The 231,667-nt window shown below is 42.8% G+C and overlaps 5 protein-coding genes, 2 long non-coding RNA genes and 1 other non-coding gene across 15 annotated transcripts; 3 read left to right on the forward strand and 5 right to left on the reverse strand.

The window, feature by feature from the left end:
- Window positions 1-1,179: 1,179 nt before the first annotated feature.
- LOC138759013 (uncharacterized) lies at window positions 1,180-13,527 on the reverse strand. Its single transcript, XR_011354588.1, has 3 exons — window positions 12,902-13,527; window positions 9,320-9,409; window positions 1,180-1,396 (listed from the first exon to the last, which is right to left on the reverse strand). It is a non-coding gene; the product is annotated as an uncharacterized lncRNA (long non-coding RNA).
- LOC138759012 (Krueppel-like factor 9) lies at window positions 11,054-33,041 on the forward strand. Its single transcript, XM_069928780.1, has 2 exons — window positions 11,054-11,569; window positions 27,764-33,041. The coding sequence occupies exons 1-2, from the start codon at window positions 11,113-11,115 to the stop codon at window positions 28,075-28,077; spliced, it is 771 nt and encodes a 256-aa protein (XP_069784881.1). The 5' UTR covers window positions 11,054-11,112; the 3' UTR covers window positions 28,078-33,041.
- A 34,519-nt stretch (window positions 33,042-67,560) lies between these two features.
- LOC138759011 (BTB/POZ domain-containing protein 2) lies at window positions 67,561-110,858 on the forward strand. 5 transcript variants are annotated; one of them, XM_069928775.1, is made up of 9 exons: window positions 67,561-68,008; window positions 77,323-77,479; window positions 79,832-80,005; window positions 85,385-85,490; window positions 88,853-89,050; window positions 92,419-92,611; window positions 94,651-94,738; window positions 105,519-105,665; window positions 106,574-110,858. In XM_069928775.1, exons 1-9 carry the CDS (start codon window positions 67,563-67,565, stop codon window positions 106,733-106,735), a joined length of 1,671 nt encoding a protein of 556 aa, XP_069784876.1. In that variant the 5' UTR covers window positions 67,561-67,562; the 3' UTR covers window positions 106,736-110,858. The 5 variants fall into 5 exon arrangements, with proteins under 5 accessions (XP_069784876.1, XP_069784877.1, XP_069784878.1 ...); XM_069928776.1 differs by having other exon boundaries at window positions 92,482-92,611; XM_069928779.1 differs by lacking the exon at window positions 79,832-80,005 and having other exon boundaries at window positions 67,588-67,663; window positions 67,726-68,008.
- Window positions 71,234-71,360, reverse strand: LOC138759740 (U4atac minor spliceosomal RNA). Its single transcript, XR_011355069.1, has one exon. It is a non-coding gene; the product is annotated as a U4atac minor spliceosomal RNA (small nuclear RNA).
- unc93b1 (unc-93 homolog B1, TLR signaling regulator) lies at window positions 93,299-147,463 on the reverse strand. Of its 4 annotated transcripts, XR_011354587.1 has the most exons (13): window positions 147,372-147,463; window positions 144,373-144,457; window positions 143,636-143,771; window positions 142,757-142,910; window positions 141,527-141,688; window positions 140,755-140,884; window positions 137,761-137,854; window positions 137,160-137,284; window positions 136,576-136,758; window positions 135,643-135,922; window positions 135,161-135,279; window positions 132,028-132,105; window positions 93,299-93,316 (listed from the first exon to the last, which is right to left on the reverse strand). XR_011354587.1 is itself a non-coding variant. In XM_069928774.1 (12 exons), the coding sequence occupies exons 1-12, from the start codon at window positions 147,383-147,385 to the stop codon at window positions 132,091-132,093; spliced, it is 1,497 nt and encodes a 498-aa protein (XP_069784875.1). In that variant the 5' UTR covers window positions 147,386-147,463; the 3' UTR covers window positions 132,013-132,090. The 4 variants fall into 4 exon arrangements, 3 of the variants coding, with proteins under 3 accessions (XP_069784875.1, XP_069784873.1, XP_069784874.1); XM_069928774.1 differs by lacking the exon at window positions 93,299-93,316 and having other exon boundaries at window positions 132,013-132,105; XM_069928772.1 differs by lacking the exons at window positions 93,299-93,316; window positions 132,028-132,105 and adding an exon at window positions 132,119-134,749 and having other exon boundaries at window positions 147,372-147,461.
- Window positions 147,464-153,184: 5,721 nt separating this feature from the next.
- Window positions 153,185-156,956, reverse strand: LOC138759014 (protein tyrosine phosphatase receptor type C-associated protein-like). Its single transcript, XM_069928781.1, has 2 exons — window positions 156,724-156,956; window positions 153,185-154,360 (listed from the first exon to the last, which is right to left on the reverse strand). Exon 2 carries the CDS (start codon window positions 154,344-154,346, stop codon window positions 153,501-153,503), a length of 846 nt encoding a protein of 281 aa, XP_069784882.1. The 5' UTR covers window positions 154,347-154,360; window positions 156,724-156,956; the 3' UTR covers window positions 153,185-153,500.
- A 13,883-nt stretch (window positions 156,957-170,839) lies between these two features.
- On the reverse strand, window positions 170,840-179,637 carry rpl37 (ribosomal protein L37). The gene is made up of 4 exons (XM_069928782.1): window positions 179,543-179,637; window positions 176,674-176,809; window positions 175,583-175,667; window positions 170,840-170,954 (listed from the first exon to the last, which is right to left on the reverse strand). Exons 1-4 carry the CDS (start codon window positions 179,543-179,545, stop codon window positions 170,885-170,887), a joined length of 294 nt encoding a protein of 97 aa, XP_069784883.1. The 5' UTR covers window positions 179,546-179,637; the 3' UTR covers window positions 170,840-170,884.
- A 34,398-nt stretch (window positions 179,638-214,035) lies between these two features.
- Window positions 214,036-217,151, forward strand: LOC138756541 (uncharacterized). Its single transcript, XR_011353142.1, has 3 exons — window positions 214,036-214,080; window positions 216,883-216,968; window positions 217,046-217,151. It is a non-coding gene; the product is annotated as an uncharacterized lncRNA (long non-coding RNA).
- The last annotated feature ends 14,516 nt before the right edge of the window (window positions 217,152-231,667 follow it).

A 231,667-nucleotide genomic window follows, 5' to 3' on the forward strand; every position in this document is an offset into this window, starting at 1 on the left:
GAATGGAACAATGTACAGTAACGGAATGCTTAAATATGACACGGTGATGTGATAAAACTTTCCATGGTTTTCTATTGTAGGTAGTTTTTGTTTGTGGAGAAAAAAAATTGTCATTTATTGTCACCTGATTGTACAAGTACCACCCAACGAAACAGCATTCTCTGATCCTCAGTGGAAAACACGCAGACACACAAGCAGTCATAACACACGTACACACAAACAATAACATGCAGGACAAGTATTCATATAAACAGATAAATAAATAAATATTGTGCCATGAATATGAGAATCTCGGATGGTTAGTATAGCAGTTCCTTCGGTTGTTCAGCAGTCTCACTGCCCACAGGAAGAAGTTGTTCCTCAGCCTGGCAGTGCTGGCTCTGATACTCCTGCATTTCTTTCCCAACAGGTCCTCATTGATTTTGTGCACCCTCTTCAGACAATAATCCCAGTAGATCACGTCGATGAGGGACAGGGAGACTCCAGTGATCCTCTCTGCCACTTTTATGGTCCTGTGGATTAACCTCCGATCCAATTCTCTGCAGCAACCATATCATACTAAGATGCAGCCGGTCAGGACAGCTATAGTGCTCCTATAGAAGATTGACATAAGTAGATAGCCTTACCTGCTCAGTCTTCTCAGGAAGTGTTGTTGCGCCTTCCTGACAAGTGAAGAGATGTGTGTCCAAGATTGATTACTAGTTAAGTGAACTCTAAGGAACGGTGCTCTCCACTAGAGTTATTGATGTGTAGTGGAGGTGGTCATTTCTGATTCTCCTGAAGTCCGCAACAAACAGCTAATCATAAAGGCAAACATTTACTGAAATAGAGGCCTCCATCAGAAAAATTTGTGATGATCAGCACAGATTTAGTGAGATAGAAGAAGGGATGCAGCCAGTACTTTGTACAGTCTGGTTCCCATTTATAGGAAAAATGCAAATACATCAGAGAAGGTACAGTGGAGATTTATAAGGATGTTGTCAGGCCTGTTAAATTATAGCTTTGAGGAAAGGTTAGACAAGCTGGGGTGTATTCTTTGGAACAACGGAGGCTGAAAAAGACTTAATCGAGTAACATATTAAAAGTTGCCAAGATAGATAAGCAAGAAGGGATCCCCCTTAGCAGAGGGATCAAAACCTAGGAAACAGAGATTTCAAGTATTTATTTGAAGATTTTTTTTTAGAGAGTGGTGGCAGATGTAGAAAAGTTGTTTACCATGATAGGAGAGTCTAGGACACTAGGGCACAACTTCTGAATTAAAGGGCCTCTGCTTAGAACAGAGATGCGGAGGAATTTCTTTAGTCAGAGGAGGAGGTGGCAGGATCCATGGACATTTGATGACTCTGAAGGGACTCTTTTTTGCTTCTTGTCTTGATAGAATCGCTCGACAAGTTACCTTCACAGCCAAACAAAGGAAAACAATTTTAATGTATTTTATGTACATGACAATATATGGAATTTTAAATGGACTGATCAGGTGATGTGTTTTTTGTTGTTTGGGATCTTATTGTGTGCTTATATTGATTGGACTTTTCTCATTTTAATGTAACAAGCAAATCTGACCATTCATGATTACTAAACCAGGAGCTGCTCAGTCATCAGTGGGTGATGGGTTTCCTTTAAAACATGATTGGCAAGGAGGTAACCTCTTCTGTTTTATTCAAAATTTAAAATGGTTCACACTGCTGAAGAGATAAACTGAAGTCTTTGTCCAATCCTAAACAACATTCTATACTTGTGCAAAAGTCAACCCCCTGCTTTTGACCCTAGTCTCTCACCCTGGCCCCGGCCACCCATGTATTGGAGCTCCCGATGCTCCATTTGTGGACTCTTGCCTTGGCTCCAGCTGCCAGCCCATTGGAACTCCTGACTCCTCGAACACACTCTCGCCTCGTCCCAGCCGCCTTCCCATCAGAACTTCAGACTCCTCCAATGTGGACTCCCACCCTGGCTACCAACACCTCAAACGTGGACTCTCAACACGGCAGCCACCCGCCTATCAGAACTCCCGCATCATCCGGCGAAGCAAAAACTTACTGTGGTCCTAATCTCCCCCATAGTAGGATGTGGACTCTACTATTACTTAAATTTTATTGTGCTTTTGTCCTTTACTCATTCAGAGATCATCTGGACTTACGTTACTGATATTGTATTTTGATACTAGTGTGAATTTCAGCCCCTCAAAATAGTGTCCATGAAATAGTCAACCCCATAAATGTAACATTTAAAAATGGTCTACAACATTCGACTTTTACACAAGTATATACAATATACCCAGTTGAAAGGACATCACAGCAATAAAAACAGGACCCCCCCCCCCCCCCCCACAACCTCCCTGCATTGATGTTTAAAGATATGACATTCAACAGTGATGGTGTTTTGAAAGGCTGGTGTTGAAACATAAGAGTTCCTGTCTGAGCAGTGACATGGATATGCTCCAGGTCACCTACTGTAGCAACATGTCTACAGCGGATGCCATCTCACTGGTTCCACACAAAGCCCTGGAACACCCTGGACGCATACATCAGGATGCTCTTTATCGACTACAGTTTAGCTTTTAATGCCATCATTCCCCTCAAAACTGATCAGCAAACTCCAACACCTGGGACTCAACACCACACTGTGTAATTGGATCATGGATTTTCCCACTTCCACACCTGAATCAATGCGGATTAGTAAGAACATCTCCTCCATAATCTCCATCGGCATCAGAGCACCACATGGCTGCATTCATAGCCTGCTCTACTTACCTTACACCTACTACTGTGTGGCTTGGAACAACAATAACACCTATAAATTTGCTGACGATACCATGGTAGTGGGTTGTATAAAGGATGGGAGTGAGTCACTATACGGGAGGGAGATTGAAAACTTGGCTGATTGGTGCACCAACAACAACCTTGCACTCATCAGCCAAGTTTTCATCTCCCTCCCGAATGGTGGCTCATCACTGTCATCAAAACTAAGGAGCTGATTGTTGACTTCAGGAAGGGAAAGCCGGAGGTGTACAATCCAGTGATCATTGGGGGATCAGTGGTGGAGAGTGAGTTCTTGGGAGTCACAACCTCAGAGGATCTTTCCTACACTCAACACATTAATGGCATCGTGAGCAGTTTGCGGAGGTTTGGTATGACGCCAGAAACTCTGGGAAATTTCGACAGATTTGTGGTGGTAAGTGTGCTGACCGACTCCATCATGGTCTGGTCTGGGGACACCAATACCCCTGAGTGTAAAGCCCTCCAAAATGTAGTGGACACAGCCTAGGACATCACAGGCAAACCCCTCCCCACTATCATCTACAGGGAATGCTGCCATAGGAGAGCAGCAGCAATCATCAAGGATTCAAACCACCCAGCCCGCTCTGTTCTTGTTGCTATCATTAGGAAAGAGATATAGATTCCACAAGACTCACACCACCAGGTTCAGGAATAGCTGCTATCCCTCCAGGGACTCATTTAAGGACTCTTACTTGTGCACTTTATTGTTTTATTCTCTCTGTATTGCAGTTTGTTTACATTCATTATTTGTTTACAGTTCTTTATTTGTTTACATGTATACACACAGTCCTTTTGCACTACCAATAAGTGGTAATTCTGCTTTGCCCACAGGAAAAAGGATCTCAGGGTTGTATGTGGTGTCATTTTATATGCTCTGAAATCTGACAATGTGTCCTTGAAGAGCTATGGCCTCCAGGCTGTGAAGCTGCTCTGGGAACTCAGCTCAATGCTGTCTTTTAACTGGTGTAGTGGGTCAAACAGCCTGCTTCCACATCATACATTTTCTATTAATCTATTAGTTTTCCTCAAGAAATTCAAATGCTTCCCCGGACCTTTGACATTTTGAGCACAAGATGGAAACTTGTGGCTTTGTTCAAACCCACGATTCCTTCTGATGTCCAGGAGTGTGGGCAGTGTAACTTTTCACTCAGCAGTGGACTGCTACTCACTTTCATTCATGCATAAATTGTGCCTTGTCACATCTAATCCTTGCATCTAAAATAAATGGCAAAACAATTGTGTGGGTTCCACACAGGACAAAGGACCATTATGAATGCTTAATGTTTCAATTTTATTCTAAGTACCAATGTGGCACTAGTACTTAATGTTTCAGTTTTATTCTAAGTACCAACATGACACAAACACCATTTCTTTGAAGTGTTCAGAACAATTAGTGTTGAATTATTTTATCTTTTTTCACAATGTTTTCAATGAGGATTTCCACTTGAGTAAATCAGACCAAGAATAAAGGAGGAAATAGTTTAGAAATTGTCTTCCATTTTTTTATTCATATGTTTAAATGATATTGATTACTTTAGATGTTGCGGGAAGTTGAATCATTGGGAACTCATTTGATTTCCATAAGGCATTGGAGCAGAAATAGGCTATTCAGCCCATTGAGTTTGCCCTGCCATTCAATCATGATTTGATCCATTTTCCCACTCATCCCCACTTCTCCTTTGATGTCCTGGCTAATTTACAACCTATCAATCTTTGCCTTAAATACACCCAATGATGTAGCTTCCACAACTGACTGTGGTAACAAATTCCACAGCGTTACCACTCTCTGGCTGAAGGCAAATGGCTCCGATTTTTTTTACAGCTCTCGGTAATTTCAAGATTGAATCCAATAAGTGAATGAAGTATAACTGGTGTTCACTCCTGTTCCACTGAAGGAAGAAGAAGCTTAATAAAAATGTAGATTGGGGTTAAAACAGGGAGAAGTCGTATCATTGTATTATAATGACACCTTTCAGCTGTCTAAAGTTGGTAGCATAATTTGAATTCTGTCTCTGCTCTACCAGAAATTATATCAACAACACTAAAAACAATTTTAATTCATGTATGGAGGCAACAGCCTTACAAAGAAGTTCAGACTGGGAGCAGTGACTGATAAACAGAAGAAATAGTCAAAAAGGTAAAAAGAGAAAATGCTGACAATACCGATAAAAGGTCAATGACAAAACATTAACTTTCTTTCTCTCTCCATAGATGCTGCCTGACCTGAAAAGTATTTACTGCATTTTCCATTTTTATTTCGGATTTCCAGCATCTTTAGATATTTGATTTTCAATCAGAAAAATAGCATTTTAAATGCTTGTGTTTTTTTTTCCCCACAAATGATTTCTAGCCCATTGAGTTTGCCCTGCCATTCAATCATGATTTGATCCATTTTCCCACTCATCCCCAATTCTCCTTTGATGTCCTGGCTAATTTACAACCTATCAATCTTTGCCTTAAATACACCCAATGATGTAGCTTCCTCAACCGACTGTTGCCTCCATACATGAATTAAAATTGTTTTTAGTGTTGTTGGGTAATTCAGCATCTACTTTTTCTCAGGATTCAATTGTTAAGATTGTAATCACTAGATTTTCAACTGTACAACTGTAAAAAAAATGAAGGGTTTTTGGACTTGACTCTAACTTGTTGGCAGTGAACAAATGAATTTAGCTAAGTCACGAGACTCCATTGTTAGAAGCTCATTGAAACATTTTGAAGGAAGGCTTCATTCTTTATAGGGCTCTAATCACACACAACCATCCATTCATTGGATTCTTAACAGAATTGACACAATTATTTGATCACTTATAAGTTCCTTCATTTGATTAATCGTTTATTTAGTTTTCCTGACTGTTAAGTTACTTTCAAAAAAAAATTAAGCTATTAATGAAAACAAAAGGCTTAAATAGATTAAATTAAACCAATTGCCATGAAAAACATATTAGCATTTTATACTTGAGTTTTAAATGGTTTTCATCCTAAGGAACTGTGAGTAGAATCCATATAAGGCGAAGTGGAGGATCTCTCTCTCTCTCTTGACGTTGCATGACTTGTAGAGTATTTCAGTATTTTCCATTATTTTTAAGTGGTATATTTTAAAATTGATGTCCTGGCCAAAGGATTTCTGTTTCTTGAGATACCACCAGCTTGTGATTTCTCCACTCATTTATAAAATGTTAGTGGAGGAGGAATGTTGGAACGAGGAGTGTGTTGGTGAGAGTTTAATACAAAAAAAATGCTTGGATGTGTTCTTAAAGCGCAGGCTGGGGACTTAGTATTGGGTGGAGGGATTAACTAGCAGATACAATGGGTAGAACGGGGAATTCTGTGGCATGTTTGCTAGATTTATGTCTGATAGCCAAGGTCTTGGTTTAATAGCTGAAACAGATGGATAGGCTCTGGGAGATGTCGAGCACGTCTAATATTTATAATTGGGGGAAAAGGGAACACAAAAACTATATTGGAAAACATCCTTTTTATAAGCAATTATGCCTTATCTCTGTTTACAACATGATGCCATCCACTACAGGCAGTGATACTTTAGAAGTAGCACACCATCATTATTGGGTGCCATGACTCCCTATCAAAGACATAACTGCTAGGCACAAAGTAATTGGTTATTGTGGATGATGTTGAATGCTGCTACTGGTATGATTTTCTGAATTAGTGTCCACTTTGCTTCCTGCCTACCCAAAGCTGATAAGAGCCTCTTTAAATATACAGATCAAGTATCAGAGCAGCAGTGATGCCTTTGCCTTCCCTTCTTGACCACACCTGTTATGATTCAAGTTGAGGGGAACAAGAGGCTGAGAATTATTTGTTAAGGGCCAGCACAGTTAGAGCAGCAGTGAGCACAACTTTGTTACAGCGCCGGTGATACAGGTTCAATTCCAGGACTGTGATCTGCATACAATGTCTCCAGGGGTTCCAGCTTCCTTCAGCCTCTTTATTTAGCATTTAGTTTACAGCACCTGTATGGAGTAGGTCCATTTGCATTTTCAACAACGGCCCCCCGAGAAAGTCTCTCCATTTCAAGCTTGAATAAAGCAAAGGGACTATCAGGTGGACACTGGAAATTATTTGTAGGTTGTCAAAACCTATGTGGAAAAAGTCATGGAGTGGTACAGCCTGGGAACGGGTCCTTTAGCCCAGTGAGTATGTCCCAAACTCCAATTCTTGTGAATGTCTCCATCGACCCTTGGAACAACTGCTGGAAAAGGAGAGGATTTGGAGAACCTCAAAGCCCTGTGTCAAGGAGCATACAGAAATCCATTAAAAATAGTAGGACGTACACAGTAAATGGTAGGACATTAAGGAATGTGGTAGAACAGAGGGATCTGGGAATATAGCGACATAATTCCCTGAAACTGGCATCATAGGTCGACAGGGTTGTAAAGAGAGGATTTGGTGCAGTGGGCTTCATAAATCAAAGTATAGAAGTTGGGATGTTATTGTAAAGTTATATAAGATATCGGTGAGGCCAAATTTGGAGTATTGTGTGTAACTACAGGAAAGATACAAGAATGGAAGAGTGCAGAGAAGATTTAGTAGGATGTTGCTGGAATTTCAGGAAGTAGGTTACAGGGAAAGGTTAAAAAGGTTAGGTCTTTATTCCCGGGAATGTAGAAAAATGATTGGAGATTTGATAGAGGTATACAAATTATAAGGAGTATAGATGGAGTAAATGAAACCAGGTTTTTTCCCCCACTAAGGTTAGGTAAGATACAAACCAGAACACATTGGTTAAGGGTGAAAGGTGAAAAGCTTAGGGGGAACTTCCTCACAGGGAGATGGGGAAGGGGGTGGGGAGAATAGTTTGGCTGCTTTCCAAATTTCAGAATGCAAAAAAAATTGTGCACGAGTGAAAATAGTATCCATTTCACCTGCCAAAAAGTACAAAGGCGTTATGTGAAACTACCATGGGCAGGGTGAGGTGGTGGAACCACTGAAGCTTGCAAAGCTGCTCACTTCATAGTGTTCGTGGGCAGATGTTTTGCTCCAGAGTACAGACAGAAGAAAAGGGGACATGCATCTGCATTAACTTGCACTGGGTTTGAATGAAGAAGTAGGACCATTAACCTGACCCCCTTGCCACATGTGGTGGCATGCTGGTATGAGCTGCAGTTATTAATTCCCTTATCCACCTATTACTTCCTGCCTTTGGGACTGTGCTCATCTGATCATTTTGTTTGGGTGCCTGCCAACCTTTTCCCTACCTTGATGAAGGGCTTAAGCCCAAAACATTGGTTATGTGTCTTTAACTTTGCTAAATGAAGTACACTGTTTGACCTGCTGAGTTTCTCCAGCATTGATTTCTGATTTATTTTCTGAGTACACCGATGAGATCATATACCACCCTGAGATTCTTTTTTCCTGTGTGCTTGGCAGGATTACCACTTATTGGTATTACAAAAAAAATTGTACACAATGTACACATGTAAACAAACAAATGACTGTGCAATGCAGAGAAAAGGGAAATAAACAAATAATAGAGTCCCTGGTTGAGGAGTCTGATGGTGGAGGGGTAGCAGCTGTTCCTGAACCTGGTGGTAACAAGTCTTGTGACACCTATACCTCTTTCCTGATGGCAACAGCTGGGTGGGAGATGTGGATCCTTGATGATTGCTGCTGCTCTCTGACAGCAGTGTTCCTTGTAGATGTTCTCTGTGGTGAGCAGGTGTTTGCCTGTGATGTCCTGGGAGTTTTTGCAGGGCTTTACACTCAGGGGTATTGGTGTCCCCAGACTGTGATGTAGCCGGTCAGCACACTTTCCACTATACATTTGTAGAAATTTGACAGGGTTTCCAATGTCATACCAAACCTCCGCAAACTCCTGAGGAAGTAGGGTGGCTGATGTGCTTTCTTCACAATGCCATTTGTGGGCTAGATCCAGGAAAGATCCTTCGAGATCGTGACTCCCAAAAAAATAAATTTGCACACCCTCTCCACCTCTGATCTCCCAATGATCGCTGAATCGTACACATCTGGTTTTCCCTTCCTGAATTCAATAATCAGCTACTTAGTTTTGGTGACAATGAGTGCGAGGTTATTGTTGGTGGACCATTCGGCCAAATTTTATTAACTTCCACTTCTGTTCTGAGGTCAATGGAGGATCCGCGGACTCTGCCACCAATGGGCAGTCTTCAACATGACAAAAACACAAATGCTGGAGGAACTCAGCAGGTCTCGCAGCATCCATAGAGGTAAAATTGCAGGCACCTGCCTGCATTTTACTCATACCTTGAGGAAGCTCTCAGGCCCAAAACATTGGTTATATATCTTTACCTCCTATGGATGCTACAAGACCTGCTGAGTTCCTCCAGCATTTCTGTGTGAATTTACTACAATCATAGTGACTGCAGTCTTTTGTGTTACAACAGCCTCACAGTCTCCAAGATGGGCATGCCTTCCTCTGTTTAGAACATTAGGAGATTACAGCTCAGTAAACAGGCTCTTTAGCCCTTCCAGTCTGTGTCAAACTATTATTCTGTCTTGTCCCACTGACCTGAACCCAGTCCATTCCCCTCCCATCCATGTACCTGTCCAAATTCTTTAATGTTCAAATTGAGCCTGCTTTCACCACTTCAGGCACGCAGGAAAAAGAATCTCAGGCTTGTATGTGATCTCATCTGTGAACTCAGAAAATAAATCAGAAATCAATGCTGGAGAAACTCAGCAGGTCAAACAATGTACTTCATTTAGCAAAGTTGAAGACACATAACCAGTGTTTTGGACTTAAGCCCTTCATCAAGGTAGGGAAAAGGTTGGCAGGCACCCAAACAAAATGATAGGATGAGCACAGTCCCAAAGGCAGGAGGTAATAGGTGGATAAGGGAATTAATAACTGCAGCTCAATTTCAGCATGCCACCACATGTGGCAAGGAGTCAGGTTAATGGTCCTACTTCTTAATTTGAACCCAGTGCAAGTTAATGCAGATGCATGTCCCCTTTTCTCCTGTCTGTACTCTGGAGCAAAACATCTGCTCACGAACACTATGAAGTGAGCAGCTTTGCAGGCTTCAGTGGTTCCACCACCTCACCCTGCCCATGGTAGTTTCACATAACGCCTTTGTACTTTTTGGCAGGTGAAATGGATACTATTTTCACTCGTGCACAATTTTTTTTGCATTCTGAAATTTGGAAAGTAGCCAAACTATTCTCCCCACCCCCTTCCCCATCTCCCTCCCCTTCTCCATCCCTCTCCTCATTTTCCCTCCACCTCTCCCTCCCTCCCCACCCCTCCCCATCTCCAACCCCTTTCCTCCCCCTCCCTCTTTCCCTCCCCCACTTCCCCCCATCCTCCCCACAATCCCCCCCTCCCCACAATCCCCCCCTCCCCACAATCCCCCCCCTCCCCACAATCCCCCCTCCCCACAATCCCCCCCCTCCCCACAATCCCCCCCTCCCCACAATCCCCCCCTCCCCACAATCCCCCTCCCTCCCCACAATCCCCCCCCCTCCCCACAATCCCCCCCCTCCCCACAATCCCCCCCCTTCCCACAATCCCCCTCCCCCAATCCCCCTCTACTCTCCCCCTCCCCTCCCCACAATCCTCCTACTCTCCCCCCTCGCCTCCCCCAATCCCCCTCCCCACAATCCTCCCTCTACTCTCCCCCTCCCCTCCCCTCCCCCCCCAATCCCCCCTCCCCACAATCCCCCCCCTCCCCACAATCCCCCCCTCCCCACAATCCCCCCCTCCCCACAATCCCCCCCCTCCCCACAATCCCCCTCCCTCCCCACAATCCCCCCCCTCCCCACAATCCCCCTCCCTCCCCACAATCCCCCCCCTCCCCACAATCCCCCCCCTCCCCCAATCCCCCTCTACTCTCCCCCTCCCCTCCCCACAATCCTCCTACTCTCCCCCCTCGCCTCCCCCAATCCCCCTCCCCACAATCCTCCCTCTACTCTCCCCCTCCCCTCCCCTCCCCCCCCAATCCCCTCTCCCCACAATCCTCCCTCTACTCTGCCCCCACCTCCCCTCCCCCCCCCTCCCTCCCTCGCTTCCTCTGGGTGGGATGCTAACTCTTCGCCCGCAGGCAGGGGTTTCCAGCGTCAAGAAACGAGCGTCACGGCTGGGATCCGCCCGGCGCGTCACGCCCCACTCGGAGGGGGCGGTTCGAGTCCTGCCTTCGCGAGACAAAGCATCGGGGCCGCGGCGCAGCGGGTCCACTTCGCCGGCTTGTCTCCAGAATCCTGCGGGAGGCTGCATCTGCACCGAGTACCGGCCAGAGAGGGGGAGGGGCGGGTGGGGGGGGGGGAGGAGGAGGAGGAGGAGGGTGGAGGTGGGGGGGAGGGCTCCTCCTCACGCGCACACAACCTGCCCCTGTCAGCCATGACTGCGTTCGCGGGTCCCGATTACTTCGCCGCCGAGTGCCTGATGTCCATTTCCAGTTGCGCCGTGGTCCACCGCTCGACGCTGAAAGATCCTGGCGAGCTGGCTTCCAAGGAGGACAAAGAGGTGAGCGACACGCTGAAGGACGGTGGGAACCTGCTGATGGTGGCCAGCATTCTGACCGATTTGCAGAAGTCCCGGCCCACGTCTTCCAACTCGGAGAGCAGCAATTCCTGCTCCGGGGAGAGTTTGGAGAGCGGCTACACCACGCTGTCCGAGGGACCCTGGACGCCCGCCACTCCCCCGTCCCTCAGCCACGCAGGCTCCACCTCGGAAAGGAGGAAAACGAAACGCTCGGACCGATCGACGCTGAAAAAGCACCAGTGTTACTTTGCAGGCTGCGACAAAGTGTATGGAAAATCGTCCCATCTGAAAGCGCACATGAGGACGCACACAGGTAGGGGCCGGGCGTGGGAGACCACGTTGGAGCGATCGTGTGGGATGTCGCTGACGGTTCCCTTTGTTCTTTCCTTTTTCACCCGCTCTTGGGTTGCACCGGGTCGCCTTCCCGGTGGAAACCCGGGAATCCTTAATGGTGATTGAACTGTCAGCGGTCATGTTCGTCTCCTTTCCAGCCTTTGGTGTTAAATCCACGGGAGAGCCTATCAAAAATGTTGGTCGTGGGCACGGAACAAAGAAGTTTGCTTCGTCCGTTCTTCACCCCCACCCCCGGCAGGTTAATGCCCCCATTTGCGGACTTGGCGATTCTGGGAAGGGGAGGGTCGTTGGTGGAGCGGACAATGAGACTCTCGGTCGCAGGCCTAATGTAGCAGATTCGGATTGAGGCTGGGTCTTGGACAAAAGGGCCGTTACTCGGTTTCGTTCTGTTGGCACAAGGTTTAAGTTTGAAGGCGTGGTGGGTTGAGGGGTTCGGGCTCCGGCAGACCTTTTCCGTCTGCTTGGAGGGAGGGAGGCCAGACCACCTGTTACTGAGATCCATGGGTGGGGTGCGTCCCCCCCCCCCCCCCGAGGTTTTGGGGCCGCGCCACATGGCACCCCAGACTTGCCCTTTGGCCGCGGAAACCCAGCTGGCTTCCCAATCCCCCCTCCACCCACCATGTCTTCCGGGCCGCTCCCTCCCTTGGGCGGAGAGCTGTGCCCGTTTGGGAAGGAGAGAGTGGGATGGTGCTGATTAATGGGGTGGGGGGAAAGAAGAGAGAGAACGGCGGTCAGGGAGCTGAGCAGCCTGGCCCGCTGCTGCCTCCATCGTCCTCGCCTTTTCCCCTCCCGCCGTGGCCAAGGGCGGAGAACCCAAACGCGCTGCGAGGCGGAGGAAAGGAGCCCATAATTGGGATAGGCCGGAACTGTCTGTCAAGTGACGGGAGTGGGCTGACTTGGGAAAACAGTGATATTTAGCCATGTTAGATGCGGGGTGCGGTCTGTTCCTTTTGGAAGAAGGCTGCTTTGCCTGAATCAAGTGCAACGAGATGGGAGGGGCTGCATTAATATTTTACCAGAAAACTGGTTGGAAAGAGGCACGTGTGAGTGTGTGTGGGGGGGGGGGGGGGGGTGGAAGGCTCGTGGTTGGCAAGTTCTCTTGACTTTTAAAACGTTAGGACAGGATTCCAGTCCAAGTTAAAACACAGTGTTGGAGAAACCTCGCCAAAGATTCGGACTTGAGGTATAAGAAATGTAGACAGGCGCCCGAGGTTGTTCCATTTTACATTACAGCACATCAACACGCCCTTTTAGTCTGTGCCGATCCATTTTTAAGCCTAGTCCCACTGACCTGCACTCAGTCCATACCCCCCCCCAATCCATCTTCAGTGTTAAAATCGCGTCCGCATTCACTTCAGCTGGCAGCTCGTTCCACACTCCCACCACTTTCTGTGTCCTCTTCTACTCTGAACCCACGTCTCTGCTTTGTATCTCCCCTCAGTGGAAAAAAGCCTATCTGCAATTACTCTCACATCTTTCAAATCTCCTTCATTCTTCTTTGCTTCGGGGAATCAAGTCCTAATCAGTTTAACCCTCTCCTGTCACTCGGTTTCTGAGGGTTGGGCCACATTCCAGTAACTTTTCCTCCGCAATCTTTTCTATCGTCAGGTGACCCAAAACTGCACCCAATTTTTCATAACTTGAAGCCCGGAACGTTGGCTGTGCCTCTTTCTTCTTGTTCGATAAAGTGCGCTGTTTGAGCTGCACCATTGGGTTTACTTCAATCACCGCGACTGTTCTATTCCAGTCCCAAGTGCTGGGTGGTTTCTCCGAGTAGCAAATACTCCCTCGTTCCTACAATGCGGGGGTATGGGCGGGGCTTTGAGCCAAACCCGGAACAATCGGGGAGGGGGAGAGGCTAGGTTGGCGTGGGCCAATGGGCGGAGAGAGGGGGCGGACTTGCCGTGGTGCCCACGTGCTTCGCCTCACTGCCTGCGCTTCCTGGTGACTCAGTCCAGCTGTCTTTCGTCGCCTCTCGCACGCTACCGAGCCGGCTTTTGGCAGCAGGCTGGAGTGCCGCAAGGGGAGTTCTCGGGAATGTGATGCAACCCGCCGCAGTTTCTGAGAACTGTTTGGCTTTGGAAAGCATCCTCTTTTCCGAACTCGTCGCGCACATATTCAGAGGGCGATGGAATTTCACCCTTGTGAGTTCCCAGAAATGAGCAAAGGCTGGAATGTAAACGACTCCTTGAGATTGAACTCCCTTTTCTAAAATGAATTGCTGGTGAAGGAAGAGGTGAAACGATGAAGTGCACGTTTAATGGTTTGAATGATTTATGGGGCATATTTTCATCTGTGTAAAAGTTCTTTTTTTTTACAAATAGAAATGATCAAGCCCCTGTTATCATGGGGGCTTGGAGGAATTTTTAATTGGGTGGATTGGAGCTTGATGGCAGTGGATATGAGACTGGGAAAACTAAATCTTTAATGAGGATTTTGACATGCATATACAGTCTGTGCCGACCAGCATGTTTGCCTCTATTAATTCCTTGCATGCGTTGTTTCTATACCCCTCCATTCCTTACTCAATTACATAATAAAAGGAGCCAACCTACATGTCCAAATGCCTTGAGTTGTTTGTTTCTCCCTCACCCAGGCACCTCTGACGTGGGCAACATTTCTGTGCTCATAATTTGAGACCATTCACTTGGCTTCTGCTCCAAGAAAAAACAATCTAGTCTATCCAACCTCTCCTAGTCACTCAAGCTCTCTGATCCAGGCCTGCCTCTGAATGATTTAAATCAGTCTATGGAATGAGGTGGTGTATTATTAGATTCTAAAAATAATTCTGGCATCAAATTTGTCTTGTGGAGTGTTTGGCCCCAGTAGATAGTTGATGCTATAATTCTACCTGCATTTTATGATTTTCTATTTCTGACTGGCAATTGGGTGCCAGTCAAGAGAAAGCTAAAACATGGTATGAGACTGTTCATCCCAACACACATTTTCCTGCTTAAAAAAAAACCCAGATACTACCTGACCTCCTTTGTTCAAGCAATATCTATTTTTAAAAAATAACTTTAGCATCCATGGTTTGATTCTGCTGCCACCCTCTCTCTCTCCTCCACCCCCACCCCCCCCCCCCCATGCCATTTCCTTGCAGTCTCTCCATAGTTTTATGTGCCCTGTTCAATGCCTCTGAGTTGGGAGAGTGGTGTTTTTTCAGAGCAAATTGGAAATTTGAACCAAAGTCTTCATTCAATAAATGAGGAGGGACTTTAATGAAAGTTGGGCCCCATATTTGACATCTGTACTGAATGAAGTAAGCTGATTACTGCAGAGAAGATGAGTTTCTGCATCCATTGGCTGTGTTTTGTGGACAAGGCCCACTCTCCTTAACAACCTGCTAATTACTGACATTATGTATGGTTCCAAAAATGGAACCACATACCATTTCCATTTACAAGTGCCAAAAAATGAGTGATGTACCATGGGCAAAATAAAATAGTGTTTGGGGAGGGAATAGATAAATTCCAACCGTTTGTTTGTATGTCCAACACTTGAATAATTTCTGCAAATTCGTGTTGAGAAAGTTTGTAGCCAAAATAAGTTGTACATAGGTCTACATTGGTACACATGGTCTTCGACTGGTTTCAGAGTGTAATAATTACAGTACTTTTGTTGCATTATTTGGACAATGACTTTGTTTTCTTATTGAGCAGCAGACAGTTGATACGTAGGTGGTAGATAGCTTGAAGAAGGAGATGGGTTGTGGGGGGGGGGGGGTGGGTAAGCTGTGTGGTGAGAAAGTGGGTAAGCTGTGTGGTGAGAAAATGGGAGGAGTCTGGATATGCTGATCTTGTAGCATAAGCTGGAGAGCTCTTTGGTTACTTGCACACTTTTTTAAAATGTAGCTCTGCTTTTGTGGTTTTCAAAAAGAAACACTCCTAGTTTTTGTTCTTCCTGTTGTGTAAGAAAAAATCTTTGTTATTTCCAAATGCTAAATGAAGACTGGTGCATTATGGAAGAGATATGATTTCTAAATTGGCACAGGCAGATTTCTGAGGCTTGAAACTGAAAAGCTTTAGATGCTTGGATGAAATACTGCTGACATATTACCATGCATTTCAGAATGGAGGGTTTAACTTTAGAATATAAATCAAGTTAGTATTTTTTTTAATTTGACATTTGAAAAATACTTTGCAGCCCATTAATCATTTGATCTATATTTGCAGAACAGATAACAGTAGCGTAATCTACTTTGTAATATGTAGTTTGGGTTGATGGTATGGTTTACTATCTTTACATAACATTCCTGGGAGTGGAATGATTTACATTTGTGATCATTGCCAAGATGTGATGGTTTTTTTTAGGCGATTTATCAATTAAGACTATTTTCCAATGGGGGTGAATTTTTTTTTTAAAACCCAACTATTTTTAGCAAAATTGGTCATTGAACCTTCTCAAGCCTTGAAAACCAATAGTTTCTTGATTCTGCCACCATCTTTTACATTGCTGGTGCAGCCTATTGGTCTTGTTGACTCGTTAATTAATTCAGAGCAGTTCTAGGTCTCTGGCTGACCATGCTGTTGGATCATGGGTGATGTGGACCTCCACTCCATCCACAAACTTTTGTCCTACAGCCCACGATGCCTTTCCCTAACAAAAGTTCTGCTTTCATGGAAACATTTGTCCATCATGCAGATTTTTTTTGGATAAAGGAGGGCTGGGAGTGGTGGACCGAGGAGAACCGAGGAATTTTAAGTTTTAAAAAAATATTTTGTGGAGAGAAAGTGCTTATTTTTTCTTTCTGACAATCTAGTTTTAATTTTGAGATTCTAGCCCTAAGTAAATAACTGGTATTTACAAAGTGCCTTTAATGTAGGAAAATGCGTAAACTGTCATCGAACATAATGTTTATGGAGCTGCATGAGATACTGAAATTTTATTTAACCAAACCAGAGGAGTTTCACAAAAATGAAGCCAATTAGCACACAACATCCTTGCCTCTTCTCCAAAATGGTTGATATTGTTAACTGTTCTTTCCCTCTTGTACTGTTATCCTTCTTCTACCCCCAACTCTCAAGTCTGGCATGATCATAAATAATCTCATGGCAACCCTATCAACAGATCTTCAAATTGCCTTTCTTTACAAGAACATGCAAATTTAGAAATCCTCCAGTCTCATCTCTGTTCTAGTGTTGAGAAGGTTCACTGTTGAAGATGTAACTTGGTCTTAGACACACAGTATGGTAACAGGCCATTTCGGCCCACTAAAACGGGCTGCCCAATTTACACCAAATTAACCTACACCCCTGGTAAATTTCAAAGGGTGGGAGGAAACCCACGCAGACACAGGGAGAACATACAAATTCCTTACAGACAGCGCGGGATTAAAACCCTGGTGCTGTAAAGGTATTGCGCTAACTGCTATGTCAACCGTGCCACAAATTTTATTCCAGTCTCACTACCTCTGACACTCTGCTCTCTTGTTTGTCTCACCAGTGAACAAACCCCACTGGAGACCACTTCTGCTTTACGTCTTTTTCATCCTTTTGGACACCTCGCCCTGGCCAGCTGCCCGCTCTGGATCTTCTCATTTCGAATTACTGCTGAAACATCTACTGTCTCAACCAATTTCACTTCCTCTGAATTCTTTGCTTATTTGCCTAGTTCAGACTTTATCTAGTTGTAGCACAAAAATTTGGAACTAATGTCTTCTCATTACCATTTACCATTTGCATTCTGCCAAGAACAGCCTTTAGTTACTCCTGTTTCTCATCTACACAATGTTCCTTGGCACACTACCTGAAAAACTGATGACCTGCGTTTTGAAAGCACCCTGCTCAATCTCGTCACTGTTTTTCTTGAGCTTTCTGCTTGTATTGTTAGGTTTTCTCCACATGTAGTTCTAGGCTTTGGAGCTTGGGCAGACGTTTCTTCCAGCTATATGTTCAGATAATCCAAGCTATCCTCTTCAGGTCTCATCATATACTGGTGTGTATCTAGTTCTGTATTTCACTGATTCCGTATTTATTTCAAAGTACATTTCAATAAACTCTCTAAATTCTGCCTTTTAAGTAGCATGGAGTTTAACCTCCATCTATATGTTCTTGGTGGGATATCCTCCAGTTCTATTGCTAATAACAGGGGTGAATGATCAGATAGCAATCTAGCTTTACATTCAGTTTTCCTAACTCTCCCTTGAATATGGGCTGACAACAAAAACATATCAATCCTTGAGTATGTTTTATGCCTACTCAAATAATACGAGTATTCCTTCTCCCTTGGGTGCTGCCTTCTCCATATATCCATAAGTTTCATTTCCTGCATTGATTTTACCATAAATTTGGCCACTTTATTCTTTTTGCTAGTCTTTTGTCCAGTTTTATCCAACAGTGGATCGAAATTAAAGTTAAAATCCCCTCCTATCAATATATTCCCTTGCGTATCTACAATCTTCAAAAAATATCTTGCATAAACTTTTGATCCTCTTCATTAGGTGCATATATATTGATCAAATTCAAAAATTCTGAATATATTTGACACTTTATCATTACATACCTCCCTGCTGGATCTATTATTTCCCCGTCTATTTTGATTGGTACATTTTTATTAATTAATATAGCTACACCTCTGGCTTTTGAATTATATGATGCTGCCGCTATGTGCCCTACCCAGTCTCTCTTTAATTTATTATGTTCCACTTCAGTTAGATGCGTTTCCTGCACAAATGCTATATCTATTTTTTCAGGAAATTTAATAGCCTCTTTCGTTTAATTTGGTTATGTATTCCATTAATATTTATGGTCCTATAATTCAACATGGCCATCTCATATCCTGTTTACACCTCATTTCCGCTTCCTCACTATCTAGTTCTGAATTTCACCCCCTTATTTCCCAATGTACTTCTGCCTTGCTAGCTTTGTTCTACTCTCCCAAAATTGAAGTCATCTGAAATTCTACTGCCCAGGCCAACTGTCACTGCATCTTGTTGGCACTGACTCCCAGTTGAGCACTGACTGACTCCCAGTTGAGCACTGACTGACTCCCAGTTGAGCACTGACTGACTCCCAGTTGAGCACTGACTGACTCCCAGTTGAGCACTGACTGACTCCCAGTTGAGCACTGACTGACTCCCAGTTGAGCACTGACTGACTCCCAGTTGAGCACTGACTGACTCCCAGTTGAGCACTGACTGACTCCCAGTTGAGCACTGACTGACTCCCAGTTGAGCACTGACTGACTCCCAGTTGAGCACTGACTGACTCCCAGTTGAGCACTGACTGACTCCCAGTTGAGCACTGACTGACTCCCAGTTGAGCACTGACTGACTCCCAGTTGAGCACTGACTGACTCCCAGTTGAGCACTGACTGACTCCCAGTTGAGCACTGACTGACTCCCAGTTGAGCACTGACTGACTCCCAGTTGAGCACTGACTGACTCCCAGTTGAGCACTGACTGACTCCCAGTTGAGCACTGACTGACTCCCAGTTGAGCACTGACTGACTCCCAGTTGAGCACTGACTGACTCCCAGTTGAGCACTGACTGACTCCCAGTTGAGCACTGACTGACTCCCAGTTGAGCACTGACTGACTCCCAGTTGAGCACTGACTGACTCCCAGTTGAGCACTGACTGACTCCCAGTTGAGCACTGACTGACTCCCAGTTGAGCACTGACTGACTCCCAGTTGAGCACTGACTGACTCCCAGTTGAGCACTGACTGACTCCCAGTTGAGCACTGACTGACTCCCAGTTGAGCACTGACTGACTCCCAGTTGAGCACTGACTGACTCCCAGTTGAGCACTGACTGACTCCCAGTTGAGCACTGACTGACTCCCAGTTGAGCACTGACTGACTCCCAGTTGAGCACTGACTGACTCCCAGTTGAGCACTGACTGACTCCCAGTTGAGCACTGACTGACTCCCAGTTGAGCACTGACTGACTCCCAGTTGAGCACTGACTGACTCCCAGTTGAGCACTGACTGACTCCCAGTTGAGCACTGACTGACTCCCAGTTGAGCACTGACTGACTCCCAGTTGAGCACTGACTGACTCCCAGTTGAGCACTGACTGACTCCCAGTTGAGCACTGACTGACTCCCAGTTGAGCACTGACTGACTCCCAGTTGAGCACTGACTGACTCCCAGTTGAGCACTGACTGACTCCCAGTTGAGCACTGACTGACTCCCAGTTGAGCACTGACTGACTCCCAGTTGAGCACTGACTGACTCCCAGTTGAGCACTGACTGACTCCCAGTTGAGCACTGACTGACTCCCAGTTGAGCACTGACTGACTCCCAGTTGAGCACTGACTGACTCCCATTGAGCACTGACTGACTCCCAGTTGAGCACTGACTGACTCCCAGTTGAGCACTGACTGACTCCCAGTTGAGCACTGACTGACTCCCAGTTGAGCACTGACTGACTCCCAGTTGAGCACTGACTGACTCCCAGTTGAGCACTGACTGACTCCCAGTTGAGCACTGACTGACTCCCAGTTGAGCACTGACTGACTCCCAGTTGAGCACTGACTGACTCCCAGTTGAGCACTGACTGACTCCCAGTTGAGCACTGACTGACTCCCAGTTGAGCACTGACTGACTCCCAGTTGAGCACTGACTGACTCCCAGTTGAGCACTGACTGACTCCCAGTTGAGCACTGACTGACTCCCAGTTGAGCACTGACTGACTCCCAGTTGAGCACTGACTGACTCCCAGTTGAGCACTGACTGACTCCCAGTTGAGCACTGACTGACTCCCAGTTGAGCACTGACTGACTCCCAGTTGAGCACTGACTGACTCCCAGTTGAGCACTGACTGACTCCCAGTTGAGCACTGACTGACTCCCAGTTGAGCACTGACTGACTCCCAGTTGAGCACTGACTGACTCCCAGTTGAGCACTGACTGACTCCCAGTTGAGCACTGACTGACTCCCAGTTGAGCACTGACTGACTCCCAGTTGAGCACTGACTGACTCCCAGTTGAGCACTGACTGACTCCCAGTTGAGCACTGACTGACTCCCAGTTGAGCACTGACTGACTCCCAGTTGAGCACTGACTGACTCCCAGTTGAGCACTGACTGACTCCCAGTTGAGCACTGCCTCATTTGTAACATTCTCAAGATGAGTTACTCCTTCATGGACAGCCTCCTCCACGTGTCTGCAATCTCTGACATCCCCATCACATTTCTAGTCATATCTGAACCTCTACTTCTGGTCTCCAGAACTTAATTGCTCATCCTTGGGGGGGTTTGTGTCTTTTTGGTCAAGCACCCTAATTCTGGAAGATGTTAAAACTATTTGTTTCACCAGCAAACATCCAAACAGTTTCCCTCTCCAACACACCCTTCAGCCTGGCAGAACTTGGTTTTATCCTGAACAACTTCTCTTTTGATTCTTCTCACTTCATTCAAATCAAATGTAACCATGGCACTTGCATGGAGCCTCAGCTACATTTGTTTATTGTTGGCTACATGGAACAGACTTTCTCTGATACCACACCCCAACTCTGTTACATTGCCGACTGCATGGTGCTGCCTGCCTGTGCTTGTGCAGAACTCACTGCCTTCGCTACTAAACTTCAATCCACTCATTCTTTTGGACCATTTCTAACACTTCTTTCCCTTTTATGGATCTCAGTCTCCATCCCACTGATGTTTACTATAAATGCACCAGGTCCCACAGCAATGTCTTTGCTCCCTGTCTCTTGAAGGAATGTCATCACTCTCTCCCAGTTCCTGTCTCTGCTGCATCTTTTCTTAAAGTGGGTTCTTGCTTGGGCCCCTTTTTCAGGAAGCATGTCTTCCCTTTAATGTGGTTCATGGAGTCCATCCCCTACCCCAGGTACAAATGAGATGGAGTACCCTGAGCTGGCACCTCGCCCTGCTAGACTCCACATCAATATATTAATTCTTTGCCCTTTTTGCCCAGTAGCAAAGGAATCCCACCATTAACCACAACTTCTCACCAGTGTTCCTTCTAATATTTAGTAGTCGGTGTGTGCAAAAATCTTGTGCAAATTTTTTTCCTGTGACAAAAGTATGTGCGGACTGAATGCTTGTGCAAATGGAAACTTGAAAATGATTCAAGATCATTTTGGTGCAGACTATCTCTCATGGCCAATAAAACTGTTTTGGCATGTTTTAATATAAAACAAGTATGATTGCATTCTATGAAGTAATGTATTTAGTTACTCAAGTATCATAATTACTAATTATTTTAGGTAACTAACCTTTTGTGCATTGTACAGCTTGGAGGGAGCATTGCTTCTCACCACTTTCCACCTTCTACAGGAATGATTCTCCTTTGTTTTTTTTACATATAGTTGATGGATTTTTTCTGTTGGCAGTTATTACACCTACCTTCCAGAGTGACCATTCATATTGGAATGACCTGTGGTTGGGCGTGGGTTGACATCAACTGTGATGTGTATCCTACGTGCAATGTACAGTGTCAATGTCAACCTATTCACTAGCTCATTGTTGCAGACCGCCTGCAGTTCAGTTTAGACTGCAGGCAGTCTGCAATAATGTCTAGGGGAGCTGCAGGTAAAAATTCAGAACAGGAATCTCCTTTCTATTCTGATTTTTTTTTTTACACAGACTGCTTTCTGGGAATTTGGGAATAATATCCTGGAACATAGCGGCTGTGTTATTTTAAAAAAGTGATTCCCTGTTCCTTTCATTGCTCCCAGACCCCTGCACTTCCCACTGCAGGAGAAGGACATGCAACAGTTTTTCCTATACTATCTCCCTCACCTCCATTGAAAAGAAGAAAATCAACAGATGCTAGGATCAAGTGCAATACACAAATGTGCTGGAGAAATCTCCAGGCCTGGGGGCCCTTTGAGAAGGCTGTCCTAACAAAGGGCTCGGGCCTACAAAGCATCCTACCTTGCATGGATGCTGCTTTACCTGACTCCTGATTTTTCTCCAGTACATGTAGTACACGGATTTCTTTTGCATACCCCACTCCAGCCACATTGCCCATTTTTGTCCTCCTCTTCCTTTCTGGTTCCATCAACAACTAATCTCCTACCAAATTCCCTCCTTCCATCTGGTTCCATCTGCGCTTCCTTCCCTAAAATGCATCCCATTATCAACAGAAGATTTCAGCACTTGTAGTTTTAGTGTCCTTGCTCATTAACCTCTGCCATGTCCCCACCTCCTCCTAAATGACTCTGCTCCCACTTTTCCTTTCTTTCGTGCTTCTACCCATTACCCAGTGACCCGTGACTACGAATTCTCTCTCCCAGCTCTACCTGTCCATCATCCTTCACTCCTCAGTCTATCATCTTCTGATCCTGTCACACCCTCTCCCCTCAAGTTCTGCTACATATTTTTGACCTGAACAATTGGGCATCTTCTCTCCACAGATGCTGTGTGTCCTGCTGAGTTCACCTAGCAGTTTGTTTTTAGCTTCCAATTCTCGAATCCTTCCTGAACTTCAGCCTCTTATAAATCTCTTGAGCTCACTAAAATGTATCTCTGACAAATTTGGAATCTGTCTTTGTATTGTCTTTTGTAATGAGGATCCATGTGCATTTGGAAAGGCAAGGATTTTTAGTCAGATTTGTGCTTTGGAAATCTTATCCAACAAATTTGAGTGTTTTGAACAAGTGGCCAAGAGGCTTGATAAGGGCAGGATACTAGATATTCTTTACATAGACTTCAGCAAGGCCTTTGACAAGGTCTGGTTGGATAGAAAATTGGCAGTGTAGGAGTAAGGGGGTGATAGTGGAGGGTGATTTTTTTTTTTCAGATTGGAGCCCTGTGACCAATGATGTCCTCTGTGTAAGTGGCATGGTGAAATAAGTTTATAGATTACACCTAAAATAGGTGTAGTTGACAATGAGGAATGTTATTTAAGATTACAATGGGGTTTTAATGAACAGAGACAGTGGGCGAAGGAATGACATGTGAAATTTGACTTGTTTGACAAGTGAGAAGTAAAAACACAATGCATGAGAAACTCAGCTGGTCAAAATACTGTACATAATCAATGTTTTGGGCTCAGGAATATTGCTGCTTGAGTAATAATGAGAAACTGGGGCCTGGGCCTTTTTTCCTTGGAGTGCAAGAGGCTGAGGAATAATCTTAGAGAGGAACATAAAATCACAAGGGGCAAGGATAAGGTGATGGTTTTTCCTGGGGTAGGGAAATCTAAAATTTAGCTTTATGGTAAGGGAGGAAAAGATTTAAAGAAGACCTGTGGGGCAATATTTTTCGCATAGATACAGATGGGTGAAGGTAGATAAAATTATAATGTTTGAAAGACATTTAGACAGCTACACAGATAGGAGTTATAGGGACATGGGGTGAAAGCAAATAAATGAAGTCGAAGACAGTTGAATGAAAGACCATTTCCATGCTGTATAACCTTGTCTCTAGGAAGAAATTGCTGTTTGTTCACTACTGCGTCCTAACTGTGCAGGGAATGAGGCTGAGCTGTTCCATGTTCATGTATGTGCAAGGACAGATCCTGGGTCAGATATGAAGTATTGGTTTAAGTTGAGGGGGTATCGTTGTGGGTGACTGTTGGCGGGCTCTGCTGATCTTGATAAGGGAACGAATGGAAAAGCATTGGCGAAGGTCGCAAACTGACTAAAAAGGAGAAACCTTGTTTGATACAACCACGTCACACACAGTTGGCTCAGCGGTTAGCGAAACATCTTTACAGTGCCAGAGATACTGGACCAGGGTTTGAATCCTGTGCTGTCTGTAAGGAGTTTGTACTTTCTCCCCGTGTCTGCATGGGTTTTCTCCGGGGGCTTCTGTTTCCTCCCATGTACTAGGGATGTAAGTTAATGGGGTGTAAAATTGGGCTGCATGAATTTGTGGGCCAAATGGCCCATTCCTGTGCTGTTTCTTCTTTTGGCTTGGCTTCACGGACGAAGATTTATGGAGGGGTAAGTCCACGTCTGTTGCAGGCTCATTGGTGACTGACAAGCCCGATGTGGGACAGGCAGGCACGGTTGCAGCGGTTGCAAGGGAAGATTGGTGGGTTGGGTGTTGGGTTTTTACTCCTTTGTCTTTTGTCAGTGAGGTGGGCTCTGTGGTCTTCTTCAAAGGAGGTTGCTGCCCGCCGAACTGTGAGGCGCCAAGATGCACGGTTGGAGGCGATATCAGCCCACTGGCGGTGGTCAATGTGGCAGGCACCAAGAAATTTCTTTAAGCAGTCCTTGTACCTCTTCTTTGGTGCACCTCTGTCTCGGTGGCCAGTGGCGAGCTTGCCATAGAACACGATCTTGGGAAGGCGATGGTCCTCCATTCTGGAGACGTGACCCACCCAGTGCAGTTGGGTCTTCAGCAGCATGGATTCGATGCTTGCGGACTCTGCCAGCTCGAGTACTTCGATGTTGGTGCTGTATGTCTCAATTAAATCACATCATTTAAGACTTTGATAGTGCTGTTCAGAAGCCTGATTGGAGGAATTCTGGGAATAATGGAATGATTAGGCTGACTAGATTTACTCGAGGCAATTGTTTTAACATTATGAATACCTTAAACCCTCCAAACCTGATAGTGCAAAGCACTTTTATGTCATGTGACTGTCTTTCAGCTGTGTTTCTTTTCTCTTCTGAACATGTTTCCTTATGCTGTGCATGTCTGCACAGAAGCACACTCAGGGCCTGAGCTCCAATGTGCCTGTCGACTCGATGACAAATGCACATTTGAATCCTTATCTGTCCACATGCAAGAGCTACACAGAGAGACTACTGGGATGGGGTACCCTGCAGGCATTTTTTCTGTGTCAGCTGGCAGTACTGAAGCTAGATTCTATATGGCTCCTGACAGAGTTTCGGTCATTAGGGAACATGAATCCAGAATTTTTGTAAAACACAGTTTTGTTTGGAGTTCTGCTTCTGCAGTGTTTTGCTGTAATTTTAACTCTTTAACTTAGGCAAATAGCAAGGTAACAGGCCCTTTCCGACCACGAGCCTGTGTTGCCCAAATTCACCTGCACCCCTTGTACGTTTTGATGGTGGCTGGAAACCAGAGAACTCGGAGGAAAACCACGGGGAAAATGTACAAACTCCTTAGAGAGAGCGCGGGATTTGAACTCCGCTCCCAATTGCTGGGGCTGTAACAGCATTGTCTAACCGCTACGTTATCCATTCCACTCTATTGAAGTTATCTTGTGTTATTGGTTCATTCTGTTTTGAACTATTTACCTTTAATAATTTGTATTCTTAACAGTGCATGTTGAGATTGAGCAAACAACTCAGGCAGCATCCATGGAGAGAAATGGTCAGTCTTGGTGGAAAGAGTCAGTTAAAGGGTCCCGATAAAGCTAAAATACTTGTACTCTAAAAGTTGTAGATGGTTTTTGATTCATTCTTTGATACAGGCAGGATTTTTCTCTTTTCTATTTTTTCAGGCTTTGAATATCTGCAACATTTTATTTCTGTATTTAATGCTGAGTCACATTTACTCCATGATGTGATAATGGGGCGACTGAGGTGCTTACTAGAACTTTTCAGAGGGCAGAAGAATGTCTACTACATTGTTGCATAGATCACACTCAACAAGGATGGGGAATTTCTTCCCCAAAGAGCATGATTGTTTGATCGTGGCAGTAACCATGAGTCTGTTGATTTGGAATTACAAAATGGATCTATTCAGCTCTTTGATACATTAAGCTCTTATTACAATAAATCTTCCAGCTCTTATACTATACAGCTCTTAATGCATCACTCTCTATACATTACTCTCAATTAACAGAAGGCTACCATTTCTTTCTGAGCCTCCATTTAGGAGTTAGCTGTCCGATAGTCTTTGAAGAAAGGCAGTATTGGGCTAACTACGTCACTAATCCTGCAGCCAAGAAAAGTGTCTGTCAGTGATGGAGTTTTTGATTACTAATAGCTACCAAATTTATTGGCACAGTTCAGACTCCACGTAATCTGAAGTCAAATGAATTTGACTTTAAGGAGAGCATGGCTTGCACATCTGGCATGGTGCTTTTACAGGAAAGTGGTGAGAGAGTGGATGCAGGTAATGACTAGTGGATGGGGGAATTCGCATGCAAAGATAGCAGTGTGAAATTAAACTGAAAATGCTAAAGTGTGTGGAATGGGAGAGAGTTCATATTTCAGTTGCAACTGAAGAGAAACGCTCACAGTCTTTCCACAGATCTCGCCTAACCTGCTGAGTGCCTTTACCATATTTTGTTTCTACTTCAGATTTTCAGTATTCACCAAATTTTTGATTTTCATGTGGCTGGTGGGGACCATCTCAAAGTTTAGTTATGGGAATAGATGTTTATGTGCCTTTCAAATAAAGGTTATAGCATCCAAGTGTCCCAAACTGCTGTCACAGGAGAATCTGAGGTCATAAAGAATACAGGAGCATATAAAAAGTGCAGCAACTATAGGCAGTGAATCCCTATTAGAGGTGAATAATTCAAACTTGCAGGAAGGACGACAGTACAGTGTGCTTTATGGAATGCTTGCTTGAAGGCTTCCAAGACTGCTACAACTCCTGAGCTATTTAGCAAATCTTATCATCTTCTAAAGCAGAATTCTGATACCTTGTGGCATTGGTATATTTAGCTGGCTTATTTTTGGAGCACATTTCCCTTGTTTTTATTTTTTTTCGCACTGTCACTGCAGGAAAGGCAATTGGCAACCAGAGTTAAAATTACTTGTAGCTTAATCCTGTAACCATCCCTTGCCAAAACAGCAGCAGAAACGAAATTCTGCACTATGTATCATTAACATGTCTTTGTCTTCATGTTGCCTGTGACTCTAACGAGCAGTTCTTTAAGTAAAATTGGATGCTATTAATGTGACGGTCTGTTGAAGACGAAGTAGTGTAATAGACTAGAATAAACAGACCTCTGAACTTGAAATCTGACAGATGGGTTAAACATATTGCAACCTTCAGATCTTGGTTTAATTCCGTTTATTCGAATGGACATTGTTCACTTTAACCATCTACTTGATTTTGTTCTCCATGAAGGATCTAAAAGTAATCAGACAGTAGGGTTGGTTGCAGGAGAACAAGAGGGACCTCAGAGTTTATGTTCTAAAGCAGAATCCTGATTCCTTATGTTATTGGCATATTTGGCTGGTTTATTTCTGGGTACATTTAACTTGTATAGGGTATGTTATATAGTGAGACAGTTGGGGTTTATAGTTTGTGCTCTTGTTTAAACTGAGATCTCATTCAGTGTCCGATATCTAGTCTGCTTTGTCTTCCAGGGGAGCGACCATTTCCTTGCACCTGGCCACAATGTTTGAAGAAGTTTGCCCGTTCTGATGAATTGGCTCGACATTTTCGTACCCACACGGGTGAGAAAAAGTTCAAGTGCCCGATGTGCGAGAAGAGGTTCATGCGCAGCGACCACTTGATGAAGCATGCTCGCCGACACCCTGACTTCACACCTGCTATGATCGTCAAGCCAAACAGCAGAAGTGCATCTCCACCGAAAATGCTGGCACCCACCTTCCACAGCCTGGCTCCCCCATCCATTGTCATTCCTTCTCCCAATCCAGCTAGTCCTGTGTTCAGTTAGACAGAAGAATCCAGTTTGTATCAAGTTTTGTTAAGCTGAGACTTTAGCATCCTACCCTCTGGGCATGTGTGGACTGTGCTTGTAGATGATCTTCGCTTTTGATCCTTTTTGGTCTTTGCGGACAAGGGTTGGGGGGGTGGGGGGGGGGAAGGGCCTTTTTCAAAAGCATTGTTTTTGCACACACAGTGACTATAGCCAGCCACAAAATTGCTTGCTTCTTTGTTGGGATAGTACAAGAGTAAAACAGTGTGACTTGTGGATTTTGCATTAACATTGTCCCCAGTATCATCTACTTAGACCTGATGCCCAATTTTACAATTTAACTTATTGCAGAAATCCCATACAGCCTTTTGAAGTGTGTTTAAAGTACAGGGCTTGTGATTAATCAACCTAGTTTAAAAATGACCTATTTTAGTGACCTTTACCTGAAATTAAACAGTCCTGCAGAAAACTAAACAGTCACAAAAAGCTCCACTGTGCTACACATCATTGAAAAAAGACACTTTAGGGCAGTTTTAACTGGATCAGGGAGAATAAAAGTGAAATCACTTTTTTTCAGTTTTTATGAATAAGTCTTTACATGTTCAAATGTATTAAAAACCTTGAGGAATTAAACCTGTTTAGTTTGTCCATCAATTTTCAATCATCTATTGTTACACAGTTTCCCTCCCCTGAACGATGTTGTTCAGCTCAGGAAATGAATTGCTGTGACTTGCAGAGCTCATACAGTGACACTGATTTGCAGTTTATAAGTTGATATCTCTCAGGGCTACAAAAGATCTTTCCAGTATGTCAGAGACAGACAGGACTGCACTTCTGGCCACTGATGTATCTTTGATAAATGATGGTCCATCTTTAGAGGTAAGGCTGCTGTTTGGTACAGCAGAACATTGAGATCCAATTACACCCATGTATGCAGCCAGTGCATGATAAGCATGTTGCAGGGACAGTAATGATCCTTGCACATAAAGCTGGCTCGTCTGGGCCCAATAATGAAATTGGGATTAACCCCAGCTCTTGGATATCTCCTTGCTGATGGTTCAGTTTTACTGTGCTGTGTGAGAATTCTAAAGATTACAAAAGAGCTATTCCATTTGATATTAAGCAAGCCACTGGCTTATTGCTTCAATGTGCTTGATCCATGGTTGATCTTTTGAAGGTAAAATATACCTGTCTATTTGAGATGCGTTGGAGAGACTACTTGGTATCAGTGATACCTATTTTTCTACTAATTTCATTGTGAACTGATATAGTGGCAAAATATATCCAAGTAAGGCACCTTCATCTTAAATTACAACAGTATTTTGTAGCCTGATATGTCAGAGGTTAGTTTTTGGGAAACCTGCTTAATGGAGTTAGATGAAAGAAGATGTGCTTTTTTTTTATATAAAAAAAAAGTGTTACAAACTACTTCCAGGTAAGAAAGAGTTGCAGCCCTTGCAATGCGATGGGATAGTTATTGAGATCTGCTCATCACTGGTGACAACTGCACATACACATCAAGAAAGTTGTATTTTCAAAGCTTTTATTGGAATTTTACTGAAAGGCATTTGACTGGCATTTATATGCTCAAAAGTCATTGTGTGCAAAAATAATATAGCAGCGGGGTTTTGTGCATACTGCCTTTCTTAAAGTGCTCCTTTTAATAATGTATTTTTGTACCGTTTCTACTCAGGGGGCTGTGATGCTGATGCATGCATTTCACCACATAAATGTGGAGTGTGTGTCTATATTAAGTTTTTATCTGTTTAGTGTGTGAAATGGAACTGTATTGTTTTCAGTAATTTGCTTGTGGTAAACTGTTGATCAGTTACCAAAAGGGAAGATATTCATATTCTTTATCTAAAAGCGTTCTACTAAAATTGCTAGATATGTGTTTGGGGGGAGGGGAAAAAAAGGATAAATATAACTTTAAAAAAGGTAATGTAAATATCTGTGGAAAGCATGTTTTTAAGGTGATTTTAAACACACTAATTATTTTACTATAAATAGCTGTGTACTAATGCACTAATTCCTGATGTGTTTCAGGAATTCAACCATTGGTCATAATTCGTATGAATGCCCCTATTTAGTCTTCATCACTGCAGTCTTCTCCAGATTTTTTTGATAGGATGATCTGAATAGAATATTGCATAGGCAGCTGTGATTTCTACCACCCCCCCCCCCCCAATCATATCCTGCATGTACATTTTTATTCTTTGTTAGTCCTAAATTGGCTGGGACTTGTTGGTGTATTTGGACAGCTTCAAATCGAAGTCCAGGTGCTGTTGAATAACTAACTTTTGTTTTTGCTAGCTTGACAGGATTTAGAAGATCATCTAGAATTATGACTTATCTAGATGTAATGTTCCTATCATGCATCAATTTTTTTTCAGGCAGTGAAATGTTGGGAAAGTATTTTTAATAATGATGATCAGTAATAGTTATTCTCAATATCATACTATATTTTTGAATCAAGGACAAATTTCTCTTTAAATGAAAAGTAGAAATTAGTAAGTGATTCACTGATTAAATCACAACATTCCAGCTATTGCCAGCACAGTTTTATATTCAGATTTATTTCCATTTGTAGAATAAAATTTACTCCTGCATATCTGGCAGTTATCATAATGAAGCCAAGGGTGCTAATGAAGGATTTGCAAGAATGTGTAAATCAGAACATGCTAATTGGCTGAATCTTCCCACTGATAATTCCATCTGTGTCCTGAAACTTGTGATTTCTTTTTTAATTTTAAATTTTTCTCTTGTGGTTGCAGTTTTAAATACATCTTTTAAACTTTGCCCTTTACTGGAACCTACTTCCCACACTTTGAAGCAATATTTAGAGTTTTCCCAAAGCACTGAGTTATTCAACTCCACTTTGGGCCTTTACTGAATTTTTTTTTCTTGAAAGCTCAATCCTCATTGACCATTGTTAATTATTTCTTCTGCAGCCCACTAATGTTTGCTGTTGGTTTAATCTGAAAGGAACTCTTTGACCATTACATGTCATCACTCATGAACAGATTGCTGCCATCAGGGTTCCTCCGGACTTTGTTGTTTTATTCCTAAAAAGTAGCTTTTGTTCCCAAAGCCTAATAATCCTGTACCTGTGATGGTGGCATAAGAATTGATTTGTGCTGTAATGCCAGTAGCTCATAATGTATCTATCAACCTGCCACATATCAAATAAAGCATAGTCCTATTCTCTTCCTCCGTTTAGAGTGTCTATTATAAGAATAAACTGTCCAGCAGATAGTGTAACACTCCTGCTTTTAATTAGGATGCCAGGTCTACCTGGATCAACCTGTTTGTGGTGAAATGGTGTTTGCTTCACATCAACTGACCATGCTTGATTGGAGTAGAGAAGCTGTTGGGATTTCATCCATGTTAATGTGACCAAACAATGGCAACCATGTAATTTTTGTTTGGAATTGCTTAATATTTCATTTGTACATGAGGTGTGAGAAATGCTATACATTGAGATGTTAGTATTTAAGGATGTAACGATTGTATCATTCCAGTTTGTAATACTAAGGCTGCAGGCAGCCCTTCACTTTATTTGCAATAACAAATATTCAGTACTATGAGGCCAGAAATAGGGCATATAAAAGTAAAATAGTAGATCTAACCATAAGATTCCAGAATAAATAACCAATATACTGTGGACAATCCTATCTTGAGTTGTGTATTTACAACTTTTTATTTGGCTGTAGTGACATGTGAAATAAGATTTGTTTCCACCCCCCAAACTGAAGGGTGACTTTTGGCCTAACATTTCACTGTCTCTTCCCATGTTTTACCATCGTGTTCTATTGTGGTTACTAAATGGAGATAAGGGGAAGCTGTTAGTCACAACTCCTGCACAATCGAGGCCCTGGAAAAAAAATTACGGTCTCTTGGGAGGAATCTGACTGGTAGAAATATTTATTATAAGGAGAGCCTTTTTTTCTGGTTTTCAGAACATATTGCACATTTTCTTAAATAAATCATTGTTTTATTGGTGTCTTTTCATGAATTTATACTGTTCTGGTAAACTTGTTTTCACTTTTGTTGATGCAACTGAAAGATGCAAAACAAGCATTAACATTTTGGGTGATACCTTTTAGTTTATCATTTTTGCTTTCTTCCCTTCCTCTTTGGGTCACAATTTATATTAATGTACAGTTTTACTTGCACTTGTTCTTTCAAACTCTGTCACTTCCAAGCTCAAAAACAGCAATGTCTGACAATGCAATAATCTCACTTGGATCCAAAAATAATTAATGGCCAGGAGAATTATCCTGGCTGAGTTCTTCCTCATTATTTTCTCACCTTTGAGGATTTAAACCCTAGAATCCCCATTACAGTCTGAGATCATACAACACTTGTCTAAGCGTTTTCTTGGGTTTGTATGGCTCAATGCATTGCAAACTGGAAACAGAAGATTTTTTTTTAAATGAAGCATTTGTATATTGGCTCCTTTGAAGTTTGCCATTTTAAAAAAATCAGAAGCAATGATCAATTTTAAAATAGTTGTCCAGAGCAACCTTGAATAATATCAAACTTTAAAAAAAAAATGAACAAGTGTGGAAGATAACTGGAGTTTTGAGTATGTGGTTTGTTAAAGTTTGGCAATTTAAACAAAAATGTTTTAATCTTTGAAAAGAGATGCAGCTTCAAAAAGAAGCGTCTTATTCAGGAATTACCAGTACATGTGCCTAAAAAGAATCCTGTTTTCACTATCAGTATCCCTGTGTTTCTTATGTCTGTACATGTAGTACCCATGTAGCAGCTGGTATTACTGGAAGCTTTGTATTTTACTTTTTCCAGTCATTTTATGGATATTGTATTTTATAATATTCTGGTGGTCAGTTATATTAGTACCTGTGCCGATAATTGCAGAAAGCTACAAAGCATTACAGAGCAATTGCTCTTCGACATTTTGCATGGTTGACTGAATTTTGTTAGAGTGAATAAACAATGATGTCCTAATTAAATAAAAATGGTGTTTCTTTCTTGTCTAGAATGGGAACCCTAAAAGCTAGGGCCTCTTTAAAACAAGTGTATTACTACCTCTCATTCCCCCACTATGGAGTCATGCCAGGAAACATCTCCAGATAAACTTCTATCCCTGAGCAGCCCTCTGCTCAAACCTATATATTTCTATTGCTGGATGTTGTCAATGTGTGCATTTTCACAAAAAAAGTCATTTTTAACACAATGTTGTCTCTAGAGCCTAAATGGGAGAATCAAAGATATTGCCAACAAAACTTGCCTGTTGTCCACTTGGTCTCGTGCATCTTATTGATTCAAGTGGACAGTTGCCTTTGTGCCATGAGATCTTATTTAGTGACAATGTACATCTCTGAATCCTGGAAAATAAAAGAAGATTTTGTACTTTGAGTTAACAGTCAATATTAAAGTACAACTGGATGGAAGTTGTACCCAGCAAAAGTGAGTTTGTTCTGAGGTGTGCACACACTACAATAGCATGAGTCCCTGTTTATGGTGGATTGGGTGGTTTGTTTTTCATTTTCTATTTTTAGTAGCCAATATTAAAGCATTCCCTGACTGATGTAGGGTGATAGCATGCAATTGCTGCACTGACTTCCTGATAATTCTGTGTTGTGGGTGTGGCCTCCCAGCAGGACTTAATTGTCTACTTAAACCAGCACAGCACTGGTCACCGTACAGCAGAATTGCTGATGCATTGAAATGTGCTCATCATAAATATGAGAAGAGAAAATAAAACAATTCTAGACCTTTGAAGATTTTTAAGAAAATTAGATCAAACATTTTAACTGAAAAGTCACTGGTGAGATAAAATGGCTATTACATTGCTGTGTTCCCCATTCTTGATTTGGGCTGTATCCAGGAAAATGCACAAGTTGCGACACTTTACCAAGTTCTCATTAATATGTTTGGCTCACTGCACATTGTGTTTTGATGATTCCCACCACAAAGGGCAATCCAGTGACCGAATAGCTACACATTTGGGAAAGCCTGTCTCTAAAGGTATTAGTGCACTTTGGCTGTGATCCCTGCACCACTTTGGGAGGGAGGGAAAAAAAATTGGCATGTACAATGTCCTTCATATTGTTTGGGACGAAGACACTATTTTTCTCTTTATTTGCCCCTGTGTTCCATAGGTTTAAAATTTGTAATCAAACAATTCACATGTAATTAAGAGCAAATTCCAAATTTTATTTGAGGTTATTTGTGTGCATTTTGGTTTAACCATGTAGAAAACTACAGCACTTTTTATACACAGTTCACCATTTCAGGGCACCCTAATGTTTGGGAGATTTAGTTTCATGGCTGTGCTTACTTGGGTATGTTTAATTGCTTCATTGGTGCAGGTATAAGAAAGCTCGGCTTGCTTCTAATATCTTGATCACATCTGTAGTTGCCATTTTTCAATGCAAGAACCAGAGTTGCGCCAATGAGGCTGAAAAAACCTAAATGCATGTACGAGAGATCAGAAACTCTTCAAGGGGCAGGTGTAGATAGGCTGGTCTACTGTCTTCAGAAGACTTATGAACAGAAATACAGAGGCTGCACTGCAAGATGTAAAGCACTAGCTACCCACAGAAACAGGATGGCTAAATCTCCATTTGCCAAGAAGCATGTTAAGAGCCTGCAGAATTCTCGAGAAAGGTCTTGTGGGCAGATGAGACCAAGATTAATCTGTATAAAGTCTGATGGCAAGAACAAAGTGTGGAGGAGTAAAGGAACTGCCCAAGATCCAAAGCATACCATTTCCATCTGTGAAACAGTGGTGGGGGCATTATGGCAGTAGCAAAATTAATTCTGAGGTATACAAAAACATTTTATCTGCTCAGTCTTGAGCAAATGCCTCCAAACTCATTGGACATTGCTTCATCCTACAGCAAGACAATGATCCCAAACATACTGCTAAGCAACAAAGGAGTTTTTCAAAGCTAAAGACTGGAAAATGTTTGAATGGCCAAGTCAGTCACCTTGATCTAAATCCAACTGAGTATGCCTTCCACATGCTGAAGAGAAAACTGAAGGGGTCAAGCCCTCAAAACCAGCAGGAGCTGAAGATGGCTGCAGTCATTTCATGCAAGAGCTACACAACAAAGCACTAAACATGACTAATATAGTGCCCTAATTTCTACATGGTCAAACCAAAATATATAGAAATAACCTTGAATAAAATCTGGAACGTGCACTTAAATTAATTGTGAATTGTTTGATTACAAGCTTAAAACTGGAGCACAAGGACAAAGGAAGGAAAAATGTCTTTGCCCCAAACATTATGGAGGATGCTACAGATGAGACATGGAAAATGACTGGAGCTTATCTGTCGACTTCAGCCTGAGTAGCAATAGGGAATGTTACATTGGACTCTGACTCAGGTTGCAATAAAGGAAATGATAGTTTGCCCCAACTCTATTTCCCAGAAGCCCTTAATACAGGAACAGCAATACTGAATGTGGATAGAGGATTTGTTTTTAAAACAACAAATGAGCTTCAGTGCCTACAACAACCTAGCCCCTTTCTTCCCACCATCTTTTAATTCAGATATCTGCCTGATTTTTTTGCACTGCTAAGGACCCCCCCCCTCCCAACCTTTCTATGAATGCGGCATTAGCTGCTGAGTTTCTCTAGCTCTTCTGTGAACTACACTGCAACCCTCCGATAAGCACACAACTGAATTGAGGAAGCAAACCCAAGTATCACCCTTTAAATGAAGCATTGACCCAAATCAGTAAAAAACAATGGACAACAGATTTCAGTAGTTTGCCCAAAAATACCTTGCATAGATTAGGTCTCCAGTATCAAGTTCACCCTAATGGGCTGCTGAGAAAAGCTCCTGGTCCAAGAGAAATTGAAGGTCCTCATAGCACTGCCAAACTGAGAGTAGGTGCTTTTAAACTGCTGCACCTGGGTAGCGCTCCTGGGACCCAGGTGCGTTAAATGGGTTGATGGTGCTCCCAGCACCTTTCAAGCTGGGGTGGGATCGACCCCAGTAAATCGCCAACCTGGCGATTTAAGGGGGATCCCACCCCCTGCGATGACACGTCACGCAAACTATCGGTAAGTTTCCCCCGTCCTACCACCAGCTGTCAATCGCTCCTGCCCCTCTCCCCCATGGCAGCCAACCCCTTTGCCCTGCCAGCAACACCTCTCTCCCCTTCTGCCGGGGATTCCCTGTGACACCAGCACGCACTTTCTCTTTAAACCCACCGCTAAACACAAAAACAGCACAAGATTGCCACCTTCAGCCTTAACTCTAGAAATCTGTGCAATTACAAAGAACTTATAAACTACTCTCATTCCAAATAACTTGAAATGTCACACGTGTGTGTGTGGTCTAAGCGATGGAAGTATTAAGTTAAATTCTCTGCGCCAAAGAAACTAGCTGTAATTTTTTCAGCTACACACTTAAAAATATAATGCTGTTTTGAATTTTCATGCATTTACCAAATAAGGAATTGTTAAGGACAGCATTTATTGACCATACAAGAATGTCAAAGATTTTGTAATTTTTAAATGTTTGACATTTTAATTTGCTATCTTAATCTTGCACGTCCCTTCCAGTTTTCATTTTCATCTGTACATTATTTAGAATTGTAGCAAACAATTTCTATCTGCAAAAAATTCTTCAATATAATTCAGTTACTGGCCACTTTACTGATATCACTATGGCTTAATGCTAGGGAACCCCTCCAAGTAACTCCCATTAACAGTTGGTATTGAGTAAGAATGTTCCTGGCCTAGAGAGGGTTTTTAAGTTGCTTTCATCAAGTCAGCAAACATATCGTTTGTTGCTGATCTATTAAAGGTTCTAAAGAAACTGATTAAACATTTAGAGTTAAATCTAATAATCTCATTATATTGTGAAAGCAATACTGAATGCTCCCTAGAGTTCCACTGAATGGAGAACTAAGAGCACTTTACAAACATAATCAAACATCTGGCACAGTGAAATTGAATAGGATCCAGGCAAACATAAAATTCTGGAAGCTTCTAATAAATCCTTTCTCCATCCTCTTCGTACTGTTGCTAAAGTGGCCAGCCCTGGAAGCAAAGTTTCATTTTGTGTCATAAATAGTTCCCGCCAAACAATATCAGCATGACTTAACTTTTTTTTTTGAATTGCTTTACTAGCCAACTTTTCCTCTCAGAACTTCAGCACTGACGGCAATGATAATGACCACCTCCAGGAGTCTGGCTGAGATCAAACAGGGACTGGCCTTTTCTGTTTTGACGTGCCATTTATCCTGTGAGCCATTAGAGACTCCTACACATTATAAAGTCTATCTGATGTATCTATTGTACTTTCAGAAAATCAACGACTATTCAGAGGTTTAAATCATTGCTGTACCATTATAACTGCAGTGTAAATAGACCGTCACCTTTTCCATCTTTAGTCCAGTAAGAAATTGTCTAGAATCTTGTGCTTCTCCCATTCATTTTTGTCCCACAAATAAATTTGCCTGAAATTTAACTAACTGACTAAAAATTTCAATCATCTGATACCCTCCCTAAAATTTCCACTTTTAGTTTAAAAGTCAAATGTTTTCTGTTCTAATTTAAAATGCACTAGATCCGTGGTTCTCAACCTTTTTCTTTCCACTCACATACCACTTTAAGTAATCCCTTGGTGGTCTGTGATTGTCAATGGCCCATTTCCTTTGGAGTTATGAAACCGTGCACATAACGAGTCAATTAGGTACAATTAAAATAGTGGTTTTCAAACTTTTTCTTTCCATCCACATACCACCTTACGCAATCCCTTACTAATCACAGAGCACCTATGCCATAGGGAATACTTAAAGTGGGATGTGAATGGAAAAAGGTTGGGAACCACTGCACTAGATGATCCCACTTGATGATCCAAAGAGCAAGTAACATTTTCTTAGGTGCTGATCAAAGCTCTTGTCTCATAAAGGCCATCCAAATTCACCTCACTGATGTTCGTGCAACAATGCTGTCACGGAAATATCATGGGTCAGACGGCACTGAGACCAGCCTGTTGCTGTGAACTGCCATAAGTAGTGAATACCCACATGGAAAATCAACCAAGATGATCTTGGGGACCTAAGAAACATCTGGGTCTAGATTTAAGACAGATATGGAGGAACTGCTTCTAAGAGCGCAATGAATTTGTATAATTCTCTGCTTAAAGAAGCAGTAGAGACTGTCTCATTGAATGTATTTAAGACACAGAGAGCTATATTTTTGAATAATAAGGAATTAAGGATTATGGGGAACAGCCAAGTCCTTTATCAGATCAGCTATGATATAATTGAATGGCGGAGCCCACTGGCCGAATTCTGCTACTATTTCTTAAATTCTTATCTACTAAAGAAAGCAGAGCAGGCTCTAAGTGGAACAGAGAAACACAACCATTTGATCCAACAACCATTTGGATCAGGACTCTGTTGAGATTCTTGATAAAGGGTCCTGATCTAAAACGTTGACTGGCATTTCTATCCAGCTTCTCATTGCCTGTCCAAGCAGCACAATAATGCAGAGGTCTAAATTCATGTGCCCTATTATTGCTTGCTACTGTCTGAAGTATAATATTTTGAAATGCCTTCAATAAAGACAAGTCTTTAAATTAAATAAATTATTAAAACTTATTAAAAATAACATTCATTTAACTGCAATAGTGAGATGTAATTAATTAAAGCCATTATTTTAATGAAGACTTACCTTATTTTTCTCTACCCACAGGGTAACCATTTTTCTTGGTTAGGAGCATTATGTAAATGAATAATAACAGAGCTGGAAGCACATAGAAAATCAGGAAGCATCTGTAGTAAGAGAAACAAAGGTAATGGTTCGGATTAATTACCCTCTAAGAACAGGAGAAAAAACAAATTAGTTGAAATTGCAGAAATTTCTCTTTATCTTTTATTGAGGCAATGACTTCTGGACCTACTGGGAAAAGTCCTCTCCAACCCTTTCAATATTTGGTAGGTTTCAATGAGATCCCCCTCATCATTCTAAATTCCAGTGGTTAAAGGCCCAGAGCTATTAAATACTCCTCATCATTAATCCTCTCACCCTCTAGGATCATTCTCATAAACCTTTGGACCCTCTCCAATCAGAATGAGAATTCATTGTCATGAACAAGTCACAAAGTTTGTTGTTCTGTGGCACCATCACAGTGCAAACCTTTATTATAAACCACCGTACGAAAATAAATAAAGAGTGCTTGAAAAATTCAAAGTAAGGCAGTGCCTGTGGCTCATTGTTCATTCAGGAATCTGATGGCAGATGGCAGAGAGGAAGAAGCTGTCCTTGTGTCACTGAGTGCTTGTCCTGGTCTTCAGGGTCTTGTGCCTTTTTTCCCCAATAGTAGCAGAGAAAAGAGGCTGCTTTCTTAAGCCTCTTGTAGATGTCCTCAATGGAGTGAAGACTGGTGCCCATGATCTCACAGGTCGAGTTAAAAACCCTTGAGTTTGTTCTTGTCCCGAGTGTTGGCAGCTCCGTTCCAGAAAGTGATGCCACCAACCAGTATGCTCAGTACACATGTAGAGGTTTTTGAGAGCCTTCAGTGAATTTCCTCAAACTCTTAGAAAGAATAGCTGCTGACGAGCTTCATGATTGCATCTACATGGCGGCTTCAGGACAGATCCTCGGAGATTACTGATCCCTTGATGAGGACTAGTTTGTGTTCTCTTGACTTCTTCCTTAAGTCCATCAATGAGCTGATCTATCTCCCTACTGTAAACTTCCTCATTGTCGTTTGTGATTCTGCCTAATTTGTTGATCGTATTGGATATTCATAGATGCCAGCACATCCTTAGATATGGGGCCAAAAACAGCTCACAATATTCCAAATGTGTTTTGACCAGCGTCTTATGAAGCCTCAGCATTACATCCTTGTTTTTGATTTCTAGTTTTCTCAAAATGAATGCTAACATCGCATTTGCCTTTCTACTACAAACTCAAATTGCAAGTTAACCTTTAGGGAATTCTGCACTTGGACTCCCAAAACCCTTTGGCCTTCTACTTTCTAAATTCTCTCTCTATTTATTAAAATCTTTTGAAATGCTTAAAATAAAGAGATGTTAAAACAATTGATATAGATGCATTATGTTTTAATATTAAAAATAAAATTAGTATTATTTAAATACAAACAAAATCATTTATTACAATGATGTCATACTCTTCCTACAGGGTTGCTAACTCCTTTCAGATTTGTACCAGATACCCTGATGAAAAATTTATTGGTGTACCGCTGGCCAATTAGCGATCTCCTTTTATCGAAAGCCACACCCTGCTGTCTAGCAACCAACCTATCAACTGTGTGCCCGCCAAAAGCCTGAGCACGCATGGCCATTGGCTGGCCCCTGCTCTGCAGAGTGGGACATATTTAAGTCTGAGCGGCTCTTTCTCCCCTTCTTTCTTTCCCTCCACATGTCGATACTCCTGCTCTCTGCCCAAAACGTGGTCGCTACAGTGGATGCCATCCGTGAGGACCGCAGGTAACAGGGCACTGTGCTCCGTAAGGCTAGCCGGGGTATCCCAGTGTATGGAGATACAGCAGCAGAGCCGCAGCCCTCTGTATTCCACGGGGTGGGAGGCTGCGAAATACCCATGGGTAGCCCTAACGCACTTCTTTCGGGGTCTAACACTCAGGGAATCTTACCTTCTTGCCTCCCACTGCACGGAGCCCCTTCCTTTCTCGATGGGTCCCAAGGTTGGGTGTGAGTCAGCGTGACTCTGTGAGTGCGTGTATGAGTGTGTGAATGGGATAGTCGTTGAACTGCTTTATCGTTCAACTGGTTATTTAATAAAGATCAATGGTGATTGTGATTTGAGTCTTGGAGCTTGCTTTCTGCTGCATCCCACAATACAATCAGAAATGCAGCCAAACCTCCAGGAGCTCCTCTGCTTCATAGCTGGACATATTAGGTAAATCCAGTGGTGGAATAGGTGGTCAGATAAACAGAGTCTGTTCAGCTCTAACACCAGTGGTAGGTTGAAGTGTGCAAATTAATGCCTGAAAGAATAAATAGATGATACATTATGATCGGCAACTGTCGAGACCACTTGATAATTTGGTGACATGTAAATTACATAATCATATTAAGGTTTAAGGTGTATAAATGTAATTGTTTTACTTTGAAATAAATTTCACTAATTCTGCAAGAAAACCAACAAGGTCGGGTCAGATACAGCAATGAGCTCTCTGAACCCTTCTCCATTAACAATGGCGTGAAGAAAGGCTGTGTTCTCGCACCAACCCTCTTTTCAATCTTCTTCAGCATGATGCTGAACCAAGCCATGAAAGACCTCAACAATGAAGACGGTACCTCACGGATGGCAGTCTCTTCAATCTGAGGCGCCTGCAAGCTCACACCAAGACACAAGAGAAACTTGTCCGTGAACTACTCTTTGCAGACGATGCCGCTTTAGTTGCCCATTCAGAGCCAGCTCTTCAGTGCTTGACGTCCTGTTTTGCGGAAACTGCCAAAATGTTTGGCCTGGAAGTCAGCCTGAAGAAAACTGAGGTCCTCCATCAGCCAGCTCCCCACCATGACTACCAGACCCCCACATCTCCATCGGGCACACAAAACTCAAAACGGTCAACCAGTTTACCTATCTCGGCTGCACCATTTCATCAGATGCAAGGATCGACAACGAGATAGACAACAGACTCGCCAAGGCAAATAGCGCCTTTGGAAGACTACACAAAAGAGTCTGGAAAAACAACCAACTGAAAAACCTCACAAAGATTAGCGTATACAGAGCCGTTGTCATACCCACACTCCTGTTCGGCTCCGAATCATGGGTCCTCTACCGGCATCACCTACGGCTCCTAGAACGCTTCCATCAGCGTTGTCTCCGCTCCATCCTCAACATTCATTGGAGCGTTCATCCCTAACGTCGAAGTACTCGAGATGGCAGAGGTCGACAGCATCGAGTCCACGCTGCTGAAGATCCAGCTGCGCTGGGTGGGTCACGTCTCCAGAATGGAGGACCATCGCCTTCCCAAGATCGTGTTATATGGCGAGCTCTCCACTGGCCACCGTGACAGAGGTGCACCAAAGAAAAGGTACAAGGACTGCCTAAAGAAATCTCTTGGTGCCTGCCACATTGACCACTGCCAGTGGGCTGATATCGCCTCAAACCGTGCATCTTGGCGCCTCACAGTTTGGCGGGCAGCAACCTCCTTTGAAGAAGACCGCAGAGCCCACCTCACTGACAAAAGGCAAAGGAGGAAAAACCCAACACCCAACCCCAACCAACCAATTTTCCCCTGCAACCGCTGCAACCGTGTCTGCCTGTCCTGCATCGGACTTGTCAGCCACAAACGAGCCTGCAGCTGACGTGGACATTTACCCCATCCATAAATCTTCGTCCGCGAAGCCAAGCCAAAGAAAAGAAAATAATCTGTACTTATTAACCAAAATAATTTATGCGGAGTTGTCTTTATTACTTTGGTATCATGTTTGTTTCCTGCATACCATTTAAATTTGGTAAAACAAAGAATAGTTTCATCAACATATGGTCATCTTGACTGACTTTTATGATTGAGTAAAAGGTAACAATATCTCTGAAAACAAGGTAGTTAATGTACTATTACTAGAAAGAAGCCTATGAATTAACTTTGAAGGTTATATTGTAGTGGTTGCTCATAGCAGCGCTACTGAAATGAAGCTCGTCCACACAAGATGAGGGTGAACCAGTAACTGAGCTTTATTTGAAACTCTCCCGCTGCTTTAATGGTTCGACCCACTTCCTGTCTGGGGCGCACTGGTGTAAGGGAGTGACGTCAGCTCATTGCAGTCACTGCCTGCCCAGCAAAGCACAACCAGGAAGTGGCGACATAGACCAGGCAATGCGTGTCGCCAAACGCGGGCTTTTCCCGAGAAGGGAAGAGGAGCCCGCGCCTTCTTCTGTCAACCAACTGGGGCAGGGATTTGGCCCGTCTAACCGTGCGGTCACTCGGCCCGCGACAATATGTTAAAAACATTTCACTCTCAAGCAATGAAAACCCTATTTCACCAGTTGAATATAATTTGAAATCTTCCCAAATTTGAAATATTAGAATAGATGTGTTTCAAAAAAAATATTTTCAGTACTATTGATGCAGTTCTGAAATGAATATGATTCCACTGGGCATTCAGAAAGAAAAGTAGCAGTGAATACAATGGTCTTATAAAATGTTTTTCTTTGGCTTGACTTCACGGACGAAGATTTATGGAGGGGGTAAAAGTCCACGTCAGCTGCAGGCTCGTTTGTGGCTGACAAGTCCGAAGCGGGACAGGCAGACACGGTTGCAGCGGTTGCAGGGGAAAATTGGTGGGTTGGGGTTGGGTGTTGGGTTTTTCCTCCTTTGCCTTTTGTCAGTGAGGTGGGCTCTGCGGTCTTCTTCAAAGGAGGTTGCTGCCCTTCGAACTGTGAGGCGCCAAGATGCACAGTTTGAGGTGATATCAGCCCACTGGCGGTGGTCAATGTGGCAGGCACCAAGAGATTTCTTTAGGCAGTCCTTGTATGCATGTGTTTACTACCAGATCTAACGAAGGTTAACTGTTTACAAAGTTACCTCAAAAAGGCAGGAAAATTACTAAAAAAGGAGACAAGTTTAACAAAGTGATACTGATTTTGGAAAGAGAACTTAATGGTGTTAAAATGTACAAAACAGGGCAGGGAAAGAAAAAGATTACAAGAAAATGGATAGGAAGAGATTACATTCTAATCATTTTAAAAGAAGCTCTATCAATCACGTAAGGTTGAATTCTTTGCAATAAAGGATGCCCCACCCGTAGATGCACATCAGCAGAGTGTATTCCAAGTAAAATGTTGCATAAATATAAAAATGCATTTAGCCATCATCAGTAATCTTTATTTTGTTCTATTGTTCGATCTCTAGATCATGGTTACTTGAAATTTTCTTATAAATAATTTTGTTAAGTACAGATATGCCATAATTTGGAAGGGATACTTTAGAGCCAGCTCTTCAGCGCTTGACGTCCTGCTTTGCGGAAACTGCCAAAATGTTTGGCCTGGAAGTCAGCCTGAAGAAAACTGAGGTCCTCCATCAGCCAGCCCCCCCACATCTCCATCGGGCACACAAAACTCAAAACGGTCAACCAGTTTACCTATCTCGGCTGCACCATTTCATCAGATGCAAGGATCGACAATGAGATAGACAACAGACTCGCCAAGGCAAATAGCGCCTTTGGAAGACTACACAAAAGAGTCTGGAAAAACAACCAACTGAAAAACCTCACAAAGATAAGCGTATACAGAGCCGTTGTCATACCCACACTCCTGTTCGGCTCCGAATCATGGGTCCTCTACCGGCACCACCTACGGCTCCTAGAACGCTTCCACCAGCGTTGTCTCCGCTCCATCCTCAACATCCATTGGAGCGCTCACACCCCTAACGTCGAGGTACTCGAGATGGCAGAGGTCGACAGCATCGAGTCCACGCTGCTGAAGATCCAGCTGCGCTGGATGGGTCACGTCTCCAGAATGGAGGACCATCGCCTTCCCAAGATCGTATTATATGGCGAGCTCTCCACTGGCCACCGTGACAGAGGTGCACCAAAGAAAAGGTACAAGGACTGCCTAAAGAAATCTCTTGGTGCCTGCCACATTGACCACCGCCAGTGGGCTGATAACGCCTCAAACCGTGCATCTTGGCGCCTCACAGTTTGGCGGGCAGCAGCCTCCTTTGAAGAAGACCGCAGAGCCCACCTCTCTGACAAAAGGCAAAGGAGGAAAAACCCAACACCCAACCCCAACCAACCAATTTTCCCTTGCAACCGCTGCAATCGTGTCTGCCTGTCCCGCATCGGACTGGTCAGCCACAAACGAGCCTGCAGCTGACGTGGACTTTTTACCCCCTCCATAAATCTTCGTCCGCGAAGCCAAGCCAAAGAAGATAATGTCACAAAGGGTATCAGACTTGATCGTATAGATAGTCAATTTGTTCAAGAATTGTAGATGGCTTAACAGCCTGTAAAAAGACTAGTATTGTGCAAGATCCATTGCATTGAAGATTGATTAGAGAGATTGAAGAGTAAATGTAATTAGATATATAAAAATCAAGAATTATTTATCCTTTGAAGTTAATGATGAATATATGCAATCTGTGTGGTACCTATTACAGAAATGTGCTTAAATTATAACAATTATAGCAAACCCCAAAGGACATCTGTACAAAGTGAAGGGAGGAAAATTTAAGGGAGTCATCAGGGTAAGTTTTTTTTAAACACAGTTGTGGGTGCCTGGAATGTGTGGTAATGGAGGCTGGTACAAAAGGGACATTTAAAAGACTCTAACAGATACAGTACAACTCCGATTATCCTAAAATTTCGGATAAATAAGGATATCCAAAACATAGCAGAAATCCTCATTTATTCAAAACTTTTTCAGAGCCGAATTGACCTCAAGGGTTGAAAAAAAAATCACTCAACATGAAATTAGAATGACGATTGTCCTTGTTTCAGGTAACTCCCTCCCCTCTCTTTCCATTTTTTGTTTTCCTTCCCCTATTGGGTTTTCTCTCCAACTCTCCCTCTCAAACTGTGTGCCCGTTTCCCAGCTGCAAGCAGTCAGAAGAATCCCTTGTCCCAGTGTCATCGAGGAGAGTGGCCTTCCCGGCAGGAGTGGGATCTCAGGCTCCAAAGCAAGACCTCGGTCTCCAGTGGTGTCCTCTCCCCTCCCTCCTCAGAGCAGTGGAGTTCCCCAACGTAGACTCCCAACCCTCCCCTTGGCCTACTACCACACTCTGGACTCCCCAGTGTATATATATATATATATATATATATATATATATATGTGTGTGTTGGCCTAGCAGGGAGGATTCAGAGTCGGGACCTAGCCATCTGGGTTGGGAGCTCTGGTAACCAGGGAGACAGGAGCCTATCAACTTGCCAGTGAGTGTTCTGCCAGCCCAGGAAGCCTCCTCAGGGATCAGTGGCAGCGGTTTTGGGGATCAGCTTCTGTTGGGAGGTCTCGGTGATCAGCAGCAATGAGCATTTTTTTGGTGAGAATTAAACATTTTAATGCTTAAAAAGCCTTCCCTTTTAATGTGTCATATATGTTGAACGTTGAATGGGTGGGGAGGGGGTGGGGGGGCGTGAAGGAGGGAGGGAAGGGAGGGAGGAAAAGGTGAGAAAATGACACTGTGTATATTCAAGAGGGAAATGTTTGTGTGTATTTTGGTCAGTATGGTTCTTAGTGTGAAAAATAAAAAAAATTAAAAAGCCTTCCCTTGTTGTTTGTTGTTGTTTAAACATTGATACAAGTGATTTGTTGTTGCCACTAACCTGTTGTTAAAAAAAGAATATTTATCCGAAAAAAAATCCGACATAGGCCCGGCCCCAACCATTTTGGAAAATCAGAGTTGTACTGTAAATGGATGCAAGAAAAAGAGGGTTATGGGGCGGGAGAGTCACGTGATGGAGTAGTGGCCGGTCGGGGAACTCCAGCCCTCTCCAGAAAAGTTAAAAAAAAAACAGTGAAAAAACAAAGGCACAAACACAAAAACCAAAATAAAGTGAAAGTAAAGGTGTGGAGAAAATGCCAGCGAAAAAAAGAAAAGCCAAAAGCAACGGAAAGAAGAGAAGAAGACAAGACGTCGGAAGAAGAAGGTGAAGGCCTTACCTGTCCGAGGAAGCCCGCCGCGGAGAGAGAAGCCTGCTCCCTAAGGTCAGTTGAAGCCCCGAACTCGGGACTACAAAAATGGCTCACGGAGCCAAACAAAAGTGCGCAACCGCGCATGCCCGAGGAGTCGCGCATGCGCAAGATAAAAATAACACTGACGGGAGGGGGGACCAGCTGAGGAGTCGATCTCCACAGCTGAAATTGACAACCACAACAAAGCAGCAAGAGCAAAACATAGAAAATAATGAGAACAAGAAAGAAGAGAGTAAAAATAAATCATAGAAACAACAGATGACCAACCCAGAGGAAGAAGACCAGCAGCAAGACACTTCTAGCAAAAATAAGAAGACCAAAAATACCCAACAAAATAAAACAAAAAATCCAACAAGAAAACCAGAAGAGACAGAGGTAAAGGACACAGATCCTGGAGTGGACTCAGAAGAAGAGGAAGAACACAGAGAAATGGAAGATGAAGGGAAGGGCAAGTACATGGATATATTTTTTTTAAAAGAATATATGGAATCAGTAAAAGAATGGCAATCACAAGAATTCAGTGAAATAAAAAGAAGAGTAAAAAGTACAGAAGAAAAAATGAATAGATTAGAGATGATCATGTCAGATTTAGGAAAAAACGTGGACAAGGTGGAAGAACAAGCCATAGAAATGGAAGTAGATGACTTAAAAAAGAAATTAGAAGAATCTGATAAAGAAGTTAAAGAGACACAAGAGCTGTTAGCTCAGAAGATAGATATAATGGAAAATTATAATAGAAGAAACAATATAAAGATAGTGGGCCTTAAGAAAGATGAAGAAAGCAAGAATATGAGAGAATTTATAAAAGAATGGATCCCCAGGGACCTAGGAAGACCAAAATTACAGGAAGAAATGGAAATAGAAAGGGGACACAGAACATTAGTCCCTAAACCACAACCACAACAAAAACCAAGATCCATTCTAGTAAAATTCCTAAGATATACAACTTGAGGAAATATATTGGAGAAAGCAATGAGGAAAACAAGAGAAGACAAAAAACCACTGGAATACAAAGGTCAAAAAATTTTTTTCAATCCAGATATAAGTTTTGAACTCCTGAAGAAGAGGAAGGAGTTTAATACAGCAAAAACGATCCTAGGAAAAAAGGATATAAATTTATGCTAAAGTATCCAGCAGTACTTAAAATAGTTATTCCAGGGCAGCAAAACAGACTATTCTTGGATCCGGAGGAAGCACGAAAATTTGCAGAACAACTACAGAGCAGACAGAGAGATGAAGATAGGTAACGAGAACAAAAATGACCACAAACTATATTTATGTGTGTATGTATATATAAAAAAAATAGAGTATAGGTAAGATCTAAGATGGGAAAGAAAGGGAAGAAAGGAAGTATGGGGGGAATTAAGAGAGTGACCTTTGTTATATATGAGGACTAAAATCTTTTCTGGGGGGGGCTGGGTGGGGAAGAGTTACGGTCAATGCGAAATTAGTTGACGCTTGCGAGTGAATTCGCAAATCCAAATGGAGAGGGGTATTGTGGTTGCCCGACAAGGGACAAAGGGCAACTCAGGAAAGGAAGGGGATAGTGGGGTTAAAGGAATTTTAGATAGGAGAATAAGGGAAATATTTTATGTTTTAGAAATGTTGTCTTATAATGTGTTCAAAAAAAGAAAGCAGAAATGGATAAGAAGGAAAGGTGATGATGAGGAAACGGAAAGGAAAGATAAACAAAGTATGAAATGGCTATGTTGAACTATATGACTAAATATTAATGGAATACATAACCAAATCAAAAGGAAGAAACTGCTAAATTTACTGAAAAAAGAAAAAATTGATATAGCATTCATACAGGAAACACTTAACTGAAGTGGAACACAAGAAATTAAAGAGAGATTGGATAGGACATGTAACAGTAGCGTCAAATAATTCAAAAGCTAGAGGAGTAGCTATATTAATCAGTAAAAATGTACCAATCAAAATAGAAGAGGAAATAATAGATCCAGCAGGGAGATATGTAATGATAGAATGTCAGATATATTCGTAGTTTTGGAATTTACTCAATGTATATTCACCTAATGAAGAAGATCAAAAATTTATGCAAGATATCTTTTTGAAGATAGCAGACACGCAAGGGAACATACTAATAGGAGGGGATTTCAACCTTAATTTGGATTCAAACATGGATAAAACTGGGAAAAAAATTAACAGAAAGAACAAAGTAACCAAATTTATAATTAAATCGATGCAAGAAATGCAACTTTTGGATATATGGAGGAAACAACACCCAAAGGAAAAGGAATATTCATATTATTCGGATAGACATAAAACATACTCAAGAATAGACCTATTCCTGTTATCAGCTCGCACGCAAGACAGAGTTGGGAAAACAGAATATAAAGCTAGACTATTATCGGATCACTCACCCCTGTTATTAGAGTTAGAGGACATCCCACCAAGAATGTATAGATGGAGATTAAACTCCATGCTACTTAAAAGGCAGGATTTTAGAGAATTCACTGAACAACAAATTAAAATGTATTTTGAAATAAATACGGAATCAGTGAAAGATAAGTTTATACAATAAGGACGCAATGAAACCGTTCATCAGAGGGCAAATAATAAGTTATTTAACTAAGATGAAGAAGGACTACAATCAGGAAACAGAGCAGTTGGAAAGGGAAATAGCAAATATAGAAAAAGAATTAGCAATGAAGGAAGACACAACTAAAAAAAGAGAATTGGGAGATAAAAAAATAAAATATGAAACACTGCAAACATATAAGGTGGAGAAGAACATAATGAAGACAAAACAGAAATATTATGAACTAGGAGAAAAAACGCACAAAATTCTAGCGTGGCAGCTAAAGGCAGAACAAACTAAGAGAATGGTATTGGCATTAAGGAAAAAAGACAAGCAAATCACATATAATCCAACGGAGATTAATGAAAACTTCAGAGAATTCTACGAACAATTATATCAAACTGAAAACGAAGGGAAAGAAGACAAAATAGATGAATTTTTAACTAAAATTGAACTACCGAAATTACAAACAGAGGAACAAAATAAATTAACAGAACCATTTGAAATAGAAGAAATACAGGAGATAATAAAAAAACTACTGAACAATAAAACACCAGGAGAGGATGGATTCCCAATAGAATTCTATAAAACATTTAAAGATTTATTAATTCCTCCCCTTCTGGAAGTAATCAACCAGATTGATAAAACACAAAGCTTACCAGATTCATGCAAAACAGCAATAATTACAGTAATACCAAAGACAGGCAAAGATCCACTCGCACCAGCGTCATATAGACCAATATCTTTACTTAACACAGATTATAAGATAATAGCTAAACTATTAGCAAACAGATTAGCCGACTATGTACCAAAAATAGTAAATCTAGACCAAACTGGATTTATTAAAAAAAGATGAACAACAGACAATATATGTAAATTTATTAACTTAATTCATGCAGTAGAAGGAAATAAAGCTCCAACAGTAGCAGTTTCTTTAGACGCAGAGAAGGCCTTTGACAGAGTAGAATGGAATTATTTATTCAAAGTACTACAAAAATTCAGCTTACCAGAGAAATATATTAATTGGATTAAAGCATTATATAAGGGGCCACTGGCGAAAGTGACAGTAAATGGATATATATCAAAACAATTTAACTTAAACAGATCAACAAGGCAGGGATGCCCACTATCTTCCTTATTGTTCACGTTAGCCATAGAACCACTAGCAGAACTGATAAGAACAGAAAATAAAAGGGATAAAAATAAAAGACAAGGAATATAAAATCAGTCTATTTGCAGATGACGTTTTTAGTATACTTAGCAGAACCAGAAATATCAATAAAAGAATTACATAGGAAATTGAAGGAATATGGAGAAGTGTCGGGGTACAAGATAAACGCAAATAAAAGTGAAACAATGCCAATGAATAATGCGGATTACTCAAAAAATTAAGAAAGAATCACCATTCAGATGGCAAACGCAAGCAATGCAATACCTAGGTATACAAATAAATAAAAAACTCGGCCATCTATATAAACTCAATTATTATCCACTAATGAAAAAATTACAAGACGACTTAGAGCATTGGAAAGACTTACCACTAACACTGATAGGAAGGATAAACTGTATTAAAATGAACATTTTCCCAAGGATACAATACCTATTTCAGACATTACCAATACGCTTAACAGAGAAATTCTTCAAGGAGTTAAAGAAAATAATAAGGAAATTTTTATGGAAAGGGGGGAAACCAAGGATAGCACTAGATAAATTAACAGAATGGTATAAACAAGGAGGCTTACAACTGCCAAACTTTAAAAATTATTATAGAGCCGCACAATTAAGATACCTATCAGATTTTTATCAAACAAGGGAAAAGCCAGATTGGACTGGATTAGAACTAGATAAAATAGGGGAGAAGATACCTGAACATATATTATATAAATGGGATGAAAAATTGGTACAACGTAGGAATTCTCCAGTATTGCATCATCTGCTCAACATTTGGAAGAAGATTCATGTAGAAAGGAATAAAACAAATTACTAACTACCAAAACTAATACTGACGCAAAATCAACTAATCCCTTTTACAATAGATAACCTTTCCTTTAGAGAATGGGAGAAAAAAGGGATCAAAAGAATAGAAAATTGTTTTTCGGGAAATAAATTATTATCCTTTGAACAAATGAAGGATAGATATAATATAACTCACGATACACTGTTGGCATACTACCAACTGAAATCCTACTTGAAGGACAAATTGGGAGGCAGTCTGAGGTTACCACATAATTTTGAATATGTAATTACAGACACAATGATAATCAAAAAATTTGTAACAAACATGTATATTAAACTACAAGAAAAGGAGAATGAAGAAACAAATGGTAAAACTAAACAAAAATGGGAACAAGATCTAAACATAAAGATAAAGAATGAAACATGGGAGAAATTATGCTCAGGAACTATGAGAAATACAATAAACACGAGGTTACGCATGATACAATATAACTGGATACACAGGCTATACATTACACCTCAAAAATTAAATAAATGGGACCCAACAGTATCTGACAAATGTTTTCGCTGTAAAAAGGAAATGGGAACAACAATTCATACAATTTGGACATGTGAGAAAGTGAAAAAATTTTGGGAAGATCTAAACCACATATTAAATAAAATCACAAAAAGCAATATACCAAAAAACCCAGAGATCTTCCTCCTAAGTAACATAAAAAACAAAGAATTTGGACTCGATTTGGATGGAGCACAAAAAAGATTTGTTATGATAGCCCTAGCTGTGGCAAAAAAATGTATTATGTCAACCTGGAAATTAGAAGATAACTTGAGAATACAACAATGGTATATAGAAATGAATAAATGTATTCCATTTAGAAAAAATAACATAATTTAAGAAATAACATTACAATATTTGAACAAATATGGGAGCCATACATGAAACACAATAGAGAAAACCTACCGTGGACATCTAGCATCTAAAATGACAGAAGGAGAATGAAAAGAACTGACTCAGTGGAATTTCTTGTTTATTTTTATTGAGTGACAACATTGTTTGATGGGTTTAATGTATCTTATATTCTGAACTTTAAATAAATGGGAGGAGATGTGAGGGAGGGAGGGAGGGGAGGAGGGAAGGGGGGAGAAAAAGACACTATATATTTAAGAAGGAAAATGTATGAATATTGATCAATATAGTTTATAGTTGAAAAATAAAAAAATTAAAAAAAAGAGGGTTATGAGGGAGGGAAGGTTTGGTTTTTTTTGAGTAGGTTTATATAGGTCGGCACAACATCGTGGACCAAAGTGCTTGTGCTATGCTATAATATATGTTCTAATTTTTTTTCTGTATTGTTCATCTATTGGAATGTGTATGGCAATATTTACTGAACCATTACTTTTGATTATTTAACTCATTTGATTACATAATTCATAAATATAAAGTATATGAAATCTAACATAAATTTTAAAATGCAGACAAATAGTACAGTAACAGGGGATTTCAGCTCACAAAGCCCTTGCCATCCAATTAACCAACAACCCCGGTTCGTTTTTGAATGGTGGGAGCAAACCGGAGCTCCCGGGATAAACCCACAGTCACAGGCTGTGACTCCTTACAGTGTAGTATTTGAACCCTAGAATTTGATCGCTGGTGCTGTAACAGCGTTGCGCTAACTGTGCCGCTGAATATAAAATATAACAATAAATATGCTTGCCCCTGAACCTATAAAATTATGTGTAAAGTTTTCTAATTATTAGAATCTTTGAATTGTCCATTTATATTGATTTCAATGCAAAGTAAAATTCCTCTTCATAAACTATTTAATTAGATGATGTAGATTGATATATGTACTGAGATATAGGGAAAACCTTAGTTTTGTTTTCCATACACACACCTCACCAAAAATATTTCAGATACTTTTATTGACATTATTTTTATTTTTCACACTTTTAAATTTGAACAAATTAAATAATTTTAGTTGTTTTTATACATCTTTGAAGATCATCATAAGACATGCAGCTATTCCAATTGGAAAGGTGTTTGGATGGTTCTGTTCCCGGCTGAGGGCCCTGCTGCCATTCTGACGGGGCTGAAATCTTCGGCAAAAGGAGGCCTCTGCATTTGGACCAGCTAAGTACAAACAAGGGCACACCAGGTCAGCAACATTAGGCATGCTGTATCTTTAATGGAGCAAACTATCTCAGGTTCTTCAGAAGGGTCATGGTCATACAGCACAGAACAGGGCCTTTGGCCCAATCCTTCAATGCTGATCAGGTAAGCATTCTGGGAAAGTCCCATTTGCCTACATTTAGTCCAAATGCTTCTAAGCCTTTCCTATCCAAAAAGAATCCTTTATGAATACAGGTCGAAGTTTAATCCGGCAATGTTGCTGGACTAATGAAAATGCACAGCATGTAGCTGTCAAAAGTGTGGTAGGTGCCTTGTTGAGCTAAAACGATCAAATATATCATGAATCAAATCACAGTTAGCATAGAGACTAGCTCAACTCCTTTACTGTGCCAGTAAATGGGTCCGTGGTTTGAATCCCGTATGGTCTGTAAGGATTTTGTACCAATGGTGGGTGCCAGACTACAGGAGTTGCCAGACCACAGAGTGGTGGATTTAAGAAATTCAACCTGTATTTTCATAGGATTAGGAGGGATAACGAGAAAATGTGTACCAGGTATGGCTTTTAATGGCTTAAAAGGGCGAGATTTGGAGAAATAGCTATGTTTTTAAAGGAATCTTGGCACATCAGTAGGTTAATTTTGGAATCAGAGCTTGAGAACTAGGCAGCTGAAGACGCAGATTTCACATGTACTGTCAGATTATATACATGACATCACATACAACTGAGATTCTTTTTCCTGTGCAAAAAAAACTTCACAATGTGGACATGTAAACAAATAAAGAAATAGAAACAAACTCTCCAATACAGAGGAAAAACAAGTACAAAAGTAAGAGTCCTTAAATGAGTCCCTGCTTGAGTTTATTGTTGAGGAATTTAATGGTAGAGGGGTGACAGCTGTTCCTTAACCTGGTGATGTGAGTCTTGTGGCACTTGTATCTTTTTCCAAATGGTAGCAGCAAGAACAGAATGTGTGCTAGTTGGTGTGGATCCTTGATGATGGCTGCTGCTCTCTGATGGCAGTGTTCCCTCTAGATGTTCTCAGTGACGGGGAGGGTTTTGCCTATGATATCCTTGGCTGTGTCCACTACCTTTTGCAGGGCATTAGGAGTATTGGTGTCCTCATACCAGACCATGATGCAGCTGGTCAGCATACTTTCCATCAAACATCTGAAGAAATTTGCCAGGGTTTCCAATGTCATACAAAACCACTGCAACCTCCTGATGAAGTAGAGGTGCTGACGTGCTTTCTTCACTGTCCCATTAGTGTGTTGGGTCCAGGGAAAATCCTCTAAGATAGTGACTCCGAAGAACTTAAATTTTCTCACCCTCTCCACCTCTGATCCCTGGATTGTACGCCTCTGGTTTTCCCTTCCTGAAGCTAACAATCCTTGGTTTTGGTGACATTGAGTATGAGGTTGTTGTTGGTGCACCATTTACCAAGTTTTCAAACTCCCTCCTATATGCTGATTCCTTTCCCCTTTTTATACAACTGGCATCGTCGATGAATTTGTAGATAGTGTTGGCATCGTACCTAGCCATACAGTCATAGGTGTAAAGTGATTAGAGCAGGGGCTAAGAATGCAGCCCTGTGATGCTCTGGTACTGACGGAGATTGTGGAGGACATGGTCTTACCAATCCTCACTGATTGTGATCTGGAGGTGAGGAAATCAAGGATCCAATTACACAGTGGGGTGTCGAGTTCCAGGTCTTGGAGTCTGCTGATCAATTTTGAGGGGATAATGTCATGAGAGAATAAAGAAATCAAAGATAAAATACCAATTGATATGTCAGAGATTATGGAAAGATGTAAAAGTCACAGGTTAATTGTGGTGGTGACTTTAATTTCTCCAATATTGACTGGGACTTTTGTGTCAGAGGGTTCGAAGGGGTAGAATTTGTTAGATGTACCCAGGAGGCTTTGTATGTAGATAATAGCAGAGACTTCACATATAAATTCATTTGCTATTTTTTCCAAATGGTGCTTAGGATATAATATTACAATGAAGAATAAATGAAATAGAAAATTTTCAAACCTTTATAGTTCTCAGAATGATTAAATGAAAGTATATACTTTAAGAAACCTTGGAAACTTGGCTTAACCAAGTTTCCAAGGTTGAGCACAAATTTCTAGGCTGAAAAAATTGTACATTACTGTTAGTTCTATCCTACAGATGAACTGTTTCAGTGAAACTCTGCATTCTTCAGAGTTAAAAGATCCTTTGGCACTACTATGAACAGCAAGCGCACTGAATCTTGGAATCCTGTCAATATTATCAAATAATCTCGTCACAATTGGATTTATATTTGTGGGAGCTTGCTGAGCACAAGTTGAATGCCATGATTCTTAGCGTTCATCACTGGCTACACTTCAATAAAGTACTGTACTTCAATCATTGTAAAGAGGTCCAAACAGAGGACTATAAATTCAAGTTTTTATTTCTTCCAACTCTTAAGTCAGGTGCTCATCTACACAACACTCGAAACAAAAGTCATCACACAGTGCAGAAAAGAAATTAACCAATTTCGTTCTTGTAACTATACCAGCCATTTATTAAAGTACGGAATTCAGAAGTGAGAATTTTGTCTACTAGACACATCTCTCCTAATGAAACCTGGTCAGCGCACCGACAGCTGGATTCTTCTCAAAATTATAGGGTCACAATGTCAGAAGAAATCCTGAAAAATGAGGGGAGTTCACTTCTGAGTTCAGAAATGTTCAAAAAAAACTGGAGAGAGCACCAGCAAAAAAAAAGGCAGCTCTCTATTCACAGCTTGAGTCACCTTATTGAAGGAAAGGTGTGATTGTACTGGGCAAAGGTGTACACAGGATTTACAAGGGCAAGGGGTCCCCGGACTCAACTTTCCACAGACCTTCTGGGTGTTTCCAGTATTTCTATTTTTATTTATAAGGGTATTGCGAGGACTATAAACTTTTAGGTCAGACGAAGCAGAGTAAACAGTTATTGATGCCAATTCTCAAGTAATAATAAACTGATATAAGATAATGGCAACTTGTTTCAACTGTGAGAACCATGCACATGAAACCCTGTCTTTGAAGCAGAAATGTCTCAACATTCAACTTGCTGAACAGTGTCCTTCATATTAGCAAATACATTAGGACATTTCGGGCTTCAGTCCTTTATCAAGGTATGTTTGCAACAAACCGATTCAACCAATGGATCAGAACAAAAGCTCCACACACAAATTCTAAGTGGGCAACTAAACAATTCAGAAGAAGAGGAGGAGGAGGAAGCTTGATGAACATCTTGATGATAGAGAACATCGTCTGAGTTAAAAAAACGATGAAGAATTTTTAACCATTTTTAGCCAGCAATGAATGGTCGATCATTGATTCCTCCTGCAATCTCCATCATCCCACAAACCAATCTTCATCCAATTGTTTCACTCCATGTGATAACAAGGAACAGTTGACGACATTGCATACTACAGAGGCCAAGGAATTTGAAAACAATGTAATGTGGTTCTAAAGATCTGGCACTCCAGAATCAACCACATCCCTAGCCAATCTACTCTAATAGAGCTACAATATTGACATCAACAATGCGGAAAATTGCTCACTCAAAAAAAAAGTCAAATTGAAACCAGTAAATTAGCATCCACAAATCTACTGATGCCAGTAAGTTTTTTTTCTTCAGTGGTTGGGCATGGATCAGAATATTGTACAAGTCCAATGATTTAAAATAGGATTTTCCAAAATATTCATTTATCCGAAATTTTGAAAAAAATTTCAGATAAATGAGGATATCCTCATTTATCCAGTTTTTTTTTCGGAGCTGAACTGACTGGGGACATTGGTCTCCCAAAGGTGGCAGGGACCTTGGGCTGCCAGTGGGGCTCTGTGGGGAGGTGTTGGTGATAGCTAGCGGTCATCATTTTTTTGGTGAGAATTAAACATTACTTCAATGCTTAAAAAACCTTGTTTGTTGTATTTTGAACACTGTTACAAGTGATTTGCTGTTGCTACTGGGCTGTTTTTAAAAAATGACCAGTTCTCCAGAAAAAACTGACATAGGCCAGGTCCCCACCATTTTGGATAATTGGAGTTGTACTGTAACATGAAATTCGAGGTATCCCTTAAGTATAAAGAGTAGAACTTGCAGACAGGTTCCTTACTATTGTTTACTAACCAATGACCTCTACTGGAAAATAGTCCCTTCCTTCATAAGGTGAAATCATTCACGTCGTAACTCATTTGAATTGAAGACTCTCGGACTAGTGCTTAGGCTCACAAATTAATGGCTGCAATGAGTAAATAACAAGCTTTTAAGCACAAGACCGATTTTAAACAGAATGCCTGATTGTGAGTATACCCATTCTTGTAGTTTTCCACCACTTTATATTTAAGTGACTAAGGGGCAAGGCTCAAATGTTGGTTGCCCTTTACTTCCTATGGATGCTGTGTGACCTGCTGAGTTTCACCAGCACCTTTGTGTATTGTGTTATGTATCTTCCACCTCCAAAAGTTCCTTTTTCACTTCAATAATTTCCTCAATTTACTCACATCCTCCTCTAAGGAAGGTTAATTTTCATTTGCTTTGATACAGTAAGGAATCACTTGATCTTGAGAGGTTCAATTTTAGATGATATCACAGATTGAAAACTAAAGTTTTCACAGTATAGCCCCTGGTCGTTCAATGAAACTTTTTAACTTTTGAGGCAGAAAGCACTACTGGGTAGTAGTCTTCAAATATTAAAAAAAATTATGCTATACTTAATGTTTTCTTGCATTAGAAAAATGTATATTTGAATTTTCAGTAGCAATGTGAAGCAAATGGGTCAATTAAAGGGTAAAATTTAAACAACTATTGGAAACTTTAAGATGAAATCAATCAGATTGAGAGAACAAAAAAGTAAAACTGGGTGAGCTGTAACCAGAAAGTATTTCAATTATGAAAAAAAAAACACATTATGCCAAAGGGCAAGAACTTCATGAAAGTTTCCTGTTTGGAGAGCTGATATGGTCAGAACAGGGTGTAACTGTTGATTGCATGAGGTTTGCGCAAAAGGAAAGTGCTCTGAAGGGCGCACAATATAATATGAATGATATGCAAGCATTAAATATTATATTGAAAATTAAACAAAAATGAACAGATTGAGCAAAGTTAGGAAGTCGTAATGGAAAATATTCTAAAAAGAAAAATAAATTATGTCATGGCTTTTAATGGATTATACAATAATGACTGAAGTGTCAATTAAATGGTTATTGTCTTTACACAGGCATGTGTATTAGTAGTCACAGCTTTCAGATATCTCTTCATATTGGCATATATTCAGGAGATATAAATAAACAACACTTTTGAGAAGGGACTTGCTAAATCCAACTAAATAATTAAAAATATTTTACACCCATCACATCAAATCTTCGTTTGCACATCTGAGAATCATAATTGTATGACCAATGAGAAATCATGCAACATCTATTGCTAAGAAAAATCCTATTGGCCATGTGTGAATAAATCAAAAGCCACCATTAGCAAATATATTTAAAGTGATTGGTTAAAAAAAAAAATCAGACTATGAGGAGATATATTTTCATGCATTGAGTGGGCAGGATATGGAATGTGATGGCTTGTAGGGAGGTGAACAATAGCTTTTAAAATAAAAATACCGATAGTATTTTTGCTTCCTGGAACCTGCTACACTATTTTACAAGGTTGGTCCAGGATTGGGAGGTGGCAGTGGCAGGAGCTGGGACCTCGGGCTCCCGGGCAGGATCAGCGACAGCGGTGAGGAGGTGTCGGGGATCAGAGAGGGGACCTCAGGTTCCAGGGCAGGTTGGGCGACAATGGTGGGGAGGTGTGGGGGATTGGCGACGGTGGCAGGAGTGGGGACCTCAGGGTCCTGAGAAGGTTCGGTGATGGTGGTGGGGAGGGATCAGGGACAGTGGTGGGGAAGTGTCTGGCATCATCGATGGCACCAGGAGCTGGGACCTTGGGCTCCTGGGAAGGATCAGTGATGGCAGTGGGGAGGGATCAGGGACGTCAACAGCTGATAGAAGTATCTGCTGATGTTACTGGGCTGCTTAAAGCCATTTCTCAGTTATCTGAAAAGTGCAGTTAACCGATACGCGTCCGGTCCCAAGCGTTTCGGATAATTGGAAAAATACCTAATAGCAAATTGTGACGAAGAGATTTAGAAATAGAAGATTGAAGAGAAATAGTTTAATCAGCAAAGACAGAAAAGCAGAGAACCTGATGAAAGGAATTCCAGAGCTTAAAGGCTGCACAGCTGATGGAATAACAACTAGAAAAAAATTAAAATTTAGAAGAATAATTTGCCAAAACTGAAGAAAACGATGATGAGGACAAGATAACAAATGGTGAGAAAGATAGGAAAGGGGAAAGCCGCAGAAATTTTGAAAATGAGGGTGAGTTTTTGTTTTAAAAATACACAGCTGTTGCAAAATTAAAAGCTGTTGAAAATCAGCAAGCACAGGAATAATAGAGTGAGATAGGCATGTTTATACACTCCAAACTATAACACTTCTAAAAATAGATCTTCAAATATGACAAACAGGCCATCGTACTACTTTGCTTTATGTGTTCTTATATACGATTTCATAACCAAAATTATCCGATGTACTACAGGTACTTATCCTTTTATCCGAGATCCTTGGGATCAGACACTTTTTTGTATTCAGATTATTCCAGGTTATGGAATTAAAATGGCAGCAGTACAGATTCACGCAAGGCATAAATCCTTTTTATGGAGTGACGCCGCATTGAAGCCAGCTCAATCAGCAATGGCTGTCATTACCCATAATTCCCCACGCAGCTGGAACCATTCTGAGAAACGTAGAGCAGTTCCAGCTGCATGGGGGATCATGCGTAATGAAGATGGCCATTGATCCTGCATTAAGGTTCACCCTGCCCCCTTCTTAAAAAATTTAAAAAAAAAAATTTTTCACACTATGAACCATACTGACCAAAATACACACAAACATTTCCCTCTTGAATATACACGTGCCATTTTCTCCCCTTTTCCACCTTCCCTCCTTCACCCCCCTCCCCACCCACTTAACGTTCAACATATATGATACATTAAACAATGTCATCACGCAATGAAAATAAACAAGAAATTTGTGTCATCTACTTTTACATTCCGGGTCAGTTCATTTCGTCTTCTTCTCCTTCTGTGGGCACACCGCCCCCTTGTCTGCCTCTTTCCCACTCAGCTCGGCTGCCATTGGGCTCCTTCCCATCCTCTGGTCCTTCTGCACTGGCTCAGCTGCCGGGGGCTTCCTATCACCTGCTCCTCCCTCGGGCCCGGCTCTTGCTGCTCCTCAGGCTTGGCCACTCCCTGACATCCCCTCAGCTTCTCTCCCTCTGGCACCACCTGGCAGCTTGGCAGACTCCTTGCCCCTGCTGGGCCTCCTCACTCTTCGGGCCATGTTTGCTCCTCACTCTTCCACTCTCCCCGCTCACCCGCCTGAGCCACATTCTCACCTCGCTCTCTCCCCGCTTGCCATCCGTGCTGCTTTCTCTAGAACACCTGAAAATAAATGCAATTAAAAAGTTTGTTTTTTGGATTCACGGTTAAAAGGATAAGGACCTGTACTGCATTTGTGCATCCTGCTGTTCTCTTATAGTGACTTTTGGTTAAATGGATTCTTTATTTCTTGGGAAATGTTAAATTATTATCTTTTTTCTCTTGATCAAAAATTAGATTTAGCAAACCCATATGTTTCATGCCCGTATATTTCCATTACTCCAATTTGAAAGCAGATCAGTAACAAAATACACAGATGAGTGAAAAATTAGTCTTAGATGTAAGAAATCATCTTTATGCAATTCTACTGTAAAATATCCTCGAACAAATGTAGCCTTAGTAACCATTTTGCCAACAATAAAGAGGAGTCCATGGCTAACCAATTGAAATGGTTCCAGCAGATACAGTCATGACAACAAGCAGAGCCAATCGTTTACTTTGCTGCTCAGAAAGGCCATTCATTCCTTTTAACACGATAACATTGAAAATATGCTGCACAACCTTCGTCTGTTTTTTTTAAAAGGGTATCCTTTCATTTCTGCTTTCTGAATCACTTAAAATATATTGAACATAAAGATGATTTTAAAATGGTTTCATGTGCAATTCAATTTCATTATCCAAGGGGTGTAATCCCATGTCAGACGCTGTAAGGTTATCCATTTGTCCAACAAACCCGATATACATTCCCTATTAAATAGTAAGTAAAATTTAAGATGGGTTGTGTATGTATTACATATTACCAATTAACCAGTTTGAAAATAAATTACCGGGTTTAAAAAATGCAAGGTTCTCTTTGAAAACATTTGAACCAAACTAATACTCCATCTTGTGGCCATCTTGGTGCTTTCATTTTCTGCATTATAAATGAAGCAGAAATTGCCTGTGTCACAGTCAAATAATGTGAGTGAGAATTGAGCAGAGCTAAAATGGGCTTTAACACCATAGTGCTGTTTCTGAATTCCACAATTGGCACAGTTAGCATATTGGTTAGCACAACGCTATCACAGCTCCAGCAACCCGGGTTCGAATTCAGCGCTGTCTGTAAGGAGTTTGTTCATTCTCCCCGTGTCTACATGGGTTTCCTCCGGGTAGGGGGTTGGGGTAGGTTGATTGGGGTATTTGAGCAATATGGGCTCTTTGAATAGAAGGGCCTGTTACCATGCTGTAGGTCTAAATAAAATTAAAATTTAAATGTAAAAATTAAAATCACATTTATTGGTAGCATTATTAGAGCCCCCCAGTCTTTTACTTGATATTGTATGAACATTGAGTTTCCCAAAAGCACATTATATAATGCCCTGAAAATTACTTGAAGGCCGAAAGCCACATTAAACATGCAACATACTAAAAATGGCAGAATTTTTTTTGACGAAGGTTAGCTGTTGGAAAAATTCTATTGCTTGAAGGGCCTAAGGCATCCTTCCTTCTGCAACTCTTCAGCGTCATGCAACATGGCCTCAGCAACATTCAGGCATAGGATGAAAAGTGACAAGTAGTTGTGCCACAAAAGAATCAAGGAATGACCATTTCTAACAAGATAAATGTAGCCTTTTTTTTCCCAAGAGGCACTGTAAGAGCCAAATGCTCGCTTCTTACCTATTGTTTGGACGTGGGAGTTGGTGGTGTCCCAGGGTCCATTCTTTCCATTGGCCACATACATGAGGACCAGCACAATTTATGAAGTAGAAAGGAGCATGGTGGCACACGCGCGGCTGGCTCGGCCCGCTGGCGGTGGCTTCAGCCAGGGCCAGTGTCCGACAGCATGCACACGCGCTTGGCTCAGCCCTGGCAGCGAGCAGATGGAGCCAGAGCCAGTGCGACCTTCAATGAGCAAGAGTGGGGGAATTTTGCAAACGTTGAAAAGGAAGTTCACTAGCCTGCGCCATCAGTTGGGCAATCTGAGGAGGATGAGTTAGGTGTCGTTAATTTCTGTCGACTGTTACATTACATGGATCGTTACTTTAGGATAGATGTTACACGGAACATTTTCATGTTATGATTAATTAGTATTTCCCTTGAATTTTACTTTCTTCTACAGTAGTTCTTGCTATTGATATTGAATGTTACTACAAACATTAGCCCTTTTGTGTTTGTTAATAAAGACTTGAGAAAATTTATTACTGATTTATTCAAGAAACATGTGGCAGAGAAATGCCTCACTTAGCCTCCAAGCAACTAAATCTTGGAACATTATCCTCAACATCCTAGGGCTCACCATTGATAGGAAACTTATTGGGACCTGTAAGGTCATGGCTACAAGAGCAATTCAAAGGCTGTGTGCTTAGGAAGGATGTCATCTCTGATGCTCCTTGCACCATCTACAAGTCTGAAATACTCAGCACTTGCCTGGATGATTGCAGCTCTGAAAACTCTAGGAAGCTTCACACCAGCCAAGACAAAACAACCCGCTAGATTGGCTGCACTCATTCCTTCCACCATTGACACATTATGGAGGCCTAGTGATGTTATTTGCATGGTGGAAAAGGAGTTCCACAATTTTGACATGCTTCTGAAGAAGGAACGGCAATAAGATTACAAGTAGATTGTGGATTTAAAAGAAAGAAATCTGCAGGTAGTACATAAAAATATGCTGCAGGAGAAACTGAGCAAGTGGAGGGAATTGGACTGAATGTGGAGACGGAAGATTGCCAGTAATAATAATGGGGGAGGGGTGAGAACCAAGCCAGTACGTGATTGGTGGGCCCAACAGAGATGAGGAATGACAGACAGGTTAGTGATGGAATTGGGAGACAGAGGAGAATGTGTAGTTGGTGGCAAACAACCAGAGAGAGAGAAAAAAAGGGGTCAGAAAGAGACAGAGTTAAGGTTAGGGAGGTGGAGACAACTGCGGGAGTGATCATTTAAAGTACAAATACTACCAGTGTGGAATCTGATTTGTAACTAGGTTGTAGTGGAAAATATTATAGCTTGAAGGGTAAATGGAAACAGAAATGAGAAGGGAAAGGAAATGGGTAGAGCCAGAAGATGGAGGGGATAAAAATGGGTGATGGGTTTGAAGGGGTTGGTTTATGGAAAAGTTGATAAAAAGGGAGGATGGGAGGAGGATTGGAATGACAGTCATGGGTCACAGGAAGCAAGGGTAACCTGAAAAGTTCAAAATTCAACCTGTGGATGGTGGTGTCTCTTGTGTGTCTTTGATCTTCGCTGTAGTAAAGATTATTGATGGGAAGGTCCTGTCAAAATAGCCTGTCATTTTGATGGAACCAACCCTGTCATACACAATCAGTGACCAAAAGTCATACAGACAGGCTGCCTCAACCTGGTTGGGGTTTAGCTCTTGAAATTGTCGAGGTAACTATTATTCTTTACATAATCTAATATCTGGTATGGAAATTCCCAGTTTGGTTTTATCTCACTCTGGATGGGTCTTGAAAAATTTGGTGGCTGCAAAGCACTTGCGACTAGACTCCATTTTCATTTGGTGCAGATACTAGTGACCTCAATCACGTACATTCCAAACTTCAACATACTTCACCTACAGCAGGGCTCATCTATTGTGAATTGGTCAGTTCACTGCCATCTATGCTTCCACAACTCTGAAATGACCATTTTGTTTTCAACTGGATGCGCCTCAATACAGCTGACTATTTTACTGATGTTCTTTCTTTTTAAAATATTTTTATTGGTATTCAATATATAAACAATTGAACAATACATTTATACAATGTGCAGTACACTTAAAAATATAGAAAAAAATTCAAATATGAACATAATTCAAAGGACCAACGCACATTGGTAAGAGTAGTATCAAACAAAAAGAACCCCCAATCCAAAAGAAAGAGTAATAAAGGAAGGGAAAATAAAGTTTAAAGTTCTTTTTTGAATGAATTATAAATTTCTTTTTTTTGAAAAATGAAGGAAAAGGTATACAACTGTCTTTCCTTCTCTTCTCATTCTGTAAGAATTTTTATCAAAAGTTGTATTATTCACGGTTGAGCAGCCATTATCTGTTATATTATCCTACGTAGAAAGAAAAAAGAAACCTAAACTAACCGAAAAGAAAGAAAAAAAAACTCCCCCCCACCCCGCCCCATAACTCTAAACCTCCACCATTAAGCAAGGTTAAGAAATGATATGTGGGAATCAAGTGACATCAACCTGGAACTCGACAGAACAGCACCAAAGCACTTTGCTTACCCTAACTCTTTAGATTATGGTAATAGCCCAGAAAGTTAATTTTTGAATCTTAATAGCATATCTATTTTTTTCTAATCTTAGATAAGACGATATCATTTAGCTATTGTGTGTGTGAAGGTGGAGTAATTTCCATTTAGTCAGAATTGGACAACTGACTATTAAAGTAAAAGATAAAATTCTACTTTGAGTTGGAGTCAATAAGACTTCATCTTCTTGAGATAGTCTGAAAGGAGCAATTAAAGGGCAAGATGTTCTCACCCCTGGCCATGTGTAAAAATTTCTGATTTGTCCAAGTACATACATGACATCACATACAACCCTGAGATTTTCTTTTTTCCTGCAAGCGCACAAGAATTACAACTAAAGGGTAGTGCAAAAAATAAACTGCACATAGCGGAGGAGATGAAGACCAACCTCTCTGGAAAAGGTCTTTTATCTACTCAAATAAGTGACCAACTTTCCAGTGGAAAATTAAGCTCATTGACAACGAGGATGAGGCTGCAATTTATCCATATTAATTCATTGTTGGAAAATGCCGATTTTGTTTTTGATTATTTTATTTCACTACTCTTTGAACTTACACAAAAGATCATTCCTTCAGTATTGGTTAGCATCTGTTAAAGCAAATATCAAACAGGAAATTCTCAATGGTCCAAAGCAATGATGGGAAGTGCCTCCATCAATAATGTAACTAATTGGTAATGCAAAACACAAAAACACATTGAAAGTTCTGCACAGAACTTTCATTGTTTATTAAAATAATCTAACATTTATATCTACTAACCACGGCAGTGGGCCAGTGAGAAGTCTCTGCAGCTAAGGGACCAGTACATGTTACGGGCTGCTGGTGCTCAACGCAAGAAACCCTCAGAAGCTGTGGGTTGCTGGAGACAGCTGTCGGGAGACTTGCGTCGGGCTGTGGACTGCTGGAGACTGGCTCGAACAGGTTGGAGGGGAACTGCGATGCGAGGAGGTGCCAAAGGCACTGAAGGGTTCCTAACCATTTCGGAGGTTCAGATCTGGAGCTTGGGTTGCCAATGGTTTGGACTGGACTCTGTGTGGCTGTGGAAGTGCTGGATCCACAGACACTGGGTGGACTCTTTTCCTTCTCTCCATCTGACTCTAAGTCAGACTATAGTTTATTCCTGCCAATGGCAAATCTGTCTGCCTTGCAGCAAGCAAAAAGAAATTTCATGTAATACACTATTTTATTACTATGATAATCAGTAGAATCTTGAGATAAACATTTGCACCTCCAGGTAAGTCAGGAGATGGGGAGAACCTTTCCTGATTCTAGAGATGAGGAGGTTAGCCAATGAAGTCATCTGAGGTGGTACTTGCTTGAATTTAGAAGAATGAGCGAGGAGCTTATAGAAATGTATAAAATTATAAAAGGCATAGATAAGATAGAGGTAGATAAGTTATTCCCATTGGTGGGAGAGCTAGAACAAGGGACATAGCCTAGTTGCAGATTTAAGGTGAAGATGAAGAGGAACTGCTTTTCCCAGATGGTGGTGAATCGATGGAATTCACTGCCCGTGGAAGCAGTCGTGGCTACCTCAGTAATATTTAAGATAAGGTTGGCTAGATTTTTACATATTAAGGGAATTAAGGGGGAAAGGCAGAGAGGTGGAGATCATCAGCTTGTTGAATGGTAGAGAAGGCTCGATGGGTTGAATTTCCGATTTATTGTCATACAGCGGTACTTACACGAGATTCTTTTTACTGCGGGCGAGGCAGAAACGACCTATTGGTAGTGCAAACACCACGTCAACAAATAAAGTGTAAACAGCTGACCGTGCACTATGGACAGATGCACAAGAGCCCTTCAAGGAGTCCCTGATTGAGCAGGGACTATTGAGCAGTCTGATGGTGAAGGGCTCTTGTCAAGATTCCTCAACAGCTCAATCCGTGAGCGGTCTGACGGTGAAGGGCTCCTGTCAGATTCCTCATCAACAAACTCAATCCGGACTCTTTTACTTTATGGACCTTTTCTGAAGGTTGAATAGATTTTTTTTAAAACAAAGTAGGGGGAATTAGAGATAGGGAAAGGGCAGGTAAAGTGGAGATCACTTGCCCCATACCTTGAGCAAGGGCTCAAGCCTGAAACGTTGCTTATGTATTTCAAAAAATACACTTTTGCTAATATAAAGTACATTGATTCGACCTGCTGAGTTTCTCCAGAATTGTGCTTTTACTTCAACCAGTGTCTGCAGGCTTTAATGCTTTCTTTCATTGAAGGGTTGGTTGGCCTCCTCCTGCTTTCTTCCCTCATGACCCTCCAAGAGATCTGCAAGCGAGTGACACCGAAGACGGAGGAAAACATTTGCAGGTCCAGGTAGGCGAGGAGAAGGAGGATGAGGTGAGGAGGGTCACCTCATAGTCAAATAAAGCTCGGGGCGAGGGCTGAGGGTTAATGCAGCAGGCAGGTTGTTTGGGAGGGAGGGGGACTTACCTTGCAGCAGGGCCATGCGGAGAAGGGTCACTGGAGCAGAGAGGCGCTTGTTTGGAGGGAGGGAGGGAGGAGGTGGACTTACCTTGAGGCAGGGCCACGCTGCTGTTTGTAAACAGATGCCACTTCAAGATGGCGGCGGGCGGGAGCAACCTCGGCGCCTGCAACAGGGTCAACGTCCCTAATGGCGGCGGCGGCGGCGGCTCGGGCAGTCCGACCCTCGCCACCGGCGCGTCGCCGCCTCCCTCCATCCTCGGGGCCGGCCCGGGAGGCGGCGGCGGCGGCGGGGGGGCAGCGGCCGCCGCGGTGGTCATCTACCGGGAGCCCATGTACAACTGGCAAGCGACGAAGACGACGGTGAAGGAGCGCTTCGCCTTCCTGTTCAACAACGAGATCCTGAGCGACGTGCACTTCCTGGTGGGCAAGGGGATGGGGACGCAGCGCATCCCCGCTCACCGCTTCGTGCTCGCGGTCGGCAGCGCCGTCTTCGACGCCATGTTCAACGGCGGCATGGCCACCACCTCCACCGAGATCGAGCTGCCCGACGTGGAGCCCGCCGCCTTCCTCGCCCTGCTCAAGTGAGTGCGGCTCCCGGAGGGAGGGAAGGACGCGAGGCCCGGCAGCCCTGCACCCCCCCTCCCCCCCGGGAGAAGCAGCCCTGCACCCCCTGCACCCCCCGGGAGTAGCAGCCCTGCACCCCCTCCCCCGCCCTCCCGGGAGTAGCAGCCTACACCCCCCCCCCCGGAGTAGCAGCCTACACCCCCCCCCCGGAGTAGCAGCCCTGCACCCCCCCCCCCCGGGAGTAGCAGCCCTGCACCCCCCCCCCCGGGAGTAGCAGCCCTGCACCCCCCCCCCCCGGGAGTAGCAGCCCTGCACCCCCTCCCCTCCCGGGAGTAGCAGCCCTGCACCCCCACCTCCCCCGGGAGAAGCAGCCTACACCACCTCCCCCGGGAGTAGCAGCCCTGCACCCCCTCCCCCCCCGGGAGTAGCAGCCCTGCACCCCCCTCCCCCGGGAGAAGCAGCCTTGCACCCCCCTCCCCCGGGAGAAGCAGCCTTGCACCCACCTCCCCCGGGAGAAGCAGCCTTGCACCCCCCCTCCCCCGGGAGAAGCAGCCTTGCACCCCCCTCCCCCGGGAGAAGCAGCCTTGCACCCACCTCCCCCGGGAGAAGCAGCCCTGCACCCCCTCCCCCCCCCGGGAGTAGCAGCCCTGCACCCCATCGGAGTAGGCCGCCCGTTAGCCGGCGGCGCTGAAGGCCCGGGGTTCCTTCCCCCCCCAAATCATCTTTCTGACGGCCACGTTTCCCATTTAATGGCCATTGATCCCGAGCATGTTTCCTTTATTAGTAATGTCCCACACCACGACATAAATCACGGCCCTGTTTTCTGAACCCGCCGCTGCCTTTTCAGCAGCCTGTCGCCTTGGGCAAGCCGCAGGGAGGCGGCTTCCTCTGGGTCAGGGCGGGCCGGCAGCGCGCATCCCCTGCACGTTTCTTCCCCCCCCCCCCCAAGTGGGCTTCGGTCGCATTGCATCTGTGCACAAGTCTCTTCGCCCCCCCCCCCCCCCCCCCGAATGTTGTGCCCATGCACTGTCAAGCACAGAAATGCCGAGTTCCTCCAGCATTTCAGAATCAATTGTCAGGAAATTGGGGGTTTGCTGCAGCACCAGAGTGCAAGCATTCCTATTCAAACCACTGTGCCACAGGACTGAGTGCTTGTACCCCGATCACGGCGTCTGCAGACTTTCGTTGTTCGCCTCCTTCTTCCCATCACTGTTACATCAGGGGTTCCCCATCTGGGGTACATTGGGGCTGAGAGAATAATCACTACTGTACAATACACGTGCTGTAATCTGCAGTCATTTAGGGGTACACGGGAACCTATACAAATGCCCAAGGGGTACAGAGGAACAAAAAGGTTGGGAACCTCTGCTGTACATTGTTCCATACCGTTGACACCACTGTGGCCCTTGTTCCCCCCCCCCTTCATCAAGCCTCCCCTTCATCAAGCCCCCCCATCATTCTGCCAGTCATCCCCTCCCCCCATCGTCCTCCCCCTTCCTCCTCCCCCCCTCCTCCCCCCCTCCTCCCCCCCTCCTCCCCCCCTCCTCCCCCCCTCCTCCCCCCCTCCTCCCCCCCTCCTCCCCCCCTCCTCCCCCCCTCCTCCCCCCCTCCTCCCCCCCTCCTCCCCCCCTCCTCCCCCCCTCCTCCCCCCCTCCTCCCCCTCCCCCCTCCCCCCTCCCCCCTCCCCCTCCCCCCTCCCCCTCCCCCCTCCCCCTCCCCCCTCCCCCTCCCCCCTCCCCCTCCCCCCTCCCCCTCCCCCCTCCCCTCCTCCCCCCTCCTCCTCCCCCCTCCTCCCCCTCACGTCCCCCCCCTCTCCCCCCCTCTCCTCCTCCCCCCTCCTCCCCCCTCCTCCCCCCTCCTCCCCCCCCCTCCTCCTCCCCCTTCGTCCCCCCCCTCACCACCCCCTCGCGTCCCCCCCCTCGTCCTCCCCCCCTCATCCTCCCCCCTTCGTCCTCTCCCCACTCCCTCCCCCCTTCCTCCTCCCCCCTTCATCCTCCCCCACCCCTTCTTCCTCCTCCCCCCCCTGTCCTCCTCCCTTGGCTTCCTCCCCCCTTCCTTGTCCTCCTCCCCCAGTTTGAGGGGGTTCCCCTCAGTCTCAGCCCCTCAATGCCCCTACTCTGGACTGTGATCCTTCCCCACCATCAAATAATCGAAAAGAGTGCAGCAACTGGCTAATGAATGCATGGAGTAAAACACAAAAGTCTGCAGATGCTGAAATGGTACTGAAAACACATAGAAATGCTGCAGGAACTCAGCCTGTTTCGCAGCGTCCTTAGGTCGGAGAGATAAAACAGTATTACCAATGTTTTGGGCCTGAGCCCTTCTTCAACGTGTAAGCAAGAAGCAGGCAGGCATCTTAATTAAAGACTACAGATTAAGGGGGAAGAGTGATGGGGGGAGTTCAGACCAACAGTCAAAAGATGTATTCTTGGATATGCTTAGAGGAAAGTTGAAAATTGATTTTGGTTCTGTGAAAGGGAAAAGGGGAGAGTGAGAGAACTAGAGGGAAGGAGGGGGCTTTGTGCCAGACTTATTCCCATCCCTTCCTCTCTTCTTTTAAAGAAGGTGGATTGGCCATCACCAAGTGTTTTTTTTGTGTGCTCATAATGAGTGAGCTCTGCTTGTTGCTGGAAGATGTGTGGTATTCTTCTGTTCATCGTGGAAACAGACATTTAATTTGTCACAGAATAACATTGGCAAGAGGATTAATTCACAGCACAGCAATTTAAAATCTTAACACCTCGTCAATCTAAAATTTGTATTGGAATTGAATTCTTGTATTTAAAAAAAAATCAGTTTTTCATTCTATTTGCCAGATACTATAAATATTTGTTTTCCTTTTTCAGCCGTTCCAATTTAATTTTGTTTAATGCCCTTCCTTTTTCCCTGCACTTGCGCTTTGATATAGAATTGAATTTTCTTTTCTTTGGCTTGGCTTCGCGGATGAAGATTTATGGAGGGGTAATGTCCACGTCAGCTGCAGGCTCGTTTGTGGCTGACAAGTCCGATGTGGGACAGGCAGACACGGTTGCAGCGGTTGCAAGGGAAAATTGGTGGGTTGGGGTTGGATGTTGGGTTTTTCCTCCTTTGTCTTTTGTCAGTGAGGTGGGCTCTCCGGTCTTCTTCAAAGGAGGTTGCTGCCCGCCGAACTGTGAGGCGCCAAGATGCACGGTTTGAGGCAATATCAGCCCACTGGCGGTGGTCAATGTGGCAGGCACCAAGAGATTTATTTTTTTTTTTTATTTTTTTTTAATTGCACCAGAAACTGGACTTGTGCCCAGGTGATGCGAAAGTGTTGCAATGGTGTTAGCAGTGCTGTCCTCGCCATTCGCTCATTGAACAGCCCCACAACCCCAAGATAAGGATAGCTCAAGAGATTTCTTTAGGCAGTCCTTGTACCTCTTCTTTGGTGCACCTCTGTCTCGGTGGCCAGTGGAGAGCTTGCCATAGAACATGATCTTGGGTGAAACACAAGATTCCATTGTCACAGTGGTTAAATGAAAAAAATACACAAATGCTGGAGAAACTCAGCAGGTCAGACAGTGCCTTTAAGTAGCGAAGGTGAAGATACATCACCAATGATGAAGGGCTCAAGCCCAAAACGTTGGTGATGTATCTTCACCTTCGCTACATAAAGGCACTATTTGACCTACTGAGTTTCTCCAGCATTTGTGTTTTTTGAATTCTAGTCCCAGTGTTTTCCCTCTCTCCATCGTTTTGAGCATTATTTTATTCTTAAGGTAAGCACTGCTTTTGCAAGATGCTCAGATTTTAATGTGCCAAGCTTGGTTGGAGTTTGGCTAGCCATATTTTGTGTGCATCTTGCTCATTGTAGTAATGCACAGCAGCAATAACGTAGTTGGCAAAATTTTGTACTGTACAATAACTTATTTGCCTTTCAAATCTTATGTATTTGCCTATATCTGAGACATTTTTGTTTGACCTTGGACATTGTGTTGGTGGACCCTTTCCATCTATCACACGGTATCTTTGACCTACTGCCATCAGGAAGGAGGTATAGGAGCAACAGTTCCTTACGGTAGACAAAGTTAAAGAATTTCATGTATGTAACATTCTAAATGTGGTATTACATGACAATAATGGAACCTTTAAAATCAGGACTATAAGGTTGGGAAATAGCTTCTTCCTGGATCCTGTGAGATTGATGAACAATATTCTATAACTGAGTAAATTACTCAAAAGTATTTGTTTTTTTATCGTATGTATGTGTGGGTATGACAACGGCTCTGTATACGCTTATCTTTGTGAGGTTTTTCAGTTGGTTGTTTTTCCAGACGAATCATGGGTCCTCTACCGGCACCACCTACGGCTCCTAGAACGCTTCCACCAGCATTGTCTCCACTCCATCCTCAACATCCATTGGAGCGCTTTCATCCCTAACGTCGAAGTACTCGAGATGGCAGAGGTCGACAGCATCGAGTCACGCTGCTGAAGATCCAGCTGCGCTGGATGGGTCACGTCTCCAGAATTGAGGACCATCGCCTTCCCAAGATCGTGTTATATGGCGAGCTCTCCACTGGCCACCGTGACAGAGGTGCACCAAAGAAAAGGTACAAGGACTGCCTAAAGAAATCTCTTGGTGCCTGCCACATTGGCCACCGCCAGTGGGCTGATAATGCCTCAAACCGTGCATCTTGGCGCCTCACAGTTTGGCGGGCAGCAACCTCCTTTGAAGAAGACCGCAGAGCCCACCTCACTGACAAAAGGCAAAGGAGGAAAAACCCAACACCCAACCCCAACCACCCAATTTTCCCCTGCAACCGCTGCAACCGTGTCTGCCTGTCCCGCATCGGACTTGTCAGCCACAAACGAGCCTGCAGCTGACGTGGACTTATTACCCCCTCCATAAATCTTCGTCCGCGAAGCCAAGCCAAAGAAAAAGAATGTATGTATGTGCACTGTAGTCTGGAAAAATGCTGTTTCACTTGGTTGTTTATGTAGTTAGATAATAAAAAGTTTGAACTTGCTGGGCTAGTTAACTGAAAATTTGTCACTCATGACCCTTTGGTATCCTCTCTGGTAGGATTTGAATCTGAAGAAAAATCCTTAATAATATTTTCTCGCCAAAGCTAATGAAGTAGTCAGATCATGGGAATTGACGCTGACACCTTTCCGCTTCTTTGAAATACTGTATTTTCACTCATATAATGCACAAAAAAGCATAAGAGTGTGTAAAAAAAAAAGTTTGTATAACGCGCACACGCACATAGCGCACGGGTTCAGTTTTCTAAATTCCAACTGGCAAAAGCAATTTGCATTGAAATGGAACATGAGACAAAGCAGTATATGCCACATTTAATCTCCCACAATTAATGCCTAATCAACTTCCCCAAAGGTGTCAATCAGCTATTATGTAGATGATATCCTGCTAAACTTTCATGAAAGACCTCAACAATGAAGACGCTGTTTACATCCGGTACCGCACGGATGGCAGTCTCTTCAATCTGAGACGCCTGCAAGCTCACACCAAGACACAAGAGCAACTTGTCCGTGAACTACTCTTTGCAGACGATGCCGCTTTAGTTGCCCATTCAGAGCCAGCTTTTCAGCGCTTGACGTCCTGCTTTGCGGAAACTGCCAGAATGTTTGGCCTGGAAGTCAGCCTGAAGAAAACTGAGGTCCTCCATCAGCCAGCTCCCACTACCAGCCCCCCCCACATCTCCATCGGGCACACAAAACTCAAAACGGTCAACCAGTTTACTTATCTCGGCTGCACCATTTCATCGAATGCAAGGATCGACAACGAGATAGACAACAGACTCGCCAAGGCAAATAGCGCCTTTGGAAGACTACACAAAAGAGTCTGGAAAAACAACCAACTGAAAAACCTCACAAAGATTAGCGTATACAGAGCCATTGTCATACCAACACTCCTGTTCGGCTCCGAATCATGGGTCCTCTACCGGCATCACCTACGGCTCCTAGAACGCTTCCACCAGCGTTGTCTCGGCTCCATCCTCAACATTCATTGGAGCGAATTCATCCCTAACATCGAAGTACTCGAGATGGCAGAGGCCGACAGCATCGAATCCATGCTGTTGAAGATCCAACTGCGCTGGGTAGGTCACATCTCCAGAATGGAGGACCATCGCCTTCCCAAGATCATGTTATATGGTGAGCTTTCCACTGGCCATCGTGTCAGAGGTGCACCAAAGAAGAGGTACAAGGACTGCCTAAAGAAATCTCTTGGTGTCTGCCACATTGACTACCGCCAGTGGGCTAATATTGCCTCAAACCGTGCATCTTGGCGCCTCAAAGTTTGGCGGGCAGCAACCTCCTTTGAAGAAGACTGCAGAGCCCACCTCACTGACAAAAGGCAAAGGAGGAAAAACCCAACACCTAACCCCAACCAACCAATTTTCCCCTGCAACCGCTGCAACCGTGTCTGCCTGTCCCGCATCGGACTTATCAGCCACAAACGAGCTTGCAGCTGACGTGGACATTTACCCCTCCATCAATCTTCATCTGCGAAGCCAAGCGAAAGAAGAAATCCTGCTAAACACATTGACAAGCTTTGGAAAGGAATCAATTAAGTAGATTGAAGACAGGCTTCAGAGTTGAGCAGGATTTTAATTCTAATGTTGTCTCAAATCAGAGGAATTCGATATGTTGATCTCTTCCCTCCGGGATGGGTCTGGGCCCTAGCCAAAATGTCTTGTTTTTAGGAATACCATGGCATTCAGTACAAAGACATATTACCAAGATTAAAATTTCCCATGTCTGTTATAAATTGTGCCCATGCTCTCATTGCCATTTTTACATTCTCATGATCGCTATAAATTACCCACGCTCGCTATAAATTGTATCCATTCTTTCAATGCTGCTATTCTCATACTCGCTGTAATATTCCCTCGCTCGTATAAATTGCCAGTGCACCTTTCCCATGACCACTATTAATTGTGCGTGTTTTTTCATTGCCTCGATTATATTCCCATGCTTGCTATAACTTTCACACTCGCTATAAATTGCCGGCCTGTCTTTCCTACGGCTGTTATAAATTGTGCCCGTTCTTTCAACGTTGCTATTATATTCCCATGCCCACTATAAATTGTCGGTTTGTCTTTCTCATGCCCGCTATTAATTGTGTACATTCTTTCAACATATAAAAATATTCTCGTATAGTGCGCACATACATGTAACTTGCGGGGGGTGGGGGGGGGAATACCTGGTTTGTAAAATATACATATAACACATATGCGGAAAAATGCGGTAGTTTGTTGTACAACACAAAAATGGGTCCTTGGTGTCCATCCTGACTGGTCCTGCTGGATGAATGTCCTTTACCTGCTGGATGAATGTCCTTTACCTGCTGGACTCTGTGTGGCTGCTGGACTCTGTGTGGCTGCTGGACTCTGTGTGGCTGATGGACTCTGTGTGGCTGCTGGACCCTGTGTGGCTGCTGGACCCTGTGTGGCTGCTGGACCCTGTGTGGCTGCTGGACCCTGTGTGGCTGCTGGACCCTGTGTGGCTGCTGGACCCTGTGTGGCTGCTGGACCCTGTGTGGCTGCTGGACCCTGTGTGGCTGCTGGACCCTGTGTGGCTGCTGGACCCTGTGTGGCTGCTGGACCCTGTGTGGCTGCTGGACCCTGTGTGGCTGCTGGACCCTGTGTGGCTGCTGGACCCTGTGTGGCTGCTGGACCCTGTGTGGCTGCTGGACCCTGTGTGGCTGCTGGACCCTGTGTGGCTGCTGGACCCTGTGTGGCTGCTGGACCCTGTGTGGCTGCTGGACTCTGTGTGGCTGCTTGGGCTGCGGAAGCGCTGGAGGTGAATCTACGGATATTCGGTGACTGGGGGTCTCTCTTTTGCTTGTCTCTCTCTGACTGTAAGTCTGACTGTAAGAGGCACTTAGGCAATTCCTGCCAATGGCAAATCTGTCTTGCAGCTGGCAAAAAGAAATTTCATGTAATATTACACTGTTTTATTAATATGACAATTGAAACTTGAATCGAGATTACAGAAAAAGTTGTCTCCTGATTCTTACTAATATGTAGTACAAGAGCAAGCACTCGGATATACTATTCTGAGTGAATTTAGGACAGTCTTTATTGATTGTCATTTAACTGTAAAATGTTTCTTTTTACAAATCTGGAATTGCAGAGCAAACATTGCTGATGGTTCGGTCACCAAAATTTTAGCTTGAGCTCATTGTTCTGAAGCAGTCCAAGATATTTAAATTTGTTAAGACACTAAATTACATGGTTTGTTGTTTGGACTTGGATTTAGGTGAAAGCCTGACCGTGGCCAAATTAAGGAAAGAGTTGTGAAGGTTAGATTTACTGAAATTTGCAAATAAATAGCATTTCCATTTTAAGATTTGGAAAGATTTTTTAGAAAACTAATGGTATGTTTTCTTGCCATTGAAATCACTTCAGGTTTCTCAAATAATGTTGGAAAGTGATTCCAAAAAAATAGTTGTGCACAATTATGCTCGAAACAGAAATGAGTAAATTTAATGGCAGCTTGCTAATTGTAGGATGAAATTGGTTAAAAAGTATTAACCTTCACTTTCAGTGCATTCACCAGCTTAAAGATTTTTTTTAAAAAATCTAGCTTTTCTTTAATTATTTCAGTTTATTTCTGGCTTATTTTGCCTATATGGCTCACAGCCAGGTGTAGATGAAACTAAGACTTGCATTTTGTTAGCCTAACCAACTGCCTATTGGAATGGCTAGGATGGGGTTTGAGGGATGCAGGCCAACAAAGGCAAATGAGACTAGTGTGGGAGGGGCATTTTGGTTGCCAAGGGCAAGTTGGGCCGTCAGCCTGTTTCCACACTCTTTGATTCTGTTACCAATCATAAGTCTGGTAATTGATGTGTGTTACCAAAAGCACACAGTACATTATAATAACAGAAAAAGAGCACAATTTATGAAAACACAACTGATCTTCCAAAGAAAATGTCAAACTCTTTCATCATTTCTGTTAATTTTTTCATGAGACCATCACCACTTATAGAATCATCATTGCAGTAGAAAAGACCAATCAGCCCATCATATCCAAGTTGGCTCCTGATTTTCTTACCCTCACAGCTGTGAGCTGTGTGGCATATTTAGCACAGTGACCCGGGTTTCCTCCAACTGCTTGGGTTTCCTCCCATCCTTCAGAACGTGCAGAACTTGTAGGTCAATTTGGTGTAGTTGGGCAGCACGGGCTTGTCGGCCAGAAGGGCCATGTTAACACACTGTATGATTAAATTAAAATCCATGTTTCAGGGCTCAATCAAATTGACGTTCTACTCCAGGCTGTTTGTATATTATTTTCAGTTTTGGAAAAAGCTGTGATAATTGACATGTTTTATTTGCTTCTCCAGATTTCTGTATTCCGACGAAGTCCAGATTGGACCAGAGACTGTTATGACTACATTGTACACTGCTAAAAAGTATGCGGTACCTGCCCTTGAAGCACACTGTGTGGAGTTCTTGAAGAAGAATCTCCGAGCAGACAATGCATTTATGCTTCTTACACAGGTACGTTGGAACATTCATGTCGTGCATGATATCTGTCTACAGAAGAAACTCAGAAAAATGGTAAGTGTTGATCCTATTACTCAGTTTATAAGCCTACAATATTAAATTTGAGCTATTGCCCACTATGTGCTACATAAGCAAAATATTGCAAGCATTCTCCAGAATAAACATTATGTACATTATAAGTGTTGCAGAACTGGCTTTGCTGTTCTGTTACATAAAGGAAAATGTTTTTTGTTAGGCTAATTCATATTGAGCAGGGCTGCTTTAAGAACGTGTGCTGGGCAGCAATTTATGATTTGTTTTTCTCCATTGATTAGTTAACCCAGTCCATTGTTTATTTGGCAGAAAGTTGACTGAGGCACTCCATTCTGACCTCCATAACCATCAGTGATTCTGCCACAATATATAAGTTTCAGAATTTTTCACCAAATCTAATGTGCTGCATTGATTCTCATCAATTTGGAATATCACAATGGGATGTGCTTTCCTTGTCCAATGTCCACATAATGACTTTCAGTAGGATTCACAGGGTTTCATAATATGTATGCCATTTCAAAATTGTTACCTCTATTCAAGCCAAAAAAAATCTCAACAAAATCTATTTCCCTGATCAGTATTTATGATCATCTTTTTTCAAAATAACCCTTTATTCAAGTCCAATATTCTGTCCATATTTTTAAAAAGTCACCATTCCTTAACGTACAAGATAAAATACTATGAATGCTGTATCTATTTGGGTCAGGCTTTGTCTGTGATGTGAAAATTTCAAACCTGTGACTTTTCATCAGTACTTGAAAATGTCCCTAAACCTAGCCAAGCTTCATTATAACGATCCTTCCACTTATGCGATAGAACTGCAACTATATAGCTTAGTACCCACTGGATGCATTTATTCACAAACTGCAAGTAAGCCTAGCTGATCCTTTTTTAAGTACAGAGATTAGCATAGGTTGTTCCAATGAAGAGCAGCTGGAATTTACAACTTGAAGCTACCTGCTTTTAAATGGAGGTAACAGCAGGATACACTGATTTGAATCCGATTTTGACATTTGTAAGTAAAGATAAATCAAGTTATTTCTAATTTTAAATATACTTTGCATATTGAATGGGAACTTTCATTGTTTTATATATTTATATAGGCATGAAACTCGAGTATACCCTTTCGTGTAATTGGCAACCCATACCCAATGTTAACCATAGAATTGAGAGAGTGGTTCACTTTCCTAACTTAAGATGTTGAATTGTGAGGGAGGGAGAAGATAATCATTTTGACTTTTGCAGGAAAGTAGAATCCAGAGAAAAATCACTCCTTGTTGGTTATGAAATGTTGTCTTGCAGCTGATTTAGAATTGCATTTCCTCAGGCTGTGGAGCCACATGGTAACAGATAAGAAAGATATAAACAAAAACTAGGGGGAAATAGACCTTTGATAGGCATATTTCTGGGTTGAACATTAAATCTGTCAGATGTATTGACTGGAATTCTGAAGGTGAATTCATAGTGATTAAGTCCTTGATTCTTGAGAATTGTAGTAATTTATGGTTAGATGTCATAATCTGAACACTCCTCTATTGGAAACGTAAATTTCATTGTTCAAGATCTGATGCAGCATAACCTTCTAATATTAGAGATTTTTAGTAATACTGGGGAAAAACTTGGGGAACTTCTGAGCAAACCAAAGGTAAAGTTAATTTTTTAACCATTTTGGATATTGGCAACTCTCTAAACTTTTCATAGGATATCTCGATGTGTGGACTTTTTAAAAGAAACTGCACAGCAAGCCTATCAAAAGAAGCAGATTTTAACTTGCTTTCAGATATTCTGGCCTGCAGCTTCAAGAAAAGCACCAATGCTATCAGAGCTCATTTCAGTATCTGTGAGAAATTGAACCAGTTAAAATTATGAGGTAAATGAAAAGAAACGAGTAATGGATTTAACTGAGACAAGTGGATAAATAAGTAGTAAAGGAGTCACAGCTGAAACCTGGTGACCTAGGCCTGGGAAATTGTCATGGAGATGGCATGATTAAAAGGTGAGATCGATTATTCCACAGTGAATTCATGGATATGCAAGTATTAGTTATTTTTATTTAGTAAGAAGGCTGGAAAGCTATTTTAATTTTGGAATAATTTGCAGATTGCAGATATTTCGGGTGTTATTGCATCAAATATCAGGTACACGGTGATTTGGCAGGAGCCTTGGGATAGGATCAAGCACAATTAATGTCTTGTAGCTTGATTTGCACTGCTCAAATTGTTCCCTATCATGTGTCCTTTTTGTACCATACATAGCTGTGGTATTTAAATTTTCAAATTTCAGCTTTTAAAACTGTTTTTAATAATATTCCAGAGGCACAGAGCTATATGTGATAATACCTGCATAAGTTCAGGTGAAGCAGTCGTGGGACAGCCATCTGGATCCCAGGGTTCAGTTTCTGTATGGCCACGGAACAGGGAGGATCGAGAGAGAGAACTAAACGGGGACGAGGAAATTAAGGAAGGAGACCATGTTGGAGAGGGAGAGGTAGGGCAGGAGAGACCTGAAAAGTGATTTAGTGGAAATTATTTTTGGATGGGTGAGAACCTACTGAATTTCCTGTTCTTTCTCTTCATCACCTGTAATTATAATTGCATTATTCAATTGTGGGAATAGTGTGGGTAAGAAAAGAAAACAACTGAATAAAGATTGAAATATCATACCTTGCATAAATAAATATTCAGTTTGTGTTGTGTTAACTTGTGTTATGCTGCATGAGATTACAAATTAAAATCATTTCATCCTGATTACATTTTGGTCTGTTGGCTTTCTGACGGTTATGATACTACAGGAAGGGAAGGGTTTGTGTTGAACCATGCAAAGACAATTGCTGAATGGATCTTGGCAGCAAATGCAATTAAATTTTTGAGTTATATTTGAGTGTAGGAAACACCAGTGCAGTTGTCAATCTACTAGACAAGGAATCGAAGGAGAGGTTCCAAATAGGACTTGAAATAAGATTGTTCCAAATTTCCTGCTAAAAGATGGGCATCCCCATACTGCACCTTTGATTTTTGAGATAGTAAGTAGAAATTGGCAAAAGTTGTTCATTGTGAAAATGAGTTTGTCTATGAACAAGTGTGCCGTGGAGTTGAACTGTTCAGAGAAGATGTGTGGGGAGATGTAAAAGGATTGTGGTTCAGTGTAAAGATCAGCTGACTGGGAAAAGAGTATGGGAAATTGTCAAATTGCCATCAAAAACGTTTGATTGTAGATGGGATGAACTGGGTCATGGGAGAAAGGATAGTCCAAATGCGAAGAGATGAGTTTGAGACAAAAATTTGAGGATCCTTTCCAGACAGAGTGTACATTTCAAAGGGAGGGGACTTGAGGGAGAGGGTTTCAAAAAGTCATTTCACACTGGCTGATGGCTACTGCCAGTGAAAACAAAGCGAGGGAGTCACAAAAAAAAGGGAAGGGAGAAATGAATGTGGTTGGAGAAAACTTAAATATTTGTTACTGATTTTTAACTATGGGATTGATCTAAATGGATTTTAACATTTTCACCATCAAAAATACACTTCTGTGCAATTTTAAATGTTTGCACGAAATTTGTTTCTAGCAATTTGTATAGCATTAAGAAGTTGTTAATTGATTTGGTGCCACTTGTGTACAAATTCATATCCATTTCTTCATCTTCCTGTTCTGGTCAATACTTTGAGAAAATGATTCCCCTTGTCTCGAGTACATCAGCAGATAACTAGGACTGTATTTTGATTTAGCATCTGTATTTATGATCAACAAAATGATATCATATTTCAAACTTTCACTTAAAGCATCTAAAACTTGGTTGGTTCCCAACTTTTTACTTTCCCCTCACATACCACTTTAAGTATTCCCTATGCCATAAGTGTTCTGTGATTAGTAAGTGATGGCTTAAGGTGGTATGTGAGTAGGAAGGGAAGGTTGAGAATCACTGCTCTGAAAGAATGTCTCTTTTTGAAGTGAGGTCCAATGCATTGATACCGGGTTCATGTGGTCATTCTTTCACATAGGACCCCAGACAATAAGTGTTAGTGTGTGAGTTGTGGATGGAATTGGGTGTAATTATGAGATGTGCAATGTTTAAAACTAACGCCGACCAAGAGAATGCCCCCAAAAGAGAGGATATTTTGTGATTTGATTATATGCGTGCCATTACTGAACATAAATCTTTCCTTTGGTTCAGGCAAGGCAAAGTTTTTAACCATTTGGCTTCTAGCTTCAGACTTAAGATTGTGTTTATGTAGGTTTTTTAAATTTGCCATCATTATGAATGCCCTAAAGCATATTGATCTAGAACCCTTTTAGGCACTCACCTGCTAAATTAATTTTTAAAAGTTCTGAACAAGTTTAAATTCCATTTAACAAACTTTTTTTTTACAATTTATGAAAACTTAATTAACAGTGCTGACCAAGAATAATAAGGCTTCTGACCATTTTTGCTATTCATTACAATTGCATGCAAGTTTATCATCAGGCCTTTAGCTACTGGACTTGCTCGATTCATGGGAAAATTTCAAATATTATAAATGATGCATGTTGTATACAATAAGATTTAGTGGTACTGCAGTAGTCGTTACACACTTTTCATTCACTAAATTTTTGCTTTATTGGTTAGCGCAACACTATTTTAGCACCAGTAACGGGTTTGAATCCGGCGCCGTCTGTAAGGAGTTTGTACTTTCTCTCCGCATCTGCATGGGTTTCCTCAAGGTGCTTCAGTTTCCTCCCACCCTTTAAGGTGTTGTAGGTTATTTGGGTGACAAGGGCTCATGGGCTGGAAGGGCTGTTACAGGACTGTATTTCTACATTAAAACATTTAAATTGATTCAAACAAGTTTTTGGCTCTGTTCTATTAGATTAGTCTCTAGCACTGAAAGTTAATGATCACAGATCCAGTTACTGGTTCCAGGTGAACAACCAGGTGAATGGATTATGTTGAAAACTATTTTACTGTCACAGTTTGTATGCTTGAAAATTAATACTCAGCAGTCCAGTTAATGCTTGTAGGACAGCTGACTCGCACGGTGGTATCTTTTTTCGATCAGCAAAAATGTCATTTCAGAATTTTGGATAGTGAGTAATATCTCCGATATAAAGATAAAAGCTTTCAAAAGTACATTTGCTATGCTAATCATTGGTACAGAAGATTTCTTGTTTTCTTTTTTCAGTCTTTATTATCAAGTAAAGAGCCTTGTTCAATTTTCAGTCGCTTTCAGGCAGTCAGCATCCATGTGCCAGCCCCAGATTTTACCTTATTTCACCTGATGAGGCCCTCTATTCCAGAGCATATTTGTGGATCCAAGGAAATACAGGTTTATGTTGGGGTGTCTGAGTTGGCAGTAAGTGAATGAAAATATCAAAATACTTGACATTATTCCAGAATCCATTTTTAAAACAGAGTTAGGAAAGCCCCTACTGTATTTAATGGAGACAGGAGAGAACCTTGAAAGGTCAGGAATCAACATGTTTAGTTTTTAGGGTCTCTTTAATTTCATTTCTCTGTTCAAGAGTAAAAAGATTTTGCACTGTTTATTTTAAACAGTTGTTGGAAAAGGAAAAATTGATATAACTTGACTTCTTTTCCAATATCTTCATGTAGAATGTTGGAACAAATTTTTTGGGTTGGTTAGATTTATTGTAGTTTTGTTGCACCAAAATCCACAGATGCATTTTCTTTTTTGTCTGATGTGGTTTGAAGTTTTCTGTTAGCTCCTAAATATTTTATAATTGGGTATATATTAATAAGGTACCTCTTTGAATGTCCAATGTAGTTAATTTTTGCATATTCTGTTAAGAAAAAGCAAGAGTAATCTATTTGGTCTTTAATTCCTATCAATTTTGCCCCATTGGTCATCACTGAATTACTCAATTGCATTTGCACTGATTTTGATAACCAACACTAAAGATGTTAAGCTTTGAAAATAACAGACCATTCATTGATCAGTAAGAAGAGAAAATGGGAATTCTGTTCTGAAATTATTTATCCTTGGCTTTTGCTAAATTGGAAACGATGATAAATTGCAATTAGTATGCAAATCCTAGCTAAGAAAAGGGAAAAATGTCGTTTGGAGTCTCACTCCTCAGCCTCGTGCATTAGGCAACATCTAACTGACATGCGCTAAAATGAGGAAATTGCAAATGTTTGCAAAGTTCTAGAGCAGGCATTCTCAGCCTTTTTTTTTCCAGCTAGGTCTCTGCTTGAAGTTGGTGGGCCCCCTTCCCTGAGAAGCAGTCAAGTTTCGGTTTCTTCCGTACTTCTCTGCTACGTAAAAATGTGCTGTGGTCACTAGGGACTCTGTTGAGAATGGCTGCTCCAGAGAAATAACTTGGTGAAACTTGTGTGGTAATGATATTTATTATTTTCTGCTTCGAAATAGGACAGCTGTTTTATTTTGGAGGGGAAGGGTGTTGGTCTTATTTTTATTTTTGCTAATTCATAAATTGTTTTGTGATAATATCTAAAAAAATTATAGAATATAAAAATTACAGATTGTGGAAATTTAAATTTGGTGTTATAAACTAACTATCAGTTCTTCAGATGAAATCTTCAGGTGTCAAAATAAATAATTTCTGTGCTTATTGGAAGTACAGGTGCAAAATCTTTTATCCAAAATTCTGAAAACCTCTGAAAACTGAACAATTTTTCCATGGATGTCATCTGCACCCCAAAGGTCACGTTGGGTGCCAAATATGACCCGGCACGATCCATGCTCAGCTCACACTTGAACATCCTATGTCAGTCTGCGTCAATAATGAGTGGAGCCCAAGGGAATCCTTACTTTATAGGAGCCAGCAGGAAAAAAACAAGAAAATAGCACTGCCGCCGCTGTCTTCCCCCTCCCGTCCAGCGCCGCCGCGAACTCCCCCACCCTCCAGTCCAAACACCCTTACAGTTGGAGTGTGTCGTCATTTTGCACGACTTTGAAATCAGCGCAATTACTTAACTTATCGCCTTTACCATTATTTTATTATCCAAAAAAATTCAGAAAAGTATCTGGTCCCAAGGGTTTCAGATCAAGGATTCTGTACCTGTATCAGTTCTCGGGGCAAAAGTTGAACAAGTTCTTAATACTTGAAAGGCTCAAGCATGAATTGTCGGTTGCGTATTTTTACATTTGCTACATAAAGGACACTGTTTGACCAGCTGAGCTTCTCCACCATTTTGTGTTTTTACTCTTACTACTGCCATTTGGTTGGGTAGAAATTGTAGTAGTCACTTTTTTCAGCTCTATCAAGGAAGCCTTTACATTTGGCCAATTTACCATAATTCTAGGAGGCAAAATAAAAGGGAAAGTTTAATTACTTTGGGAATCTTTATTCAAAAAGGTGAAAGTTTAGTTGCTCTTAATTAAGTAGCTGTGTACAGGTACACAATCCTTTATCCGGACGGAACCCTTGGGGGACAACGTGTTCCGAATTTCGGATTTTTCCGGATTTTGGAAAGCCCACCCGAACTGTGCTGCCATATCCACCCCCACCCCCTTCCAGTCGCCCGGCTGTCTCCCCCAAGTGCCGACCCTCCCCGGCCGCCTCCCCCAAGCGCTGGCTACTTTCTCTCCCCACTTACTGGATTTTGGAGCTTTCCGGATTTTAGAAGTCCGGATAAAGGATCGTGTACCTGTAGTAAAAATAAGCTAACATTGTAAATTGAAATTGTGCAAAATTAAAGTATGATATCTGTAGTGAGAGTATTCTGATTTGATTTTGAGATTCTATTTGAGTGTGTTACCAAGATTGTTAAAATGTAGTTCTCAGCTCAGTGTTTGAGATGACATTTATTTTTACTAAAACTGTTTTTGTCACCTAAAGTAGTTATTTGCAGAAGTCTTGTGTGCTTGACTACCAAAGTCACTAATCCACTTGGGTTTTTTTGTTCCAAAGGCTAGGCTCTTTGATGAACCACAGCTTGCCAGCTTGTGCCTGGAAAATATTGATAAAAATACTTCAGATGCAATCAATGCAGAAGGTTTTACAGATATTGATTTAGGTGAGTATATGATGAATCTGATATATTTTAAAGCTTTTGAACAGCCCTGAGTTGTGAGTTTTTGGTCATTGGTGAGCTGTGACGGGAAGTAGAAGAATTAGGCTATTTCAGTTGGTTTGCTATATTCTATCACTTTTTACTTTAACTGTTTACTTTAAAAAAAATCAGCCTTAAGATGATTAAATATTAGAGATTTGACTTGTGGGCTCCACTTTACCAGAGAATTAAGATCAAAAAAATTCTAAGTTACATTGCTTTATTCTCATTTGAGGTGCAGTATATCTCTTACAGAGATGTACACACAGAGAAATGTATCTGGAACATTTTTCTCATGAAGAATAGTTGACTTTTATTGATTAATTCTTTTAATCTAGGCCATTCATGACCATTTTTATTTGTACAAATTCTCATGCACAACATCATTGAGTATTAATAATTTTGGAAAGCTTCAAATTGAAAACGTTTTGATCTGAACACTATATTCTGACTTAAAATATGAACAATATGACAGCTCTGGACTATTTTGACTAATATTTCTGTGAGAGATAATAGATTATAGGAAGTAAAGTTAGTATGAATGAAATAAAGAATAATAGACTAGACTAGAGGAAGTTAAGTAAGTAAGTGCTGAGTAGGGATGAATTCCGATAAGAGTGTGAGGAAGTATAATAGAAGGGTCTTATAGTGATAGGAATTAGCAAATTCTGCATATAGAATTAGTAACTCCTGGGGGTTGAGATGTTTGAATAAGAACAAAGGCAGATTCATGAATAAGGACAATGACATGATGGGACCCAGACAGGATACCCCATGGTCTTTCAAGTTTACAGAAACTGCAGGTAGGCAGACAGAATTACCAAATGCCAAACCAATCCAGGAGGCAAAAGAATGTTTGGGGGTGGGGGGGGGGTGTATTTCTTCTTTGGCTTGACTTCGCGGACGAAGATTTATGGAGGGGTAAATGTCCACGTCAGCTGCAGGCTCGTTTGTGGCTGACAAGTCCGATATGGGACAGGCAGACACGGTTGCACCGGTTGCAGGGGAAAATTTGTTGGTTGGGGTTGGGTGTTGGGTTTTTCCTCCTTTGTCTCTTGTCAGTGAGGTGGGTTCTGCGGTCTTCTTCAAAGGAGGTTGCTGCACTGTATAAAAGTTGGGTGAGCCCCAGTATGTGTGTGTATTCCCATGGTAAGGGGAAGCACGCAACTTTGCACAGTTCTTTGTTCTCAATTTTCATCTCGAGCGAAATCTGTGAAGGTACTTCTGTTTCTCACATTTCCATAAAAATGTCACCAAGAGCAAATCGCACATCCTCTGACTTGTATTCTATTCATACCTTGAAAATGGTTAAGCAGCATTCTCAACAAAACTGAATCAATCGAGAGTTTGAAACCTAAAGTACCATGGGGAGTGAACTTATTTTCCTTTAAATTTTTTTATTGATTTTAGTCTAAAACATATATAATAGGTTCCTAAAGAACCAAATGCAATGATTATCATATTGTATATTGTATATTGAGTATCCATTGGAGCGCTTACACCCCTAACGTCGAAGTACTCGAGATGGCAGAGGTCGACAGCATCGAGTCCACGCTGCTGAAGATCCAGCTGCGCTGGATGGGTCACGTCTCCAGAATGGAGGACTATCGCCTTCCCAAGATCGTGTTATATGGCGAGCTCTCCACTGGCCACCGTGACAGAGGTGCACCAAAGAAAAGGTACAAGGACTGCCTAAAGAAATCTCTTGGTGCCTGCCACATTGACCACCGCCAGTGGGCTGATAACGCCTCAAACTGTGCATCTTGGCGCCTCACAGTTTGGCGGGCAGCAACCTCCTTTGAAGAAGACCGCAGAGCCCACCTCACTGACAAAAGGCAAAGGAGGAAAAACCCAACACCTAACCCCAACCAACCAATTTTCCCTTGCAACCGCTGCAATCGTGTCTGCCTGTCCCGCATCGGACTTGTCAGCCACAAACGAGCCTGCAGCTGACGTGGACTTTTTACCCCCTCCATAAATCTTCGTCCGCGAAGCCAAGCCAAAGAAGAGATATTGAGTATAGAACATGAAATCATAATCTAACCAATAAGTATTGAACTTCATAATCATTTTATTACTTCGAGCTACAGTGTAAATTGACAGGTTGTTTAATGTTGAAGAGACTTTTTTTAAATGGAGAATTCTGGAAGTGGTCAGCTGGTATTTGTAAAAAAGAAAACCAGTTAATATTTCAGATTGATGATCTTGTACTTTTTGACTTCCTAAAGAAAAAGTCACCCATAGTTTGAAAATATTGAGTCCCGAAAAACAAAGATCTTATTCAATATTTTGGCTCAAATATCTATAAGGTGTGTTGAGTCTTGATGAAAAGTTATATGCTTGAAATATTATTTGCTATAGGCACTGCCAATTAAATTATCAGCTTTTTCCATTTTATTTCTTATTTCCATCACCCTCATTATTTTGGAGTGTAAATGTACATAACCCAAATTCCTTTTAATGATGGAATTACCAAGAAAGGATTTAACAGCTGTGGTGTTTCTAGGATCAGCTCTGAAGGCAGCAAGATTAGTGATAGAGAGCCATGAAAAAAGTAGTAATTAAATCAAAATATTGATAATGTTGGAAATCCTGAAATAAGCAAACTCCTTGTACTCCAAGGCAGGTTGTTAAGAAGCCATGCAAGGAGATACTTGAATTTTCACAATGCTGAATGTTACTAGCAAATCCTTTTGTTTTTACTTTAGTATTTATCAAGTTCTAAGGTCTTTCACCAGCTGATCAATCAAAATATGACAGTAAGCCATGTAAGGAAGGATTGGTTTTAACTTTTAAAGGAATGGGAGATTTGGAGGGAATTTCTCAATTTAAAGCCATCGTAACATTTAAATTACTAGTATTATTCAAAGTCACTGAGGCTTGAGGTGACTGGGGTTGGAGAGCAAGAGAAAAAAATAATGCAAAAGCAATCTTTTTAAAATCAGTGCTCAAATTAAAAATAATTTTTCAGTTACTGTAAATCAATTGTACTTGTTGATCATCTGCACATGAATTGGATAATTTTTACTTTTCGCGGTGATTTCCTGCATACATGTGAGTTTTGCTCTTCCTGTACACTTTGGCAGTCAGGATAGCAGCCATCCACTATTGGGGAAAGGTCATTGTTCTCCAGCTAGTTGACACAGCAAGTTAAACTTCTGCTTTCTGGACCCGTTGTGATTTTCACATCTATTTCTTTAAGCTTACAAATTTGTCTATTGATTTAGACACTTGGTTCAGTTAACAGAGAGAGGCCTTTTTAGACATGCTCTAAAGGGGTATACTTTGTGAAAATTTTTAGATTTTAATGTTGGTTTCTGTTACAGACACACTAATGGCAGTGCTAGAACGTGATACTCTAGGAATCCGAGAAATCCGGCTGTTTAATGCTGTAGTTCGTTGGGCAGAAGCAGAGTGCCAACGACAGCAGCTTCAACTCACACCTGAAAATAAGCGTAAAGTATTAGGAAAAGCATTGTCGCTCATCCGGTTTCCACTGATGACCATTGAGGAGTTTGCAGCAGGTAATTCTGCAATAGCAAATGCTCAATTTAATTTTCAATATTTTTTTTATTTTGCATTCTTATGACTTGATACCCTCAAAAAATGTTTTGAGATTGAAATTGATGAGTACTTCAGAAGTACTTTCTGACATGGTTGGTCGCAACATATGACAATCTGAAGCTTAACTGGCAAGGCAAAGTTTTTAACCATTTGGCTACCACGCACAAAGCCATGTTAACTATCCATAATTTGTCCATGGCTATCCAAATAATTTTATATCCGTTCTCTTAGAAAACCGTCCAATAATTTACCTACTACTTGCGTCAGGCTCTATAATTTCCAGGATTATTTTTGGAGCCTTTTTTAAACCACATATGGAACAACATGAGCTACTCTTCAATCCTCTGGCATCACACCCATGGCCAAGGACATTTTCAATATTTCTGGCCAGAGTTCCTGCAATTTCTACATGAGCCTTCTTCAAGGTCCGAGGGAATATCTTCTCAGACCCTGGGGATTTATCCTCCCTTATTTGCTTTACAACAGCAAGCACTTCCTGCTCTTTAATCTCTATAGGTTCCATGACCTTACTGCTTGTTTTCCTTACTTCCCACGACTCTGTGCCCACTTCCTGAGTAAATACTGATGAATAAACATCTCAAGGGGACCAATTTTTGTTCCTTACTATCCTTATCCTCTTAGTACAACCTGTAAAAAACCCTTAGGATTTAGTTAATTTTTCTGCCAAAACAACCTCGCGTCTTCTTTTAGCCTTCCTGATTTATTTCTTGAGGATTTTCTTGCATTTATTATACTCATTAAGTATCTAATTTGTTCCATGTTGCCTATACCTGCTACACACCTCTTCTTCTGAACCTGATCCCCAATGTCCCTTTAAAACCAAGGTTTCCTATGCCTGCTAATCTTGTCTTTAATCCTAACAGGAATATACAAATTCTGTACTTTGAAAATTTCACCCCTGACAGTTCTCCATGTACTTCGCACATCCTTGCCCAAAAACAACTGATCCTAATCCATGCATTCTAGATCCATTCTTAGTTTCTCACAATTGGCCTTTCTCCAATTTAGAATCTCAACCGGAGGCCCAGACCTATCCTTCTCCATAATTAACTTGAAACAAATGGCATTATGATCATTGGACCCAAAATGTTCCCCTATGCATACTTCTGTCACCTGTCCTGTCTTGTTCCCTAATAGGAGATCCAGTATTGCACTCTATCTGGTTGGTACGTCTATATATTGATTGTAGAAAACTTATCTGAACACATTTGACAAACTCCAAGCCATCCAGCCCTTTTACAGTTTGGGAATCCCAGTCAATATGTTGGAAGTTAAAATCTTCTACTATCACAACCTTATGTTTCCTGCAGCTGTGTGCTATCTCTCTACAGATTTACTCCTCCAATAATACAATCCCATGAGTGTGGTGATACCTTTCCTGTTCCTCAGCTCCACCCATATAGCCTCAGTAGACGAGCCCTCTGGTCTGTCCTGCCTGAGCACAGCTGCGATATTTTCCCCGACGAGCAATGCTACTCCTTGCCATATCTCTCTTTATTACCTCGTTCCATTTTTCTATGATGTCTGCTTAAAAAAGTAATTGCTTCCTCCGCCTTACCTTTTCATTTATTCAGATTTGTTAGCCAATTTAACCCCTAAAGAAAAACTTGACGTGAAAAGTCACCAAAAACCACAAAGACAATATGTACAGTAGGACAACTAAATGGATCCCTGTACTAATCTGCTGAGTGTAACTGCCAAAGGTAGCCATTGTTGAAATTCTTATCTCTGGTGATATTCATTGCTACATGTGCAAATGTGATTTGAATCTTGTCAACGGATGACAAGCAGTTGTAGACTTTGAAATTAGAAACTTTCTGTGTTCCATTCCAATTAAATCTCTGCACAAACACAAATGGGTCTGAAAGGAAGAAAACTTCTTAACGCTTCTGTGCTTTGAAGTATTCAGTGACAATATCTTGAGAAAAATACATATGGGACATGTGAAGACTCCTCCAAGAAGTCTAACTTTCAATGAGCAGGGATGGAAAATGAACAAAATAAAACTTTTATTGGATTCATGGACAAATAGAATGGTTATTTAAAAGGTTTGAAGGTTCATTTTATTGTCATGTACTAATATAGTAAAAATGAATATACATGATGTACTTCAACTTTTGTCTGCCTTAAGCCAAATAAATAGTCGCCATGAGCATTGCCTGGCACCCCTAACAACAAGAGAAAGAGAAGCAAAAAGAGCCCCTTCAGAATCCCTGAGTGTCCGTGGATTCTCCTCCAATGTTCCCTTTGTAGCTGCACAGACTCCTGTTCAAACCATCGGCAGCCTGAGCTCTAGATCCAAATCTCCAATATGGTCAGGAGCCCTTCAGTGCCCTCAGCACCCTCTCGAATCCCAGTTTCGATGCCTGGTTCCCATAAGCCAGTGCTGGCAGCTTGTGTCAGTCCTTTGACTGCAAGTCGCTTGCACTCTGTGTGATTCCTTAAGCTGCTGATTCCCTTGTTGGTTTGCTGCCATAATCACCTTCCTGTAATCTCCAATGCTTAAGGTTAGTGTTACAGTTAAACCTGATTTAACGTGCCCCGATTTAACACGAATTCGGATATAACGCTTTGAGTCATTGGACTTGGGTGTTGGGGTGCCGGCAGGAGCGGGGACGTCTGGCTGCTGGCAGGACTGGGGACATCGGGCTCTCGGGTAGGAGCAGGTACGTCGGGCTCCCAGATTGATTTAACATGCATTCAGAATAACTGGGATGTTCCAAATAAAGGAGAAATGGAAATGATGTAGGTATGCAAATTAAACAGGGAAATACAGTGAAACACTGATTTAGTGAGACCCCACTTTTTTCACAGTGAGATTTTATGGACCCCAACAACTGCGTTATAACGGGGTTTCATCGAACTTTCATTTTGTGATAAATTCTTTTCCTTCCATTGTTTAGAGCAGTTTTCTGTTCAACCATATTTGCTGTTTTCTAAAATTGCCTGCATCAAGCAACGTCATTTTTATTTCTACCCAGTTCCCTTCTACTTAAGTTCATCCATGCCAGCTTCCATTGATATTGTTACTATGCCAAAATATCCATTCAATGCAAATAAATACAGAAAATACATACATATTACAAAGGACCTATCCCATCCTCATTGACATTCACGTACACACTTTACCTTGGAGCCACTGAGTACTATTTGGGTTTTGTTAACTTCCTCTCAGCTCAGGTATTCTGAAGGCAATGTTTTGAAATTAGCTTCATGTTCTGAATAGGTACTATATGGGGAAATCTGTTTAACTGTCTAAAAGAACAGTTGAATATCACGGTACCAAATAACATGTATTCCCCTACAGGGCCTGCACAGTCAGGAATTCTAACAGACCGAGAAGTTGTTAGTCTTTTCCTACATTTTACAGTCAATCCAAAGCCTCGGGTAGAGTTCATTGACAGACCTCGCTGTTGTTTGAGAGGCAAAGAATGCAGCATCAATCGTTTCCAACAAGTAGAAAGCCGTTGGGGCTACAGCGGTACAAGTGACCGGATAAGGTAAAATATTTCTGTTCAGGTATTATTATGTAGGTATCTGCAAACTGTGATGCAAAATTGAGAACTAAGGGCTTTCATGCCCAAGGTTTTGATCCTTTTTCAACCATGCTAGTTAACTGTCTACATATATGGGATTAATGGCTGATTGTACTGATCAGTTAGTGCATTAATAACTGTGAACTGGTTAATTATCCACTTTTTATCCCAGGTTAAAATAAATTACAAGTCTTATGGGGTTGGAAACAAGGAATGATCATGTGCTCTCTTCTGTCACTGAACGATGTTGGGAGAGAAGTACTTGGCTAGGTCTTTCATAGTCAACCAGGGGCAAAATAGCCTGGATGATTCTAATACAGTAAAATCCTCGTTATCTGGAATTCAAGCAACCGACAGCCTCATGCAACTGGCTGGAAAAAATTCATGGAAAATAAGGTAAAAGAAATATGAAAATTTAAAATTGGCACCTCCTAGCAGTTAGTTCATTAATCCACGCAACACTCAATCTCAAGCAACCAGAAAATTCACTTATCTGGCATCTACCAATCTCCTGGTGCTGGATATTATACATATATTCCCAAATCTTGTCCCTTTTTTTCAAAAAGGTAGCTTGAAGTCAGGAGTGCAGGGGAATGTTCTTGTTTGGTTTTGTGCAGTTCCAGCGAGACACAAGCTTGCTACTATCCAGGACCACGATCACCATGGATGCTGTGTGTCAAAAGCACTCTGGTTATCTGAGGGAACTTGCCCAACTAGTGACATCTACAGCTGAATAGTGCAAGGGCAGCTGGTACATCAGTATGTGTACCTCCCCCCTCCAAGTTGCAGATCATCTGAATTAGAAATAAAGGTTGAACCTCTAATAACTGATGCTTTGTTGTCCAGAATCTCCCGTGGTTCGGCACATTTTGAATCTGCCATTGATGGTATAAACTCCTAACAGACAGTGCAGGACTTGAACCCCTGTCCCAGTCGTGGCAGATTCAACCTTTACAGCGTCAGCAGTTGGGACCAGGGTTCGAGATCTGGACTAATGGTGGCAGATTCAATCTTTACAGAGCCAGCGATTGGGACTGTCACTGTAAGGAGTTTGTACTGATGCCTGGATCGCTAGTTCTGTAAAGGTGTTATGATAACTGTGCTGCCCCCACAGTATTCTGTTTTAAGCTTTGTTCTTCCCTAGATAGGGGTTCCCTTAGGGGTCAATTTCTGTTTTCCAGCATTTTCTGTGGTCTGGCAATGGCCAGGTCCCGACGTCACCAGATTAAAGGGGTTCAATCTGTATATTGTTCTTCCTTTTTCATCATTCTGTAAATTTTGAAATGCTATCCAATACCTTCACCCAAAGCACTGCAAGTGTTCAAGAAAGTACTAAACAACACTTTTCAAGGGTATTTAAAGATAGGCGAGAAATGTTGCTCTTTCCATTGATGCTTGCATCCAAAAAAAAGCCAGTTAAAAATAATATAATTTTACAGAATATTTTGAGAAAATGACTGATTTATCGAAGATCAAACATATATATGATCAGTAGTTAAGCAGTAATTTTCACATCAAATAAGGACTGCAAATAGAAAGCTGGATCTAGTCCAATGATTTTAACCACTTTGACTGGCCATTTTTAACCTTTCATAATATATACTCCGGAATGCATCCATTGGTAAACTGTAGTATGAACCACCTATTGGTTGGGTATAAAACCATTCCTGGATAACTGAGATATAGAGTATATGTGCTTGTTGGTAGTCCCTGAAAACAGGGGCACGGAGTCTAAAGGGTTAAGGAAGGAAACTTAGAACAGTTGAGAAATATTTTAAGTAAGCAAAAATGCTTCTGAAGGAGCAACAAAGAACGTTCCTATATGAAGAACAACGATGTGTGACAAGTGGATACTCTAACATCATTTTCAAACTTTGCAAATAGAATATGAATTCAGTTGTTTGGCACGTCTCTCTGATAAATGATTGGAAAATACTTGGTTGAAATTTTAAGATGTATACTTGAAATATATTAACGTATTATTTGTATTTTTAATTCCACAGATTTACAGTAAATAGGAGGATATTTATAGTTGGGTTTGGCTTGTATGGATCAATACATGGGCCCACAGACTATCAAGTAAATATACAGGTAAAAATATTTGTTTGTAAAATGCCTTTCATTATCTAGGATGATCTCAAAATGCTTTAAATTCACTGTTATATTGTTGGAAATGCAGTAGGCAGTTTGGAAGAATAAATTCCCACAAATAGCATGTGACAGTAATCAAATAATCTTGTCATGTTAGTTGAATAAATATTGTTGGTTATCGAAATGTATATTCACTCAGGAAGCTGGAACAGAGTTGTGGGAAGTAAATAAATCAAGCAGTGAGATCATGGAAGACATACAGATTAAAGAGGAGGAAGTGCTTGCTGTCTTAAAGCAAATAAGAATGGGTAAATCCCCAGGGCCTGACAAGATATTCCCTCAGACCTTTGGTGGGGTCTAGTTTAGAAATTGCAGGGGCTCTGGCAGAAATATTTAAAATGTCCTTAGCCACAGGTGTGGTGCCGGAGGACTGGAGGCTAGTTCACGTTGTTCTGATGTTTAAAAATGGCTCCAAAATTAATCCTAGAAAGTATAGGCTGGTGAACCTGATATCAGTAGTAGGTAAATTAATGTAAGGTGTTCCAAGAGATCGGATATGCAAGTATTTGGATAGTCAGGGACTGATTAGGGATAGTCAACATGGCTTTGTGAGTGGTAGGACGTCTTTAAACAATCTTGCAGAGTTTTTCCAGGAGGTTATCAGAAAAGGTGAAGGAAAGGCTGTCTATGTTGTCTACATGGATTCTAGTAAGGCCTTTGACAAGGTCCCACATGGGAGGTTAGTCAGGATGGTTCAGATGCTAGGTATTCATAGTGAAGTAGTAACTGGATTCGGTAATGGCTGGACGGGAGAAAAACGAGAGTAGTGGTGGATGTTGCTTCTCCGATTGGTGCGTCTCTGGGATCGGTACTGGGACCATTGTTGTTTGTCATCTATATCAATGATCTGGATGATAATGTGGTAAATTGGATCATCAAGTTTGCAGATGACACTAAGATTGGAGGTGTTATGGACAGCAAAGGGTTCTGGACCAGCTGGAAAAATGGCAGATGGAATTTAATACAGACAGTTGTGAGGTATGGCATTTTGCAAGACAAACCAAGAAAGGACATACACAGTAAATGGTAGGGCAATGAGGAGTACAGTACAACAGAGGGATCTGGGAATACAGATACATAATTTACTGGAAGTGACGTCACAGGTGGATAGGGTTGTAACGAGGTTTTGGAATATTGGACCATAAATCAAATTATTGAGTATAGGAGTTGGGATGTTATGTTAAAGTTGTACAAGACTTTGGTGAGACCAAATATGGAGTATTGTGTACAGTTTTAGTCACCTACGTACAGGAAAGATATCAATAAGATTGAAAGGATGCAGAGAAGATTTACTAGGATGTTGCCCAGACTTCAGGAACTGAGTTACAGGAAAAGGATTAACAGTTTAGGACTTTATTCCCTGGAGTGTAGAAGAATGAGAGGAGATTTGATAGAGGTATTTAAAAGTATGAGGGGGATAGACAGAGTAAATGTAGGTAGGCTTTTTCCACTGACAGTAGGAGAGATACAAACCAGAAGGCATGGGTTAAGAGTGAAAGGGAAAAGTTTAGGCGGAATTTCTTTGCACAGAAAGTGGTTGGAGAATGGAACGAGCTGCCAGCTGATGTGGTGAATGTAGATGACACTTCCCAGCTTCTAATATTTCCCAATCTCAAAAAATGTCACCTTTCAAGAGAAGTGAGCCTCGATATTCTGAATTGTATCTTATTCATCCAAATAAATCAAACTTCGGAATTGCAGCTGAAAATAGCTTTCATTTTCATTGCTAGAAACAAATATTGTAAATGGTAACGATATGCAACTTCAAACAAATATAAATGAATTAAAATGATAATAAGTGAATAATCATGATAAATGAATTCAAAGAAAAGTTTCTCGAGAGCTCACGTCTCTTCCATGGTCATTCCAAGAATGAGTATGAGCTCCTCATCCGATCAGATATTACTACATATGACATCATAGTAACTATGGTTGCTCTACAAAAACAATTAATCCTTAAAGGGAAAGTCATAAAACAACCATAAATCATAAACACAAGGTTTAAATATCTACAGTGAATGCAAACTCAATTTTAACATCTAAGAAGGGTTTGGGCAGGTACGTGGATTCGAGAGTTATGGAGATCTATGGACTGGATGGAGGTCAGTGGGACTTGGCAAAAAAAAAAACTAGAAGAGCCAAAGGGACTTGTTTCTGTGCTGTAAAGTTCTATGGGTACTAACCCTGACAAAAAGTTACAAACTGAATCATGGTTCTTGAAACTGAAACTGTTCTTGAATCTAAAGATGCTGATTTTTGGGCTTCTTTACCTTTTGCCTGGAAGTAACAATGAGAAGAGGTTATGACCAGGGTAACAGGGGTCCATTATGATGTTGACTCCTTTCTTGAGGTAGTTCCTCCTACAGATGTCTTCAATGGATGGAGTCTGCGATGGACCTGGTTATGCTTGACACCTTCCGTGTTCCTGGGCATTTGTATTGCCAAACTAGACTGTGATGCAACCAGTCAATGTACTTTCCACAATGCATCTGTAGAAGTTGGGTGGAGAATCTGCCTACATGACAAATCTCTTGTTTCTTTTTTTGCCTTCTTCACAGTTGCCTCATTTTTCCACACCAGCTTTTCAGAATCAGAATTATTGTCACGAACATGTGTCACGAAATTTGTTGTTTTGTGGGAGCAGTGTTCTGCAGTATAAGGTGCAAAGTTTGTATAAAATTACTATTGGAGACAATTCTTAAGGACAGAATTCATGAGTATTTGGAGTAGTCTCAGGGTTAGTCAGCATGGCTTTGTGAGGGGAAGGTCATGCTTCACGAGCTTAATTGAGTTTTTGAGGAGGGTTAATAGTCGGATACAAAACTCAAAATGGTCAACCAGTTTACCTATCTCGGCTGCACCATTTCATCGGATGCAAGGATCGACAACGAGATAGACAACAGACTCGCCAAGGCAAATAGCACCTTTGGAAGACTACACAAAAGAGTCTGGAAAAACAACCAACTGAAAAACCTCACAAAGATTAGCGTATACAGAGCCGTTGTCATACCCACACTCCTGTTTGGCTCCGAATCATAGGTCCTCTACCGGCATCACCTACGGCTCCTAGAACACTTCCACCAGCGTTATCTCCGCTCCATCCTCAACATTCATTGGAGCGACTTCATTCCTAACATCAAAGTACTTGAGATAGCAGAGGCCGACAGCATCGAATCCACGCTGCTGAAGATCCAACTGCGCTGGGTAGGTCACGTCTCCAGAATGGAGGACCATCGCCTTCCCAAGATTGTGTTATATGGCGAGCTCTCCACTGGCCACCATGACAGAGGTGCACCAAAGAAGAGGTACAAGGACTGCCTAAAGAAATCTCTTGGTGCCTGCACATTGACCACCGCCAGTGGGTTGATATCGCCTCAAACCTGTGCATCTTGGCGCCTCACAGTTCAGCGGGCAGCAACCTCCTTTGAAGACCGCAGAGCCCACCTCACTGACAAGAGACAAAGGAGGAAAAACCCAACACTCAACCCCAACCAACCAATTTTCCCTTGCAACCGTGTCTGCCTGTCCCGCATCGGACTTGTCAGCCACAAATGAGCCTGCAGCAGACGTGGACATTACCCCTCCATAAATCTTCGTCCACGAAGCCAAGCCAAAGAAAGAAAAGAAATAGTCGGATACTTAATGTGGATGAACTGAGGGACCTTGGGGTTCAAATCCATACATCCCTCAAGGTCGCCACACAGGTTGATTGGATGGTTATATAGGATGCTTGGATTTGTTAATAGGGGGATTGAATTCAGGAGTAGAGAGGTCATGTTGCAACTCTACAAATCTCTGGTAAGACCACACTTCAGGGTATTGTGTTCATTTCTGGTCATCTCATTATAGGAAAGATGTGGAAACTATAGAAAGGGTGAAGAAGAGATTTACCAGGATGTTGCCTGGATTGGAGAACATGTCTTATGAGGCAGGGTTAGTAGAACTGGGACTTTTCTCTTGGGAGCATGGAAGGATGAGAGGAGACTTGATAGATATCTACAAAATTATGAGAAGCATAGGGTGGACACCCAGCACCTGCTTCCCAGGGCAGGATCACCAAACACTAGAGGACATATGTATAAAGTTAAGGGAGGGAAGTTTAGGGGAGACATCAGAGGTAAATCTTTTACACAGAAAGTTGTGGGTGCCTGGAATGCCTTGCTGGGAATGGTGGTGGAGGCTGAAACATTGGGGACATTTAAGAGACTCTTAGACACATGGATGAAAGAAAAATAGAGGGTTATGGAGTAGGGATGGTTTATTGTTTTTTTTTAGGAAGGAATATATGGGTTGGGACAACATCATGGGCCTATATTGTGCTCTTTGTTCTAACACCTCTGTGGCCAACCCCCTCAGCAATTGGCTTATCGTTTGGCATAGTATTGGGGAGGATGAACTGATAGAGGTTGACTATAGGGACTAGATCTCTAGCACTGAACATGGCTCTGTAGCAGAGAGGTTGAAGAGGCATGCAATAGTGATAGGAGATTGCATTGTGAGAAGAACAGACAGGAGATAGGGACGGCACAGTGGCATGGCACCTCATACAGGTTTATGACTCCTGCTCTGTCTGTGGGGAGTTTGTGCATTCTCCCTGTGTCTACGTGGGTTTTTTCTCGGGGCTCCAGTTTCCTCCCACCATTCGGGGATGCGCTGGGGGTAGATTGGTCGGTATGGACTCGTGGGCCAAGGTGGTCTGTGGCCATGCAGTATGTATGTCTAAATAAGTAACAAAAGGGACTTACCAGGACTTGGGCTCAGAAAGGTCAGACTCGGGGTCGGAGGAGACAGTGAGTCAGTGCCTGGTGTCGGGTGAGAGGAGGAGGAGCCCAGAGACGGCATCAGAGGGTGAGTAGAATAAATAGCTGGACTTACTAATTTGGTTAGTCCAATCTATATGTAAATTCGAGCTGGGAGTCGAAGGAGGAGAAGCTCGGAGAGAGTGACGTGGAGGTAAGCAGTTAAATACAAGGGCTTACTGGGGCTTGGGCCTACTCAAATCAGGCTGGGAGCCTGAGGAGGCAGCAGCCAGAGTTTGAGCTGTGAGTCAGAGGAGCAGGAGCTTGGAGAGAGTGACTGGGTTAATTGGTCAAAGGTTAATTGGTCAAGGGGCCAGTAAAAGGGGAGGGAGCGGCCAGTGAGGAGCGGCGCCCTGAGTGAGTGGGCCACTGAAGGAGTGGGACTTCCAGCCTTTGGCTCAACAGGCTTAGGCAAAAGCAGGCGAGGAGAAGGGTAAGTGGCATTATTTTAGCTCAGTCATGCCTATGGGGTTAATGCTTTGTACTGGATGTCAGATGTGGGAACCATGGGTGAGTCCCACCCTCCCAAATAGCCACATCTGCGTCAGGTGCACCGAGATGCAGTTCCTTAAGGACCGAGTTGGGGAACTGGAGCTGCAACTTGAGGACCTACGGCTGGTAAGGGAGAGTGAGGAGTTGATAGATTCAACTTTCAGGGACATAGTTACCCCAAGACCAGATGTGTCAGGTAAGTGGGTAAATGTCAGGGGAGGGAAGAAAAATACCAGGAAAATGGAGAGCACACCTGTGAATATCCCTCTCAGTAACAGGTATATTTTGTTGGATGCTGTTGAGGGAGATGAGCTGACTGAAGCTGGCAGCAGTGACCAGGTCACTGGCACTGAGCCTGGCATGGTGGACCAAAAGGTAAAGAGGAATGCAGTGGTCATTGGGAACTCCATTGTCAGAAATACAGACAGGAGATTCTGTGAGCCAGATAGGTATGCCCGCATGGTGTGCTGCCTCCCTGGTGCAAGGGTGTGGGATATCTCAAATCGGGTCCAGGGTATTCTAAAAGGGGAAGGCGAACAGCCTGATGTCTTGGTACATGTGGGTACCAATGACATAGATAAAAAGAAGGAGGAAGTACTGAAAATGGATTACAGAGAGCTAGGACAGAAACTAAGAAATAGGACAGCCAGGGTGGTGATCTCTGGTTTGCTACCTGTGCCAAGTGCAACTGAGGACAAAAATGGAAGGTTAAGAAAAATGAATGTGTGGCTGAGGGGCTGGTGTAAAGGACAGGGTTTTGGCTTCTTGGATCGTTGGGATCTCTTTTGGGGAAGGCATGACCTCTACAAGAAGGATGGGTTACACCTAAACCCAAAAGGGGTCAATATATTGGCAGCTAGGTTTGGTACAGCCGTCGGGTGTGGTTTAAACTAATTTGGCAGGGGGGTGGGAACCTGTATAATAGGGCAAAGGACAGAAAAGATAAAACAGGAAAAGTTAGGTTTGGCAGCAAAAGTAAAAAAATCAGAAAGAGCAAGGAGGGTGAAAAAAGCAAATCTGAAGGCTTTATATCTTAATGCAAGAAGCATTCGGAACAAGGTAGATGAATTAGCTGTGGAAATTGAGATAAACAAATATGATTTGATTGGGATTACAGAAACATGGCTGCAGGGTGGGCAAGCCTGGGAACTTAACATCCCGGGGTATACAATATTTAGGAGGGATCGGCAAGAAAGCAAAGGGGGTGGGGTAGTATTGATGGTGAGAGAAGGGACCGACACGATTGACAGAAAGGATATCAACTCGGAAGATGCGGAATCTATAAGGGTAGAACTGAGGAATAGCAAGGGGCGGAGAACGTTAGTGGGGGTGGTGTATAGGCCTCCAAATAGTAGTGTAGAGGTGAGGGAAGGCATTAAAAGAGAAATTAGAAAAGCGTGCAATAAGGGAACAGCTGTCATCATGGGAGACTTTAATTTGCATATAGATTGGACTAGCCAAATTAGTAAAAATATTGAGGAGGAGGAATTCCTTGAATGTTTACGGGATGGTTATCTAGACCAATATGTCGAGGAACCAACTCGGGAGCAGGCCATTTTAGATTGGGTATTATGCAATGATAAGGGGCTAATTAACAATCTTGTTGTACAAGGCCCTTTGGGTAGGAGCGATCACAATATGATCGAATTCTCACTCGACATGGAGAGTGATGAAATTAAAACCGAGACTAAGGTCCTGAATTTAAATAAAGGGAATTATGATGGTATGAGATGGGAGTTGAGTAAGATTGATTGGGTGGTGTTTATGGGGGAGTTGACTGTGGATAGACAATGGAAAGCATTCACAGATCTAATGGAGAAATTGCAAAAATCGTTTATACCGGTTTGGCATAAAAATAAACCAAAAAAGGTGACTCAACCGTGGATAACAAGGGAAATTAGAGACAGCATTAGGTCCAAAGAGAGAGCATATCAATTGGCCAAAAAAAGTACCACAACCGAAGACTGAGAGCAGTTCAAGATGCACCAAAGGAGGACAAAGGGATTAATCAAGAGAGCAAATATAAATTACGAAAGTAAGCTTGCGGCAAATATAAAAACCGACTGCAAAAGCTTTTATAAATATGTCAAGAGGAAAAGATTGGTGAAATCCAGAGTAGGTCCCTTGCAGTCGGAATCAGGGGAATATATAATAGGGAATAAGGAAATGGCAGACCAATTAAATTCTTACTTTAATTCTGTTTTTACAAGAGAGGATACAAATAACCTCCCAAGGATGATGGGAAACATAGAGACTAATGCAAGGGAGGAACTGAAAGAAATCACTATCTCTCAGGACATGGTCTTGGGGAAATTGATGGGATTGAAGGCAGATAAATCCCAAGGGCCTGATAATCTACATCCTAGGGTACTTAAGGAAGTGGCCATTCAGATAGCAGATGCTTTAAGAATTATTTTCCAGAACTCGATAGACTCAGGATCAGTACCCATGGATTGGAGGGTAGCTAATGTTACCCCACTATTTAAAAAGGGGGGTAGAGAAAAAGCGGGGAATTATAGGCCGGTGAGCCTTACATCAGTAGTGGGCAAAATGATGGAATCCATTATTAAGGATGTAATAGCGGAGCATATGACTAGCAGAGAAGGGATCGGACGGAGTCAACATGGATTTACAAAAGGTAAATCGTGCTTGACAAATCTATTGGAATTCTTTGAGATGGTGACAGGTAAAATAGATGAGGGAGAGCCAGTAGATGTGGTGTACCTGGACTTCCAAAAGGCCTTCGATAAGGTCCCGCATAAACGACTGGCTTCCAAAATCAAGGCTCATGGGATTGGGGGCAAAGTATTGATGTGGATTGAGAACTGGCTGGCAGGTAGAAGACAGAGAGTTGGGATAAATGGCTCGTTTTCTGAGTGGCAGGCGGTGACCAGTGGGGTGCCACAGGGATCTGTACTGGGACCCCAGCTGTTCACAATTTACATTAATGATCTGGATGAGGGGATTGGATGTAATATCTCCAAATTTGCAGATGACACTAAGCTAGGAGGGGTGTGCACGGAAGAGGGGGTCAGGAAGCTCCAGTGTGATTTGGATAAATTGAGGGACTGGGCAGATACATGGCAAATGCACTACAATGTGGATAAATGTGAGGTTATCCACTTTGGTAATACAAACCGGAGGGCAGATTACTATTTGAATGGCAATAGATTAAGAGATGGAGAAGTGCAGAGAGACCTAGGGGTACTTGTACACCAGTCTCTGAAGGTGAGCTTGCAGGTACAGCAGCCGGTTAAAAAGGCAAATGGTATGTTGGCCTTCATGTCAAGAGGGTTTGAGTATAGGAACAAGGATACCTTACTGCAGCTGTACAGGGCCTTGGTGAGACCCCACCTGGAGTATTGTGTGCAGTTTTGGTCACCTTATCTAAGGAAGGATGTTCTTGCAATGGAGGGAGTGCAGAGGCGATTCACCTGGAATGGCAGGAATGACATGAGGAAAGATTGCGCAAATTGGGATTGTACTCGCTGGAGTTTCGAAGATTGAGAGGGGATCTCATAGAGACCTATAAAATTCTGGCAGGACTGGACAGAATGGATGCAGATGGGATGTTTCCAATGACGGGAAAATCCAGAACCCGGGGCCATGGTTTGAGGATAATAGGCAAACCATTTAGGACCGAGATGAGGAGGAATTTCTTGACCCAGAGGGTGGTGAATCTGTGGAATTCATTGCCACAGAGGGCAGTAGAGGCAGGTTCATTAAATATATTTAAGAGGGAACTAGATCTATTTCTTCAGTATAAGGGTATTAAAGGTTACGTAGAGAAGGAGGGGACGGGGTACTGAACTTTAAGATCAGCCATGATCTCGTTGAATGGCTTAGCAGGCTCGAAGGGTCGAATGACCTACTCCTGCTCCTATCTTCTATGTTTCTATGAAATTGATGAAGGTAGGGTGGTAGATGCGGTGTACATGGATTTTAACGAGGCATTTGACAAGGTCCCTCATGGGAGACTCGTTCAGAAAGTCGTGAGGCATGGGATCAATGGGCCCTTGGCTGTGTGAATTCAGAATTTGTTTGTCTGTTGAAAGTATAGAGTAGTAGTCGACAGAAAGTAGTCTGCCTGGAGGTCGGTGACTAGTGGAGTTCCACGGGGATCTGTTCTGGGTCCCTTGCTCTTTGTAATGAATGAAGAAGTTAAAGGATGGGTCAGTAAGTTTGCAGATGATACAAAGGTTGAAGAAGTTGTAGATAGTGTTGAAGGTTGTGGGTTACAAAAGGATATAGAAGGGAAACAGAGTTGGGCAGAAAAGTAGCAAAGATAGAGTTCAATCTGCATAACTGAGGTGATGCCTTTTGGAAGATCAAACCTGAAGGCTGAGTACAGCATGGAAGAACTGAGGGACCTTGGGATTCAAATCTGTACATCTTTTAAGGTTGTTGTGCAGGTTGATGGGATAGTTAAGAAGGCCTATGGGATGCTGGGCTTCATTAGTTGAGGAATTGAGTTCAAGAGACAAGAGGTCATATTGCAATACAACAAATCTTTGGTGAGAGCAGACTTGGAATATTGTATTCATTTCTGGATGTGGAATCTGTAGAGAGAGTGCTGAAGAGATTTACCATCATGTTGCCTGGATTGGAAAATTAGTTTTATGAGGCAAGGTTAAGGGAGCTAGGACTTTAGAAGGATGAGAAGTGGTGAAAGAAAAAGAAAGGGTTACCAGGTAGAAAGGGTTTAGTTTTATTTTGGTAGGAATATATAGGTCAGCACAATGTACTGTGCTGTAGTGTTCTATGTTCTATAAATCACAATTCCGTAAATACAAGATTTTTAAAAAATGATTAGTGCAAAAAAGAGAAAAAGTGTGCACAGGTTCATTGTCTGTTCAGAAATCTGATGGTGGTGGCGAAGGAGCTGTTTTTGTAATATTGAGTCTGCATCTATCATAGTAAAATGAAACATGTGACATTCTGATACGATTAGATGTTACACAAAGCAATTTATATTCTGGCTGCTTGGGGGGGAGGATGGGTTCGGAACTATCGTAAGTGGGCTTTTTAATTGTGGCAGAAACTAATTGCAAACATTAATACTAAAAAAAAAGTATACAGTTGTAAACTGGAAAAGAGTGAAGGAAAGAACAAAAATAAAGCACCAATCTCTCTTATCTGTAAATTTGTTTTGAATAGCTAAGTTTCTTGCCCATTCCATTGTATAAATGTCATTGTTCTTCAGAATATAATGTGTTACTATTGTCAATTGCTGAATGAATGAAGTGTTCTTTGTTACTTGTCTGCATTTAACATTTGAGGCTTATTTTGCTCTTCAGTCATTTTGTTGATGACAAAAATTTAGATCATGCATTTGGTAATTCATTCTTTTTTCTGTGATGTGCAAATTTACAAATGTTGTCCGATGGCAATTGTAAAGGTCTACCTTTTGTGGTATGTTGCATTTTTAGGTTATCCATACCGACAGTAACACAATTCTGGGACAGAATGACACTGGTTTTAGCTGTGATGGATCATCCAACACTTTCAGGGTTATGTTCAAGGAACCTGTGGAGATTTTGCCTAATGTCAATTATACTGCAAGTACTACATTGAAGGTATGTCTATTGATTTGCTTTTGACGTCAATTCTTACAAAGCAGCAGTGGATTATTATTTATAAAGTTGGCAATTAAATAATTGAAAGGTGATGCATGTTTATCAGCAAAAATTATCATTAAAAATTAGGACCACAAACAATATAGTATGAATTTTTATTATAAAGAATATCGCTTCAGTTTAGTTATGATGACATAATTTCCTTTATGTATCGTGCATACAGTGGTTAAATGTATGTATATTTTGAGAATGTTCTCGGTATTTTTAGCTGTTTTTTTCTGGCTTGCTTTTAAAAGGTAAATTTCAATTTCCTTGCTCTTGGAACCTTTGCAAATAGTATATCTAGACCAACCATTCTCAACCTTTCTTCAACTCTCACCCTCCCCCCAGAACTCTCCTTTCCCTTGGAAGTAGTCAAGTTTTGGGTTTCTCTGCACTTCTCTCCTATCGACTACATGGGAAAAAAAAGTTACAAGGGGTGAAAAGAAAAGCAGGCTTTTAGTTATGTGTGCTGTACCTCCCCCCACCCCACCACCACCCCAAATTGTTGAGAACGGTTGATCTAGGTCACTGTTCAGCATTTCAAAGATATGTTTTCTGAACAAGCCATCAGTGGTGTTGTAGTCTTTTTTTGTCAACTTGCCCAGGTGAAAAGTGCTTGTCTCTATGCATTTAACCTGCACTTCCCTCCACCTTGAATCATCCCATAGAAAATGCTCTTTTGTTAATTTATTAAACGGATTGGAGATCACTGTACTATGAATCAGTCTAGCTGGTGATATAGCCTCCTGCTCATTTTTTGACTATTTTTTCAAAAATTCCATTCCATTGTATAAATAAATCTCATTGTTCTTCAGAATATAATGTGTTATTGCTTGATCCATGAAAGATCATTTCTCTGTATCTAGGGACCAGATTCACATTATGGAACCAAAGGACTTCGGAAAGTCATCCACGAATCTCCCACAACAGGCACTAAAACAGTCTTCACTTTCTGTTATGCTGCGGGAAATAATAATGGAACATCTGTAGAGGACGGGCAAGTCCCAGAGATTATCTTTTATACGTAGTCAAGCTCAGTGGGCCTTGGTTGGTCTCTCAGTACAAACTGATAGTATGCTACTGTATATTTGAAAAGATCAGCAATGTGCCTAATCTTAGGCACTAGTTTTGAACATTTTGCTTTATTTTAAAATGTTATTGGCTGACACTATATATATATAAAAAGCTTACTTTCATTTCTTCTTCTCCTCACCTCTGTATTGTCACGGAACGTAGGAGTATTGATATTGTGGTGCCAATTCTAAGCAAATGTTTTGCTTAATGATGTGTGAAATGCACTTGTACAACTAAGGCTATAACAAAGCTGAGTGTTTAAGCCTTGAAGTTTCAGTTTAAAGATCATTGACATTATTACAATGAAGAAGGGCCTAGATTCTGGTTAAGGCCAAAGACATAACACTACATATGAGGAGAACATCAAATAAGTGTATAACACATTACTCAGCAGAACCATTGGTTATTTGAGACACTAATGATCAAGGACAAAATCCAGATCTGTAAACAGGAAATGTTCAGTGAAATTTATTAGAAAATAAGTGGTTGTCAGCAACAAAATACAGCTAGAAAGCTTGAGCTGTTCAGCTCTTACTCTCCTTTAATATTTTGTAAATTGCATATTCCTAACAGGTTCAGTGGAAAAGCTCCTTTAAACTATTACTCAAGTTACATAGTCTGTTGCATGTGGTCCAGTTCTCGGGAATTTACCTGAATGTTTCAAAATGCTTTTTTTTAAAAAAAAAAGTAATGGTTTCTGAGTAAAATGCAGTATGTTTCCGATTATCCAAAATGCTTGAAACTGGACCTATCTCAGCTAAGCAGAATTTTAAGATATTCGGGAATTTTCTCTAAAGCATCAGGAGAATACTTGTATCAGTTGTCGCCGATCCCTGACACCTTCCCACCACCGTCGCCACTCCTGTCCGGGAGCCCAAGGTCTCACCTCACCTGTAAGTGGTAGGAGATTGCACAGGGATTGTCCTTCAGCTGAATTTCAGCTATCCTAAAAGACTGAGAGGCTTGGGCAAGCAGGGAGAGTGCGCTGCTCAGGCAGGTGAGCGGGGAGAGAGCTTGGTGTTCAGTTCAAATTCTGAGAATACCACAATGCAATGTATCACAAAGTTGCAGTAACTCGAAGCAAAAAAAAAATATGCTATCCTTTCCTTCAATGTGTAACCTGTGGGCAAATGTCTCCTTTGTAAAACAGACTCCTGTAGCCACACTTTATTGAGATGTCATGTCTTACCCAAAAGAACTTTTAGATATTCGGAATTTTGGTTGATCAGTTTTTAGTTAATCAGAAACATACTGTGTAATTAAAGCAAATATGTACAGCATGGTTTTCCAAATGAAAGGGTTTTTTTGCATTTGCATTCAGGGATTGTCATTCAATATCTGGAATATTAAATACATTTTGGCTTCTGTCAATTTGGCAATTAAGTTTCAGCTTGATATATTGAAAAGTGTAGAGCAGCTCATCCTGAATTTCAGTGAAGGGTGATGAGTTGACTGCTTCATAGGGAAGGGGGCCCATAAACAGAGCAGAGTCTGGAGGAGAGGGGCATAGCCAGGATAAAAAAAATTGAGAATGGCTGCACTAAAGTGTGTTTTTTTTTAAATGTGCTAAAACTTTAGCCTTCCTATTTAATTATATTTGGAAAGATTTTGAAAAATTTGCATCTTGATTTTTGTTCCTTATCTACTTCTGTGTGCTCTTGATGGACACAGCTTTTACATAACATTGTTGGATTTTAATGAAAGTATTCAAAAAATATTTTTTTAACCAACACATTGGAATTCATAATTTTTACTTAAAGTTATACTCAAGGCTGGAAAACACAAAGGTGCTAATTGGCCAACCATTTCTCTATGGGACTGGAGTTGTGGCCATGTGAAATTCAAATCTTGCCTTTGCAAATAACATTTAACAGTATTTTCTATTTATCCTGTATACACCCTTGAGTACAAAACGGCCATTCCATCTGCAGAATTTCCATATTTAATCTGATAGATGAAAAAAGACAGGCAACTTGTTGGAATCAATAACCACAGATAGATGGAACCCAAAAAGTTGTTTCACAAATTTGTTAAAATAAAACATTAAAAAGAAATTGTAATTTCTGCATAATTCACTTTCAATGCCTGTTGCCCTAGAAGCATCTTCAGCTGAAAAATTAGTCTTTTTTTAATATCTGCAAAAGAAACTTGCCTCAATATTAATTCATGATACAAACCATTTGGTGCAGAAATGTAATTGCACTTAAATATCTTAGGATTGTTTTTACATGAAGTATTGAACTTTAGCTTCTTGTGGATGTTACTGTGATCTGTCATACAGAAAATTTTCTTTGTGATCATGGTTTCATTTTGTTTTAAAGATTATTTAACATTTACTCAGGATCAAAGACTTAAATGTTATTGAAGTAATGCAAGCATCAGATTTCCCTCTATGTAATAAAATCTTCAAAATAAATAATCTAACCTGGGTGAGATTTTTTTTAAAAAGTACTCTTATTAGTAAGAAGTGGCTAAAGCCTTTTTTCCTCCCTAATACCTTAATACTAGTGTAATTATGAGCCATCCTTTAAACATGGGGCACATTTAAAACAGCCACATCAGGAAAAATTTCCTGTGTTTCATAATAATATATTTCCTACTAAATTTCAAACCACAAGCAAATACACATATTTGAAAAACAATATTAATCAAAAGTATTTGCTTATTCCAGGATTGTAATGAAGAATTGAAGGTCTAAAGATAGGTACTTTACAATTAACTAGGTGATGCAGCTCAAACACGTAAGTCAGTTGGCTAGCAGGTTGCTTTGGAAATCGTAAGGTTTTGCCACTTCAAAGTCAGAAAGCAACTTAGTTGTGATGACTTCTCGTGTGTCATTTACTTGAGAATATGGAAATACTGCATGCACTTTAAACTATTGAAATGGCCCATTTAGTGCAGTTGAACTTTGTATATTTCAAAAACTGGAACGTTTATCCCCTGGTGATGCACTGAAACTTGAAGGCTTGCAGAACAGCAACATTGTTGTGGCCTTTTTATCAACCAATACATAAGTTGTGGCATTATTTAAAGATATTTCTTTGCTTATTTAGACTGAATGTATTGCTAATTTTATTGTAGAAACTGCCTGTCAAAATTTGCAAGCAAATATCATGTACATTTATAAAATGAGTACCTAGAATCTTAGATACTGTAGAGTGAATGTATAAAATGATAAGTAAACCTTTTATGTGTTCTCACTTAAGCCTTGGGAGCCTATTTTGTCGAGATATCTACAACAGTTTCATTAAATCTGCAGTGAAAGTGTGGGATGGTAGCTGTATATGAATGATTACATCAGTAAAGGTTCCCAAAAGGAGAATATTTGAAATCTTTGATGGAGTTTACAATTAAGGAAGAAAGGCATTTTGTTGCAAACTGAAATACAAATATCTGCACATTCCTAGAAGAAATAAAAGGACAATATAGCCCAAGCCTTACAAGCATGTTGTCCTTAAATTTAAACAAAATGTTTTTTCCATGTTTAAAATCAAAATACCAATGTTATTATCTTTACTGGGCAACTGTTTTTAACCGCTCGCTATACAAATCCAGCAAAGACTCTGCAGTAAGTAGTATGATTCAATTTGCTGTAGAGTTATGTATTTCTGTGTTGATTGACTGCAGCTCTCTGAAGCACTTGAATATGTTATAAAAGATTTAATTACAGTCCAGAGATATCCTGGAGGTTCTGGAAATGGAGTAATTTTGAAAAGTGTAACAAATCAGGAAATGCAGCAACTCCATTTGTTTTCATGACCAAGTAGAATTTTTGAGCTGTAATATGGTCTATTAACATGCACTTTACAATTTGCAGAACTATGGATTTGAATTTGTTTCCATCAGCGCCTTTGGTGGCCATTAGTGGTACTGCAATGCTGTCCTCTTACTCGATGGTGACATAGAACCACAGTGTAATTTTATGTATATAATCTCATTTTTGTGTCTCTAACTTTATTCTGGAATACAGAAGTACATTGTTCATGATAATCTAATAGCCCCTTGGAGGAGATGGTGGGGAAACAAAAATTGGTCTGTGTATGTTGGATCAGAAAATAAAAACAATTTTAAGAAATACATATGTTTGGATGAGGTATTGTTATTAAATCATCATCTTTGGCACTGGAAAGTCAGTACTGAGTGCAACTGAGCATTCAACCATTTAGAACATGTATCATTTATTAATGGCTTTTGAAAAACGTTTGAGTTTATTTTTGGAGCTATTGGTAGTGGCTGGTGTACAATAACGTACAGACTGAATCCTTGATAGGAGAGAGTTCACCAGGTTTCTGATTAAAGCTTGATCTCAACATACACATCAGTCCCAGGGATTTGATGTTTTAACTCCTACTTATTATTTTTGTGATTTAAAAAAAAAAAAATAATTACTCATGTCTGTGTACAAAATTGCTTCAAATTCTCACTTGACATTATTGTGTGCATGTTTACAATAAAGAATATGCAATAAAATAAATAATTGGCAAAGATGACAGATGGAACCCAAAAAGTTGTTTCACAAGTTTGTTAAAATAAAATATTTTTAAAAATTGTAATTTCTGCATAATTCACTTTCAATGCCTGTGCTTATATATTCACAACCTTTTTACATCAGTACATTTATGCTAGTTTGATTATCAAGGCTCCAGTTGGTTCTTTTCTTTGGCTTGGCTTCGCGGACGAAGATTTATGGAGGGGGTAAAGTGTCCATGTCAGCTGCAGGCTCGTTTGTGGCTGACAAGTCCGATGCGGGACAGGCAGACACGGTTACAGGGGAAAATTGGTTGGTTGGGTGTTGGGTTTTTCCTCCTTTGTCTTTTGTCAGTGAGGTGGGCTCTGCGGTCTTCTTCAAAGGAGGTTGCTGCCCGCCGAACTGTGAGGCGCCAAGATGCACGGTTTGAGGCGATATCAACCCACTGGCGGTGGTCAATGTGGCAGGCACCAAGAGATTTCTTTAGGCAGTCCTTGTACCTCTTCTTTGGTGCACCTCTGTCACGGTGGCCAGTGGAGAGCTCGCCATATAACACGATCTTGGGAAGGCGATGGTCCTCCATTCTGGAGACGTGACCTACCCAGCGCAGTTGGACCTTCAGCAGCGTGGATTCGATGCTGTCGGCCTCTGCCATCTAGAGTACTTCAATGTTAGGGATGAAGTCGCTCTAATGAATGTTGAGGATGGAGCGGAGACAACGCTGGTGGAAGCGTTCTAGGAGCCGTAGGTGATGCCGGTAGAGGACCCATGATTCGGAGCCGAACAGGAGTGTGGGTATGACAACGGCTCTGTATACGCTTATCTTTGTGAGGTTTTTCAGTTGGTTGTTTTTCCAGACTCTTTTGTGTAGTCTTCCAAAGGCGCTCTTTGCCTTGGCGAGTCTGTTGTCTATCTCGTTGTCGATCCTTGCATCTGATGAAATGGTGCAGCCAAGATAGGTAAACTGGAGATAGTACTTATAAACATCTGGATAGACAGGGTCTGATCAGGAGCACTCAACATGGATTTGTGGGAGGAAGGTCATGTTTCATATTTGACCAATCTGATTGAATTTTTTGAAGCGGTGACTAGGAATGTGGATGTGGGTAGCGCAGTGGATGTTGTCTACATGGACTTCAGTAAGGCCTTCGATAAGGTACCACATGGAAGGTTAGTTAGGAAGGTGCAGTCTTTAGGTATAAATTTTAAGATAGTCAAATGGATTGAACATTGGCTGAAAGGGAGAGGCCAAAGAGTGGTAGTGGATAATTGTCTGTCAGGTTGGAGGCCGTTGACCAGTGGTGTGCCTCAAGGATCTGTACTGGGCCCATTGTTGTTCGTTATATACATTAATGATCTAGATGATGGGGTGGTGAATTGGATTAGTAAATATGCAGACGATACTAAGATAGGTGGAATAGTGGATAATGAAGAAAGTTTTCAAGGATTGCAGAGGGATTTGGGCTGCTTAGAAAAGTGGGCTGAAAAATGGCAGATGGAATTTAATGCTGTTAAGTGTGAGGTGCTTCATTTTGGTAAGAAGAATCAGAATAGGACATACGTGGTAAATGGGAGAGCATTGAGGAATACAGAAGAGCAGAAAGATTTAGGAGTGACGGTACATCATTCCCTGAAGGTAGAAACTCACGTGAATAGGGTGGTGAAGAAGGCTTTTAGTATGCTGGCCTTTATCAATCATTGCATGGAATATAGGAGTTGGGAGGTGATGTTGAGATTGTATAAGACGTTGGTGCGGCCTAATTTGGAGTTCTGTGTGCAGTTCTGGTCGCCTAATTATAGGAAGGATATAAACAGAGTGGAGAGAGTGCAGAGAAGGTTTACCAGAATGTTGCCTGGGTTTAAGCATCTGGAGTATGGGGAGAGATTGGGCAGATTGGGTCTTTATTCTTTGGAACGTAGAAGGTTGAGAGGGGATTTGATAGAAGTATTTAAGATTATGAAAGGGATAGACAGAGTGGATGTGGATAGACAAGAGGACATGAGTTAATTAAGGGGCAGAGGTTTAGAGGTAACATGAGGGGGAACTTCTTTACTCAGTGAGTGGTAGCCGTGTGGAATGATCTTCTGGGAGAAATAGTGGCGGCGGAGTCAATTGTATTATTTAAGAAAAGGTTGGACAGGTATATGGATGAGAAGAAGATGGAGGGTTATGGGCATTGTGCAGGGAGGTGGGACTAGAAAGGGGTGTTTGGTTCGGTGCGGACTAGAAGGGCCTAATGGCCTGTTTCCGTGCTGTAATTGTTATGTTATGTTATGGTTGACCGTTTTGAGTTTTGTGTGCCCGATGGAGATGTGGTCCTCCATCAGCCAGCTCCCCATCAGCCAGCTCCCCATCAGCCAGCTCCCCACCATCCAGTTGGTTCTTACTTGATATAAATGTGGTAGAGTTTGGAAACCTTCCCATTATTCCCTCATGAAGGGTTTTAACTCGAGACATTGACAATTCCTTCCACTCTTCGCCTCCCTCCCTTGATGGTGGCTGACTTGAGTTTCTCCAGCAGATTGTTTTTGCTTGATTCCATCATTTGTAGAGTCTTGTCTCCATGTACCATTATATACTGTCAGATGATATATCTTTGTATTTGCATTTTGCCCTTCTCAGAATACCTGAGTACTCCACAGCACTCAAGTAATATTCAAGGTTCCTTTCATTGTCACAAAATAATAGATTAAAAATATTACATACATGGCATACTTTGTCTGCTGTAAGGCATTGCCCGGCATCCCTAACAACAGAAGAAAGAGAAGCAAAAGAGAGTCCCTTCAGAGTCGCTGAGTGTCTGGATTCACTCCAGCAGTCCCGTAGTCTGCAGCCGCACAGACTCCTGTTCGATCCATTGGCAACCCAAGTTTCAGATCCAAACCTCTTGACACGATCAGGAAGCCTTTCTTGCCCTCAGCACCCTCTTGAATCCTGGCTCTGAAGCTTGGTTCCCATGAGCCAGTCTCCAGCAGCGCCCCCCAGCTGTGCAGGTCCCTGACCACAAGTCATGTAAATGAGTTCAGGCCCAGTTTGAATTGAACTGTTTATGGTCATATGCAGATATACAGTGAAAAGCTTTGTTTTGAGTGTCAATGCAATTCACCGGATTCCACAAACAAAATTATTATAGTAAAACTTTAATTGCATGCTCTAGACCAGCCATTTTCAATCTTTGATTATAACCCCAAGACATTTCTGAAAGCTTATGGGTCCCCTTCCTTGTGAAGCAGTCATGTTTAGTTGGTTTCTTCCATACTTCCATACTTCTATCAACTACATATATTTAAAAAAAATTCGATTTCATCCAATTTCTTCCCCCCCCCCCCCCTTTAAATGTGCTGTGGCTCCCAGGGACCCCTTTTGAGACTGGCTGCTCTGGAGACTGTCAGATTTTCCAGACCTTTGGACACGACTCCTACAAGTACCCCAACAATTATTTTAAATTCACTTTCAAAAGAAATATTGCACAGTATTAGAGCAGGCTTTCTAGTTTAAAGGAATCAAAGGAGCTGAGGGTTCCAGTGAGTTTCAAGGAAGCCTGAACCAGATGCTGAGATTATTGATGTTTTACTGCATTCAATTTTTGGTGGTATTTGGAAGTTGAATGTTGATAAACCCACTACTTCCCCAGAAGACTTTTTATAATTTTTTTGAGATGTTTTGTAGGTTGTACTAAGCTGCATAGAGCAAGAACAGCAGATGACCACGTTAGGGCAAGAAGGGCTCCTGAAGAGCCTCAGCAATGCAGACTTCCTAATTGCGTAGAAGGTTTGGATCTGGAACTCGGGTTGCTGATGGATCGAACAGGAGTATGGGCAGCTCCAGAAGCTGCGGGAGCGCTGGATGCTAATCATGAAGGGCTAAAACCCGAAACATTGGTAATGTATCTTTACCTTTGCTATATAAAGGACACTGTTTGACCTGCTGAGTTTACCAGTGTTGTGTTTTTACTTCAACCACGGTGTCTACAGATTTTCATGTTTTACCACAAAAGGACTGTCTGCAATATTACAAAGACACTTTTTTCACTAAGATAATTGAATATTAATTATCTAACTTTTGTATGTGTCTCTCTTCAATTATATGTGCTTTTGTAGTTTTTGAAAAAAAATTAAGTAACTGGATGCAGAAAGTAAGAATTTTGGTGCCTGAGTACTGAAAAAGTGCTGCAGAGATGGAAAAACTGAAAGGAATAGATGGAGTCTTGCAGGAGATGGAAGGAAGAGGTGTGGACAAGGTAGCTGTGGATCTTCATTAGTTTTTGTGGATATTGGTTGATAATTTGTTTCCCAAAATTGAAATAGATTTTGGAATAAATGGAAGAGAAATATTAAAAATAGTCCCAAAGGGGATACAACTCCCAGAAACAGGAAGAGGGCGAAGTAGCAAGAAAATAAGCGATATACAGAATGGAAATATTCAGCCGCTGATCTAAAAGAATTTTTAAGGATTTAGACCAGGAACAGACCGTTCAGCCCAAGAGTTCCCTGCTACTTGAGAAGCAAAGCATTTCAGATACAGGAAACCTGATATTAAAGCAGAAATTGCTGGAAACACTCAGTAAATCAGACAATATTGTGGAAAGGAAATTGAGGGTTTTTTTAATAATTAATTTCAAAATAGACCATTCACAAAATATAAATCCACAGTGCAAGGTCTTTCACATTCATAGTGTCATATTCATATTGACACAAAACAAAACCAGGCCAAGTCTTAACATTCATTGTGTCATAATAGATTTTTAAAATTTAGACATACATCACAGTAACAGGCCATTTTGACCAACAAGCCAGTGCCCCCCAATTTACCTATAACCCTGGTACATTTCGAACGGTGGGAGGAAACCAGAATCCCTGGGGAAAACCCACGCAGACACGGGGAGAACATACAAACTCCTTACAGACAGCGCGGGATTCGAACCCAAGTCCCGATTGCTGGCATTGTAAAAGTGTTGCGCTAACATATGCCAACCATGTGCATTCTGTTATTGTACCTTGCAGCACTAACCTTCGATCTGTGTCTTAAATACATTGAAGGAGGCATCCTCTACTCTTTCATTGAGCAGAGAATTCAAGGAGTCACTTGATGGAGATAGTGGCCAGTCGGGGAACTCCAGCCCTCTCCAGAAAAGTTAAAAAAAAGACAGTGAAAAAACAAAGGCACAAACACAAAAACCAAAATAAAGTGAAAGTAAAGATGTCGAGAAAATGGCAGCGAAAAAAAAAAAGCCAAAAGCAACGGGAAGAAGAGAAGAAGAATGGACGTCGGAAGAAGAAGGTGAAGGCCTTACCTGTCCGAGGAGGCCCGCCGCGGAGAGAGGTGCCCGCTCCCTAAGGTCAGTTGAAGCCCCGAACTCGGGACTACAAAATGGCTCATGGAGCCAAACAAAACTGCGCAACCATGCATGTGCGAGGAGTCGCGCATGCGCGATGCGCAAGACAAAAAGAACACTGACGGGAGGGGGGACCAGCTGAGGAGTCGATTTCCACGGCTGAAATTGACAACCACAACAAAGCAGCAAGAGGAAAACACAGAAAATAATGAGAACAAGAAAGAAGAGAGTAAAAAGAAATCAAAGAAACAACAGATGACCAACCCAGAGGAAGAAGACCAGCATCAAGACACTTCTAGTAAAAATAAGAAGACCAAAAATACCCAACAAAATAAAACAAATAAACCAACAAGAAAACCAGAAGAGACAGAGGTAAAGGACACAGATCCTGGAGTGGACTCAGAAGAAGAAGAACACAGAGAAATGGAAGATGAAGGGAAGGGCAAGTACATGGATATATTTTTTAAAGAATATATGGAATCAGTAAAAGAATGGCAATCACAAGAATTCAGTGAAATAAAAAGAAGAGTAAAAAGTACAGAAGAAAAAATGAATAGATTAGAGATGATCATGTCAGATATAGGAAAAAGAGTAGACAAGGTGGAAGAACGAGAAACATCCGTAGAAATGGAAGTAGATGACTTAAAAAAGAAATTAGAAGAATCTGATAAAAAAGTTAAAGAGACACAAGAGCTGTTAGCTCAAAAGATAGATATAATGGAAAATTATAATGGAAGAACTAATATAAAGATAGTGGGCCTTAAGGAAGATGAAGAAGGCAAGAATATGAGAGAATTTATAAAAGAATGGATCCCCAGGGTCCTAGGAAGACCAGAATTACAGGAAGAAATGGAAATAGAAAGGGCACACAGAACATTAGCCCCTAAACCACAATCACAACAAAAACCAAGATCCATTCTAGTAAAATTCTTAAGATATACAACAAGAGAAAATATATTGGAGAAAGCAATGAGGAAAATAAGAGAAGACAAAAAACCACAGGAATACAAAGGTCAAAAATTTTTTTTCTATCCACATATAAGTTTTGAACTCCTGAAGAAGAGGAAGGAGTTTAATACAGCAAAAACGATCCTATGGAAAAAAGGATAAAATTTATGCTAAAGTATCCAGCGGTGCTTAAAATAGTTATTCCAGGGCAGCAAAACAGACTATTCTTGGATCAGGAGGAAGCAAGAAAATTTGCAGAACTACAAAACAGACAGAGAGAGGAAGATATGTAACGAGAACAAAAATGACCACAAACTATATGTATGTGTGTAAGTAGGTATATATATAGATATAGATATATATATATCTATATATATAGATATATATCTTTCTTTGGCTTGGTTTCGCGGACGAAGATTTATGGAGGGGGTAAAAAGTCCACGTCAGCTGCAGGCTCGTTTGTGGCTGACAAGTCCAGACACGGTTGCAGCGGTTGCAGGGGAAAATTGGTTGGTTGGGGTTGGGTGTTGGGTTTTTCCTCCTTTGCCTTTTGTCAGTGAGGTGGGCTCTGCGGTCTTCTTCAAAGGAGGTTGCTGCCCGCCAAACTGTGAGGCGCCAAGATGCACGGTTTGAGGCGTTATCAGCCCACTGGCGGTGGTCAATGTGGCAGGCACCAAGAGATTTCTTTAGGCAGTCCTTGTACCTTTTCTTTGGTGCACCTCTGTCACGGTGGCCAGTGGAGAGCTCGCCATATAACACGATCTTGGGAAGGCGATGGTCCTCCATTCTGGAGACGTGACCCATCCAGCGCAGCTGGATCTTCAGCAGCGTGGACTCGATGCTGTCGACCTCTGCCATCTCGAGTACTTCGACGTTAGGGATGAAAGCGCTCCAATGGATGTTGAGGATGGAGCGGAGACAACGCTGGTGGAAGCATTCTAGGAGCCGTAGGTGGTGCCGGTAGAGGACCCATGATTCGGAGCCGAACAGGAGTGTGGGTATGACAACAGCTCTGTATACGCTTATCTTTAGATTATATATATATATATATTATAAAATAGAATATAGGTAAGAACCAAGAAGGGGAAGAAAGGAAGTATGGGGGGAATTAAGAGAGTGACCTTTGTTATATATGAAGATTAAAATCTTTTCTGAGGTGGGCTGGGTGGGGAAGAGTTACGGTCACTGTGAAATCAGTTGACGCTTGTGAGTGAATTCGCTAATCCAAATGGAGAGGGGAGATGTGGTTGCACGACAAGGGACAAAGGGCAACTCAGGAAGGGGAGGGGATAGTGGGGTTAAAGGAATCTTAGATAGGAGAATAAGGGAAATGTTTTATGTTTTAGAAATGTTGTCTTATAAAGTGTTCAAAAAAAGAAAGCAGAAATGGATAAGAAGGAAAGGTGATGATGAGGAAACGGAAAGGAAAGATAAACAAAGTATGAAATGGCTATGTTGAACTATATGACTTTAAATATTAATGGAATACATAACCAAATCAAAAGGAAGAAACTGTTAAATTTACTGAAAAAAGAAAAAAATTGATATAGCATTCGTACAAGAAACACACTTAACTGAAGTGGAACACAAGAAATTAAAGAGAGATTGGATAGGACATGTAACAGCAGCATCATATAATTCAAAAGCTAGAGGAGTAGCTATATTAATCAGTAAAAATGTACCAATCAAAATAGAAGAGGAAATAATAGATCCAGCAGGGAGATATGCAATGATAAAATGTCAGATATATTCGGAGTTTTGGAATTTACTCAATGTATATTCACCTAATGAAGAAGATCAAAAATTTATGCAAGATATCTTTTTGAAGATAGCAGATACGCAAGGGAACATACTAATAGGGGATTTCAACCTTAATTTAGATTCAAACATGGATAAAACTGGAAAAAAAATTAACAGAAAGAACAAAGTAACCAAATTTATAATTAAATCGATGCAAGAAATGCAACTTTTGGATATATGGAGGAAACAACACCCAAAGGAAAAGGAATATTCATATTATTCGGGTAGACCTAAAACATACTCAAGAATAGACCTATTCCTGTTATCAGCTCGCATGCAAGACAGAGTTAGGAAAACAGAATATAAAGCTAGACTATTGTCGGATCACTCACCCCTGTTATTGACAATAGAGTTAGAGGATATCCCACCAAGAATGTATAGATGGAGATTAAACTCCATGCTACTTAAAAGGCAAGATTTTAGAGAATTCATTGAACGACAAATTAAAATGTACTTTGAAATAAATACGGAATCAGTGAAATATAAGTTTATACTATGGGACGCAATGAAAGCGTTCAGAGGACAAATAATAAGTTATGTAACTAAGATGAAGAAGGACTACAATCAGGAAACAGAGTAGTTGGAAAGGGAAATAGCAAATATAGAAAAAGAATTAGCAATGAAGGAAGACACAACTAAAAGAAGAGAATTGGCAGATAAAAAAATAAAATATGAAACACTACAAACATATAAGGTGGAGAAGAACATAATGAAGACAAAACAGAAATATTATGAACTAGGAGAAAAAACGCACAAAATTCTAGCATGGCAGCTTAAGACAGAACAAACAAAGAGAATGGTATTGGCATTAAGGAAAAAAGACAAACAAGTCACATATAATCCAACAGAGATTAATGAAAACCAGAGAATTCTACGAACAACTATATCAAACTGAAAACGAAGGGAAAGAAGACAAAATAGATGAATTTTTAACTAAAATTGAACTACCGAAATTACAAACAGAGGAACAAAATAAATTAACAGAACCATTTGAAATGGAAGAAATACAAGAGATAATTTTTAAAAAACTACCGAATAATAAAACACCAGGAGAGGATGGATTCCCAATAGAATTCTATAAAACATTTAAAGACTTGTTAATTCCTCCCCTTCTGGAAGTAATCAACCAGATTGATAAAACACAAAGCTTACCAGATTCATGCAAAACAGCAATAATTACAGTAATACCAAAGACAGGGAAAGATCCACTCGCACCAGCGTCATATAGACCAATATCTTTACTTAACACAGATTATAAGATAATAGCTAAACTATTAGCAAACAGATTAGCCGACTATGTACCAAAAATAGTAAATCTAGACCAAACTGGATTTATTAAAAAAAGACGAACAACAGACAATATCTGTAAATTTATTAACTTAATTCAAGCAGTAGAAGGAAATAAAGCTCCAACAGTAGTGGTTGCTTTAGACGTAGAGAAGGCCTTTGACAGAGTAGAATGGAATTATTTATTCAAAGTACTACAAAAATTCAGCTTACCAGAGAAATATATTAATTGGATTAAAGCATTATGTAAGGGGTCATTGGCGAAAGAGACAGTAAATGGATATATATCAAAACAATTTAACTTAAGCAGATCAACAAGGCAGGGATGCCCACTATCTCCCTTATTGTTCGCATTAGCCATAGAACCACTAGCAGAACTGATAAGAACAGAAAATAAAATAAAAGGGATAAAAATAAAAGACAAGGAATATAAAATCAGTTTATTTGCAGATGACGTTATAGTATACTTAGCAGAACTAGAAATATCAATAAAGGAATTACATAGGAAATTGAAGGAATATGGAGAAGTATCGGGGTACAAGATAAACACAAATAAAAGTGAAGCAATGCCAATGAATAATGCGGATTTCTCAAAATTTAAGAAAGAATCACCATTCAGATGGCAAACGCAAGCAATGCGATACCTAGGTATACAAATAAATAAAAACCTTGGCCATCTGTATAAACTCAATTATTATCCACTAATGAAAAAATTACAAGACGACTTAGAGCATTGGAAAGACTTACCACTAACACTGATAGGAAGGATAAACTGTATTAAAATGAACATTTTCCCAAGGATACAATACCTATTTCAGGCATTCCAAAATACGCTTGACAGAGAAATTCTTCAAGGAGTTAAAGAAAATAATAAGGAAATTTTTATGGAAAGGGGGGAAACCGAGGATAGCACTAGATAAATTAACAGAATGGTATAAACAAGGAGGCTTACAACTACCAAACTTAAAAAATTATTATAGAGCTGCACAATTAAGATACCTATCAGATTTTTATCAAAGAAGGGAAAAGCCAGATTGGACTAGATTAGAACTAGATAAAATAGGGGAGAAGATACCTGAACATATATTATATAAATGGGATGAAAAATTGGTACAACGTAGGAATTCTCCAGTATTGCATCATCTGCTCAACATTTGGAAGAAGATTCATGTAGAAAGGAATAAAACAAATTACCAACTACCAAAACTAATACTGATGCAAAATCAGCTAATCCCTTTTACAATAGAAAACCTTTCCTTTAGAGAATGGGAGAAAAAAGGGATCAAAAGAATAGAAAATAGTTTTTCGGGAAATAAATTATTATCCTTTGAACAAATGAAGGATAAATATAATATAACTCACGATACAGTGTTGGCATACTACCAACTGAAATCCTACTTGAAGGACAAATTGGGAAGCAGTCTGAGGTTACCAGAGGGAAGTAATTTTGAATATGTGATTTCAGACACAATGATAATCAAAATATTTGTAACAAACATGTATATTAAACTACAAGAAAAGGGGAATGAGGAAACAAATGGTAAAACTAAACAAAAATGGGAACAAGATCTAAACATAAAGATAAAGAATGAAACATGGGAGAAGTTATGCTCAGGAACTATGAGAAATATAATAAACACGAGGTTACGTATGATACAATATAACTGGATACACAGGCTATACATTACACCTCAAAAGTTAAATAAATGGGACCAAAAAGTATCTGACAGATGTTTTTGCTGTAAAAAGGAAATGGGAACAACAATTCATACAATTTGGACATGTGAGAAAGTGAAAAAATTTTGGGAAGATCTAAACCAGATATTAAATAAAATCACAAAAAGCAATATACCAAAAAACCCAGAGATCTTCCTCCTAAGTAATATAAAAAACAAAGAATTTGGACTCGATTTGGATGGTGCACAAAAAAGATTTGTTATGATAGCCCTAGCTATAGCAAAAAAATGTATTATGTCAGCTTGGAAATTAGAAGATAACTTGAGAATACAACAATGGTATATAGAAAAAATAACCTATAATTTAAGAAATAACATTACAATATTTGAACAACTATGGGAGCCATACATGAAACATAATAGACAAAACCTACTGTGGACATCTACCACCTAAAATGACAGAAGGAGAAGAGAATGAAAAGAACTGACTCAGTGGAATTTCTTGTTTATTTTTATTGAGTGACAACATTGTTTGATGGGTTTAATGTATCTTATATTCTGAACTTTAAATAAATGGGAGGGGAGGTAGGGGGGGAGGGAGGGGAGGAGGGAAGTGGGGGGGGGACAAAATGACACTGCATGTATTTAAGAAGGAAAATGTATGTATCCTGATCAATATGGTTGATAGTGTGAAAAATTTAAAAAAAATTTAAAAAAAGAGCAGAGAATTCCACAGATTCACTGCACTATCCTAAATTTACTCCCTGAATGAATCTTGAATTCTAGTCTCACTCGCCAGTTGAGTGTGGTACTTGAGAGAGCTGTGAGTGTCGGGAACCAGCTTGAGGTGAGTGCATTTAAAAAGTGAGCAGAGGGCAAGTTAAGGGTTAAATAGAACATTCATTGGTGGGAGTAGTAATAAAGATATGGGGCAGTGACAAATAAAAAGAGGGGTAGCTCAAGTGGAGTAGCCAGTGGAGAGTGGCTACTGTGTAAGTGGCCCCGTATAGGAGTGGGAATTATAGGTTTTTGGCTCACGAGGCTTCGATGAGCTGAGAACCAGCTTGTCCAAGCAAGGTAAGGCCAGGTAAAATCTTTATATTTAAATTAGGAAGAGTTAATGGTGACACCAGCTAGGACAGCGAAATCTGGGGCAGCACAATTGTCCCTGATGATTACACCTGCAAAAGGTGCATCCAGCTGCAGCTCCTGGAAGACCAATTTAGGGAGTTGGAGCTGGATGAACTCTGGATCATTCAGGAGGCAGAGGAGCTTTAGGGAAACAGTCACCGACAAATGACAGGAGGATGGTAACTGGGTGACTGTTCGGAGAGGGAAGGGGAATAGACAGAAAATAAGTATACTGTTTGGATACTGTTGGGGGGATTGGGGGGAATGATCTACCAGGGACATTGTGGTTGTCACATAACTGCCGCTGAGTGTCCTCAGCTTAGGAGAGAGGGGAGGAGAGCTATGGTGATTGGGGACTCGGTTAGGATTGAGGCTCCAGGATGGTATGTGGCGTGCCAGGGTCAGGGTCAAGTTCACAGACTTATGGAGGCAGAGCGTGAGCAGCCAGATGGCGTGGTCTATGTGGGGACCAATAATATAGATAGAAGTAATGATGAGGTCCTGAAGAGAGAGTATAGGAAGTTAGGTAAGAAGTTAAAAAGCCTCAAGGGTGGTAATCTCAAGATTTCTGCCCGTGCCATGTGCCAGAGAGGGTAGGATAGGAAGATGTGGCAGATGAATGCGAAGCTGAAGAATTGATGCAGGGGGCAGGGGTTCAGATTTGTGGATCATAGGGATCTCTTCTGAGGAATGTCTGTCTTGTACAAAGAGAAAGGGCTGCATCTGAACTGGAAAGGAACCAATATCCTGCTGGGAAGGTTTGCTGGAGCTGTTGGGGAGGGTTTAAACGATTGTGAGTGCAGAAAATAGAGCAGAAGGTTAAAAGAATGATGCTATGTGTTCTGAGTTTGAGAGGAAGGGCAGGCATAAATGTAGCCATTTAGAGGGGTGGAAATGTGTCTATTTCAATGCTAGGAGTATTAGGAATAAAGTGGATGAACTTAAAGCATGGATCAGTACATGGAACTACAATGTGGAGGGCCGTTACAGACTTGGCTGGAGGAAGGGCAGGATTGGCTGATGCAGTTACCAGAGTTTAGGTGTTTTAAAAGGAATAATATGAGAGCAGGGAGAGTTACTGGTCAGGGATAGTATCACGGCTATAGAAAGGGAGGACGCTGCAGAGAGAGTGTCTACTGAGACAGTGTGGGTGGAAGTCAGAAATAGGAAGGAAGCATCACTGTATTAAGAGTAGTCTATAGGCCCCCAAATAGCCCTCGGGACACCAAGAACCAGATAAGCAGGCTGATTTTGGAATGGTGCAGGAAATACAGGTTTGTAGTTATGGGTGATTTAAACTTCCCTAATATTGACTGGCATTTCCTGACTGCAAGAGCGATAGATGGGGCTGAATTTGTCAGGTGTGTTCAAGAGGGATTGCTGACACAGTAGGTGACCAGCTGATGAGGATCTAATACTGGGTAATGAACCTGGTCAGGTGGCAGACCTCTCGGTAGGGAAGCATTTTGGTGAGAGAGACCACAACTCCCTGAGCTTTAGCATAGCCATGGAAAAGGATAAAAGCAGATAATATGGGAAAGTGTTTAATTGGCCAAGGGCTAAAATATGGAAGGAGACAGGAACTAGCGAGAGTAAATTGGAAACTGAGTTTCAAGGATGAAAGCATCTGTGTTGGGTTCAGGATAGGTTTGTCCCACTGGGACAAGGAAAGGATGTTAGGAAAAGGGAACCGTGGTTGATGAAGCAGGTGAGGAAACTGGTCAAGAGGAAAAAGGAACCAGACATTAGATATAAGAAACAGGAAGGGCTCATGAGAAGTATATGGTAGCCAGGAAAGAGCTTGAAGGGGGCATGAGGAGGCCTTGACATGTCAAATTAAGGAGAAACCTAAAGCACTCTATGAATATGAAGAACAAATGGTTGACGAGATTGAAGGTGGGGCCACTAAAGGATAAAGGAAACAACATGTTCCTGGAGGTGGAGGAGGTGGGTGAGGTCCAAAATGGATATTTTGCTTCAGTATTCACAAGAGAAAATAGCCTCGATCAAGGAGAAGGTCAGAATAGAACAGATCTGTGTGCTCGATAGTGTGGAGATTAAGGAAGTGGTAGGGTTGGATATTCTTAAAAACATCAAGATTGATAAGTCCCTGGGACCAGATGAGATATATCCCAGGTTGCTGTGGGAAGTGATAGCTGGAGCAGTAGCTATAATCTTTGAGTATTCTTTGGCTATGTGGGAGTTGCTGGAGGATTGGAGAATGGCAAACGTAGTCCCCTTGTTTAAAAAAAGGTAATGAGAAGAATCCTGGGAAATACAGACTGATGAGTCTTACATCAACGGGGTTCAAACTGTTGGAGTGGATTCTTAAGGATAGGATCTAAGAGCATTTGGAGAAGTAAAGTCTACTCAAGGATAGACAGCATGAATTTGTGAAGAGAAGGCTGTGCCTCACAAGCCTAACTGAGTTTTTTTTTGAGGAGGTAACAAAAGAAAGAGAACAGGGTAGGGCAATAGAGGTAGTTTATATGGATTTTAGCAAGAGACTCATTCAGAAAGCCATGAGGCAAGGGATCCATGAAACTTTGCAGTGTGGATTTTAAAAATGGCTTGCAGGAGAAAGCAGAGAAAGTAGTGGAAGGAAAATATTCTGCCTTGGGGGGGGTCACTGATTAGTGGAGTTCCACAAGGATTTGTTCTGAGACCGCTGCTCTTTGTGCTTTTTATAAATGACTTGGATGAAGAGGCAGAAGGATGGATCAGTAAGTTTGCAGATGATATGAAGATTGGAGGAGCTGGTTTGTCAAGGATATAAGAGGATATAGACAGGATGCAGAGTTGGGCCGAGAAGTGGTAGATGGAGTTCAATCCGGATAAGTGCGAGGTGATGTATTTTGGAAGAGGAAACCAGAAGGCTGAGTACAGGGTTAATTGTTGGATACTTACGAGTGTGGATGACTTTGGGGTCCAAATCTATGCATCCCTCAAGGTCACCCCACAGGTTGATAGGAAAGTTAAGAAGGCCTGTGGGATGCTGGGCTTCATTAATAGGGGGATTGAGTTCAGAATTAGAGAGGTAATTTTGCAACTCTACAAATCTCTGGTAAGACCACACTTAGAGTATTCTGTTCATTTCTGGTCACCCCATTATAGGAAGAATGTGGAAACTATGGAGGGTGCAGAGGAGATTTACCAGGATGCTGCTTGGATTGTAAAATAAGTCTTATGAGGAAAGGTTAGCAGAGCTGGGAATAGAAGGAGCATAGAAGGATGAGAGGAGACTAGATAGAGGTCTACAAGATTTTGAGAGGCGTAGATAAGGTGAACAGTCATTAGCTGTTTCCCAGGGCAGGAATAGCAAACACCAGAGGACGTGTACAAAGTGAAGGGAAGGAAGTTTAGGGGAGACATCAGGGATTTTTTTTACTCAGAGAGTTGTGGGTGCCTGGAATGCCTTGCCGGGGATGGTGGTGGAGGCTGAAACATTAAGCGCATTTAAGAGACTCATAGGCAGGCACATGGATGGAAGAAAAATAAAGGGCTATGGGGGAGGGAGGGTTTAGTACTTTTTTAAAGGATTATATGGGTCGGCACAACATCGAGGGCTGAAAGGCTTGTACTGTGCTGCAGTGTTCTATGTTCGAACCTCCCTGCCTCTACCTTACTTATTCCTTTGATAATTTAATCTGTTTCTGTAAGACACCCACCCCACCAATCTCCTTCTAAACTTCAATGAGTACAGTCCCAGGCTACTCGATCTCTCCTCGTAATCTCACTACCTATTTCTGGAATCAACCTGGTGAATCTCCTTTGCAGCTCTTCCACAGTCAGAATATCCTTTCTCAGGTTAGGAGCCCCAGAATTGCACAGAAATGGATTCATTTGAGTAAAACACGAAAGTTTGCAGATGCTGTGATTGCAGTAAAAAAGTCTTTCAGCATCCACAGGAGACAAAGATCTGTTGCCAACATTTTGGACCTGAGCCCTTCTTCAAGGAATAAGCAGAATGATCAAAGACCAGGAAATCCCAGTATACAGACAGCGCCGGCTGGGGGGAGGAATCCAGACCAGATCAACAAAATGTTTGGATATGGAAAGGGGAGAGATGAGAATTGATTATGTCTGTGTGAAAGGGAGAGAGATGGAGCTGGGGAAAGGCAATAAGGGTAAGAAGTGAAGGGGGGTGGGTTAATGAAAACCACAGAAGTCGTTCAATATTATCTGGTTGGAGGATACCCAGTTGAAAGATAAGGTGTTGTTCCTCCAATTTGCAATCTGGCAGTGCATGAGACCATGGACAGACATGCCAGTGAGAGGAAATTGAAATGGGTAGCCAATGGGAGATCCACACTATTGTGGCAGACAGAGCCAAGGTGCTCAACAAAGCGGTCTCCCAGTCGGCGCACAGACTCTCTGATGCAGAGGAGACCACAAACAGGAGCACTGGATTCAGTAAATGATCCCTGCAGATTCATGTGTGAAGTATTACTTCACTCAGCAGGACTATTTTGGGCCCCGAATAGTGGTGAAGGTGCCAGTGAAGCATCTCCTGCTGTCAGCAGGGATAGGTACCAAGGGTGGGGAGGGAAGAGTGGACAATGGAGTCATGGAGGATGTGGTCTCTACAGAAGGTAGAAAGAGGAGGAAAGCATTGGATCATTTAGTTGGTGGCAAAAATGGAAAAGAAGAATGCGCTAAATATGGAGTCTGTGGGGTGGTAGGTGAGGACAAGAGGAATCCTGTCCTTGTTGTGGAGGGGGCTAAGGTGGATGTGTGGGTAATGGAGGATATTTGGTTGAAGGTCAATTTCTTGATGGTGGAGGGAAAGCTATGTTGTTTGAAGAAGGAGAACATCTCTGATGATCTGGCATGGAAGTCCTCATCCTGGGTGCAGATGTGTTGGAGACGGAGGAATTGAGAGAATGGAATGGAATCTTACAGGGTTCAGGGTGGAAAGAGGTGTAGTTGGGGTAGCTGTGGGAGTTGGTGGGTTTGTAGATGTCTGTCGAGTTTGTCTCCTGAGATGGAGACAGAAAGATCGAGAAAAGGGAGAGAGTTGCAAGAGATGGACCAAGTGAATTTGAGATTGAGGTTAAAGTTGGCAGCAAAGTAGATGAAGTTGACGAGCTCATCATGGTACATGAGGCAGCACCAAAGTAGTCATTGATGTAGCGAAGGAAGAGTTGAGGGGCCTGTGCAGACTTGTAGTATGGATTGCTCTACGTAGCCAACAAAAAAGCAGGCATAGCTGGGGCCCATGTGGGTAACCATGGCTACCCCTTTGACCTGGAGAAAGTGGGATGAGTCAAAGGAGAAATTATTGAGGGTGAGGAAAAGTTCTGCCAGCCAGAAGAGGGCGGCTGTGGAGGAGTCTATTGTCCAGAAAGAAATGGGGCTTTGAGGCCTTTGGTATGGGGGATGGAGGTGTATAGGGATTGGATGTCCATGGTAAACATGAGGTGATCAAGTTCAGGGAAATGAATTAATTTGAGCCGAGTATTTATGTTATCTCAAAAGCTAAGACAATATTGTCAAAGCACAATCTTTAAAAATAGAAGTGAAACATGAAAGTCTGCAGACATCATGGTTGAAGTAAAAACATAAAGCTGGAGAAACTCAGCAGGTCAGACAGTGTAGTTTGTCATTGCTTGGCCTCATGAATGAAGATTTAGGTGGAAGTCTGTCCACGTCTTGGGACAGACATATCAGGCCACAGCGGGCACCGTGTAATTCTGTTCTGGGTTTGGTGCTTCCTCCATCTCCTTTTGTCCTCCAGACTAGCCCTGCTTGTGTTCTCGAAGGAGGAGACAGACTGGTGAATGACGTGTCGCAGGCCACACGATCAGAGGCTAGAGCATACCACTGGCGGTGGTTGACGTGACGGGCAATAAGGGATTTCTTCAGAGTCCTTGTACCTCTTTTTCAGAACCCCTCTGTCACAGTGGCCAGTTTGTCATACAGCATAATCTTGGGCAGGCAATGATCCTCCATCTTAGAGATGTGTCCTACTCAGTGTAGCTAAAGATTTCAGACTTGAGCTCTTCATCAAGGTTATGTACCTTTTAGAGCACACTGTTCGACATGCTGAGTTTCTCCAGCATTGTTTTCTTATCTTTAAAAATAGCTCGACCAGTTCATACCACACTTCTCTTTTCTAAGAGAAAATACATGTAATATCCTTCCGTTTGTGCGACCTTTCCATTCCTGCTATGTAAACCTCTTGCTGCTGTTTGACCAGAGCTCAGAGTCAAGAGTCTGCACCTGCCATGGACTCTGCCAAGAACACCACAAATTGAGAGAGACACATCATCTGGTCTTCCGGTGGGTTGGTTTTGTGGGTTAATTTTCAACCTCTGAACAAACATGAGAAAAGCTAGTATTTGGCAGCATAAAAGACACACTTCTCTGTCCCCTAAAAAATGGCTCAAAAATATCCCCTGGATCATGTATGCGAAGTTGAAATTAGGGTGATAATGATGAGTGATTCCAACATTGATCATTGTCACTGTGTGGCTCACTGGCATCACCACCATCTTTCATTGCACACTGAAATACAAACACACGGTGATAGCAGTGGAACATTTTACCCTGAAGATGGTTACAGGAGGAAAGCGTTCAAGCTACACCATTGCATACAAACTAAAAGTGATAAGCTATGCTAAGGAGCTTGGTAATAAGAGCGGCAGCAAGAGTTTTTGGGACACTACCTATAACAAAAATGATACGAGAATGGAGAAAGCAAGAATAGCGGGTATGGACTGCTAAAAAAAAGGTAAACGTGATCTCCATTGTCCAGCCCGACATTGGCCAGAACTTGAGGAGTACTTTAAAAAAACTGGGTGATAAATGAGAGGAATTCAGGGAAATGCATTTCTACCAAAATGATAATTAATGAGGACGGGAGATTAGGAGGAGAACAAAGGAATCAGGGTTTTGCAGGAACAGAAGGTTGGTGTTACCAGTTCATGAAAAGGCAGGGTTTATCAATGTGTACAAAAACATCCATTGTACAGAAAATGCCAGCGGATTATGAAAAGACAACATATTAGAGTTTCATAAATTTGTAATAAATGCATGAACCAATTGTAGCCTTTAGATGTGTGTCTAAACAATCCCTTTAAAAATGCAACAACATTGGAACAATTGGATGGGAGATTCATACCATGCAACAACATTGGAACAATTGGATGGGAGATTCATACCATGAACTCACACCAACAGGAAGAGTGAAACGTGTGAGTGGGTGAAGAAATATTGGGAAAATGTAAGAGCTGAAATGATTGTGAAAGCTTTGAAGAAGTGTAGAATTAGTAATGCCCTTGATGGCACTGAAGACTATGCATTATTTGAAGACTGATACCAGCATTAGTGATGAAGAGTTTTTGGGCATTGATGATGATGGATACTGATGAATTTTCGTGCTTTGAAGATTATTAAAGTTTTTGTTACAGAAAGACTGAATCTCATGCATATCACACATGGACAGGAAAACAATCAAGTTCTACAAAGAATGAAAACAAAACCTACATAAAAGAATCAGAAAGCAGCAATCAAAATTCTTTGGACACATCATGCAAAGTGATAAATTAGAACATTTAGTTATAACTGGAAGGAAAAAAAGCAGAGGTAGGCAGAGAATGAAAATGATAGATGGATTAACATCATGGTTAGAAACAGGGGAGGCAAGAACTACAATTCGAAGGGTCAGAGACCGTGAAGGATGGAGAGACATGATCTCCCTCACCGAACTGCAAAGCATCTGAATGAATGAGTTTATGATATCCATACTGGTAGCTTGTTCTCTTATAAAATATTTTCCATTATAGCTAAGCTGCTTTTATTTTCTCTTGTTAATTACAGCAATATTATTATTAAATATTTTTCCTTTTGTCCTAGTTGCATGTTTTGTCAAAGTTTTAAATGCTTACCCTGCAATTGTGGGGCGGGGGGGGGGGGGATAGGGTGGGGGTCTTATATGCCTGTGGATCTTGTATGCTATCAAATGCAGTAAGTTATTATTTCCTCATTTGACTGAAAGTTGCTGCTTTATTTCATACTTTTTCCTATCATAATCAAGGTCTGAGCTGCTTCCATCGACAAGATCAATTTTCCATGCTCCTCACTAGATTCGGTTGTGTCACCATGTGGAAAAAAAGTTATTACAATACTTTTTGTGTCCGGTAAGGCACTTATTACATAACTGTATAATACTGTCACCGCTCATCTTAGTCTTAGAACTTGGATTCATAATCATATCCGAAAGTATAACCTATTTCAGAGAACTGCCAAATCATTTGAAGAATCTTGTTGATACTGTAGCTCAGTGTTTGATGGACTAGCTGAAGTCCAAAATGCAAAACAACAGTGGGCTGCCTCATTGTTTGTAGATGACTCTGCTTGGATTGGAGCTTCGAAATGTGGTGAAAACTGGTGCTTTTCTGGCTCAGGTGATAAGGTGTCCTTCACCAACTGAGCATCAGGGGAGCCAAACAACTACAACTTCTTGTTCGGTGGAAAGGAGGAGTGTGTTGAGTAGCCATAAATGGAATTACGAAAGTTGTTCTGATGAAAACAATTTTATTTGCCAAAAATTGGAAGTAGTACTTTCCATAATCACAAAGACACAATGAGGAACTTACCAGGTACTTGCATATCTTGATGAAGGGCTTAAGCACTGGTCATGGTGTTGAGAAAGGTCAGGTTCAAGAGAGACGAGTCTGGACACAAGGGTTTGCAATCAAATGTTACTTTTATTAACACACAATTAATAGAAGAGCATGGGAAAATATTTAATTTAATAAAACATACATGGACAATTGATAATAGAGCATAGGAAAATATATGCACAATTTAATAAAACATGCACACAATTGATAGAAGAGTGTGGGGAAAATCTACTGAAAGTATTGATCTATAGCAATTGATTTCAAACCTTTTCTTTCCACTCACATACCACCTTAAGTAATTCCTATGCCACAGTGTGATTAGTAAGGGATTACTTAAGGTGGTAAGTGAGTGGGGAAAAAAAAGTTGAGAACCATTGCTCTAGGCCCAATTGTTACTGAAATATTTGGCTTGAGAAAAATGGTCATTGGCCTATTTCCTTTGGAGTTATGAAACCGTTCACATAATGAGTCAATTAGGTCCAATTAAAATAGTGGTTTTCAAACTTTTTCTTTCCACTCACCACCTTAAGTAATCCCACTGCTATCTATCATTGGGGGCTGGTGGCGGACTGCTGGGGGACACTGGGGCGGCAGGCTTCAGACTGTTCAAACTGAGGAGAAACCCACAGATGAGCTTGTTCACTGCACAAGGTGAGAGCAGCACGGTGGGATCACTGTGGGGGCTGGTCTTTTATTAGAGTGTCACTCCCTCACACTAATCTCCTCTCCCTTAATATCTGGTCTATCAGCGACTGTCTTGAATATATTCAGTAACTGAGCATTCACACCCTCCTTCTGTAGAGTTCCAGATTCAGTACCCTTTAACACATACTTTTTATCATATTCATGAATCATCAAGCCCTATTCTGAAAGACCAACAGCCACCCCACATCTGTCTTGTCAAAACCATGAATTATGTACTTATGAATTAAATCATCTCTCATTTTTCTCCCAGCAACACATCAGTGCTTCACCCACCTAATGAAATGGCGAGTCTAGTAGACGATTCATCACTATTTTATCTCCAGCTCATTTCATCTCCAGCTCCAGCCATTTCATCACCAGCTCATTTCATCTCCAGCTCCAGCCATTTCATCTACAGCTCATTTTAGACTTCTGCGTTTATGGGAGCCTGCATAGACATCCCATGGGTTAAAACCCAAGCGCCTGTCGGTCAGGTATTCCCTAGTGAATTACTCAGGGCCAGCCAGATCAACTCTGCCTTTTACCTTTGCTGTATATTTGCTGTATTAAAAAGATTTTTCCTATTGTTCTACCTGCATGTTTTGTCCAAGTTTTAACTGTTTACCTGTAAATTCACTAAAAAAATATATAGTACACACCCCCAAATTGGGCACAGATTGCCCTTTTCCACAGATGGCGTTCTGGGGCTGACTCTTCGCCTGCTCCCAAAAAAAAACTGGGACTGGAATGACCCCACCATTCTGTGACGGTGGATTTTAGACAGCAAGCCGAGCGTAAAAAAAGCCATAAGTATTCCGGAATGAGACAGGCGAATGGACGCAAGAAAAATAGGTTTTGGATGTGAGGGAGGGAAGGGGAGATGGTTGTTGGGGATGGCAGAACGACTCTACACTGTGCCAGAATGTTCTATGTACTTGTGGAGGATCATAAAACACTGAGAAGGAATGGGTGAGGTCAATAGGCACAATCACCTCCCTACCAGGGACAGGTGGATCACCAACAAGAGAGCTGTCTGCAGTTGTGGTCTGCACACATGGGAGTGTGGGTCGTGTGGTGCAGAGGATATTCAGTGAGATGGAGCCTGAATTCGCAGGGACTCACAACAGGGGGCGAATTTTAGATGGGTCGCTCCCTTCCAGGAACACATGCAGCTGAGGGGGGGTGGGGGTGACAGTGTGAGTGGTTCAGGTCTGGATCATGGGGTAGGAGGAGATGCAGGAATCACAGACAGAGATCAGCTGGTGGTAAAAGACATGGTGAAATGGCTGGGAGCAGTGGAAGAGCAGGGAGGGAATGGCATGAAAGGCCTGTTCAGTGGGCACACAAATCCCATCACCAACTCACAATTTTCTATGTAAACTGTAATGTTGCAGTTTGTGTGGCCGGTCAAGGAGGTGTGCTGCGGAGCACTGGTGGAATCAGCGCTGCCCGCCCACACCCCCCCACCCTGTTACTACTGAATGAGGGGAGGGAAGGAAGTGGATTATCTCACAACACAGAGTGGTGGGGTCACGTTTAATAATTATTCACAAAAACCGAGGGGGAGTTGGAGAGAGGACGGTTGCAGAGTGGGGGGTGAAGAGCGTGGGGGTGAGCAAGTGGAGTGGGGGGGGGAGGGATGAAGGAAGGGTGGTTGGGGAGAGGGAAGGGAGAGAAGGAGGAGGCCTCATAGTGGCTGCTCATCCGCGTCAGTCCCCAACTGTTCGTACACCCGAGGACGGCAGAACTCAGGCCTGGGGGATTGCGCAGGGGGAACTGGGGCAGGCTGGGGGTCAACAGGAGGTTCCTCATCCACCCGCTCATTCCCTTGCTCCTCCTCATCTGACTGGTCGGAGTTATCCTCCTCCAGGTACCGGTAACCCTTCACCTTGTGCCGCGGTTTGGGTATGCGGGGAACACGGAACGGCTGCTTCAGGGAGAGTTTCTGCTCCATCCACAGGTAGGAAAGGATGGAGACCACCAGGGTAACCAGGAGGATGGACAACTTCACCTGTGGATGCCAAACACCCAGAGTCACAAACTTCCCCCATTCCATCACATACTCCTAGGATGGGACAGAGTAAAGCTCCCTCTCCCCCATCCCATCACACACTCCTGGGGTGGGACATACAGAGAAGCTCTCTCTCCCCTGTCCCATCACACCCTCTTGGGGTCGGACTCAGAGTGAAGCTCCCTTCGCACTGTCCCGTCATACATTCCTGGGGGGGGTTGGGACACAGAGTGAAGATCCCTTCATACTATCCTGTCACACACTCCTGGGGTCAGACAGAGAGTGAAGATCCCTCTTCCCCATCCAATCACACACTCCCAGGATGGGACACAGACTGAAGTTCCCTCTGAACTGTGGGACCCTCTCTCCCCCCCCCCCCCCCCCGACTGAGTATCACCTACATCTACCCACCTTCATGTAGGTATTGGACCAGAGGTAGACTGCAAAGATGGCCATGACTTGGCACCAGTTGTAGATCGAGAAGGCAAAATCCTGGCGTTCCTTATCCTCGTAGAACATTCCCACGATAGCTGTGATGCAGAGTGGATGGGGTAGGGTGGAAAGAGTGTGGTGGAGAAAAAGGTGAAATTAATAGAGATTAGGTGTATCTCTCTCTCCCAACCTTTCTTTGTGTTTTCCCCTCTCATTTCTTTCTGGTTTCCGTCCCCACCCTCCTCCCCTTGCCTCCTTCCCCTCTCTCCCCTCCCTTGCCCCCATCCTCTCTCCCTCTTGCACCCCTCTCCAACCTTGCCCCCACCCTCTCCCTCGCATCCCTCCCCTTGACCCCGTTTCCCTGATCTTCCCTCCCCCTCTCTCCCTTTCTCCCCCTCACTCTCTCTACCCCTGTCTCCCACTCTCTTTAACCCCCCCCCCACCTCTCTCTCCCCACTCACTAGTCAATCCGGTTTTGTTCAGGGCACTGCCAAGCCCCCACAACACAGCCACGGTGTAGAGGGCGGCAACGTCGAGGGAGCTGGCATGGCGAGGTTGTGGTGCCCAGCAGAACAGTCCGATCAGGAGGAGGCAGTGAACAAGTGCTCCAGACAAGAGAGAAACCCTTCGGTGGAACTTAAGCATCAACAGTCCCAGAAGGGAGCAGAGAGAGGATGAGGCTCCGTACACCATGATCAAAGAGGCGAGGTGCTCCATTCCCAGGGAACAGACTCCATATGACTTTGGGGGGGGAGGGGTTAGGGGGGGAGAATGCATAGAGAGAGGTGGAGATGAAGGTGAAGGTGGAGAAAGAGGGAGTGGAGTGAGAGAGGGGTAATGAGAGGGAGAGAGGGGCAAAGAGATGGGGAGAAGAGAGAGAAAGGGGTGTAGAGGGTGTGGGTAGCGAGAGGTGGTAGAGTGATGGGGAGAGGAGTCATTGGGAGGTGGAAAGTGGGAGAGGGGGAGGTGGATAGAGGGGGGGAGGATGAGAGGGAGGGAGGGGTAGTGGAGTAAGAGGGGATGGGAGAGAGATGGGGAAATATTACTTCAATCCATTTCTTGACACTGATCCACTTCCCTCCCTCCTTGAACATCAGCTGACGTACCACCACCACCACCCCTATCCCTCCCCACTCTCCCCCATCACGGGGAGGGACCCCACTCACCTGGGAGATCCCTGACGGGGAGAGACCTCACTGTGGTATGACCCCTGATTTCATGGAGTGACCTCTAACTGCATGGAGGGATCCCTACCCATCAGAAAGCCCTTGACCCCCAGAATAAATCCTCAACTAGAGGAAAGACCCTGACTCTTGGGAGAGATCCCTGACCCCGTGATATGAGCACTGACCCAGTGGTGTGACCACTGACCATGTCGAGAGACTCCCACTCACTAGCACGATTCCGGTGCAGGCGAACACCACTTCAAACCCACTGTAGATGAAGAACGGGATGAGGTGGCGCAGCCGATAGTCCCTCAGATGTTTGAAGGGCAGCTGGAAGATGTTCCCCCATCCAATGCTCCGCAGGTCGATCTCCTCAGTGGGGCGATAGGCTGGGCCGCAGAGAGTTAGCACCTGGGGCAGGGACAGAAAGAGAGGGGGCAAGAGAAAGGGGGGGGGCAGAGAGAGGATGAGAGAGTGAGACAAGTTAGGGGTGAGGGAAAGGGGGGTTGGGGATGGAGAGGATATGAGGGACTAACGGAGACTGGTGGTGATGGGGAACAGGGACAGGTCAGGGGAGAACTCAGGCTTTGGGCAAGCAGGGGAAGAGGGCGATGGGGATGGGGCAGTCGGAACGGGGAAGGTGCAGAGGCAACGGGATGGGTGCAAAGGGAACAGGGAAGGTGCACAGGCAATAGGGAGGGTGCAGAGAGAATAGGGAGGGTGCAGAAGCAAGGGGAGAGGATAGGTCCAATCCCCTGGCCTGGGGAGGTGTAGTCAGGGCGGAGAGAGTCTCCCGCCGCCCCTCTCTGTACCAGCAGCATGGCAAGGAAGGCAGCCGCCATCAGCACGCTCTCCATCTTGATCAGGCTGATGCTCTGTGGAAGCTTCTGGAGGACAGTCTTGTTGAAGCCCTCAATGATGCCCACAGCCTTGGTCCCTGGGGGTGGACAGGGCAGAGGAAGGAGGATCAGGAGAAGGTGTCGGAATCCGTGACCTCATGTCTGCATCTGCGTGTTCCCTGCATGAACTCCATGCATTATCCAGTTTCCACGTTCATCCGAGCTCTCCGAGTCCCAATCTCCAAACTCTGTCCATCCCAGTAATCTGCACTTTGTGACCCTTGAACTCCATGACCCCGTGACCACTGCACTCCGTGATTCAGTGACCCCTGCACCCTGTGACCATTGCTCTTCGTGACCCCCCTCACCCTGTGACCCAGTGATCCCTGCACTATGACCCCTGGTTCCATGACCCAGTGACTCCTGCACTCCTACCCCTCATCCCATGATCCAGTGACCCCTGCACTCCGTGATCCATCGCTTTGTGACCCTGTGACTCCCTCACACGATGCTCCAGTGACCCCCACCCCCTGCCCTCCATGACCCTCTCACACTGACCCTTTGAGGCTCTCACCACAGTGATTGACGTTGAACAGAGTGTGGTTGGCTCGACACAGATAGGAATCCAGGAACACAGCCGTTGGCAGCTCAGCACAGATAAAACTCATCTACAACACAGATCAGGGCCAGGTCAACAGATATCACAGAGTATTCCTGCTCTTCCGAACCCAGGGTCACTGGGCAGTGACTGATCAAGGTTCTCTCTCTGTCTCTCATACTCTCTCCCATTGCCCATTTACAAGACATTCTCTCTCTCTCTCTATCTTCTCTATCTCTCTTTCTCCCTCCTCTCCATCTCTTTCTCTCATTCTCTATCTCTGTCTCATTCTCTAGCTCTTTTTCTCTCTCCATCCCCCCTGCACAGAGGTTGTCTCTCTCTCTCTTCCTGACTCTCTCTCCAACTGTTTAAAGAGTAAATCACTCTCTCTGAATCCCTCTCTCTCTTTCTCTCCATCCCCCATTTGGAGAGGGAATCACTTTATCTCTCCACAACCTCTTTACAAAGTGAATCCTTTCTCTTTCTACCCATTTACAAAGGGAACATTTCTCTCTCTCTCACACACTTACTTCATCCCCTGTTTACAGAGGGATTCTCTCTCCATTCCCCTTTCCATAGTGAATCTCTCTCCAGCCCTTTTCTCACTGGCACCTTGTCCCAGAAATTGATGGCCAATTTACTGGTTAAGGGTCCAGTGGGAAAGCGATTAATTGGCAATTAATTGGACAATTGATTAATTGGCACGCCGGCGACAAATCATGTCAGGGATTGAAGGTCCCTACTCACATCCCCAGTGTCAGCTGACGCTCGTGTGCTGACTAACCCAGTGTGAAAAGGACAAGCAACACATTTCTTGCTGAAGGTTAACTCTCATATCCACGGGGATGACTTGTGGTCAATGTGAAAGCAGGTAATGTCCTGGTTAAAAGTGGCCCAGTGTGAACATCAAAAATGGCTTCTTTAACCAGGACACTGAACGGCCAATTAATTGGGATGCCAGTGAAAAAAAGGCTTCTGTCTGTCTCTCATTCTCTATTCCCATTTACAAGGGAATCTATCTCTCCCTCTTTCGCTCTCTCTCACAGACACACTATCTCTCTTTCTCTTGCTTTCTGTCTCCATACCCCTGGGAATAGAGGAATTCTCTCTCCATTCCCATTTTACAGTGTGAATCCCTGTTTGTCTGTATATATACCCATTTAGAAAGGTATTATCTTTCTCTCTCTATACCACTGTTCAGAGACCCATTTACACTTTATAAAAGGGCCAACTATCTCTCCATCCCCGTTTACAGAGTGAACCTCTAGGCCATTTCATGTCAGGCCTCTGCCTGGAGGCCGGCTAAAAGAGCGGATCAAAAACTTAAAACTTGCATTTCAAACAACAGCCCTAAAATACGTCATAAATACGCGGTAGAGCAATGGCCATCTTCCTTACCCATAATCCCCCCACACAGCTGGAACCGCTCTGTAGTTCCTAGAACAGTTTCAGCTGCGTGGGGAATTATGGGTAGGGAAGATGGCCATTGTTCTGCCACGTTTTGAGCCACAGAGAGCGGCCCTGAAGGCCAAAGGGTATCCCACTCTTTTTCTCCCCATCCCTGATTACACAGGGAGCCTCTCTTTCTTTCCCTTTTTCTCCTCTATCTCTTAATACCCTTGTTTACAGAGTAATTCTCTCTCTCTCTCTCTCTCTCTCTCTATTGTGGAGAGAATCTTTCTCTCTACACCCATTTACAGAGTGAATTGCCCTCTCTGCATGCTGCTGTTTACAGAGTAAGTCTCCCTCTTTCTCTCTCCCCCTTTTGTTTATAGAGTACATCTGTCTGCCCCTCTCTCTCGTTCTCATTTGCTCTTTCCAACCTCCAGTTTATAGAGGGAGCTTCTCTTTACCCATTTAGAGGAAGTTTCTCTCCCTCTCTTTCTATCCTGTTTAGAGTGAATCTCTCTCTTGTACTTCTTTCCTTCCATCTTCTCACTTAAAGAAGGAATCTGTCTCTCTCTCTCCATCCCCCTGTGTACAATATATATCTCTCTCTCCCTCCCTTTCCATCCCCTCATTTACAGAGGGTCTCTCTTCCCCCCTCCCCCCGTGCGTTCACTCTCTACGAATTTCAAGAGGGTCTCTCTCTCTTTTTTGCTGCATTCCCTCTTTACAGAGTGATTCTGTCTGTCTGTGTCTGTCTTTCAATTTACAGAGGGAGTCTATTTCCATTTACTGAGTTAGTCTCTCTCATTCTCTGCCTCTTCATTCTCCTGTTTACAGAGTGATCCTCTCTCACTGTCTCTCTCTCTCTCTCTCTCTACCCACTTACAGAGGATCATACCACAGTGAGGTCTCTCCCTGGTCAGGGATCTCCCAGATGAGTGGGGTCCCTCCCAGTGATGGGGGAGAGTAGGGAGGGATAGGGGTGGTGGTGGTGGTACGTCAGCTGATGTTCAAGGAGGGAGGGAGTGGATCAGTATCAAGAAATGGATTGAAGTAATATTTCCCCATCTCTCTCCCATCCCCTCTTACTCCACTACCCCTCCCTCCCTCTCATCCTCCCCCCCTCTATCCACCTTCCCCTCTCCCTCTCTTTCCACCTCCCAATGACTCCTCTCCCCATCACTCTACCACCTCTCGCTACCCACACCCTCTACACCCCTTTCTCTCTCTTCTCCCCATCTCTTTGCCCCTCTCTCCCTCTCACTACCCCTCTCTCTTTTTCTTTCTGTCTTTCCATGCCCCTGTTTACAGTGAATCTGTCTCTCTCATTTATACTCTCTCTCAATCCCCCTCACTCATTTACAAAGATAGTCTCACTCACTCTCTCCCTCTCTTTCACTCTCTCTGTCTCTGTACCCCTGTTTGCAGAGTAAACCTCTCTCTCTCCTTCACTTTCCAAGAGGGAATCAAGGTCTTTCTCCCAGTTTACAGAGAGAATATCTCTCTCTTTCACACATATTCTCTCTCGCTTTTCCTTCCCCATTTACAGAGGGGGTCTCTATCTCTCTAACAGTAACTTACATTGAAGAAGAAATAGAAGATGCACTGGAAGATGATGATATATTTGTGACAGGCCCCCTTGGGAGGCTTCTGTTGGTCTTGCACATGGTCCTCCTTGTAATGGACATATTCATAATATTTCTGTGCCATCCTGGGGAACAGCACAAGACGGGAGCTGGTGAAAGTGCATCAAGATCTTCTGACATTCCTACATCCCCTCTGCACCCTTCCTGTCACCCACTCCTGGTGTAGGACACAGAGTGAAGCTCCCTCCACACTGTCCCATCACACAATCCTGGGGTGGGACACAGAATGAAGCTCCCTCTCCTCATCCCATCACACACTCCCAGGGTCGGACTCAGAGTGAGGCTCTCTTCGCACTGTCCCATCACACATTCCCGGGATGGGACACAGAGTGAAGCTCTCTAACTCTGTCCTGTCACACACCCCTGGGATGGGACACAGAGTAAAGCTCCCTCCACATCATCCTGTCACACCCTCCAAGGGTGGGGCACAGCGTGAAGCTCCCACCGCACAGCCCTGACACACACTCCCCGGGTGGAACACAGAGTGAAGTTCCCTCTGCGCTTTCCTGTCACACGCTCCTGGAGTGAGACACAAAGTGAAGCTCCCTCCACACCATTACCATCACACATTCCCAGGGTGGGACACAGAATAAAGCTCCCTCCACGCTGTCCCATCACACACTCCCGAGGTGGGACACAGAGTGAAGCACCCTTCACATCACCCCATCCCATACTACTGGGATGGGACAGGGTTTGGGATGACTGACCTGGTGATGTAATTTCCCACAGCAGCCCAGAGAGGAACAATGGCAGCTCCAATCGCCACGGCGGATGGGACCAGCGTGTAGTATCGCTCCCAGTAATTGGTGGAGACAAAGAGAGCATAGATACCCATTGCCAGGAACATCATCCACTTAGTGCCCAGGAACCTAGGAAGAAGACAGATGGGAAGGTTCAAGGTCAGAGGGCAAGGGTTAGGACCAGAGGTGAGGGGCAGAAAACAGGAATCAGATCTCAGACCAAGTCTGTCAAGATTCCTAATTCCATTCCACCCAGTTATCCCATTGCATACCCATCCCCTCTCCACGTTCCTATCACAATTCCCCCCAAGCACAACCGTGCATCCCATCCCAAACAATCTCTTCCCATCCATGGGCAACATCGTTAGCAGAGCAGTGAGTGCAATGCTGTTTCAGCACTAATGATCGGGATCCTGTGCTCTCTGTAAGGAGTTTGTATGTTCTCTCCATGTCTGCTTGGGTTTTCCATGGTGGCTCAACTGTTCAAAATGTACCAGGTGTTGTTGGTCCATTGGATGTAATTGGGTGGCAGACTTGTATGCCAAAAAGGCCTGTTAATGTGCTGTTCGTCTAAATTTTTTTGAAAAATGCATTCCCAACCCTATCCCATCCCTCCCGCTCAACTCGTTCCCATCCCTTCCATTTCTGACCCATCTTTTCCAATTCTCGACCCCTCATTCCATTCCCAACTCCATCCCGCACATCTTGTTCCCATTCCCATCCTAACTCATCCTGTCCATCCCAGCCTCAACACATCTCATTCTATTACAATACCCTCCAAAAACCTAGCTCAACCTCTAATTCCCAACCCATTCCATCCGCATTCCAACTCTATCCAACCTGAACCCATCTCCCTCTCATCCTGTTCCAATCCACCCCTCCAAACAAACCATCTCAACCTCTCATTCCCAGCCCCCTCACCTCCCAATCCTATCCCATTTCAACCCAACATTCCATCCCATTCCCATCTCCTCCAAACAACCCATCCAAACCTCTCATTCCCAGCCCAACCTCATCTCTTCCCATTCTAATCCTAACCTCTCACTCCCAACTTCATCCACATCCTGTTCCCATTGCTATCCTATCCTGGTTCCCTCCCCAACCTCCTGCCATTCCTTTCCAAACCCCAACCCTGTCCCCATCACATCCCCATCCATCCCATGCCATTCCCACATCCCCTCCTGGACAGAACCTCACCGGATGAGGACGGGCGTGTAGAGGAGGGCCACAACCGGGGTGACATTGATCCCCATCAGCATCTTCCTGTCGATGTCCTGCAGTCCCATGTTGCCATATTTCACCTCCCGGTAGGTCTCGTCGTAGTGAAGGATCAGCTGCATCTGCAGGAGGCCTGGGGGATAGAAGGGGAGGGGTGAGATGGAGTATGCAGAAGATGAGGGAGAGAGAGAGAGAGAGGAAGGGTGTGGGGAAAGTGAGGGTGGGGGAGGGTAGGAGAAGGGGAGAAAGAGTAGAGGAGAAAGGGGAAAAGAGAGGGGGAGGGGTAGAAAGAGACAGGGAGAGTGAGACGGAGAGAGGGACTGGGGGAAAGGGAGATTGGGGGATAAGAGGGAGACTGGAGGAGAGACAAACGGGAGAGGGAGAGACAAACTGTGGAGAGACAAACTGGAAAGAGGGGACTAGTTGGGGAAGACTATGACTGGGAGGATATTGAGACGGTGGAGATGAGAGACGGGGAAGAGAGAGGGGGAGAGAGATGGGGAGAAAGATGGGGGAGAGAGAAAGAGACAGGAAAGACTGGAGAGAGACACGGGGAAAGGAAAGATGGGGAGACAGAGTGATGGGAAGAGAGGGACTGGGGATAGAGGGTCTGGGGAAGAGTGACTGCAGTGAATGTGTAGATAGAGTGCAGAGAGAGAGAGTGGAGGGAGAGAGAGAAAGAGTGGAGGGAGAGGAAAGAGAGAGATGAAAGAGAGGGGAGAAAGATGAATGAGAGAGAGGGTGCTGGAGAAAGACGGAGAAGAAAGGAGAGAGAATTGGGATGAAGAGACTGGGGGAACCCATGCAATGAGGCTCCACTGGGGCCCTGGGATGTGGGTCCCTTGTGAAAGGACCTACCAAGGTAGACAGAGTAGGTGAGCAGAGTGCCTACACTGGCAGCCAGCAAGTTCTTCAGGACAGCGAGCCGCTTACGCCAGAAGTACTTCCTCTCCTCCTCCTCCTCGTTGTAGTCCTGCCCCATGAATGCATCGATCTGCGGAGGGCGAGAGATCAGAGCTAGCAGGGGCCTCAACCACTCTCCATTAGGCCTGCAACAACAATAGAGACCCAATCCATGGCCTACGATAGGAGAGGCCCACACCAAGGCCTACACAGACAGGAGAGGCACAGGCACTGATCTACACTGACAGTAGATGTCCAGGCATCAGGCCCTGGCCTATGACAGGAGAAGCACAGGCCACAACCTTCTCTGACAGGAGGGGCCCAGATCTCAACAGGAGCTACTCAAGCCCTGGGCTCTCTGATAGGAGACAGTCCCTGGCCTAAATTGACAGGAGATTCCCTGGCCCTGGGCTACTCTTAATGATGTGCCCAGGACCCATCCTGCACTGACAGGAGAGGCCAAGATGCCTGGCCCTGGCCTAGACTGACAGAGAGACCCAGGCTCTAGGCCCGATCCTGGCCTGTAATAGAGTGTTCTGGGCCCTAGCCTACACCATCAGAAGTTGCCCAGGCCCTATAATACTCTGAGGGTGATGCCCAGAACCAGGCCTACATTGACAGGAGAGACCCAGGCCTCAAAATGAGTGGTCGACCACTTCACCCTTCGATCCCCTCCCCACCCTCAGTATTACCTTGGCATCTTCATCAGGAAGAAAGGGCCCAGCTGCCATCCCATTCTGTCCGGGGTCCATCGCTGAACAACGAGTTTGGAGTGAGCTAATTGGGCACAACCATAAGTTCAAAGGACACAGTTAAAGGGCATCGTACCAATTTGATCCCTACCCCATGACCCCCACATGAACCCTAACCACTTCCCAAATCTTGATCTCCTACTCTGTTACCCCATTTGGTTCCCTACATCCCAACCTGTTTCTGTAGCCCCTCTGGTCCCCTGCACTCCTCCCTGTCTCTGTATCTCCTTCGGGTCCCCCTACACTAGGGTGGCCATTCCAAAAGGATATCACACACATACACGCAATGTGTTTTTAAAAAAATTATATATCTTTTCATAAGATTTAATTGGAATTGCAAAAACAACAAATGCAAAACACACAGAGATATATATAGTAACCTATGACTATGTCCTCTTTGGAATGGCCACCCTACCTACATCCTCCCTGTCTCTGTATCCCCCTCTGGTTCCAAATACCCCTCCCTGACTCTAACTTCCTCCAGCCACTTACACCCCTCCTTATCTCTGTAAACCCCTTTCCTCCCCCCCCCCCCCCAGTCCTCTACACCCTGTGACACATTGTTATATTTTATATTGTATATAGATATGTTTTAAAGGAGATAAATTGTTGGGGTTTTTTTAGTGTAGGTCACAAATACTTCACAACACAGATCTCATTTAAAATGCCAGAGCTCTGCTCAAGCCAGACAGTCTAGGTTCTCAGTGCATTTGTAAAGACAATGGAAACTGCTTTGCTGAAGGACTTCACAAGTAGGTGTTAATTGGACATGTTGTGGAGTCATGGATTATTGTTTTGGGAAAGCAACAGATGAATGGACTCAGAAGATTGGGTCCAGTGCCCCAATCTGTCTGAATGAAGTTTGCTGTTCAAAGAAGGTCATGTGTTTTGCAAGCAGACAGAGAGAGAGAGAGTCTAAAAGACAGAGAAACTGCTGGTTTTCTGCAGTGGCTTTGGAAGCTTGTTTGAAACCCCATTTTAAAGATGGGTTGTGAGTTCATAGTTCAGCCTGTTCAAAGTCCTTGTGGTCCATACAAGAGGAGATGGCTGGCTGTATAATGTTTTGCCTGAGATAAGGGAAACAGAAAAAGAACTCTGTGGTGACCTGAAAGAAAGAGGTAATCATCTGGAAAACCCTGATGGGACTAGTTTCTTCAGCAAGATACTGATGTGGCTAATCAGAAGGAATCAATTTATGTGCATGTCCAACGAGCAACAAATCTCTCTCTGAAAACGAACAAGAACCTTCCTGACCAGTCACCATTCACCTTTCAGCACCAAAGCCTGGCGATGATTCATAAATGTTACATTCTGTGCACAATTTAAGAATTGCCCGATACCAGTGAACTTGGAGGAGTGAGATTAGACCGTGAATCAAAGAACTTTTCTGAACTTATACACACATTACATATACGTGAGTTTAGAATTAGAAGGGGGTTAAGTTAGATTAAGTTAATTTAATAGTAAAAAGTTTGATCCTGTTTTTATGTTTAAAGAAAATTAAAAGTAACTTTTGTCTAAGTAACCACTTGTTTTGGTGAATTTCTATTGTTTCCTTCCGGGTTTTGGGGTCCTCTGGCCAGTCATAAACCAGTCTCTGTAACCCTTACATTCCTCTCTGTATCTGTAATCTCTTCTGGTCCCCTACATTCCACCCTGTTTCTGTATCCCCCCCTCTAGTCCCCTGCACTCCTCCATGTCTCTGTATCCACCTCCAGTTGTCAACACCACTCCCTGTCTCTGTAACTCCCTCCATTCATCAACACCCCTCCCTATCTCTGTAACTCCCCTCCCCCATCCCCTACAACCCTACTGTAAACCCCCCCCCCTCCAGTTCCCTACACTCCTCCCTGTCTCTGTAATCTCCCCCACTACCCCCTCAGGTTCCCTACACCCCATCTTTGTAGCCCCTACACTCCTCCTGTCTCTGAAACTCCTTCCAGCCCCCTTCACCCCTCCCTGTCTCTATAACTCCCTCCAGGCCCCTACACCCCTCCCTGTCTCTGTAAAACCCCTCCAGTTCCCTACACTCCTCCCTGTCTCTGTAATCCCTACACCCCATCTCTGAAACTCCTTCCAGCTCCCTTCATCCCTCCCTGTCTCTATAACTCCCTCCAGGCCCCTACACCCCTCCCTGTCTCTGTAAAACCCCTCCAGTTCCCTACACTCCTCCCTGTCTCTGTAATCCCCATGCCCCTCAGGTCCCCTACACCCCATCTCTGAAACTCCTTCCAGCTCCCTTCATCCCTCCCTGTCTCTTTAACTCCTTCCAGGCCCCTACACCCCTCTCTGTCTCTGTAACTCCCTCCGGTCTTGAAATGTTTTTTTTCTCTCTCTCTACCCCCCTCCCCCACCCCCATTTACAGAGGGAGCCTCCAATTTTTTTTCAATGTGGGCTCCTCTCTCTCTCTCTTTCGCACACGAGCTCTAGCTTCCTCGCCACCCCCCCCCCCTTTCACACAAACACAGTCTCTCCCCACTCACCCTGACACACAGGCACTCTCCCTCTCCCCTTCCCTCACGGTCTCCGACCCGCTCCGTGCCTCCGTTTATTGTCCTCTCCCCCTCCGCCCGAAACTGCCCCAGTTCCCCTTTCCCTCCAGATCGCCACACTTCCGCACCGGGACTCCGGCTGCAGACATCGCTCCCAGCCGCCCGCCCCTTAAAGCGGCACCGGCGCTGTCTGAACGGGGGAGGACGAGCGGCTGAACTTGGCGAGTCCCGGGTCTCCGGTTCCAGGGTGTGTGATCCGACAGCACAGCGCTGGAGGCCGTTCGGCCTGCGCTGTCGGTGCTATGCACGGAGCTCACTTCAGCTCCGTCTCTGCTACGTGCAGTGCAATGGTTCCTGAATTGAAACCTTACCCACCCCAGAGCCTGGACCAGATCCCAGGGAATCTATTATTCTATATATATATATGTAAAAGTCGGATCACGTACCAATCTGTAACCATCTCCCGGGGATTGTTGGACTCTGGCTTTACTTTATTTACTCTTAATTTAGTCTATGTGTGAGCTGAGTCCAGCGCGTTCGTTGAATGAAGTGATAGGAGAAGGTATTCGGTTCAACAGTCAGTTTATTACACCACACAGCACAGCACAGCACAAGAATAAAACTTAACAGAGCTCTGGGTCAGTCTGTTAGTTCATAGGTCACCTGCCAGTGAGCTACTCCCCGAGACTGACCCCTATTGTCCAGTTGGCACAGTTTATATAGGTCAATCTTATCACACAGAACAAAAGTTGTTTTCCCTGCTAGATCTTTTTGCATAAGGGTTATCACAAGTCGTCTCCTGTTTTGCAGATTTCTGGGGTGTAGCATTCCCATGTTAATCCTCCAGGCCAGACTATCCTGTTGTTTAGATCTGAAATTAATTCATCCCCAGATATTTCTAATCACCATTTGGTCCCTGTCTGGCCAATTTCTGCTGTTCTCTTTCACACCTCCTCGTGCCTTAATCCTCCTCCTAGACTGGTTTTCCATTCCCTTTGATTCTTGCGGGCCATTCTTTGTTCTGATCTGGCCTGTGTCTCCTGTGCTACTTCCCACCTCCTTCAGTTGAGCATTCCTCCTAAATCGTTTTATGCATATCCTCTCCCTGTATCTTGGGAGCGGCCAATTTCTGTTCAGCCAACTTTGCTCCATGCTGTGACAGCCACTTAGCCACATTCCTCTTTCCCTGACTCCTGCAGTACAAATAAACTTATTAATTAATCATTTATTTCATAATGTTTTAACCCCTAGATTCCAACAGGATCTGTTATTCTATATTTCAATCCACAAATCAGTCCCCAGCCTGTAACCTATTCCGGGGATCTATTTTTCTATGTATAAACCACTGGATTGGCTCCTCCCTAACCCCTCCCTGTGCTCCACCAGGGATCTGTTATTCCATATATAAACTCCTAGATCGATTCCTAGCTTGTGACCCACTCCTGGGGATCTTTTATTCTATATATAAGCCCCCAGATTAGATCCCAGCCTGTAACCCCTCCCAGGAATCTCTTAATCTCTATACAATCCTTGGATCAGTCCCAAACCTGTAAACTATACAAACCCCTGGTTCAATTATTTCATTGCTTCCAATGGTTGATGCATTATTCCTGAGGTAAAAACATCACTTTCTGTTGGAATGTTACCTCTGTGCAAACGGCATCGCCCCCATTGCAGTATTAACGCCCGACTGACTGCATGCTGGTGCACGTTGGTGCATTTTTATAATTTTTTTTATTTTTCACACTATAAACCATATTGATCAAGATACATACATTTTCCTTCTTAAATATATGCAGTGTCATTTTCTCCCCTACCTTCCCTCCTCCCCTCCCTCCCTCCCTCACCTCCCCTCCCATTTATTTAAAGTTCAGAATATAAGATACATAAAACCCGTCAAACAATGTTGTCACTCAATAAAAATAAACAAGAAATTCCACTGAGTCAGTTCTTTTCATTCTCTTCTCCTTCTGTCATTTTAGGTGGTAGATGTCCACAGTATGTTTTCTCTATTGTGTTTACAGAGGGAGCCATATTTGTTCAAATATTGTAATGTTATTTCTTAAATTATATGTTATTTTTTCTAATGGAATACATTTATTCATTTCTATATACCATTGTTGTATTCTCAAGTTATCTTCTAATTTCCAGGTTGACATAATACATTTTTTTGCTACAGCTAGGGCCATCATAACAAATCTTTTTTGTGCTCTATCCAAATCGAGTCCAAATTCTTTGTTTTTTATATTACTTAGGAGGAAGATCTCTGGGTTTTTTGGTATATTGCTTTTTGTGATTTTATTTAATATCTGGTTTAGATCTTCCCAAAATTTTTTCACATTCTCACATGTCCAAATTGCATGAATTGTTGTTTTCATTTCCTTTTTACAGCAAAAACATCTGTCTGATACTGTTGGGTCCCATTTATTTAACTTTTGAGGTGTAATGTATAGCCTGTGTATCCAGTTATATTGTATCATATGTAACCTCGTGTTTATTGTATTTCTCATAGTTCCGGAGCATAACTTCTCCCATGTTCCCCCCTTTCCATAAAAATTTCCTTATTATTTTCTTTAAATCCTTGAAGAATTTCTCTGTTAATTTGTCATTTTAATTTGTCGTTCAATGAATTCTCTAAAATCCTGTCTTTTAAGTAGCATGGAGTTTAATCTCCATCTATACATTCTTGGTGGGAAGTCCTCTAACTCTATTGTCAATAACAGGGGTGAGTGGTCCGATAATAGTCTAGCTTTATATTTCGTTTTCCTAACTCTCTCTTGCATGGGAGCTGATAACAGGAATAGATCTATTCTTGAGTATGTTTTATGTCTGCCCGAATAATATGAATATTCCTTTTCCTTTGGGTGTTGTTTCCTCCATATATCCAAAAGTTGCATTTCTTGCATCGATTTAATTATAAATTTGGTTACTTTGTTCTTTCTGTTAATTTTTTTTCCAGTTTTATCCATGTTTAAATCCATATTAAGGTTGAAATCCCCTCCTACTAGTATGTTCCCTTGCATGTCTGCTATCTTCAAAAAGATATCTTGCATAAATTTTTGATCTTCTTCATTAGGTGAATATACATTGAGTAAATTCCAAAACTCCGAATATATCTGACATTTTATCATTACATATCTCCCTGCTGGATCTGTTATTTCCTCTTCTATTTTGATTGGTACATTTTTACTGATTAATATAGCTACTCCTCTAGCTTTTGAATTATATGATGCTGCTGTTACATATTCTATCCAATCTCTCTTTAATTTCTTGTGTTCCACTTCAGTTAAGTGTGTTTCTTGTGCGAATGCTATATCAATTTTTTTCTTTTTTCAGTAAATTTAACAGTTTATTCCTTTTGATTTGGTTATGTATTCCATTAATATTTAATGTCATATAGTTCAACATAGCCATTTCATACTTTGTTTATCTTTCCTTTCCGTTTCCTCATCATCACCTTTCCTTCTTATCCATTTCTGCTTTCTTTTTTTGAACACATTATAAGACAACATTTCTAAAACATAAAATATTTCCATTATTCTCCTATCTAAAATTCCTTTAACCCCACTATCCCCTCCCCTTCCTGAGTTGCCCTTTGTCCCTTGTCGGGCAACCACATCTCCCCTCTCCATTTGGATTTGCGAATTCACTCACAAGCGTCAACTGATTTCACAGTGACCGTAATTCTTCCCCACCCAGCGTCCCCCAGAAAAGATTTTAATCTTCATATATAACAAAGGTCACTCTCTTAATTCCCCCATACTTCCTTTCTTCCCCTTCTTAGTTCTTACCTATACTCTATTTTTTTTATATATACATACATACATACACACACATATATATATTATATATATATATATATATATATATACCTACATACACACATACATATAGTTTGTGGTCATTTTTGTTCTTGTTACGTCTTCATCTCTCTGTCTGTTTTGTAGTTGTTCTGCAAATTTTCGTGCTTCCTCCGGATCCAAAAATAGTCTGTTTTGCTGCCCTGGAATAACTATTTTAAGTACCGCTGGGTACTTTAGCATAAATTTATATCCTTTTTTCCATAGGATCGTTTTTGCTGTATTAAACTCCTTCCTCTTCTTCAGGAGTTCAAAACTTATATCTGGATAGAAAAATTTTTTTTGACCTTTGTATTCCAGTGGTTTTTTGTCTTCTCTTATTTTCCTCATTGCTTTCTCCAATATATTTTCTCTTGTTGTATATCTTAAGAATTTTACTAGAATGGATCTTGGTTTTTGTTGCGGTTGTGGTTTAGGGGCTAATGTTCTGTGTGCCCTTTCTATTTCCATTTCTTCCTGTAATTCTGGTCTTCCTAGGACCCTGGGGATCCATTCTTTTATAAATTCTCTCATATTCTTGCCTTCTTCATCTTTCTTAAGGCCCACTATCTTTATATTGTTTCTTCTATTATAATTTTCCATTATATCTATCTTCTGAGCTAACAGCTCTTGTGTCTCTTTAACTTCTTTATCAGATTCTTCTAATTTCTTTTTTAAGTCATCTACTTCCATTTCTATGGCTTGTTCTTCCACCTTGTCCACGTTTTTTCCTAAATCTGACATGATCATCTCTAATCTATTCATTTTTTCTTCTGTACTTTTTACTCTTCTTTTTATTTCACTGAATTCTTGTGATTGCCATTCTTTTACTGATTCCATATATTCTTTTAAAAAAAATATATCCATGTACTTGCCCTTCCCTTCATCTTCCATTTCTCTGTGTTCTTCCTCTTCTTCTGAGTCCACTCCAGGATCTGTGTCCTTTACCTCTGTCTCTTCTGGTTTTCTTGTTGGATTTTTTGTTTTATTTTGTTGGGTATTTTTGGTCTTCTTATTTTTGCTAGAAGTGTCTTGCTGCTGGTCTTCTTCCTCTGGGTTGGTCATCTGTTGTTTCTATGATTTATTTTTACTCTCTTCTTTCTTGTTCTCATTATTTTCTATGTTTTGCTCTTGCTGCTTTGTTGTGGTTGTCAATTTCAGCTGTGGAGATCGACTCCTCAGCTGGTCCCCCCTCCCGTCAGTGTTATTTTTGTCTTGCGCATCGCGCATGTGCGACTCCTCGCGCATGCGCGGTTGCGCACTTTTGTTTGGCTCCGTGAGCCATTTTTGTAGTCCCGAGCTTAGGGAGCGGGCTTCTCTCTCCACGGCGGGCCTCCTCGTACAGGTAAGGCCTTCACCTTCTGCTTCCGACGTCTTTTCTTCTCTTCTTCCCGTTGCTTTTGGTTTTTCTTTCTTCGCTGCCATTTTCTCCACACTTTTACTTTCACTTTATTTTGGTTTTTGTGTTTGTGCCTTTGTTTTTTCTCTATCTTTTTTTTTAGCTTTTCTGGAGAGGGCTGGAGTTTCCCTATCGGCCACTACTCCATCACGTGACTCACGTTGGTGCATTTAATGCAACATTCTCCATCTGTTTGCATGCAGGCTGTTGTTATTCTAGTAGAGAAGCAGATAACTGTTTCTATCGAGGTACCTTGTAGTCGGAAGGCTGCGAGAATCCCACGCGTTGTTGATTGTTGCATTTTTTTGCTATTTCCTCACCCTGTTGCAGAAATGCAGCCACTTGCAATATTTTCTTTGCTGCAGTGGTGTGTTGGGGTTGAAAGAAGGTGTGGTGGAGGAGACTGGAAGAGTGATTACTCAAACCTTACAAAGAAAGAGTGTAGGGAACTGGGGGTGGGGGGGGTGTATGGTTACAGAATCAGGGCAATGTATAAGGGACCAAGGGGGTTACAAAGACGGGGAGGACTAGAGGGGTATTGCAGAGTCAGGGAGTGATGTAGGGGACCAGAAGGGGTTCACAGAGACAAGGAGGGGTTGAAGGAAACTGGAGGGCATTACAGAGACAGGAAGGGGTGTAGGAAACCAGAGGGGATTACAGAGACAGGGAAGGGTGCAGTGGACCAGAGGGGATTACAGAGACATGGAGGGGTGTAGTGGACTGGAGGGGGTGGGGGGCTACAGAGACAGGAAGGGTGCAGGGGACTGGAGGGGGTTACAGAGACATGGAGGGGTGTAGGGGACCGGAGGGCATTAAGGAGACAAGGACAGGTGGAGGGAACTGGTGGGAGGTTACAGAGACTGGGAGGGTGTCGGAGACTGGAGGGTATTACAGAGACAGGGAGAGGTGTAGGGTACCAAAGGGGGTTACAGAGACAGGTGGTGTGTTGGAGACTGGAGGGTGTTACAGAGACAAAGTGGGGTGTAGGAGACTTGACGAGGCTATGATCAATCCCCCACTCTTTCATGCAAGAACAAATCCATTTATTTTCAACTCCTCTCCTCCAAGATGAATAGCAAGATCCCAGTATGAAAAACAATGGGATAGGTTGGGAGAATAGGAAACAGTTCTAGGCCCTCCCTCCCTCCTTCTCCCTTCCCTCATTCCCTTCTTGTCTCTTGAAGCCCATCACTCCAGACACTCCTGCTCCCTCCATCTATCCCTCCCCATCCTTCACGCTACCCATCCATCTCTCTCTCTTCACTTCCATTCCTTCCCCTCCCTTCCTCTCTCTCTCCCTCCTCCTCCCTCCCTCTCACTCTCTACCTCCCCCCTGCTCAGAGTGCCGTCATATCCTGTGCCCCATCCTCCCAGCAGGCCGTCCCACCAAAGGAGTGAAGTTCCCCCAATGCCTGGCTCCCCAGGGGTGAGTGGTTGGAGTCCCCCTCTCCCCCCTCCATCCGTTCCTGCAGGTCGATCCCACTGAGGTTTGAGTATTCACTGAGGGAGGGGGTCTGTCCCTCGGAGTCACCCCGCCCCTCCTCCTCCTCTTCTTCCTCATCTTCCTCATCCTCCTCTTCTCCCCCCCCCTCCTCCTCATCTCTCCACCCCATTTGGGAGGGTGTACTACTTAGGCCTGGATTCCCCTCTTCGCTGCGCCGCTCTGCCCTTGAAGGGTAATAGGCCCCAGAGTCTCCGTAGGCCCGAAGCCTGAACCATGCTCCTGCCAGCATGATCATCAGGGTAACCAAAATGAGGAGGAGCACAATGATGGTGCCCAAGCGGTCAGGGGAACCTTCCCTCCTGACTCCCAGTCCCCGGATCCCAGTCTGGGCAGCAAGACGTGGGGCCTGGATCCTCGAGGCCTTGGTTCCCAGTAGGTTAGTCTCCGGGATCTTGGCTCCTGGTGGGATCATTCTCAGTTTTCTATCCTCCAGCAGGATCATTTCCAAGGTCCCAACTCCCGGCGTAATTGTCCCTGGGTTCTTGGCCTCCCTCAGTGTCATCTGCGGAGGGGAGAAGGCGTGTCCGCTGGCATTATTGGAGCTCGGGCCGCCCGCTGAAATGTGGCCGTTGGGGATCATTGTGCCGACAAGGGCCTCTCTGGATTCTGAGGGTAGGGTGAGGATCAGGAGGGTGAGGAGGGCCGGAGTCAGTCGGTACACAGTCCAGACGGGAGGCATCGTCCTTCAGAGAGCTGGAGAGGGGGAGAGAAGGTGGAGAGAGTGAGGGAGAGAGGGAGGGGGAGAGAGAGGGGGGAGATAGAAGGTGGGAGTGAGAGAAAGAAGAGAGAGGGGGAACAAAGGAGGGAGAGAGGAGGTGGATAGAGAAAAAGGGGGAATGGAGGAGAGAGGGCGAGAGGAGGAAAGTGAAAGGGGTAGAGAGAGAGCAGGTGGGAGAGAGAGGAGGGGAGAGGGGGTGGGAAGTGAGGGGGAGAGAGAGAGAGAGGGAGAGAGAGGGAGGAGAGAAGAGGGAGGGGTATAACCAGAGATCAGTGTTGGAATACTCTGCCCTAAACTTCCATTAACCACCTCCATCTCCCCCCACTCCTCTCTGACTTTCTCTCACACACCCCACCACATCTCCCTCCCCTTCTTGTTTCCCATCCTCTCCCCAGGGAGTAGAAATTGTGAGGGGCTAAGGTACGGACAACAGACAGTGCCATTTTTCCCACCTGATTCCCGGATCTCTCTCTCATTCTCACACACACCCCCTCTCCTTTCCTCTCTCTCGTCTCTCTCTTTCTCCCTCCCCACTCTCTTCTCTCCCTCTCTCTCTCTTGCTCTCCCCCTCTCCCCTTCCCTCCCGCCTCTTTACCCCCTCTCCCCTCTCACTGCCTTCTTCTCACTCATCCCTCTCTCTGCCCTGCTCCCCCTCTGTGGTTATACCACTGTGAGGCTGTTATGCCATCAGTACTGCATCTCTGTGTATGGCTGGCCCGCCTCCTCCCTGTAACTCCTCCCCCTGGAATTCCCAATAAAGACAATTACGCCCGAGTCCCTCCCTCAGTACAAATCCTGGAATCAGGTCAGCCACAGGAGCACGTGTCCAGTCATGGTAATAAAAGCCTGTCGTCTAGTAACTCCAGTCTTCTGGTGTTATTGATAGCATATCACCCTCTCTCCCCCTCTCTCTCCCTCCCCCTTCTCCCCCTCTCCCCTTCTCTCTCCCTCCCCCCCTCTCTCCCCCCCTCTCTCTCCCTCTCTCTCTCTTCACCTCTCCCCCTCTCTCTCTCTCTCTCTCTCTCGGCCTCTCCTTCTTTCTCCATCTTCCCCTCCCCCTTCTCTCCTATCCTCTCCTCCTGGTTTCCCCTCTCTCCTGTGTCTTCCCCCTCTCTATCTCTCTCTTCCTCTCTGTCTCCCCCTCTCTCCCTCCCTCCCTCTCCCTCCTTCCCTCTCCCTCTCTATCATCCATGTCTCTCTCAAAAGGGTCACTGGGCAGTGACATGGTGCAAGAGGAATCTTTTAGGGACAGGCTGTAGTATTTGGTCTGTGAAGAAGGGGTAGAAAACAGGAAGGGTGGAGTGGAGAGAGAGGGGGAGAGATAGGGAGGTGCAGAAGTGGGGAGAGAGTGGCGAAAGAAGGGGAGAAAGGGGGAGAGAGGGGAAGGGAAGGGGAGAGAGGGAGGAGAGTGGGAAGAGAGAGAGGGGGGAGGGTGGAGGAGGGGTCAGGAGAGGGGAATAGCAAGGGGGAAAGAGGGAGAGATGAGGTTGAGGGGAGAAAGAGGATAGAAGAGATATAACCAAAGGGCAGCATTAGAAAACTGCCTCAAACCCCAGTAACTGTCTCCATCCTCCTGTCCCTCCCCTCAACTCTCTCTCACCCCTGACTCCCTCCCTCTCACTCCTCACCCTCTCTGTGAGGTGTTGAAATTATGAGGGGCTCAGATAGAGTTAGCAACAAGCAGCCTTTTCCCTGGGTGATTCCCACTTTCTCTCTCACTCCCCCTCTCCCCTCTCTTTCTCTCCTCTCTATCCTCTTTTTATCTCCTCTCTCACACCCCCTCCCTTTCTCTGCCTCTCTCACATTCTCTTTCCCTCTCACACATTTTCTCTCTCCCTATCTCATCTACGTCTCCCTCTCACAAGGGGTCAACGGGCAGAGACGGAATCTGTCAGTGAAAGGCCGCAGTATTCACTGTGTTGTGAAGAGAAAAAAAGGATTGGTGGATTGGAGGGAGAGGGAGAGAAAGGGGGAGGGGGGGAAGAAAGAGGGGAGAGAGGGGGGGGAAGTCAGAGGGGAGAGGGTAGAAAGAGAGGGGGTAGAGATATCGAGGGAGAGAGGGAGCAAGAGGGGAGGGGAGAGAGAGGATGGAGAGCAGGGAGGGAGAAGGGAGAGAGGGGGAGAGAAAAGAGAAAGGGGAGAGAAAGAGAAGGGGAGAGATGGGAAAAGAGAGAGTAGAGAGGAGAGAGAGGTAGAGGGAGAGAAGGGGAAGAGAGGAGAGAGAGGGGAATGAGGGAGCGAGATAGACATTCGGGACTACTTTCCCCATTGCACTCTCTACCCTTCTGAGCCTACATGGTTGTTAAACCCAGCATGATCCCAGACAAACACTGCTCACCTCCTGTGTGCTGACCCCTCCTGGATTCAGTCCGCGAGTTGGGGGCATGGAGACGCACCGACAACACAGTTGGCGTGCAGCATGCACTTGTGTGTGGAGAAGGCGAGCAGGTTCGTGGTGTGACAGCTCACAGTTTCCTGTCTGTGCTGTTATCTCCATTGCTAACGGTTCCAGTCGAGCAGCTTGCGGTTATTTATGGCAACGGTGCAGAGAGGCAGCAAGGCTGGTGCAGTCAGTGTGTGAGAGAAGTGGGGGGGGGATTTGAGTGTGCGCGCATGTGTGTGTGTGTGAGAGAGCGAGTGGGAAAGGGTATGTGTGGGTGTGACCATGACAGTGTGTGTGAGGGGAGTGGGCAAGAGAGTGGGTGAGTGTGAATGTATGTATGTGTGTCTGTGTGTGCAAGTGAATGTGTGAAGACATCAGACGTATAAAAGATCGTTACAAAGGAAGAAATTTAACGTCATTTGAACAATTAAAAAATAAATACGGGATACAAAATAAAACCCTTTTTTGTTATTATCAATTACAGGCTTATTTAAGAGATAAACTGGGTCCAACAATGTCATCACTGAAATAGGGTGATGTAGAAATGCTGATCCACATTAGACTGGATTGATTTTCGCCGTGTACACTGGATTGCATAAGGTGAATCTTAAACAGGGGATACAGACAGTGATGGGAGATGGATTTAAATTTAAACATTGATGAACAAAATTGGTCAGTTATGTCGAGATAGTATGACAAACATTTTAAATGTTAGATACAGAAGTGTGTGTGTGTGTGTGTAAGCACGCGTGTGTCCATCTGTGTGTTGCATGTGTGCGTGCGTGTGTGTGTGCATGTGCGCATGTGTTTGCACGTGTGTGCATGTGTGCGTGCACGTGTGAATGTGTGTGCGTGCATGTGTGAGTGTGCGCGCGTGTGAACGAGCACAGCTCTGCAGAAACCCAGAGGGAGTGAAAGTGATCGACCACATCCTGAACTCAAAGATAGTTTCACCCTAAATATGTTCCGGGGTCAGAGTTGGTTATGTATTTTTACCTTTGCTATATAAAGGATCAAGTTTGACTTGCTGAGTTTCTCTAGCGTTACCTTCCAGGGTCAGACCCAAAGTGAATCTCCCTCTGCCCTGGAAGGGGTTACAGAGACAGGGAGGGGTATAGGCGACTGGAGGGCGTTACTGTGTCTAGGAGAGGTGTAAGGTTCTGGAGAGGGTTACAGAGACCGGGAGGGGTATAGAGTCCGGAGTGGGTTACAGAGACAGGGAGGGGTCTTGGGGACCAGAGGGGCTACAGAGACAAGTGGGACATAGGGAACCTGAAGGGGTATTAGAGACAGGGAGGGGTGCATGGGACCGGAGTGGCGGGTGGGTTACAGAGACTGGGATGGATATAAGGAACTGGTAGGTTACAGAGACAGGGAGGAGTGTAGGGGACTGGAGGGAAGGGCAAGGAAGAAAAGAGAGGGAAAGGGAAGAGGGGATGAGGGAGGGAGGGAGGAGAGCCCCTCCCCCCCATTATCCATTGAAGATAGTTCTGACTGTCAAAGAAGAGGACATGGGTCAGTAAATCACCTCAATAAGAACCCCTGCTCTCTCCTCACCGTCCACCCCTCTCTCCTTTACACCGGGACAGGAGGCTGTTCAGACTCTCTCTCTGATGTGGTAGGAACAGAGGAGGGAAGACAGAGAGGGGGAGAGGTGGGGAGAGAGAAGGGCAGGGAGAAGTGGGGAGTGAGAAGGGCAGGGCGAGGTGGGGAGAGAGAAGGGCAGGGAGGGGTGGGGAGCGAGAAGGGCAGGCCATCACTAGAGGTCACAGCCTGAAGATTCAGGGTGGTAGATTTAGGATGGAGGTGAGGAGGAACTGCTTTTCCCAGAGGGTGGTGAATCTGGAATTCGCTGCCCATTGAAGCAGTGGAGGCGACCTCAGTAGATATATTTAAGAATGGGTAGACTTTTACATAGTAGGGTACTAGGGGATATGGGGAAAATGCAGGGAGGTGGAGATGAGCCGATCATCAGATCAGCCATGATCACATTGGATGGCGGAGTAGGTTAAACGGCCCGGATGGCCGACTCCTGCTCTCTCTTTCTCCTGTCTCTCAACCCTCTCTCTCCCCCACTCTCTTCCCACCCTTCCCGTCCTTTCCCCCCTCTCCCTTCAATCCCCCCTCTCTCCCCCAACCCCTACCACGGAGCTGAGAACAACACCCTGACCCAATTCACACCCCTTCGGAGCACTTCTGACTCATCATGTCCCATTGGGTCAACACATGGCCCCATTAACTGCAGGCTGGAGAGAAAGAGAGACGAGAGATTACAGAGCACCCAGTCTCTCCCTCCCTCCTCCCCTCCCCCCCCCCCGTCTCCTCTCCCACACTTCACCACGGCCCCACTCCTGTCAGATGGAAGGGTGCAGGCTCAGTGGGATTGAAGCCCAACGGGGGAGGAACAGGAACCCAATTGAGAAGCTTTAAAATGTCAACAGGAAGAGAAACTGGCTGCAGTTCATTGAACCATCAAACATTAAAGCACAGAAACAGACCTTTGGCCCTTTTAATCTGTGTCAAACTATTATTCTACCTCACCCCACTGACCATAGGCCTTTAATATCCAAATTCTTCTTATATAAATCGAGGACTGGTCAGTACTTGGAGGGGAGACCGCCGGAATACCAGGGGCTGTAGATTTCCGCGGGGGGGGGGCGCTGGGCAAAATGACGACTCTCTGTCTGCCTTATGGGAGGCCAGAGCACCCGGGGTAAAAGCATACAGTCACAGGGAGAAGGTACAAGCACCAGATTCGAACTCGGGTCGCTGGCACTGTGATCAGGCTGCACTATCTGCTACGCTAACCATGCTGTCCTCACCTTATACTCTCCTGCTCTGGGGATAAGACCTTATCTATGCACCTCATGATATTACATATCCCTAAAAAACCCACCGCACTGCCTCATACTCTCCAGGAAGAAAGATCCAGCTTACTCAGTCGCTCCTTCTACCTCAAACCCTGCAGTCCCATTGACATTTCATGAATCTTTTTCATAGAACCGTAGAACATTACAGCACAAAAACAGTCCTTTCAGCCCATGAAGTCTGTGCCAAACTAATATTCTGCCCGGTCCCACTGACCTGCACCCATTCTCTATCCTTCCCCTCTATGTACCTGTCCAAGTGTTTCTTAAATGTCAAAATAAAGCCCACATTCACCACTCTCGTTCCACTCTCCCATCACTCTCTGCATGAAGAACTTCCCCTCCCTAATTTCTTTCTCTTTCACCCTCAGCCAGTGTCCTCTGGTTCTTGACTGGCCTTGTGCAGCCTGCTTGCTTTCCAATTAAATGACATTTTTCCCAAACAGCCTGACCAAATGTGACCTGAACAACATTTTGTGCAGTTGCATTGTGATGGCCCCAACTCGAAATCAAACCCAGTGTCAAGTCCATGTACATAACACCCACATCCACTGTTCTACCTTCATTATCTTCATCACCTTCTCAAAGATAAAGAGGTTAATAAAGTACAGGGGCTTTTTTTTGTGCTACCAGCAAGTGGTGATTCTGCTAGGGCCGCAGGGAAAAGAATCTCAGGGATGTCTGTAATAAATCTGAAATCCAATAAAGCGATCTGGTCTGCACAAAGCTGTGCAAATATCCCAAACAGAACACAGAACTGCAGAATGCAGGAACAGGCTCTATTGGCCAGCATGTCTGTGCTGAACATGATGCCCAAAGTCTACTGCATGCACTTGATAGATTTCTTTCTATCCCCTTCCATCCTGGAGACTCTTAAACACTAACATTGTATCTGGTTCTTCCCCAATTGGCAATCCACCCACTACCCTGTGTTAAAGAAATGGTCCACACTCTAGACTCAGGAACCCCTCCACTTCCCGTTAAGTGCATCTCCTCAAGAATTTGACTGTCAACCCTGTTATTGTGTCTCATCATTTTATAAACTTTCCTTGGGTCTCCCCTCAGCCTCTGATGGCCCAGAGAAACGATCCAAGTTTGTCCAGCCTTGCCCCTTCCAGTTGGTGAGGAGAGCAGGCAGAGATCTGATGACTGAGGCTCTCATCGCCCTGGTCACAACCTCTTACTGCTACGCTGACTGTGTTTACTTTACGTGAAATTACTGTAAAAGAAACCAATGTCACCAAGAGTGAAGTTTCTACAGTTTATTTCTGGTCACAAAAACACCAACAATGACGCAAATATTAGACATTGTGTTATGCACAATGAATGATTGTTAAGAATGATTAATAAAAACAAATACAAATGATTTAATCAGTGTTGGTGAATCAGGGAGTGAGGGCGGTCGTAGTGGTGACTGGTCTGGGGAGGACCTACTGTCCTACATGAAGCGAGAAATGTGGACAGAATGTCATGGACAATACTGCCATCTAGTGTCCGAGTGAGCAAACGGCAAGAGAGCCACATGTTAGCGACAATACTGCCGTCTAGTGTCAGAGTGAGCAAACTGCAAAAGGCCACATGTTAGGGACAATACTGTCGTCTAGTGTCAGAGTGAGCAAACTGCAAGGGGCCGCATGTTAGGGACAATACTGCCATCTGGTGGAAATCAAACGCAAAAGTCTGCAAACACCCCAAAAACAAGGCTGGGGAAACTCATCAGGTCAAACTGTACTTCCTATCTTTCTTCTTTGGCTTGGCTTCGCGGACGAAGATTTATGGAGGGGGTAAAAAGTCCACGTCAGCTGCAGGCTCGTTTGTGGCTGACCAGTCCGATGCGGGACAGGCAGACACGATTGCAGCGGTTGCAAGGGAAAATTGGTTGGTTGGGGTTGGGTGTTGGGTTTTTCCTCCTTTGCCTTTTGTCCGTGAGGTGGGCTCTGCGGTCTTCTTCAAAGGAGGCTGCTGCCCGCCAAACTGTGAGGCGCCAAGATGCACGGTTTGAGGCGTTATCAGCCCACTGGCGGTGGTCAATGTGGCAGGCACCAAGAGATTTCTTTAGGCAGTCCTTGTACCTTTTCTTTGGTGCACCTCTGTCACGGTGGCCAGTGGAGAGCTCGCCATATAATACGATCTTGGGAAGGCGATGGTCCTCCATTCTGGAGACGTGACCCATCCAGCGCAGCTGGATCTTCAGCAGCGTGGACTCGATGCTGTCGACCTCTGCCATCTCGAGTACCTCGACGTTAGGGGTGTGAGCGCTCCAATGGATGTTGAGGATGGAGCGGAGACAACGCTGGTGGAAGCGTTCTAGGAGCCGTAGGTGGTGCCGGTAGAGGACCCATGATTCGGAGCCGAACAGGAGTGTGGGTATGACAACGGCTCTGTATACGCTTATCTTTGTGAGGTTTTTCAGTTGGTTGTTTTTCCAGACTCTTTTGTGTAGTCTTCCAAAGGCGCTATTTGCCTTGGCGAGTCTGTTGTCTATCTCATTGTCGATCCTTGCATCTGATGAAATGGTGCAGCCGAGATAGGTAAACTGGTTGACCATTTTGAGTTTTGTGTGCCCGATGGAGATGTGGGGGGGCTGGTAGTCATGGTGGGGAGCTGGCTGATGGAGGACCTCAGTTTTCTTCAGGCTGACTTCCAGGCCAAACATTTTGGCAGTTTCCGCAAAGCAGGACGTCAAGCGCTGAAGAGTTGGCTCTGAATGCCCATTCAGAGACAGAGAGTGTACTTCCTATAGCAAAGATAAAAATGAATAACCAATGTTTCGGGCTTGAGCCCTTCATTAAGGTATGGAAAATGGTGGGCAGGCACCTGGACAAAGTGGTTGGGGTGGAGCACAGTCCCATAGGTGGGAGATTAGGGTGGGCGGGGGAGGTGGGCTGGCTCTGTGAATGGAGGGGAGGGGTAAAGAGCGGGAGGAAAAACGACAAGGGGAAAGGCAGGGAGGAAGAATGGAGTGTAGGTTTGCAGAAACCGGAGAAGATGTTGCAACTCCAGGTCTCTCCGATGTAGAGAAGGCCATGAAGGGAGCACCGGATACAGTAGATTCCTCTCACAGGTACATGTGGTGGGGTATTGATTCACTTGAAGGGCCTGTTTGGGGCCACAAATGGAGGTGTGGGCATGTGTGGCACCTCCTGAGGCTACAGGGGAAAGTGTCGCGATGGGAGGTGCAATTGGTGGGGAGGGAGGGATGAGTGCACAAGGGAGACATGGCAGGTGTGGTTCCTATGGAAGGAATAGAAGGGAGGATAGGGTGGTGGGATCCTGTTGTAAGTGCTGGAAATTCCAGAGGATAATGTGTTGGATGCTGAGTCTGATGGTGAGGACAAGGGGATCCTGTGTTTGTTGTATCTGGGGGTGGGGGTGAGGGCAGGGCAAATGAGCAGGAAATGGCAGATGAGGACAGAGTTGATGCTGGTGGAGGAGAAGCCACATTTGTGGAAGAAGGTGGTCATTTCAGAGGATCTGGACTGGAAGAACTCATCTGAGGGAACAGGTTCGGCAGAGATGGAGAAATTGTGAAAAGGGAATAAAATCCTTGCAGGGGACTGGGCGTGAAGCGGTGTAGTTGAGGTAGTTGAGGGAGACAGAGAGATCCAGGAAGGGGTGAATGTTGTCAGAGATGGTCCAGTTGAGCTTGAGTTCTGGGTGAAAGTTGGTCACAAGGTGGACGAAGCTGACATGAGGCAGCCCCGATGTAGTTATCAGTAAATGGGGGAAGAGCTGAGGGGTCTTGCCTGTGTAGCAGGCAGGTGTGGCTGGGACCCATGGCGACTCCTTTTATTTGAAAGTGGGATGAGTCAAGGGAAAAGTTATTAAGAATCAGGACCAGTTCTGCCAGGCGGAGGAGGTGGTGGTAGGGGGTGACTGGCTGGGTCATTCGTCCAGAAAGAAGCAAAGTGCTTTAAGACCTTCTGTATGGGGGGGGGGGGGGGGGTGGAGATATAAAAGGATTGTGTATCCAGTGTGAAGATGAGGCAGTCCAGTTCAAGGAATTTGAAGCCATTGAGGAGATGGAGGGCATGTGAGGTATCGCGGATGTAGGTGGGGAGGAATTGGACCTGGGAGACAAGATCAAGGTAAGTCGGTACTAATTCTGTGGGGCAAGGGCAAGCAGAAACAATGGGTCTGCCCAGATGGTTGGGTTTATATATAAATTTAAATTTAGTCATACAGCCCTGTAACAAGCCACTGTACGACTTGAATGGTGGGAGGTCACTGGAGCCCCCGGGGAAAACCCACACAGACACAAGGAGAACGTACAAACTCCTTACAGACAGCACAAGATTCAAACCCTGATCCCAATCACTGGTGCTGTAAAGGCATTGCCCAACTGAAATCTTAACGAGGGATCTGAGGAGGAAGAAAGCAGAAAGCAGGAGAAGGGGCCTTGGATTGGGGAGGTGGTTGAGATTAACTGTCATGGAAGTGGCCCGGAGTCAGGGGCAACAGAAGAAGAGTTCGGCATCATGACGTGCGGGTGAACTCATTGAGGTGTGGGCAAAGGGGGGTCGAAGGTGAGGCCTCTGCTGAGGACCAGGCACTCCGTCTCAGAGAGGGGGTCAGGGGGGTAAAGACCAAAAGGGGGTTAGACTGGGAATCTGTGTGGTGGAGGGTGTTGTGGGGAGTGGGGAGGGGGGTTAGGGAGGTCAGAGGGTAGAAATGGAAAGTAGGGGAGGTCAGAGGGGGGAGGTGGAGGATGGGAAAGTTCAGAGGAAGGAAGGGGATAGGGGAAGTTAGAGGGGTAGGGGGAGTGTAGCAGCATCAGAAGGGAGAGGTGGTGATGGGGTCACTGGAGAGAAGGTGGAAGATGAGAGGGTCTGGGAGTTGAGGGATTGGGGAGATTTAGAGGGTGAGATGGGGATAGAGTAGGGATAGGTGTAGGAGGATAGGGAAGAATGTGAGCCTGTGGGATCCAGCAGCAATTGTGGTATGTGTCTGCTTAATTGGGAACCTCGTGGTGAGCCAATAGGTGCTTTTAAACTACAGCACCCGGGTAGCTCTCTTGGGACTCAGGTGCGATTAGTGGGGCAAAGGTGCCTCCAGCAACTTTTAAGCCGTGGGTGGGGTGGGGTGGGGTGGGGGAAATAGTCCCAGTAAATCATCATCCCAGCAATTTAAAGGGGGCTTCTGCCCCTGCAATGATGTGGTAAGTGACGTGTCACGCAATCTAGTCTCCCCGTCCCCCCCCACCAGCTGTTAGTCTCCCTCCCACCGTCAATTGCACTCACCCCAACCTGCAGCAGCCAACCTCTCTCCTCTCTCCTTTGTGCCAGTAACCCTCTCCCCACCCCTCACTTTTCCATCCTGGCAGCGACCCCTCTCTCCCCCCGATCACCGCAGGCTCTTCAGCCAGGGTTTCCCTGTGACTCCAGTGCGTAAGTTCAGGCCGCCGGTCGACGCACCCTGGGTACGTTTAACTGGGCTCCCTGACTACCTCCGAGGTAGGGCAGGGACCCAGTTGACTTTGGATGATGCTGACTGGGTCGGACCCTTTCAAGTTGCCTTGTGAGTGGGGCGCTAACTGAACAAATTGCCTGGTTAACCCCATTTTACAAGGCAGTTTGAAAGCACCTAGTGTTGGAAGCTCCTGCCCGAGGGCGGCCAGAGCCAAGGTGAGAGTCAGCATGAGAGCAGTAGGGGGCTCTGGTGGGTGGGTGGCCGGGGTCCAGGCAACATCCTGGTGAATCTCCCCTCTCTCTAAAGCAATTGCATTCCATTCCATCCTTCATTTTCTCCTCCATATCTTTTTTTTAGTCACTTTTCCAATAGTCTCTTGAATCACTACTGATGGTATATAATAATGTTTTTTATTTGTATGTTTTACTTGCTTTTTCAAGGCTTTCACTACATCTTCAATAGAATATTTAGTGCTTATTTTCCCCTTTATTTTTACCCTTACCAGATGTTGTGGCAATTTGTTGTCCCTCTTCTTCTAAACTTGAATGGCTTGTAGGTGCCTCACAAGAGACTTATCAATAAGACACAGATGAATGGAGTCGAGGGAAGTATATTGGCATGGACTGAGGAGGGATAGAAGGCAGAGAGTCTGGATAAATGGGTGTTTCTCTGATTGGCAGACAGTGATAAGTGGGGGGGGGGGGGCCGCAGGGGGTCGGTGCTGGGCCTGCAGCTATTCATTGATGATTTGGAAGAGGGGACAGAGTGCCGGGTAGCCAAGTTTGTGGATGATACTAAACTGACTGGAAAAGCAAATTGTACAGAGGATATGGAGAGGATGGAGAGGGATATAGTTCAGTTAGGTGAATGGGCAAAGGTCTGGCAGATGGAGAACAATGTTATTAAATGTGAGGCCATCTACTTGAGTAGGAAAGATGGAAGAGCAGATTATTAAAGTGGTGGAAAAACTACAACATGCTGTTGTGCAGAAGGACAGTGCACGAATCGCAAAAAATTGGGTTGCAGGTACAACAGCTTATTAAGATGGCGAATGGAATATTGGCCTTCATGGCTGGAGGAATTGAATAATTCAAGAGCAGGGAGGTCATGCTGCAACTGTAAAAGGTACTGGTGAGGCCGCACCTGGAGGACTGTGTGCAGTTCTGGTCTCCATACTTGAGGAAGGATATACTGGCCTTGGATACAATCCAGAGGAGGTTCACCAGATTGATCCCAAAGATGAGGTAGGGTGGGGGGGGGGGGGGTGGGGGTTGACCTACCAGGAGAGACTAAATCGTCTGGGATTATACTCACTCGATAAGAGGAGATCTTATAGAAACATAAAATTATGAAAGGGATAGATAAGATAGAGGCAGGAAAATTGTCTTCACTGGTAGGTGAGACCAGAACTAGGGGACACAGCCTCAAAATTCAGGGGGTTAGATTTAAGATGAAGATGAGGAAGAACTGTTGTTTCCCAGAGAGTAGTGAATTTTCTACCCAGGGAAGCAATTGAGGCTACTTCATTAAACATATTTAAGGTTCAGTTAGATCAATTTTTACATTAAAAAAAAGGAATGAAAGGATATGGGGAAAAGGCAGGTCGGTGGAGTTGAGTCAATGACCAGATCAGCCATGATCTTATTGAATGGCGGACCAGGCTCAATGGGCCAAATGGCCTACTCCTGCTCCTATTTCTTATATTCTTTCTACATTCTCAGTGCTCATGTTGCATCTTCTTCTTCCTCCTCTGGGTCAGAATGCCGCCACCTGCCTTCAATGCCGGCAAGCTCAGCACCTTTGACTGATTCGTGCATGCGTCTACCGCACACACGTGCAAGTTGATCTTCAGCGGCGCCTGAGCATTCCAACCGTGAAGATGCGCCACTGCTTGCCCCAGTGGATGAACTACTTACGTGGGGGCCACATCGAGCCTCAGCTCTGGGCTTTTTTTCTTTGAGGAGACCCACTGCCACCTATGACTCGTTGGACTCTGGAGGACGTTGTTGCAGGTTTGTTCTTCTTTGGTGACATTCTGATAAGGGTTAAATTTATGTTTTCTTCCAAGTATATTAAACATTTTTCTTTTTTTTGATCAATTCTCCAGAAGGGGTGGGATTCTGCATCACATCACGAGACGTCCCCACCGCGTGAGGAGATGCCCTCGTCTTTATCGTTAGTTCTTGATATTAATGACTCCTAGCCCTTTCTTTTTATATCTTTGGGGTGAGTGGACCAATGGATTTAACATTGACTTCTTCTGGATAACATGAGGCTCTTTCAAATTGCAGCACCTGGGTGCTGGAAGCACCTTTTAAATTGCAAGGGGATCTACCCATTAAATTACCAACCTGGCGATTTAAGGGGGATCCCACCCCAGCAATGACGCATCACACACTCACTGCAACTACCACCAGATTTTTGGATACTGGTTGCCCGGTAATGCACGTACACAAGGGCTGATGGCATTGGAATAAGCGGGTTGGCCACTTTAGTTTTCCAATCGCCTGTGGATGCAACCTAGTTAAGTTTAACTGGGTTACCTGACTACCTCAGAGACCCGGTTGGATTCCAATGGGGTTGACCAAGTCAGACCATTTCTAACTGCCGTGTAACTGGGGCACTAAACCAGGCAAGTTGCCTGATTAATCCCATTTTACACGGCAGTTTGAAAGGGCCTATGGACTACAATCCCATGTAGTGGTTTTTGCTTCCCTCATTGCCAGAAGGGCCATTTTGCTAAGATGGAAAGACGCTGTTCCTCCCACGCATACTCAATGATTGTAGATGTGATGGCGTGTCGTTCTCTAGAAAATGAGGTGTTCTACTACTGCAATGGATCTTAACTTTTACAAGACATCTCATTTGAAATGCAAGAGCTGTGCCTAAGCAGAGATTCCATGTCGACAGTGACTTTGGAGATGGTCTATAAAGACTTCACACATAGTTGATGTCCAGGCTCAGAAACTGATTAATTTTTTTGCCTGTGCCAGCGATCCAAATCTGGTTGTTGTTCTAAGAGGGGTCATATGGTTTACACAGCAGGAAGTGTTGGAAGCTGCAGGTGTTGCAGACCTGCTTTAAGACCCCATTTCAAGATGGGTTTTGAGTTCTGGTTCAGCCTAGTCTAAACCTTTGTAGTCAATTACAAGAGAATGTGGCTGATTAATGTTTCTCCTGAAATAGGGGAAGAAAAACTCTTTGTGGTAACCTTTGGCAAGACACTGAAGTGGCTGATTGAAGATCAATTTGTGTGTGTGTGTCCAACTCTCTCTCTCTATGTGAAACCAACAAAGACCTTCCTTTGCAGTAACTAATTAAGTTAAAGCACCAGAGACTGGTGAAAATCATGTTACATCCTGTGCACATGATGAAAATTGCCTGATACCGGTGAACTTGGAGAAGTGAATGATTGGACTGTGAAACAAAGAACCTTCCTGAACACACTTTTACATACACATGCACTTAGAATTAGAAGGGGTTAATAGTAATAAGTTAAATATTGGTCTTATTATTATGTTTGGTGATTTTCTGTTGCTACTGGTTTTTGGAGTCCTCTGGGCTCGTTACATTTCTAACTTGTTATTAATTTACTTTGACATTCATATGTCCTTATGTATTTTCCACGTTAAAACCAATAAAAGATTGAAAAATAAGCCATCTGGGTGAATGCAAGGACAACGTGGAAGTTGGTGGTGAAGAGTGCATGAAGGAATACTCTTCACTTCAACACACAACACAGCAAAACACTTGATAGACACCCCATCCGCAACCATTTACTCACTCCCCTACTCCAGCATCTTACCAAGACTCCTCAGACAGCACCTTCCAAACTCACCAGCTAGAAAACAAGGGCAGCAAGAGCAGAGGACCACCACCACCCAGAAGGCGCCCTTCAGAAAGTTGAGGTATCAGAGTTGGGCACCGGCACCAGATTTGCTATGAAACAAGGCAGTTAACAAAATACAGCCATATCTCGGGCCCATGGGTTCACTTCTGATCTGGTTAAAGTGGGGGGAATTGAAAGAAAGCTTGTTGAAGGGAAAGACAAATTCTACCAAGCAGATGAGTGTTTGTGGAGGGGAATTGGTTTTGCTTTGTTCAAGAAACAGAAAGCTTGAATACCTTCTGGAAGGGGGTCGGAGATGGTTATAGAGACTGGGTGCCTCCCTTTCTTGTTTGTTCATGAGATGTGGGCTTCGCAGGCTGAGTCAACATTTAACAGAGAGGAGAGGCCGGAGGGGGTCCCCAATGAGGACCTCATCCAGGTTCCAGGCCTGGCACCTGGATGGTGAAGTGAAGATCCTGTCAGTGGCCCCAGGCAAGCCCTAGCCCCACTAAAGGGAGAGTCAGCAGAGGTTGGACCCCTCCATACTCCATCTCACCAGCAACTGGGTAGAGGGTAGGATGGGAAGAAACAGAGCTGTGGGCCCCTGGCCTCGCCTTGCTGCAGGAGGGCAACTTTGAATTGGGTCTCTTCCTGCATTGTGCTCAGCTATAGACACTGCATTGGTGCAGGTGCAGAACACAGTGGCAGCAACATTTTCAAAGAGAACACATCAGAAACAGGAGCCGTCTATCCAGCTCTCACATTCAGTGAGATCACAGAAGATCTGGCCATGGACCCAGCTCCGCCTTTCTCCCAAAACCCTTAAGTACCCTACGATGCAAAAATTTAAAAATTGATCTTAAATGAGGCAGCCTCTACTGATTCCTTAGGCAGAGATTTCCACAGAAAATCAATCAGGATTTTGAAAATATTTGGTATATGTGTACTTTCTGATTATCGAGATTAATACAAATTATGTTTAAAAACTACATACATGAATAAATATTTTACATACATATATTTCTTATTTATACAAAAGTTTTGTAACAAAATAAGCACGAGTAAAAATGTGTATGTAATATTTTTCATGTCTTGCAGTTCTCAAAACATCTGAAGTTCATTGTATGTGGCTGCCCAACTGAGAGACCATGATGGACCTCATCATTTCAGATGATCTCTAATCTGATGGTTTCCCAACCTTGCACTGCACATTTTCATCTCCTACCCAAAATTCACAAATAGAATGGAACTGGCAGATGCATCGTTTCTCCCTGCTCCTCCCCTGCAATCTATTCTCCTTCTACCTGAACACCACACTGCTGTTATTACTTTTCATTATGGAGGGCACTGTATATCCTTCCATCTTCTCCTCTTTGATCATGCAACTAATTTGCTATCACATGGGCTTCCACAACCTTGCCTGGGAGCGCAATCAAAACACCCACCACTCTGTATAAAAAAAAAACTTGCCTTTCAATCTGCAAACTTTCCCCCTTCTCATCTACTGATGCTGTCAAGATCCTCTGTCTTAAAAATAGTCAAATATGGCTTCCTTTTGAGGAAGAGTATTCCAAAGACCCTCAATCCTGAGAAAATATGCACCCATTTGTCTTAAACGCACCCATTATTTTCAAAGAGTGTTTATTTATTCAGGAGTCTTGACCCAGATCTAGTTGAGAGGTTTTAGATTCTCCCAAGGGAAGCAATTCTGGAAAGATCTCTTTCTCCTTCCTCATTTGGAACATTGCAGCCATCAGCCTGTGTGCAAATCCAGCCATCCAATTGTGTTATATTCACCCACACATGCAGAACCAGACAAATATAGCCATAGGCAAACAAGTTACAGACAGATCCAGAGCAATTACTCAGGAATTAAATATTTTCCATCAGATTCTCGTCATTGGCTTTTTCCTCATTTTCAATCCGAGGTCTTTGAAGCAAACAAAAAAAAAGGGGAAGCCACATCAGCTTTCCAAACCATAGTTTTATTTGTTATATTGGTGAACCAAGTTTAGGCGGTGCTGGAAGAAGCCATTGCAGCATGTCTGGGCTTCGGGGTGGTGCCTTCACGGAATCCATTCCTGCGAGAGGGAAGAACACAGTCAAGTCAGTGGAGCATTTGAATACCAGGAGTTCCCGGCTTCTCAGACAGATGTGAAAATCTTAATAAAACTCTCAAATTTCTCTGTATAAATTTCTACTCAAGTATGTTGCCCTGCTTCCAAACTCCAACTTATACTTATCGACTGGGTAACTGTAACCACAGACCAGCTTCAATTTTTTTCAATCCACCCACTGAAAACGTGACAACTCCCTCCAGTCACTCCCCTATTCTCTTCCAAGTGGCCCATATAACAAATACATGCAGCCAAATGCCTTTGAAACACGCCCTGCAAAATTCAGAGCTGCAAGAAAACGCACGTTGCCCTTTGCCAAATTACTGGTTTCAAATGCTGCCTGAAATCATTAAGTTGGTACAGGACCAAAATGACATTTCTTTCCTACACGATACAGATATTTCGAGTCTTGACCAGCTCAGCCTCTGAAGATTTTTAAATTAATACTGGACAATCACCTATGCCCTTGGTTAAAGGATCCCTCACAAAGTTAGAACAAACAGGCAGTTAGATGGCAGTGTAGATAGAAGCACAAAACAATGTAAAACAGGCTCCTTTTAAAAGATTTTTCCAGTTAGACCCAAATTTACTTTATTCCTCTTTCAAAAGTTCTCACAGTAGGTCCTTAATCCCCCCTTGTCACAGCTTTCTACTAATTGCCTTCAATATAAATTCTGATATTCAGTAATAATGGAAAAAGTATTATGCAGCCCATGTGACCCTTGGTGTCAGGGGATGTTTAAAAACTGCTCATTTTAACAACGACCAGTCTTAACATCAAAAAGCCTACTTCTATTTCCAGGCACCCATTTCAATTCCCCATCCAATTTCCCTGCTGATAAGTCTGTCCATGGTCTCATGCGTTGCCAGCCTCAGACCACCTACAAATTGTACACCTCATCTTCTGTTTGGGCACCCTTCAACCAGATGACATAACATTGACTTCAGTTTCTGCTCCCCCCCCCTCCTTTCCCTCGACTCCTTTTCTGTCACCTTTCACATAGCCAAATCTAATCATCACTTCTCCTCTTATCATATCCATTTAACATAACACCTTTTGTTGGACTGGACTCCTCCCCCCAGTCAGTCTGACACCTTCCCATTCTTTGCTTATTCCTCTAAGAAGGGCTCAGGCATGAAATGTTGGTGATACATCTCTGACTCCATCTGAGTTCCTCCAGCATTTCTGTGCGTTTTTATTTAAGCCAAAGCCATTTTCTCAGTTCCAGTATTATTAACTCTCCTGGACAACATAATATGGGAACCAAATGACTAATAAATTCTGTTGAACAAAAATTCTCTCCTCACAATTTTAAACCTTAAAATTAATCCCAATACCAGTTAAGCCCTTTAATGGCTTTAACAATTTTTGGTAACTTGTATGGATTTTTGTTTCAAGCAGGAGACACCCAATTTCCTACCCAAAACACAGCAATTAATTCATGTCTATATGTTCAGATTTGCCATGAATATACCCAATCTACAAGTTCATTAATCTTTGTAGTTTGGCAATTTCCCTGAGTAACCAATCTAATACTTGCATATTTTGAAACTATAACACAATTTACAAGTCTAATGGTGTAGGTAAACATTGCCCTAACATCAATACCCGTGGATCGACAACTGGAAGACCAGGGACAACCACCCTCCACTACACATTAATAACTCAGTAGTGGAGAGTAGAGAGCACTATGTTCCTTGGAATCCACGTAAGAAATGGATGATAACAAAGTTGAACTTGTATATCAGTGTTGTGCTTTATACTTTTCAGTTCTATTTTGTATACAGGGAGTTCCCGGGTTGCGAACAACTTGTACTTACGAACGGGCTGTTCCTCAATTGGTGCATGAGCACGGACAATAAATAAGAATTGCCTTAAAGCACCTATCTCATTGGCCTGGAGACTAGGTGGCGACTCAAGTCTCCGTTGGTTGTGGAGTCTAGTCGGGTCTCTGGGGAGTCACGGGAAATTCAAACATGCTCGATTTTTTTGGAGACTTTTTCCAGTCTCCAGCAGGTCTCGGAGACATCTCCATCAGTTGCGGACAAAATTAGTCTCCGCAACTTCCAGGTGAATTGGAGACTTGTCTGGAGACGTCTCGGATGTCGCCCTGGGTTTTGGTCACCCAAGTCGCCCGACTAATCAGTTGTGGTGATGTCTTCGCCAATGAGAGACCAGTGTAACATACAAATTTGCCATATGGACATTCCCAAGTAATGTAACTTGTTCATAACCTGGGGACTGTCTGTACATAAATACATTCAAACTTGGACAGAAATATTACCCTTTTTAAGTTTGATGATTTGGGAATTATTTAGGAGTTATATGGATACTGGAGGCATTAATACAATGAGAAAGTCTTCATAAAAATCGGTTCCAATGTATATTAAAGCAGGTTACACAAAAATGCAGGAGAAACTCAGCAAGCCATGGTGTTCTTTATGTCGAGGGAAAGCTCCATGATCAATGTTTCAGGCCTAACCATCAAGGTAGCAGGTTGGCACCTCAATGGTGGGGTGAGGGGCAGCAGTGGGAGAATAGTTTTCTGGAGAGGGAATGAGATGGAGAGTTAGAAGAAAGGAGAGAGAAATAGGGAAGAGAGAGAGAGAGAAAGAGACAGGTGCATGGCCTAACGGAAACTGGAGAATTTGATACCAAAGCCATCAGTTGGAGGACCCAGACAGAGTATTTGGTGTTGTTCCTCCAATTTCTGGGTGGTCTTAGTTGGAGCAGTGCATGAGGCCATGGACAGTGCAGGAGTGGGACATGGAATTGAAATGACTGGTCACTGGGAGATCCCAGCCATTGTTGCATGTCCATTAGGCCACCCTCCTGTCTCCCACCCGTCTCCTTTTCTTGAGCTCCTTCCCTCTCCATTCTGAGAGCTGCAGCCCCCCCAATTACTTTTCTCTCTTTTGCCTCCATACTATATCCACTTATGACCTGTGTTCCTGCCTCTTGCCCCTGCCACCTGCCGGCTTTTTGCGCACAGCTTCAAGAGCTTGCACCTGAAAAGTTGGTTATGTATCCATTCTAGAATTTCCCTTGCTATCTAATCTTTCACATTATCAAAGACCTTGCTAAAATTCATATATGTCCATTCCCTGACACAAGTCTGAGTTCCCTTCTGACCGACTGGATTTATTTGAATAACACGAACCATTAGAACTGAGAGATGCTGTGATGTACACAATGCTGGGATGTCATCTGACAGTCACCATCATGTGCATGCAGCCTTTAGCACAATTTTTATATCTAATATATTTTTTCTTTATTAAAAAAAATTATAGTCATTTGTAATAAATTGCACAGGGTGTAAGAGGGGAAAGGCTGTATATGTCTATAGCGCTGCCCTCACTAACCTACTTGGCCACATCTTCATAAAACGTGGTTAGATTTGTGAGACATGACCGGTTACAAATCATACCATCTCTAATTAGCCTTTGTCCACTTAAGTGTACATACATCTTTTCCCTCAGAATACTCTTTTGCAATGCACCAACCATGGATGTCTGGCCTTCTGGGTTGTAGTTCACAGGCTTTTCTTTGTAGCCTTTCTTAAATAGAGGCACAACACTTGTCACCCTCCAATCTTCTGGCACCTCAATTGTACTTAATGGTGACTCAAATCTCAGCAGAGCACATGCAAGTTCCTCGCTAACTTCCCACTGTTGTTGGATAGATCTGACCAGGCCAGGGAGGTTTGTCTACCTTCATATGCATCAGGAACTTTAGCACCTCCTTAACAGTAATACTAGCTGTTCTCAACACACCATCATTGATAGTTTCTCAGTCATCATGTCTTTCTCTACAGAAATAAAAGAGTACTCAGTGATGGCCATCTCTTGTGCCTCCATACAAAGTTCCCTCAAACAGAATGCCTGCTTGTCAGGTACAAAGACATTTTGCATCTCTCAACTATAAAGCAGTGGGGTTCTTTCCCCACGCACATAATTTGTTAAGTAACCATTTACTAACAGTAGAGCAAACATGGCATTCCAAGCCATGTGTTAGTAAGGGATCAATTAAAGAGGCATGGGAGTGAAAAAGAGATTGAGAACTGCTATAGTCTCCACAAGAGTGAATATTGCTTAAAAATTACATCCTTCTACAAACGGTTACAAATTGTTTCATTCCTAAGTTTATGGTTTCCCTATCAACTTGGAACCACGGGTAAATACATGATAGATGATAAATTTTTTAAAATTCAGAATATGAAAGTCTGCAAGCAGTGATTATGAAATGTAAATCCATACACAGACACATTTGGCTTCAATTCTTACCCATGCTCTAAGTCAGTCATCTAAACATCTGAATTAATTTCCTGTATTTTGATTTTATTGCCAGTTAAACATGGAAATAAGGACCTCCAGCTCACCAAGTTCATTCCCACCATGAAGAATATGATCTTGCATTAATCTCAATGTCCTTTTCTCCCAAAATTATCTCCATCTCCACAACACGTTAATGTACAGTAGCCTAAGTAACCACTATTCAGCAAATCTTTGGGAAGTGGAATCAACATGAAGCATGTTACACACCGCTATCACGATTAATACAGATCGTTTCCCTCCATCACTGGAGCCCTTACCTGAACCTCCGGAACACCACCTTCAGGTGCCTCATGCGACCTGTGCCCGTTGTGTTTCTTCTTTTGGCTTTTGCACTCCAGTTATCTGCAGGAGGACAGGAAGATAACTTCTGGATCCTATGCAGCTAGTTTTGCCCAAGGTGAACTAGGATTTTCCCTGAATAAAACCCAGTTCTTAACAGACTTGATGGAGTAAGCACTTACTATCTTCCAGCTAACTTGACATTGCAAATTGTTTAGCATTTTAAAAATCAGCAGTGGGACGTTGCATGCGGGCCAGGGAATGTCAGGATTACGGTTAATTAAATGATGCCATGCTTTCATTAATCACAACAAACACAGTCCACAAATCAGAAAAAGAGACAAAATTATCCCTCGACAGAAATTACTTAGAATCTGCTAACCATAATCGACAAGACCATGGACCAAAGCTAGGATACGTGAATGGTCTGAGATATTTCCCCCCAGAATGGGCATGACTGGCTATATCCTGTCAGGAAACAACAAAGGTCCACACAAAAACACACCAAGTTCTATGAAAAGTTGCTTAGATCTTTGAGTTAAGAAATTAAGAAAAAAAGTGGAAAGGCAGTAATGGAATTAAAGATGGCAGCTTATTTGGAGAAAATTACCTGCAGATTTGATAGGCCAAAACAAAATTGTGCATGCCAAAAATATATGAATTACTTTAAACATTACACCATTCATAATGTCTGACACAGGTTATAAGCAAACTAATCCCCTCCCAGACACAAATTATTATTACTGCTGTTCAACGGTAAATGTCTTCATATTCATCCATCAATTAAATCATGTCAATAATGTCATCAAACGAAGACACAGAATGCACACCACGGGTTGGTCATTCAATTTTGAAGTTTTCAGGCTGTGACTCGGGCCTTGCTGTTTACAATCTGCATCAATGATCCAGACAACAGAGTATGCTAGTGGATGGTCAGAATAGAGGAGGTTATAGATTGGCGAGCTGATTGGGAGAGAACATGACAATTGGAACATTACAGCTGGACACATACGACACACAAAGTGAAGCCAGCCCCAGCTACTCAGATGCATTTGCCAGAGATACTTACACTTCCTCTTTCTCTTGGCAGGGTAGCCACATTTACCACAGGTAGATTTCTGCAGGTGATATGCTTTAGCCCCACATCGCCGGCAAAGAGTATGAGTCTTGTTCCGCCTCTTACCAAATGATGATGTTCCCTTCGTCTAAAAGAGAACGAGAATAAAGATAATTTAGGCAAACACGCAGGCAACAATTTAAAAAAATTCACCCCTGGAGATGGCACTCCAGCTCACTTATCACGTTCTATGATTGGACCCTTGAAAAGCCAGGCAAAATACAATCATTTTGCTTGGCACAAGTGAATGACAAAACAAAAACAGGTATTTGGTGCTCACAGCTCTCCAGCAGCATTTTTAACATTCCCAACAAACTTTGGGTGGCATAATGTGGTTCACTAATTGCCTATTATGACCAAAATGAGGAATCTACCACTGGGAAGAGGATACATACAGAACTCGAACATTATAAATCAGGCATATGAGTGAGGTCAAGAAAAGGAAAAGTGTCAAGCACTTGCACGAGGCGTACAGTGGAGTCTGGGTACAGGTAATTAGTGTCTGATATCCTGTGCACACTGTAAAAAAACATTTTGCTTAAAATGACTAGTTGTTTTAATGGATTGAAACTGGTAATTTTGTGTGTACATTTTGCAAATTCTGCCTCAAGGGGCACTACGCCCACCCACCCCCTCCAAATTTGGAAAATTTTTGAAAGATTTGAAAAAGAATGGTTATAGTGTAATATAAATTGGCGAGTCGAATGGGTGAGAACATGACAGTTGGAACATTGCAGGCCAACTCCACATTCCAATGGAGGGGAAGGTGTGGCGTTCCGAGAAAGGACCTCATTCTGATTTTCTGTAACATAAAGCCGCAACATCTGCACAAATTTGAATGAAGTTTATGGGTAGATATTTGGGAATCCTAAAAGAATGAATTTCTATCAGCTGAAACAAGGAAACATGGAAAAATGCAAGATCAGCCACTTGGCAGAAAAATAGAAAAGTGAAGGATTGCTAAGTAATGGAATTGAAAGGTGCTAAATGTTCAGAAGCCTTTGTAAATGCGTCACCAAAGGAACAAGAAGCTATTAGGATAGCAAACAGCATTATCACCTTTACTGCAAGAGCAAAAGTAATGTCTCACTACTTGCATCACTTGGAACACTGGTGCCCATGTAAGGAAATACTTGTGATAGAGCCAAGAGGCTAAACAACAGTATGTCCTTGAATGAATTTCAGGTTTAGTTCTGCCATTGCTTCTATTTTTTTTAATGTCAATTAGTTTTGGTACACCAAGAATGTGTGGGAGATACAATTTACATGATATTGCATCAACACGTAAACAGTCAATAGGGAAAAGAATTGAGGAATTCATTATTTTCACAAGTATAGGAAAATGAGCTCAACACCAACATGGGGAACCATGGTTAGTGTAACAGCAAAATGCTGTTACAGCGCCAGTGACCTGCGTTAGAATCCTGCACCATGAGGAGTTTGTACGTTCTCCCTGTGTCTGTGTGGGTTTCCTCCCACCCTTCAAAATGTACTGGGGGTTGTAGGTCAATTGGGCGGCAGAGGTTTGTAGGACCTGTTCCTGTGCTGTATGTCCAAATTTAAACTTTTTAAAATTTAATGTTAGGTCAGAGGTTAAATCCCAATTTCCCTGTTAATCAACATCTGAAAGACAAACAAGTGGACATGACTCTTCTGAATAGTTCTATCTGGTCGCCCATTTGCCATGGGCGGTCATGTCTCATGGGCGGTGATGACCCTCCAAATTGTAGTCGTTGCCTCCCTGTTCTAACCGCAATAACGATTCATCTATCATTTTCATTCTGTCTGCCTCTGCTTCTTTTTCCAACTTTCCAGTTGTGACTAAATGCTCTAATGTATCTCTTTGCATGACGTATGCAAAGAATTTTGATAGCTTTTTTCCCTGATTCTTTTAAGCAATGAACATTTTGTTTTTGTTCTTTGCAGAACCTCTCCGTTTGTTATCCTGTCCGTGTATGATATGCACGGCAGTCTTCTGAGAAGCCACAGCTCTGCTGCATTCATATTTTTTTCCCATTGCATTTTGTGATGGTCCATGACTTGCAGTCATCATATTTGATTAAACATTTTTGCTGTTCCAAATCATAATTAGTCCTTTGGAAGTTCGCATGCAACAACGTTTTTCTCCAATCTCTCACGAGCCACCACCAACAACTTGGATATTCCACGATCCCAAGTTTGTTTGCCCTGATTCGACCTCCACAAACAGCTCACAGATTTAAATAAAAAAAACAGGGCATGGCAGAAGAACAGGCTAGAAAGGGGGCTGGCTCGCTTTTGGAGCTGTAGCGTTCTATTTCCAGGACGTTTTATGTATTGTTTGCTTTGGTGATGAAAACTGGAAGACCTTCCTGAAAGCAGTTACCAAGTTACAGGACTAGGTGGTGTCTCAGGCAGAAATAGTAGTTATGGGGAGTGAAAACCCGAAGCCTGCAGATGCTGTGACTGCACCAAACACAGAAATGCAAGGGCTGAGCAGGTCAAATCTTCACCTCCTCTGGAGCCCTTGAGTTTTTAAATAGGAATGAGAAGCAATGAAGAGGGAGCGAGGCCTGGACGGTTCCCGGCCACACGGTGACTACCGTCTGCGGACGGAGTCCTTCACCCTTCCGGAGATCTGCGAGGCATATCCACGGATCAGTGGGAGCGAGGACCCAGGCTGCGGCCTTGGCCCCTGCTCCCCGAGGCGGGAGGTCGGTCGGCGCCCGAGGCCCAGGCCACCGCGACCCGCCACGAGTGCGCGGCCGCCCGCGGGGTGGGAGTGGGGGGTGGGTGGGGGGGGGGATGGACACGGATTCTCCGGGGCCGCCATCCCACTCACCATCTTCTCAGCGCGCGCTCCAGAGACCGGAAGTAAGCCGGCGGCACGTTCTTATACCCTCACGATCGGAAGCGTCCGACATTGAAACCGGTTCCCGGCACCCACGGACCAGACGAGGGTTCCGAGCGTTTTCGGCCCATTTCACCAGGCGCCCAAATTTACCTCCAATAAACCTGCCACCCACGGTACGTTTCAAACAGTTGGCAGGAAACCGGAGGCGTGGGGAGAATGTGCAAACTCCTTACAGACAGCACGGGATTCGAACCATTATCCCAATCCCTGGCGCTGCACCAGCCCCGGGGCGCCTCATGGGACGTACAAGCAGTGGGTGGGTATCCTTGCAGAAAGGTTTCATGTTGTCATTGAAAGGTAGAAGTACAGGGGCAAACTACCCATCCTACTGTTTCTACAGTCCGCTGCGGTAACTCCTGGTGCAAACAGGCACCACACCCCCCACCCCCCAAAAATGGACCGACTGGCGAAGAAACAGGCATGTGTTCCCTGTGTGGCGGCGGTGGAGCGCATTAAAGGGTTCGAAAAGTAATTTAGTGTAAGGGATACTGGAATGAGAGGAATCAAGCAAGAGCTCATTAGAAATGAAGTATTACGGGTTAAATCAGGATGAAGGGATACTGAAATGGGAGGAGTCAAGCAAGTGCTCATTAGAAGTGAAGTATTATGGGTTAAATCAGGGTGAAGGGATGCTGGAATGGGAGGAGTCAAGCAAGTGCTCATTAGAAGTGAAGTATTATGGGTTAAATCTGGGTGAAGGGATGCTGGAATGGGAGGATTCAAGCAAGTGCTCATTAGAAGTGAAGTATTATGGGTTAAATCTGGGTGAAGGGATGCTGGAATGGGAGGAGTCAAGCAAGTGCTCATTAGAAATGAAGATATATGGGTTAAATCAGGGTGAAGGGATGCTGGAATGGGAGGAGTCAAGCAAGTGCTCATTAGAAATGAAGTATTATGGGTTAAATCAGGGTGAAGGGATGCTGGAATGGGAGGAGTCAAGCAAGTGCTCATTAGAAATGAAGTATTATGGGTTAAATCAGGGTGAAGGGATGCTGGAATGGGAGGAGTCAAGCAAGTGCTCATTAGAAATGAAGTATTACGGGTTAAATCAGGGTGAAGGGATACTGAAATGGGAGGAGTCAAGCAAGTGCTCATTAGAAGTGAAGTATTATGGGTTAAATCTGGGTGAAGGGATGCTGGAATGGGAGGATTCAAGCAAGTGCTCATTAGAAGTGAAGTATTATGGGTTAAATCAGGGTGAAGGGATGATGGAATGTGAGGACTCAAGCAAGTGCTCATTAGAAATGAAGTATTATGGGTTAACTTAAGGTGAAGGGATGCTTGAATGGGAGGAGTCAAGCAAGTGCTCATTAGAAATGAAGTTTTACGGGTTAAATCAGGGTGAAGGGATACTGAAATGGGAGGAGTCAAGCAAGTGCTCATTAGAAATGAAGTATTATGGGTTAAATCAGGGTGAAGGGATGCTGGAATGGGAGGAGTCAAGCAAGTGCTCATTAGAAATGAAGTATTATGGGTTAAATCAGGGTGAAGGGATGCTGGAATGGGAGGAGTCAAGCAAGTGCTCATTAGAAATGAAGTATTATGGGTTAAATCAGGGTGAAGGGATGCTGGAATGGGAGGAGTCAAGCAAGTGCTCATTAGAAGTGAAGTATTATGGGTTAAATCAGGGTGAAGGGATGCTGGAATGGGAGAAGTCAAGCAAGTGCTCATTAGAAGTGAAGTATTATGGGTTAAATCAGGGTGAAGGGATGCTGGAATGGGAGAAGTCAAGCAAGTGCTCATTAGAAGTGAAGTATTATGGGTCAAATCAGGGTGAAGGGATGATGGAATGTGAGGACTCAAGCAAGTGCTCATTAGAAATGAAGTATTATGGGTTAACTTAAGGTGAAGGGATGCTTGAATGGGAGGAGTCAAGCAAGTGCTCATTAGAAATGAAGTTTTACGGGTTAAATCAGGGTGAAGGGATACTGAAATGGGAGGAGTCAAGCAAGTGCTCATTAGAAATGAAGTATTATGGGTTAAATCAGGGTGAAGGGATGCTGGAATGGGAGGAGTCAAGCAAGTGCTCATTAGAAATGAAGTATTATGGGTTAAATCAGGGTGAAGGGATGCTGGAATGGGAGGAGTCAAGCAAGTGCTCATTAGAAATGAAGTATTATGGGTTAAATCAGGGTGAAGGGATGCTGGAATGGGAGGAGTCAAGCAAGTGCTCATTAGAAGTGAAGTATTATGGGTTAAATCAGGGTGAAGGGATGCTGGAATGGGAGAAGTCAAGCAAGTGCTCATTAGAAGTGAAGTATTATGGGTTAAATCAGGGTGAAGGGATGCTGGAATGGGAGGAGTCAAGCAAGTGCTCATTAGAAGTGAAGTATTATGGGTTAAATCAGGGTGAAGGGATGCTGGAATGGGAGAAGTCAAGCAAGTGCTCATTAGAAGTGAAGTATTATGGGTTAAATCAGGGTGAAGGGATGATGGAATGTGAGGACTCAAGCAAGTGCTCATTAGAAATGAAGTATTATGGGTTAACTTAAGGTGAAGGGATGCTTGAATGGGAGGAGTCAAGCAAGTGCTCATTAGAAATGAAGTTTTACGGGTTAAATCAGGGTGAAGGGATACTGAAATGGGAGGAGTCAAGCAAGTGCTCATTAGAAATGAAGTATTATGGGTTAAATCAGGGTGAAGGGATGCTGGAATGGGAGGAGTCAAGCAAGTGCTCATTAGAAATGAAGTATTATGGGTTAAATCAGGGTGAAGGGATGCTGGAATGGGAGGAGTCAAGCAAGTGCTCATTAGAAATGAAGTATTACGGGTTAAATCAGGGTGAAGGGATACTGAAATGGGAGGAGTCAAGCAAGTGCTCATTAGAAGTGAAGTATTATGGGTTAAATCTGGGTGAAGGGATGCTGGAATGGGAGGATTCAAGCAAGTGCTCATTAGAAGTGAAGTATTATGGGTTAAATCAGGGTGAAGGGATGATGGAATGTGAGGACTCAAGCAAGTGCTCATTAGAAATGAAGTATTATGGGTTAACTTAAGGTGAAGGGATGCTTGAATGGGAGGAGTCAAGCAAGTGCTCATTAGAAATGAAGTTTTACGGGTTAAATCAGGGTGAAGGGATACTGAAATGGGAGGAGTCAAGCAAGTGCTCATTAGAAATGAAGTATTATGGGTTAAATCAGGGTGAAGGGATGCTGGAATGGGAGGAGTCAAGCAAGTGCTCATTAGAAATGAAGTATTATGGGTTAAATCAGGGTGAAGGGATGCTGGAATGGGAGGAGTCAAGCAAGTGCTCATTAGAAATGAAGTATTATGGGTTAAATCAGGGTGAAGGGATGCTGGAATGGGAGGAGTCAAGCAAGTGCTCATTAGAAGTGAAGTATTATGGGTTAAATCAGGGTGAAGGGATGCTGGAATGGGAGAAGTCAAGCAAGTGCTCATTAGAAGTGAAGTATTATGGGTTAAATCAGGGTGAAGGGATGCTGGAATGGGAGAAGTCAAGCAAGTGCTCATTAGAAGTGAAGTATTATGGGTCAAATCAGGGTGAAGGGATGATGGAATGTGAGGACTCAAGCAAGTGCTCATTAGAAATGAAGTATTATGGGTTAACTTAAGGTGAAGGGATGCTTGAATGGGAGGAGTCAAGCAAGTGCTCATTAGAAATGAAGTTTTACGGGTTAAATCAGGGTGAAGGGATACTGAAATGGGAGGAGTCAAGCAAGTGCTCATTAGAAATGAAGTATTATGGGTTAAATCAGGGTGAAGGGATGCTGGAATGGGAGGAGTCAAGCAAGTGCTCATTAGAAATGAAGTATTATGGGTTAAATCAGGGTGAAGGGATGCTGGAATGGGAGGAGTCAAGCAAGTGCTCATTAGAAATGAAGTATTATGGGTTAAATCAGGGTGAAGGGATGCTGGAATGGGAGGAGTCAAGCAAGTGCTCATTAGAAGTGAAGTATTATGGGTTAAATCAGGGTGAAGGGATGCTGGAATGGGAGAAGTCAAGCAAGTGCTCATTAGAAGTGAAGTATTATGGGTTAAATCAGGGTGAAGGGATGCTGGAATGGGAGAAGTCAAGCAAGTGCTCATTAGAAGTGAAGTATTATGGGTTAAATCAGGGTGAAGGGATGATGGAATGTGAGGACTCAAGCAAGTGCTCATTAGAAATGAAGTATTATGGGTTAACTTAAGGTGAAGGGATGCTTGAATGGGAGGAGTCAAGCAAGTGCTCATTAGAAATGAAGTTTTACGGGTTAAATCAGGGTGAAGGGATACTGAAATGGGAGGAGTCAAGCAAGTGCTCATTAGAAATGAAGTATTATGGGTTAAATCAGGGTGAAGGGATGCTGGAATGGGAGGAGTCAAGCAAGTGCTCATTAGAAATGAAGTATTATGGGTTAAATCAGGGTGAAGGGATGCTGGAATGGGAGGAGTCAAGCAAGTGCTCATTAGAAATGAAGTATTATGGGTTAAATCAGGGTGAAGGGATGCTAGAATGGGAGGAGTCAAGCAAGTGCTCATTGGAAATGAAGTATGGGTTAAATCAGGGTGAAGGGATGCTGGAATGGGAGGAGTCAAGCAAGTGCTCATTAGAAATGAAGTATGGGTTAAATCAGGGTGAATGGACACTGGAATGAGAGGAGTCAAGCAAGTGCTCATTAGAAGTGAAGTATTATGGGTTAAATCTGGGAGAAGGGATGCTGGAATGGGAGGAGTCAAGCAAGTGCTCATTAGAAATGAAGTATTATGGGTTAAATCAGGGTGAAGGGATGCTGGAATGGGAGGAGTCAAGCAAGTGCTCATTAGAAATGAAGTTTTATGGGTTAAATCAGGGTGAAGGGATGCTGGAATGGGAGGAGTCAAGCAAGTGCTCATTAGAAATGAAGTATTATGGGTTAAATCAGGGTGAAGGGATGCTGGAATGGGAGGAGTCAAGCAAGTGCTCATTAGAAATGAAGTATTATGGGTTAAATCAGGGTGAAGGGATGCTGGAATGGGAGGAGTCAAGCAAGTGCTCATTGGAAATGAAGTATGGGTTAAATCAGGGTGAAGGGATGCTGGAATGGGAGGAGTCAAGCAAGTGCTCATTAGAAATGAAGTATGGGTTAAATCAGGGTGAAGGGATACTGAAATGGGAGGAGTTAAGCAAGTGCACATTAGAAATGCAGGATGGGTTAAATCAGGATGAAGGGATACTGGAATGGGAGGAGTCAAGCAAGTGCTCATTAGAAATGAAGTATTACGGGTTAAATCAGGGTGAAGGGATACTGAAATGGGAGGAGTCAAGCAAGTACTCATTAGAAGTGAAGTATTATGGGTTAAATCAGGGTGAAGGGATGCTGGAATGGGAGGAGTCAAGCAAGTGCTCATTAGAAATGAAGTATTATGGGTTAAATCAGGGTGAAGGGATGCTGGAATGGGAGGAGTCAAGCAAGTGCTCATTAGAAGTGAAGTATTATGGGTTAAATCAGGGTGAAGGGATACTGAAATGGGAGGAATCAAGCAAGTGCTCATTAGAAGTGAAGTATTATGAGTTAAATCAGGGTGAAGGGATGCTGGAATGGGAGGAGTCAGGCAAGTGCTCATTAGAAATGAAGTATTATGGGTTAAATCAGGGTGAAGGGATGCTGGAATGGGAGGAGTCAAGCAAGTGCTCATTAGAAATGAAGTATTACGGGTTAAATCAGGGTGAAGGGATACTGAAATGGGAGGAGTCAAGCAAGTGCTCATTAGAAGTGAAGTATTATGGGTTAAATCAGGGTGAAGGGATGCTGGAATGGGAGGAGTCAAGCAAGTGCTCATTAGAAATGAAGTATTATGGGTTAAATCAGGGTGAAGGGATGCTGGAATGGGAGGAGTCAAGCAAGTACTCATTAGAAGTGAAGTATTATGGGTTAAATCAGGGTGAAGGGATGCTGGAATGGGAGGAGTCAAGGAAGAGCTCATTAGAAATGAGGTATTATGGGTTAAATCAGGGTGAAGGGATGCTGGAATGGGAGGAGTCAAGCAAGTGCTCATTAGAAATGAAGTATTATGGGTTAAATCAGGGTGAAGGGATGCTGGAATGGGAGGAGTCAAGCAAGTGCTCATTAGAAGTGAAGTATTATGGGTCAAATCAGGGTGAAGGGATGATGGAATGTGAGGACTCAAGCAAGTGCTCATTAGAAATGAAGTATTATGGGTTAACTTAAGGTGAAGGGATGCTTGAATGGGAGGAGTCAAGCAAGTGCTCATTAGAAATGAAGTTTTACGGGTTAAATCAGGGTGAAGGGATACTGAAATGGGAGGAGTCAAGCAAGTGCTCTTTAGAAATGAAGTATTATGGGTTAAATCAGGGTGAAGGGATGCTGGAATGGGAGGAGTCAAGCAAGTGCTCATTAGAAATGAAGTATTATGGGTTAAATCAGGGTGAAGGGATGCTGGAATGGGAGGAGTCAAGCAAGTGCTCATTAGAAATGAAGTATTATGGGTTAAATCAGGGTGAAGGGATGCTGGAATGGGAGGAGTCAAGCAAGTGCTCATTAGAAGTGAAGTATTATGGGTTAAATCAGGGTGAAGGGATGCTGGAATGGGAGAAGTCAAGCAAGTGCTCATTAGAAGTGAAGTATTATGGGTTAAATCAGGGTGAAGGGATGCTGGAATGGGAGAAGTCAAGCAAGTGCTCATTAGAAGTGAAGTATTATGGGTCAAATCAGGGTGAAGGGATGATGGAATGTGAGGACTCAAGCAAGTGCTCATTAGAAATGAAGTATTATGGGTTAACTTAAGGTGAAGGGATGCTTGAATGGGAGGAGTCAAGCAAGTGCTCATTAGAAATGAAGTTTTACGGGTTAAATCAGGGTGAAGGGATACTGAAATGGGTGGAGTCAAGCAAGTGCTCATTAGAAATGAAGTATTATGGGTTAAATCAGGGTGAAGGGATGCTGGAATGGGAGGAGTCAAGCAAGTGCTCATTAGAAATGAAGTATTATGGGTTAAATCAGGGTGAAGGGATGCTGGAATGGGAGGAGTCAAGCAAGTGCTCATTAGAAATGAAGTATTATGGGTTAAATCAGGGTGAAGGGATGCTGGAATGGGAGGAGTCAAGCAAGTGCTCATTAGAAGTGAAGTATTATGGGTTAAATCAGGGTGAAGGGATGCTGGAATGGGAGAAGTCAAGCAAGTGCTCATTAGAAATGAAGTATTATGGGTTAAATCAGGGTGAAGGGATGCTGGAATGGGAGGAGTCAAGCAAGTGCTCATTAGAAGTGAAGTATTATGGGTTAAATCAGGGTGAAGGGATGCTGGAATGGGAGAAGTCAAGCAAGTGCTCATTAGAAGTGAAGTATTATGGGTTAAATCAGGGTGAAGGGATGATGGAATGTGAGGACTCAAGCAAGTGCTCATTAGAAATGAAGTATTATGGGTTAACTTAAGGTGAAGGGATGCTTGAATGGGAGGAGTCAAGCAAGTGCTCATTAGAAATGAAGTTTTACGGGTTAAATCAGGGTGAAGGGATACTGAAATGGGAGGAGTCAAGCAAGTGCTCATTAGAAATGAAGTATTATGGGTTAAATCAGGGTGAAGGGATGCTGGAATGGGAGGAGTCAAGCAAGTGCTCATTAGAAATGAAGTATTATGGGTTAAATCAGGGTGAAGGGATGCTGGAATGGGAGGAGTCAAGCAAGTGCTCATTAGAAATGAAGTATTATGGGTTAAATCAGGGTGAAGGGATGCTGGAATGGGAGGAGTCAAGCAAGTGCTCATTAGAAGTGAAGTATTATGGGTTAAATCAGGGTGAAGGGATGCTGGAATGGGAGAAGTCAAGCAAGTGCTCATTAGAAGTGAAGTATTATGGGTTAAATCAGGGTGAAGGGATGCTGGAATGGGAGAAGTCAAGCAAGTGCTCATTAGAAGTGAAGTATTATGGGTTAAATCAGGGTGAAGGGATGATGGAATGTGAGGACTCAAGCAAGTGCTCATTAGAAATGAAGTATTATGGGTTAACTTAAGGTGAAGGGATGCTTGAATGGGAGGAGTCAAGCAAGTGCTCATTAGAAATGAAGTATTATGGGTTAAATCAGGGTGAAGGGATGCTGGAATGGGAGGAGTCAAGCAAGTGCTCATTAGAAGTGAAGTATTATGGGTTAAATCAGGGTGAAGGGATGCTGGAATGGGAGAAGTCAAGCAAGTGCTCATTAGAAGTGAAGTATTATGGGTTAAATCAGGGTGAAGGGATGCTGGAATGGGAGAAGTCAAGCAAGTGCTCATTAGAAGTGAAGTATTATGGGTTAAATCAGGGTGAAGGGATGATGGAATGTGAGGACTCAAGCAAGTGCTCATTAGAAATGAAGTATTATGGGTTAACTTAAGGTGAAGGGATGCTTGAATGGGAGGAGTCAAGCAAGTGCTCATTAGAAATGAAGTTTTACGGGTTAAATCAGGGTGAAGGGATACTGAAATGGGAGGAGTCAAGCAAGTGCTCATTAGAAATGAAGTATTATGGGTTAAATCAGGGTGAAGGGATGCTGGAATGGGAGGAGTCAAGCAAGTGCTCATTAGAAATGAAGTATTATGGGTTAAATCAGGGTGAAGGGATGCTGGAATGGGAGGAGTCAAGCAAGTGCTCATTAGAAATGAAGTATTATGGGTTAAATCAGGGTGAAGGGATGCTAGAATGGGAAGAGTCAAGCAAGTGCTCATTGGAAATGAAGTATGGGTTAAATCAGGGTGAAGGGATGCTGGAATGGGAGGAGTCAAGCAAGTGCTCATTAGAAATGAAGTATGGGTTAAATCAGGGTGAATGGACACTGGAATGAGAGGAGTCAAGCAAGTGCTCATTAGAAGTGAAGTATTATGGGTTAAATCTGGGAGAAGGGATGCTGGAATGGGAGGAGTCAAGCAAGTGCTCATTAGAAATGAAGTATTATGGGTTAAATCAGGGTGAAGGGATGCTGGAATGGGAGGAGTCAAGCAAGTGCTCATTAGAAATGAAGTTTTATGGGTTAAATCAGGGTGAAGGGATGCTGGAATGGGAGGAGTCAAGCAAGTGCTCATTAGAAATGAAGTATTATGGGTTAAATCAGGGTGAAGGGATGCTGGAATGGGAGGAGTCAAGCAAGTGCTCATTAGAAATGAAGTATTATGGGTTAAATCAGGGTGAAGGGATGCTGGAATGGGAGGAGTCAAGCAAGTGCTCATTGGAAATGAAGTATGGGTTAAATCAGGGTGAAGGGATGCTGGAATGGGAGGAGTCAAGCAAGTGCTCATTAGAAATGAAGTATGGGTTAAATCAGGGTGAAGGGATACTGAAATGGGAGGAGTTAAGCAAGTGCACATTAGAAATGCAGGATGGGTTAAATCAGGATGAAGGGATACTGGAATGGGAGGAGTCAAGCAAGTGCTCATTAGAAATGAAGTATTACGGGTTAAATCAGGGTGAAGGGATACTGAAATGGGAGGAGTCAAGCAAGTACTCATTAGAAGTGAAGTATTATGGGTTAAATCAGGGTGAAGGGATGCTGGAATGGGAGGAGTCAAGCAAGTGCTCATTAGAAATGAAGTATTATGGGTTAAATCAGGGTGAAGGGATGCTGGAATGGGAGGAGTCAAGCAAGTGCTCATTAGAAATGAAGTATTATGGGTTAAATCAGGGTGAAGGGATGCTGGAATGGGAGGAGTCAAGCAAGTGCTCATTAGAAGTGAAGTATTATGGGTTAAATCAGGGTGAAGGGATGCTGGAATGGGAGAAGTCAAGCAAGTGCTCATTAGAAGTGAAGTATTATGGGTTAAATCAGGGTGAAGGGATGATGGAATGTGAGGACTCAAGCAAGTGCTCATTAGAAATGAAGTATTATGGGTTAACTTAAGGTGAAGGGATGCTTGAATGGGAGGAGTCAAGCAAGTGCTCATTAGAAATGAAGTTTTACGGGTTAAATCAGGGTGAAGGGATACTGAAATGGGAGGAGTCAAGCAAGTGCTCATTAGAAATGAAGTATTATGGGTTAAATCAGGGTGAAGGGATGCTGGAATGGGAGGAGTCAAGCAAGTGCTCATTAGAAATGAAGTATTATGGGTTAAATCAGGGTGAAGGGATGCTAGAATGGGAGGAGTCAAGCAAGTGCTCATTGGAAATGAAGTATGGGTTAAATCAGGGTGAAGGGATGCTGGAATGGGAGGAGTCAAGCAAGTGCTCATTAGAAATGAAGTATGGGTTAAATCAGGGTGAATGGACACTGGAATGGGAGGAGTCAAGCAAGTGCTCATTAGAAGTGAAGTATTATGGGTTAAATCTGGGAGAAGGGATGCTGGAATGGGAGGAGTCAAGCAAGTGCTCATTAGAAATGAAGTATTATGGGTTAAATCAAGGTGAAGGGATGCTGGAATGGGAGGAGTCAAGCAAGTGCTCATTAGAAATGAAGTATTATGGGTTAAATCAGGGTGAAGGGATGCTGGAATGGGAGGAGTCAAGCAAGTGCTCATTAGAAATGAAGTTTTATGGGTTAAATCAGGGTGAAGGGATGCTGGAATGGGAGGAGTCAAGCAAGTGCTCATTAGAAATGAAGTATTATGGGTTAAATCAGGGTGAAGGGATGCTGGAATGGGAGGAGTCAAGCAAGTGCTCATTAGAAATGAAGTATTATGGGTTAAATCAGGGTGAAGGGATGCTGGAATGGGAGGAGTCAAGCAAGTGCTCATTAGAAGTGAAGTATTATGGGTTAAATCAGGATGAAGGGATACTGAAATGGGAGGAGTCAAGCAAGTACTCATTAGAAATGAAGTATTACGGGTTAAATCAGGGTGAAGGGATACTGAAATGGGAGGAGTCAAGCAAGTACTCATTAGAAGTGAAGTATTATGGGTTAAATCTGGGTGAAGGGATGCTGGAATGGGAGGAGTCAAGCAAGTGCTCATTAGAAATGAAGTATTATGGGTTAAATCAGGGTGAAGGGATGCTGGAATGGGAGGAGTCAAGCAAGTGCTCATTAGAAGTGAAGTATTATGGGTTAAATCAGGGTGAAGGGATGCTGGAATGGGAGAAGTCAAGCAAGTGCTCATTAGAAGTGAAGTATTATGGGTTAAATCAGGGTGAAGGGATGATGGAATGTGAGGACTCAAGCAAGTGCTCATTAGAAATGAAGTATTATGGGTTAACTTAAGGTGAAGGGATGCTTGAATGGGAGGAGTCAAGCAAGTGCTCATTAGAAATGAAGTTTTACGGGTTAAATCAGGGTGAAGGGATACTGAAATGGGAGGAGTCAAGCAAGTGCTCATTGGAAATGAAGTATTATGGGTTAAATCAGGGTGAAGGGATGCTAGAATGGGAGGAGTCAAGCAAGTGCTCATTGGAAATGAAGTATGGGTTAAATCAGGGTGAAGGGATGCTGGAATGGGAGGAGTCAAGCAAGTGCTCATTAGAAATGAAGTATGGGTTAAATCAGGGTGAATGGACACTGGAATGGGAGGAGTCAAGCAAGTGCTCATTAGAAGTGAAGTATTATGGGTTAAATCTGGGAGAAGGGATGCTGGAATGGGAGGAGTGAAGCAAGTGCTCATTAGAAATGAAGTATTATGGGTTAAATCAGGGTGAAGGGATGCTGGAATGGGAAGAGTCAAGCAAGTGCTCATTAGAAATGAAGTTTTATGGGTTAAATCAGGGTGAAGGGATGCTGGAATGGGAGGAGTCAAGCAAGTGCTCATTAGAAATGAAGTATTATGGGTTAAATCAGGGTGAAGGGATGCTGGAATGGGAGGAGTCAAGCAAGTGCTCATTAGAAATGAAGTATTATGGGTTAAATCAGGGTGAAGGGATGCTGGAATGGGAGGAGTCAAGCAAGTGCTCATTGGAAATGAAGTATGGGTTAAATCAGGGTGAAGGGATGCTGGAATGGGAGGAGTCAAGCAAGTGCTCATTAGAAATGAAGTATGGGTTAAATCAGGGTGAAGGGATACTGAAATGGGAGGAGTTAAGCAAGTGCACATTAGAAATGCAGGATGGGTTAAATCAGGGTGAAGGGATACTGGAATGGGAGGAGTCAAGCAAGTGCTCATTAGAAGTGAAGTATTATGGGTGAAATCAGGATGAAGGGATGCTGGAATGGGAGGAGTCAAGCAAGTGCTCATTAGAAATGAAGTATTATGGGTTAATACAGGGTGAAGGGATGCTGGAATGGGAGAACTCAAGCAAGTGCTCATTAGAAGTGAAGTATTATGGGTTAAATCTGGGTGAAGGGATGCTGGAATGGGAGGAGTCAAGCAAGTGCTCATTAGAAATGAAGTATTACGAGTTAAATCAGGGTGAAGGGATGCTGGAATGGGAGGAGTCAAGCAAGTGCTCATTAGAAGTGAAGTATTATGGGTTAAATCAGGGTGAAGGGATGCTGGAATGGGAGGAGTCAAGCAAGTGCTCATTAGAAGTGAAGTATTATGGGTTAAATCAGGGTGAATGGATGCTGGAATGGGAGGAGTCGAGCAAGTGTTCATTAGAAGTGAAGTATTATGGGTTAAATCAGGGTGAAGGGATGCTGGAATGGGAGGAGTCGACCAAGTGCTCATTAGAAATGAAGTATTATGGGTTAAATCAGGGTGAAGGGATGCTGGAATGGGAGGAGTCAAGCAAGTGCTCATTAGAAATGAAGTATTATGGGTTAAATCAGGGTGAAGGGTTGCTGGAATGGGAGGAGTCAAGCATGTGCTCTTTAGAAATGAAGTATTATGGGTTAAATCAGGGTGAAGGGATGCTGGAATGGGAGGAGTCAAGCAAGTGCTCATTAGAAATGAAGTATTATGGGTTAAATCAGGGTGAAGGGATGCTGGAATGGGAGGAGTCAAGCAAGTGCTCATTAGAAGTGAAGTATTATGGGTTAAATCAGGGTGAAGGGATGCTGGAATGGGAGGAGTCAAGCAAGTGCTCATTAGAAATGAAGTATTATGGGTTAAATCAGGGTGAAGGGATGCTGGAATGGGAGGAGTCCAGCAAGTGCTCATTAGAAATGAAGTATTATGGGTTAAATCAGGGTGAAGGGATGCTGGAATGGGAGGAGTCAAGCAAGTGCTCATTAGAAATGAAGTATTATGGGTTAAATCAGGGTGAAGGGATGCTAGAATGGGAGGAGTCAAGCAAGTGCTCATTGGAAATGAAGTATGGGTTAAATCAGGGTGAAGGGATGCTGGAATGGGAGGAGTCAAGCAAGTGCTCATTAGAAATGAAGTATGAGTTAAATCAGGGTGAAGGGACACTGGAATGGGAGGAGTCAAGCAAGTGCTCATTAGAAGTGAAGTATTATGGGTTAAATCTGGGAGAAGGGACACTGGAATGGAAGGAGTCAAGCAAGTGCTCATTAGAAGTGAAGTAGTATGGGTTAAATCAGGGTGAAGGGATGCTGGAATGGGAGGAGTCAAGCAAGTGCTCATTGGAAATGAAATATGGGTTAAATCAGGGTGAAGGGATGCTGGAATGGGAGGAGTCAAGCAAGTGCTCATTAGAAATGAAGTATGGGTTAAATCAGGGTGAAGGGATACTGGAATGGGAGGAGTCAAGCAAGTGCTCATTAGAAATGAAGTTTTACGGGTTAAATCAGGGTGAAGGGATACTGAAATGGGAGGAGTCAAGCAAGTGCTCATTAGAAATGAAGTATTACGGGTTAAATCAGGGTGAAGGGATACTGAAATGGGAGGAGTCAAGCAAGTGCTCATTAGAAATGAAGTATGGGTTAAATCAGGGTGAAGGGATACTGGAATGGGAGGAGTCAAGCAAGTGCTCATTAGAAATGAAGTTTTACGGGTTAAATCAGGGTGAAGGGATACTGGAATGGGAGGAGTCAAGCAAGTGCTCATTAGAAATGAAGTATTACGGGTTAAATCAGGGTGAAGGGATGCTGGAATGGGAGGAGTCAAGCAAGTGCTCATTAGAAGTGAAGTATTATGGGTGAAATCAGGAGGAAGGGATGCTGGAATGGGAGGAGTCAAGCAAGTGCTCAATAGAAATGAAGTATTATGGGTTAATTCAGGGTGAAGGGATGCTGGAATGGGAGAAGTCAAGCAAGTGCTCATTAGAAGTGAAGTATTATGGGTTAAATCTGGGTGAAGGGATGCTGGAATGGGAGGAGTTAAGCATGTGCTCATTAGAAATGAAGTATTACGGGTTAAATCAGGGTGAAGGGATGCTGGAATGGGAGGAGTCAAGCAAGTGCTCATTAGAAGTGAAGTATTATGGGTTAAATCAGGGTGAAGGGATGCTGGAATGGGAGGAGTCAAGCAAGTGCTCATTAGAAATGAAGTATTATGGGTTAAATCAGGGTGAAGGGATGCTGGAATGGGAGGAGTCAAGCAAGTGCTCATTAGAAATGAAGTATTATGGGTTAAATCAGGGTGAAGGGATGCTGGAATGGGAGGAGTCAAGCAAGTGCTCATTAGAAGTGAAGTATTATGGGTTAAATCAGGGTGAAGGGATGCTGGAATGGGAGAAGTCAAGCAAGTGCTCATTAGAAGTGAAGTATTATGGGTTAAATCAGGGTGAAGGGATGCTGGAATGGGAGAAGTCAAGCAAGTGCTCATTAGAAGTGAAGTATTATGGGTCAAATCAGGGTGAAGGGATGATGGAATGTGAGGACTCAAGCAAGTGCTCATTAGAAATGAAGTATTATGGGTTAACTTAAGGTGAAGGGATGCTTGAATGGGAGGAGTCAAGCAAGTGCTCATTAGAAATGAAGTTTTACGGGTTAAATCAGGGTGAAGGGATACTGAAATGGGAGGAGTCAAGCAAGTGCTCATTAGAAATGAAGTATTATGGGTTAAATCAGGGTGAAGGGATGCTGGAATGGGAGGAGTCAAGCAAGTGCTCATTAGAAATGAAGTATTATGGGTTAAATCAGGGTGAAGGGATGCTGGAATGGGAGGAGTCAAGCAAGTGCTCATTAGAAATGAAGTATTATGGGTTAAATCAGGGTGAAGGGATGCTGGAATGGGAGGAGTCAAGCAAGTGCTCATTAGAAGTGAAGTATTATGGGTTAAATCAGGGTGAAGGGATGCTGGAATGGGAGAAGTCAAGCAAGTGCTCATTAGAAGTGAAGTATTATGGGTTAAATCAGGGTGAAGGGATGCTGGAATGGGAGGAGTCAAGCAAGTGCTCATTAGAAGTGAAGTATTATGGGTTAAATCAGGGTGAAGGGATGCTGGAATGGGAGAAGTCAAGCAAGTGCTCATTAGAAGTGAAGTATTATGGGTTAAATCAGGGTGAAGGGATGATGGAATGTGAGGACTCAAGCAAGTGCTCATTAGAAATGAAGTATTATGGGTTAACTTAAGGTGAAGGGATGCTTGAATGGGAGGAGTCAAGCAAGTGCTCATTAGAAATGCAGTTTTACGGGTTAAATCAGGGTGAAGGGATACTGAAATGGGAGGAGTCAAGCAAGTGCTCATTAGAAATGAAGTATTATGGGTTAAATCAGGGTGAAGGGATGCTGGAATGGGAGGAGTCAAGCAAGTGCTCATTAGAAATGAAGTATTATGGGTTAAATCAGGGTGAAGGGATGCTGGAATGGGAGGAGTCAAGCAAGTGCTCATTAGAAATGAAGTATTATGGGTTAAATCAGGGTGAAGGGATGCTGGAATGGGAGGAGTCAAGCAAGTGCTCATTAGAAGTGAAGTATTATGGGTTAAATCAGGGTGAAGGGATGCTGGAATGGGAGAAGTCAAGCAAGTGCTCATTAGAAGTGAAGTATTATGGGTTAAATCAGGGTGAAGGGATGCTGGAATGGGAGAAGTCAAGCAAGTGCTCATTAGAAGTGAAGTATTATGGGTTAAATCAGGGTGAAGGGATGATGGAATGTGAAGACTCAAGCAAGTGCTCATTAGAAATGAAGTATTATGGGTTAACTTAAGGTGAAGGGATGCTTGAATGGGAGGAGTCAAGCAAGTGCTCATTAGAAATGAAGTATTATGGGTTAAATCAGGGTGAAGGGATGCTGGAATGGGAGGAGTCAAGCAAGTGCTCATTAGAAGTGAAGTATTATGGGTTAAATCAGGGTGAAGGGATGCTGGAATGGGAGGAGTCAAGCAAGTGCTCATTAGAAATGAAGTATTACGAGTTAAATCAGGGTTAAGGGATGCTGGAATGGGAGGAGTCAAGCAAGTGCTCATTAGAAGTGAAGTATTATGGGTTAAATCAGGGTGAAGGGATGCTGGAATGGGAGGAGTCAAGCAAGTGCTCATTAGAAGTGAAGTATTATGGGTTAAATCAGGGTGAATGGATGCTGGAATGGGAGGAGTCGAGCAAGTGTTCATTAGAAGTGAAGTATTATGGGTTAAATCAGGGTGAAGGGATGCTGGAATGGGAGGAGTCGACCAAGTGCTCATTAGAAATGAAGTATTATGGGTTAAATCAGGGTGAAGGGATGCTGGAATGGGAGGAGTCAAGCAAGTGCTCATTAGAAATGAAGTATTATGGGTTAAATCAGGGTGAAGGGTTGCTGGAATGGGAGGAGTCAAGCATGTGCTCTTTAGAAATGAAGTATTATGGGTTAAATCAGGGTGAAGGGATGCTGGAATGGGAGGAGTCAAGCAAGTGCTCATTAGAAATGAAGTATTATGGGTTAAATCAGGGTGAAGGGATGCTGGAATGGGAGGAGTCAAGCAAGTGCTCATTAGAAGTGAAGTATTATGGGTTAAATCAGGGTGAAGGGATGCTGGAATGGGAGGAGTCAAGCAAGTGCTCATTAGAAATGAAGTATTATGGGTTAAATCAGGGTGAAGGGATGCTGGAATGGGAGGAGTCCAGCAAGTGCTCATTAGAAATGAAGTATTATGGGTTAAATCAGGGTGAAGGGATGCTGGAATGGGAGGAGTCAAGCAAGTGCTCATTAGAAATGAAGTATTATGGGTTAAATCAGGGTGAAGGGATGCTAGAATGGGAGGAGTCAAGCAAGTGCTCATTGGAAATGAAGTATGGGTTAAATCAGGGTGAAGGGATGCTGGAATGGGAGGAGTCAAGCAAGTGCTCATTAGAAATGAAGTATGAGTTAAATCAGGGTGAAGGGACACTGGAATGGGAGGAGTCAAGCAAGTGCTCATTAGAAGTGAAGTATTATGGGTTAAATCTGGGAGAAGGGACACTGGAATGGAAGGAGTCAAGCAAGTGCTCATTAGAAGTGAAGTAGTATGGGTTAAATCAGGGTGAAGGGATGCTGGAATGGGAGGAGTCAAGCAAGTGCTCATTGGAAATGAAATATGGGTTAAATCAGGGTGAAGGGATGCTGGAATGGGAGGAGTCAAGCAAGTGCTCATTAGAAATGAAGTATGGGTTAAATCAGGGTGAAGGGATACTGGAATGGGAGGAGTCAAGCAAGTGCTCATTAGAAATGAAGTTTTACGGGTTAAATCAGGGTGAAGGGATACTGAAATGGGAGGAGTCAAGCAAGTGCTCATTAGAAATGAAGTATTACGGGTTAAATCAGGGTGAAGGGATACTGAAATGGGAGGAGTCAAGCAAGTGCTCATTAGAAATGAAGTATGGGTTAAATCAGGGTGAAGGGATACTGGAATGGGAGGAGTCAAGCAAGTGCTCATTAGAAATGAAGTTTTACGGGTTAAATCAGGGTGAAGGGATACTGGAATGGGAGGAGTCAAGCAAGTGCTCATTAGAAATGAAGTATTACGGGTTAAATCAGGGTGAAGGGATGCTGGAATGGGAGGAGTCAAGCAAGTGCTCATTAGAAGTGAAGTATTATGGGTGAAATCAGGAGGAAGGGATGCTGGAATGGGAGGAGTCAAGCAAGTGCTCAATAGAAATGAAGTATTATGGGTTAATTCAGGGTGAAGGGATGCTGGAATGGGAGAAGTCAAGCAAGTGCTCATTAGAAGTGAAGTATTATGGGTTAAATCTGGGTGAAGGGATGCTGGAATGGGAGGAGTTAAGCATGTGCTCATTAGAAATGAAGTATTACGGGTTAAATCAGGGTGAAGGGATGCTGGAATGGGAGGAGTCAAGCAAGTGCTCATTAGAAGTGAAGTATTATGGGTTAAATCAGGGTGAAGGGATGCTGGAATGGGAGGAGTCAAGCAAGTGCTCATTAGAAATGAAGTATTATGGGTTAAATCAGGGTGAAGGGATGCTGGAATGGGAGGAGTCAAGCAAGTGCTCATTAGAAATGAAGTATTATGGGTTAAATCAGGGTGAAGGGATGCTGGAATGGGAGGAGTCAAGCAAGTGCTCATTAGAAGTGAAGTATTATGGGTTAAATCAGGGTGAAGGGATGCTGGAATGGGAGAAGTCAAGCAAGTGCTCATTAGAAGTGAAGTATTATGGGTTAAATCAGGGTGAAGGGATGCTGGAATGGGAGAAGTCAAGCAAGTGCTCATTAGAAGTGAAGTATTATGGGTCAAATCAGGGTGAAGGGATGATGGAATGTGAGGACTCAAGCAAGTGCTCATTAGAAATGAAGTATTATGGGTTAACTTAAGGTGAAGGGATGCTTGAATGGGAGGAGTCAAGCAAGTGCTCATTAGAAATGAAGTTTTACGGGTTAAATCAGGGTGAAGGGATACTGAAATGGGAGGAGTCAAGCAAGTGCTCATTAGAAATGAAGTATTATGGGTTAAATCAGGGTGAAGGGATGCTGGAATGGGAGGAGTCAAGCAAGTGCTCATTAGAAATGAAGTATTATGGGTTAAATCAGGGTGAAGGGATGCTGGAATGGGAGGAGTCAAGCAAGTGCTCATTAGAAATGAAGTATTATGGGTTAAATCAGGGTGAAGGGATGCTGGAATGGGAGGAGTCAAGCAAGTGCTCATTAGAAGTGAAGTATTATGGGTTAAATCAGGGTGAAGGGATGCTGGAATGGGAGAAGTCAAGCAAGTGCTCATTAGAAGTGAAGTATTATGGGTTAAATCAGGGTGAAGGGATGCTGGAATGGGAGGAGTCAAGCAAGTGCTCATTAGAAGTGAAGTATTATGGGTTAAATCAGGGTGAAGGGATGCTGGAATGGGAGAAGTCAAGCAAGTGCTCATTAGAAGTGAAGTATTATGGGTTAAATCAGGGTGAAGGGATGATGGAATGTGAGGACTCAAGCAAGTGCTCATTAGAAATGAAGTATTATGGGTTAACTTAAGGTGAAGGGATGCTTGAATGGGAGGAGTCAAGCAAGTGCTCATTAGAAATGAAGTTTTACGGGTTAAATCAGGGTGAAGGGATACTGAAATGGGAGGAGTCAAGCAAGTGCTCATTAGAAATGAAGTATTATGGGTTAAATCAGGGTGAAGGGATGCTTGAATGGGAGGAGTCAAGCAAGTGCTCATTAGAAATGAAGTATTATGGGTTAAATCAGGGTGAAGGGATGCTGGAATGGGAGGAGTCAAGCAAGTGCTCATTAGAAATGAAGTATTATGGGTTAAATCAGGGTGAAGGGATGCTGGAATGGGAGGAGTCAAGCAAGTGCTCATTAGAAGTGAAGTATTATGGGTTAAATCAGGGTGAAGGGATGCTGGAATGGGAGAAGTCAAGCAAGTGCTCATTAGAAGTGAAGTATTATGGGTTAAATCAGGGTGAAGGGATGCTGGAATGGGAGAAGTCAAGCAAGTGCTCATTAGAAGTGAAGTATTATGGGTTAAATCAGGGTGAAGGGATGATGGAATGTGAGGACTCAAGCAAGTGCTCATTAGAAATGAAGTATTATGGGTTAACTTAAGGTGAAGGGATGCTTGAATGGGAGGAGTCAAGCAAGTGCTCATTAGAAATGAAGTATTATGGGTTAAATCAGGGTGAAGGGATGCTGGAATGGGAGGAGTCAAGCAAGTGCTCATTAGAAGTGAAGTATTATGGGTTAAATCAGGGTGAAGGGATGCTGGAATGGGAGAAGTCAAGCAAGTGCTCATTAGAAGTGAAGTATTATGGGTTAAATCAGGGTGAAGGGATGCTGGAATGGGAGAAGTCAAGCAAGTGCTCATTAGAAGTGAAGTATTATGGGTTAAATCAGGGTGAAGGGATGCTGGAATGTGAGGACTCAAGCAAGTGCTCATTAGAAATGAAGTATTATGGGTTAACTTAAGGTGAAGGGATGCTTGAATGGGAGGAGTCAAGCAAGTGCTCATTAGAAATGAAGTTTTACGGGTTAAATCAGGGTGAAGGGATACTGAAATGGGAGGAGTCAAGCAAGTGCTCATTAGAAATGAAGTATTATGGGTTAAATCAGGGTGAAGGGATGCTGGAATGGGAGGAGTCAAGCAAGTGCTCATTAGAAATGAAGTATTATGGGTTAAATCAGGGTGAAGGGATGCTGGAATGGGAGGAGTCAAGCAAGTGCTCATTGGAAATGAAGTATGGGTTAAATCAGGGTGAAGGGATGCTGGAATGGGAGGAGTCAAGCAAGTGCTCATTAGAAATGAAGTATGGGTTAAATCAGGGTGAATGGACACTGGAATGAGAGGAGTCAAGCAAGTGCTCATTAGAAGTGAAGTATTATGGGTTAAATCTGGGAGAAGGGATGCTGGAATGGGAGGAGTCAAGCAAGTGCTCATTAGAAATGAAGTATTATGGGTTAAATCAGGGTGAAGGGATGCTGGAATGGGAGGAGTCAAGCAAGTGCTCATTAGAAATGAAGTTTTATGGGTTAAATCAGGGTGAAGGGATGCTGGAATGGGAGGAGTCAAGCAAGTGCTCATTAGAAATGAAGTATTATGGGTTAAATCAGGGTGAAGGGATGCTGGAATGGGAGGAGTCAAGCAAGTGCTCATTAGAAATGAAGTATTATGGGTTAAATCAGGGTGAAGGGATGCTGGAATGGGAGGAGTCAAGCAAGTGCTCATTGGAAATGAAGTATGGGTTAAATCAGGGTGAAGGGATGCTGGAATGGGAGGAGTCAAGCAAGTGCTCATTAGAAATGAAGTATGGGTTAAATCAGGGTGAAGGGATACTGAAATGGGAGGAGTTAAGCAAGTGCACATTAGAAATGCAGGATGGGTTAAATCAGGATGAAGGGATACTGGAATGGGAGGAGTCAAGCAAGTGCTCATTAGAAATGAAGTATTACGGGTTAAATCAGGGTGAAGGGATACTGAAATGGGAGGAGTCAAGCAAGTACTCATTAGAAGTGAAGTATTATGGGTTAAATCAGGGTGAAGGGATGCTGGAATGGGAGGAGTCAAGCAAGTGCTCATTAGAAATGAAGTATTATGGGTTAAATCAGGGTGAAGGGATGCTGGAATGGGAGGAGTCAAGCAAGTGCTCATTAGAAATGAAGTATTATGGGTTAAATCAGGGTGAAGGGATGCTGGAATGGGAGGAGTCAAGCAAGTGCTCATTAGAAGTGAAGTATTATGGGTTAAATCAGGGTGAAGGGATGCTGGAATGGGAGAAGTCAAGCAAGTGCTCATTAGAAGTGAAGTATTATGGGTTAAATCAGGGTGAAGGGATGATGGAATGTGAGGACTCAAGCAAGTGCTCATTAGAAATGAAGTATTATGGGTTAACTTAAGGTGAAGGGATGCTTGAATGGGAGGAGTCAAGCAAGTGCTCATTAGAAATGAAGTTTTACGGGTTAAATCAGGGTGAAGGGATACTGAAATGGGAGGAGTCAAGCAAGTGCTCATTAGAAATGAAGTATTATGGGTTAAATCAGGGTGAAGGGATGCTGGAATGGGAGGAGTCAAGCAAGTGCTCATTAGAAATGAAGTATTATGGGTTAAATCAGGGTGAAGGGATGCTAGAATGGGAGGAGTCAAGCAAGTGCTCATTGGAAATGAAGTATGGGTTAAATCAGGGTGAAGGGATGCTGGAATGGGAGGAGTCAAGCAAGTGCTCATTAGAAATGAAGTATGGGTTAAATCAGGGTGAATGGACACTGGAATGGGAGGAGTCAAGCAAGTGCTCATTAGAAGTGAAGTATTATGGGTTAAATCTGGGAGAAGGGATGCTGGAATGGGAGGAGTCAAGCAAGTGCTCATTAGAAATGAAGTATTATGGGTTAAATCAAGGTGAAGGGATGCTGGAATGGGAGGAGTCAAGCAACTGCTCATTAGAAATGAAGTATTATGGGTTAAATCAGGGTGAAGGGATGCTGGAATGGGAGGAGTCAAGCAAGTGCTCATTAGAAATGAAGTTTTATGGGTTAAATCAGGGTGAAGGGATGCTGGAATGGGAGGAGTCAAGCAAGTGCTCATTAGAAATGAAGTATTATGGGTTAAATCAGGGTGAAGGGATGCTGGAATGGGAGGAGTCAAGCAAGTGCTCATTAGAAATGAAGTATTATGGGTTAAATCAGGGTAAAGGGATGCTGGAATGGGAGGAGTCAAGCAAGTGCTCATTGGAAATGAAGTATGGGTTAAATCAGGGTGAAGGGATGCTGGAATGGGAGGAGTCAAGCAAGTGCTCATTAGAAATGAAGTATGGGTTAAATCAGGGTGAAGGGATACTGAAATGGGAGGAGTTAAGCAAGTGCACATTAGAAATGCAGGATGGGTTAAATCAGGGTGAAGGGATACTGGAATGGGAGGAGTCAAGCAAGTGCTCATTAGAAATGAAGTATTACGGGTTAAATCAGGGTGAAGGGATACTGAAATGGGAGGAGTCAAGCAAGTACTCATTAGAAGTGAAGTATTATGGGTTAAATCAGGGTGAAGGGATGCTGGAATGGGAGGAGTCAAGCAAGTGCTCATTAGAAATGAAGTATTATGGGTTAAATCAGGGTGAAGGGATGCTGGAATGGGAGGAGTCAAGCAAGTGCTCATTAGAAGTGAAGTATTATGGGTTAAATCAGGATGAAGGGATACTGAAATGGGAGGAGTCAAGCAAGTACTCATTAGAAATGAAGTATTACGGGTTAAATCAGGGTGAAGGGATGCTGGAATGGGAGGAGTCAAGCAAGTGCTCATTAGAAGTGAAGTATTATGGGTTAAATCAGGGTGAAGGGATGCTGGAATGGGAGAAGTCAAGCAAGTGCTCATTAGAAGTGAAGTATTATGGGTTAAATCAGGGTGAAGGGATGATGGAATGTGAGGACTCAAGCAAGTGCTCATTAGAAATGAAGTATTATGGGTTAACTTAAGGTGAAGGGATGCTTGAATGGGAGGAGTCAAGCAAGTGCTCATTAGAAATGAAGTTTTACGGGTTAAATCAGGGTGAAGGGATACTGAAATGGGAGGAGTCAAGCAAGTGCTCATTAGAAATGAAGTATTATGGGTTAAATCTGGGTGAAGGGATGCTGGAATGGGAGGAGTCAAGCAAGTGCTCATTAGAAGTGAAGTATTATGGGTTAAATCAGGGTGAAGGGATGCTGGAATGGGAGGAGTCAAGCAAGTGCTCATTAGAAGTGAAGTATTATGGGTTAAATCAGGGTGAAGGGATGCTGGAATGGGAGAAGTCAAGCAAGTGCTCATTAGAAGTGAAGTATTATGGGTTAAATCAGGGTGAAGGGATGATGGAATGTGAGGACTCAAGCAAGTGCTCATTAGAAATGAAGTATTATGGGTTAACTTAAGGTGAAGGGATGCTTGAATGGGAGGAGTCAAGCAAGTGCTCATTAGAAATGAAGTTTTACGGGTTAAATCAGGGTGAAGGGATACTGAAATGGGAGGAGTCAAGCAAGTGCTCATTAGAAATGAAGTATTATGGGTTAAATCAGGGTGAAGGGATGCTGGAATGGGAGGAGTCAAGCAAGTGCTCATTAGAAATGAAGTATTATGGGTTAAATCAGGGTGAAGGGATGCTGGAATGGGAGGAGTCAAGCAAGTGCTCATTAGAAATGAAGTATTATGGGTTAAATCAGGGTGAAGGGATGCTAGAATGGGAGGAGTCAAGCAAGTGCTCATTGGAAATGAAGTATGGGTTAAATCAGGGTGAAGGGATGCTGGAATGGGAGGAGTCAAGCAAGTGCTCATTAGAAATGAAGTATGGGTTAAATCAGGGTGAATGGACACTGGAATGGGAGGAGTCAAGCAAGTGCTCATTAGAAGTGAAGTATTATGGGTTAAATCTGGGAGAAGGGATGCTGGAATGGGAGGAGTGAAGCAAGTGCTCATTAGAAATGAAGTATTATGGGTTAAATCAGGGTGAAGGGATGCTGGAATGGGAAGAGTCAAGCAAGTGCTCATTAGAAATGAAGTTTTATGGGTTAAATCAGGGTGAAGGGATGCTGGAATGGGAGGAGTCAAGCAAGTGCTCATTAGAAATGAAGTATTATGGGTTAAATCAGGGTGAAGGGATGCTGGAATGGGAGGAGTCAAGCAAGTGCTCATTAGAAATGAAGTATTATGGGTTAAATCAGGGTGAAGGGATGCTGGAATGGGAGGAGTCAAGCAAGTGCTCATTGGAAATGAAGTATGGGTTAAATCAGGGTGAAGGGATGCTGGAATGGGAGGAGTCAAGCAAGTGCTCATTAGAAATGAAGTATGGGTTAAATCAGGGTGAAGGGATACTGAAATGGGAGGAGTTAAGCAAGTGCACATTAGAAATGCAGGATGGGTTAAATCAGGGTGAAGGGATACTGGAATGGGAGGAGTCAAGCAAGTGCTCATTAGAAATGAAGTATTACGGGTTAAATCAGGGTGAAGGGATGCTGGAATGGGAGGAGTCAAGCAAGTGCTCATTAGAAATGAAGTTTTACGGGTTAAATCAGGGTGAAGGGATACTGGAATGGGAGGAGTCAAGCAAGTGATCATTAGAAATGAAGTTTTACGGGTTAAGTCAGGGTGAAGGGATACTGGAATGGGAGGAGTCAAGCAAGTGCTCATTAGAAATGAAGTTTTACGGGTTAAATCAGGGTGAAGGGATACTGGAATGGGAGGAGTCAAGCAAGTGCTCATTAGAAATGAAGTATTACGGGTTAAATCAGGGTGAAGGGATGCTGGAATGGGAGGAGTCAAGCAAGTGCTCATTAGAAGTGAAGTATTATGGGTGAAATCAGGATGAAGGGATGCTGGAATGGGAGGAGTCAAGCAAGTGCTCATTAGAAATGAAGTATTATGGGTTAATACAGGGTGAAGGGATGCTGGAATGGGAGAAGTCAAGCAAGTGCTCATTAGAAGTGAAGTATTATGGGTTAAATCTGGGTGAAGGGATGCTGGAATGGGAGGAGTCAAGCAAGTGCTCATTAGAAGTGAAGTATTATGGGTGAAATCAGGATGAAGGGATGCTGGAATGGGAGGAGTCAAGCAAGTGCTCATTAGAAATGAAGTATTATGTGTTAATACAGGGTGAAGGGATGCTGGAATGGGAGAAGTCAAGCAAGTGCTCATTAGAAGTGAAGTATTATGGGTTAAATCTGGGTGAAGGGATGCTGGAATGGGAGGAGTCAAGCAAGTGCTCATTAGAAATGAAGTATTACGAGTTAAATCAGGGTGAAGGGATGCTGGAATGGGAGGAGTCAAGCAAGTGCTCATTAGAAATGAAGTATTATGGGTTAAATCAGGGTGAAGGGATGCTGGAATGGGAGGAGTCAAGCAAGTGCTCATTAGAAATGAAGTATTATGGGTTAAATCAGGGTGATGGGATGCTGGAATGGGAGGAGTCAAGCAAGTGCTCATTAGAAATGAAGTATTATGGGTTAAATCAGGGTGAAGGGATGCTAGAATGGGAGGAGTCAAGCAAGTGCTCATTGGAAATGAAGTATGGGTTAAATCAGGGTGAAGGGATGCTGGAATGGGAGGAGTCAAGCAAGTGCTCATTAGAAATGAAGTATGAGTTAAATCAGGGTGAAGGGACACTGGAATGGGAGGAGTCAAGCAAGTGCTCATTAGAAGTGAAGTATTATGGGTTAAATCTGGGAGAAGGGACACTGGAATGGAAGGAGTCAAGCAAGTGCTCATTAGAAGTGAAGTAGTATGGGTTAAATCAGGGTGAAGGGATGCTGGAATGGGAGGAGTCAAGCAAGTGCTCATTGGAAATGAAATATGGGTTAAATCAGGGTGAAGGGATGCTGGAATGGGAGGAGTCAAGCAAGTGCTCATTAGAAATGAAGTATGGGTTAAATCAGGGTGAAGGGATACTGGAATGGGAGGAGTCAAGCAAGTGCTCATTAGAAATGAAGTTTTACGGGTTAAATCAGGGTGAAGGGATACTGAAATGGGAGGAGTCAAGCAAGTGCTCATTAGAAATGAAGTATTACGGGTTAAATCAGGGTGAAGGGATACTGAAATGGGAGGAGTCAAGCAAGTGCTCATTAGAAATGAAGTATGGGTTAAATCAGGGTGAAGGGATACTGGAATGGGAGGAGTCAAGCAAGTGCTCATTAGAAATGAAGTTTTACGGGTTAAATCAGGGTGAAGGGATACTGGAATGGGAGGAGTCAAGCAAGTGCTCATTAGAAATGAAGTATTACGGGTTAAATCAGGGTGAAGGGATGCTGGAATGGGAGGAGTCAAGCAAGTGCTCATTAGAAGTGAAGTATTATGGGTGAAATCAGGAGGAAGGGATGCGGGAATGGGAGGAGTCAAGCAAGTGCTCAATAGAAATGAAGTATTATGGGTTAATTCAGGGTGAAGGGATGCTGGAATGGGAGAAGTCAAGCAAGTGCTCATTAGAAGTGAAGTATTATGGGTTAAATCTGGGTGAAGGGATGCTGGAATGGGAGGAGTTAAGCATGTGCTCATTAGAAATGAAGTATTACGGGTTAAATCAGGGTGAAGGGATGCTGGAATGGGAGGAGTCAAGCAAGTGCTCATTAGAAGTGAAGTATTATGGGTTAAATCAGGGTGAAGGGATGCTGGAATGGGAGGAGTCAAGCAAGTGCTCATTAGAAGTGAAGTATTATGGGTTAAATCAGGGTGAAGGGATGCTGGAATGGGAGGAGTCGAGCAAGTGCTCATTAGAAGTGAAGTATTATGGGTTAAATCAGGGTGAAGGGATGCTGGAATGGGAGGAGTCAAGCAAGTGCTCATTAGAAATAAAGTATTATGGGTTAAATCAGGGTGAAGGGATGCTGGAATGGGAGGAGTCAAGCAAGTGCTCATTAGAAATGAAGTATTATGGGTTAAATCAGGGTAAAGGGATGCTGGAATGGGAGGAGTCAAGCAAGTGCTCATTGGAAATGAAGTATGGGTTAAATCAGGGTGAAGGGATGCTGGAATGGGAGGAGTCAAGCAAGTGCTCATTAGAAGTGAAGTATTATGGGTTAAATCAGGGTGAAGGGATGCTGGAATGGGAGAAGTCAAGCAAGTGCTCATTAGAAGTGAAGTATTATGGGTTAAATCAGGGTGAAGGGATGATGGAATGTGAGGACTCAAGCAAGTGCTCATTAGAAATGAAGTATTATGGGTTAACTTAAGGTGAAGGGATGCTTGAATGGGAGGAGTCAAGCAAGTGCTCATTAGAAATGAAGTTTTACGGGTTAAATCAGGGTGAAGGGATGCTAGAATGGGAGGAGTCAAGCAAGTGCTCATTGGAAATGAAGTATGGGTTAAATCAGGGTGAAGGGATGCTGGAATGGGAGGAGTCAAGCAAGTGCTCATTAGAAATGAAGTATTATGGGTTAATTCAGGTAGAAGGGATGCTGGAATGGTAGGAGTCAAGCAAGTGCTCATTAGAAATGAAGTATTATGGGTTAATTCAGGGTGAAGGGATGCTGGAATGGTAGGAGTCAAGCAAGTGCTCATTAGAAATGAAGTATTATGGGTTAATTCAGGGTGAAGGGATGCTGGAATGGTAGGAGTCAAGCAAGTGCTCATTGGAAGTGATGTATTATGGGTTAAATCTGGGTGAAGGGATGCTGGAATGGGAGTAGTCAAGCAAGTGCTCATTAGAAATGAAGTATTATGGGTTAAATCAGGGTGAAGGGATGCTGGAATGGGAGAAGTCAAGCAAGTGCTCATTAGAAGTGAAGTATTATGGGTTAAATCTGGGTGAAGGGATGCTGGAATGGGAGGAGTCAAGCAAGTGCTCATTAGAAGTGAAGTATTATGGGTTAAATCAGGGTGAAGGGATTCTGGAATCGGAGGAGTCAAGCAAATGCTCATTAGAAATGAAGTATTATGGGTTAAATCTGGGTGAAGGGATGCTGGAATGGGAGGAGTCAAGCAAGTGCTCATTAGAAATGAAGTATTATGGGTTAAATCAGGGTGAATGGATGCTGGAATGGGAGGAGTCAAGTAACTGCTCATTAGAAATGAAGTATTATGGGTTAAATCAGGGTGAAGGGATGCTGGAATGGGAGGAGTCAAGCAAGTGCTCATTGGAAATGAAATATGGGTTAAATCAGGGTGAAGGGATGCTGGAATGGGAGGAGTCAAGCAAGTGCTCATTAGAAATGAAGTATGGGTTAAATCAGGGTGAAGGGATACTGGAATTGGAGGAATCAAGCAAGTGCTCATTAGAAATGAAGTATTACAGGTTAAATCAGGGTGAAGGGATGCTGGAATGGGAGGAGTCAAGCAAGTGCTCATAAGAAGTGAAGTATTATGGGTTAAATCTGGGTGAAGGGATGCTGGAATGGGAGGAGTCAAGCAATTGCTCATTAGAAGTGAAGTATTATGGGTTAAATCAGGGTGAAGGGATGCTGGAATGGGAGGAGTCAAGCAAGTGCTCATTAGAAGTGAAGTATTATGGGTTAAATCAGGGTGAAGGGATGCTGGAATGGGAGGAGTCAAGCAAGTGCTCATTAGAAATGAAGTATTATGGGTTAAATCAGGGTGAAGGGATGCTGGAATGGGAGGAGTCAAGCAAGTGCTCATTAGAAATGAAGTATTATGGTTTAAATCAGGGTGAAGGGATGCTGTAATTGGAGGAGTCAAGCAAGTGCTCATTAGAAGTGAAGTATTATGGATTAAATCAGGGTGAAGGGTTGCTGGAATGGGAGGAGTCAAGCAAGTCCTCATTAGAAATGAAGTATTATGGGTTATTTCAGGGTTAAGGGATGCTGGAATGGGAGGAGTCAAGCAAGTGCTCATTAGAAATGAAGTATTATGGGTTAAATCAGGGTGAAGGGATGCTGGAATGGGAGGAGTCAAGCAAGTGCTCATTAGAAATGAAGTATGGGTTAAATCAGGGTGAAGGGATACTGGAATGGGAGGAGTCAATGAAGTGCTCATTAGAAATGAAGTATTATGGGTTAAATCAGGGTGAAGGGATGCTGGAATGGGAGGAGTCAAGCAAGTGCTCATTAGAAATGAAGTATTATGGGTTAAATCAGTGTGAAGGGATGCTGGAATGGGAGGAGTCAATGAAGTGCTCATTAGAAATGAAGTATTATGGGTTAAATCAGGGTGAAGGGATGCTGGAATGGGAGGAGTCAAGCAAGTGCTCATTAGAAATGAAGTATTATGGGTTAAATCAAGGTGAAGGGATGCTGGAATGGGAGGAGTCAAGCAAGTGCTCATTAGAAATGAAGTATTATGGGTTAAATCAGGGTGAAGGGATGCTGGAATGGGAGGAGTCAAGCAAGTGCTCATTATAAAAGAAGTATTATGGGTTAAATCAGGGTGAAGGGATGCTGGAATGAGAGGAGTCAATCAAGTGCTCATTAGAAGTGAAGTATTATGGGTTAAATCAGGGTGAAGGGATGCTGGAATGGGAGGAGTCAAGCATGTGCTCATTAGAAATGAAGTATTATGGGTTAAATCAGGGTGAAGGGATGCTGGAATGGGAGGAGTCAAGCAAGTGCTCATTAGAAATGAAGTATTATGGGTTAAATCAGGGTGAAGGGATGCTGGAATGGGAGGAGTCAAGCAAGTGCTCATTAGAAATGAAGTATTATGGGTTAATTCAGGGTGAAGGGATGCTGGAATGGTAGGAGTCAAGCAAGTGCTCATTAGAAGTGATGTATTATGGGTTAAATCTGGGTGAAGGGATGCTGGAATGGGAGGAGTCAAGCAAGTGCTCATTAGAAATGAAGTATTATGGGTTAAATCAGGGTGAAGGGATGCTGGAATGGGAGGAGTCAAGCAAGTGCTCATTAGAAGTGAAGTATTATGGGTTAAATCAGGGTGAAGGGATGCTGGAATGGGAGGAGTCAAGCAAGTGCTCATTAGAAGTGAAGTATTATGGGTTAAATCTGGGTGAAGGGATGCTGGAATGGGAGGAGTCAAGCAAGTGCTCATTAGAAGTGAAGTATTATGGGTTAAATCAGGGTGAAGGGATGCTGGAATGGGAGGAGTCAAGCAAATGCTCATTAGAAATGAAGTATTATGGGTTAAATCTGGGTGAAGGGATGCTGGAATGGGAGGAGTCAAGCAAGTGCTCATTAGAAATGAAGTATTATGGGTTAAATCAGGGTGAAGGGATGCTGGAATGGGAGGAGTCAAGCAACTGCTCATTAGAAATGAAGTATTATGGGTTAAATCAGGGTGAAGGGATGCTGGAATGGGAGGAGTCAAGCAAGTGCTCATTGGAAATGAAATATGGGTTAAATCAGGGTGAAGGGATGCTGGAATGGGAGGAGTCAAGCAAGTGCTCATTAGAAATGAAGTATGGGTTAAATCAGGGTGAAGGGATACTGGAATGGGAGGAATCAAGCAAGTGCTCATTAGAAATGAAGTATTACAGGTTAAATCAGGGTGAAGGGACACTGGAATGGGAGGAGTCAAGCAAGTGCTCATTAGAAATGAAGTATTACGCGTTAAATCAGGGTGAAGGGATACTGAAATGGGATGAGTTAAGCAAGTGCTCATTAGAAATGAAGGATGGGTTAAATCAGGGAGAAGGGATACTGGAATGGGAGGAGTCAAGCAAGTGCTCATTAGAACTGAAGTATTACGGGTTAAATCAGGGTGAAGGGATGCTGGAATGGGAGGAGTCAAGCAAGTGCTCATTAGAAATGAAGTATTATGGGTTAAATCAGGGTGAAGGGATGCTGGAATGGGAGGAGTCAAGCAAGTGCTCATTAGAAATGAAGTATGGGTTAAATCAGGGTGAAGGGATACTGGAATGGGAGGAGTCAAGCAAGTGCTCATTAGAAATGAAGTATTATGGGTTAATTCAGGGTGAAGGGATGGTGGAATGGGAGGAGTCAAGCAAGTGATCTTTAGAAATGAAGATATATGGGTTAAATCAGGGTGAAGGGATGCTGGAATGGGAGGAGTCAAGCAAGTGCTCATTAGAAGTGAAGTATTATGGGTTAATTCAGGGTGAAGGGATGCTGGAATGGGAGGAGTCAAGCAAGTGCTCATTAGAAATGAAGTATGGATTAAATCAGGGTGAAGGGATACTGGAATGGGAGGAGTCAAGCAAGTGCTCATTAGAAATGAAGTATTATGGGTTAAATCAGGGTGAAGGGATGCTGGAATGGGAGAAGTCAAGCAAGTGCTCATTAGAAGTGAAGTATTATGGGTTAAATCAGGGTGAAGGGATGATGGAATGTGAGGAGTCAAGCAAGTGCTCATTAGAAATGAAGTATGGGTTAAATCAGGGTGAAGGGATACTGGAATGGGAGGAGTCAAGCAAGTGCTCATTAGAAATGAAGTATTATGGGTTAAATCAGGGTAAAGGGATGCTGGAATGGGAGGAGTCAAGCAAGAGCTCATTAGAAATGAAGTATTATGGGTTAAATTAGGGTGAAGGGATGCTGGAATGGGAGGAGTCAAGCAAGTGCTCATTGGAAATGAAGTATTATGGGTTAAATCAGGGTGAAGGGATGCTGGAATGGGAGGAGTCAAGCAAGTGCTCATTAGAAATGAAGTATTATGGGTTAAATCAGGGTGAAGGGTTGCTGGAATGGGAGGAGTCAAGCAAGTGCTCATTGGAAATGAAGTATTACAGGTTAAATCAGGGTGAAGGGATGCTGGAATGGGAGGAGTCAAGCAAGTACTCATTAGAAATGAAGTATTATGGGTCAAATCAGGGTGAAGGGATGCTGGAATGGGAGGAGTCAAGCGAGTGCTCATTAGAAATGAAGTATTACGGGTTAAATCAGGGTGAAGGGATGCTGGAATGGGAGGAGTCAAGCAAGTGCTCATTAGAAATGAAGTATTATGGGTTAAATCAGGGTGAAGGGATGCTGGAATGGGAGGAGTCAAGCAAGTGCTCATTGGAAATGAAGTATTACAGGTTAAATCAGGGTGAAGGGATGCTGGAATGGGAGGAGTCAAGCAAGTACTCATTAGAAATGAAGTATTATGGGTCAAATCAGGGTGAAGGGATGCTGGAATGGGAGGAGTCAAGCGAGTGCTCATTAGAAATGAAGTATTACGGGTTAAATCATGGTGAAGGGATGCTGGAATGGGAGGAGTCAAGCAAGTGCTCATTAGAAATGAAGTATTATGGGTTAAATCAGGGTGAAGGGATGCTGGAATGGGAGGAAGGGTTATAAAAGTATAATAAAATTAGGATCTTCAAAACAGGATAGCAAGTAGATAGCTTTAGCAAGTCTTGGGGGTTGATTAATGAGTAAAGAACAAAGACATGATATTTCCTGGCTAACAAGTTTGCAGGAAGGCACATAAACTGATAAGAAGTTAGAATCCACGTGGGCAGAATTACCTAATGCTAAACCAATCCAGGAGGCAGAAGAATGTTAGGGGAAAGGTATCTCTGTACTGAAATGAAATGTAGAAAAGTTGGGTCAGCCTCAGTATGTGTGTGTATTCCCAGGGTAAGGGGAAGCACCCAACTTTGCATTGTTGTAATAGTATAATAAAAGTTCTTTGTTCTCAATTTTTGTCTCGACCTAATTCTGTGAAGGTACTTCTGTTTCTCACATTAGCATTGGAGTTTTAGCCTTGTAGGTATACTGATACGTGTAAGCTGGGCTTACGGAAAATGTTTTCGTTGTTATAACAAACCACAGGGACATTTTTATTTAAAAAAAAAGTAAATTTCCGCTGAAACACTGCACAAAATGTTTATAGACGGACTGCAGAGGTGTCCCCTGATGACGCCAGTGAGAGAAACCCCATGGACCAAGAAATAGACTCATCTGCTCCGCTGCTCTTTCCAAAGCAGTCAATAACAGAAAGTTCTGGAAATATTCAATAGGATAGGCTATATGTGTGGAGAGAGGGAGGGAGACATCAGGTCAATGGTCCTCCATCATGGAATTGATTTGCAAAGGTTTTGGTGAGTTGGAGAGAACTGGGTTCCAGGGATAGAAAGGAAGTGAACTACTGTTCAATGGCGTTGCTGTTGCCAAATACCACACGTGGTTAGCCAATGGTTGTCCTTTATAGTAGAAGGATTAGGGGTCAAGATGGGCTTGAGACAGGCCAGACGGAATCAGAATTCATTATCATAAACATGTCACAAAATTTGTTGTTTGGTGCCAGCATTACAATGCCAATATCGTTATAAAATTACATTTAAAAATAAAAGAATTTGAGGTAGTGTCTGTGGTTCATTGATCTGATGGCAGAGGAGAAGAAACTCTCCTTGTGCCGCTGAGTGCTCGTGTTCAGGCTTCTGTATCTTTTTCCTGATGGTAGCAGCGTGAAGAGGGCATGGCCTGGGTGGTGGGGGTCCTTAAGGATAGAGACTGATTTCTTTAGACACCGCTTCTTGTAAATGTCATCGATGGAGTGGAGGCTGATGCCTGTGATGGCTCTGGCCAAGTTCACACCTCTAGTTTTTTTCTTGTCCTGTGCAATGGCACCTCTGCACCAGATAGTAGAGGAGGAGTTCATAGCAGATTGGGGTCTGGGATTTGTGGGTGACAAACTGGGACTTCAGCACATGAACCAGGAAATCAGGGGTTGGCAAGAAGATGAGGATGGGAGATTGTGGGGAGTATTGCACGGTTGTGCAATGGAGGACCTGGTGATGATAGGGAAGGCACTCTTGAGGGTCCTTGAGGATAGAGTCTGCTTTCTTTTGTGAGATGTATTATGTAAGTATATGATAAGTTTGCCTGCAGATCCTATAGAAAGCCATTGGACAGCAGCAAAGTAAGTTCAAGCCTGTGTTCGATTGAAGGGGGAGTAGTATGAGACACCTGGCCATTGCAATTGTCGCTGATTCTACAACTTCCTCCGGTAGGTTATTCCAAATACTGTAATCATGTGAAAAAAGTGCCCTCAACATCCCTTTTAAATCTTTCTCATTCACCTAAATCTATGCCCCCTAGTTTTAGAATCTCCTTCTCTTGTAAAAAGTCTATGATTGTCTATCTGCCCTTCGTGATTTTACATATGTCTAGAAGATTACCCATCTGATGATGCTGGAACAAAGTTGCAGTGCCAGTCTAATCAGCCTCAAACCCTCCAGTCCTGTTAATATTCTTGTAAATCTTTTCTGCAGCCTTTCCATCTTAGTGATACCTTTCCTATTGCTGGGCAACTAAACCTTGGCACAATGCTCCAAATGTGGTTGCACCAAAGTCTGGTTATATTTTAAATTAAATTTTAAATGTAATTCAAAAAAGAATTAGGCACATAGCACAGTACCAGGCCCTTCTGGCCCATGAGCCCGTGATGTCCAATTACACCCAATTAACCCACAATCCTCTTGTGTTTTGAAAGGTGGGAGGAAAACTGGAGTCCCAACTTCTGTCCTCATTGCCCTGAATGATGGAGGCAAGCATATCAAGCGGCTTCTTCACCACGAGGTCCGTCTGTGATAGCACTTCCATGGAACGATGTACCTGTATCTCCTTGTCCTACAACAGGGCCTTACCATTTACTGTGTAAGTTCTGCTCTGATTTAACTTTCCAAAGGCCAACACCTCATAGTTGTCAGAGTTAAATTCCATCTGGCATTCCTTCACCCACTTTCCTAGTTTATCTAGATCCTGTTTAATCTCTGATAACCTTCACTAGTGCCTGCAGCATACCACTGGTTACAGGCCTCCAATCTTGAATAGTAACCCTCCACTACCACCCTTTCACTCCTACCATCAAGTTAATTCTGTTTTCAATTGGCCAACTCAACCTGGATCCCATACCATCTAACCTTCCGGGCTAGTTTACCACATGAGCCCTTGTCAAAGGTCCACTGCCCCGCCTTTAAAATTGCTCTTGGTCCAGGGACGACGCCAAAACAGGGCATTAGGAAAACCACAGGGAGCACAATCTGACTTTCGAAGACTTACCCAGCCAGGGCGGTAGGGAGGTGGAGGGGGTGGTGGAACCTACCTGTCTACCATAAACCTCTTCTGTGTGGTGCCGCTGCTGTCACCCTCCCTCTGATGTAACAGATAAACGTGTTGTTTGTATTCCGGACTAGTGGCACTAGGCACTAGTGATGCTTGGCTGTGGGTGGTGGGGGGGGGGGGGGGGGTGGGTCACAATACCTTGGTTGGCGCAAAACCACTAGCTCTGGAAATTTATTTTTAAAATTTGTATAGATCCATGCCAAATAAATGGATTGTCTCCATCCTTATTCCAGCCCCATGAACTCCATAAATCCTTACTATTGCCCCATCTTGAAATAATTCATATGAATATTAAACTATAACTTCCACTTTACACATCTTTGCTGAATTTCTCTGCTCAACCAACATTTATCTCAGTGTTAAGTCCTCACAGTTGATATGAGTCTGAAATTATCTGGCTCTTTTCTTCCATCCTCCTTAAGAAATGGAGAAAAAAAATGGGCAATTTTCAAATCCAATGACAATGGAAAACTATTATTCATCGGGCAATTTGCTAATTTTTTTCCTTTTCATAAGCTGACGAGGAAATTGTCCAGCCCTAGACATTTATCTCTTAACTGTTCCACTTTATTCTCTCACCATTTTTATTCATTATGAATTTATCCTCTTGATTTATTTTTAACTTTATATAAAATTGCATTTTATTGTTTTCCATAATGTGAAGTTGAATTCAAATAGCTTAGTTAACATCTGTTTATTCTTTATTAAATAACCTGTGCTTGATTTTTAATGGGCAAACTTTCTCCATTATCTCTGTCATTTTATTATAAATTTATTAAAAACTTCTATTGTCAGTTTAACATGCTGCAGGAGTTTTGCAACATCCCTTTTTCTCCTCTAAATACTTTTATTTGTATAGCTGGCGTAGCAATTAGTGCAACGCTGATACAGCGCCAGCAATTGGGAGCGGGGTTCGAATCCCACGCTGTCTGTAAGGAGTTTGTACGTCTCCCTGTCTGTGTGAATTTTCCCCGGAGGCTCCGGTTTCCTCCAACCATTGAAACTTGTAGGCTAATTGGGTGGCACGGACTCATGGGCCGAAAGGGCCTGTACTGTGCTGTATGTCTAAATTTAAACTGAACTTTTTTTTAATCCATCTCTAATCCACTGGATTTTTGCCGTGTTTCGGTTTTTGTAAATATATCTTGGCTTGATGCAGGCCTTCTCCTCATTTGTTGACCACAACTGCCTTTTAAAGGTATGCACTGGTTTTGTCCTGCACTAAATATTTCTTTGAATACTTCCAACTATATTGTTTATCCATTGACACTTCAGCCAGACTTCCAGTGGTCAGTTGATATCTCATGATGTTGAAAGTTACTTATGTTTAAAACATTTGTTTTTCAAACTCACTCATTTAATTTATCCTACATGAATTGATGGTCTGAAAGAGCTATAAATTAGTTCCCCTCCTCTCTTCTTTTCCCCAGCTGTGAGTTTTATTTATTAAAAAAATATTCCAATTCTCTTTTGGAAAATTACCATTGAACCTGCATCCACCAATCTGTTAGGTAAAGGATTCCAAATCATATTAACCTATTGCCCATTTATTTAAATCTGTGGAAAAAAAATAACTTGCAAGGAATATAAAAATCTGACAAACATTTTAAAAATGATGTTAGCTGTTTGGAACAGTGTGATGTCAAATTTCCTCTGTGTAAAACAATATTTCATGAAGTTGGATTTCATCCTTTTTTGGTAATGTAATAAAAGCATGGATTTGGACAAATGTTTGAAATAGTATTGGTATGTTCACACCCAGAATTGCCCACTAAATTGCAACTTGCACGATTTCTGATGGGAACATTGAATTGCAATTTTCCAATTCTTTGTAAATCAGCTCGTGAGGAGCATTAGCTCTTGAAGGCACATTCCCTATGAACGTCAAACACAGTGTACCTTATGAACGGCTGAAAGGAGAGAGGGGCAATAAAGGAAACAGAAGGAGTCTCTAAATGTAATGAAAGAGACCTGGTACTCTCATCAGAAGGGAGCTCCAGGTGCAAGCAAACAGATTGAACTCCTTGTGCCATGCAAGATGGGTATCTTCACACATTCACATTCTGACAAGGTGAAGTTTTTGCCATCCAAAATCTTTGAGTTATGAGCATGCAGGTGAAAATGGGTTTCATGCAAGTGGTAACATTATAGGGTGTGTATTTGAGCTGATGTGATTTCCCACGGAGGTGCTGACAGTACAGAAATAACGGTGGGCGCAATCTAACTGCATTCGTTTGATTTATGTGTGATTTGAGCACGTAAAATGGGCACTTTCGAGAAAATTGTTTCTTTTAGTTTGGACCTTTGCAATCTTCTCACTTTCAAATGTTTCAGGCCTGAGCCCTTCTTCAAGGAATTAAGGTCAGAGCAGAAATACTTTAAAGGACCCCAAGGGGCATCATTTTTTCAGACAGAGGATGGTGAGTATATGGAATCAGGAAGAAGTAGAGGTAACTGCATAAAAGATTGCTCAGAATACGCATGGTGTTATCTACAGGTCTGCTAACGACATCACAGAAATCCCGTGAGAGAAAGTGAGAGACTGAAGAAGTTCATGCGATATTTTCTGGAACAGAGGGAAGTGGTCAAAAAGAGAACTTGGAAGATAGGTGAGACTGGGTTTGTTCTTACTGCAGCATGAGAGGCCGAGGGATGTCCTGACCAGAGAGCAGTTTATGAAACTTTGAAGGGTTTTCCCCCCCTCCCCCCCCCCAGGGCAGTCTGGAACAAGAAGCCACAGCTTCAAGGTGAGAGGGGAGAAATTTAAAGGAGATCTGGGGGCTACAGACACAAATTACAATGTTTAGGACAGGTAATTGGATAGGAAAGGCATAGAGGTATATGGGTCTATTCCGGGCAGATGGAATTTAACCTAGATTAAATCACAGTCTATTTCTCTGCTACGCATTCTACGACTGTGAAACAAAAGAGTTTTTCTTTCAGAATGTGTTCTGAAACATGACATCCTGTGTACGCCTCTTAGAAGGACAATGTCATCACAGGCTCAGGTTTCCAGGGCTGTCATAAGAGAAGTATGCGATCTGCTGAGGAAAATATTTTTCTGCCCAGACTTCTCTTTATTTAAAAGTCAAGGTCACATACACCAAAAAGTAATTCCAATGAACTTGAATAGATCATGTAGCACAACTTGCTGCTTACCACAGCTTCAAAGAGGTTCCCAGGCACTTGACTCATAGAGGGATGACTTTAACTGCTTTGTTGTTAGAGTGGAACAGATGTCATATTAGACCCGAGGATTTGCTAGCACAGCTGGTTTTCCCTGTTACATCATAGACCAATAGCAATAGAAATTTACTGAGGCAATGGTATCTTCACAACAATAATTTTTATTAATAACTATCAATAATATCTTAAATCTAAATTTAATCCTAACTATGCACAAATATGTGTGTGTGTGTGTGTGTGCATGTGCGTGTGCATGCGTGTGCGTGTGCGCGCGCGTGTGTGTGTGTGTGTGTGTGTGTGTGTGTGTGTGTGTGTATGCACTATTCTGAAAAGTCAATTCAAAGTTCAGACTTCGAAATCTTGTGTTGAAACAGAAGTTATGTTGTAGTTGAGACACCGAGTCATCAGGCTTCTCAAAACTCACAAATTCTTGTCGAGCTGCTTTCAGAGAAATGTTCCTTCATACAGCATAATAGTAAGTAATGAGAGTTGGTACTTCCATGATGCTTTCAAAAATCTAGACAAGGGTCAGATATAATAACCATCAAAATGGTCACAATCCAAATACAGGAATGATCTTGCTTTCTTTACTCAGATATGGGTCAGTCGAAAATGACCATTACAATGGCCACAGTATCTCTCTCTTGACAAGGCGAAGCAGCAGAGTGACCATCTTCCCAGAGTCACTTTAATTCAGTCTTCAGATGACTCTGGTTGATGATACTAAAGGATGCTTTTTGAAGTGTCTTAATCATATGACTTGCTTCATCAATACTGTTTTCTTGTTACAATTTCCCAAAAGACATGAGTCATATGGCAGATGGTCTACTGTTTGAACAGGTGTAACCATATAACCGTTTATAGCACGGAAACAGGCCATGTCGGCCCTTCAAGTCCGTACCGGTTCACTTGAACAACCCACTAGCTCCTCCGCAAACTCCTGAGGAAGTAGAGGCTTTCTTCATGATGCCATTGGTGTGTTGGTTCCAGTAAACATACATTGTTTCAGGTTTTCAATTGAGAACAATAAAACTAGTTTTATGGCTTTGAACGATGGGCCTATGCGTCTCTTAAGAAATATTGTTATCTATTTGTCTTTCCCTGCTCCAACCCACAATGTGACTTTACTAAAAGATATAATATATAGAAGCTGGTAACATCCCCAAAACCCGTCTGTCATTGAGTTGTGGTCATAAGAGTTCTATCTACTTCATCTGAGGAAGAAGACCAAGGAATGTCAGAATGGAAGTCAACTCAAACAAGTATCTATTCTGGACTGGCTTGCTGCCTGGGAGATCACTTGACCTGCTGTCCACCTGAGATCGGGTATTAGTATGTTGAACCTGCAGAGCAGATCACCTCACGGAGAACAGGATAGAATACAACAAAGGCGCTGTGATTGTTGCAGGATCATCCAACACACACGGATCTGTACCCTCTCCTCAGATGTTGCTTTCTGTCTGAGGGCAAAGGGTGCACAGCTCTGGCTCCGTGGTGCCAGTCCTGTTCTGTTGTTGGAGAGTGACCTAATCACATGAGGCATCTCTGGTCATGCAAGAGAATGATCTGTTTACATGCAGCGTCTCTTTGTTTCTGGAGCCCTGTGAACTTTTCCTGGCTTGCATCCCAGTGTGCATTGACAGCACCAATCTCATCATGATTGGAAGCTCACTGCTCTATGAAGAACAATTTTCCGATGTGTGGCATTTCTCTCTTCCAGAAGGATAGCAGGCTGCTACCTCAGTGTAATTTATTAATTTGGATTAAAATATAGGTAATGATAATGAGCTTTTCTGTACAACATACATGTGCCTGAAGTTCTTACTTGTGGCAGCCAAATGTGTTTTGTATAAAAACAAACTCCATAGAGCACATTAAATTACAATGTGGAAACAGAAAATAAATATAAAAGAGAGCTCATAAATATCCACAATTACAGTAGTGCAAGAAAAAAAAGTTGCATTTCAATAGTGGTGTCTCAGTAGATTATAATTTGAATTATAAGTGGTGGTTCAGTATCTTGATAACCATTGAGAGCGGGCCAGAGTGAGAGCGGGGAGTTGAGGCTTTAGCTCTCGAGGCTGAGGTGAGTATCTGTTATGTTCTTTCTTTCCCAAGAGAGGGTGTAGTTAGAGCATATGAAATGACTTCTGAGACAGCGATGGGCTTTTCATGAGAGATGTGGCAGTCCTGAGAGAACTCCCCTTTCCCAGAGAACCACACCTGTCAGAAGTACATGCAGATGGGTGAACTGTTAGGAATCTGGAGCAACAGCTGGAAGACCTTTGGATCATAAGGGGGAACGAAGCTGTCATAGATCAGAGTTGCAGGGAGGTAGTCACACCTAGGCTACCAGAAGCAGGTAGTTGGGTGACAGTCAGCGAGGGGAAAAATAAAGGTGAGCATGCAGTAGCGCAAAGCACCACTGTGGCTATTTCCCTGAATAATAAGTATACCATCCTGGATACTGTTGGGGAGGATGACCTACCAAGCGGGAGCCATGATGGCAGGGCCTCCAGCACTGAGACTGTGGGGCAAAAGGGTGGGACAGAGAAGAGGAGAGCTGTTGTAATAGGGAACTCTATAATTAAGGGGGGGGGGGGGTTGACAGAAGATTCTGTGGGCGTGTGTGTGGGGAGAAAGCATGATATTTTGCCTCCTGGGTGCCAGGATCCAGGATGTCTCTGATCAGATTCATGGCACTCTGGTGCAAGAGGGAAAGCAGCCAGAAGTTGGGGTACATGTTGGTACCAACGACATAGGTAGAAAGAGGGATGAGGTCTTGAAAAGTGAATTTAGGGAAGCAAGGCAGAAAGCTGAAGATCAGGACTTCAAGGGTAGCATTTTTCAGGATTGCTGCCAGCGATACGTAATAGTGGTGGTACGAATTGGAGCAGATAGCAGATGAATTTGTGGCTGAGGAGTTGGTGCGGGATCATTGGAATCTTTTCTGGGGAAGGTGAGACCTGTACAGATTGAATGGCTTACACCTGAACTTGGGGAGTAATACCTTTGCAGGCAGGTTTGGTAGTGTCATTCGGGAGTGTTTAGGCTAGTTTGCAAGGGGGATGGGACCCAGAGCAATAGGTCGGTGGAAAAAGTGCATGGAATAAAGCTAGATCTATCATTTAGAGAGGCTTTGAGGAAGGATAAGCAGAATATAGAGTATAAAAGTAGTAAGGTAGAAGGGCTAAAGAGCATGTACGAATATAAGAAGCATCAGGAATAAGAGCGATGATTTGAGAGCTTGGATAATACATTGAACTATGATGTGGTTATCACAGAAACTTGACTGGAGCCAGGACAATAATGGATTCTGAATATTCCTGGATTTAAGTGTTTTAAAAGGGATAGAGAGGGTGATGGGGAGAAGGGTGGCATTACTGGTCAGGGATACCACTGCTACAGTGGGTAATGTAGCAGAATCCTCTTTTGAGTCAGTATTGGTAAAATTAGGAAGAGGAAGGGAGGAATTACTCTATTGGGATCATTCTATAGACCTAATGGTAGCAGGAGGGATACCAAGGAGCAGATTGGGAGGCAGATTTTGGAATGGGGCAAAAATAAGAGGGTTGTTATCATAGGTGATTTCAACTTCCCTAATATTGACTAGCACTTGCTTAGTACGAAAGGTTTATATAGGGCAGAGTTTGTTAGTGTGTCCAGGATGGATTCCTGTCACAGTATGTAGACAAGCTAACTAGGGGAAAAGCCATATTAGATCTAGTATTAGGTAATGAACTGTTCAGGTCACAGATCTCTCAGTGGGTGAACATTTAGGGGACAGTGACCACCGATCCCTGGCCTTTTGCATTGTCATGGACAAGGATGGAATCATAGATGATGGGAAAATATTTACTTGGGGAAGGGCAAATTATGAGGCTGTATTTTAATTTGGATTAAAGTGCAGGTAATGATAATGATCCTTTCTGCACAACATACATGTGTGGGTGAGAATTAGGATGACATTTTTGCAGGGAAATGTACAAAGGAGATGCGGTCAATGCTTAGGGATTTCTTACAGGATGTTAGGGATAAATTTGTCCCGTTGAGGCAGAGAAATAATGGTAGGGTGAAGGAACCAAGGTTGACAAGAGAGGTGGAAAATCTAGTTAGGTAGAAGAAGGTAGCAAGGATTAGATAGGTCTCTTGAGGAATGTCAGGAAGCAAGAAAGGGGCTGAGGAGAGCAAAAAGGGGGCATGAGAAGTCCTTGGCGAGCAGGATTAACATGTGAAGAACAGAAGGATGACATGAACCAATTAGAGATAAAGGTGGGAAGATGTGCCTGGAGGCTGTGGAAGTGGGTGAGGTCCTCAATGAATACTCACCAAGGAGAGGGACCTTGGGTGGGGTTAATGTTCGAGAACATGTTGAAATTAAGAAAAGGATGTGGTGGTGCAGTTAAAATGCATTAGGACGGCTAAGTCCCTGGGGCCTGATGGAATATTCCAGGCTGCTCCACAAGGCAAGGGAGGAGATTGCTGAGCCTCTGGCTAGTATCGTTGTGTCCTCGTTATCCATGGGAATAGTCACGGCGGATTGGAGGGTGGCAAATGTTGTCACCTTGTTAAAAAAGGTAGTTGCAATCGACCAGTGAGCCTTACCTCTGTGATGGGCAAACAGTTAGAAAGGATTCTTAGAGATTGGATCTGTGGGCATTCAGAAAATCATGCCCTTCTCAAAGCCATCAACATGGCAGATCATGTCTCACAAGCATGATAAGAGTTCCTTGTGGAGGTTTACCAGACATATTGGTGAGGGTATTGCAGTGGATGTGATCTACACGGATCTTAGTAAGGCATTTGACAAGATTCCATATGGTAGGCTCATTCAGAAAGTCAGAAGTCATGGGATCCGGGGATGCTTGGCCATGTGGATTCAGAAATGGTTTGCCTGTAGAAAGCAGAGGGAGTACATTCAGATCGGAGGGCTGTGACTAGTGGAATCCCACAAGGATCAGTCTGGGACCTCTGCTTTTCGTGATTTTTATTAACGACTTGGATGAGGGGGTAGAAGGGTGGGTTGGCAAATTTGCAGATGACAAAAAGGTTGGTAATGTTATGGATAGTATGGAGGATTGTAAAAGAATGCAGAGGGACATTGATAGGATACAGAGCTGGGCTGAGAAGTGGCAGATGGAGTTCACTTGGAGAAGTGTGAGGCGGTACACTTTGGAAGGACAAACTCCAAGGCAGAAAACAAAGTTAATGGCCGGATTCTTGGTCATATGGCAGAGCAGAGGGATCTGGGAGTCTATGTCCAGAGATCTTTGAAAGTTGCCTCTCGGTGGAGGAGTCACGTGATGGAGTAGTGGCCGGACGGTGAACTCCAGCCCTCTCCAGAAAAGTTGGGAAAAACAAGAGAAAACACAAAGGCACAGAAATAAAAGTTACAGAAAAGTGAGTATAAAGGTGGAAAGAAGATGGCGACAAAAAAAGAAAAATCGAAAGCAACGGTAAGAAGAGAGGAAGAGAAGACAAAGGAGGAAAAAGGTGAAGGCCTTACCTGTCCGAAGAGGCCCGCTGCGGAGAGAGAAACCCGCTCCCTCAGGTCGGTAAATAATGGACTACAAAAATGGCTCGCAGAGCCGAGTAAAAGTGCGCAACCGCGCATGCGCGATACTTCGCGCATGCGCGATGCGAATGAAAAAAAACACACTGACGGGAGGGGGGACCAGCTGGGGAGTCGATCTCCACAGCCGGCAACGACAGCTGCAGAACACTTGCAGCAAGAAGAGACCACAGAAGACAATAGAAACAAGAAAGAAGAGAAGGAAAGGGCACCAAAGAAACAACAGATGGCCAACCCAGAGGAAGAAGAAGAGGAAGAGTATGGTGAAATAGAAGAAGAAAAGAAAGGCAAGGTAAAGGATATACTTGCTCTTATTAAAGGATACATGGAGTCATTTAAAGAATGGCAAACACAGGAATTTAAGGATTTAAGAAAAAGAATAAACAACACAGAAGAGAAAATAAATAAAATGGAGATGACCTTAACAGAAATGGGGAAAAAAATGGACAAGATGGAAGAGCGGGCAGTAGCAGCAGAAATGGAGGTAGAAGACTTAAAAAAGAAATTGGAGAAATCTAATAAAAAAACTAAAGAGACACAAGAACTACTAGCTCAAAAAATAGATACAATGGAAAACCATAACAGAAGAAATAACATAAAGATAGTGGGCCTTAAGGAAGATGAAGAAGGCAAGAATATGAGGGAGTTTATAAAAGAGTGGATCCCTAAGACCCTAGGATGTCCAGAACTACAGCAAGAATTGGAAATAGAAAGGGCACATAGAGTATTGGCCTCTAAACCACAACCACAACAAAAACCAAGATCTATTGTAGTAAAATTCCTAAGATATACTACAAGAGAAAAGGTACTGGAGAAGACAATGGAAAAAGTAAGAGAGGGCAACAAACCACTGGAGTATAAAGGGCAAAAAATCTTCATTTATCCAGATATAAGTTTTGAACTCCTAAAGAAGAGAAAAGAGTTCAATACAGCAAAGGCGATTTTATGGAAGAAAGGGTATAAATTTATACTAAAGCATCCAGCGGTATTGAAAATATTTATTCCAGGACAACAAAACAGACTATTCTCGGATTCAGAAGAAGTACGAAAATTTGCAGAACAATTACAAAAATAGACTGAGGGAGGAAGACGGGTAATGAGAGTTAAAATGATCACGATTGATATGTATGTGGGTAAAGACAAAAATAGACTGAGGGATGAAGACGGGTAATGAGAGTAAAAATGATCACGATTGATATGTATGCGGGTAAAGAGGTATAAGAGTGAATAGAGACAATGAGCATACATGAATGTATCTGTACTTAGAGGAAAATATAGATAGTATAGACAAGAATTAATAAGGGAAGGTAATGGAATAGAGAGAATAAGGAGGGAATTAAAAGAGTGACCTTTGTGACATATGAAAAGTGAAATCTTTTCTGGGGGAGGCGGGGTGGGGGGAAATAGCGGTCACTGCAAAATCAGTTGACGCTTGCGAGTGGATTCGCAAATCCAAATGGAGAGGGGAGATGTGGTTGTCCGACAAGGGATAAAGGACAACTCAGGAGGTGAAGGGGAGATTGGGGATAAATAAGATAGAAATAGGAGAATAAGGAAAATGTTGGATGTTGTAGGAATGTTGTCTTATAAAGAGTTGAAAATAAGAAAACAGAAATGGAAAAGGAGGAAAGGTAATGATGGAAAAACGGAAAGAGAAGATAAACAAAATATAAAAGGGCTACGCTGAACTATATGTCTTTAAATATTAATGGAATACATAACCAAATTAAAAGGAAGAAACTACCAAATTTAAATGAATAAATGTATTCCATTAGAAAAAATAACATATTGGTTAAGAAATAATATTGAAATATTCGAACAAGTATAGGAGCCTTACATTAAATACAATAGCGAAAACCTACCGGGGACAAACATTACCTAAGTTGATGGAAGGAGAAGGAAAGAAAAGAATGGACTCAGTAGAATTTCTGGTGTAATTTTGTTGAATGACAACATTGTCTGACTGGCTTAATGCAACCTAGATTGTATACCTAAAATGGATGAGGGGGGGGGGGTGGGGGGGTGGTTTGGGAGGAAAGGGGGGGGGGGGGAGAAAAAGTCACTGTATATGTGTGAAAAAGAAATAGTGTATATCATGGCTAATGTGATTTATAGTGTGAAAAATAAAAAAATTAATAAAAAAAAAAAAAGAAAGTTGCCTCTCAGGTAGACAGGGTAGTTAAGAAAGCTTATGGGGTGTACCATTCCTAGTTGATGGATTGTGATTAAGAGCCGCGAGGTAATGATGCAACTCTACAAAACTCTGGTTAGACGACACTTGGAGAACTGTAAGCAATTCTGGTTGCCTCATTGTAGGGAAAATGTGGAAGCTTTGGAAAGGGTGCAGAGGAGATTTACCAGGATGCTACCTGGTTTAGAGTGTATGCATATTGAGCCGAGATTAAGGAGCTAGGGCTTTACTCTTTGAAGAGAAGACATGATAGAGGTATACAAGATATTAAGAGGAATAGATAGAGTGGGCAGCCAGCGCCTCCTTCCCAGGGCACCACTGCTCAGTACAAGAAGGCATAGCTTTAAGGTAATGGGTGGGAAATTCAAGGGAGATATCAGGGGAAGGTTTTTTTTTTACCCAGAGTGTGGTTGGTGTGTGGAATACACACCTTGCGCCAGTGGTGGAGGCAGGTACATTGGTGAAATTCAGGAGACTTCTAGACAGGCAAATGGAGGAATTGAAAGTGGAGGGTTATGTGGGAGGCAGGGTCTAAAGGTTGGCACAACATTCTGGGCCGAAGGGCCTGTATAGTGCTGTACTTTAATTTTTTTAAATTAATACATATATTATAAATCAATTACAAAGCATTTGATATACAATCCATTTTTTTCTCGTACATGAAAATTTTTAATAGTTTTACTCCCTCCCTCCCACCCCCCATCCCACACCCTCCTACTAAAGATCCCGTAGAAAAGAAAGAAAAAAAAGAAGAAAAAATAAAAGAGAAGAAATACTCTCCGACTAATCGGGAATTATATAGAAATATAATTTCTATTAGTTTGCAATGAATATATTATAAATATATAATTCAATGAGGATTTTCCTTGCCATACTATTAATGATCAGGTATCATATTACAGGAGTGAGCCCAAAATATTATTTCACTACTTAATACTTATTTCAAAAAATGTAATACTGATAAAAACAGAAAATATATTAAAATAATAGTATCTTATCATCAAAATTATTTATCTATTATTCCTTCAGATTCAAATATTAGCTGGTCTCAGAAAGAATTTTAAAAAATTTTATTAGCAGTTGCTAGAAAATGTATTGCAGTTTCATGGAAATGAGAAACTGATTTAATGCTGGAATATTGGCATAATGAAATTCAATGTTGTATTCCTCAAGAACAGGGGTGTCAAACTCAAATTCACGGAGGGCCAAAATTAAAAACTTGGACTAAGTCGAGGGCCAAACTAAATATTTATTGAAAATTTTCAACAACATCTGCATGTTTTCTCTTCTTTCAACATATGTAATGTTAAACTTTTTCTTATTAAAATAAATGTTTAATAATAGTTTTGGATAAACTCTTTCCAGAAGCATTAACAAATGAGAAATAAAATATTCAATAAATAATATTTCTCTATAGAGGATTTATCAAATGTTGCTAGTGTGCGGTCGAATAGTAAAATCTGAGGGTTATTGAGAATGTGGGAGAATAACATGATCAGCGGCCCCGTCCCCGTGAGTCGCGGATCGGCCTGCGGCAGGGAAGGGGAGTGGGCAACGGTCCTGGCGGGGTCAGGCCCGAGACCTCCGGTTCCGGGCGCTGGGAAGCGGCCTTGGCTTCCCCTGACACCGGCCAGGCCCCAAAACCAGAGTCCACGGTGAGACCCTGCAACGTAAACAGAGGAGGTGGGGGCGATTAGCGGGCTGACGCCAATGCATTCTGGGATTTGTTGTATTACTGTGCATGCGCTATACTAGCGCGGCGGCCAGCGGGCCACCTCTAATACATTTTTGAAATGATCTTGCGGGCCAAATATAATTATATCGCGGGCCAGAGTTTGACATATGTGCTCTAGAACGAATTACTTAAAATTTGCCCAAACATGCAACTAACAGATCAGTCTGTTTTGTGATTCCTTTATTCACTCTCCAACCTCATTTTGATGATAAGATACTGTGCTTTACTGTTCTATGTTCCAAAAAAATAAATGGTTCTTTCAGCTAGAGAAACTAGGTATCTTCACTGCACGTTTACACTAATTACCTGAAGTCCTTGTATACCATTTCCCTGTGATCTTTGAATGAGGTTCGATGTTGATTAAAGTGACATCATCTACCCAAAGGGAACAGCAAGAAGAGGTTGTGACCAGGATGACAGGAATTCTTTTTTTTAAATTTTTAAAATTTTTTTATTTTTCACATCATAAACCACATTAACCATGATACATACTTTTTCCTTTTCAAATATATACAGTGCCATTTTCTCCCCCGCCTCCCTCCTCCCATCCCACCCTCCCTACCTCCCTCCCCCCGTCCATTTAAAGTACAAAATCTAGGATACATTAAACCAGTCAAACAATGTTGTCATTCAATAAAAATAAACAAGAAATTCCACTGAGTCAATTCTTTTCATTTCCTTCTCCTTTCGTTAATTTAGGTAGTGAATGTCCCTGGTAGGTTTTCTCTATTGTGTTTCATGTAAGGCTCCCATATTTGTTCAAATATTTCAATATTATTTCTTAAACTATATGTTATTTTTTCTAATGGAATACACTTATTCATTTCTATATACCATTGTTGTATTTTCAAATTATCTTCGAATTTCCAGGTTGACATAATACATTTTTTTGCTACAGCTAGAGCTATCTTAACAAATCTTTTTTGTGCACCATCCAAATCAATTCCAAATTCTTTGTTTTTTATGTTACTTAGGAGGAAGATCTCTGGATTCTTTGGTATATTGTTTTCTGTAATTTTATTTAATATTTGGTTTAGATCTTCCCAAAATTTTTCTACTTTCTCACATGTCCAGATTACATGAATTGTTGTTCCCATTTCGTTTTTACATCGAAAACATCTATCAGATACTGTTGGGTCCCATTTATTTAACTTTTGAGGTGTAATGTATAGCCTGTGTATCCAGTTATATTGTATCATACGTAACCTCGTATTTATTGTATTTCTCATCGTTCCAGAACATAACTTCTCCCATGTTTCCTTTTTTATCTTTATATTTGAATCTTGTTCCCATTTTTGTTTAGTTTTACCATTTGTTTCCTCATTCTCCTTTTCTTGCAGTTTAATGTACATATTTGTTATAAATCTTTTGATTATCATTGTATCTGTAATCACATATTCAAAGTTACTTCCCTCTGGCAAACTCAAACTGCTTCCTAATTTATCCTTCAAGTAGGATCTCAATTGGTAATATGCCAGCGCTGTATCTTGAGTTATATTGTATTTATCTTTCATTTGTTCAAAGGATAATAATCTATTTCCTGAAAAACAATTTTCTATTCTTTTAATCCCTTTTTTCTCCCATTCTCTAAAGGAAAGGTTATCTATTGTAAAAGGGAGTAACTTGTTTTGCATCAATATTAGTTTTGGTAATTGATAATTTGTTTTATTTCTTTCTACATGAATCTTCTTCCAAATATTGAGTAAATGATGTAATACTGGAGAACTTCTATGTTGTACCAATTTTTCATCCCATTTATACAATATGTGTTCAGGTATCTTTTCCCCTATTTTATCTAATTCTAATCTAGTCCAATCTGGCTTTTCCCTTGTTTGATAAAAATCTGATAGGTATCTTAATTGTGCGGCTCTATAATAATTTTTAAAGTTTGGCAGTTGTAAGCCTCCTTGTTTATACCATTCTGTTAATTTATCTAGTGCTATCCTCGGTTTCCTCCCTTTCCATAAAAATTTCCTTATTATTTTCATTAACTCCTTGAAGAATTTCTCTGTCAAGTGTATTGGCAATGCCTGAAATAGGTATAATATCCTTGGGAAAATGTTCATTTTAATACAGTTTATCCTTCCTATTAGTGTTAGTGGTAAATCTTTCCAATGCTCTAAATCGTCCTGTAATTTTTTCATTAGTGGATAATAATTGAGCTTATATAGTTGGCCGAGATTTTTATTTATTTGTATACCTAGGTATCTTATTGCTTGCATTTGCCATCTGAATGGTGATTCCTTCTTAAATTTTGAGAAATCTGCATTGATGACAGGAATTCTTTATGATACTGACTACCTTCTTCAGGCAGCATTTCACATAATTGTCCTCAGTAAAAGATGGACTTAACTATGTTTGATACCCTCTGCAGCCTTGTGTTCCTGAGCTCTTGAATGATCAGACCAGGCTGTGATGCAACCAGACAGTATATTTTCCACAGTACACTAGCAGAAGTTTGATAGAATATTTGCCGACATGCAAAACCTCTTTAGATTTCTTAGTGAGTAAATACCTTGGAGTGGCCTCTTCATGATTTTCTCAATGTGCTGACATCAGGAGAGGCTCTTCGATATATGGTCTCACAGGAACTTGAACGTACTAATCCTCTCCACTTCCATCCAATCAATGCAGGCAGATAATCTGATTAGTATATTTGTAGATGACATGAAGATTGATAGTTATCGATTGCAAGAAAAGGTATCAAAAGATATACCAGAATATAGATCAGTTGCAAATTTGGATGTAGAAAAGGCAAATGGAATTTAATACAGACAAGTGTGCAGTTGTCCACTTTGGGAGGTCAAATGCAAGAGGAAAGTGAGCAGAAAATGTCAGGGCCTTTAAGACCATTAATGAACAGAGAAGATTCTTTTTATTAGTCATCGAGAAACAAGACATTAAAGAAAAGCATGTCTTTATTAAGCTTATTCCTTAAAAAATTCCTTGCGTTTAATCAAGGCTTTCAAAAAGTCACAGCCATGTATATTGAAAGCAGACAACTAGATTAGCATTTTAACTAACCCTTGGAAGGCACTTCAGATTGTGCCTTGTTAAACAGGTTGACAGAAGCATTAACAGTTTAGTGATCTGACAAAACCTGCTGTTAGAACATGTTCTGCTACAAAGGGCAAAAGATTTGCACCTTTCTGTCAGGCACCATGGAAGATTTTTTGAAATGTGTGTTGCATGTTTTCTTTACATATAACTCACAGTCCCCCCTCCCACCCCGTTGGGATTATCACACCTACCTTCCGGAGTATCCCTTTGCACTGCAATGACCAGAATGGCAAAAATGCAGATCTCACCACGTGTTTACACTAAATACCTGAGGTGTGGTATTTTCAGTTGGCGTCGGACACCACTGCATCGCATTGACCATGACGAATAATCTACGTGCAACGTACAGCATCACGCCGAATGCCTGCAGTTGTGTTTAGACTGCAGGCATTCCATTAAATTCTCCAGGAATCCAGGAGGCAAAATATCAGAATGATATTTTACCTCCAGGACCTTTCACACAGACTGCATTTTGGAATTTTGGGAACAATTTTCTGGATACAGTGGTTGTGTAAAAAAACAAAGGAAAGGCTTCTTTTACTCTGTGTGTCTATATTGAGTTTTACTCAGAAGCAGCTGAATAATTAAAAAAAAACTTACCTGATGTGGTCGTTTACACAGGAGCACAGCCTTCCTGTGTTGCAGAGTTTGTTGGAGAGGGAACATAGTATTCATTAGGCCTGTTTCTTATGGATTGCCTGTGCTCATTTTAGACTTCATCAATTTGTAAAAATGTGCAGGGGTCCTGGTTTAAATATTATGGGATGGAATTTACGTAATAAATTCCAACTCGACATTTTTTACACTGCCAGTGGTGCAGAACGTTTGCGAAAATTTTCTTCTTCGCAGCGGCTGTGTAAAAGTGTCCTTTGATTAACTCTCCAGTCTAATTATTAGCATGTGATAATTAAAACTTAAACCACACGTACACAAGGCATGGATGTTTGAGATGTATTAAAAGCAAACCTTCTAGACATAAATTCAACTGTTTTTAAGACTTTCATAATATCAGTTGTACAGATTGCTTAGGAGAGAACCACAATTACAAGCGTTAACAAGGAATTGTAACAATATACCTCAAACAAATTCAACTTGTAAGAGACATGCTGCCAAAAAAATGCCTTGTATATCATTTCACTGTGATCCTTTTTTTTTAAATTTTTTATTTTTCACACCATAAATCACGTTAGCCATGATATACACTTTTTCTTTTTCACACATATACAGTGCACTGTGATCTTTGAGGTTCAATTTTTTTTACAGATTCATAAAGTAATTCCAACAATCAATACAATCCTTCTCAACATTCATGGAACGTACAGAGTCCGTTTTTTGTTCCCCCCCTCCCTTGCCCCCAAACACATAGCCAGACTGA

The sequence above is a fragment of the Narcine bancroftii genome, chromosome 3 (assembly GCF_036971445.1).
Source record: "Narcine bancroftii isolate sNarBan1 chromosome 3, sNarBan1.hap1, whole genome shotgun sequence".
NCBI classification, from domain to species: Eukaryota; Metazoa; Chordata; class Chondrichthyes; order Torpediniformes; family Narcinidae; genus Narcine; species Narcine bancroftii.

Bases quoted from the DNA above. Each gene is read 5' to 3' on its own strand.
- LOC138759012 (XM_069928780.1), top strand. From the start codon at position 11,113: ATGACTGCGTTCGCGGGTCCCGATTACTTCGCCGCCGAGTGCCTGATG. The intron at 11,570-27,763 runs GTAGGGGCCGGG...TTTGTCTTCCAG, and splicing joins GCACATGAGGACGCACACAG to GGGAGCGACCATTTCCTTGC.
- LOC138759011 (XM_069928775.1), top strand. From the start codon at position 67,563: ATGGCGGCGGGCGGGAGCAACCTCGGCGCCTGCAACAGGGTCAACGTC. The intron at 92,612-94,650 runs GTAAAATATTTC...TTAATTCCACAG, and splicing joins GGTACAAGTGACCGGATAAG to ATTTACAGTAAATAGGAGGA. The intron at 94,739-105,518 runs GTAAAAATATTT...TTGCATTTTTAG, and splicing joins ACTATCAAGTAAATATACAG to GTTATCCATACCGACAGTAA.
- unc93b1 (XM_069928772.1), bottom strand. The intron at 137,285-137,760 runs GTGAGAGCCTCA...GTCCACCCCCAG, and splicing joins GTTCAACGTCAATCACTGTG to GGACCAAGGCTGTGGGCATC. The intron at 136,759-137,159 runs GTACAGAGAGGG...TCCCTGCCCCAG, and splicing joins CCTTCCTTGCCATGCTGCTG to GTGCTAACTCTCTGCGGCCC.
- LOC138759014 (XM_069928781.1), bottom strand. From the start codon at position 154,346: ATGCCTCCCGTCTGGACTGTGTACCGACTGACTCCGGCCCTCCTCACC.
- rpl37 (XM_069928782.1), bottom strand. The intron at 175,668-176,673 runs GTAAGTATCTCT...GTCCTCCTGCAG, and splicing joins TGCCAAGAGAAAGAGGAAGT to ATAACTGGAGTGCAAAAGCC. The intron at 170,955-175,582 runs GTAAGGGCTCCA...TCCCTCTCGCAG, and splicing joins GTGGTGTTCCGGAGGTTCAG to GAATGGATTCCGTGAAGGCA.